The sequence below is a fragment of the Netta rufina genome (assembly GCF_964035555.1).
Source record: "Netta rufina genome assembly, chromosome: 9".
NCBI lineage: Eukaryota > Metazoa > Chordata > Aves > Anseriformes > Anatidae > Netta > Netta rufina.
This window is the reverse complement of record NC_140132.1, coordinates 17139368-17423523: the sequence shown is the minus strand read 5'-3', so window position 1 is coordinate 17423523 and position 284156 is coordinate 17139368. Positions and strand designations below refer to the sequence as shown.

Below are 284156 nucleotides of genomic sequence, written 5' to 3'. Positions count from 1 at the left end.
CCTAGCTCAGAACTCAGCAATCGTACACTCCTCATAGGATAATTCATTCTGCTGCACATGATTTTGCTGTATGTTACGTGAATACAAAGCATCATTATAGGTTTGGCAACTGTATAGACTACGTATGGTTGCCAAACACCTTCCATCATGAGCGAGAGACCTATAACACCTTCCTCCAGAAGTCTCATAGCTGTTAGCAGTCACTCTTAAACATTTCCTGAATATCCTTTGTGAGAGTGACTCCGTCACGTTAAAATCCATTTCTTCTTAATGTATTTCAGCAGTTTTTAGCAAGAAGTGAAGCAGTCAGCAGATCCTTAGATTGCTCTTTTCAAAAATTAACTACAATCAATATTAAGAACATGTGGGTTAGTTATAGTTTGGGTATATTTGGTTATGATAATTTTACCTCCTAAAGATACTTGTACCACAGTATATTCCTTGATTTACTCAGGTATTTCATAATTATTTTTAAACGAATCATCCATGTCTATGACAAATAATAATGTGCCAGAGAATGCTCTCAGGTATTATACTGGCAAGCGGTCGCTCATGGAAGCAGCAGAGACGCTTTGGTATAATGACTCTACGCAGTCTGGGGATGGGGAAAAAAGGCCTGGAGTATCGAGTGCAAGAGGAGGCCTCTCACCTGGTGGAGTTCTTTGTGAGCCTGAAAGGTATCTCTGCTAAAAAATTAGATGCTTTTCAGTTTCTGGATCCATATCTTCAGTATGCAAGCTTACCTACCTCTTTCTAGGGTTGGGGTGGGCACAGTCATACATGTATATCCGAACTCACCAAAGCCTGAAGAACAGATAGAGCCTAGTATTACAAGTGGAAATTTCTTTCTTAAAAACCTGTTTCTAAACCTACTCTTAAACTTTCACAAGCTTCTTCAGTCTTTTCTCCTAAGTAGCTTTTTTTTTTTTTTTTTTTTTTTTTGAACATGTTTGTTGCTGTCTTCTCTCTGTTCATCTGCTGTGACATTTCTTGCCTTGCACATTGTCTAACTTTTCTTCTTCCATGCAACAGAGGACATCAGGTTTAATATTATATCTTCTAATTAATCTTGGTTGTGTAATACTATTTCATGGGAAGGGGTATGAGACTATTTTAGAGCAATGAGAAAACAGTTTAACACTATCTTTTGCTTTAAGACTGTTTTATTTTCATGAATACATATTGATGTCACATCTGTCCCCATTCATGCCCCAGACAGATGAAGATATTATTTTATGTAATTTCTAATAATATCTCATCTTATCTGTGTAAGGAACAACTGAAGAAAACATTGAGAGTGAACGCTAGTTACTGTGTTTGCAGGAAGACCTGTGGATCCTTCTTTCCCTCTCTTCCATTCTATTTCAAATGTAATTTGTGCTCTGGTTTTTGGATATCACTTCTCTGATGAGGACAAAACCTTCCATGAACTGATCAGTGCCACAGAGAACATATTCAGATTTGCAGGCAGCTTCATTTATCAGGTGTGTAAATCACATGCTATTTTTTTTTTTCTGAAGTAAGTAGAAAATGAAAGTGTGGATACAAAAATGCGTCCTCAGTAAAAGCAGAGCAACTGGTTCAAAGTTTATAAAGAGGGTAAAAATTTCTAAGAGACAAAGAAAGAGATAATTAGATAAGTGAAAGACATCATTAGTGGAGTTATTCTGGCAGTAGTTCAGTGACTCTCTGACTGTAGTTACTCATTATTTTTGTTGAAGAACTTGGCTAAAAAACAGATAACATTTGCTGATGATCAAAGCAAGGAGACCGTAACAATACAGTGGAGGTTCAGGATATCCTGCTGCAAGAGCTCATAAATATTGTGGACTGGAGTTATAAGTATGGAACAAATTCTAATAGTACAAAATTAAATTATGAATCATATCAGGAATTAATGAGACAATTACCTGCTACAAGCTTAGAACATTCCAGTCCAAAGCTTAAGAGGAAAGGGACTGGAGGAAACTAGAAGAAAACAGGATGAAAAAGGCAAACAGGATCCTAGAGTGTTTCCAGTACTGTTTTCTGTTTAGATCCAGAGAAATGTTAAAGTAGGTTCTGGCATGTAATGATCTGTGGGACCTTTTCCAGTGTCTTGGCATTTTGTGTTGTGAGTTTAGAGTGAAACAAATGTAAAAGAAGGATTAGTGGGATGACCAACAAATGATCACATAACAAAATTTGAGAATTTTGCTTGGTTGGTTTGAAAGAGCAAAGGCAGTGAGGAGACAGAAATGCTGTTTGCTTGGCAGGGTGGGATGGCACATGCTGCAAAGAGAGAGCTGTCCAAAACAGAGGATGGTACTTTGAGCTAACAAGTATGTGTATAAATACACTCTGAGCAGACTGAAGATTTAACATTTTTAATCATTATTGGTTCCTCTAGAAGTTAAAAGGGAAATGAAATTATCCTAGAGTGCTACCCAGTCTATGCTTTCCTTCTGTGAGCTCCACCAGTTGCCTGAGTTAGTGGCATGAGCAGAGCGTTGGCTGACACTCCCAGATTCAGGAGTGTGTCAAAATTAATATTAATGTTTCCCCACATGATGAAAAAAAATAATACTCAAAACAATGACAATCTGTTTACTCCACTATCAGCATTTCCAGACAGGACAATTCAGCCCTTTGGTGCTTCTAAAGCAGCTTTTGTTACTGACAGCTAATTCACGTTGCCTCTTGTATGTCATTCCTGCAGCTGTACGAAATCTTCCCCTGGCTGATGTGCCGTCTCCCTGGTCCTCATAAGAAGGCATTGTCTTGCTATGATGTCCTCAGTTCTTTTGCAAGGAAGGAGATTAGAAGGCACATGGAGAGAGGGATGCCAGCTGAACCGCAAGATTTCATTGACTTTTACCTGGCTGAGATAGAGAAAGTAAGTATTCATTCTGCCTGATGACACTGTTTGATAGCTTACTGGAGAGACCAAGGCCAAATGAGTGACACATTGCTGGGCTCATGTTTAGAAGTACACTCTGGGCTAACTGTAAAAGTTGCAGTTTGTTCTAAATTTTTCAGGATTAAGTCATCAGGCATGAAACTGCCTGTTTGTTTAATGAAAGAATAATCCACCTCATGAAAAAGAGCAACACAGCCTTACCACATACATTTGGGAAACTGTTAATCTCTTAGTACTCATCAAAAACTGTAAATCTGAATGTTCTTTGTGTATGTGCTATTGTTTCCACGTGTGGAAATAATGAGTCTCAGGAGGTATACAGGATAACCTAACTTTAATGTTTATCTTCACCTTTTTATCATCATCTTTAGTCTAAAGATGAGGACAAGCCCAAGTATGATGAAGACAATTTGGTGTATGTTATAAATGACCTTTTCCTTGGTGGCTCAGAGACTTCAAGCACAACCTTGTACTGGGGACTGCTCTACATGGTGGTGTATCCAGACATCCAAGGTGAGAGGGATTCTTGCTGTGAAATACTGTGGGTACTACAAATGTTAATGAGGGCTGGATGCAATGAGTGGCAGACACAAAAGCCACTAGTTGAGCCTGGCTCCCACCCTCTGGAAACACTAAGAACACCATGCTAAAATTACAGCAGTGGAAATAAACAAAGGTCCATCCTCTCACCTGGCCAAAAGAGATGGCTGAAGGCAGTCGTGGTGAAAGAAAAGTTATTTGCACTGACAGGTCAATGCCATGAATGCTTCTGTAGATCCAGACTGAATCTCCTCCATCTAAAATCTACACTAGGAAGAGAAAGGATATGGCCAGGGTTTAAGAAGGACTTGGATAATTCTGGAGTCAGCGTTTCTTCCATCTGCTGTGCTCAAGTCCTGAAAGCTAGGAAGATAATCTGTATTCCCACAATCTGAGCAGGAAGCTGAAAAGACTGTGTCATCATGTGCATATTTGCACTCAGACTTTTAGGGTGATTCTGATGTTGTTTGTTCACTGTTGCCATACTTGGACCAAGTCCTCCTTTGCACTGGGAGTTAATATCCAAGGCATTTGCGTCAATTTTGAAAATGAGATATAGATTTTAAGATAAAGTAAACTAAGCAATCCCTAAATACCTTCAAAATGTGGAGCTGAGTGACTCACCCTACACCCACCAAGCATACTGTGAGATAAATGTCAAAGCTGAAATAAGTACAGTATAGTCCTTGTTTATGAGTCCTTGTTTAGTTCTGGACCACACTGCTTTTTTGTTTGTTTGTTTTGCTATTGACTTTTAACGTCTGAATTTAACATATGAAGCTAAATCATAAAGACTTTATGTACTATGCTGAAATACTACTTTTTCCTATTGCTCTAAGGAAAAGAGACCAGTTGAAATATTTGATGCATTTTTCCCATCTGAAGTGATGAATATTTCTCCACAGAGAAAGTGCAGAAGGAGCTGGATGCGGTTCTGGGTCCTGCCCAGTTAATCTGCTATGAGGATCGGAAAAAGCTGCCCTACACGAATGCTGTGGTTCATGAGATCCAGCGCTTCAGCAACATTGTCTTTGTTGGCATGCCCAGAGTGTGTGTGAGGAATACAGAACTGCTAGGTTTCCCTGTCAAAAAGGTACAGACAAATGACACAACAGCAGAGACCAGCTGTACTTGGCTGGGGATATAGACTGAGAGGAGAAATGTTTATCAAAGCACTTGTTAAGACATTTTTGCCCAGCTTGGCACTGCTAGCACTGCTGGGATGGAGGAAGACTTGTAAGGGGATGGTAATAGCTCCATGAGCTGAGACAAGTGCAATGACCTGCCTGAATCTGTACAGCTGACAGCAAGGGAGTTGCTCCAAAATAAAGCCTGAGACAGGTGTTCACAGCCACTAAATAATTTTGTAAAGTGACATAAGCTATGCTGAGTGCCAGTTCTCACTGTAAAACCCTAGCAAGCATCGGTTGCTTTTATTGCAAGAGAGATGGGAGAGGCCAGTACCATTACTGGCTTCCATGTTTGGCCCCACCTAATTCACTTTGTGGTGAAGGCTTCAGTCTCTGTTCTGGCTGGATCTGACAGTCAGGTACCCTAAGGCACACGAGCTGGTCTGCTGGGAACAACGTGCTCTTTACCAGTAAAGACAAAGCTTTTTCTCTCTCTCAAACCTAAAAGCATTTTTTTCTCTCTCAAACCCAAAAGAAGGTTTCCAAGACTGGGACCTGAATATCAACAAAAGAGGCCTACTACAAATGTCATTAAAACTATCAGTAGAAGTGGGCACCACAATATAGTTGTACAAACATCACTAATGCTAATAACACCCACTGGCGTGGTCACAAGGCTGGGAACTGATAATTTCCAGCTAAGAAAATGACTAACAACTCCTGTTTTCTAGCAAGATACTCCTCTAACCACTTGATATCTGCACATTAGAAAGCAATGGCAACAAACAGAAGTCTTATCCACCGGGCAGAAACTGAGGTGAGAGGTTAGTTGATAGAACTGTACCAGTGGTTTCTTCCTTGCAGGGCACCATTGTTTTGCCAAATATAGCATCTGTTCTGTATGATCCTGAGCACTGGGAGACACCTCGGGAGTTCAACCCTGGCCATTTCCTGGATAAAGATGGAAACTTTAAAAATCGAGAAGCCTTCTTACCATTCTCAGCAGGTAAGCGCACTGGCAGTTTGAACAGTCCTAACAGATTACATGAAGAATACAGAAGTTTGAGACTGTGATATTTCTTCAGATAACACCTTATGTCACCACTGTTTGCTTCTTTTAAATAATAGTACTGGCTTGTATCTGCCGAGACAGACACTTCTGTGCTCTCTGGCACCAACTTGCTCTTAGTACAATGCAGTAGGAATCCCACTTGAATTCCTGAACCTCCTAGGCTTGTTAAATATTGCATTCATCCACTTTTTTTTTTCCTGTAGTATCCTTCATATTTTTTTTTATTTTTTTTTCCACTGAGAAGTGATGTACCTTTTGTATGCTGGAGTTGCTTGCAGTCCCTCTTATAGGAATGAGCTGAAAGAAGAGAAGAAATGCATCCTGATACACAAAGTTCTTGGGTACAGAACTGAAAAGCCAGTTGCAAAAGAAGGGAATTAAGATAACATAGCACAGTTTGTGACCATATTCAGCAGTAAAGTTCTTACTCTGTTTTAGTATCTCTGCTGATGTAGCAGGGTAGTCACTTAGATGCCCATCCAGGAGCGGTTTCTTAGTGCAAATGGAATAGCTGGCTTTTGCTTTCCCTTAACTTGTCTGCTAATCTGGAAATGTGAATATATTATTAACTTGTTTTCTTTATTTTTTGTTTCTGTGCTGTGTGTGCCATTGGTTCCAGTGAGGAACACTTGGAGATTAACAGTAGGCTTCTTGATTGCCTGTAAAGTGACCAAGCCTTTGCTCAGTTGCAAAGGCCATTGCCGAGTAATTTTGATCTGCCGACTTAACTCACTAAGAAAGCATGTGCAAACAGCTGGCAGATTCTTCATGTCTGACCCTGAAGCTCAAGATCTCCTATAAAAGGAAAATAATTTTCCGCCTGGTCAAGAAAGAAAGATGGTAGTACATCAGGGACTTGCACTGGGCTTTTTGTTTGGTGTCTCCTAACCTATGACATTGGAGGGATGGGATCTTTCTGAGAAAGAATTCAGGAAGTTTTATTTCTGTGGTTTTCAGGATCCTGGCCCTGAACAAGAGTCCCCTCTGCTTATGGCAAGAATGAACAAAGTGATGACAAAACTAAAAAAAAAAATCCTAGATACTCACTGTCCTTTCCCTCTTCCTTCTGCAGGGCACCGAGTGTGTTTGGGGGAGCACCTAGCAAGGACTGAGCTCTTCATTTTTTTTGCCAACCTGCTCCGGGCATTCACCTTCCGCCTTCCTGAGGGAGTGACAAAGATCAACACAGAGCCCATTTTTGGGGCCACGCTGCAGCCCCACCCATACAAGGTTTGTGCCATTCCACGCTAGGATGCAGCACATCACAGACCAGTGTGAAGCAGCCACCTTTACCTCAGTGAACTTCCTCTCAAATGTAAAAACCTTCCTCTACCAGCCAGTATATTGGTATTAGTCTATCCCAGGACTATCCAGAAAGCGGACATAAGCCAAGATCCAGGCAACTTTTGGGTTGGTCCCAGAAAATCTTGCAAGGATCTTAACCTGTTTTTTCCTCTTGGAGAGCATCTGAGCAAGATGCTGTGGTTCCCAGTTGTGAAGACAGCCTGCTGTGCCTCCCTGTCATGGCCAAGAAGGAACATTGTGGTGATCACTATGGAGCAAACCTCAGTAAAACTCAACAGAGGACCTCAGCAAGAGCTAAGTAGGCTTCATTTCTGTGAGTGCTTTGATGACCTGAAGTCATTTGACTTTAAAGTTCTACTTTTGCTTTACTGTTCTGAACTTAGGCACTCTAATTTGTTGAGAGGTACGAATAAAAGAAAAAGGGAAACACACTAGCATATGGGTGCATTGATGTCTGAGTTTGAGGTAAGCATCTCTCCCATGTGGAAGATGATGAGTCAATTTGAACTTGAATAAACTTAAATTTCGTATTTACTAACAATATGAACATGTTGCTTGGCAGTGTGATCATTGCTATGATGTATTGACAGTTTTATTATTATTTTTAAAATCCATTTTCTATGATGTAGAATCATGCTGACATTAGTCACTAAGAGGTTGGGACTTTAAGATCTAATCAGGCCTTCTGCTTGTCAGATGAACACAGTAACTGGTAGCAGTAGGAGCTCGTTACCAATTCTGCCTGGAAGAAACATGGATGTGGGGTGAGATACTCACTTTGCCAGTGGATTTCACTGCTACCTGTTTGCAGCACAGGCATGTAAAGACTTTGAAAAGCAGCATATAGGGACTTTTTGAATGCTGAGATGTACCTCATCTTCTCTGGGACCTTTTCTTCATTATAAGTCATACCATACTTCATTATAACTCAGACTATACTTCCTGCCCTCCATTCAATCTCTTTTCAACCTGTCCTTCCCCATTTTCTGTTCCTACTCCCATCCACTCCATATTCATATAAACTCTGTTTCAGGATTCACCTTCCCTTTTGGTTTCCCACCACTTACGTCCTTTCAACATATCAAATTTCTGTCTCCTCTGACTCGGAGTATTAGCAGAGGAATCAACAAGTGTTGAGCTGAAAACAATGATCAGTGAGTATTCAAGAGGGAGCTTGGAAGATTTCATTTATTTCTCCTTTGAGGTTCTAGACCATAAAAAGAAGAGCACAGTAACTACAGAGGATGCACTGGGGGTAGATCAGTGTAAGAAAAGCTAAATGAAGACTTGATGCAGGAATCCTAAAATATCTGTTACTTAATGTAGCTGTTTACTGGCACGGATTCAACTCAAGACAGAGACGGTTTAAGCATACAGTTGGAGATGATAGCCAAGTTCATCTATAGCTATGATAAATCAAAGTGCTGTAGTATTCCTGGGTCCAAAACACTTTTGGAAAAGATTCAAATGTTGGAGTTCAGTAAAGCTGTAAGCACTGATGCAAACTTAGGACTGAATTTGTATGAGTACCAAAAGTGTTTTTATACTGGGATATAATCTGTTTGTAATTAAATCATTGTGGTGCATCTGAACTTCCTAATTTAAAATGGAGGAGCATGTCACTAAAAAGAAGTGATAACTACTGAAAGTCACGCTGACTTTCAGAAAGTGTAGCCCTGACAGCGTCTGTTGTATCACAACCCAGCATCTGCAGGCTTGATGGGCTGGAAGGGAAAGCAGAACAGTGGGGGGGAGGGTTCACAATAGCAATAACTGCCATGAGTAATCTCTCCTGTTGACTACACAGACTATATCAAATACTGTTCCAGGGCCTACACACTTCTGCTCAGCCTCCTTTCCAGCTTTATCTGCACTTCTCCCCCACCCCACCCTCCCACACCTCCTCCTCCGCATGAACCCTGCTGGCGATGGCATCTCTTGCTGCCTTTGCCCACTCCTCTTGTCATCTTGCCACTCGCTGAAGAGGCTTAGTGAGAAGATGTGTTACAAGCTGATTGTGCTCGAAGTCTGGAACATTATGTCCATTGAGACTGCAGCTGTACTCGGTGCAAGCTGATAGATCAGCTTCTCTGTGACTAGGCATGCCTTAGGAGTGGCACAACATGGAAAGATTTGGTAATTTACTGCTTGTTTCAGCCCCTCAGGGGCTGTGTCCACCAAACCCTTATAAGACACTACAAAGAAGCACGTTTCACTTTTGGAGAATCTCCTAAAAGCTTGGCTGAGGGGCAGGAGCCCCCCAGCTCTACGTTCTGGAGGCAGGAAGCTGGCAGTCTTGCCAGGCTTGAGAAGAATGATGTGGAAGGCAAACAGAAACTCAGGAAATCCGATCAAATTAACTTTGCTCTTTCTGGGCTCTCACTGGAAGCTGATAAATTGTCCCATGCCTGCTGGAAGTGCCTCTGGGATGGAGAACAGCCTTGCTTCCCTCCCAGGGATCATTCTTCCAGCACTTGTACAGGGTTACAGACACCCAGCTCCCAGACTGGCTGACCTCTGGCAGCTGGAAGATTTGCAGGCTATGGGGAGACAGCTGAAGTAATCCTGGGCCAGATGCTGGTGGGGGAAGACAGCAGAGAGTGGTGGGATCATGGAAATAGTTGCTATGCTTAGTGCCTTGCTGCCCTCATTATCAAAAAGAGTCCAAGGACAATCTTAAGGAAACCTGGCTGGCTTCCCTCATCCCCTGCCCACATCCCTTTTCATTCTCCTTCTGCCCCTTCAAGTGCTGCTGTCCTGCTCACCTTGTCACCACTGAGCTGCCTGCTGGTTACAGCCCCTAGGCACATCTGCATTACGCCATCAGAGCTGCTGGATGAAAAGGTGCACGCCTTGGTGCTAATGACTGGCATGATGTAACATTTTGTTTAAGTGAAGGGACTAACTCTCCACTCCATCTATTTTATCTTTTTTTTATAAACAGTGTCAACCACAGCCTCAGGTCTCTGAGTTGTGGTAGACTTGTCATCCTTAATAAAAAGGTTTACAAAGGTTTGAAAACAGTTTGCAGGTGTTTATTCAAGGGAAAGATCCCCAGCTGGATGTATTACTTCTTAAAGCATTGCCATTCCTTCAGGGAAAACTCAGTTCATGCCGGAGAATCGCAGAGGTGGCTGCTCTGCTTACTGTTTGCAGGATGGCACGAGTCTGTGGATGCAGAAAGCTTACAGCATTTAAAATTGCTGGACATGAGAGGAAAGAGCTGCCTAGCGTTATATGGTGCCCAGCTCTTCTAAGGTTACAGTTAAGGAAAATATTGCCAGGTTGTCTGATACCAAGATCCTCAACTCTTTTTTTTTTTATTATTGTTATTATTTTTTTTAATTTTTCTCTCATGTTTTTCTGTTTCATGGTAAGGCTCTCCTAGACAGCAATATTAGCATAACAACCACGTGGCAAGTTGTGTGCCAGACTTCAGGGAAACTATTTACCCTGTCAGAAGGAGAAAGCAGGAAGCAGAGAAAAAGAAAGCATTGTGCAAAAGTCTGGTAGATTTTTGCATCATGTTTGCTCTTCCGTTCAAACATGTTGTTTAGGAAACTGGTGTGTGTCAAAGGCTTGAGCTTATTTGTCTCTGCTGATGTTCCGGTGTGTGAAACAGTGAATCAACTACTTGTAGTGGGGAAACCAACTTGATGGTATTACATATTTTAAATAGTCTGTTGCACCAGCATAGCACATCTGGAAAAACTATTTCTATAGTTTTGAGGAGACCTGGAAAATCCTGAACAGATGAGAGCCAACAGAAAAGAAAAAAACCATCTCTCCAATGGAAGGACTGGCAGGTATCAACTGCAACAAAACCAGAGATTTTTCAAAAGAGCCAGAAGGGATGGTACTACACATACCTTGCTGGTAAGCTGTGCAACTCCTTGCCACTGGATGTTGTATTAAACATTTCCTTGCTGGATAAATTTTCAGCAAGAAAATTCCTTTTGGGTTATTTAATACCAATACAGTGTTTCTCATTTTTCCTGTTCTTATAACCTTTCCTAAGGCCTCTGCTACCATGTGCTGTCAAAAAAGGAACATTAGATTAGTTGAACTTTCATCTCGAAGAGCATGGCTGTTATGCCATTTACTCAGAATTAAAATGGTTCGATATATCATGCTTCAGTTTGAGTGTTTATTGTCATAATCTTATATTTTCCATTTGAAGAATTTCCTCTTACTTCCAGACTAGACCCTGACCAGGTGCCTGCTGAGACATAACTGAGACTGGAAAGAGATGTTCATCCAAGCAACCTGTAATCCTGAAGCAGGAGCCAAAATGCACTTAGTGTTATTCATTTTCCTTTGATTAAAAGTCTCGCTGCTGGCTCTTTCCAGAGTTTAATTTATTCATTTTCTAGATGTCTTCAGGTGATAAAAATGCATTGTGAACAGTAAATCAGATTTTATTCAGTACTAGAATGAAATTTCTGGTCAAAACAAGAGATAATATGCTAATTGAATGGGGGTTGCACACATTTCCTTTACTGCATTGTAAAGCAGCCACATATCATCGGACCTGAAATCTGCATTTGAGCCTGCACTGTCAGAGCAGCTTGAACTGGGAATTGTGAGTAACCTGGGATGAGGAAATCCCTCCCCATAAAATTCTGATGCTGTAAATGTCATTATCATACCACCTCTCCTTTTCGTCCTCGTTACGCCTGATATTTTTTTACCATTGTGAAATATCACATTAATAACATTTGCAGCTGACTTGAATTGAAAGGAACAACAAGCTTCGGTGTCATGAAGGAACTAATTTATGGGGAGATGGAGATGGATGAAGCATTAAAATAGTTGAGTTTCAATGTGGGAAAAGTACAGTTAACATACCTGCAAAAATCACCCTGAGCTGAAATATTCAGTGGAAGAGAGAGGGAGGGGTGTCTATGGCTGCATATGTAGAAAAACCACTGCAGAATAAAACAAAGGCATCTGTTTGTGAGTACGACTGTGTAAGGAATATTGAGTTTACTTCTGTGTGCCTGTTACAGAGTATGCTATAGGTCAGGCAGATCAGACAAGCCATATGATACAGTGATGGAGAATAAGGGAAGAGCAGCTTTGCCATCTTGAAGCATTATGGCCAATGCAGCTTCATGTGCAGATCAAATGGTTGGAGATATGGGTACTATAATTTGAATCAGCAAGTCATTTTGTTAGATTAGATTTGTAAATAAAAATCGTACCCAAGAAAAGAAATGTCATCTCTTTAACCTTTTTCCAGCATGCACAGGTAAGTTTCATTCATCCTTCTGCCCTAGCCCTGTGAGATGTCTCTCTAGATTTAAATCACACTGTTAGGAATTGTTCTCATTTGTTGAGGCAAATTACACGACGATGCCTTTTTGCCTTTTAATGGTAGCTCAGCACAGGAGGTCAATGTACTTCATACTGTGGAATGCATCTAATCAGCTATACCAAGGTGCCTTCTCTGAGATCAAATCTTACAAAGGCAACAGTTTTTGCATGCTTTTTTTTTCCCCAGTTTGAGTTCAATCCAGTTCACAGTCATGATTTACAAAGGAATAGCAAGGGATGATTTTATGATTCTGTAGTTGTTCTAGGAGCACAGAGCCAGTACACAACTAGCCAGCTGCAAAAGCTTGTTCAGGGCAACAAACACTAGCCAGGATTTGAAGTACAGATTCATTCAGGAGTGCCAGTACCCGAAAACATCATTCATGCTCTTCAGTGCATGCTAAACAATGTCCCTACATGACTGTGGACTAATTACAAGACAGCATGCCAGGATTCAATTGTTTTCCATACCTACCAGCGGAAAAAGATGAGTGAACTTTCTAAGAGGTAAGGTTCATGTAACTCAGGTATCAGTGTAATTATAAACAAACTGTCAATTTTTAATCTTTGTTTTATCCTTTCAATAGGGATTAATAGGGATCAATAGCCTTAACTTTCTGATCCCATCTATTAACCCACTTCCACTGCCCAGCAGTGGTATAGCAGAGCTCAAATTTAACTGGATGGTATTAATGTTGTTTAATTGTTAGGGCTGCTGTGTTTGCCCAGAGAAGGGAGATGTGGGTAGCTGTTTTTCAAAAAGGACAACCACAACCTGAGCAGGAGTTTGTGTTACATAGCACCGATCATTTTGAATGTGAGCAGTGGCTAAAACTGACAACTGCATCACTCTTTGGCTCTGAGGGGTCTCTGCAATGCATTATTTTCTTGGTGTGCATCAAGGACTGCCTAAGCAGAATCTGGACAGTGCTGAAGTGATGTCTGCAGATTTGCAGTCAAGCCTAGGAATGGACGAAGAGCAAAACACTCACCACTCAAAACAGGTTGTGTGTAGGTTTCAGATTGTGACACAGCCCTCTCCTGGAGGAGTTACACAACTTGTACATTATCTGCTAGCTAATTTGAAATATATAAAAATGATCAAACGATGCCATGTAAATAAGGTGTGTTATACACTGAGCAATGCTGTGTCTGTAGTTTACTCCTGCAAAAACTGATGTTGCTACCAGAATCCATGGGAAAAAACGTGGATTTAGGGGAGCCTTCTGAGCCTTAGAGGGAATGAAAATGCAGTGTCTGTGACTCAGACAAAGCCAGTGAATAAAGCAGTATTTTCACCCTCAGGGAAACAATTAAGTCAATTCGAAAACCTTTAGTTTATTGTTGCAAACATGGGCAGACTAAAGGAGAGATTTCCAGGTTCACACAAAGTTACAGAGGTAATGTGATATGGTATTTAGTGGTACTGAACTTCCAAAGGCATCTGTATGTATGGATGTATTAAGAGATACTAGCCTAAATCACACCAGCCTACCTACTTTTTTATTTTTATTTTTATTTTTATTTTTATTTTTATTTTTATTTTTATTTTTATTTTTATTTTTATTTTTATTTTTATTTTTATTTTTATTTTTATTTTTATTTTTTTTTTTTTCCCCCTCATATTCAATGGTAACCAATACAGTCACTTGTGTATTTCAGTTAAGGACTCACTCTTCCCCAGCCCATTATCCCTTAAGACTTATTGCTCTCCAATGTGACATCACAAACAAGAAATTACAAGTAAAAAAAATCTCTCCAGAGTCAGGCAAAAACAGACAGATGACTTAAAGTTGTCAAGGACTGACCTGGGTCCTCACATTGCTAGAGGAAGGGAGAGCAACTTGCAATTGCCATTCAAAAATGCATGTGTTTTGTCTTCAAGGACAAAATCCAGCATCTTGAGTAAGAATTAATCAGATGTGTTACACAGGCAGTATTTTCTCAGGCCAAGTTTGGGGGTTGCCACATTAAATATAAGCACCGTGAGATGCCAGTAGGCCAAGCCTGGGGATCCATGAGGCTGTACTAAATTACAAGGAGTTGTTAGAGGTTTTATCATCAAGTTCCAGGAAGACTTGAGAAGATGATTCAGTTCCTGTACTGTTCAGTGTGAACAGATGAGTGTTTGTGAACCTGGGAACAACCTGTACTGTCATATACCAGCACTCAGAATTCCTGCAGAGGTTTGTTGTGTGTAATCTCTTCTGATACACTGCTGTGTAGCAGAACATGCAGAGTCAATCACTTTACTATACAAGAAATAAGAATAAGAAAGTAAGCTTTCTTGACAATAGTGACTGCAATAATATGGCAAGATTATAAGGAAGGGGATTAAAGGACACAATTTCTTCTCTGCTTTATTAAGCTTCAATTCTACTTCTTCATGATTAGTGTCTTGGGCAGGACATGGTATTACAGAGGATTACCTATCTTCTTACCATCAGTACTACCACTTCTATTGTACTCCTTCACTGGATTTGGGTTGCTTTTTTTCTGTTATTAACCTCAGAAGAGACATTGGTACAACCTTGCATAGCATAGCCTGAAAAATACTGATTACTCAGTCTTCTTGCTGGGCTCACAGCAGTTATTTCTCTATGAGTACCATGTAGTGAACAGGATTCAGAAGAACAGTGAATGATGTTTTTAATTTGGATAACATCTCCCAGCCTTCTGTAAGTATCTTTGGTTGTATGTAGCTGTTTCCAGGAGAACCAGTTAAAAAACTGCTTGAAGATCGTGTCCTGCAGATGGAGAAAGGCTGAGATAGAGGAGTCCTGCAAGAAGAAGAAAAATAAAAATATGAACACCACAAGCAGAATACGATCAATACAAAGCAATTAAACAATGCAAAGAAACCAGGTATGAGCCACAGCACAGAACATGGAAAGCAAAAAAGGCTGCAAGCCAGCTACAGCAGCAATCAGATCCCAGCTGACAGTATGACACTGTGGTGAAAGTACCCAGAGAGCTTGTCAGATGGCAAGAAACTATTTCTCGAGGTTTTGCCTTCTCTAATTTTTTTTTTTTTTTTTTTGGTAGTCTTTTGGGTTAGATAGATCTTTCAGATGTTTTCTATCAGTGCTCTAACCATATGTTTTAGATACTCCTACTTAGAGTCCTAAAACTGAACCACCCTCGCAGTACCAAAATACATCTCTTGGTACAATTAAATAGCAGATCTTGCTGCCAAAATTTGTCTTGGATATTTTAATATGTTGAGAGAACTATTAGGAATTTAAGTAGAAAGAATAAAGGCAAATCTGCTCTGTTTCCTACTGATCCGTGATGTTTTGCCCTGGCTCCCAAACCATCTCCCAGATCTTCACAATAAGGTATTTGCTTGCCAAGAGATTTCACACTTTGCACATTCTTTGGTAAAGCTGGAAATCAAGACCTACGGAGAGACTAAGGAAGCAGAAGAAACACAGGGTTTTACTGACTTGTACCTGACTTAGACACACTGAATGTGGTGCATGGATGCTGCACACGGGAGGACACTGGTGGGGGAGTGGGACTCTACAAACTTGTTCTAAAATTTTCATTGAAATAAGGAAATCACATGGAGAGTTCAGAATGCATCAAATCTCTGAAAGAAACATCTGCCATTGAAAAAACTTCCAGCAATGCACTTCTTAAATCTGCCTAAAAGACAGGGGACTTTGTTCAAACATGAAGAAACAGAGACTTGAGAACTTTTACTCTTTCTTACTGCTCTTCACATTTTTTTGGTTTGGGAAATCACAGATTCTGCAAAGTGTGGTTTGCTGAAGTCATCTGGAATTATGTTAATGGCTGCATGTGCTGGAAGGTCTGCTGTGCTCTAATCTCACCCCTCTCCTGCCTGAAGATTAAAGGCAATCCCAGCTCTGTGATTTGATGAAGACAACCTGCTCTGGGTTCTCCGCAACCTCTTTTTGTTGGGAACAGAAACTACAGCGAGCACTTTGCACTGGGCACTGCTCCATGTTTAGACTTAGCCAAGACAAGAGGGGAGACTAATGAAGTCCCACGTAAAACCATTTGGACTGTGCTTTCCCAAAGAACACACAGAGGTCAGCACAAAGATATCATTAGGATGGAAGTGCAAAGGTAAAAACTTGTGAGACTGCATCCAAATGGCATTTCACACTCTTGGTGAGCTGACAAACACATCTTTGATTTATTAAGAATCACAGATACATCCAGGCCCATTAGCTTCACCTTGCTGCCTTGGCATGAGTATTCACTCTTTCTTTTTTCCATTCCCTGAGAGTCAAAATGAAAGCAAAGAGCATGTAACAAGCATGTCAGACACAGCAGAGAGCACAATGTCCCCGTAACAGTGCTGCTGAGCACAGCCAGCTGCCCTGGCCTCTCCTAGGGTGGTCCTGAAGAGACAACAGTGCTGCCAGATAGGCATTTAATAAGAGAAGCAAAACTCCCATCTTTAACATCTGGCAGCAACATGGGATCAAAACTATTTTTTCCTGTGAAGACCACCACTGTTCTTTCCCAGCGTAGCTTCTTCTGTCTCCCTGAGCAGTAGAAGACATCTTGAAAGTCCCATGTTAGTTAAAAATGGCAGAAATTTCCTGTTTCTAAAATCCTCCAAGGTCATTTCATCAGCAATCAGTCTCAGTATGTTAACTATTTTCAATTCTAAATTCTTTTTATATATTTTAATTTATAATTATACTGACAATAAGTCAATTTGGTCTGTGAAAGCTTGTACTATTTTCTCACTCATTTGACACCTGTATTGATGTGTCCTGAGTTTTACAATATGAATTAGCAAAAATTTTGTATTCATATACCAGCTGGCAATAAAAAAAAATAAAAAATCTCACTTCATTCAGAAACAGTCACAGGTAAAGTGACATTAATGCTGTTTCTGACAGCTGTCTCCAGCTCATTTTCTGGTGAGAAGTGGTCTGTTTTATTGAATATGATTGAAGAAAGATGCATCACTTGTACAAGAAGAGTGATTTTTCCATTATGTGGCTAGGATGCACCATGTGGGGACCAATGTAGGGAGAGCCCCCAGGAGGAATCTTCTTGTTGATCATGAGGAGGTGTTACTTGTCAGTGGTTAAGTAAAGTAGTTAAGTGAGAACAAGGCTTTATAACAAGCTATCTCCATAATTAGCTGGGTTACCAATTATTTGAGCTTTGGCAGGCATGTTGAAAACAAGGAGAAAATAATAATGATAGTACTTAGAATGGGGTAAGACTATAAGGGAAGTCATTTTCCTTCCCCTCTAATTGCTGTGAAGATCTACAGAGGGGAATTCAAATTGCTGATGCTGAAGGCTGACAAAAGACAGACAAAACTGAACCTCTCAGGGAAGGGTTTGACTGGGGGAGGAAAACAGTGCTGGCAATTGCTAGGCTCTTTTGCATGGTTTCTTGAAGTGTTATACAGTGATTCATGGTTTTTCACAATGTTTATGAAGAAGGACACATTTTTTAGATTTGTTTTCAGCCTTCCATAAATTCCTCCCATTATTATGTCTCCCCATTACTGGGCCATCCATACATTCACTGCCTATGAAATCTTATTAGGTGATTAGTTGAGAATGTTTATTGCACTAGAAAAAAACAATCATCAGAGAGCTTAATATAATTTGTGTAAAGGGTAATTCTCTGTCTCCTGTCACTGGAGTGGTTAACTGGGAATGTATTTGGGACAGCAACAGCCCTACGAGTTCATGCAGGAGGGACTGTGAGGCAGAAGGAATTCAGATGAAGATTCGTGCTGCAGCTAAAACCACCAGTCAGAATCTGCCAAAAGGGGTGGTCCTGTCCCCTTTGTCCTTGGCCATGTTCTTGCTGCTTCTGCTGCATCAGTGAGACAGCAGCCAGGAGGTGAGTGTGTTCAGACTGCTGAGCTAGCAGAAAACTAGTACTGCACCTAAAAATGAGAGGTTTTCCATGAGATCAGCCAAATTACTCACTTTATGACTCTGCGGTCACTAGATGCAGCCCTGGTGAAAAGGAAATGTGGGACTATTTGTTTTCAAGGCATCTTGCTTCTAGGTAGGTTACAGACAGGTTATAACATGAAACTACATGAAACAGCTTGCCCAGAATCATGCAGGAGATCTGCAGCACAGCAGGGAACTGAACCAGGTCTCTGAAGTCTAAGCTCATGTCCAGACCAGGCTACTAGTCCTGTCCTTGCTGTGACAGCTGAAAAGTGGCTCACCTCGGTTCACCCCTTCCATTTTTCCTGCTCAGTCTGTTTATGGTTCAAGGGACACTCTCCACTGAAGCCCAGGTACATTTGTTTGGGACTAGGCATGGTGAATCTGCCTGTGCTGTCAAAGTGCTCCAATAGGGCTGATGCCTGTAGGGGAGTGGACATGGGGGCAGAGGGCCCTGGCACCAGCTGGGTGAGGAGGGAGATGAGAGCAATGTTGAATTTTTGTGGGTGTTCTTGTCTTTCTTTTTGTCCAGATTTCTCTGATGTTCCTGAACATCCAGAGGGCCCAAAGAAATCTTTCTTCAGGACCTACACCTCTCCCCTTCATTGGCAATCTGTGAATGCTGAGTTTCCAAACTCACCATGAAACACTCTTGAAGGTGCTGATTTATTTATTATTATTTTTTATTTTTTTATTTTTAATAAAGTTTTGTAAATAGTTCAGGTGCAGACTTCTAATGTATCCTTGGCTAGAAGGTAAAAGCATCTTTCTGCTCTTTCCCAGGTTCAATCTGACCTCTGAGCTTTCTAAGTGGAGCTACAAGCCATGCATCTCCCTGTGGGAATTTAGAGAGGATTAGCAATAAATGGAAAGGGACTTCAGCAACAGTTGCAAATGCTGAAAAACACTGAACAGTCACGCCATCAAAAATAGCACCTAGGGAGGACTGTTATTTTAGTACAAGCTATGGGGTGGGAGGAAAGGAAACATGAAGAATAATCAAAACTTACTAAAACGAGGCAGCAAAGCTTATTTGCTTGGCAACTGAATCCTGTAGCCCTTATTTTGGTAATGTTGCTATTGGCTGGTTATTTCTTGGCACAGCGAGGCCCTGGAAGACTTCCTTAGAGGCCTGGCCTGGCCTGGCCATCGCAGGAGCAGCAAAGTGGGAGAGGCTGCAGCATGCTGGAGATGTTACTGCCCCAGGCCAGCTCTTGCTGTTGGGGGTGGAAATGAATTAATCTTCCTTTTTGGGGAAAAGACAAAGAAAAGCTTTATTACCTGTGATTTTAAGATTTTGAAGGTCAGGCTGACAATAGTTTTTCTCGCACAGAGTTCAGCTTGTTTTGGAAGGGCGTTGTGAGTGTCAGTTGTTATCAGAGCTGATAGGCACTGCAACACAACCAAGCGGGTAGATTAGAATCTCAGTATGTTTGAGTTTGACTGTGTAAGCAAACAGCTGCACAGAACTGCAAGTAGGTTACATTCTATGTACTATTTGATATGGCAGTATATCAACACATTGCTTTCTGGCCTTCTTTTTTTTTTCTTTCTTTTCTTGGACAGTGCACAGACTTGGAAGGAATACATTAGTAATGTTACCTTAATGTGGTCTACACACTGCAGCTGCCAAACGAGACCCACAGAACTCTTTCCTTTCTCCATGTGCTGCTGGAGGAAAAACCAGGAAGGATTCATGCTCAGGATTCATGCCATGTCTCCATCCTTGGGTCTCCTCTCTGCAGCAGTCTTGGAACAAGGAGAATCATTAAACCTGGGAGCTGTGCAAGATGATGCATCGTTGAGGCTCCCTGCTTTCCTGTGTGCACAAAAGAAAACACAGATTCTGCAATTCCTTTGGGTACTAGATAGAATCCAATTCAGGAATTCAAGCACTTGTTTTTTTCTTTCCTCTCCACCTTACTTGAGCTATTAATTAAAAGTCTGGACTTCCCACTGCTGTGAAAACCATTCTTCAAATTACTCTCCCCTGCAGAAAACAGCCTTTGCTCACAACAAGTGGCAGCAGCTAGGCACCTCATTATATTTGCATGTGTTTTCACTATGGTCAGCATATTTCAGAATCCCTGGCAACATCTTTGTTTCCCACAAAGGAGGAGGCCTGCGCCCACCTCCAGAGAGATGCAGTCCTGCCTACAGATGTTCCTGAGCAACATATTTGAGATCAGCAACACACCATTACCAGTGGATTCCTAAGGGCACTTTGCAGAAGCCAGGACACGTGGAAACTGTGTAGTAAAACTCGTAACAGCTTTATGAATAGCCTGTCTTCACCAGTTCCCTGACCCCCCAAGGGCAGAGATATGCCTTTTCATCTTTCGTCTGTCCATCATATGAAGTACTACAAGTGTTCATAAAAAAAGGTCACACTTTTATATATATAGTTACATATGTGTGCATGTATATGTAGTTACATATGGCTTGGTATTGCATATACATGTACATGTATATGTAAAATGAAAATCATGTGCAGGCATGATCTTTATTCATCACCCTGCTTCATACTTCAAAATCCTTGAAACAGATGTTCAGAAATCCTTACCTCCCATCCCATACAGTAGCAAGCTCTAGCTGACGTTGTTGTTATTTGAACTCCTAATGCTTTGAGTGAGATAACACCACCTCTTCCCTCCCTCTGTGCAATTAAGTCTTTCTCAACTACCCAGGGTTGAAGAGTTCAAAACTGGTCTCTGATTTATGGGTGCCAGAGCCTTGATGTGAGGAACTAGTGAGACCCCAAGCTCCAGCAGCCACCAGTAGGATCGGATGGCTGGCCACTCATGGTTCGCAGGCCACTCACGATTCCCAACACATCTCAAATGAGATGCCCCGCATCAGTGGCAGTGTTTGAAAAGTTTGGCTCAATTGCTTCACTGTGTGAGACCTGACATGCACACTGCTCTGTGCAACGGTGAGCAAACATTACCATCTAATGGCTGCTGGTGTTAATTACAGCTATAATTTCTGTTTTAACAATGAAGGCTGTTCCTTGTCTAAGCACGGGTACTCTGAAAACACTGTATGACTGGAAAACAAATGAACATGGAAAGGTAATAAAAGCAATGTTTATGATTTTGCTGTATCCATCAATCATCTCTGGTGGGGCAATGTAAATGGAAAAAAAATCCCATTGAACTGTTTCTGGGTAACATGACACAGTTGCTTTGTTAGCTATATAAACTGCAGATACATGAAAAATAACAGTCATAAATAGTAATGTATATATTAATAATAGTGAAAGCCCTCTAACATTAATAGTGAAAGCCCTCTAACATTTTAACAGTGAAACACGATCCCAATCTCTTTTATTTCCTTAGAGCAGGATGAAGTGGCTCCTGTCCCTTTCTCATGCAATGGCAAGGACTGCAAAACAGCCCTACATAATAGAAATGGTCTTTGAGCTCTGGTCTAAGAGTACCACTACGATGCAGAAGGCAGGCACAGCCTCTCTGTAAATGTCTTGTATCTTTATGTCATTGTGTGTTTTGTTGTCCTAGGGGGCTGGGCTCTACAGAAACGTATACACACCATGGCTAGGAAAGGCTCCAGTGACTGTATTAAATGGATTCAAATCGGTGAAGAATGCCTTGACTGGGCATGTACTTGTTTTAGGGATGTCACAGGAGGTCCCTGTGGGACTTTCTGTTGCGTATACTGAAATATTTTTAGCAGATCGAGCTGTTCAGAGAACAGAGTTTGGTACAATGCCTGCATCTACTTTTAATGGCTCTTTTCAAGATGAGTTGCTCTTGGCAGCAAGGGGAATGCTGTAGAACCACTGCTCCATGTCCTTCTCAAACGCTGGGCCCCAAATATACACTCAATACACAAAATTAATGAGTTTCCCATTCATGTACTAGCCTAGCCTACACGATTCTTAGTTGCTGAGCATGATACCAAGGTATCTCAAGAAGTCTTTAGAGTAAAAGGTGTAATAAAGAAATCTGCAATGATCACCCAGAAAAAACAGGACAAGCTAACGTGGTCATGGCTTTGAGAACTACAGCCAAGTGTTGACCTAAGGTGTAGGAGGAAACAGGTCATTTTGGGCAAGGCTTCACTTAGAAAACATGAGAAAAACTGTATTCAAGGGTATTTAAATGCCACAATTCTGAAGGTTAGTAGGGGAGAGCAGTCAGTCTGAAATGTGACAGTATATTAATGGTCATCCTTCACACATCTGGCCTCCAAAATCAACTTTAAAGAAATTAAGTGGTCATTTATTTCCTATACTCAGTGCAATAATAAACCTGGATCATAGCCACGGTTAGACATGGTTCAGCTGTGCACACTCAGGCTTTAAATGTCGTACACAGCCAAGATGTCATGGTGTTCCTTGTACTTGTGTTTCCATGTGCAGCTCTAAGAAACTTTGCCATCACTGTTGAAGCACTTAAACCCTGTGTTAATCAGACCAGTGGAGGCACTAACACACTTGCAGGATCTAAAAACACTTATTAAGGACGAGATCAGGAACCACCAGAAGAGCTGGGTGCCTGGAGAGCCACGAGACCTCACTGATGCATACTTAGCTCAGAAAATTAAGGGTAATAAGTATTTGTCCCCTGTACAGCTGCAACATATTTAAAATGCCTGTAGCTCAGATATTTCCAGCTGCCCTCCTACCTCCTCCTCCTTTTTCTTCTGAGAGACTGTTGACCTATTTATTTCTTTTAATTCAACCTCAAAAGCAAAATACTTTGTCTAAGTACTTGAGGACGTTCCTTGGCAGTCACCACGGAGGCAGTAATGTTGTTCCACCCTAGACTGAAACAAGCCTTATTGTACACTGTCTTCCTCAGTCAGTAAGATTATTTTTTCATAGAGCTACAAGGCTGTTGTCTTATCAACTTAGTATGGATTTTGTGATGCAACAAGCCCTTTTGCTGGAAATTTGCTATGTTATTTATTAAGACACTCTTAAATCCCATCATCCATTTACATCTACAGGCAAAGGATGACCCACGCTTTGTATTCAGAGATCACCATGACCCAGGTGATCACGGATCTCTTTCGGGAGGCTCAGACATCACCACTGATACTTTATGGTGGCCATCTGCGTGATGGTGTGTTTGAAGTACAAGGTGAGAAATGATGGGTTGTTAGACATTGGAACAGGCTGCCCAGGGAAGTGGTGGAGTCACCATCCCTGGAAGTCTTTAAAAGACGTTTAGATGTAGAGCTTAGGGATATGGTTTAGTGGGGACTGTTAGTGTTAGGTCAGAGGTTGGACTCGATGATCTTGAGGTCTCTTCCAACCTAGAAATTCTGTGATTCTGTGATTCTGTGATACTATAAATGTCACTGTCCCTGCTTGTGCCACAGTACTAGGCAAAATGCCATTGAGTCAGGGGTCCTAATCCTGCAGTGTAACGTGTTTGGGGCATTTTGAGTTAAACTAAAGCCATATAATATAATAAAGCCATGTAAACTTCCCCTTCTTTCCCTTGCCCCACGGGGCTGGCCCTAGCGCCACACCCAACATGGCGCCCGCCACCCTCCGCCACACTCAAGATGGCGGCCGGGTGCGTCGCTTTTCCGCTTCCGACGCTCTCCGCGCTCACGGCGCCGGGCCGAGGAGCGGCGGGGAAAGAGGGGGGGGGGCGGAGGTGAAGGCAGCGAAGCGGCGGCTGGGGGCTCGCGGCCGGAAGTCGGCGGAAGGCTTTGGGCGGCGGACCCGGCGGGGCGGAAGTGGCGGAGCGGACGGAGGTGGCGGCAGCGAGCGACGATGAACAACAAATTCGACGCGTGAGTCGGCGGCGCGGCCTGCCCCGGGCCTGACGGGACCCGGCCCTGCTCACGGTCCCGCTCCGACACCCGGGGCCGCCCCGGGCTTGGCTACGAGTCACCGGGCCCTCAAAGCTCCCGGGCTGGCTCGGGGGTTCCCGCCTGGCCTCGGGGAGCGGGCCCGGGCCCGGCCGCTGCAGCCCCCGGTTGTGGCGAGGCGGCCCTCGGTGGGGAAGGGGCCGCGGCCGTGAGGTGCTGGGGGGCAGGGAGCTGGCTGCAGGCCCTGGTGTTGTGCCTGAGGTGGCTGCCACGGGTGCTGGGCATGGGGAACGCCGCGTGTGGTGCTGGCCGCGTGGGCTGCCAGCCCGAGGTTTGTGACCTCGTGCCGTGTGGGGAGCTGGGGAGCGCAGAGCGGCTGGGTTTGGCGTGAAAGGTTTAGGCTGCGAGGTGTGACGCCTGCTTCCTGCGTGCCTTCTCCCTGTCAGATTGAAAGATGATGATAGCGGAGACCATGACCAGAACGAGGAGAATAACACACAGAAAGACGGTGAGAAGGAAAAGAACGACCGAGAGAAACCCCAGAGTACTACCAAGAGGAAGGTAAGGTGCTGGCACCTGCTTTCCCTCAGTAGGGTGTGAGGTGGGAGGGCTGGAGAGCCCTCAGTCCTGGGATAAGGGAGATGTCTTAAAGAGCTGTGGTCACTTCACGTGCTGTTACTGCGCTAGTGACAGCAGAGGGGCTGTGCTAGCATTTGAATAATTTGATTTAGTTTTCAAAGATATGTAATCTGAGGAGCGAAAGCTCCATTCACAGTTGTAGCAAGGCACAGCCAAGCTTTTGAGTAGAAATGAGTATAAAGCTTTGTTTTCTCCAAAAAAAAAACTTTTTTTTTGGAAGAGGACGTGGGAAGGACAGATTGACAGAGGTTTGCAGTTGGTTTACCAGGCTGTGTTTGTGCCACTGATAAAATGATTCAAGATGGAATCTCTGAGTGTCACATAGCTTTGTTAAGAAAGTGGATATATATATGTGTTGGTTTTTTTTTTTTTTTTTTTTTTTTTTTTTAAGTCTTGTACTTAATACTGTCGTGTCTGTAGTAATACAATCATTATAAACTTACTGTAGTCGAGAAGAGAATAGAGACTTAAGCCCTAGTTACTCCTGCAGCAGTATCTAGGGATGCATGATGGGGGCTTTGAGGCTTTTTTTCCCTGTCAGTTTTGACTCTTAGCTAATGAGTTCTTGTTAACCTCTTTTATGTGTATTAGAAGGCTTTTTAAATTGGAAGTGGATGTTTTGGAAATTGAAAAGACCTCTCTGCTGACTGCTAGCGATGGGTTCTGCCGAAGCTGCCATAACAAGTTCTGAGACAGACTAATCCTCCCGGAGTGGCGGGGTGTTGGTTGCTTAAGGGAGTTGTTGTCACCAAAGAGTTGTAATTGCTTTTGAATCATGGTTTAGCATAAATGAGTTTTACTCTTCCCAGAGATGAATGACTTCTTAATTCAGGAAAGCTAAACTCTCGTATTGCCATTTTTAGTTGGTCTTTTTTTTTTTTTAAGACAATCACAGTTAATTAGAAACAGCACCACTAAATTTTCCTTTTAGCTCTCATGAGAGATGCTTTTTTGTGACACTTCCCTGAGCGTGTTATTATTTCCTTAGCCATTCCTGCACTGCAAATTTCTAATATTCTTTGGAATAGTCAGCTGCTGTTAGCCTAATGTTCCATGTCAGACAACTAACAGAGATGGTATTTATTTTTTTTCTGTGAAAATAAGGATCAGATGTTTGTTTTTATAATCCGTGGGGGCAGGAACGTGTGGACTTTTGATGCTGTGAATATAATTATTTCCGTTCCTGCTTCTGAGGAGTTTATAAGGGATAAGCAAAGTTTTCTGTTCTGCAGGCAGTTGTCCCAGGGCCAGCTGAGCACCCCTTGCAGTATAATTACACGTTCTGGTACTCCAGACGAACACCTGGGAGGCCTACCAGCTCGCAGAGTTACGAACAGAACATCAAACAGATTGGCACCTTTGCCTCAGTGAGTATATCCCTGTTGTGCTTGTGTCTCGTGAGCGTGATGTGGCCGTCGTCGCTGGCTTGCTGAGTGTGTGCACGTGGACGCTGTGCTTCTGCTGTCAGGAACAGAGCTGAGTGTGATGTGCCGTGACTTACAGGTGAGTTCTTGAACCATACAGCATGGGACATGTCCTAAGCAGTTCTTTGCCCTGTGCTAGACAGCTGGGATATTAATGATAGAAATAAAAAGAAGTCACACGTAGCTTCAGTCTGCTAGCTGCAGCAAATCTTGACAGGTAAGCAAGAGAAAAGAAAGCAACAGCTCTTCTGGATGCCATGTAGCCGTGAAGCAGACAGTACAGTCCCTCCCGATGCTGTGCCAAGTGTTTCCATCACAAAGAATAATGAACAGGCATCAGGTGGCTGTATATGCAAGCAGCTGTTGGCCTGGTGTCTGTTGCCTTTCTGGAAGTGATGAGTGAGGTGCATTTGGTGCTGCAGTGAAGTAGTTAACAAAAGCAAGCTCCTCTCCCTTTTACCTTTTGCTGTTTACGGTTGTTTATTCCTAGAATGAAGGAAGTGCTGGAAGGGCGGGTAGTGTTGGGTTGTTTCATGGTGCTGGCAGTGTAAAACCATCATTAAGATGCCAAGGTACACAAGTAAAATAGGTCCTCGGTGTTACAGACACCACAAACAAAATCATTCTCACGGCTGGGAAGTGTACTGCCTGGTGGTTGCTTTGTTTGTTTGTTTTTAATCTAGTCGTTTCCCCAGATATTTCAAAGGCCCATGCAAAAATGAGTTCTTCCTACCAGTAAAACTATCTGCTGTGATGTGGGAATTTGTAAAAGAAAAGAATACAAAAATACCCTTTCATCTCTTCTGGAGGCTGCAAAAATATGCCTGTCTAGGCAGCTTGGTCGTGTTACTGCAGCCACACAGGGTAAAGGTGGGAGGAATTGCTCTGAGCATGTTGGGTCATGGGGAGCTACTGTTCCCCTGTGTGGTCAAGTACTTTTGGCTACTGCGTGGTGATCTGGCAATAACTTTGCAGTTTCTTGAATCAGTGTAGACTTAATAGCTCCTTAGAGGAAGAACTTCGCGTGTTCTGTTGTCTACTCTTTTTTGCAAGGAGTTGCTGGGAATGCTAGAGTTCAGCTAGGATGGAAGGGTGTTGGCCAGAAGATCTGCTGATGTGTTTGTTTCCAAATTCTGTTAGAGAGAACAAGCTGCAGGAAGAATTGTCTGAGCCAAAATCTAGGTTTGGGTTTATTCTTTGCTTTTCAGTAGAAAGCTCTGAAAACTTTTAAGTGCTAACCACTAGAGGGCATATGCACTTAGTGTTAAGATTTTGATTTCCACACTGCCTTTGGATGTGTCTAACAAAAATAAATTGTATCCGGCCCCACCTCAGTTTTGTTTCATAATTATATTGGCTATAAAAGCAAATTCCTGCTTGGGTGGCTGAGATTGGAGGTTGGAGCAGAATTCCAAGGGCTGACCAAGTCATCAAGGTCTCTGTTGAAGTACTTGGGATGATGCCTAACCTCTCCAGCTTCACTGCTGACCTGCTTAATAGCTCTTGTCTTACTGAGTAGAGTTCTCTTCAAACGTGGAAATTAGTGTAACATCTTCTAGTGCCTTGTTTTGTTTTAAAGGTCCGGCCTCTCTAAAATCCTTTCAGAGGATCTCAAAGGATAAATATTTTATTTTTAAGAATTAAAAATGCACACCAGACTGAAGTAGACACGGGGGCTGTCATGATGGAAACTGGTATTTTTCAAGTGGTCAAAGTGTACCATAGGAGGCTGTAAAGGGAACTAAAAATTTAAATAAAAGCTCCAAGTGGTGCCTTAAGATTTTAAAACAGCACCAGAATGCCTCTGTTGTCTTAAAATCTGGACAAGGCAAAATTAAATACAAAATATGTCTCGTTTGGAGGCTCCTGCAGTCTCCAGTAGCCCAGCGAGCAGTGGTTGAAGCAGGGATGATGTGGTCTTGTATAGGGAGGCTTGGCTTTGTTTGCTCTCGACACACATCCACTAATTAAAGTTTGGGCATTAGGATTTACACGAGATGTCTGGCAACTGTTTAGAGCAGATGCGATCTTAGCCTAGATTTCCTCGGACAAACACCAAGTATTTTTTGCAGGTACTTGTTGAATATTTCAAGTGGTCATCTGCTGATAGAAGCAATCAAAAACAGGCCACCAAGCTCTGATCCTACTGCTGCCTTATGGGTATCCTAACCACCACCCTTGTGCCAAGAAGGTAGAAGAGAAGAGGGAAGGTGGCTCTGGCTAGCTGGTATAGAAGGGGAAGCCTCTTCCTGTAGGAATCTTGGCTCTGATCTGTTTGGGCAGCCTCATTGCGTGGTTTGTGTCATTGCAGGTGGAGCAGTTCTGGCGGTTTTACAGTCACATGGTACGTCCTGGGGACCTGACAGGCCACAGTGACTTCCATCTTTTCAAAGAGGGGATCAAACCCATGTGGGAGGTGAGTTGGAACTCTCATTTCTGCCTCAGTATTATACCAGAGTGCTTCTACGGTGGACTCTTGTCACTAAAGGGCACTCCAGGCTTCTCTTGGGTGCAGCCCTTTCTTCTGGGTTTCCTGTAAAGTTCTCAGAACCCTGTCCTTGTAACCTGGTAGTCCTGTGATCCTCTGGCAGAGGAGGGCTGGACAGCGTTGCCTGGAACCCAGTGAGGAGGGCACCAACAAACCTCTGTGCCTCCTACGTGTTGACATTTTTCCCTTTATTACATCTTTGTCCAGTGACAGCACTGTGGGGTGTGGGGCTTTTCTCTAAATGGGCTCAACCTCTGTAAGTCGAGTCCAACAAAGATGGAAACCAAACCTCCTTTTTCAGACAAGGAAGAAGGAACACACATAGTTAAAAGCCTACAGCCGTGCAGAGCTGGAGGTGGGAAGAAGACTTAGCCCTTCATTTGCTTTTTTTCTTTCCTAAGTACTCGGTTCGCTTGTGTTCATTCCTATCCAAATCTGTTTAAAAAAAATATATATATATTTTTGCCCAGCAAAATACAAAAATGTATTTTTTGTCCAATTCCTAGCTGGCTTCCAGGACTGACCAATACCATTCGCAGCATGAGAATTTTATGTGTTGCTTTGCAGTACCTAATTATGCTGCTTGGTCCTGAGAAATTTATATGTGACCCTGGTTGGCAATTATTTTAAGCAAGGTGTTTTATAGCCAGTTACTGCAAATACAATTTATATAAAACGCTTAACCCTCTTTGGGCTTCCAGCGAGCTAGCTGCTCTCATAATGTGTCAACCAGAGAGACCACAAGTTAACAGAATTCCTATAAAGCATTTCCCTGTAGCCATTTTAAGTAGGAGGTGGAGAGGTTCTTTGTGGTTTTTTTTTTTTTTTTTTTTTTTTTTTTTTACTTCTGGCCACGATGCCTTCTTGTATTTGTAGAAGAGGATCCTTGCTGCTGCCCTTCTCTTTGCTGCTTGCTCTGCAGGGCTTTGTTTATGTTCCTTTCTCTTTCAAATTAATCCTTACATGCTGCAATTTTCGTAAGCACATATATGTGCCTGTAGCTCTGATCTCTTTCAGGATCCATCTGTGCCTTTTCTGGGTAAAGTCAGGAGCAGTAAGCGTAATGTTCCCTTGTGATTTTCTGGGCTGCAGATCATTATTATTCTGGTAAAGGGAAATCAAATGCTTGACTGAACCGAAGCTTGTTTAACCTGAAAGAAAACTAATGATAACCATAAAACACACAATACAGCATCTGCCTCCCAATCACTGTTCTCTTTCTAGCCTTGAACCTGCTTAGACCACATTTGAAGTATTTTGAGCAATACCACTTTATTTTCTGATCCCCATTAGGCAGTGTGGAACATTTGAGGAGCTAACCTCAACTCTCTGTTTATAAAGGCTGAGGTGTAGACAGCTTAATTCTTAGAGTGGAATGTTTACAACGTGGCAAACAAGGATGCTCAGTCAAAAAGCATTTTGCGTTTCATAGGAGTATGCCACATTCCTAGGATTTGTGCCGAATGGGATTTTTCACCTTGCATGTGGCTGCTGTCACGCTTTGAGGTTTGTCTGGAGCTGACACCTCCCCCTTTCAGCACGGGCTTCAGCACATACATGAAAACTGGGGATCTGCTGAATGCTGATGTTGTGCTGCCGTTTCCAGGTTTGCTCAGGATTGCTTCATTGGCACTTGCTGTCTCTGAGAGCACACAAACGTTTAGTTTTTTGAAGCCCTAACAAAGCTCTAAGGCTAAAATAAAGCGAGCTTTGTTACATGAAGATGGGTGGGGCTGCATTGCCTAGCATCTACAAGGTGTGACCCAGAGGGAATTGCAAGTGATTTGGCCAGGGATGTCCGGTGTTTACAGTTTCCCATGAGTTCTCTGTTTCTGTCCTAGACCTCCCTTCTCCTTCCCTTCCTAACTGCCACCTCTTAGACTTGTTCCTACTTCTCTCTTTGGCTTTGGATGGAATTTGTTCCCCTCTCACCTTGTAAGCGTTGCCAGCTAGTGTCATACAAGGGAATGCCACAGTGAGCATTCTGCACAGAGGATGAGCTGCTCTTGGATGTAGGCGTGTGTTCCCTGAAGCAGGGGAGTCTGTAGCAGTTTTCAGTACAACATATGGAGTTGCAATATTGAGGTGACAGACTGCGTGCTCAGCATAAGTATTTCCTTTCTTCTCTGCCCTGATTTTTGGGTATTTCTGTGGGTCAACACGGACTGGATCGTGAATTCAGCTGTATGTGTGATAATGTCAGTGGCTCCTGGTATGGGGGTATACTCTGCTGGTATGGGGGAGAAGTGAAATGCCTTTGCTTGAAAGTACCTCCAAATACCAACCCCTGGTGCCCCACCCAATCAATACGTGCTCCTGTCAGTGGCTCTGCTGTCTTGTGGGAAGGAGAAGAATTGCTGGAGGGAAACAAATCGATTTCTTGCCCGTCTTCCTAGGACGATGCCAACAAAAATGGTGGTAAATGGATTATCCGTCTGCGAAAGGGCTTAGCATCGCGATGCTGGGAGAATCTCATTCTGGCGATGTTGGGAGAACAGTTCATGGTGGGGGAAGAAATCTGTGGGGCAGTCGTCTCTGTCCGATTCCAGGTAAGCTGCTCTGAGAACCGGCCTGTACTTCCATTGGGCAGGGCTACAAAAAGCCCCCATCTGCTTACCCCTTCTGTACTGCTCCGTAGGAGGATATTATCTCGATATGGAACAAGACAGCCAGCGACCAGGCCACGACAGCCCGGATACGCGACACGTTACGAAGAGTGCTCAACCTACCTCCCAACACCATCATGGAATATAAAACACACACCGACAGCATCAAGTACGTGCGGTGGCAGGGGGAGGGCCCGCTGCTGGTTGCATGCGTGCTTGAGCAATTTAATGCAGGGCGCAAGACTCGAGGGGAGCGCTCACGTGCGTTGTGGTTCTTGCAGACAGCAAGACAAACAGCAGCAATTGTTGCCAGCGCGCTTTGAAAGCCAAATATCTGTATCGTTATTGTGTTGTTCTCAGGGACATTTGGTTCTAATAGTAAGACCTTATTCTTTTTGAGCGTGTAGTTCTGGGTTTTGTTAGCAATCCACCCAGCCTGTCACTTCGGAGATGGGCAGCCCAGTGTGGGGCTGCGGCTTGATGCATTCAGAGACGTGTGCAGTGGGGGGGACGAGATCATTTGAATAAATAGAGATTCAGGGGAATAAAGTGCGGAAGCTAAAGGGATTTATAGTGCCATTAGACTTATAAATGTTCTTGGGAAAGTGCTGTGTGAATTTACAGTGCTGTACAAATGATTTCTAATCATAATAAACGTCGTATATTAAGTCTTCCAGGCCCTGGTGACAGAGGCTCTTTAACAAGACTGGAAGATCACAGTACACAGAGAGGACAGCTGTATTTTTAAATAAACCTATTACAGCTTACCATACCAGGCCATTCAGGGTGACTTTTATTCCCACAACGTGACAAAGACTTGCACATATAGGTATTAGTTATAGGTGAATAATGTAATTTTTTCTTAAGTATATTATGAACCAATACACCAATTAGGTCATATGGGTTAAATTAACACTTGGAAAGGTGCAACCAGAAAAAGAAGTGAAACAAATTAATAAGACATTGATAGAGAAGCAAGCTTTCTAATCCAACCCTTAATCAAGGTCCAAGTACCTTTCATAACCCATTTTCGTTGTTAGCTTGTCCTTTCCATAGAAACACCTTCCTAGATAGCAAGCCGAGGAAGGTTTGGTGGGCTTAGTCCTGATTTTAGCAGAAAGCTAGCTTCTGGTTGCATCCAGTTTTGGGTGTGGGTCACTAGCAATAACACGCAGGTCTGCTTAAACTGCCTTTTAGGCATCTAGTGCTCCACATGGCCCTCCTGCCTGTGTGTGTGGGAAAGAGAAGGGAAGGGGAAATTATTATTATTGACAGAGTATTTTCCAGGCAGCTTTTTGGTTTCTGAAAGTTCCCACTTCTGTTGAAACCTCCTACTCATGATTTTGCTGGTAACATTTCTCATGTGCTTATTGCCAGGAGAGGGCACTATCAGCTGTCTGTCTGTGTTAGGAGATAGCAAAGTGCTCATGTGGACACATTCCAGGATATTTTGCTTCTGTTCAGCAGCAGCAGGCTGCAGCCTGTGGTAATGTGGCTTTGTGGTGTAAGAGGGGAGATGTTTATGTTCTCCCTGACTCTGTAAGGAAAGTTGTGTTCCAGCTGAGATGTTTGTTTGTGTAGCAAGTTTAGGATTGAAGTGATGTGGCTTTTCCTTAACAAGCTCTCCCCCCCAGCACATCCTATGAAGCCACAGAATGCTGCTGTCGCCATGTTTGTAATTGTTTTTGCTCTGGCAGGTGCCAGTCCTTGAGCGGTGCATCCAGCCTGGTGGTCTGATTTCCCTACAATAGTGTAACAGACCCTGTTTGCTGCCCTCTCTTGCTGCATAGCATCGAAGTTTCATTTTACTCTTCTGATGTGTGCTGCAAGAGAAGCTTGTCCAAGAACAACAGGTGTCGGAGGAGCCAGGCTTAGTAGTTCGGATGACGGTCGGGAACAGTTGTTAAATAGCAGGCTGACTTGTCTCCCACTTACTCTCCTGTGGGCAGGAGTGATAGGGAGAAGTTTGGTTTGCTGGTGTCCTAGCGAGGTAGGTCTGAGCAGTTAACCTTCCATCGTGTCTGGTATCACGAGAGCTCTTCTTTCCACGGCCTCGCTTGAGCTGCAGCAGTGTGATTTCAGTGCCGTCCCACATCTAATGGCACTGGTGTAATTCAGAGCAGAGCTGCTTGTCAGGGGGGTTTGTGTGGTGCTGCACGGACCGACTTATTGTGCTTTTCTCGCCTGGTACCAGCTCTGGCACGGAGGGAGGAGCTGCAGGCAGCCAGCTGCAGTGGCAGCGGGGCGGTGATGGTGCCTGCTTTGTTGCCAGAGGAGAGCAGGACAGCCCCAGCTCTCAGCCTGCCTCTGCTTGGCTGTGCCTCGCATCATTAAGGTTTTCTCACTAATGAAGAATCTCTTGTGTAACTAGTTCTATCCTCCATAAAGTCTGGCTCCTTTTCCTCACCCATCCATCAAGCCCTGTTGAAATACTGTCCGTCATGAATAAACTCCACTTATGCTGTGCATGTACCATGTGATTTATGACTCAGGAGGGCTTTCTAGCCAGCACTCTATATTCACACTCTGGCTGTGTTTTATGAAAGGCTCTAATGGAAGAGCTGTGCTGTAGGCTTTGTCAGGGCTGCCTTTCTAGGGGGGCTCGTGGCATTTTTCATTTGTATGGGCTGCATCTCTCCACTAGAGCTCTGCTCATGTGCAGGGTTTGATTGGCATTGATTGTGCTTCAGGGAAGGGAGCACGCTTAGCAAGAAAAGAACAGGCGTTTCTCAAAACCTTGACTTCTAGGTAGTGAATTGACCTGGATTAGCTTTTGACACACTGTAAATGAATGCTTCTGTAGAAATTGGTAGCATGCCCCTCGCTGTGGAACCTGAGCACTGTGTTTCAGGTTTTATATATTCCTTTTGTGATGTTGCATTTCATATTAACTCATTTTTAGACACCATTTTTCATGAGTTGTCAGTGAGGCTGCAGCCCCCTTTGTTTCAGAAGGCGGTGGTGCTGCCAAGCTGCTTTGGAAAAGTATCTGTTGCTTCACAGCTATTCCAAGGACCTATTCTGCATTCCGTCCCTTCAGCTCTCAGCGGTGGGGCTTGTGCATTTAGCTAGATAAGCAGATCTTTCATTGCAGTTTTCCCATGTTCGTCCTTTCTCTTGCTTGCAATATTGACAAGCTGCCTAAATCCCAGCAAGTGGAAGGGTCAGCCTAGTCTGTATTAATTTCCAATCTTGTTGGAAGAGCTAGAGAAATCTGTTGGACTCTGCTTAATTCCAGGGGATTTATAGTACCTTAGGCGTTACAGTGCTGAGCACCTGAAAAGAACCTGTGACACTTTTTGGGCTACCTTGTTTCAGCAGCTGGAGAGAAAGCACTTCTTTGTTCTCTCAGAGGTGGATGAAGAGGTGCACTCACCTGAAGTGAGCCACTTCATAGGTCCTGTTCATCAGTGTTGTTAACCTTGGCGGTGACAGCGTCCAGCAGGTTACAGACAGCAGTACTCTCTATGGTTTGAAATTAAGGAAAAAAAGGAAGAAAAAAGTCTGTTTTGCTGTCACAGGAGGTGTAATGTTGTTGATTTTTTTTTTTTTTTTTTTGAAAGCAGTGTTGCTGACCACAACCTACTCAAGTCTCGGTGAAGCCACTGAAATTATCCAGGCAGGTCTGTAGTGGGTGAACTGCAGTCAGGAGTGTGGTGGTGGGGAAATGATCACCGTAAGGTTTGATTTCAGTTTTTTTTCAGGTGTGTAGTGTAAAGGGCTTGGCTGTCCTGCATACACCCTTGCTCTGCCTGGGGTTATCAGCCTTTTTTTTCCCATTCTCCTAACTGTGGGGTTGGTGGTCTCCTGTGCTGAGAGCTCCCACCTGCAGAACCATCCAGGAGGCCCAGGCAAGTTCAGCAGCGCTGCTTCGTGTGACAGGAGAGGCCAGACCTTCACAGTGTGGCCATGCTGCTGGCTTCCCCTGAGCCGCCTGGGTCGGAAGCATTTTGGTCGCTGGGTGACTTTATGGATCGTCCTGTCAGCTCTAAAGCAAGGCTGCTTTTTCTGAAAACAAAGCTTCAGTTATTTGTAAGTGCCTGCTGCAGTGAGAGCTGAGCAGCGTATAAAACTCTCCCTTCCTTTCAAAGTCACCACTGATAACTAATGGGACGGCTCGAGTAAATGAGAAGAATAGTTGATCTTAATAGGGCTGGCACCGGGTTCGTTTCACTGCGGGCAGTTGGAGGAAACGGCCTTGGACTATATTTTGGCTAGGAAACAAGCAGATATCCTAAGGAGGGAGAAAGGGTATGCGCTGCAAGAAGAGTGCAGGGGCAACGTTCTCGTGCCAAAAATAAAAAGGGGAGGCAGGGAATGAGGTCTTGAATCCAAGGGAAATATGACAGGAGAAATCCTCATGGAAGGGGGAAGTGTTTGGCAACGTCAGTGCCCCTGAGCCAGTAGGCTGGAGGTGGCGGGCTGGGGAGAAGTCTCCTTTGTTGTGTCGGAGTTCAGCCAGTGCTTTAATTATTGTGTTAACTCTGTTATGTTTTTGTAGCGCTGGTTTTCATTTGCTTGCTGATTTCCAAGGACGTTAGGAGTTGATACTCTTCGGTGCTGCCATCCTGTTTGTACCAGCTTTGCCTTTGGCTGTTCAGATGGTGTGTGCAGGGTTAACCTCGTTTAAAGTTACACGGCTTCCACGTGGGGCCCTAACACTGCTGCCTGTCAGCGGCAGGGCAGGTTGCCCTGGGTCTTGCCAGCTCTAGAGAGCTGCGTTGCTTCACCCTCATTCCATCCAGTCTGACAAGAGGAATAAAAGCTAGAGGAGTGTGGTGAGGTTCCAGACCTGAGGCCCTGCAATACTGGCTTCATTTGTTTATAGCTCCTTTCTCCAATTCCAGTAACACTTCCAGGTGCTGGAAGTCTAAGAGCACTTCCTTAGACTTGAGCTTTGACATGATGGGTTCGCTGCCTTGTTCTTGATCACTTTTGTATATTTTATTCAGAAAGGTCTCTCTCTTTGTAAGAGGTTCCCATATCCTGGTGGCCTGTCTCTTACCAAAGAAGCCACTATAATCTATTCCATGTTTCTTTTCAAGGAGGTCAGTTCAGATGTGTACATTTCAAAGCTGTGATGGCTTCCTTCTTAGCCTGTGCTACAGATTGCCAGGTATAGGAAAGGATTATTTCAGGCTACCAGAATACCAGATTTTTTTTTTAAAGCTGTTGGTCTGTAGGCTTGTCACAAGGTTCCTGGTGGCTTTGGGCAAAGCCTTTAACCACTCTGAAGAGCATGAGGAGAGGGACGGTCTCTGGTGAGTGTTGTGAAGGTAGCATGTGCTATGAGCTCCCCACCTCTGTTTTTAGCTACGGAAGCAGATGGAAGGGAGGCAGGGCTGCACAGAAAAATATCAAGGGGAACTGCTAGGACTTTGAGGGTGCTGTGGGGAGAGCTGCCGGCACTACTTGCACAATTGTGATTTGGAAAGTCCCTTGAAGCTGCTGTGGTTGCTCTTCCTCTTTTTGCTCTGCTGGTGGCTCCTTTTTTGCATTATTTTTTTTCCTCCAACTTGCTGAGGATAAAGGGAGCCCTGCTTGCATCCCCACTCTGGGTAGTGGGGGAGAGAGTGGGAAGTTTCATCAGTTGTGGGTCAGGAATGAGCGTGGAGGACCAGCTCTGGCTGGCTTTATTTAGCCTGCTAATGTTTCCATTTCCCATCTGTTCAATGGGAATAACCCAAGTGTTGGGGATCAATTCACTGAGTATCTGATCGCTGCACACAGACAGTATAGCACCGAGGTACTAAAAATGTCTATACATAAAAATAACCTCTTAGACTCTCTGGCACCGTGCCTTTGGCACATCACAGGCCATAAAGATTCTGCCAGATGAAATTAACTGGCAGCCTCGTTCGGTACGAAATGGAGAGCAGTTTGCTCCGCTAGCATAGCTTAGGTACATTAGGGCAGACACATCTTAGTGGATTTTTTCAGTCAAGTCAGCAGATAGTTGGAATAATTAGTGCTATAATATGTATGAGGGTCTAAACTTAAAAATTCTTGGCTAGGAGATCTTTTTCTCTGTCTGCGAGAAGGACTTGGCAGCTGAAGGACTATGTGCGTGATGTTATGTGATGTTGGAACAGGGGACTCCTTGGTTTGAAAGGGCCAGTACATCATCAATTATGTTGACAAATAACCTTGTGTCCCTTTTGTAGAGAAAAGTTATCAATTTGGGTAGAACTGCAAGAGAAGAAAGAGAAGATGTGATCGGGGGTGATGGAAATGTGGTAGAAATGGGAGCATGGGAGGCTGAAGGGAAGCCATGAAGCTAGAGAGGAAGCTGGAGATGTAGCTAGCTTTCCAACAGCATTCAGCAGCGAGGAGGAATTCAAGTCAAAAGTTTGTCTTTCCCCTAACTTTCTTCTGGAGGGAGGCAGTTGTACCCCCAGTGTCTGGTACCGTGGCTTCAAGGGTTGGTGTCTGAGGATCAGCTCAGAGATTCCAAGTAGCTTTGGGACTTCTGTGGATGACTGTTATTTGTCCCTCCTCCTCAAGATCAGAAAGGTTTTGTGCTCCCATGGGTGCTCAGAAGATGGTTTTTGTCCCCTCAAAAGAAGGATTTGCTGTCGTGTCTTATGGGAAGGTAGTGTCACAGATCCAAGATGGGCATCACAGTGGCCCATTCTTGCTGTTATTCTCTGTTAATTTGGGCTGCGACTTTGCTGGGAAAGAGCATGTGACAACTGAGGTGCTTTTGCAGTTGCTGACTGGGAGCTTGACTGTGTGAGGTTCAGGTGTAGGAGCCTGTGGGTCTGTTTTGGGCACGGATGCTGACTAATAGAGAATTTCCGTTTCTGTGCTCCCCTGTAATGTCGATGACTTGGTGAGGTAATGCAGAGAACAAGATAGGAGGTAGCTGCAGCAAAGTACCAGCGACAAGGTCTGCGGAACAGCTTGGGTTTATGGCTGACCTGGGTTCCCTTTAAGGTCCCTCCTGCTCCATGGGACTTTGGGGTTGGTAAATGGCTTGGCATGTGCTGTAGGCATCAACACTTGTTTTGCTGGGCCTGGAGAACGATGAGGTTCTTTGGCATCTCTCATCCCAGCAGCTAATAGTCATGCTCACGTTAACCTCAGCATCTTTTCCCTGAGAGGGCTTTCAGTATTCTGCCTTCGTAAAACAGACAGCAATTTTTCAGTCTGCTAGCTTTGTCCGTCAGTAGCATCCTCCACCAGGGAATGCAGCGTTAGGCCTGTCCCTCTGACTTGTCTGAAAACATTTTCGTTTCAAAGAGCTCTGGTGTTTTTATTGGGCTGTCGTTAACAATGCAGGTTTACAGTAGGAAGTGAGACTTTCTAGTAACGATGGGATTCTGCCGCCTGATGGAAGAATGGCCTGATAACTAAGCCACGTGGCAGTAAAAACACCCTGTTGGAGGGATTGCTACATACTCAGATACGTGGTGAAGCATGAGGCCAGTAACCGGCTGGGTTTAACCAGCCAAGAAGCGTGACAATCCTCCAGAAACACGTAACATGGGCTGTTTTATCACTGATAGGAAATGGATCTTCTGTGTGCGACTGGGAAGGTCGTACCTGTCCCTGGGTATTAATGTGGCTGTATCGCCAGCAGCCGGTGGGAACGCTTCATGGCTGTGCAGAACGTAAAAGCTGCCTCGCGCTGTCAGATGTTTGGCTGGGTTTTAAGGATGCTTCTATCCACTAGGGCTATCAGAGAATATTGCCTTGCTCTCTGAAGACAAGTGCCTTTCAAACGCCATTGAATGTTTCTGCTCTCGTTAAAAGTTAAGAAGCCTTTGATCTGAAGTGCTGGTTTTTTTTTTTGTTGTTTTTTGTTTCATTTTTTTTTTTCCCTCTGGCTTGCCAGGGCCTGGGAGGAGTTTCATGGCCTGGTGAACAGCAGTGGCCGCTGATCGAACGCTCCCCCTCCCTCTGTCACACGCAGGGTAGGGCCTCATCTTTCTTCCTATGTGACTTCACGGCATACCTCTCAGCTTCCAACCCTCTTCCCGTGGGCTGGCATGTTTTCCTCTTGCCTCGTGGGCCTGATGGTGGCCTCATCCCACTACTGGCTCTTTCCTAAAGGTCAAAACATATTTTTCCCCCCCCCCCCCCTCAACCAAAGGCACCGACATTCACAGTGGTCTGCATTCACTCAGCATTTTCTGATACAATGCTGCGTGCTGTTTTGTTAATGTGTCCTTCCTCTGTGCGAGCCGGTTGTATCCCAGACCTAGTCCCAGGAGGCTGAGAGGTACGTCTTCAGCTTGGGTCTGCTGCCTAGGGCTGACTGTTAGTGGTAAATGAATGCTGAGCACATCCCTCGGATGGACACCGCGAGAGGCGCCCGGAGCTTGGCATACACGCCTCTGCTCCTGACAGTGGGCTGGGGCAGAATAAATTAGTCTGTCAATAAAAACTTGTTCAGGAAGGACACGCAGGAGCTACTGTATTTAGAAATAATAACGCTGTGGCTAATGAGATGAAACCACCTGCTACTTCTGGTAATGGCAACCGACCACGTGCAGGGAAAACAGGCAAGGTGAGCTCGGTGCCGTTGTGAGCCTTGCAGCTCAGATTGGTTTCCCCTCTAACCCTGCTTCCCCAACAGCAGGCCATTTCCTAAAAAGAGATCTAGCACGAGGCCTGGTGAGGAGGGTTGTGTTTGGCTGTAGCCAAGTGGGATTGCTGCACTGCCGAGTGCCAGAGTAGAGGAATCTGCTGGAAGGAACATTCCCCAGCCCAGTTCCCACCCTGTGGTGGAGTGTAGCTGCTCCAGTGCAGCCGAGCATCGAGGGGTCACTGGGAATCCCTCTGCTCCCAAACCCTCCTTCCGCAGCTTTGGGCAAGCAGTGCTCTCATGGCCTGCTCTGAAGTCACGGCTGAAATAACCTTTCCTCACTGATTTGGCTTTTTGTGAGGATCGATGTTTACAAAACATCACGCAGGCACACAGGAGTGTTTTTATTGTTGAGGGGACATTCAAGTGACCCTCCAGAAGAGAAAACAAGCTCACTTCACGAAACACCAGGCTCAGAAGGCAGAACATGTGCCAAGTGGGTAGGAAAACAGTGACAGAGTTAGTTTAGCTCTCGACTGTAGTGAGCTACCCACCAGGGAGAGCAGCGGTGAGCAGAGGGCCGGGGCGCCACGATAGGGGTGAAAAGGGGAGATGTAGGAACCCGCCCAAGAAAGAACTAAACTCTGCCATCCTCCTGAGGTAGATGACACGGGTGAAAGTACTGAATGGGACGGAAAGTCTAATTGCTGTTGCAAATTAACTGGAATCCAGTTAATGAATCCTGAATCATGTTCCCAGATGGCAGCACAGCCTGCTTTGCTTGCAAGTACAAAGGTGAACCCCAGTCTCCTACAGATGGCCTCCAGCATGGTTTTGTGCTGTCATTTAATAGCAGAGTAACTTGTTTAACTCTCCTAAAGAGTGTTTTTGACTTCCTTCTGCTCCTCCAGCTCTCCAGCTTGCCTCCTGGAGCTGTTCCAGCATGCACTGTACTGTGATGTTACAGCTACCACGTGGCTTTTAGCAGCACACAAAGCTAGCTCAAGGGTTGAAACGGGGTTTTACAGCCCTGCAAAGCACCTTGCTTCTGAAGCCGTGAGCTGCCTTCACTCTTCAACACGGCTCTGCCAATTTGTTGTGATGTATGCTGGGTTATCCCTAGGTGCTTGGTTTGGGCATCTTACTGTCCTGCCCTCTTAGGGGAAGGGGCACCAAACCCATCCTCTCCAAGTAATTGTCATCTCGTTTAATTGCCTTTGAATAAGAAAAAAAGAGTAAAAAACCAACAACAACTCCCCAACCTTTTTATTAATGAGTAAATATGGTTTGCCTGTTGCTGCTGCTCACAGGCCAGCAGTAAGCATTAACACAGGTTTCTGTAACCTGCCCCATCTTCAATTGCTGCCTCGTGCTGCAAGATGACACAAACGAAGGTTGTGGACCAGCAATCCTTTCTTTGGCAGTAGTCCCATGGCTGTACTCACGTGAGTAAAAGCTGCTGAAGAAGCTCTGCTATTTAAACTTTGGAGAATGTCCTCTTTGGATTAAATATTCTTTCAAGGCAGGAAAGACCAGAGGCCTAAACTTGTTGATAGTGGGGAAAAAAGGAACTAGATATGAGGCACTGAGGCAGGAGAAGGCTTCACTGCCAGTATATTTGTGCTTCAAGCAGAATCCCTGAGGACAAACATTTAGGAAGGAAGGGATCTTGCAAATTTAACTCCCAAAATCTGTCAGGGAAGTTTGCAGTGCCTGTCGTGCTTTGTTCACGGGAGATACCACTTTTTTGATTCCTGCTGAATGGGAGCAAACCAAGAGCTTGTGTTGAGGTGTTCTGGAGCAGCAGGTTGGCTTAGCAGGAAGTCTGTAGTTAGCAAGTTCTGCTTAGGAGGTTTAACGAGCATTGTTTTGGGTGACAACACATTGCTGGGATGGCAGCACTGATAGCCACGGTGGGTGGAACCTTGGGGTGCTGTGATCTGAACAATGCGTATCTTTAACCTCTTTTTTTCCCTTTGTTTTCCAGGGATAATTCAAGCTTTCGAAACACAAAAATCACATTGTGAGAACAAGAGTTGGCACTAAGCTCCTCTCTCCGTGTTGAAAGCACTGAGAGGTCTCCACCAGTGCCCTCCGACCTCTGAAGGGACTCATGGGCCACTCTCGCACTCCTCCTTGGAGGAAGGATCCATCTGAAGCCCTCCAGCAGCGGTGATAATAGAGGCTGATTTTGTCATACACAAACTTTTTTAGCAGTGGGGCGGGAGGCCAACCTTTCAATTAGCAGCGTGCCCTCGGGGCCGCATCTTGCAGCACTTTCCTCTCTTTCTGTACACGGCATGCAGGATCTCTGGGATTCTGCCTTGACGTCGGAGCCTTTTGCTGAGGGATACCAGTATTAAAAAAATCTCTCTGCAGCTGGGAGGAGCTTCCCAGTTGAGAGTCAGCCCTATGGTTTTCAAATGCCCACTTTCAGCTCTGCCAATAAATTATTGGGTCTCTTTGTTTCTTTCAGTCTTTTTATTTTTATTTTTTTTGGTCTGAAAGTGGTGGGGTGGTATTTCCCTAGTCTGTGGTAAGACCATAGGCCTGCTTCTGTGGGTTCCATAGGGCAACTTCCTCTCAGCTACCTACCTGCGTGACCTTCATGATCTGGAGCTACAGATATAACTTTAAAAAATTAGGTCGCTTTGTCTTTACATCTTCTTCATACTCCCTGGTCAGCAGTGCCTTGCACCCAGCCTTCCTTGCTGGGAGAGAGGGCTGCAAGCTGCCCTTAAACTAGGACAAAGAGGTGTTTGGTGTCACTTAGTTGCTTTATTCCAACTGTCTCAGTGGAGAACCATCAGGAAAAGCTGAGTTCAGGGCTGTGCGTGCTTCTGTGGGTGGCTGAGGTCTGCAACTCTCCAGCCCTCTGGGAAACTGGACCCCAGTGGCTGTAGCAAAAGAGGGCGATGGCTTGGATGATGGCTGCTGAGTGGGAGCTGTGACCAGAAGAGGGACTGAGGGTGACCCCTTGTCTTCTGTCCTCTGGGGTGAGGCTGGACTGATCGGTTGTTGCTTGGAAAGACAGCAAGGCTGCAGTTCAGATGCCACAGAAACAACAGGAGCTAATTATTTCCTCTGATGCTGCTTGAGTACAACACTAATTGTGCTCATTAACAGCTTTAGCCTTTCCCCTCTTCCTTGGGGAATAGCACAATTGCCTTTCATTTTGAATAGAGCCTTTGCATCGGGCCTGAGAGGGAGGCTCTGGCCAGAGCTGGGGCACACCTCCTGCCTTGGGCACTCAGTCCCAGTGCAGAGGGGCTGCTGGGACCAGTTTGGTAGTGACCACAGAACCAGTAGCCTGTGAGGGAGAGATAGCAGCCTTGGGGGCCAGGAGACCTCCAGCCTTATGGCTCCAATCACAAATTCCTGGTGTTGTTATTGAAGTCTAGACTGAAGGCAGGCAGGACTGGCAGAGAAGGCAGCCTCAAGTATTCTTCCGAGGGGTTTGTTTTCCACGTTGAAGGTTTCAGTCCAAGGCAGTAGCGCAGTGACTGATGACTGCCTGCTCCCCATGGCCACACAGCTTGTGCCTGCTGGCACCTGGCTGGGCAGGAGGGCAGGGCAGTTTCCCTGGCTGTAGCATCACTCTTAGTGTTTCTCGGGACCCCACGGTCCCGTTCCTGTTCCTGCCACTTGTTTGCCACCAGCTTTCAACCAAATGCTCTTTCCCAGGCGCAGTTTGTTTTCCCTGCTGTGATCAGGTACTACTACGGCTGCTACTTAAAATTCCTTTTAAATACAACTCTCCCCTGCTGCTCTCTGGTATTTGTTAGGGGGATTTAGTTGTAATTACATTTTGGCAATCTAAGCAAAAATAGCCTAGCAAGGCAAGGCTGAAATACTAGCTGCAGGCTCCTTTTATCCACAGCGCATTTAGCTTCTTGCAGATGACATCACTTAGGGTTTTAGTCCTGTTGTTGTGCCCAGCTGCGCGTCGCGTCCACCTCTGCTATTTCATGTACTCGCCCACTTCTTGCTTCTCATGCCCTGCGCCTAAGCTGGTGCTGATGAGCGCAGGCTTGCTATTAAATCTGAAAATGCTGCAGTCCTGCTGTGCTCGCCCTTAAATACTCATTGCGAGAGAGATGCAGAAGAGCCCTTCCCCTGAGGCTGTGCCTCCCGCTGCCGCTGTGGTTGAGATTTGGAGGAACTCGGCACCAGTTCCTCTTGCTCAGGGAGCGAGCTGGCTGGGACCTGGAGTTTGCCCTCTTAAATGCTACGAGGATTCGTGAGGGCAGAAGAAAAGTGGTGTTCTTTGATCGGTGTGAAGCACTGGATTTGGTGCTTCCACTGGCTTGGGGAGGGATGGAGCCAGATTGGTTTCTGAGCTGTGCTTTTGGGTTGTGATCTACCGTGTCCTGCTAGTAAGAGTGGTGAAAAGATAGCCACGGGGTTGTCTGGGAGGGGAAGCAGCCTCTGTTGCACCCTAGGAGGAGGTTTCAGATCCTCTTCAGATAGCAAGCCTGAGCAGGAGCCCCAAATCTGCGGTGAGCCTTGACCTTCCCTGTTCTCTTCATCCCAAAAAGGCTTTGTCCACCCTTAAACTTACTCAGATCCGCGTGTAGCTTCTTTTGAGGAAACCAGCAGCATGTTGAACCCCTTCAAGCCACAGAACCCATCCCCAGGGCTTTGCTTTCCCCAGGGGTTGCTGGGCTGTGGCAGGTTTGTGAACCCTGCCTGTCTGCTGGTCAAGCAGGAGCTGACGGCTGGGCTGGGGTTGTCTGGTTCAGGGATTGATGGTGAGGAAGCTCGCAGGGCTGGGGACTCCAAACCAGGGCCCCCTGTCCCTTCAGCCACTGTGGGACTGGGAACAGGACACGACTGTGTGTGGCTGTGGGGGGACAGGAGTGTGGTGCTGCCACCCACCAGCGCGATGGCCGTGTCCTGGAGGCGTTTCGTGCCCCAGGACCTGGTCACCTCACCCAGATCACGGCCAGGGGGCTGTGCCCGAGCCCAGGTGGGTGGGAGCCATCCCTGCTGCTCTGAGGGGCCAGCTTAGAGCTCTGGATCCGCCTGGTCTCTGTGCCACGGGCATCACGCACCTCTGGGGACGGGGCAGGGAAAGCCACCTTGCAGAGGGCACGGGGCAGGCTGGCACAGCCGGACGGATGGCTCCTGGCCGTGACCAGGCTGCGAGCACCCAAGAGAGGCACGTCTCAGCTGCTGGGGGTTTGCTTCTCCCCCTCCCATCCGTGCCCTCACCTCTGGCAGTGCCAGCAGCCGGTCGCTGGCAGCATCCAGCTCATCTCCAGCAGCAGCAGAGGCAGCTGGGGCCAGGCTGGTGGAGGCACAGCACATCCCGGAGCTGCCTGCGGGCAGCACGAGCTGCAGCACGGAGGAGCAGACGCAGGCAGCTGGCCCCCACCACGAGGTAAGCAGCAAGGGGGGCACAGAGCTGGGACCCCCACCCTGTTGTGTCTGTACCCAGCTGGGTGCCAGCCCTCGGGGGGGTCATCCCACAGGGGTAACCCCAGCAGTAAGGCACAAAGAAGCCACGGGATCCCACAAGACTGCCACGAGGTTTACTTCCACGTTCGGCACAACCACAGCCGCCCCGTGCTCCCCATCACCCCCACAGCAGGGGGGTGACAGAGCCCTGCCACCCCGGTCCCCAGGAAGCCGGGCACGGAGATTTTGGGGACATCCAACCCCCTGGTATCACCTGGCGGGTGTCACTGGGGCAGGTATGGTTTGGGGTCCCCGGGGAAGGGCAGGGCGGGCGCCTGGTTGAAGTGAGCCATGAGGAAGATGCCGACGGTGCCGCAGACGAAGAGGGAGGCCATGATGAAGAAGCAGACGCGGTCGATCACCCGCCCCACCAGGATCCACTCCTCGTTCTCCTGTGGGCACACATCAAGGGGGCGCTGAGGGCTTGTCCTTGCCACCCCCAGCCCCTGCTGTGCCACCCCAGCCCCGACTCACGCTGCTGAAGTCGTTCTGCTCCCGCGTGGCGTTGGCGATGTGGTTGCAGGCGTCGACACAAGCCCGGATCTCGGGGCCTGCCTCCTCCAGGCTCTGGCAGAAGTCCTGAGCGTAGCCGCTATCCAGCCCGCGGCCTGCGGGCGCACGGCCCGAGGCACCGGTGAGCACCCCAGGCAGCCCGGCGCATCACCCAGGGGAAACGCCAGCCCGCCTGGGGCACTCACCGATCTTCTCCAGCACGGTTTTCATCAGCCCATCCCTCTCCTTCTGCTTCTCGAAGAGCAGCTCGGTCCGGGCTTTCCACAGCATGTACTCGTCGGCTTTCACCATCAGCCCCAGGGAGCTGCGTCGCCGGGAGGCTTGCGGTGGCCCCGGCGCCTCCTCCGGCATGTGCATGCCCAGGTAACGGGGCACGAGGTGCAGCCACACCTGGGCACAGCGTCACCCATGGGGTCCTGGTCCCCCCGACACCACCCAGGGCACCCCGGGGGTGCAGTTGGGTCCCAGCGCATCATCCCTGGAGCACCCTTGTGCCACCGGGCACCCGCTGCTCCCCAGGGCTCAGTAGCAGCTTAGAGGGGTCAGCGGCACAGCGTGGTGCCTTGGGGACATCTGGGGGTCCCTGCATCGGGTTAGGGCATACCTACAGAGTAGGGCAGACCCCAGACGCCCCCCCTAATCCCCACAGGGGAAGGGGGCTGGAGGCAGGTACCTGGCGCACCCTCTGGGACATGGAGTGAGTGTTGGGCGTTCTCAGCGAGACGTTGAGGACGATGACGGCGTTCACCACGATCACCACCGTCACCACCATGAGGAAGGTCAGGTACCTGCGAGGGGGGCACGGGGTCTCAGATACCACCCTACGAGCTACGGTAGTGGGAATTCGGGGTGGAAACTGGGGACCAGCAGTGGGACATGGGCACGCGGTAACCCCGTGTCACCCTGCACGTGGAGGGTTGGAACGTCCTGCCTGGGAGCCTTGGCTCCCTCTCCCCTTCCTGCCGTGGCAGCTTGCCCAGGATATGAGCAGATAGGGCAGATATCCGTGCCTGGGTCCTGTCCACGGGCACTGGCACCCGGACACCCCCGCTGGCCCAGTGTGACCCCATCTCCTCGTGTCACTTACTTCCCGATGAGCGGCACCGCCTGGGAGGTTTCGGGCACCTTCTGGGCGATGAGGAAGAGGAAGACGGTCTGGGCCAGGAGCACGTTGATGGAGACGGTGCATTTCTGCCCGCCCGCTGCCAAGGAGGGGCAAAGGGGAGGCTTGGCAGGGGGCAGCGGTGTGGGCATGGCACCGCTTCGGCAAAATTGCCCCAGCAATGAACCCACCAAGTCCTGCGTGGCAGCTTAACCCGGGGGTACCCAAAAATTCACCCCAAACCCCAAATATCTCTGAAATAGAGCAGCTGGGGATGAACATCCCGGCACCCACCACGGGCACAGCACCAGCGTACCTTTGGCAGGCAGAAAGTAGACGAGCACAGCCATGGAGGAGATGAGGACGCAGGGCACGATGATGTTGATGATGTAGAAGAGGGGCTTGCGCTGGATGATGAGGTAGAAGACCACCTGCTGGTACTGGGTGTCGTCCGGGGTGAAGTGCCCCGAATTGATGATTTTCCGCGCGGGGCGGTGCTTGATGGCCCACTCGCCGTTCTCTGCCACGCAGGGATGCCACCAGGTGAGTCCTCGTGTCCTTTTGGGGACACTGCCAGCCCCCAGCACGGGTGGGAGGATGAGGAGGGCTGGGCACGGTGCGGGGAGAGGTGCTAGGGCCACGATGAGGGGGCAGAGGAGGGCGATGAGCACCGAGGGGTGCTCCAAAATACCCCTGAGAGCTACAGGAGGGGGAACCGCTGGGGCACGGGGGGTCCCTTGGGGACAGGGGCTCCCAGGATGAGTTACGTGTGGGGCCGGGAGTCCCCCCCAGCGCCCTGCCAGCGGGGAGCCGTGGGGGAAGCCGAGCGTGACGCTTTATTAAGGCGCGTTGTTTTCCCCCGCCGTCTGCGGGAGCGATAGATTTTTCCCAATCAAGATCGCAGCTCGGGCCGGTAATGAAAAAATAAATCTCTCCGCCCGAAAAGCATTTTGTTCCTTCACTATGCAATTAAAATGTGATGGAAAACGTCATCGTTTGGCCGTGACAGCTACGTTCCCAACATCAATCAAGCTGCCGGGAGCAGCGCTCTCCGGGAGGGACTGCCAGGCGGTGAGAGCGGCGAGCCGGGGGGGCTGGAAAAACAAATCTCTCCCCGGCTCCTGCTTCCACTAATAACTTAAGTACCCATGTAATGGCAAGGGCTGCTAATAGCCTTTCCCCCCGCTCCCCACCGCCCTGATTTTGGCAGCCAGCGGCGTTGCAGCAGGTTTCTGGGTGCCCCCAGGGTGGGCTGCTCGTGTTTTTGGGGGGCGTGGGGCTACCTGTGAAGGCTTCGGGGTCGATGGAGATCCACTCCACGGTCTGGCCTTCCTCCACTGTCAGCAGCAGGTTGATTTCGTTGGCGCTGTAGGTCTGGGACCTGGGGAGGGACAGGCGGCGTGCAGCAGGCCACCTCCTGCTTTTTTTTTGGCCACTTGGCTTGGCTCAGGAGCCCTTCACCTCCTGGTGGTCACGGGGTGCCAGGGGACAGCTTGGTGGCACTTTGCAAGTGGGACTCATTGCAAGACAATGAGGTTTTGGGGACAAGGGGGGACCCTGTCCCCCTGGAGCCCCCCCACCCCACCGTAAGGTGCTCACTGGAAGACCATGGTGCAGTTCTGCCAGTCGAAGGGGAAGTAGGTGACGTGGATGGAGCAGGAGCTGCGGTAGATGGCGGGGGGCAGCCAGTAGATGCTGCCGTCGGGGGACACCAGCACGTTGGTGTAGAGCGTGATCTCGAACGTCCCGTCAATGCTGGGGGGGGAAAAAGGGTGGGCTCAGCCCCAGGCTGTCACCCCGCGCGTGGGGATGTGACCCTGCTGCACCCCGGAGTGGGCTCACTTGTTCTCCAGGACGATGTCGGGCAGCCAGACCATGGTGGAGGGCACCCGCAGCAGCTGGATGTTGTCGTAGTCCTCGGGGTCCCACCGCAGGCGGTAATCGGACCATTGCTGGGCAAGGGGAGCAAAGAGAAGGGGGGGGTCACGGCGCTCCCTGGGGCTGCCTGTCCCGTGTTGTCCCCAAAACGGGCACAGCAGGGGGCATCCACAAAAGGGGGGGGTGGGTTACGGTGCCAGCCCGCCACGAGGTGAAAAGGTAACCGGAGTGGGGGCCTGTCTGAGGTCTCACCATCTCGATCCAGACGTTGGTGGTGAGGGTCTCCTCCCGCTCATTCTGGCAAGCAAGGAAGGGGGGAGGTGGCTTTAGCCATCTGTCCCCTGCATGGGGACAGATCCCATCCCACCAGGGCCACCTGGGCCCCTGCAGCATCACCCCAGCACCCCAGGTCCCTGCTCCCACCCGCTGCTGGGGGCTGGGGGGGGGTCTCACCAGGGAGATGAGGTTGGTGAGGGTGAGCTTGAGGGTGACATCGATGACTTGGTCCCCGCGCAGGGCCGGGCGCAGGTGCCGGTTGTAGTTGGTCATCAGGTCCTGGAGCAGCTTCTCCTCCTGGTTCCTGCAGCTCACGCCTGGGGGGGGGGCACGCAGCACCATGGGGGCACCCCAGGGTGGGGATGAGGGGGCCGGTGATGCCCCAAGGGGCTGCTGGCATGGCTTGGGGGGGGGTCGTGCATGGGGAGGGGGCGCACGCACCGCTGAAGGTGCCCGGTGGTGCGCAAACAGGGCATGGGGACACCCAGGGGGACGGTGCACGGAGCCGTGCACCCATGGGTGACAAGCCCCCAAGGACAAAGACAGTGGAAGGGGGGACCCCCAGCGCTCCCCCCACACCGCGGCGTGGGCACCCCTTACCTGCCAGGGCGCAGAGGGCGAGGAGGAGGCCGCGCATGGCGGAGCCGTGGGGCGCAGGGGCTGGGGCTCCGCTCGGCCGCCTGCACGCCGAGCTTCTGGGCCTGGCGCCCGGCGGGATGGGACAGCTGTCCCCGACCCCGTCAGCTGCTCCTGTGGGGCAGGGAGGGGTGGGAGGCAGCCCGTGTCCCATCCTGTCCCCCCCCTCCACCACCAGCGGAGTGGTGGCGGTGTGCTGGGCAGCTCCCGTGGCGTTTCGTGCTGTTGGTGGGGTGTGGAAGTGGGGTTGGGGGCAAAATGATTGATTCCGTTCCTCCATATCCCCTGAAAAGGATGTATGGCCCCATAGTGGAAAGCCATGTGGCCGTGGGTTATGGAAAGGGGGTGTCCCCCTGCAAACACCTCCAGCGGTGCCCTGTGTCCCCCCCAGCAGTGACCGGTGGCCCCCAGGGCAGGCAGGTCCCGCCTCAAGGGTCTGAATCCTGCCCGGCCCCATGTCGAGGGGGAGCTGCACATTCCTGGCTCGGTGGAGAGGATGTGGCAGCTGTCCCGAGCCACCACCGGCACGGGGGACGTCAGCTGTGCCCCCTGAAACCGGAGCCCTGGCCTGCCGCTGCTGAGCCGGGGAAGGAGACACCCCCTGGGCCCCAGCCACGCACTGCGGGATGGGGGAGACCTTTGGGGGTCTGGCTGGGGGTCTTGGCCCCCCTGTAGCACCAGAACACGCAGCAGCACCCATCCCCTGGGTGGGCATCACCCCCCTGGCACACACCAGGGCTCGGCGCTTCGGGTGGGACACCGAGAGCAGGCACCAGCTCTGCGCCCCGCGGCGAGAAGCACCCAGCTTTATTTCCCCAAGCCACAGCGGGGTGAGCAGAGAGGACCCCCCCTTCCCCCCGGCCACCCTAAATGTAGCGCTTGTTCTCCTCCCGGTAGTCGTAGGGGTCTCCGGAGAAGGGCAGCGGCGGCGGGTGGTTGTAGATGCCCATGAGGAAGATCCAGAGCGTGCCCACCACCAGCATCGGGGTGATGAGGAACAGGCAGAGGCGGTCCAGGGTCCGGGCCACGCGGTTCCAGTTGTCCTTCTCCTGGGGAGGGAGCCAGGAGCAGGGCAGCGGGGGCACGGTGGGCATGGGGAGCCCCCCTCCACCCCGCCGTGCCCACGGCCCCCACCTCGTTGTAGCTGTTTTTCTCCCGCATGTGCTTGACGATGAAGTTGGCACCATCAACAGCAGGTTTCAGCTGCTCGTAGAGCTGCTCCTCGTTCGTCCCCACTGGTGCCAAGCCTGGGGGGCACGAGACCCCTCAGAGGGCACAGCCACCCTCCCCGTGTCCCCCCCTATCCCCACGGAGAGGGGCTGAGGCTCACGGGCAGGGGTGACGCGGCTGGCCAGCCCGTGCCTCTCCGATTGCTTCTCGAACATGAGCTCGCTGCGGGACTTGACGCTGTAGTACTCCTCCGCCTTGGCGATGTAGCCGGCCGAGCTGCAGCGCCGGATGCACGGGGCACCCACCGCGCTCCCCGCCGGCTGCGACATGCGCAGCAAGCGGGGCAGGCTCTCCAGGAACACCTTGGGCACAGGACGTCGCCGTGTCCCCGCTTTCTGTCCCCAAAAGCCGGGCGCACCTGGCCCAGATGGGGCACCCCAGGAGGTTCCCCCCCTCACCTCTCTGACCCAGTCGGACATGATGTGGGTGCTGGGGGTGCGGAAATGGAAGTTGAGGACCACGACGCAGATCACCACCACGGCCGTCACCAGCAGCATGATGAAAAGCAGGTACCTGGGGTGGCGTTGGCACAGGGGGTGGGGACGTGCAAAGCCACCCTGGGGACCCCGAAATGCCCTCGCTGTGCCCGGCGGTGCCCAGGACTCACTTGCCGATGAGGGGGATGGCGTGGGAGGTCTCGGGGAGGCGCTGGGAGACGAGCAGGAGGAAGACGGACTGGGCCAGGAGCACCGAGATCACCAGGGTCATCTTCTCACCACCTGGAGAGCAGGTGAGCTTGGGGCGACCCTGCCGCAGGTCCCCCTCCCAGTGCCCCACCCTAAAGGGCCCCATGTGGGGTTTTCTGTTGTAGGAGTAGCACAAGGACCAACTTGGGTGATCCTACACCCTGCTCAGGGATGACAGGGTCCTACACTGGGGTGTCCTGGTGCCAGGATGTCCCCATGTTGGGCATCAGGGTGTCCCCATGACCCAGGGCAGGTGCCATGGGGCCACTCACTGTCAGCGGGCAGGTAGAAGACGAGGATGGCCATGAAGGCGATGAGGACGCAGGGGGTGACGATGTTGATGACGTAGAAGAGCGGCTTGCGCTTGATGATGAGGTAGAAGGTGATGTCCTGGTGCTCGCTGCTCTCCGGGGGGTAGCTGGGGTGGATGTTCTTGCGGGCCGGGCGGTGGATGATTTCCCACTCGCCGTTCTCTGTTGGGACATTTGGGCCATCCTCACCACCCCCAGCAGTCCCCAGGTACCGGGGTGTCCTGAGCCCTGTCTGGGGTGTCCCCAACTGCCACGGGACACAGCGGAGAGCACCAACGCTACCTGTGAAGCCTTCGGGGTCGATGATGATCCACTCCACGCGGTAATACTTGTCCGTCTCCGGGTCGCTCTCCTCCTTCAGGTGCATGCTGATCTCCTGCGCGTTGTACGCCAGCGAGCTGGGGGGGGACACAGGCGGTGAGGGGCTGCACCCACCAGCTCCATCCTCCATCAGGGGGGTCCTGGATCCCTCCCCGTGCTGCACCCCTACAGCAATGGGCACCGCGGGGTTGGGGACCCGGCTCCTTGGCCACCCTCCTGCCCCCGGCACCTGAACTTGAGGGTGCAGTTCTGCCAGTCGAAGGGGAAGAAGTCGACGTTGATGGGGCAGGCGCTGCGGAAGATGGCAGGCGGCAGCCAGTAGACGTAGCCGGTGTTGTAGACCAGCACGTTGCAGTAGTAGGCGACCTCGAAGAGCCCGTCGTTGCTGTGAGGGGGAAAAAAAACGAGGTGGTGGCAGGGCGAGGGAGAGCCCTGGGCGTCTGGGGATGGCTCTGGGTGAGGCTGCTCGCCCGGGAAGGTTGGGGAGGGGAAACTGAGGCAGGGCTCACTTGTTCTCCAGGACTATCTCAGGCAGCCACAGCATTTCTGGCCGCAGGCGGAGCACCTCGATGTCCCCAAACTCGGATTTGTTCCACTGTAGGCGGTAATCCGTCCAGCCCTGGTGGAGGACAACCCCTGGGTCACCCCCTTACCACACCAGGCCACCCCACAGCTGATGCTGTGACACCCAGGGTGACAGCACGGGGACAGGGACCATAGCACTGGTCCCTGTCCTCTTTCCCCTCCTGTCCCTACTCACTTGTTCGAGCCACACATTGGTGGTGAGCGTCTCGTCCACCTCTTTCTGCAATGACAGCGGGGGGGCACGGAGATGCCACAGCTCTCCCCAGGACCCCCCCCCCCCAACCCAAACCAGCCTTTTTGGGGTGCAGCCAGCCTGCTGCTGCCCGCTGGGGCTCACCAGCGAGATGAGGTTGGAGAGGGTGAGGGCCAGGTAGACGTCCACCACCTGGTCGGTGGAGACGACGGGGCGCAGATCCTTGTTGTAGCCCCTCTCCTCGAAGAGGTGGTGGATGAGCCGCTCCTCCTGGTTAACGCAGAGCCCGCCTGGGGGGCGCGGGGTCAGGCAGAGCCACAGGGGGCTGGGGGTTGCTTCCCACCCCCAGCAGGGATACCCAGCAAGGGCAGGGAAGGGCGAGGATGGAGGGGACAGGAGCTGGCCAGGATGCTGCACGCTGGTGCCATGTGGGGCACAGGGTGTGCAGGGATGGCACACACGGGGGGACACATGGACACGTATGGACACAGGGACGTACAGACACCTGGACACAGACCCAGCACGTGCACGCATGGACACACGGACGCGGACCAGGATGTGTAGGGAGATGTTGAAGGATGCAGAGCTGCTGTGAACACGCAGGGGCACACGGACACACGCACGGAGGCGGCAGCAGCGTGCACACACACACAGACACCTGCACACATGCAGGGACACAGACACAGGGACAGTGCACACAGACAGACGCACGGTGAGGACACAGCGCTGGGTACGGCAGCACAAGGGATGCTCGGTGACAGATCCCTGCCATTCAGTTCCCAAAACACAGCCTTGGGGGAACCCCCAGCACCCCCACCTCCCAGTCCCCGGGGCCCCGCTCACCCCACACCACCAGTGCCCCGAACAGGGCCAGCCACAGCAGCAGGTCCCCCATGCGGTGCCCGCGGTGCCTTCGTGCCGTGCCAGCTCCTCGCCACCTCCCCGCTTGGCCTGGCCCTGCGGATGTCCGGCCACCGGGATGGACGGTGCCAGGTGCCGAGGGGGAAGGGTGCCGGCACCGGATACCCCCCCCCCGTGGCCCCCTTGTTTCCGGCACCCCCGTGCTGGGAGAAGGGAGACGGGCAGGCACAGCTGGCCTCGCCACCCCACGGTGCCACCTCGGTGCCACCTCGTCACCCCGGAGCAGGGAGGAGCAGACCCTTCCTCACCGCCCGGCAGCTCCAGGGATGCTGCTCGAGGGCAGTTTTGTGCTGCCCCACGAGCTGGAGGTGTTGGCACCCACCGGGGGCACGTCCCCTGGGAGGGGGTTTCATGTGGGGTGGGCACCGGTGCTGGACTCTAAGGAAAAGGGTGCTGAGGCGGGCAGGGGCTGTCTGACCCTACTGGGGTCCCCCCCCGGATAATGGGGGCAGGACCTGAGGATGGGGGCATCGCTTGGGGGTGTGAGGAGATGGGGAGGGTGAAAAAAGAGAGGAAAAAACAAATTCTACTGGAAAATAGAGCCCTTCTTTATTGAAAAATAAACCTTTCTCTGTACAAATAAATAACAGTCCGGGTGCCTGCGGGGAATACGGGGTGCGGGGGGCTTGCTAAGGTGGGGGTACCAGGGAGAGGAGGGCTGAGGACCCCAGCTGGGATGCTCCAGGTGCCCCCCCATCGCCCCGGGAGGTTGGTGGGGGGAGGGAAACTGAGGCACAATGGGGGACAAAGGAGCGGGACACCCTGAGCTCCCCTAGGTTTTCAAAGCCTCGAGGGCCAAAGCGACGAGGCCGGGCATGCTGCGGGCCAGCGAGTCGCTCTCCAGCCCCACGAGGCCGGCGAAAGCCGTGGGGCGGCCGCCCACCGTGGCCCTCACCTGCGCCCGGTACAGCCCCTTGGCGTTTTTGGAGCCCAGGTCCACCAGGATCTGCCAGGGGAGGAAAACACCGTCAGCCCCGGGGCGAGGGGACACGCTGCTGGCGAGCTGGGGACGGCGAGGTGCCGGGGGGGGGGTGGCTGTCCCACGCACCTCCTGGAAGGTCATGGCCAGGTCCGGCTCCGGCACCCGCAGCACCCATGCGTACAGCTCCTGCACCGCGCCCACCCGCTGCGCCGAGGCGTTGAGGCCAGGGCAGGCTGCAGGACCCCGGGGAGGGGGACAGGAGAGAGATGGAAATGGGGTCAGGGGGTGGGTGGGGGCACTGCGCTGTCACCAGCCCCAGGGTGCAAAGCTGAGGCTGGGTTTGCCATCTCCGGCATCCCTGTGGCATCCCGCAGCACCTGGGGCTGGGGGGTGCTTACCTCTGCCCTCACCTGCCTCCTCCTCCTCCTCTTCCTCCTCCTCCTCCTCCTCCTCCAGCCCAGGCTGTGTGGGCACCAGCTCACGTTTCTCCCTCGGCACCAACCCTGCGTGGAAACCCCGTTGGGGACGCCGTCGGTGGCCACTGCTTGGGCACAAAGCCGGGTGGAAATGACAACCCCGATGCCCCCCCAGGGCTCACGGTTTGGTGTGGGGGTCCCCGACGGCTCTCCGGGTGCCTGCTGCTGCTGCGTGGCTTCCAGGGGGGTGTCGAGGTCCAGCTCTGCCCGGAGCTGGGCGAGGAAAGCTCTGCCCTGTCCCACCAGCTCCTCCACCTCCTCCTCACCCTGCTGCGGGGAAGGGAAGGGGAACAGGGCAGGCAGTGGGGTTTGGTCCCTGCTGGCACTGTCACCGGAGCAGCAGGGGTTCCCCCCATCCCATCCCATCCCATCCCATCCCATCCCATCCCATCCCATCCCATCCCATCCCATCCCATCCCATCCCATCCCATCCCATCCCATCCCATCCCATCCCATCCCATCCCTCTCCAAATACCTGCAAGAAGAGCCACGTCTCCCCGGGGAGCCGCTGCCCGTCTGGGGTGGGTTCCAGGGGGCTGCCCCCATCCATGGCCCTCAGCGCCTGCACCCAGTCCTGCAGCTGGGGCCCCACGGCCCCAAAGAGCCCCGCAAATGGGGGCAACTGCCCGGCTCCCCGCCTGCAAGCACAGCGGGGACAACTCAGCCAGGCACCCGTCCCTTGGGCGCTGCCACCCCCTGTACACCCCTCTTGGGACCTGATTATAGGAAGAGCAGGATCCCACTGCCTTGAGCTGTCCCCAGAAAGCCCAATCAGTGCCCATGGGTATCTCGCCCACCTCCCCAAAACCTACAGCCCCCATAACCCACCATGCCCTTGCGTCCCCCTTTACCTGGTGGGGGGTCTCCGGGGTCCCTCTCCCTTGGGGTTAGGCTGCTCCCCTCCCACAGCCACGTCTGTGGGGACAAGAAGGGGACAGGAGGGACAAGGCGTAGGGGTGCCCGAGCCACCAGCACGAGGGTGGCGTGTCCCCACAGGGCCACGGGGTGGCACAGCCGGGGCGGGTGGGTACCTGGGGCGTCCCTGCGGACACGGGCAGGGAAGAGGTGCCCGTAGATCTTGCCCAGGAGCTGGGGCAGAGCCCGGGTGAGGAAGGAGAAGTCCACCTGGTTCCGGATGAAATCCCCGGCCCGACGCAGGAGCCCCACCAGTGTCTGGGCGTAGGAGTGCAGCTCTGGGGGGAGTGCAGCGAGAGAACCACGTCCCTGGCACCGTGCCGGCACGGCATGTCCCCAACCCGTCCCCATCCAGACACAGCCCCCGTGCCCTGGCGTTGTCTCACCGCATCGCCTCGCCCGGGCACGGCAGGTGTCCTCAGCAAGGCGTGCGCAGGCGGCCTGGCCCCGGGGTGCCCGGCAGGACCCCGCGTAGAAGGAGCAGAGGCGGGTGCGCTCGGGGGGCTGCCCCTCGGGGGGCAGCTGCGACAGGGCCAGCAGCTCGAAGCAGCTCGGTTCCCGGCTGCCAGGGGCGGCTGCGAGGACAGCGGGGTTGCCATAAGCTGCTGAGCCCCCCCATCACCTTGTGGGACCCCCGTGGGCCCCCTTCCCACGGCCATCCCGTGCCCCTCGGCCACTCACGGTCCATCTGGAGGCTGAGCCAGTCTGCAAAGGCAGCAACACGGGTGTAGACGCCGGGTTTGCCCCTCTCACCGCACCCGTCACCCCACGAGGTGATGCCGTAGAGGACAAAGCGGCGCGAGGAGGGGTCCTGGCACACCAACGGGCCCCCTGAGTCACCCTGTAGGGGATGCTCATACATCAGTGGGGAGCACCGAGCGCACTGGGAGCCTGGCGGTGCCGTGCCAGCGCCGTGTGCTCCCCCTGTGCCCAACCAGAGGGGTTGCGGAGCCGGGGGGGGGAATTACCTGGCAGGAGTCGATGCCCCCAGACAGGTACCCGGCACAGAACATGGTGCTGGTGAGCAGCTCCCTGCCCAGGGCGCCCCGGCACGTCTCCTGGCTGAGCAGGGGCACCTGTGCCTCCATCACCACCTCGGCTGACGGCCCCTCTGCCGGGCAAGGCACCCGTTATGGGGTCCCCTCTACACAGCCCCTTCTTTTGGGGTGCCCACGCGCTCCCCTCTTTTGCGCCCTTGGCTTGGAACCAGGCGCTGGGGAGGGGGTGGCACCCGAGTTCAGCGCCCAACCTCTCTGCCAAGGGGGACACCCCGCTGACCCCGTGGGTGCTGGGGGGCACCTACCTTCAAAGAGGGACCCCCAGCCCGCGATGTAGCAGGGGGTGCTGGGGGTGGGCTCTGTGGGGCCGCTGGGCAGGCACACGGGGCTGACGGTGGCCGATGGGGCCAGCGGCACCGCCAGCTCCAGCAGCGCCAGGTCCCCGTGGAACGTCTTGGGGTTGAACTGGAAGGAAAAAGGGGGGGAGCGTGGGGGGGATCCTGGGGCATGCAGGACTGGTTTGGGGGTGCCCACCTCCACCTCCACCTCCACCGACCTTGGGGTGAGGCACGATGCGCCTGACGGGCACTGCCTGCTCGCCAGGGTCCTGCTTGCCCAGCTCGTGGTCACCCACCACCACCGTCCACGCCAGCTCGTTCTGGGTCCTGTCCAGGGACGGGGACAAAAATTTTGGTGGGGGGACATCAGTGCCACCCTGTGCCCCCTTCTGCAAGGACACCACGTCCCCGTGCCCCCGTGTACCCGGCGAAGCAGTGGGCAGCAGTGAGTACCCAGGCGCGCCCCACCAGCACCCCTCCACACATCAGCTCCCCGTGCAGCCGCACCGACACCAGCCAGGGCCAGGCCCCCGGGGGGGCCACGCTGCCCCCCATGATCCGTCCTCGGGGGGCCGTGGCGTTGACGGGGGGACCCGCGCGGCGCCCGCAGCTCCCTGGCGGATAAAATTAGGGTGAGTGGTGGGGGTCCCTCCGACGTCCCCCTTTTCCTCCACGGTCACCGAAGTGGCCGAGGAGGGGGGGGTGGCAGGCGGCCCCCGGGGGGGTCACGCCGCACGGGGCGCGCTGTCAAGCCTCATCGTGCTCACGGAGGCGAGGGGGCGGAGGGCGGGGGGCACCCCGCGGGCCGGCAGCTGCCGACGCTAACCTCTGCCCCCCGGCACAGCGGGCAGCCGGGGATGGGGCTGGGGGATTCGTGGGGGGGGGGTCACCCCGGCTCACCTGGCATCGCCGCCTCTGCCGGGGCATCGCTCGGGGTGGCGGCTGCCAGCCCTGCGGGGACAGGTTGTCGCGGTGTGTGGGGGTGTCCCCCCCCCCCCGCCACGATGTCAGCACCGTGTCCCCAGTTTGTCCCCGTTCCTCCCAGTGCCCCCCCCCGAAGCTGTGCGTCCCAAACAAACACCGCTGTCCTGCCCCAGGTGGCCCCGTCACCCCCAGTGGCTGTGTCCCCGATCTCCCTGTCCCCCCCCCAGTGCCCCGTTCCCCCATTCCCCATTGTCTCACCCCAGATTCTGCACCCCTCAATACACCTGTGTCCTCTGTTCCACCCCATATCTCCCCATCCCACCTCGATCCCTCTGTGACCCCCCCCAATGCTCCATCCCCCTCCAGATCCCCCCAATATCCCAGTGCCCCCAACCTCCCACCCCACTCCAGCTCCTCCACCACCCCTCTCTGCCCCATCCCAAGTTCCCCATCTCTCCCAATGCCTCCACCCCCCAAATCTCCACATCTCACACCAGATCCTCCTTCCCCCCCCATTTTCCTGCCCCTCCAACCTTCCCATCCCACCAGAGACCCCCGTCACCGCGCTCCATCCTCCAACCCCTCCCCTCCCCAAATCCCCCACCCTCATCCCACCCCAGCAGCACCCCCCACCCCATATCCCCTCCAGGCACTCCTGGATGACTCCTGTTTGTTTTTGTAGGGTCTCCTCTCTCCGGGAAGGGGGTCCCCACTCACGGCACTCCTGGAGGCGGCGGCGGCAGCGCTGGGCGCTGAGCAGGGCGCAGTGGGGCTGAGCCCCCCGGGGGGGGCACAGGAGCTGGTAGGGGGCGCAGGCCTGGCTCAGCGCCCAGTTGCGCTGGGGCACCTCGGGGTGCTCCTGGGCATCCAGCAGGGCCTGGCAGCTGGGGGGCACCCCGGGGGGCACAGCGGGGGCTGCGGGGACAACGGGGTCGTGAGTGTCCCCACGTCACCCCCGCACCCTGCCCGCCTCCACCCGGCTCACCCCGAGACGGGTGGGAAGGGGGAACGGTGGGGTGCTGCGTTGGGTTGTTTTTGTAGGGTCTCCTGGGTGCCGGGGTATGTTTTGGGAAGGATTTTGCTCTTATCAAGAGGTATTTGGGGTAGGGCTTCAGGTTGGGTAAAAAAATCAAGAGGGTGGGGAACCGTTTGGGTAGGGTGGTGTTTTTGTAGGGTCTCTGGGTGATATGGATGGGTTTGGGGAGTCTGGGCGCTGCTGTGGGGAAGACTATGGGGGCGAACACTTATGGGGAGGGATACGGTTTGGGTAGGGTGTTGGGATGGGTAGGGTCTTTGGGGTCTCGGGGTGTTTGGGGTCTCAGGGTGTTTGGGATCTCTAGGGGATGCATAGGGCAACGTTTGGGTAGGATCTCTAGGGAATGGGGTGTTATTTGGGTAGGACCACGGGGGCCGGGACTCACGTGGGCAGCGGCGGGTGCGGTTGGCGCAGGGGGGGAAGAGGCAGGGGGCGCAGAGCCCGCAGCCCCCCCGCTGCCGCTGCTGCTCCGCCCGGGCCCTCTCCAGCGCCAGCAGCGCGCTCCTCAGCGCCGCCTCCAGCACCAGCGTCCCCCGGCTCGACAGCGCTGCCGGGGCGCATCGGGGTGCTCAGCCCCACCCCATAGGACCCCCCCACATCGCCCCCAACCCCTCCGGGACCCCCCTGCCCTGTGTTTTCCATGCTGGTGTCAGGCTGGGCACAGCAGGGGCGCACAGCGGGGCGTGAGCGCGGGCAGGTGTGCCCCCCTCCCGTGTCCCCACGTGGCTGTCCCCAGGGCTGGCACAGGATAAGGGACCCATCATGGTGCCCCCCGGCCCTAAAAAGCGGATCCCATCTCCTCCAGCATCCCCCGTTAAGCATCCCAAAGCCCCCTCCCCGTGCGCTCACCTTGTAGGACGCCGGCCGGCATGGGGTACAGCCCCTGTCCTTGGGGGGCCCCCCCGGCCGGCTGCAGGAGCAGCAGCAGCAGCACGGGGGGGGCCAGGCAGATGTGGGATCCACCACCCCACAACCTCTTCCCTCCTCGTTCCATCCCGGCTAGGAATGGGGAAATTTGGGGGATTTAAAAAAAAAAAAAAGGGGGGGGGAGCCCCAAAAGCGCCCGAGGAGCCGGAGGAGGCGCGCGGATTTATAGACGGTGCCCCCCGGGGGGGGGGGTGGGAGGAGAGAGAGGGGCCAGGGGAGCACAAAGAAGGCGAGTTCATTAATGTCGCGCCAAGATCCCATCCCGGGGGGGGGGGTCCGGGGTTTGGGGACGCAGCTCGGGGCCTCAATGCCGCCTTTGTTCGACGGGGGCCTTCGGGGCGGGCAGCATCAGACGGGCGCTGCGCTCCCGGCGCTGCCCGCGGCCCTTGATCATTTTCACGCCAAGCTCGGCCCCGCCAACGGTGCCCCCCGCTTCCCCGAACCACCCGCAACCCCAAATCCGGCCCCAAACCCTGGGAAGGGGGCAGCTGGGAGCTTGGGGAGTTTGGAGGGGGTCGGGGTGCCGGGGGTGGGAGGTGGGGTGGGAACGCGGCGGCGGCGGGCGCTTCAAAGGGGAGCGGGGGCTGCGGGAGATGGGGGCATTTAGGGGAACAGAGGGATTAGGGGGGGGTTTTGTCCCCCGGGAGTGGGGTGCTGGGATGTGGGATTGCCCCCCCCCCATGTCTGTGAGTTGGTTCGGTGCGTGCCCCATGTTTTTGGGGTGTTCCCGTGCCCCGTTTGCTGGCGGTGTCCTTTGTAGGGACAGGGACGGTCATGGGGTTGTCACCTCGTTGGGGCGCACGGGGTGCCCGTGACCCCAAACCCGCCCCTGTTAGGGGAAAGGGGTGCCCAGCTTCCTGGGGCCGTTTGGGGGTCCCTGCGCCCACTTGGGGTGATCACAGCGTTCCCATGCCCCCACCCCTGTCCCTATTAGGACAGTTTGTCCCTGTTGGGGGCAGTTTGGGGGTGCCCATGTCCCCGTGTCCACTTGGGGTGACCAGGGGTGCCCCATTAGGGCCAGGGGTGCCTCCGTGCCCGCAGCCCCGGCCGTGCCGTGCCCCCCTCCCGCTCCCCCCAACCCCCCCCGGCCCTAATTGTGCCAGCGGGGCGCCCACAATGCCGCCTCAGTGGCACATCAAAGGCGCGGCGCTGGCACCGCGACAACCCCACGTGAAAGTGTCCCCCCCCCAGCTCCCACCTCGGGCCCCATTCCCTGTCCCCCCTTTACCAGCGGGGACCGTCCCCCGTCCCCCATCCCTTAGGGCCCTACCCGAACCCGTCCCCGTCCCCTTTTGGCCCAGGTGGCGCAGGGTCGCTCTATGGGGTCAAGGTTTGGTGGCCCCCCCCCGGTCCCACGGCACCGCCGCCGTGCGCCCCCGCTCAGCCCCGTGCCCGTTGCCAACCCCATTAACCTAATTGGCACCTAATTGGTGGCGGTGGGACCCCGGGGGTTAAGGGGGGGGGACGACGGGGGACACACGGGGACGGGGATATGGGATGGTGCCCCCCGAGCTGCCCCCAGCCCCGATTATTGTCCGGTAATTGGCGTGGGCAGCAGAGCCCGGCCGCCACCCTGGCGGCGTGCCCTGGGTGGGGGGACACGGGGGGGACACGGGGGGGACACGGGGGGGGGCACCCTTGGGGGACGCATGATGGGGACACTGGGGGGACACTGGGGACTCTGGGGACACTGGGGACACATGGGGGGGATGTATGGGGGGGATATGGGTGGGGACACATGATGGGGACATTGGGGTCACATGGGGAGGGCACATGGGGGTGACACTGGTGGGGACTCTGGGGGGACACTGTGGACACTGGGGACACTGGGGGGGACACTGGGGACACTTGGGTGACACTGGGGACACTTGGGCAACACTGGGGACACTGAGGGGACACTGGGAACACTGGGAAAGGTGGGGACACTGGGGACACTGGGAGGACACCGGGGACACTGGGGGGGACACTGGGGACACTTGGGGGACACTGGGGACACTGGGGACTTTGGGGGGGACACTGGGGACACTGGGGACACTGGGGACAATGGGAGGACACTGGGGACTCTGGGGGGACTGGGGACACTGGGGATACTGGGGGGACACTGGGAACACTGGGGGGACACTGGGGACACTGGGGACACTGGGAAGACACTGGGGGAACACTGGGGGGGCTGGGGACACTGGGGGGACACTGGGGGAACACTGGGAGGACACTGGGAGGACACTGGGGACAATGGGAGGACACTGGGGACTCTGGGGGGACACTGGGGACACTGGGGACACCGGGGGCAACACTGGGGGGCCACTGGGGCCACTGGGGATGGGACACTGGGGACACTGGGGACACTGGGGACACCCTCTGGCCATGGGGGTCCTGGGGATGCCCTGGGGGTGGGGGGCATTTGGGGTTGGGGGCGTGGCCACGCGGGGGGCGTGGCCACACGGGGGGCGTGGCCACGCGGAGGGTGCGTCCACACGGGGGCGGAGCCTATGGTGCGGGGAGCGTCTGAAAGGGGCGTGGCTTGTGCGACGGGCGTGTCCATAAAAGGGGCGTGGCAACGAGGGGGCGGGGCCAGCAGGGGGCGTGGCGCGGGGCCGGGGCGCGGGCGCGCTGCGGGGCCGGTGCGGGCCGGGCCGAGCCGAGCCGAGCCGGGCTGGGCTGAACCGGGCCGGGCCGGGCCATGGCGAGCTCGGAGCGCAGCGCGCTGCTCACCTACCGCCTGTGCGGCGGCTCGGCCGAGGAGGAGCGGGGCCGGGAGCGCGGCCGGGCCGCCGCTGCCGCCGCCTCCTCCTCTTCCTCGTCCTTCTCTTCCTCCGCCGCCGCCCCCCGCAAGCTGCCCACCTTCCTGGGCGTCGTGGTGCCCACGCTGCTCTCCATGTTCAGCGTCGTCCTCTTCCTGCGCCTCGGTGAGTGCCGGCATCCTGACCACCCCCCCCCCCCTCCTCTGCGACCACCCTGAGACCCCAGCGCCCTCCCCCCCTCCCTGGGCTGGGGTCCCCGTGTTGCCCCCGAGCCCCTCTCCCGGGCTGGGGTCTCGCTGCCCCCCCCCCCAGGGCCCTGTCCCGAGCATCCCGTGCTGGAGTCCCAGTGCCCTCCCAGTTTGGGGTCCCAGAGGCCTCCCAGTGCTCTCCATACCCCCCTCATCCCCAGGATGGAGCCCCAGCACCCCCCCCCATTGCCTCCCCCATTCTGGGGTCCCGGTGCTGTGCAGCCCCTCGTGCCCCCTCCAGGCTGTGACCCCACTATTTATAGGGCAGGAACCCCCTCCACACCCCCAGCGCCCCCAAAGCAGGACGCCAGCACCTTCCCCAAACAGGATCCCAGAGCCCTTGGTGTCCCCCCACCCTCCAGCCCCAGCACCCCACTGCTTTGGGCATCCCCCAATGTTGCACCCCAACGCTCTCCCCAGCCCCTGTGCTGTCCCCAGGGTGGGATTCTCACGTCCCCATCCAGGGACCAGGCCTCCCCCCCATCTCCACGCTGTTCAGAGGGCACCGATTACTTCCCAGTCCGCTTCCAGTTTGAGTTCTGAGCCTGTTACTGGGAGACCTGGGAGGGAGAGGGGTCAGGCTGGGCACAGCCCAGGGCAGCCCTTTGGGGAACCCTGGCTTTGGGATGCCCTTGGCCTGGCCTGGGGCCGGCAGAGGCCCGGACAGGAACAGGGAAGGCTTTTCCTCTTTCACTTTCCGCCCACGGGAAACCCTGGGCGGGAGTTGGCTGCGTGCCGGGGGGCCCGGGGGGGGCCCTGAGCTCCATCCCCTGCCCTGGGGACATCCTGGGGTGTAGGGTGGGGGCTCAGCCCCCATTGCTCACCCATCCCTTCCCACCCTTCAGCTGGGGGCTTTGTACAAGCCCTGACCCCCTCCTTCCCCACACACCCAGCCTCTGCCCCGTGGTGACCCCCCCCCGTGCCCAGACCCCCATGGGGTTGGCGTTACTTTCTGGGGGGCCGAGGGGAAGTTTGGGGCCACACAGGGTGGAGCTGCTGGGAAGAGGAACCGACCTGCTATGGGCTGTCCCAGGGCAGCCCCCCCTCTTCCTCAAGCTCCCCCCTGGGCCTCCAAAACCCTGGAGCCCCTCCCGGCTGCCCCCAAATCCTGGCACCCCTTTGCTTCCTCCCCTCCTCTTCTGCCACTGGGGCACCCTGAGGATTGCAGGGCGGGGGGGCCCCAAAACCCAGCCTGCCCCCCCCGAGTCCTCCTTGCTGTTTGCCTCCCTCAGTTCCTCCCCGCCCCGGGGCATCTCTGCGGCCGATCTTGTGGCCGAGATAGGGCATCTCGCCGCCGCTGTGGGCAGCCCCTTCCTGACCACAGCCTCGCCAACCCCGCTGGCAGTCTGGCCGTGCACTGGGGAGGGATTTGGAGGGGATTTGGGGGGGCTCCAGGGGGCAGGGGAGGTGCTGGGGACGGTGCCGATGGCGGGGATGTCCCAGGGCTGCTTTTGCTTCCTGGTTTGCAGCGGGTGAACGGGGTGGGAACGCAAACAGAGCACATGGAGCACCCGTGGGGCTTGGCGCCTGCGGGGTCCCTGTGTGCTGTGCGCCCCCCTTCCCCCTTGGGGTCCCTTAATGGGGGTCCTGCTTTTTCCCCCACCCCCCCTCCCATCACCTCCCGTTGCCCAAAGTGGTGCCAGGCACCCCCTGGCAGCAAGGCTGGAGGGTCCTGGTGTCCCCCTGTCCCCTCCCTCCCTGTTTTTTTTTGGCCTGAGCTGCTTGGGCCCGATCCTGGCACGGCAGGAGGATGCCCCGAGGCGGGGGGGCACCGTTTATGCCCCCCCCAGGCAGGGCAGGGGGTGGCACGGTGTGAGCCCCATGGTGAGGTCTGTACCTGGCTAACATCACGCCGGCCTTGGCAGGGTTCGTGGTGGGCCACGCCGGCTTGTACCAAGCTCTGGCCATGTTCGCCGTGGCGTACTTCATCATCGGCATGACGGTGCTGTCCGTGTGTGCCATCGCCACCAACGGGGCGCTGGACGCCGGGGGAGCCTACTGTATCCTTCACCGTGTGGGCAAATTCGGGTGGCACCGGGCTGCGTGGGCGGCGGGGCGCCCGGCGATGCTGCTGGGGAGTTGGTTTGGGGTTTTGGCACTTTTCCTTGACCTGCGTAAGATATGATCAGCCGTGCCCTGGGCCCGGAGTTCGGGGGCAGCATCGGGATCATGTTTTTCCTGGCCAACGTGTGCGGCAGTGCCCTCTACGTGCTGGGGCTGGTGGAGGCGGTGGTGGACAGCTTCGGGATCCCACCCGGTGAGTACCCTGTGGGGATGGGACGTCGACTGTCCCCTCCCTGAGCACCCCAAGTGTCCGTGGTGTGGCTGGCACAGCTCTGCCACCCCCTGCCTTGTGATCTGGTGCCTGCTCTGAGCCCTGTTGAATCCCACGTGTCTCTGCCCAGGGCAAAAATCGGGTACGGGCGTCCACGTCCTGCCCCAGAGCTACTGGTACGAGCTGCTCTACGGCACCATCCTGCTGGCCCTCTGCCTCGTCGTGTGCCTCGTGGGGGCCTCCATCTACGCCAAGGCCACCTTCCTCATCTTCCTCATCGTCGCGGCCGTGCTGGGCACCATCCTCGTCAGCTTCTTCGCCACGCGGCCCCTCGGGGTGCCCATCCGCATGCCGCACCACAACAGCTCCGAGACCGAGAATGGCAACTTCACGGGCTTCTCGCTCGCCACCCTGCGGGAAAACCTGGGAGGTGAGGGCTTTCTCCAGCCCTATTTGTGGTCCCCAGCTTGGCAGCCACCTCCCAGCCCTACCTGCTGGGCTGGAGAGGGGTGGCACGGGCACCTCGGTGCCAACAGGGGCTTGCTGGAGGGTGTAGGGAGCTCGCAGGCACAAAGCAAGTGGCGTGGGGTGGTTTGTCCCGTGGTGGCACTCGTCTGGGGACAGGGGTGTTGAGGAGAGGGCGCGTGGCAGCGCAGTGCCACCCTGGGCAGCCCGTCACAGCCCGCACCCCCGTGCCTTGCAGGCGGGTACGGGGTGGACTACACCACGGGGCAGATGATGAGCTTCAGCTCCGTCTTCGCGGTGATGTTCAACGGCTGCACCGGCATCATGGCAGGCTCCAACATGTCAGGTAGGGACCGGGCTGCCGGACTGGGAGGCACTGGGACGAGGCGGGAGGGGAGCAGAGGGGGCTGTGCCTGCGGGGAGGTGACACCGGCCCCTTCTGCCCGCAGGGGACCTGAAGCGCCCGAGCTACTCCATCCCGCGGGGCACCATCTCCGCCGTGCTCTTCACCTACCTCGTCTACAACCTGCTGGCCTTCCTCATGTGTGCCACCTGCAGCAGGTGCGTCCCCGTGCTGGGATTACTGGTGCCAGGGCGCGCTGCCGTGAGCCACGCTGAGCGTCCCCGTGTGTGTGTGTCCCTCTCCAGGACCCTCCTGCAGAAGGATTACGGCTTCCTGCGTGACATCAGCATCTTCCCACCCCTGGTCACGGTGGGCATCTACGCTGCCACCCTCTCCGCGGCCATGAGCAACCTCATCGGGGCGTCCCGCATCCTCTACGCCTTGGCCCGGGATGATCTCTTTGGTGAGTGCCTGGAGCCAGAGCTGGAGACCAGCCCTGGCACTAGGGAATCCCCTTCTTGGCTTGGGGTGATGTTTTATGGGTTGGTGCGCGTCAGGTTTGGGGCCATGAGGTTGTTCTGCTCCCCCCAGTGATGCCCAGTCCACCCTGGCTGGGTTGGCAGTGCCCGAGCGCATTGGAGGCACTGGTACCCCGTGGCACAGCAGCCTGTCCCTGCCGGGGTGATGTAGGGGTGCCTGTTTCCCTCCCCATCAGCCCGTAGAGCACACCCTGATGTCCCCAGTTTGGGGACAGCCCCGCACAGCACTCTGCTGGTGGCCTTTGGGCTGCCTCGTGCCAGCCCAACCTCCCCGCTCTGCCCACAGGCCGGGCGCTGGCGCTTGCCAAGAAGACGTCTGCGAGCGGGAACCCCATCATGGCAGTGATCCTCTCCTGGCTGGTGGTGCAGGTGAGTTTGGGGATGCTCCTGTCCCTCCTGGGCTTGTCTGGGGACAGGGATTTGTGCCCCACATTGGGTGCCCTTTCATGGGACGCCCCTGGCTCCGGTTCACGCTGCGTCCCCCGTGCTCTCCGCAGCTGGTGCTCTTCTCCGGGAAGCTCAACACCATCGCGGGGGTGGTCACCACTTTCTTCCTGCTGGTTTACGCCACCGTCAACCTGGCCTGCCTGGCGCTGGAGTGGGCATCGGCCCCCAACTTCAGGTACCTGCTGGCCCGGGGGAGAGGGAGGCTGCTTTGGGATGCCGGGCGGCCACCGCTCATCCCTCTGTCTGCAGGGAATTAGGGGGGGAAAAACACCCCCATCCCTCAGGAGGGAGAAGGGGACAGCCCCCGTGCCCTGGCACCGTGTTACTGAGTGGGTAGAGAGAGATCCAGGCCACTGGATTTATCCAGGGCCCCCTCCCCTGAGGCTTTCCAGAGGTAATTTATAGCCTGCGCCCGCCCGGCATCCCCCGGGCAGCTCGCCAAGCGGTGATGGAGCCCACTTTCCATTAGCGCTAATTAAACTAACGGGGAAAGGGGAGGGAAGGAGGGGGGATCCTGCCTTGGGGGGAGGAGAAGATCTTCTTCCAGGAAGGACGAGTTCATGGCAGGGCTGCCCAGAGCTGGGGGGCACAGCGGGGTGGTTTGGGGGGGGGCTGATGTGCCTTGCACCCTTTGCTGTAGGGTTGGGTACAGCCGCCCATCGTGCCCGTGTCCTGCCTTCCCTGTGCTGAGGGATTTTGGGGCACGGATGAGTGCTATGGGGCACGGACTGGTGCCTGGTGGAGGCTGCTGGGGCCAGGTGGCAGAGGGCCCCTCACCCAGCCCGCACTCTGATGCCCCCCCCTTCCCCGTGTCGAGGTCTCCATCAAGCGCAGCGGAAAAGGATTTTAATTACCTTTCAGCGAAAACAACAATTAGAGAAAATAACAGCCTCTCGCCTCCCCGCCTCCGCCTCCGTGAGCCAGGATGAGCGGGTGCCACGGCTGCTGGTGCTGTTGGGGGGCCCCTGTCGCTCCTGAGCCCCTCGGGTCACCCCTTTCTGCAGCGTGGGGCTGCCCAAGTGCCATCTCCCCTCCGTGTGCGAAGCATTTCCCCTGCCACAGAGAGGTTCCCTGTCCCCTCCCTGTGCCCCTGTGCCACCATCCCTGTCCCATGGAGAGATGGGGGGGCACTGGGTGCCCTTGCTGAGCGAGGTGGGAGCCCCATGGTGGCATTTCCAGGCTGCCTGTCCCTCAGGCCATGGAAGGGGCTGATGGAGATGGAAATTGCTGTTTTTGTGGTGCCAGGGAGCGTTTCCCTGCTGTCACCCTCAGTGTAATGAGCAGACGATCCCTTCGGCAGCCTGGCACGTGCCTGTTGCCTCTCATTGGGATTTTCCTGGGCCAGATGAGCACAGCTGAGTACCAGGGGCTGTGTGCCTGCTGGTGCCACGCTGACGAGGACAGAGGTGATGCCAGCTGCTGGCGCCTGTATCCTGTCCGCATGGCTGGCATGAAGCGGGTGGCACAAAACCCCAGGCCAGGCTTCGTTTGGGCTGAGCTCCCTGCTGCAAGGAGCCCAGGAGCTGTGCCCCCTGCTCTGCTAACGAGGCATCAGGCTCTTTCCCAGATGCTTTCTGCACAGCTGGTGCCCAATCCATGCCCCTTTCTCCCCGTTCCAGGCCCACCTTCCGCTACTTCAGCTGGCACACGTGCCTGCTGGGCATCGCCGGCTGCTGCGTCATGATGTTCCTCATCAGCCCCGTCTCAGCCTCGGCGAGCCTGGGCTTCCTCCTCCTCCTCCTCCTCGCCCTCCACTACCTCTCGCCCAGCAGCACGTGGGGCTACATCAGCCAGGCCCTCATCTTCCACCAGGTGAGCCCTGTTCTCCTCACCTGGCCCCGAATCCCATTGTGGGGCGGGGAGCTGACGGCCTTGGGGCTGGCGTCCCCTCGAGGGGCGGCGTGTTGAAGGAAGGTGGGCTCCTCACCTGCCGTCCCCCCACCCAGGTGAGGAAGTACCTGCTGATGCTGGACGTGCGGAAGGACCACGTCAAGTTCTGGCGCCCGCAGATGCTGCTGATGGTGCAGAACCCACGCAGCAGCCCCCGCCTCATCGACTTCGTCAACGACCTCAAGAAGAGCGGCCTCTACGTCCTGGGCCACGTGGAGCTGCAGGACTTGGGTGAGGGTCTGCCCTGTCCCAGCGCTGGGGGCCTCTGCCCCTTTCTGAGGTGCCACGGACCTGGGACATCGTTCCCAGAGCCCCTGGCTGGTGTGACACTCTCCCAGCTGGGCACGTTGGGCACAAGGAGGGAAATACCAGCATTTTGGGCACCCCGGTGGCACTGTGGAATTTTGCATGGTGCAGGGGATGTAGCTGGCTTCCGTCCATCCCATATCTTGTGTGCACACGTGTGTCCTGCAGGCTTTCACAATGCTTGTGCTCACTCACATCCACACACACACACACGTAGCACGTGCCACCCAGGCTCCTCAGGACCCACGTGCACCACGATCCCATGCACACCTACGCACACCCAGCAAGCGTGGCCGTTTCCGACACCCTTGGCACAACCTTGCACGCGGGTGTGCCTGTGTCCAGCCTCATCTCGTGCCCGCTGCTGGACACCCACACGCTTCAGGTGTGTCCGCCCCCGGTGCGTGTTGGTTTGCACACACGTGTGCTCCCTTGCACGCGCACTCGCCCCGCTGTGGCCATCCCCACCCCCAGCGGATGCCTGGCTCTGCTCCCCCCCCACCTCCCCTCGCCGTTGCCGTGGTGACTAATGGCCTGAAATTGGGGAGGGGGGATGGGGCTGCCTGCTATTTTTTTTTTATATATTTATGGATAATTTCATATCTCCGGCTGGAAGCACCTGCTTTCACCTTCCCCATGCTTGTGGGTGCATGGGAGCTGGTTTGGGGGGACAAGGAGAAGGTGCTGGGGTGCTGAGCGGACACCGGGGAGCCCCCCAGTTATGGGGTGACCCCTGCCTGATGCTGGTCTCCTCTCCCCACCCAGATGCTCTGCCCTCGGACCCGCTGCAGCCCCAGCAGGACTCGTGGCTGGGCTTGGTGGACAAGCTGAATGTCAAGGCCTTCGTCAGCCTCACCCTCGCGCCCTCGGTGCGGCACGGTGTCCGGCAGCTCCTCTTCACCTCTGGCCTTGGTGAGTGGGGTCCGGGCACAGAAGGGGGTCCAACTTGAGGGCCTTTGGCCCCTTTGTCAGCTCCAAAGCCAGAATGGGGCTTGGAGGCACCCGGGTGGGCAGTGCTGAGGGGTTTGGAGGTGCCAAAGCCAAGTTGTGTCTTGGAGGCACCTGGTTGAGCGGTGCCAGAGCCAAGCTGGGTCTTGGAGGCACTTTTGTGGGTAGTGCCAAAGCCAAGTTGGGTCTTGGAGGCACCAGGATGGGTGATTCCCAAGGGAGTTGGAACCGCCTGCATCAAAGCCAGTTGGGTTTGGTGGCACCCATGGTGCTGGTGGTACTGGCAGGGCCCTCTCCTTCCCGTCACGACCACCCATGGTGGTTTTTCGGCAGGCGGCATGCGCCCCAACACCCTGGTGCTGGGCTTCTACGATGACGCAGCGCCTCAGGACGGCCTGGCCCGGCACCCCGCCTTCACCAGCGCCCGCGAGGAGCTGCCTTTGGGCTTCCCCCCGCTGCGGGCACCCGCTGCCCCCAAGCTGCTGTCGCCGCGGGAGTACGTGGGCATCGTGGCCGACGCCTTGAAGATGCTGCGCAACGTCCTGCTGGCCCGGCAGCTGGAGAGCCTGGACAAGGCCTGGGAGCTGAGGCGCGCCGCCAGCCCCCCGCCCACCATCCACGTCTGGCCCGTCAACTTGCTGCGGCCCGACAGCGCCCGCTACGCCGACACCTGCAGCCTCTTCCTGCTGCAGATGGCCTGCGTGCTCAACATGGCCCGGGCCTGGCGCCGGGCCCGCCTGCTCCTTTTCCTCTGCGTGGAGGCCGGCGCCATGCCCGGCGCCCAGGAGGACAAGCTCCGCCAGCTCCTCAAGGACCTGCGCATCCAGGCCCAGATCCAGCTGGTGCCCTGGGACGCCGTCGTCCGCCTGCACTGGCAGGCTCAGCGGGGGACCCCGGGGACGCCGGCTGAGGATGAGGATGAGGAGGAAGGGGCGGCTGTGAACTTCCCGGCCAACGCCACCCGGGTGTCGGATGAGTACGTCCGTGCCGCCAACAAGCTGGTGCTGGAGCAGGGCCCGGCGCCCGCCGTCCGTTTCCTCTACCTGCCGCGGCCGCCGGCCGACACCAGCCTGTACCCGCTCTACCTGCGGCAGCTGGAGCTGCTCACCCGCGGCCTGGGCCCCACCGTGCTGGTGCACGGGGTGAGCGCCGTCACCAGCACCCAGCTTTAGGGTGGCCCCCCCCCTCTCCCCGTGTCCCCTCACCCTCCTGTGGCCAGTGCCTTACAGCCCCACGGCCGGAGTTGGGGACCTGTGTCCCCTCTTGCTGTCCCCAAACTGCTGGGCGGTGATTCCGGCCCCGTGGGGCTGGGACGAGAGAGGGTGGAGGGTTTTGGGGTGCTTTTGGGGAGGCGCAGGGTTAAAGCTGCCCTGGCAGGATCCGGGCGCTCGGTGCGTTCACTGTGCCTTTCGTATGGGGAGGTGGCGGGGTCCTGGGGCTGTCCCAGTTTGTTACTGGGAGCCCCTCACCCCCAGCCATCCCCCCCCCCCTCCAGTGCTCTCCTCTTGCACCGCCACCCCCCAGCCTCTCCTCCGCAGGCTCCTCCGGGCACCCGGCCAGCAGTGGGGATTGATTAAAGGCAGCCTCGACCTTGGTGCCCCAGCTCCCCGCCATCCTCTGTGCCTTTCATTAGGGAAAATTAAATGGGAAGGGGCTGGGGGAGGGGAGCCTTAGGTGCCTGGGCTCCCTGCCTCGAGCTGGAGAAAGGGGGGGGCAATCCCTTATGGCTATAGGGCAGCCCTTTATGGCTATATGGCACCCCCAGCTCCTGCATGGGGGGGGTCCAAGCCCCCCATCCTGCCAGGGAAATGGGGAGGTGATACCAGGAGGGGTTGGTCCCATGGGGCATCACCTTCCCATCGTGGCCCTGTGCCCCCATTCAGCCACTGGGGGGACTGATATTGCCCTGACACCCTCCTCGTCCCCTTCCCCAGCTCCTTATGATGCCCCCCCCCCTCCCCTTGCCCCGCTGTATTGATTAGGGGAGGGCAGGAAATTGCCTGGGTGACTGGCAATAAATCTGTTAGGTGCCTGGCAGGCGGGCAGTGCGCCCGGGAGCTGCCTGATGGATCACTTCCTATTAGCCCTGATGCAGGGGGGGGCTGCTTGGGGCCGGGCTGGGGCTGGGGGGGGGGGACACACAGCATGGCACGGCTCCCTGTGCCCCCCCCTTGTCACCACGGTGCTAGCAGGCAGCTCTGCTTGGCCAGAGGCATGGAAAAGCCTTGGGGAGCTGGGTGCTGCTGGGGGGGCTCCGTTGTTCCCCACCTCTTGCAGGGGTTTGTGCCCAAGTTTGAACCCAAATCTCCCCCCCCCAGAAGAGGATTTGGGGCTGGAGCTGCTGCCGGCGGCAGGAAATTGGGCACCCCAGGGTGGGCACGGCGCAGCCCCCGGCCCCGGCTGCCCGCTGGGTTTATTTACAAACAGGCGGGAGCTGGCACAGGGCAGCCGGGCACCACCGGGACCCGGCGGCCTATAATGTTAATTATCACCACGTAATTAAAAGCCCATAAAAAAGCCTCACACTTCATTAAATTAAAGCTTCCCTGCACCGTGCCGCTGGGCTCTGGCGGAGTTAACCTTGGCCGTGCCAGGCCCCGGCACCGCCACAGCTGGGGCAGCGGAGAGGTGGGGACCCCCAGCCGGGGGTGTACGACCCCGTGCGGTGTTTTTTGGGGGTGAAGCCTTACTCGTACACCCCAATATCACTTTTTATCACACCTGGGCTTGTGCACACGCACTGAGGGAGCATGGCACCGTGTGTGCACACTCTGCACCTGCAGGCACACCGCCACACGCAGCGGGACGTGGGTAGGGGGGGCTGGCACGGGCACACACGTGCACACGGAGATGTGCACGCACGCACGCAGCCGCTGCGTGGCCAGCCTCGCACACCAGCTCCGGCACACAGCGCCCACTCAGCGCACACCTACACAAACAGCATTTCTTTCCCTCTTCACGCACGCACACCCTCTGCGCCCGCTCCTGCTGCCCGTGCCCATTCTCCTGGTGCCAAAAACCCGCCCAGGGGTGCCCCCTGCACCCAGTCCTGGTGCCCCTCACACTCCCTGCCAGTGGCAGCCCCCAGCAGGGTGGCACCCGCAGCCCTCTGCTTCCCTCTGGGTGCTCCCCAGGCAGGTGCCAGCTTTGTGCCACGGTCACCTTGGCACAACCAAGTCCCCCATGCGTGTGTCAACACTGAGACCACGGTGACTGGCACCAGGTGCCAAGTGGGCTATGGGGGTGCTGGTGAGGGCTGTGCATGCACTAGGAGTGTGTGTGCATGCACAAGTGTGGTGCTGTGCTGGCGAGGGGTATATGTGTGCAGGGGGATGTGTTCACGTGCACTGCGGGGTGTGTGCACGGTGCATTGACGTGCACACCTGAGGTGTGAGAGCACACACCTGGGCGCACACACACACACACACATGAGGTGTGCAGGCTTGCACACACGTGTGCCCGGCACTGCCACTGATTGGGGCTGCAGGGGGGCAAGGGGCTGGTGGGTGCCCGCGCCCCAGCCCGCGGGGGTGGGCAGACAACAGGGCCTCGGCTATTTCTTGGAAATTTCGCAGCATTCATTTCAGAGCAAATAAAAGCTGTCATTGCTGGAGAAATGATACTGATCGGGGTCTGAAAAGACAGCAAATTACCCGCCTGAAAATGCACCGCTGGAAAAAAATGCATATTAAACACACAAAAAGGCACTTTGCCATCAGCCGCGCTTCCCCCGCCGCTCCAGAATAACCACACTTTACATAATTCTCCCTCTCCACCTCCGAATTAATTTCGCAGACAGAGGCAGAGGCAACCCTGTAACAATAGCGGAGGGGGAGATGAGGAGCCGGCGGGGAGCAGGGCCGGGGGCTGCCTGGGGATGTGTCCAGCCTGGGGGGTGCAGCAGGGCTGGATAATGGGGTGCGAGGGCTGGGTCTGAGGGGGGCCGAGGGGTTTTGTGGGGACCAAGGGGGTTGGGGGACTGAGGAGGTTTGGGAGGATTGGGCAGTGGATGCGGGGTGGACGTGCCCAGCTCTGGGGTTGGGGGCATCGTTCCCGTCCTCCTCCTTTGGCAGCTGGGATTGGGATCACTTGGGGTGGGGTTTGTGGGGGCAGATCTCACCCCAATGGGCACGTCTTGGGCCAAATGCTTCCAGCAGGGACAAGCCCTCACCCTGCCATCACTAGGGTGAGCTTAGCACCACAGGTGGGGCACAAACACCCAGCGTGGTGGGGACCCCCAGCACCCACACCCTGCCCCGCTCCCCCACCAAAGGGACACTGATGCCCCACCAAGGCTGACACCCCAAACTCGCACCCTTTAACCCCCCCCAGGACCTTTCCACACCGGGCAGGAGGACACCCATGGCTCACGCCTGGCACCGCCATCGGGGAGCGGGTGGCATTTTGGGGGTCCAACGACGGGGGCTTCGGCCAGCGGGCGCTCAGCACCGAGGGGCTGGCAGAGGGGAGGGCGGGTGGCGGAGGTTGGCACCGCGCTGCTTTGCATTTTCAATGACAGACCCATGCCGGGTGCTCGGGAGAGTGGAAAAATCTTATTTGTCACCTGCTGGCGGTGCGCGGAGGCTCCCGCGCCGCGGCTAATCTCGGGGAAAATGAGGATGCCGGCGGGGTGGCCCGTGGGGCTGGCGAGGAGGGGGCTGCTGGGGGTCAGGGCTGGGGGCTGCAGGGTGGGCAGGACCTGGGGGGGGTCCCACCAGCCTGGCCCTGGCCAAAACTGGGTGCGTTGTCACCAGGGCACAGGGCACTGCTGCTGCTTTTGGGGCTGGGTAGCGCTTGTGGGCATCCTGGAACAAACTCCCCGTGCCCCCACCAGCCCAGCCTGCCGATGCTCAGCCCCTTTTTTCTTTTAGCCCAGCTTCAAGAGCAGCTTCTCACGGTGCCAGCTCCACAGGTTGGCATTGCAGCTCCTCGGGGCACTTGGGACATTTGCACTGGAAAACTGTGCTTGGTGCAGGTGCTGCCTGCACCCACAGGTCCCCGTCCCAGGTTTCCTGCACCCTCCCTCCTGCAGCTGCCAGCTCCCCTGGGACGCCGCAGCAACTCTGCGGCCGGCTCAGATTTATCCATTATTTTATATCCACACGCCTTTAATTTTTACAGCCCTGTTGGAGCAATACCCAGGCTGTTAATAACGCTGCCCCCCCCCCCCCCTTTCCCGCACGCATCCATCATGCTCCCACCAAGGTGGGTCTGGGCAGGGGGGCTGGGAAAGCACAGGCATGGAGATGCCATCGTGGTGGCACCTGGTGCTGTGCCCCCACCCTTCAGCCTCCCCCAGCAAGCTGGGCACCCCGTTACCCACCCACGAAGCGTCCTGGGGCTGGGTGCTCCTGCACCCTGCTGGTGCTGCTCGGCGTGCCCAAGCTGGAGGCACCTGATGGGGTTCCTGGAGCCCGGTGTGTGCCCGGGGAAAGGTTTGCTGCAATGTCGTGAGGCTGTGGATGTGTGTCGGGGTGTGCGTGTGTGTCAGGGGGTGTGTGAGTGTGGCAGGGCACGCCTGGCTGTAACGGGAGCTGTACGGCACCACTTGTTGGACGCTGTGTGTGTGGCACAGCGTGCGTGTGCCTGTACTGGTGCGTGTGTCAGCATGCACAAGCGTGTGCACTGGTGCTAGCACATGTTATTGTGTGCCCAGGGCCAGCCCGTGGTGCTCGCAGGACAGGACAGACCCAGTGGGTCCCACACCAGCTGAGCCACCCGTCCCCATGCCACGCAGCGTCCCCATGCCACGTGGTGCGTGTAGCACATTACCCACACCCCAAAACTCCCACCCCAGTGCCCAGGAAGACCCAGGCCCCCACCCAGCACCCAGGGCCACGTGGGATGGGGGTGCCAGGGTGCCCAGGAGCACGGCCAGCGGGATGGCTGAGCGGGGACGGGGTCCCTGGCTGCTGCACGGGGCCGCTGTGGGCAGTGGGATTTGATGGGTTATAAATCTCCTTGCTGGGCCCCCCCGTGGCAGAGCGGCTCACGATATATATGTTGGGGATTTATCTGCAATGCAGTTTAATATTCCCAGACCTTTATGTGTGTGTGTGTGTACGAGTGTGCGTGGCCCCCTCCCCATGCCGCCCCATGCCACCCCCATGCCCACCCTCTCACCTGGAGCCTCCTGGGCTCCCCCTGTCTCCCACCTCCATCTCTCCCCGCCTTGCACCCACCCTGGCAGGCCAGGATGAGCACCCTGGGGTGCACGGACATGGCTGGGGGGTGTCCGAGCGGCTGGGATGCGGCCAGCACAGCCCCCCCAGCCGTGCCCACCCTTGCCCTTCCTGGGTGCCAACCTGCCAGGGGGTGGCAGCAGGGTCCCCGGCCGGTGGGTGCCAAGCTTGGTGGCACTGCCAGCCTTGTGCCAGCACCCCCCCCGGGGCAGGGGGTCCTGGGGACCCCCCCCCTTTCCTCCCTCCTTACCCTTCCTCCCCGCCGGCGGGGATGAGGTAAGGCTGGCGGGTGGCACAGGGCTGCTCCATTTGCATAATAATCTCGTTAATGGAGCCTGGCCTGCGGGAGAGCCGGGCTGGAGACGCCACCCCCTCCCCGCCCCGCTGCCTCCCTCCGGCCCCGCCGCTCCTCCAGCCGCGGCGCGGGGCTCGGAGCGGAGCGCGGGGCGCGCAGCCGGACGGCCACCGCCGGGCCAGCCCTCCAGCAGCCCCGGGCAGCCTCCTGACATCCCCCCGGCAAGCCGGTGAGCACCCCCGAGCACCCCCCGAGCATCCCCCGAGCATCCCCGGGCAGCGTCCCCCCGAGCATCCCGGGCGGCATCCCCCAAGCGGCATCCCCCCGGCGGCGTTTTCCCCGAGCGCAGCCCGGAGCAGCCCCCCCGGTGGGGCGGGGAGCAGGAGCTGGGCACCCCCGAGAGCCCCCGGACATCCCGGGGAACATCCCTCGGCGAGCAGCCCCGGGGAGCAGCACGGGGAAGACTCCCCCCTCCCCACCACCACCACCCCCCGAGGCTGGCAGCGAGCATCCCGCGAGCACCCCCCGAGTGATCCAGGCGTTATTCCCGGGGAGCACTTCCCGAGCATCCCTCGAGCGACCCTCGAGGAGCACCGCGGGCAGCATCCCGCCGAGCATCCCCCGAGCATCCTGGGCAGCGCGCCCCGGGCACGCCCGAGCATCCCCCGAGCATCCCCGGAGCATCCTCCCAGCACCCTGGGGACCACCCCGGGGACCGTCCCCCGAGCAGCTCTTGCAGCTCCCCCCAGCACCCCGAGCCCCCCCCCCCTTGCCGTGCCCGCCACCCACCCCGCAAACTTTCCGCTGGTGGCGGCAGCGCGGCTGCTCTCCGGCACGGGCACCGCCAGGCTGCGGCACCGGGGCACAACTTCACCCAAGTTTTGCGGAGGGAGCGGGGTCTGCAGGGTGCTGGGGGGCCGGGGGACCCTGCCGCAGGGATATCGCCCCCCCCTCTCCTCCCCGAGCGGCTCTTTGTCCTCAGCGTGTCCTCCCCACACCTGCAAATCCATGTGCAGATCTGCGCTGAGCGAGGAGTGGGGGCTCCTTTTGAAGCCCCCCCCCCCACCCCAATGCCTCCACCCTCTTTTCATGGGCAGAGCTTCCCCCTCCCCAGAGCAGCGACCGCTGGGCACCGGCCAGGGGTGAGGGATTGGGGAGAGGGATTGGGGTGAGGGGGGTGCTGTGAGGTGTCCATAGGGGCCAGACCCCCCCAGACTGGAGCGAACTTTGCGTGCACACCGCGCTGCAACACACTTGGAGGCAACGCAATGCAACACGACCCACCCCAACCCAGTGCAACGCGGCACGGCGCAGGGCGAGACAGCACAACCCGGCGTGCAACAGCCCAAACCAACCCCATACAATGCTTTCTCCCCCCCAAAAAAATCCCCAGGGACCCGCTTACCCACGCTGCTCACCCCACGCGGAGGGGCTGGCAGCCCTGTGCCCCCCTCAGCCCATCAGGTGTGGTGTGGTGCTCCCCAGACCACCCCGGGCACCCGCTTGGAGCGGGTGCTGTCCCCACGTCAGGGGGATAAAGCATTGCCAGGGGCTGGGTGGGATCATGCAGGTGGGACCCTGCCCCATCAGCAAGTGGGGGACCAAGGGGACAGCCACGGGGTTGGGCTGCCCCCGAGCTCCCGGCACCAGCGCCACCAGTGCCACCAGCGGGGACGGCGACGTGGGCGATGATGACGGCACGAAGCGATCCCCTCGCTCCTCCCCAAACACCCCTCAACCACCTCCTCTGCCTTTTCCAGGAGCAGCCTGACAGCACCTCCACCACCTCCAGCATGAAACGGGGAGCACCGGCACCCGTCCCCTGCCTTCCCTGAGCCCCCCGTGCCTGCGGGCAGCCCCGGCCATGGAGAAGACCTACTCGCTGACGGCCCACTACGACGAGTTCCAGGAGGTGAAGTACGTGAGCCGGTACCAGAGCGGCACGCTGCCCAACGGCTTCGCCCTCCAGCTGGGCGCCGGGGCCAAGAAACGGGGCGGGGGGCTGCCACGCTGGAGCCGCCGGGAGATCTGCCTGCTCTCGGGGCTGGTGTTCGCCGCCGGGCTCTGCGTCATCCTGACGTGCATGTTGGTCCTCAAATACCTGGCGGCCGAAGGGGACAGCTACTGCCTGGAGGGCTGCCAGGAGAAGAAGGCCTTCCTGCGGGCGTCCCGCTTCCTCAGCGCCAACATGGACGCCACCATCGACCCCTGCCAGGATTTCTACTCCTTCGCCTGCGGCGGGTGGCTCCGGCGGCACGGCATCCCCGAGGACAAGGTGGTGTACGGCACCATCGGGGCCATCGCCGAGCAGAACGAGGCCAAGCTGCGGGCGCTCCTGAGCCGCCCCGTGCGCCGCCGAGCCCCGGCCTCGGCCGAGAGGAAGGTGAAGGAGTTTTTCCGCTCCTGCCTGGACCGGGCTGAGATCGACCGGCTGGGTCCGCGGCCCATGCTGGAGGTGATCGGGGAGTGCGGCGGCTGGGACGCCTCGCCGGGCCGCGGGGACCTCAACGAGCTGCTCTACAAGACGCAGGGGGTCTACAGCGCCGCCGTGCTCTTCTCGCTCACCGTCAGCCTGGACGACAGGAACACCTCCCGCTACGTCATCCGGGTGAGGGCACCCTGACACCCCCCCGTGGGACGTCCCCCAGCCGGCACCCTTGGGCCAGGGTGGAACCTTTAGGGTGGGGAGGATGCGGGAAGGGATGAGGTGGTGATGGGGTCCCCCCCTCCTGTGCCATCTGAGCCCATCACCCTGGCGTCCTGGCTGCTGTCTGCGCAGGACGGGGCGGTGCTGGCTCTGCGCTGGGTGTCCGTGGCTTTGTTGGCCATCCCCACCCCTGTCACCCACGTCCCTCGCCCTGTGGTGCCACCAGGGCATTTTGGGGGCTGCGTCTGGGTGGCCAAACCTCAAGCACCCCGGGTGGGCACAGCGGGGGCACAGCAGTGGCAATGGTGGGGACACCATGGGGGGCACCAAGCGGGCATGGTAATGGCACAGCAGTGGGCACGGCGATGGCACGGTGGTGGGCACAGAGGGGACACGGGGTAGGCACAACAGGGACATGGTGAGGATGGCGGTGGCACGGTGGGGACAAGGCATTGGGCACACCGGGGGCACGGAGCCTCCTGGGTCCCCGTGAGCTGGTGGGGCTGGCACCAAGGGGTATGGGTGTGAGTGTGTGAGCGTGAGCGTGCGAGCCGGGGGACAGGGCAGGAGGCCGGCTGTGCGTGTGTACACTAGAGGGAGCGTGTGTCACGGAGAAAGGCTTCGGCTCCGACGGGTGTGATGGGGAAGGCGCGGGTGTGCCAAGGGTGGGGTGCCACGGCGAGGTGTGGGGTGGAGGGGGGGGAGCGAGGTGGCTCCAACGCCTCGCGTGTGCGTGTGGATGGGTGTGACAGGAGTGTGACAAGTGTGCACGGTGGGTGGGACGGGTTTTTTGTGTGTGTGCTGCGAGAGAGGGCTGAAGGGTGGTTGGTGGGGGGATACAGCACGTTTGGTGAAAATTCGAGTGTGTGCGTGCACCACCGAGGGGTGTGCGAGAGAAGGGCTGTGGGTGTGATGTGGGGGGGGGGGTGTGTGCATGAATGGGGTGCTGTTGGGGTGTGACACGGGGCAGAAATGTGCAGATGGGTGCACGTGCGTGTGGGTTAATGGGGGTGTCTTTGTGGCACCGCTCATCCCCGTGGAGCATCCTGCACACAGGACTGGGACCGGCTATGGGGCGGGTGTGGGGCCACCATTTGGGGGAGATTGGGGGTGTGTGCAGCCAGGACAGGGCTGGGGGCGCCTCTCTCCCCACCCTCTGCTCACCCCTTGCCCCCGTCTCCCCCCAGATTGACCAGGATGGGCTGACACTGCCCGAGCGGACCCTCTACCTGGGGCAGGATGAGGAGAGCGAGAAGGTGAGGAGCTGGGGGGCTGGGGGGGCAGGGGGTGGTGCTGGTGGCACTCACGGAGCTGTCCCTTGGCACAGATCCTGGCTGCATACCGGGTCTTCATGGAGCGGCTGCTCACCCTCCTGGGGGCCGAGCACGTGGAGCAGAAGGCGCAGGAGATCCTCCAGCTGGAGCAGCACCTCGCCAACGTGAGGGGGGGGGTGCCTGTCCCAGGCTTTGGGGTGCCCCTGACCAGCCCCGAGGGACCCCATCCCCTTGGGAACCTTCAATCCCAGCCCCTGGGGACCTTCCCGATCCCAACACCTTGAGTCAGGGCCCCAGGGACCCGCACCTCATCACCCTGGGGACACCCACGGGATAACCACTTGGGGACCCCCATTCCCCATCCTTGGGAACCTGCTCCAGGCCCTTGAGGACACCGTGCCCAAATCTTGGGGAACCCCAATCCCAGGCCTGGGGGACCTCCACGCATGGTCCTTGCTACCTCAGCTCCTTAGGGTCCTCATGCCCAGCCCCACAGAGGGTGTGGACCAGCAGCTCCTCTTGCCCCGGTGCTGTGCCCATCCTTGTGCCACCCCTGGGGGGGGTAGTGGGGAGGTGACAGCAGGGAGGTGACAGCAGGGAGGTGACAGCCGTGCCCACCCCGTGCAGATCACAGTGTCCGAGTACGACGATGTGCGGAGGGATGTCAGCTCCATGTACCACAAAGTGACCCTGGGCGAGCTGCAGCGCATCACCCCCACGGTGCGTCCCCCCTGCCCACCCCCTGCCACCCCCATCTCCCACCTGCCCTGCGCCCCGTGTTTGTCCCTGTCCCATGTCCCCAGGGCTGTCCTGTATCCCCTATAAGAAGCACAACCCCGTAGTGCCATGCCCCAGTGTCCCAAGAAACATCCCCCACTGACCCCATGGATAAATGTGCTCCGGATGGCGACGGCTCCATCCTGTACTGCCCTGGCTGCTGGGGGCAGCACCAGGAGCAGGCGTGACCCCATGGGAAGGGGAGGGGGGAGGCTGAAAGCCTGGTGGCATGGGGGTGACGTGCCCACCCTGCCAGCTCAAGTGGAAGCGCTTGCTGGACCGCATTTTCCACGACAACTTCTCGGAGGACGAGGAGGTGGTGCTGCTGGCCACCGACTACATGCACAAGGTGTCCGACCTCATCCGCGTGACGCCCAGCAGGTGAGGGGGGCTGGCACCTCCGTGCCCAGCATCAGAAAGGGGTGGTGATGGGGTAGATACAGGGGGGGAGCTGTGGAAGGACCCCCAAAATGCCCCACAAGGCCAGGCAGGACATGGCGAGCCCTGGGGAAGCTCCTGTTGGAGGGCACCACCAAGCTCCTGGGTCCCCAAGAGACCCATCACCGTGCCTGCTGCGGGGACGTGCACGGTGCCACCACCCCCTCCATCCCTGGGCCCCACAGTACGCGGCCACCCCAAGCCTGGCACGAGCAGGGAGGTGCCCAGGAGGGGCCTGATCCTGCCCCACGTCACCAGGATCCTCCACAACTACATGCTGTGGCGCATCGTGGTGGTGCTGAGCGAGCACCTCTCCACCCCGTTCCGCGACGCCATCCACGAGCTCTCCAAGGAGATGGAGGGCAACGAGAAGCAGCTGGAGCCTGGCAAGGTCTGCCTGAGCCAGGCCAACAAGCACTTCGGCATGGCCCTGGGCGCCCTCTTCGTCGAGGAGTACTTCTCCTCCGCCAGCAAGGCCAAGGTAGGCGCCCTCCCGGCCCCTTTCCCGGGTGCCCCCCTGCACCCCTGAGGGCTGGAGGGTGGCCAGGACGCCCCGGTAGCATCAGCGGTGCCCCGCTGTAGGTGCAGCAGCTGGTGGAGGACATCAAATACATCCTGGACCAGCGCCTGGATGAGCTGGACTGGATGGACGAGGAGACGCGGAGAGCGGCCAGGGCCAAGGTGGCAGCCCCCAGAGTGCGCCCCGGGCCTTGTCCCCGTGTGGGGGAACGGGGCACGGGGACCCTGACCCCGCTGCCTGCTCTGCCCCCAGCTCCAGTACATGATGGTGATGATCGGGTACCCCGACTTCCTGCTGAAACCGGAGGCCATTGACAAGGAGTATGAGGCAAGGGGGGGCCCGGGGCCGTGTGGTGAGTGGGGGGATGAGCCCTACACCTCATTAGGGCTCCAGGTAGATCATGGTGGGGAGACACCACCCCAAAAAGGAGCCAGGACACAAGCCCACCGCTTGCATGGGCACAGCCACGTGGGCAGAGCCACGCTGTCCCATCCCCACATTGCTCCCTCACCCTACCCCTGATGGTCTGGGGTCCCCAAAGAGGTAACAGGGACATGGTGACCCCTGCAGATCCCCCACCCCAGTGTGAGGGGCCACATCCAGCCCCTGGCCACAACCCCACATCCTCCGTCCCCACGGCTCATGGGGGTGGGAGGACGCCCCAGCACTGCTCCCCAGCCTCAGGGGGATGGATTTTGGGGGCTGGTGTCCCCCTCGACATGGCCGTGTCCCCCCCCCAGTTTGAGGTGGACGAGAAGACCTACTTCAAGAACATCCTCAACAGCATCGCCTTCAGCATCAGGCTCTCGGTGAAGAAGATCCGCCAGGAGGTGGACAAGTCCGCGTGGGTATTGCTTCACCTGGGGGGGGACACGGGGACATTGGGGTGCCCCCGGCTGTGCGAGGGGGTGGCATTTCCCCGTCCTTACGTGTCCCCAGCACTTCCATCTCTCCTTGCAGGTGGCTGCTGCCCCCCCAGGCGCTCAATGCCTACTACCTGCCCAACAAGAACCAGATGGGTGAGGCATTGCCTGGGGGGGGAATGGGTTTAGGGGGCATGATGTGGGGTCCCCTGGTGCCAGGGGGTGCTGAGGGGGTGGGATTGGGGCCGGGTTGTCCCCTCCCTGCAATGCTGTCCTGTGTCCCCAGTGTTCCCCGCCGGCATCCTGCAGCCGACCCTCTACGACCCTGAGTTCCCGCAGTGAGTGTGGGGCTGGGGGGGAGGAAACATGGATGGGTTTGGGGAATGGGACAGGTCTTGGGGTGACCGCCACCCCTGCCGGCACCGTGTTCACCCCCAATTTTGTCCCCCCGACAGGTCGCTGAACTACGGTGGGATCGGCACCATCATCGGGCACGAGCTGACCCACGGCTACGACGACTGGGGTGAGTGACCCCCAACCTGCTGGGGGTACTGGGGGGGGGTACTGGGGACACTGGGGGCACCACGGGTGGCGCTGCCTGCAGGGGGGCAGTACGACCGGCACGGGAACCTGGTGCACTGGTGGACGGAGACGTCCTACAGCAAGTTCCTGAAGAAGGCACAGTGCATCGTCAACCTCTACGACAACTTCACCGTCTACAACCAGCGGGTGAGATCCCCCCCCTAGAAGTGACAGAGCCCCCAAAAACTCCTCACACCTCAGCTGGGAACACCCCCGGGGCCCTGGGTGGGGGACACCGAGGCACAGCAGCCTTGGTGCCCCCGCGGGGACATCGCTGCTTACCCCGTGCTGCTCCTCTTTGGGCAGGTGAACGGCAAACACACGCTGGGGGAGAACATCGCTGACATGGGGGGGCTCAAGCTCGCCTACTATGTGAGTGTCCCCCACCCCGGGGTGTCACAGCCCCTGCAGGGCCACGGGGGTGCTGCGGATGCCACCGATACCGAGGGTGGCCGTGCCTGCTGGGGGGCACGGGGCTTTTTTGGAGCCCCCCCCACAGCCATGCTGAGGGCACCCCGTGTCCTGCAGGCCTACCAGAAGTGGGTGCGGGAGCACGGCCCCGAGCACCCCCTGCACCACCTGAAGTACACCCACGACCAGCTCTTCTTCATCGCCTTCGCCCAGGTGAGACGGTGCCCACGGCCACCAGCGGGTCCCCGCCTGGGTCCTGGGCTCTGTGGGTGCCCCCGGTGCAGGGCTCAGCCCCACAGGACCACCCCACACCGTCCCTGTGCTCTTGGGAACCCTACAGTGACAGCCACGTGCCCCCCATTTCCTATAGAGACCCCCCAATAACAAATGGATGCAAGCTTTGGGGCACCCCACAATCAGGCAGCCCACAGCCTCAGGAGACCCTACAAAAACAAGCGTGCCTGTTCAATAACACACATGCCCCTACACTCGCCCAGCCCATCCATACCTCATATGTAGGCTCAGGGAGACCCCACAACAACAACCATCACCAGGGCACCCCTGCCCTCACCCCCAGCAGCCAGAAGGGCCACCCCGGCGGGTGCCCACGGCCCTGGGGGTCCCAGCGGGTGCCAGGACCCAGGGTGTCCCCCTGGTCTCACCCACGGGACCTTCCTCCCCCCAGAACTGGTGCATCAAGCGGCGATCCCAGTCCATCTACCTGCAGGTGCTGACGGACAAGCACGCCCCGGAGCACTACAGGTACCGGCCCCAAAACGGGGGCACGGTGGGCACCAGCCCTCCTGGTGGCTGCCGGCTGGGGCGGGCAGGGCTGGGGGTGCTGGGGTGAGGGGCAGGGTCCTCGGTGGGCATCCCCATTGTGGGGGTGCCCAGCTCTGAGCTATGTCCCCCTCCCCCATTTGGCCCTGGCAGGGTCCTGGGCAGCGTCTCGCAGTTTGAGGAGTTCGGCCGCGTTTTCCACTGCCCCAAGAACTCGCCCATGAACCCGGCGCACAAGTGCTCGGTGTGGTGAGGCCGCTGTCCCCGCGGGCTGGCACCCTCCTGGTCCCCGTCCCTGCCCGGATGCCACCCTCTGCCTGCCCCCCTCTCCAGGCACATTTTGGGGCACCCCCAAAATATTCACCCGCTGCAGGGAGTGCCAAGGCAGAGGAGCCTCCTGGGGGTGGGGGTATGAGCTCCCCACCCACGGGACCCTCTCGTCCACCTCCCCAAACCCTTCCCCACACCCAGCTGCTCAGGGCAGGGAGGGTGACCCAGGGGTGCTGCGGGGCTGTCCCGTGCCAAAAGTCCCCCACTCGGTGCTTGTCCCTGTGCCAGCCCCATCCCATCCCCATCAGCCCCACCACCAGGGTGGGCTGGGGGCCGGGGCGATGCCAGCCTGCCCGGGGGCACGGGGACACGGACACGCGCTGTATTTTTCGCTGCTGTTTCTGGTCAATAAAGCACTGGATATGCCAGGGGTGCACGGGGCCGTGGATGGGGACGGGTGGCAGTGGGCACCGACCATGGTGGGGAGATGCAGGGGGCAGGAGCATCCTCCCCAAACTCACAGCACCCTCATGGTGCAGACACCTGCATGATTTTCCGCCGCATCTCCTACCACCTCCTGCCTTTATTAAACATCAAACACGGGGATTTGGCACCCTGCGCCCACCACATCCCAACGGGGGATGCTCCAAAGAGCCGCAGGGCACGGGGATGGGAGATGGTGGGTCCGGCAGAGCCCACGGGCACCACAGGGCCATGGGGTCAGTAGAAGAGGGGCAGGAACAGGGCAGGAAGGAGCATGGCCAGGGGGGTGGCGTGGGCTGTGGGCGCAGCGTTGCGCTGGCGGCAGTCGGTGTAGGGCTCGAGGCAGGCGGCGTAGGCCATGACGTGGGCGATGTAGGTCTGCTCCTGCACCCCGCGGAAGAGGTGGGCCATGGGGCCCTTGGCCATGATGGCCACGTCCTCGCCCCCGTGGGACTCCGAGGAGAGGGGCACAGCGGACTCCTGCTTGTAGTCGTAACTCTCTGGGGAGGGTGGAGAAAGGGGGTGAGCGGGGTGGTGGGTCCCATCCCCACCCCACCACCCCACCACGGCCCCGAGCGCTCACCGATGATGGTGTCATTCAGTTCAGTCCTGTTGCCGCCCAAGTAGCCCGGCCCGTTCCCATAGAGGATGGACGTGTAGCTCTTCAAGTCGGTGGCTTTTAGGGGGGCCAGGCCTGGGGAGAGGAAAACGGGGAGCGGGTTTTCAGCCCTGAAACTCCCCACATCACCACCCCGGAGCAGACAGCACCCGGCGCGGGGCTGTCCCTGCTCTCGGTGCCCTACCGAAGATGGAGGTGCCACGCAGGAGGTAGCCACCGAAGGAGAAGACGTGCGAGTGGTCGGCGGTGACCACGGTGAGGGTGTCTGCCTCGTCCGTCAGGTTGCTCGCCTTGTTGATGGCGTGGTCAAACTCCACCGCTTCCATCAGCGCCCTCTTGGCCATGCCTTCGTGGTGCCCGTGGTCGATCCTGCCGCCTGCAGACGGGTGCCCGTGGGGGATCAGGAACCACCACAACCCCGCAGCACCCCGCAAGGTGGGCCCTGCCACCCACCTGGGGAATCCCAGCCCCGACTGACCTTCCACGAAGAGGTAGAAGCCCTTGGGGTTCCTGCTCAGGATGGTGATCGCCGCCTCCGTCATCTCGCTGAGCGATGGGTCAAGGGTTTTGTTGCGCAACGGCTCGTACTTCATGTCCATGGGCTCGAAGAGACCTGGCAACAGGGACACGGTTGGAACAGCCTCGGCACCTTACAGTGTCCCAGTGGCTGCCATGTCCTGGCGCAGGGGATATGTGTTACCCATCAAATAATTCACGTTGGGGTCCGCAACAGCCTCCATCAGCTCCGTCCTGTTCCAGACATAGCGGGCGCCCTGCGGGTGAGTCCCGGAGGGATCAGTGATGCCTGGCCCCATGCCTGGAGGGGGCGGTGGGCAGAGGACTGTCCCCCTCCACGTCACCCACCTGCCGTTCTTTCAGCCACGTGTCGATGAGGTTCTCCATGTCATTGCGCATCCCTTTTTCACTTTCTTCAGTGGGATACTCAGGGTCTGGCGTCCCCGCAGGGGTCATGTATTTCCGACCGCCCCCCAGGATCACCTGGAGGGGACGAGACAGGCACAATGTTCACAGCAATGTCCGGGGCGGGGGGGGGGATCTTCCCCTACTTCTCCCTCGTGGCTGGGCACTCACATTGATGTCCACGTTGTGCACCAGCTGCCAGGCGATGTCCTTGCAGCCCTGATTGATGGCCGCCTGGGGCATGCTGGCATCCGCGTACCAGTTGCGGTCCACCACGTGCGCGTAGGTCCCCGAGGGCGACGCGTGCTGCACCCGCGTGGTCGTCACGATGCCCACCGATTTCCCTGTCCCACCAGACCCCACCATGGAGCCCCACACCATCGGGATGCTCGCCGCGGGCAGCCCCCGGCGCGACGTCCCTTCTCCCCACCGCCCCGTGCCCCCACGGTACCAGCATTGCGGGCTCGCTCCAGCACCGAGATCACCTCGTTGCCGTTCGTGGTGTTGCACTGGTTGTAGCGGGCAGCGGCGCTCACCCCTATCGTCTTGTAATTGGTCTTCACCCCGCACAGGTAGGCGGTGGCCGTGGCTGCGCTGTCGGGGACCTGCCGGTCCACGCTGTACGTCTGCAAAGGACACGCAGAGCTCGCTGGCACCCCTTGTACTCGCTCGTGTGCCCAAGGTGTGCTCCTGCACCCATGGGCATCACCGTGGCCCCACACTCCGCACCCACGGGACTTACCTTGGAGAGAGCCGTGTAGGGGAAAGAATCCAGGAAAAGGGGGGTCTCAGGACCCAGCTTCCCCTGCAACTGCCCGTTTAGGATCCGGGCGGCTGTGATGCTGGGGATCCCGAAACCTGGGTGAGCGGGGAGGGATGTGGTCAGCCTCCAGACCAGGCTCCCCCCCCTGCTCCCCACTTTGTGGTGTGCCGGCTGTGGTGGCAGCCTGCCCGATGGTGGTGCCAGCAGGACTCACCATCCCCGAGGAAGATGATGAGGTTTTTGGCTTCGTTTGTCCTGGGCTGGATCTTGAAGCTGGCCTCGATGGCCGCGGCTGCCTGCTTGTTCCAGAAGGATGGGTCCTCCTCCTCGGCTGGGAGGGGGCAGCACCCGTCAGCCCCAGGGCACCCAGTCCTGGGCGTCCCCGTGCTGGGGTCTCTGCTGGGTTCCCACCCATAGAAAGACCCCCACGGAGGAGAGGGTGCACGAATCCCATGGGTCAGGGTGCTGGTAAAGGTGGGGGGAGCCCACGCAGGCTGCACCCACCCAGGAAGGCGGCGGGGTGGCAAGAAAAAGGGATGCAATGGGAGGAACCAGCTGCCAAGTGGGATGGGGACAAATACACAGGGGTAAAGGGGCTACAGGCACCTCACACAGCCCCTCCTCAGCCCAAAACCAGCAGGACCCTAACCCCATGGGGGGAAACCAGCTCAAGGTCCCCCAAAAAGCAGAGAGAACCCCTGCTAAGCCTCCCAGCTCTCTTCCACAAGCCCTGCACTTTGGCCAGCACCAAGGCAGACAGGATGGCACCACACATCCCGGGACACCCGCTGCAGCCAGCCAGCTGCCTGTCCCCATCCCTGTCCCTGTCCCCATCCCTGTCCCCATCCTTGTCCCTGTCCCTACCTGGGATGACAGCAGCACCGAGCTCTGCCCAGAGCCCCAGGCAGAGGGCAAGGGGGGCCAGGAGCCTCATGGTGGGATCTGGGCACCTGCAACCCTCACAGTCGGAGCCTGCCTTTCTTGTAGACTTTGGGGAGGGGACTTTGGACTAGGGTCAATCTTGGTGGGGTTCAGCCTTTCTCATATAGCCTGGCGCCCTGCCAGCTGGTTGGCACAAAGGCCGTGGGGATGGGCCACCGGCACCTCATTGTCACCCCACCTTATTGCTGGGGCGGGGGGACACCGAGTGCAACCAGAGGGACTCGCGGTGCTCCTGGCAGCTCCACTCTTGGCCAGCACTTCCCAGAGCAATAAATTCACGGATGAGGACTGAAATTCCCCACGCAACCTTTGCTGGGACAGGACCTTGTGCCGGGCTGTGCCTTAGCATCTCGAAGCTGTGCAGACTCCCTCCTTCATCCCTAGGGGGACGTGGCAGCCCCTCGCCCTTGCTTCATCTCCTCCTTCACCCTCAGTGCCAGTCCCAGGGGGAATAAGGGGCCACAACCTGGGGAAACTGAGGCACGGGGCAGCTCCTTAGGAGGCAGCCACAGCTGCAAACCCTCACAAGGCAGATGAAGACAAACAGCCCGTGATTTATTGCATCCCTCGAGCCCAGCCACAGCAGGGACCGGGCAGCCCGGGTTGAAGCAGGGCTCGGTGGGGGTCTCTCAGCCCCCCGCCATGTGGGCAGCCACGCAGAGGGCCAGGAGGGTGAACAGGGTTTGGGGGGAGCCCTGGGTGCCACGGGAGGCCCTGCGGGGTGCCCTGCACCGGGGTTCGGTGGCGTAGGGCTCGAGGCAGGCGGCGTAGGCCATGGCGTGGGCGATGTAGTGCTGCTCCTGCACCCCGTGGAAGAGGTGGGCCATGGGGCCCTGGGCCAGCACCACCACGTCCTCCCCGCTGTGGGTCTCCAAGTCAAGGGGCACGGCCGCCTGCTGCCTGTAGTCTTTGTCCTCTGTTGGGGGGGAGCAGGAGAAATGGGGCTGGGGGCAGCTGCAGTGACACCCCAGTGACACCCGAGCCACGTGGTGGCACTGGTGCCCATAGGACATTGCCCCCCACCCCATTATCCCCCAGCAGGCCCCTACCCACAGTGGGGAGGCTGGCGGCTGGGCGGCCCCCGTCACGGATGCTGTATCCTGGCCCATTGCCGTAGAGGATGCTGGTGTAGGCTCGCTTGTCCTTGGCCTTCTTGGGGGCCAGCCCTGGCACAGGGAGCAGGAAAGGGCACTGTCACCCTCAGGCTCAGCCCCCGGTGGGAGCAGGGATGCCCAGCGCTTGTCCCCGGGTCCCACCGAAGATGGAGGAGCCGCGCAGGGTGTTGCCCCCGAAGCTGAAGACGTGGGAGTGATCGGCCGTCACCACGGTCAGGGTGTCGGAGGGCACCGTCAGCTCCCCGGCCCGCACCACCGCCCGGTCCAGCATGGCGGCCTCCATCAGCGCCTGCTTGGCCCGGCCGCTGTGGTGGCCGTGGTCGATCCTGCCGCCTGCACGGGGAACGGGGCCGTCACCGCCTCACCACCACCCCCGTCCCGGTCCCCTGGAGCACCCGCCTACTGCTGGGCCCCCCTCCTGCCCCCCACCCAGGGTGCCCGGACTCATCTTCCACGAAGAGGAAGAAGCCGTTGGGGTTCCTGCGCAGGATGCGGATGGCTTTGTCCGTCATCTCCACGATGGAGGGGTCCGTGGAGGCGTTGCGGTTCAGCTCGAACTTCATGTCCTTGGGCTCGAAGAGGCCTGGAGGGGGGGGAGCAGGACCAGGGGCTGCTTTGTGCCCACGCCAGGGTGACGTTGTCAGCGGTGAAGGCAGAGATGCTCTTACCCATGAGGTGGCTCACGGAGTCCTCATCGACCGCATCCAGGCCCTTCTTGTCCCAGACGTAGCGGGCGCCCTGGCAGCGAGAGGAGAGCCGATGGCAGTGGCACGAGCTCCGTGCCCAATGATGCCACCATGTCTCCTCCACAATACCTGCTTGGTGCTGAGCCACTCGGCCACCAAGTCGCGCCCGTCCCTCCTGGTGCCGTTCTGAGCCGGGTCCTCCGGGTATTCGGGATCTGGGGTCCCTCTGGGTGTCATATACGCCCGCCCACCGCCCAGGATCACCTGTGGGGAGCAGGGAGCTGCCAACGGCACTGGGGGCAGAGCATCGAGGGGCACAGCCCCCTCCTGCTATCGCTCACGTTGATGTCCGTGTTGTGCACCAGCTGGTGGGCGATGTCCTTGCAGCCGTCCCGCAACGCCTCCTTGGGCATGTCGGCGTCGGCGTACCAGCTCCGGCTGACCGAGTGCGCGTAGGCTGCCCCGGGGGACGCGTGCTGCACCCGCGTGGTCGTCACGATGCCTACGGACTTGCCTGCAGCACGGGACAGGGTTGAACGGGAGGGAACCCTGTCCGTGTCGTGCCGGGCTCTGTGATGGGATTGTCCCATCCCCCCGTACCCGCCAGCCTGGCCCGGTGCAGGACGGAGTCCACCTCGTTGCCAAAAGTGGTGCGGCATTTGCCGTAGGCGGCCGCCCCGCTCAGCCCCAGCGTCTTAGCGTTGGTCTTCACCCCGCAGAGGTAGGCAGTGCCCGTGCCAGCGCTGTCGGGCACCTGCCGGTCGATGGTGTAGGTCTGTAGGAAAGCAGGGGTGAGCGGGGACTGGGGAAGCACGGCTGCCCCCCGGCGCTGCCCCTCTCACCTTGGCCAAGGCCACGTGGGGAAAGGTCTCCATGGCCAAGACACTCTCCTCGCCCGAGCCGCCAGCCAGCTGCCCCTTGTAGATCCGAGCTGCCGACACCGTGGGCAGCCCCATGCCTGTGGGTGTGGGTGACAAAGGGCTGGGGCTGGGGACAGTCCCCTCCTCCCCAGAAAATGCCCAGGGTTGGCCACAGCCACCCGTTTGGGGAGGAGGTGACCTGCCAGCCCTGTCCTCTCGCCAGCAGCTTAAGGACAGCTTTGTCCTCCGGGTGCTGCTGAGCCTGGCCCCGTGGGGGTCACACCACCCAGTGTCCTGGTGTCACCGCCCCCAAGGCTCCAGGAGAGGCCGTGGTGGCCCTGGGACAGCCGAGGGGAAGATGACAGATGGGAAAGTGCTGCACTCACGGGAGGGCACACGTCCTGCAAGCCCCCAGCCCCAGGCACTCACCGTCACCCACGAAGAGGATGATGTTTTTGGCTCGCTGGGCAGCCGGCTGCAAAGCCAGAGCTGCCTCCAGCCTCCTCCTGGCTCCTTCGTTCCAGTAGCCCGGGGTCTTCTCGGCGTCTGGAGGCAAGAGCAGAGCTGGGGACGTGCAGGGCCCTGGAGACCCCCCCGTGTTCCCAACCCCATCTCTCACAGCCCCCTTCAAGCTCTCACCTGAGGCCGCGGCAGCGAGCGGGGCGAGGAGGAGGAGGAGGAGGCAGGTCCCAGGGGACAGCGGCCGTCCCATGCTGCCCACCCCGGGTCCCTCCCCGAAGGCCACCTGTGTCCAGGGTAGGGGGGACAGCCCTTTATGGCCCTGCCCTGTCCCGCCGGAGGGCTGAGCCCCCTGCTGCGGGTGAGCCGATGGGCTGATAACATTCAGGGACAGCTCCCAGCCCTGCCCTCCCCATGTCCCCAGCCTTCCCTGGGGGCACCCGTTGCCCCCCTGGCGAGGCAGGACCTCCAACCTGCCCCCGGGGAGCTGGGTGGCCCTGGGGCAGGAGGGGTCCCCTGCCGATTTCTTTATTATCCAATTTTTGGTTCCCTGGGCGAGTACCTGGGGATCTCCAGCAAGGAGCAGGGAGGAGGGGACCCTGGGACAGACAGGGCAAAGGGCTGTTTTTGCAGACACGCTGGGCTGGGCTGGATTGGTCTCGTTTCCCAGAGAGACAACCTAAGGAGGGGACGCCGGGCTGAAGGGGAGGGGAGGACACCTTGCTGTCGGTGTCAGCGTCCTCAGGTTCCCTCTCCCTGGGGAAAAACCATCCCGTGGTGCCAGAGGCACAGCTCGGTGGGGCAGGAGAGCAGAAAACCCGCAAAGGAACGGACTGCTGTGACCCCAACCCTTGTCGGCATTTTGGGAGAGGAGACACAGGGATGCCAGGGTCGTGGCACACAGATGAACTCTTTATTCCAGCCCCTGGTATCACAAGGCACCGTGACAGCTCTCCAGGCACGTGCTGTACCCAGCCCTGATCCACCCCAGGGTCCAATCACCCATCCTGCCGCGGGTAACCTGTGCTCAGCCAGATCCCTGCTGCGGCAAGAGGCGCTTGTGCCCGTGCCAGGGCCTCATCTGTCACCACTGATGATGCGGAGCAAAGTGCGGTGCCTGTGCTCCTTCCCTGCCTGGCACCACGCAGCCGCTCCCTCTCCCAGAAATCGATGCCTCCATCGGTCGCTGCCTGGCCCACGGGGTGATGACACGGAGGCTGAGGGCGCAGCGAGCACCACGGGGACGGTGTGGCAGACGGATGAAGCGCCCCACAGAGCCGTCCTCAGCAGATGCAGCTGTGGCTCCCTGGGCTGCCTCGAGTGCCTGGGATGTCCCCGACGGGGGAGGAAGGCAGCTGAAGGGCTGTGTGTGTGTTAGGAAGGATGCAGCTGCTTTCACCCATGAACCTAAACTGTCCTGCAGCCCGGTGCCAACCCGCGGTCGTGGGGAGCATCAGCTCCAGGAGGCTGGCGTGGAACTGCGTGGGTTGGGGACACAGGGACCAAGAGACATTGGAGCTGGGCTGTGAGGGCTGGGCGCTTCTCTCCCACTCGGCAGGGAGAAGCTGGGACACGGGGCGTGTTCCTCGGAGTCCTGGGACGATCCAGCTGTGCCAGCAGCAGGCGCAGCGCGGCCTTGGGCAGGCGCAGAGCCCGGGACAGCCCCGGCTCGAGCCGAAGGGTCCCGTGTGGGATTAGGCTGGAGGCCAGGGTGCAGGAGGCTGGAGCAGACGCCCAGTGACTGCCGGTGAGGGCTCAGACTGAGGGATTAGCCGCTGCAGCACGGGCCGGGAGCACGCAGCGTAACCCCGATCCCCGCCTCCAGCTGAGCAAACAGCAGGGCTTGGATTTCGCAAGGCTCTGAGATGTGACAGGGGGACAGGAATCCCCAGGAGATAAGTTACGGCAGCATTCCTGGCTGGAAATCGAGGTAAAATGAAACCTGCACACAGTCCCAGCACGGCTGCTGACCTGGCTTTATTTCCTGATACACAGCCCAGCCAGGAACCCTCCTGTGCAGCCCCTCGGCTCCCTCCCCATCAGCCCGCCCGGGGACGAGCACCCAGTCTAAAGCAGCTCTTCCACTCTTGGGGACACCGGTCCCTCACCTCAGGCACCCGCAGTGGTAAAGGCTGGGCACCCACTGCCTTTAAAAAAAAAGAAAAAAAAAGCTAAAAATATTTTTTGAGTAGAAATACTCTGTCTGGGGAAAGCCCTGGACCCTGCTCCCAGCCCGCCAGGCTGGGTTAAAATCCAAACCAGAAATAAAACGACAATGGTTTTAAAAATCTAATCCCCAGATTCCTTGTGGGTCCCCTCTGTCCCCCGCGGGTGCCGGTGCGGTGTTGGGGATGAAGGCTGCAGCAGGAGCAGCGAGGCCGGGCACGTTCATTTCTCCGAGCTGGGTCTCTTGAGCAAGGCGCTGTACTTGAGGGGGACGCCCTCTGACTTCAGCACGACCTCCACCAGCGTGAAAATGGTGATCACCTTCAGAAAGGGGAAAGAGAGAGAGAGAGAAGGGTTTCTCAGCGGGTTGGCATCAGACCAGGGTTTGGTTTGAGTCGCACTGGCTTTTGTGCCAGCACGGGGTCACACGCAGCAGACCGAGAGCACCACAGCAGTGCTGCAGAGCCAGTTGGGAACCCAAAGCAACCCAAATGAGCCTCCCAAAAACACATCTTCACTTAGCCCAGCCTGGTCAGGCCCCGACTTGTCCTCTGCGTGCTCGGGGCAGCAGCACGGGTGGCTGCGCCCTTGCTTTTGGGTCCCCATCTCCCTAACACCCACCCACGTCTCGCTGCAGAGCGCACGGCATCGCCAAATGCAGGGGCCTGGCCAGGTGCCAAAGGCGAGCTGCGGTGTTCCCAAAGGACACCAAACATTTTCTCATCATCCCATAACGAGGGAATGACCCGCCCGTGCCTGTGCAGCGAGAGAAGACCCGGGAAGGGAGCATATTGGTTGAGAGGGATGCGAGGGAATGAAGACTGGAGAAAATCGATTCCTCCTGCTCAGGAATGCGCCGCTGCCTGCCGCCGCCTCCCCGCCCGCCCCCCCCAAATCAATCTCTTCATGCAATTGTGCAGATTAGAAACGTAAATCATCGATCAGCTCTGCTCCCAGCGCGGGGATAACGGGCTGGCTGGGACGGCGGGCTGGGGATTTGTGTGACCACCGTGAGGCCGTGCCCTGGAGTGTGTGGGTTCAGCCCCTGCTCGCTGCCTGCCACGTCCCCAGGGTCCAGCGGGGCCATCGCTCCCGGCTTTTAGGGTGGAGGAGCAGGCACGGGGCCACCCGAGGTAACCTTGTCCTCCCCGCTCATCCAGCACCTGCTGCTCCCGATTCATCATTCCAAGCAGGAGAACCTCACCACCAAAATCCCAGTCTTAGCTCTGCCTCGTACTCAAGCCCTGGTGATCTCCTGAAGTCCGGGGACAGAAGGAGGTGATGCGTGGGGTGCGGGCTCACGTCTCCCCTCGGCAGTGGGGCAGCCAGCCCAGACCCCTGCCCAGCTTCCTGCAGCAGCCTTCCCGTGCCTGGGGTGAGCCAAACTGGGAAGCAGGTGTCCAGGGCTGGGGCCAGGCTGGAGCAGGGATGAGCTCGGTGCCACGGTGCCAGGGTGATGGCTCCTGCCCTTCAATGCAGCTCCTGGGCAGTCTGGCTCATCACAGGGCTGCAGGTTTATTGACTTGGGGATCTGCTGGCTCAGAGGAGAGCTCAGAGCATGCTCCCCAGGGAGGCTCTGGTGTTTTCCTAGGAGGCGTGGAGGATTCCTGGAGGAGTTTCCCCTATTGCTAAGTGTTTGTTTACCAAAACGGGCCTGGCTCATGCAGGGGCATCTTTTTTTCTTGTGGGTTCCTGCTAGGGTGTAAGTGATACCCGCTCCTGTAGGACAGGAGGAGCTGAGGCCACTTCAGACACATCCAGGGGCTTCTCTGAGCCAAGCTGAGAAATGAAAGCGCAGCCCAAGAGGAGGCCAGTCCTGAAGAAAGGCTGCGAGAGCCGGGGAGCTCTGCTGACTCCAACCCTCCCGAGCTGGCAACATCTCCCCTGGGAGGGAAAGGATCTTCCAGGACATGCATCGTGTCAGCTGGAGGACCCCTGGTCCTGGCCCTGCATGGGGAGTCCTCTCCAGCCAGCCTGGAGCCCTCAGTGCAGGACAGGGTTGAATTCAGTCCTCCCATCCCCGCCCAGGCAAAGATCAAGGCAATCAACACAGCTGTGGCTTTATAGCTATGCCAGACAAAAGTTGGCAGAGAGGCACCACTTAATCAAGCCAGACAAATGCGATTGCTCCCTTTGATTGAGTCACCAAGTTAATAGATGACAGGGACACAAGAGAGAGATTTCTAGATGTTGTTAAGCCATTTGACACTGCATCTCATGAAGTCTGACTTAAAAAAAAAATGCTCCTAATTGGGTCTCAGCCCTATCACACGGGCAGAAACCCGATGGCAAGGCTGTGCCAGCAAGGGGGCAGGGTCTAGACAGGAGCTGATTTTACTTAACATCTTAATTGATCATCTGGAAGAAGGAAGTAAACAGCACGGTAATTAAATTCATGGAGGAAACTGGACTGGGAGGCAACACACAGCATAGATGGGGCGGAGTCTGAAGGCATTGGTGGGGTCAGACGCAGGGGCAGTGGTGGGGTGGAAGCCCTGCTGGGAGAGGAGAAGGAGGCTGAGGTTGGGCTCACTGGGATGGGGGCACGAGGGACAGCAGGACCTGACTCCCTACAGGGCAGTCGTGTCTCCTTGTGAAGCTCATGGGGTCCGTGAGTTGCACACAGCTTCCACACCTGCCCCATGGTCTTATGAGGCTGTCCTGTGCTGTGGGATCTTACCTGGGACACAGATTCTTGCTCCGGCTTCTCTGGCTCCCACATGAGCGTCAGCTCCGGCTTCCTCCCCACCTTCTGGAAGTGGAAGCCCAGCAGGGGCAGTGCCTGCAGGGAGGGAGCACGTTGAGAGCTGCCTGTGGCCCCCAGAACCCTCAGCCCCGCTTCCCCCTCGACTGCAGCTGCGATGGGAAGGGTGCTGCTTTTGCCCAGCACGCTGCATAAAGTCCTCTGCAGCTCTGTACCAGCCGGGATGCAGCAGCCCCTGAGTCTGAGCTCAGCACGTAAATCAGGAGCTGCTGCGATACACAAACAGCCCATAGATCACGCTATATGTCCTGTTTAAAGATGTCATTGCCAGCCGTATAACCAGGTTATTAAGAGAAGCTGCTGTCACTAACCGCAGGTGCTGGCCTACAGCAGCGCTGTCACAGCCCCAGATATACCGCGTGATTAAAGAAAAGGAAAATCAGCCTCTCTTCCCTTCCCTCCCTTCAGCCCCACGTTGCTCTCTGTCCTCACAAATCTGCCTTTATCCCCTTTTAACAAGCCTAGATCACCCGCAGCACGCTGCAGCCGTTCTCCGGCGAGGCGGCGAGGCACTTACGTTGCAGTAGATGCGCTTCTGGACTCCAAACTTCAGCACCAGGACGTCGAAGGCCTCGTTCAGCACGCCCATCACCATGGCCTCGGACTCCAGAGGACCGCACTCCTGCCGAGAGACCGTGCTGGTCACTACACCACGTCCCCACCTGGGTGTCTCCACGGGGAGCCCCACCTCACTGTGCGGTGTCTGGGGGAGCTGAGTGATGCTCACTCAGCGTGTGCCCTCTGTTTGCCTTCCCCCTGCCCAGCTGGGGAGCCAGGCAGCCGTGCAGCCCTCTGCCCTGGCGGTTTAGGCTGAGCCTTCGTGGGGATAATTCAACAAACACCCCAGGGGAAGACGTTCCCGGCTCCTACCCTGACGAAGATGGCAAAGAAGAGGTCAGCGCTGAGCTCCTGCACCCTCTTGGAGGCCATCTTGCGGTCGTTGCAGTGGTCTGCTTGCCTCTGGAGGGCATCTTTCTCCAGCTTGATGGGGGCGCTGGCACCTGAGAAGGAAACAAGCGACAACATCAGGCCCACATTCCTCCTCCAGAGATTCCCCAGAGCAGCCTGGACCCAAATACCCATTTTTTACATCCCCGCTCGCCGAGGACACCCCTGTGCCAGGGAGCTGCCCGGTAGGACACAAACCCCAAGCGCCCTGCATCCATGGGCAGGCGAGGCAGGGACCCAGGAGCCCTGGCTGTGCAGGGGCAGCCCCCTCCTCCCCTGGCAGCACCCAGAGCACCGTGGCACCCACCGAGCGAGGCGGAGAGCAGACGGTGCACGAGGACATCGGCGTAGCGGCGGATGGGCGAGGTGAAGTGGGTGTAGAAGGGCACGTTCAGGGCGTAGTGGCGGAAGAGGGTCTCGTCCTTCAGGACGCCGGTGCAGAAGTACAGGGCCATCTGGAAGGGGCGAGAAGAGAGGGAAGGGGGGGGGGGAGTGAGGGTGGTGGAGGGACCCTGAGTGAGGCTGGAGGGGTCTCAGGCTGTGAGACAGAGCCTGAGCTGCTGATGGTCCCTCACCTGCTGCTCCGTTTGGGCTGCACAAACAAGGTGGGTGGTGCAGGAGCTGAGTAGCAAAAGGGATGAAGCCCCAGCAACCAGTGGCTGCTGGTGGACCCATGTTCCCTGCACTCCTCTTGCAGCACCTGGCACCCTGCGGGGGTTCACCCTGGCTCGCCCCAAGGATTGCACCGAGTTTCAAGCCACACGTGGGTTTAAGCAGCCTCCTGCTTTGACTCAGGCCGTGGGGCTGTTTCACAAACCCCGTGTGTGCCGAGGAGCAGACTGGAAGGGGAGAGCACAGCTCATCCTGTGCCTGCAGCAGATGCTCTCCCCCGAGCAGCTCCGTGCCAGCCTCTTTGGTTCTGGGTCTGGCTCTGCACACCCATCTCCTCTGCTCAGAGAGCCCCAGGGGATGCGGTGAGCAGCTCTGCTGCCCGAGGAGGAGGAGGAGGAGGAAGAGGAGGAGGAGGAGACAGCCCCGCTGCGATCCCTGCTGCTTCATCCCACGATGACAGCTGGGAAGCCGAGCGGCTAGACTGCCCAGCTAAACCAAACCCGGCTGCACCGCCCCTGTTATCACACACGTTGCAGCTTTTATTTTCACATCTGTGAAACCCCAGCCCTCGGGGCTGGGAAAACAACGGGGCCGAGCCCAGGCGGGGAGGGGAGGCTGCACGGGGTCAGGGGGGTTGCGGAGGGGTCACGGCACAGTGGCGACGGAACGAACCCGTTTCAAAATCAGAGCAAGTGATTTTAAAAAAAACAGGAGTAGCCAGCTCTGATTACAGAGCCGTCCTGGGATCCAGGGTTTGGGCAGCTGCATCCTCCGTTCTCCAGCCCAGTGGCGCAGCCAGCTCCTGCTGAGCAGCTCCGCGCTGATCCGGGCAAGCAAATAAAGCAGGTTAAAAAAAGCAGCATCGGTCCCGGCCTTATTATGAGACCCGAGAGCTGGGATAGGAGCTGAGATGGCTGCCAATTTCCACAACCCCGAATTAAATTGTTTCTGATGGACTCCACGAAGGATGGTCTCCACTCAATTAGCTCGGCTCCCTCCAAACGAGGCTGTGCGTGGTCGGGCAGGGACACACGCTAGGCTCTGGAGGCTGCTGCGGGGGAAGACAAGTGCCCTTGTGCTGCCTGACAGACAGCTCGGCGATCCGGGGGGGTTACAGCCACTGCTGCCAGGCTCCAGGGGAAAAGGGAGGAAGCTCCCCACAACACCAGGCAGGCAGGGAGGGGTGCCCAGAAGGCAGAATGCACCTGGCTGATAGCACAGGTTGAAATTTTTGCTATGAGAAACCACTGAGAAGTGCCCACCCCTGCCCTGCACCCAGCAGAGCAAGGCACCCTCTGCCTCATTTCGAGCTGGAAAAGATGCTGCTTGCTTCTTCCCGAGAGACGTGCTGGCCAAACCCTGCTGCTGCTGGGGCCAGGACTGTTTCTGGCACCCTGCTGACAGCTCACGACCCTCACCGAGGCTACGAACAGCTTGGGGATCGCAGCAAAAGCACTCCTTTGAGCTGCAGCAAGGTTACGCACCGCAGGGAGCCCAGTCTGACACTTGTCTGATACCTGTCGTCAGCCCCACGACAGAGCTATCCGGTGACAGCAGCCCGACACAAAGCAGATGTGTTCCCATTAACGGATTTGACTCGCAAGCGGTCTCCAAGCCGGGGGTCTGATTGCTGCGGTCCCGGGAGAACCGTGAAATAAATCAGCCCCAGCCAACCAGGGGAGGCTTTGCTCTTATGGACAGATTGAATCCCCGAGTGACTGAGCCCCTGAAAAATTATATGTCGCTGCTCTTTCATCTGTTACGAGCCTCCTGGCGTGGCAATCCAGGCGCTCCCACAGACACACACGTTACCGGTTGCTCCCCATCTCTTCCTCCTCCACGAGGCCGATGCCTTGACCACCAGCACGCAGCAAAGACGGAAGATTTAGGGTGGCGTGAGCACGGGTTCAACCTGTGGGCTGCCTGTTACGGCTGATGTGACTGCAGCCTTGTCCCTGAAACGCCAGCTTCATCACTGGGGGCTGAGACGTGCGCAGGGCCATGGGTCACCCCTCGGCGCCCTGGGCCCCTCCATGCCATCTGTCACGGCGATGGCTCAGCTCTCGACACCGGCACGGGCTCGGCATCTCCACGCTCTGCAGCTGCCAGCACGCAGATCTCTGCTCAACCCCATTAGAGGCCACGGAGACGGGCAGGATGGGGCAGGTTTTCCTTCCCATCTGCTCCAGTATCAGGGGTAGGCAGCAAAAAGTCCTCCTCCCAAGGAAAGCTTCCACTTGGTGGCTGCCTGCCCCTTCCGAGGGGCACCGACACGGCTTTGCACTGCCCATCCTCTGCACGTAGCAGGAGGAACAATAGTGGGGATCTGAATTGCTTGGGGTTTTGGGGAACTGGGACCACTTGCCCACCAGCCCAGCTCACGGTGAGTGTGGTCAGGGAACAGGGAGTGTAGAGGACAACGCCATGTCTGTCACCCAACAGCTCCACAATCCTTTACAGAGCAGAGATCCTACACACACACCGCTGCACGCACGTCCTGGATCAGATTGGGAATGGCCCTGAAGATGGGAGAGGAGCGTCTGATAACCTGGCTGATGGCTTTGGGCAAGCCTGAGACTCCATTTACAAACCAAACAACGCCTCAGCTAACGGCCAGGTGAACGTGCTCATCCCAGGATCAGGACAGATTTGCACTCCTTCTGGCTCACGCACAGCTTTCAGCAAGAAGAGCATCCCAGTGCACGTCAGTGCCACCTTGCTGGGGATGTGGGCAGGCAGGAACAGCACTCACCTCCCAGAGGCTGTCCTGCAGGGCCAGCAGGCTCAGCTGCAAACTGAATTTTGGCTATTATGCAAGTGTGCCAGACAGCAGGCCTGCCAGGAGAGAGGGGACTGCGCAGCACACCTGAACGCAAGGGCACCTTCATCATCTGAGGAGGTTGTGAGCCTAGTTCCTGCCAAAATCCTGTGTCTTGTGGAAAATCTCCTCTAAAAGCTCCCTCTCTTTATTTCTTCTTCTTGCCCAAACTGTTATCTACTCCCCAGAAGACTTCATTTACTGAGCCTTCGTGTCTTCACGTACTGCTTTAACTTGTTGAGACGTAGCCCTGTGAATGCAATAGCCACCGGGAGGTATTTCAGAGACCTGCCACCTCTCTGACCACAGAGAGAAGAACTGAGCAAGTCAGTGGGTCCCAAAAAGCTCATCTCCTCCTCCATGTCAGCGCAGAGCCAAGTTCCTCCTGCCTTGCTCATCCCTCCCAGCCAGCAGCTGGGCTTGCTCCAGGTTTGCACCAGTCAGCAGGACCACGGAGGGACCCCAGGGAATGCACGTCACCTGTTAGCACTTTCCACAAGAAAAGGAAGACGTGACAGAAGGGACCAGGACAAACCAAAGCAGGACACGGGATTTGGGACAACAGAGCCAGTTCCAGAGGACTCCACCTACGAAGCAGCACTCCTGAGCTGAACACACCCACGAGGAGGTGATTTACTGAATGCCTTTGGTCCCCAATTCCGCTTGCAAGCGTTAAGTCACTAAAGTACAGCAGGACTTCAGGCAACTGCTAATGAGTAAATGGAGCAAATGAGCTAATTAGAAGAGTGACAGTGAAATGAGCGATGTTGGGAAGATGATTCATTCCTGTGGTTATCAGCAGGCCACAGCAGAGAGACCGTTCCAGCAGCATGCCCCTTTTCCCTGTGGGGTAGGACTTCCCTCAGAAGGGGGTGCACTATGCCCAGCTGCAAACACAGAAGGGCAGATGCTTCATAAAAACTTTTATTTGGATGGTGATAAGTACCCAAGTAAGTGTCCTGAGCTGCAGATGCATCAAACACGACAATCAGTGGGAGCAGCACAACAAACCTCCCCTGCACAGGCCTTTACAGAAGGTTTCTTGGCCTGGAGGGAGACCAAAGGGTTTCCAGAGCTTTCTTGCTTCTAAGAGAACCTGTCTGGGTACCAAACGGTGATCTGTGACCAATCCCACAGCACTGCTTTGTCCTGGCTCCTGATTCCTTCTGTGGACAAGAAGCCAGTTTGGATACCATGACGTGAGGAGCTGCCACAAACACGAGCCAGCTCCTCATGGTGCCCACTGAGTCCTTGTGAGTCTGCTTGTGTCCTGCATGTGACTTCCAAGTGTGCAATGCTGCAACCCCACAGGGGCACTGCGGGGCACAAGGAAAAGCTCAGCCTGACCCTGCCATCCAGTAAAGCTCTGCTGCCCGGGGAATATCCACAATGCCAGCTCCACGGGGCTGAAAGCACTGAGCTCGGCATCCATTTGCTCTCCCGCTATGAAATGATGAGCTACAGAAATGCAGAAAGGGCCAGGGTGAAGACGGAGCCACGGCAGAGAGCTACAGCAGATGTGTCTGACAGCACGGTGTGGGTCTTACCTGCATGGGCCTGGAGAACATGTTGGTCAGCACTTCTTTCCTGGCTTCGGAGTACTTGTCAGCCCCAAATGTTTCATTTAAGCTTTTCTGGAGGAGAAGAAGAGACAGTTTTCAGTGCAGGCAATAGGAGGAATCAGATGGATCGTACTGGGGAGAACAGCAGCTCATCAGAGCCACATTCCTCTTTTCCCTGCAAGTCCCCTCGTAAAACAAAGAGCCCAAGGAAAGCTGGGGTTTGCTCTGGTCCCATCCAGCAGCACAGCCCCCCCAGGACTGCACACAGGGCTTCTGAGCACTGAGCCCCCTCTCGGGGCTGCAGGCAAGGAGCACAGGGACCACTGGCTGCCGTGCAGCATGCGAGAGCGCTCGTAACCCCTCTCCTGACCTGTGTCTGGCTCCCATCCAGACACCGAGAGCTTCATCACAGGCACTAATGGGACCCTGGGGAGATGTGGGGTGGGAGGTCACCACCTGGGGCTACCAGCAAGGAAGGGGCTGGGAGAGTTGAGAGCGTGGAAGAGGAGCTGAGCGCGCAGCCCCGTGTCTGCTGACATAGCTTGGGCACAGCCAGCGAGCGGGGAAAGCAGTCCCAGCCGATGGAGGGGTGTGAGGGAGGCCAGCGGGGATGTGATTAACAGAGGATTATCCACAGTCCAGTTGCAACGAGGAAAGAAAAGCCTGGAAGCTGCGCTGTTCAGCTGGAGTTCAGCCTCGGGACAGAGGATCGCTCCGATCCTTCCCATGCTGGCTGCTCCTGACCTTTCCCAGCACTGCTCTCTGGTCCTTCCCATTCCCCGTTCCCTCCCCTCCCTGAGATCTTCAGCAGTCCAGACAGAAACACCTCCCTTCAGAGCCACCTCCCTTGTGGTACAGAGCAAGTAACTCACCCAGGATCTCCCAAGAAGGCAAAGAAAGGAAATCTGGGTGCTCCTGCACCGAGACATCCTTCCTATTGCCCTGCTTTGCACAGAGAGGTGGAACTTGGGCACTTACAAAGTCTTCTCACCCTGCTCCAAGCTCTGAGCACAGCACTGCCTGAGCAGGACAAGCTGGGCCACCCCTGCTCAGCACTGGTGGGGTCATGAGGGAGTGAAGGAGGCATTTTGTTTCGGCATGGAATAGCTACTGCCTCGGCTTGGACTCATCCAGCAGAGCTTGGTGGAGCCTGGGGTGACTGCACAGGTGCTTTTTGTCCTGAAAACCCTGCCTGGCCCTAGCCCTCCTTCCTCCCCTTCACTCAGCAGCGCTGCAGGAGCTGGAGGGATGGTGGCCTCAGTGCTCCTCGCACCACTGCCTCGAGGAGGAGCAGGGAGAGACAGGGCAGGGGATAAACCACACGCCGCAACCACACCGCCACACAACCACCCCCCTTCTCCCCTGCAGTCCCCGCCAGCCCAGCGCACTCACGTGCAGGGTCCCCGCAGTGCTGAAGTCGATGTCGAGGCCGACTTGGTTGCAGAACTCCATCAGGTCTTTCAGCAGCTTGGTCTGGGGCGGGGGGTGACGGCGAAGCAGGGCCTGCTCGGGGAAGGAGCGGTAGATCTGATGGGCCACGGCCATGTTCGCCAGCAGCATGAACTCCTCCACCAGCCTGCAGCAGGAGAAACACAAGCCCGGGTCCCGGTTAGAGAGGGGGTTCCCCTGGGAAGCGAAGCCATTTATTAGCTCCTGGCCAGTCCAGAGCGACGGGGACTAACAGGACACGGGGGGATGAGGGAGCAGCTTGCAGTGGCTGTTAGAAAGGAAGATTAGATGCGAGACTGCAGCAAATCCCCCCCCAAATTCTCACTTTCTAGCGGAGGTTTCCCCAGGGACTCGGAGCAGCCTGTCTTAGTGGTACAGGCAGGCAGAAGCCGGCGATAAATTGACAGCTTAAATTAGGATAAAATAATCTCCCTTTAGGTCATTTTATCCCCTGAAACGCTCGACAAGCAAAACAAACGCCGTGCAAGAGATAGCACGGAAAACAAACAGGCGCCGCTCTCTTCTCGGTCCAGAGAAAACAGCGTCTCGTTGTTTCCATCCCGAGACCGACGTGTGTGGTCGGGGCCCGCCACGCAGCCCTGCCTCCGGCATCCCGGCGGTGCCAGGACCCTGGGTGCTTCTTTTAGGACCTCCTGGGGGTTGCCCAGGCTGGGTGAGCTCCCCCCTTCTGCCTCCGGACTCAGCGAGTGGAAATCCCCAGGGCTGCACGCTGCAAAGAGAAGCAGCCCCGGCGCCGGGGATGGTTTTGGGGAGCATTACGGGCTTTGCTGCCCGCTGTAGGGCCGTGCCACGGGAGACTTGTTTTAACTGGGCTCAGAGAAGCAACGAGATGTGCTTCACCGGGCTTCCTGCTATTTGCTGCACGTATTCCCAAGGCTCCTAACCGGTCCTCATTGCCAAAAAAGATAACAGATTTCCAGAAGTAACCTCAGGCTCCACGCAATGCCCAAGCGAGCTATTACTGCCGACGCTGGCTCAGCCCTGCTGCCGCCACACAGCAGTTTTGTAGGGCTGCCTTAGGGCATCTGGGATGGAGCCGGTGTCCTGCAGCCCCCTGCTCCTGCCCGGGGCATCACCCGGGTGGGATGTGCAGGGCGCTGTGCTCCCAGGGTACGTGTTCCAGCTGCGATGCGCTCCCAGCCCGGGAGAACGTGCCAAAGACTCAAAAGAGAAAGGAAATAATTAAAGACAAGCCCAGCGGAGGAATTAGCACACGCTGCTTGTAATCAGCAGTGGAAATGCTCGTCTTTAATGGGAAGGAGCTCCCTTAACAAGAGCTTTGCGAGCTCTCCCAGCGCTGGGAAGCTTATTGCTGCCGAGAGGCCAACGTTTCAACGCCTTTCGGGAGGGCAGCAGGGACAGGCTGTGGCACGGGCAGCGTGGGGAGGCACAACCTAAATGGGAAGGGACCGATCCCATCCCCTAAAGCACCAGCTGAACGGCAGATGCTACCAGAAGCTCACGGGATGGGGCAGCACGGTCAGCGTGCAGGAGTGCTGGGGCCGTGCGTGCTTGGGATGGGCGACTTCCAAGAGGGCCGAACAAAGCTCTTGCTGCTCCTGTGCAGCTAAACCAGCAGATGGCAACATCGGTCCCTCTATGGTCACCGGCGCCTGGGGGCTGTGGGACAGCATGGCCCAAGGGTGCTGGGCACCACCCCGCTGGGCACCACCAGGGGTGGGTGGCCAGGAGGCTGCAGCATCCCCATCTCGCAGGTGGGGGTGAATCTGGTGGCTCTCACCCAGCCACCACGCTCGCAGACAGCAGTAGGGACCGTGCTGAGCTTGCAGAGCCCAAGGGGATGTGCAGGGCTGTGCCAGCCCACGCTCAGACCTAGGGAGGCCTTTCTGCCTCGACCCAGCTCATAGCAGCAAATAGCACGGGCTGCGAACAGACGCACGCGTGGGCAAAAGCTGCCCACGGGGTCCCTGCGCCTTCCTCAAAACGTGGCCTCGAAGGAACGAGTTGCAAAACCATTTCTGAAGGCAAAGCAATAAACACCTGTGAACAGCATCTCCTCTTTGCACAATGTGCTTATCTCATGTCCTGGAGATAAGCTCCACCAGCAAGTGCTCAGGTAGCTCCCCTGGTTCTTCCTCCTCTTGCTCCTAAGTGTGAAGCCTTTACCTCCTACCCCCAGCGACACTTAGGGCTGGAAGCAATTTTCACCTGATTAATAAGTTTTGTTTTACCATTTTAGGGCTTTGGGCTTTAAAATCTTCCGGGCATATCCTCGTTCTGACATTGCATCTTCCGAATTGAAGCCAATACCTGAGAGCCCTCCTGTCAGAGATGCTTTTACACCCAAAGGAAAACTGAAAGAGATTTTTGCTCTGCAAAATCCCTCCCTCTCTGTTCTGCACCTCCATACCTGGAGAATCAGCCCCCAGACAGCATCAAAGACAGCCTGCATCGAGACAAGGTACCCGGCGCATGGTTGGATTGACAGCACGGGCAGAAAAACCTTATTGGGAAGCATCCACGAGCTTTGCACCCACGGCAGGGTGCAGGAAATGACCGCAGAGATTCAGGGTTAAAAAGCTCCTCGTCTTGTTCACTTCCCAAGGCAGGGACAGGTTTTGGGGGACACAGTTGGGGTTTGCCCTTGCGAGGAGCAGAGAACACAGGTGAGGTGTAACACAGAGGACCCTTCCCAGCTCTAGATCATACAGGGACCAGCACCGGGTGCCACCTGCACCAGCAGCCACGCTGCCACCCTGTAACTTGTCGGGAGCTCAATGACAAGAGGGTTTTCTTTTTTTTTTTCTTCTTCTTTCTCTTCTTTTTTTTCTTAGAACAGCCGAGCTCGGAGCTTGGCTCGGCGCGGCTGGCAGACAGGAGCGCAAAGAAAAATATTTCACGGCTAAAAAAAATGGAGACAGAAAGGCTAGTCCCTCTGAATGCGCACCGAATGAATCCCATGTGAAATGCAGCCTAACGCCATCGCTACAGTTTCCTCTGGATTAGCTGAGCTATCCTTGGCTCCCGCCTCCATAAAATCCCATAAACAATCTGATCTGAACTTTTGACCTTTCCGTGCTCATGCGAGGTTTCCTCCGCCGTCCCGCGGAGCGGGCCGGGGGCTGGCAGAGGTGGCTGTCCCTCGCGGAGGTGCCTGCAGATCCCAGCCGTCCCGCTCGCCCCGGCTGCAGGAGGGAGCGTTTCCCAACCTGTTCCATGCATCATTTAGCTCGTGCACATGTGAGAGGGAGGGGAGGGAGGGGCGGGACGGCTCGAGAGCTCTGCAACGTACGTAAGCATCTTCTGCCGGCTCTTTCAATACCCAGATTTTGCTCGTGAATTATGGGCTCGGTGCAGGAGCTGGTGGGTGAAACTCTATCCCCTGCCTTATACAAGAGGTCAGCCGGAGTGTATGGGTTTCAAAAGAACTCGCCTCCGAGTCTCAAACGTGAGCAAAGCGTGCCAGCTCCTACAATCCACTGAGGCTGCAGGTTTCGGAGATGGTCTGAAAACACAGGACATGGTGCTTTTCAAAGCACATTATGATGGCAGTGGCTCGTGCAAGGCAAATAAGCACCTATGAAACCACCCAGCTGAGAAGGACCGATGACACCTTGACAGCAGCCCCAGAGCCAAGCTGCTGGGCTGTACCTCTTCTCGCACAGCTCCTGCCAGAGCCAAGCATCTGTGGGACATGGGGTGAGGAGCTGTACATTCAGGCACTGGAGCTGCTTTAGTACCAGGGCTATTATCTGCTCTGCAAAAGGTTAGCGAGACCCTTTCCAATCCCTTGACGTCAACCCTGAAAAACTACTCGCATCCTCAGCGAGTTGTTTTGTTGACGGCAAATAAAACATTGGCTTCTCATGCCAAATTTCTGCAGAGCAAAACAGGGCAAGTAACTGTTTGGCTGCTTGCTTCCATGGCAATGTGGCCAGGCTATCCAGCAGCCATCGAAGTGCCCACTCTCCCTGATTAACTTGACAAATGACATTAGCTAAGCAGTGTTCGCCACATCTAAGAGACAAGAAGTACTTTGTTTGCAATCCAGTAAGTGCAGGAACAAGGCAGGCAGCTTGATTAAAGCGAAGCGACATTAAAACATCTGCCCCTTCCACCAGCCAGCCTAACGGACCCGCAGGCTTCAGAGCAAATGACAGAGAGGTACGGCTGCACAAATGAGCCCAGCTCTTCCCCTGTGCCTTCTCTTTCACCTCCCTGTCCTCCCACAAGATGTAACCGCTGGCTGCATCCCAGGCGATGGAAGTGTTCTCGTAGCTGAGGCACAGACACAGAGATAACCCAAATCACCACCTACCTCTCCCACCGTAGGGTTTTTCTTGCTTTTGGCAGGCTTTTTGGAGAAGTTGGTCCCCTCTCCACATGTAGCTCACTGGGGCAAACTGCTCCCAAAGGGACAGAGCTGAACCGTGCTGAGCTGGAGTCCAGCCACTCAGGTGTACTGCCACCAGGTAAACCCCAGCATCCCCCCAGCATCACGGACTCGGGTCAAATGTGATTGGATCATTTCTGCAGGTTACCAAATTTCTTTTTCCTATCCCACTACAAAACCCCATCTGCTCATTTCCATCCTGTCTGCTCCTCAAAGCGTTTGCTCACCCCTGCACAGGGAACAAAACTTTTGCTGTCCAAACTCCTTCCCAAGCTCTGGGCGACTGTGCAGATGAGATTTCTGTCCCTGCTCTGTGCTTTGGCCAGACATCAGGGCCTCTTGTTTCCCAGCCTACATCTAAGTGTCTGCTTGCCAGCTCCATGCCGGATCCAAACAGGGAGAGAGCAGAAGAGCTGTGAAGGCATCACGCTTGGTTTGTGTTTGAATCGAACAGTGCCATGGGAAGCTGGTGCACAGAAAAGGAAGGCCTGGCCTGTTCACGCGTATCTGAGCAGGCTCTGGAGACACTGATGGATGTACATCCCTTACCGAGGGCAGTACAGAGAGGGAGCCCTCCCTCTCTGCTGGCTTGCAGGGGATTATCGCAGCAGCGCAATCTCATAACAAACAGATCTACAGCCACCTCCTGGGAATGTGACTCTAAATCCTGCTGTGCTCACCAAGGGAAAGTCACCTTCCGCAAAAGGCTGCGAGCAGCGCTGCGCACCGCAACGCACCCAACAGCAGCAGCAGCTGCCGAAGGAAAGTGGTAAACAAACAGCATCACAGTTCTCCAACACGTCTTCTCCAGAGCGTTCAGTCCAAAGATGCTGAGTACAGCATGACTTTTTCTTCTTTTCTTTAAATCACGTACATTTATGTTTGATTACAGCTCTTCCACAAAGCAAAGAGACTCGAAAGGTTCCTATAAAAGCCCTTCTGAGAGGAACATCAGCTAAGCCTGCATCTCCTGAGAGTGCAGCCTGACAGAATCACGCTCTTTGGCTAGTAGCCAGACTGCAGCTTGCGATGGCCCTTTTCCATGCAAAATCCAGCAAGTATAGTGTACCGTCCTTCTGGTGACACTCAGCCTACCCAACAAACAGAAGCATCTTCAGCCGTGCACTGCTGCTTCCAGAGTTATGAAAATTAAATCCCATTTTCCAAGAATTGGATCGCAGCATTATACATGAGCCTTGCAATGTTGGTGTGGAGATCACTTTGCCAAGGACAATGGCCAAAAGACCAAAAGCCCTACATTTTTGAAAGAAAAAGGAGTAAAAGGCAAGAACACCAGTGGTTCCTGGCCTGATTAAAGTCATTTGTGCTCCTTTCACAGCTAGCGGTAGCCTTGAACAAAGCAGAGCTGAATAATGGAATTACTCCACTTTCTGAGATTGCTCAATTAGCTCTTGGTTAAAACTGTTAACATTGAAACTTGATGAGAATAGCAGCTCTGAGGCAGTTTCAGATTCATTTCTTACTAAGCTAGAATGGCTTTTCCCTCTAATGAACTCCCTTTCCGGGGTATAATGAATGTCCTTTTTATTAGCTATGGTGCCTTCCCCATAATGGATGCCTAGAACACAAATGTACAGGAGGGCTTTCTGAATACAAATGCCATTTACTGGCCACTCTCGCACCTTTAGACTGGTAATAGCACGATACCACTCCCTTCACTTTATCCAAATTAAGTGTGCTACAGTGGAAAACTTTAAGCTCCCAATCCTGACGCTGGGCCACTGAAGGCATTTGGCATGATTAGGAATTAATTGCTTAAAGCCTGATGTACCGGGTTTGCACACGGGGATTTAGACCGCAAGGCAAAACCTCAACCATTTGCCTTATTTCCTTTGAAATTATTGACAGGGCTTTACACAGAAGAGCTGACTTCATCTGGCAGCACAGCGTCAGGCCAGACGTCGGAGCGCTGAAGCGGCCGCGGGGCCTACAGCGCCTCTTGGTACTAGGCCACGCCGATGGCAACCGCTCTCCTCCTGGCCTCGTGCTCCTCAACCTCGCTTGAGATCTGTGTGAAGGGGATACGGGCAAAGCCTACCCCTGTCCCAAAGCCTCCCGGTCCCATCTTGGCCTAAGTGGTGAAGGGAACGGCGTCTAACCGAAACGAGACTCGCAGAGGATGCGGTCTCTGCAGGCTGTGCCTCTTCATTAAATGTTAATATGACTGCAGTCTGCTCCTTTTCATGCAAATTGGAGACAACCTTCAGACTCTTGGCATGAAGCTGAAGTGCCCCTCTGTGCCAAAGCAGCATCTTCTGCTGCCACGGGCCAGGGAGGAAAGCGTAGAACAGCACCCACACGCTCAGCCACACAGCACATGGAGGCCCGGCTTCAGCAGCTCCCTCGGCCCCAGCTGCAGCCTTCTCCAAATTTTTCTCAGGACTACCAGATTTTTGAGGTCACTGTGCCTAAGCATGTCCCTGTGGGGAAGACAATGTAAAGGGCTTGCAGTCCCTGTGTTTAGCTCCAAGAAACATGCAGCTCAGGTTCCCAGCCCAGCTTCCCAAGGATCCCCATCGGATCCAGAGAGCCACTGGCTCATGGAGATCTCATCTCCTAGAGGAACCCCAGAAGGATGGTTAGGGCTTTGCTCGCCCTCCGCAGAGGGGGATAACTGGTGACCACTAATGCACACAACTAAATGCTGTGTTCAGCATTTAATGTTCTCTAATGGGTCTCTCTCTAATGGGTCTCATAGGGGCAATCACCACCTGGGCTGGATAACCGCATTTTCAGGAATACTTTAGGATGCTGCCCAGCCACCCAGAGCCTGAGCAGGGACCCGAGACAGTTTTCTCCAACCCAAAGGAATTGGAGGTGGGCAAAAAAAAAACAACTAAGCAAAGTCAGGTCTGGGACAGCAACCAGGAGAAGGAAAAAACCCCACAGAAGCAGGACGGAGGGCTGGCAGTCCACATTCCTGAGACGTTCAGCTTGATAGGTGACTGGCTCTGAAAGCAGACCTTATGACAAGAATACTTTCATAGACACATAATATTAATGTCATCCAGAGTCCGGCTAAGAGGAGAATGGAAAGAATTCCTGAAGAAATGCAGACAGCCCCTCTCCTGACGTGAAAGTCTCCGGCCCCACACATCAGCCCAGCAGCGCCTGTTATCAGGCTGCATTTCCCACTGAAACGAGGAAGCAGGAATGAAAGGCACTTTTCCTCGCAGTTAAAAGTTTACGCAAGTGATTTATGGGTCAGAAAAATTAGCAAGTCCATTGCTGAGTGCTCCATACAGCGGCATGTGTTACATGGCTGCTGACCAGAAATGCCAAGACCCATTAGGTGGAAGCAAAGGGCAGCGCGATGGAAAGTTAAAGATGCTTTTTGCCCATTTAATTAATTAGTCGGGTCTTTTTTTCCATCCCCTGCAGCCTTCATTAATGTAACACTGAAGTGAAGGAATATTAACAATTCAGACAACACATTAATATTAACACAACACCTGCAAAATGCAAATGTAAGTCCATTAGGTAAACAGATGATCTTAAGCCACTGAGGCAGAAATAACATTCTGACATTTCCTAGCATGCCTATCCTGCAGAGATACCGTCCATCACTTATGCTCCATTATAAAGCCATGGCCCTTGTATGTAGGGGGCTCCTCATCTGTTACTGGCCCCTGAAAGGATGAGAAAAACTTACATTTCCATTAAGACATTTACCAGTTTCATAAGGAAACTGTCTTACTAATGCCATGTCATGAACTAGAAAGATCAAAAGCAATTTTTAAAAGGATTTTATCTCTGTGCTACCAAGGGTTGGAGATAAAACCAGAAGCTGATAGCTTGTAAATATTAACCTACACTTGGGACTGCTCCAGAACCTGAGCTTTCTATTACAGTGCTTTAATCCGAGACAAATTTTCGTTAAGGGAGAAACAAACAGTTAATCACCTGGTGAACTGATAGTGCCCCAGGGAGTCACAGACTGCTAGAACTGGCCTCCCTGTACCATGTCCCCCCATGTCTCACCTAATGCTCACCCAGCCATTGAAGCTAAGGAGACTTAGACCCCACACGTATTTCTCCTTTGAGTCTTTGGCTATGCTTTTTTCCCAACCTTACCTGACACTAAAGAGTTGATTACTTCCAAAGCATGAAGCAAACTTATGGACAAGTGGGAAATAAAGTTGGGATGAACATCCCAGATTGGAAGCATACCCAGAGATGGCCCATGACTGGGGGGAGTATCCATCTACCAACCTGGATGTGACCCAGGAGTCTGCAAAAGCTCATGAAGAACTGAACAACAAAAGCAAGTCAAAAAAAAAAATGTAGAAGACCAAAATCATGCACAGTAACCTAAATAATCTGGCAGCCAAAGGCAGTGGTGACACAACGACCCAATGTGTCTCCCCTGATGATTGTGAAGTGAAAACCAGGCAGTGACTTGCTAAATATCCTCTCTTTTGTTCTGCATCTCTGGTCCAACCTCCTGTTCAATGCAGGCTAACTTCAAAGTTGGATCAGATCGGCTTTTTCCACTTGAGTTCTAGCAATCTCCAAGGATAACTACCTCACAGCCCTTCTGGGTCCTTGATCCAGCTCTTAACCACGCTTCTAAGTGCTGTTTGGGCTTATAGGTAAAGAACTCCAGGAGGAGCCATCACCCAGACTGGCCAGCCTTTAGCAAGGGCCTTGCTGGAGAGGATTTCTCAGGAGAGACTGGCTGCAGATCAAGGGAATTAAAGCAACCACCAGGACCACCAGTTCTGAGAAGATCCATGTCAGGAAAACATGTTCAACCTCACGAGGTCCCCAGTGGGCACCCAGATACATCTGCTGAGGGCTGTGGGGCGCGCTGCTGGGGCTGCTTTCCAGGCAGGGCCGTGGCCATGCAGCGGGGCTCGCAGTGCTGTCCATCACTGCTCCTTCCCGACCTCAGATTTGCAGTTGTAGCACTGAGTGTGGGCAGGTTAAGGGGAATAGTTGTATCAATATGGACTGAGGGATCCAGCTGGCTCCGGGCGTATTATTCTTGGTCTGAAACGATCGCAAAGCACAACACACGAACGCTCTGGTTACCAAGACTTTCAAAGACATGGAAACCCTAAGGGGAGGGGAGCAAGGTACACGGGACACGGACACCAGATCGGGGTTAAAACAACCGACAATAGTTGGCAAGGGGATGAAAGGCAAAGGGGCAACACAGGATTTGGGGGTGCTGCTTTCTAAACAGGGACTACTGAAATACTCTGGATAACTTCTGTTTTCATGCAGCCTCTTGGCAGATTAAAACATCCCAGAAGGTTTTACATCCAGCTCCTACAATCTTAAACTAAATATTAGGTGAGAAAAACATGCTTCTAAAGAAAAGTCAGGCATAGCCCTGAGTGAAAAACAATGAGCAGGAGAACTAACATATCAGGTTTATTGAACATACAACCAACAACAGTTTTCTTTCCCAAAAAGAAAGCCAAGGGAATGAAATGCAAAGAGATGAGCAGGATGGAAAAGCTGCAGGAAATTCAGGCAATCTCCCCCGACCCCACATCTCCCCCAGGCACGGCTCTCACCCTGCCTGGCCTCAGTGCTGCAAATTCCTGACAGTGCCTCATCCCCTCTGCAGCAGGACAGGCTCAAGGTAGGATAGGTCTTTTCCATCTGTAACTTCTCTCCCTCAACTTTTATGTGCATTGATTCAAAAGCTACTTGATTTACTGGCATGGGGTTGTGAAGAGGCTGGCTTGGTCTCAGAACAGCCTGAGGTTAAAGGCAGCAATGCAATATCGCCACCCTGTCCATTACATGAAAATGTTCAGGCCTGGATTTACAGTCACGTTCCAGCGAGCCCACACATCAGGGCAGGCTGAAATTAGCCTCATTTATGCAATGGGGTTGAGAAGAAAGGGCTAAACATCCTCCTGAAGTTCGGCAAACAGAGAAAGCCAAGCAGCATGGGAGCAGGCGTTCAACAGCACGCTTGATGCCAGGGAAGTGTGAGAGGAGGGTGCATGGTTGTAGTGACAGGGGTCTGCTCTTCTCCAGCTAGAGCTACGTACAGACACAGATAGATGAAGTAGCCTCAATGAGACCACAACAGCTTCAAGAAGGTTGGACTGGGACCTGCTGCTGTACGCGAGGAAGAATCATCTCCTCAAAGGCCAGAGATGGGTATGACAAGTCTGCAGAGCTGGATGGGTAAGGAAGGACTTTATTTCACACTCTCTTGAGACCATATAAAAGAGAGAACAAGCTCTGTTCACACCGAGATCTGCAAAACCTCACACGCTGCTGGGTGAAGACAGCAAATGTCTCAGCCCCTGGCTGGCACAACAGGAGAGCTAACCTGGTTACTCCTGCTGCTTACCCCACTGCCTCATGTGGGTCACTCGGCTGCATCTAAGGGCAAAGCAACCAAAGCTAAGTCCCTGACAACACTCTGAAACTGCTCCTTTGGGCCAGGGTTTTATCAGATCAAAGGAAGTTTGGTTAAAATGAAGGACACAGGTGTGATGAAGAGGAGCCCTTGCAATGCCACCTTCCAGGCTGCAGAGTTGGGAGCTTGGGAGCTACAACCAGGGTTCAGCGGCACAGATCAACCTTCCAAAAAAATCCATCATCACCAAAAAGCAGACACACAGATCTGTCAGCACATTTGTGCTGCTGAAACCAACGGATCTCAGCACTGGATCATGATAAGATTTGCAATAGTCATCTTGCAGAGCCTTGCCAGTGCCTTTTAATCCTCGGAAAAGGAGCACTTCAGGCATCAAATCTTGCCTTTGCATATGAGTGTTGCAAAGCCAAATCAACAAGCTCTTTTGGAGCACGGGGCATATCCTAAGATGCCCCAGAGCTTTCTTGTCCTACAGACATTGCATAGTAATCTCCACATGACAAAACAGAAATAAAACCATATATCCCCATGTCTTGGCGAGCCTCCAGTCCAGGCCTGACAGATACCTGGCCCTGGGTGCTGCATCTCTCAAGACAGCTTAACCCTTGAACGAACAGGGTATATCCGTATGTCTGGAAGAAGGAAGCACAATGTTAAATCTGCCTTTTGTTTCTATGCCACCATCCTGCATTGGATGGCACTGCCCTCCCCTTTTCCAGAGCCTGGATGTGCCAGTCCACACAGGGAATCACCATGGAGAGTCACCTGCGAAGACCCCGCTGCTGGAATTGTGAGGATGGCTCACAACTGATTGATAAATCAATTCAGGAGGAGGCCGGTGAAGCTCCATCAGACGCTCTTCCCTGGCCAGTTTCAGCAGGGGACAAAACCACCAACAAACGCTGCCTGCGGCACCAACGTGACTGTGCCAAGAGGTGTCAAGAGAAAGGGGTCTCGGGGCAGTTAACGCACACAACCCAAGTACCCAGGAAAGGGCAGGGATTACCTGAACCTGGTAACCCACCTCAGGGGGTACAACAGTATCTTCTACTGCCCAGCAGCTTCCGAGTGCGCCCTTCTGCAGCAGGAGTGGCACCAACCCTGTTTTGGCTCGCTCCACAACACACCGAGACAGAGCTTGTGCTGAAAGAAGTGATGCGTGGAGGGGCTGAACGTCAAGGCATGGGAAACGCAGCTGCTGGTACGTGCAGCTCAGGCACACCGCATGGCCTGTGAAAGCCACTCTCCCATTGTTATTTAACATCCTGCACGTTGCAGCCAGAGGCGCAGTCTCCCATCCGCGCCCCAAACTGGCCTGGGAATGGCTGGGAAGAAGAAAGGGAGCTTGAAATGAACTGTGGAAAGATTTAAGTGCTCTCACTGCTGCTTTCCAATGCGATTTTCCACTTGGGGCAGGGGAAGGGAAGGAGGAGAGCCTGACGGCAGTTTAGAGCCAGTCACAATTGTGACAGGTTCTTCTTTTCCATTTCCAACCAGCTCCCAGACAGCAGGAGGACTTTAACCTCCATTAATTATCACAGCCCTATTCCAGCCCAGGGTTTCAGAGAAGCAGTGGCGAACTCTTAGGACCTGTTACGGGCAGGTTTTGCCTCAGATTGTGCTGTTCAGCTCAACGCAGTAAAACTCCATCGTTCCTAAAGACCTAGTGCCACTCTTCCTACAGCACCCCGGTCTGCAGCTAAGAGCCCCCTTGCACAGGCAGTATCAACGCTGACAAAGAGGATTACACAAACGACTTCTTGCAATCCAGGCTCTGAGATCTGGTTAACGACCACCAAACAGACACATCTGTTGTACCTCCAAGCTGTGCACACACGAAAACAGGAGCTTAACAGGTGAATACACGGCTTCTGTTTCCTCTGTCTGGCTATCAGGGAGCGCTACCGTAAGGCTACCACCACAGGAAGTTTATTGCCGTTATGAGGACTGATCGCTGATCAGATCTGCATCTTAGAAGCGTGCATGTGTTGGCTGGGGAGATAAGAGCAGCTTGCGTACACTCAGCCCTCATGTAGCTGGGCCAACGTTGTGAAATATTGCTATAAAGTGTCTCCCACTGTTTGGCTTCGGGACAAACTGTCAAAGATCACTGTAAGAAATCTACTGTAGACAAGAGGTGCCTGCACGGGGACTAAGTGTGCCCTAGATCAGCATTTCAGCCCGCACCGTGCCACCCTGTGCTCCCGGACTTGGCACCCATTGACCCCGTTCGCTCCTGCTCCGCTGCCAGCAGGGCTGAGCCAACCTCAGCTGATCTTGGAGCACAGAGGAGATGCAGGATCCTGCTTCAGGTGCTTTGTGGCTCCCAGCCAAACCCAACCCAGTCACAGGCAGGGCAGTCGTTCCCCCAGTGCGCTGCCTGGAAGAGCTGACAGCTCCGACCACAGCAAACATATTGTATACAGCAGGTAAGGAACAGGGCGGCGTGCCTGTGTGTGTGCACAGACAAGAAGTGAAGGAGAAAGCAGGGCTGGCTGCGAATTCAAATCTGCAGCGATTTGGACAGATTGTGCCGGGATGCTGCGATTCACGCACCAGCAGCCCGTGGCAGCTCTGCATTCTGCTCCGAGCCACACAGGAACCAGCCTGGGGAGCAATTACCGGGCTACAAAACGCTCTTGAGCTGCGACAAAAGGACAGAGATGAGTTTCCCATCAGAACCCCTGGAAGTCTTCATCTAAGCAGGGGGCTTCCTCCTGCTTAGACAGGCGAAGCCTGGGCAGAACATCTGGTGAGAGGCACGAGATGCCGGAGGGGAAACGTCCAGCGACATCAATCAGCAGCGAGCAGCCACCGCCGGGGCACAGCGGGATTGCCCCACGAGCATCCCCCTGCTCCCCGAATCAGCACTTGTGACTGGCAGAAAGCATGCTCCATTACCAACCAGCTGTTCCTCTAACTCAGCCCTCCTCACTCCTCTGGTACAGATTTATCCCGAAATTGTCTGGAACTTTGAGCAACCAATTGTGTTTTTAAATCCAGCTGCCATGCACGGGCTTCCTTGTTCACGTGTGTAGAGGCTCAGGACCTGTCCTCAGCTGCCAAAAACCACCCTGTCCCCACCAAAGCTGCTGGCAGCCACATCCCCAAGCAGGACACCCGGCTGCCAGGGACACAGCACTGCCACCACAGCTCTCTTTGCGAGCCCAGCCCCTGCCACTGGCACCCAAGGGCCAGGAGGAAATCCCCAGAGCCCAATCTGCTCTGAAAACCAGGTCTGCAGCACTAACAACCCCCCCACACGCCTCAATTCTCCCTCCACATCCTCCCACACACGTGAGCTTTTATTCTAGAAGCCCCGTACGCTACCCTAGGACTGAAAGGTAAGAAGTAACAGCAAGCACACACCTCGATTCTCATTTCCCACGTGCTGACAGTCTCCCTTTAATCCTACTTCCCCCGTTTAAGGTGTTAATGGGAACCTTGATGCATTTCAGAGGGAACACACACAGAGAGAAGATAGATGCCTGAGTGTAAAACCCTGCTCCTAGATTCCACATCAAGTGCTGGATTTGTTTATATCCATACGATACAATCTCCATAAAAGCAATCAACCACCACCGAAAGGAGATGTTTCAATATCTGCACTGCCCTCGCCCAGAGCAGGCATTAGGTTTGCTTTTACGACGCAGGATAATATAATGGATTCTTTCCACATGTTCCCAAATGTTGTTATTAAGGATTGCTTCTCTAATAAAATACGCTGCAACGTGCAGCAGTACACGATGTGGCATTTACACAAGTCTTTTCTCTGTATAGGACTTGCTGGCTTTTAAACAAATCCGTCTCTTCCATACAATACAGAAGCACAAGATGAGTAATTATATTCTCTGCTTAATAATGTTTTTGCACTGGCCAATTTAACAGCTAATCTCCACAAACCTCTGAGATAGTCCCCCAGCAGCTACATTTGCATGTTGTAATCAAGTCTTGCTATTAAATCATACTTTGCAACAATAGCTGAGCTGTCAAGAACAAGCAGCGGCTCTCGTGCTGGCACGGTGCAGATGAAAGCCCTGGGTAAACACACACGAAGCAGCATCACTGCCAGCTAGGAGAGCATCCCCGTGCGTGGTTGGGAGCCCTGGGATGGCTGCACCCACCACGGATCTTGGGACAAGCATCTTTCCTCGCTGTCTGCTCTCCAGAGGGGCTGTGCTCAGCCTTACCCTGCAGGCTGCCTGCTGGGGGGTCCTTCAAACAGCGAGCTCTCCGGGTACAAGAGCTGCTCCTTGGTGAGCGGAACAGCTCGAGGAGCCGTGCTGGGACTCAGACCACTGAACTCTTCAGGGCTAACAGCCCTGCTTCAAAACACCCTGCCCAGTTTTCCAGCTGAATCCAAGTGGCCCAGGAGGCAACTCCGACGAATCCGCTGCAGCAGGCATCTCTGCGCTGGTCCAGCCTGCTACAAATGCTTTAAAGTCCTGCTCTGAACCAGCCCCTGCGTCTCTGCTCTCCCCTGCAACGTGCTGCAAGCACACAGTGAATAGCAGAGACCTCACTGAACGCTGCTTTTTGCAGCAGCTGTACCACAAGGCACAATTTCCAGCAGAGTGATGCAGATCAGCTGCAGCCTGGCCATATCAATGATGTCTCTCTGTCCAAATGATTCTTCCTACGCATTAGCACAACATTTATTTCCATCCTGCCCCGCGCTCCCCATTTATCCAGAAATCTGACAAGGTCTCCTTCCTTTTAACGTGGAGACAGAGGGAGAGGAGAAATTTCTTGCTGGAGTCGCCTCGCTCTGCGCAAGTAGACAGATCAATCTCAATTCAATCCGTCTCGCTAATTGCTGGGGGCTGGAGCTGACCCCGGGCTGGCCGAGGGGGGAGTGACGGGCAGCCCTCTGCACAGCCTCGCAGCTCTACCCTGCCAGCAGTTCACAGCAGATCTCTTCGGGTAGCACGGACCCTGCCAGCTCATCCTTAACCTGCAAACGTGTGCCCAGCCCTACACTGCAACAGAGCTGCCTCTCCGCTTCTCTGGGTGCACGTGGTTCTTCCAAAGGACACTTCCATGCCCTGGACACCCTCGTGTTTACCTGTATCAGGAGCACTTTGATGACTGCAGCTCTTCAAACACCTCATCAGTGCGGGTGCCAAGGGCAATTCATGTGCTGTTTGCTGCCCTGGGGGCTGCTGCACATCCCCATGCCCTGACAGCTGGCTCCTTACCTGCTTGTAGATCACTCTTCAGTATAAAGCACCTCTGGATGCCCCCAGGGCAGACCCTGGGGAAGGATCAGTCCTTACACACCTGCCTCAGCCAGCCATTCCTGCCTGCTGCTGGGATGATGTCGGGCTGTGCAGACAGCAGGGCTCCGCCAGTGGGGCCTTTCTTAGCTGCCAGGACAAGTGCATGTGCAGCTGCTTGCTAACCCGATTACACTGAGGTGATTGGGGTCTGCATCCTCTCCTTTCCTAAATGAGGCTGTTTAACCGGGACGTCAGCAAAATGAGGTTGTGCCGGAGATCCAGCACGTACAAGAGCACTGCCAGGGCTGGATTTCACCAGGAGGATAGGGGATGTGATGAGCAGTCAGGATGTCGATCTCAGCTCAGCTCAGTCAAGAGATAGAAGCAAATGTCTACAAGCAGACGTTGCTCCAAAGAGCAGTGAGCTGACCAGCAAGAGATGCTCAGTAGCAGTTAACCACTGCTGTGTTCAGAGGAGCAGGAGGGCAGAGAGCGAGGAGAGAAGGAGGGGAAGCAGGGGACGTGGAGTTGTTCTGCTCATGAGATCAGAGCCAGGAGAAAGCCTCTGCACTGGGAGCAGCTCCTGGAGCTCAGCTGTGTGCGGTGAGCTGTGAGCAGCCCAGTGGGGTCACCAAACAACGGGACATTTCCAGAGAAGGCAGAGGCAGAAAAACTTGCAGGACACCTTGGCCAATAATGATACTGCTCAGTTAAGAGCATTTCTGCTCATCAGCCCCATTTTACATGAGGCAGGTGAAGGACACAAAATTTAAGATGCTCAAAGCTGATCCGAGGAATTGAGAACCATCTCCCATTAAAATTAATGGAAACATTAATGCAAAGTACACGCCGATCCTCAAGCAGGTTCCTTCCAAGCAAGATCTTTCCATTAACTTGAAAGGAAGTTGTGCCCAAATCCTCTTACATCGCTGTGAACATTTCAGACAGTACTGGCAAAGCCAAACCCATTAGGCTCCAGCTTGCCTAATGCATGGCTAATTGGAAGAGGTGAAAGTGCTGAGCTGTAATGGGAACCCCATTCAGGGTGACCTCGACACAGCACACAAAACATCCTTAAGATATGAAGCTCTTTTTTTTTTTTGGATGCAGAAGCATGAAGGTGTGGAGGGAACAGAGCTCATCGATGGATTGATTGGAAAAAAAAAAAAAAAAGAAAAAAAAGTTGAAAAAGCAGCATGATCCAGAGCAAAGGATGGCAGTAAAGTAAAACCACTCACCCCTGCTGTTCAGGAGGAGGTAAGGAGAGAGGCCTCCTCGCTCACCTTTTGATTTGCAAGGACGTCATTCCAGGCAATAAGGTTATGTTGGATGCCAGCTTGGCAGACTACATGGGGAGGGACCAGGACCCAAAGCAAACTCTGTTCTTCCAGACACAGCAGCTGGCAAAACCCAGCTCTGCAAAGGAGCGAGCGGTATCAGTGCAAAGCTGGTCCCTTCCCCTGACTGCAGTGGTGTGCCAGGATTTTAAGACGGGGAAGAATACGACAGAAGCTGACCTGCAGAGCCTGGAGGGCTTCAGGTCACTGCTGCTCTGGGAAATCCGCTGGCCTGTAGTGTCTAAAACATCTTCCAGAAGCGCATGCTTGTCCTTGAGAGAGGGAGAATTCCCTGGTGTTCTCCTGCGACGCTTTGCCAGGGGTTAATCCCTCTTGCCTTTATTGTGTGCTTTACTTCTAGACTGAATGCTCCAGCTTACAGCCAGTAGCTCTTTGAGAGAGAGCAATCCCAGCTGGCCGACAATCCACCCAGTTGCTCCAGCTCACACTGCGGATCCCCCGAGGGACGGCAGAGCTTAGTGCTGAACAGACCGGAGAGGTCCTGCCCGCGGCAAACCAAAAGCCCTTGCTTTCTTGAGGCAGAAAGCAGAGATTAAATAGCAGGCTGGCGAACGGGACGGGAAGGTCTCTCCGAACAGAGCATCAGCACTGCCAGCACAACGTGTGCTCTGTGTGCTCAGCATCCTATTCACTGTCCTTGTTCTTACTTCACTGCCCGACACTACACGCAGCTTCGCATCGTTTGGACCTAAAGCACATCCTAAGCAACAGGAGAAGGCACAGCACGTGCCCCTGCCTGCTGCTCCCAGCTTGTAATGTCACAGAGGGGAGTGCACAGCAAAATCCAGACCCAGGGAAGCCGCTCTGTACCATGACTGTGCATTCAAGGACACAGACTAAGCCAAAAAAGGGGCTCCTTTTCTGAATCTGTAATTGAAGATATGCCTAGAAACCCCGCTGGGAGAGGGATGGTTACAGTGTTTGGTGGTTCTTCAGCCAGATCACAGCTCAGGACAGGACCTTCCTGGACACAAAGTCAATCCAGCAACTCGGGTTCAAGGTAAAAGTCAGAGGGGCTTCTTGTGGAAGGAGGATGTTTGCTCTTCCCCACACCCTGCCCTCTGCCACATACCTAAGGGCTAATCAGGGACTTGTCCGATACAGCGCTACTGAAAAAAAATCCACATTTTTTATAGGTTAGCAATCCTAGCTTAGATATAGCTCACTGCCTTGGGCACTAAACAGACATATATAGGCCAGGGAAATGGTGCCAAGATGGTACCGAGGGCTTCCAAACATATTGTTAAGCAAATGGCTATGTAAACAGATCTCCAGGGATGACACACGGAGACAGCATCTCTGACTCAGTCCCAATTGCAGCCGATTTTCTCACCTACTTGACTGCCACCGAATACCCAGACACCTACCACTGACAGGGAGGTTTTGCAGCTCCTCACCAAGTGAGCACAATGACACAGGTGAAAAAAAAAAAGACTCCTGGTTAAACCAGGGAGAGAGCAGGGAGCTTACACACCCTGCCTGGGGTTTAGGAGCCCTGCCTGGAGAACAGGAGAACACACCAACCGTCCTGGTACCCCATGGGGATTTAGAGAGACATCTGCTGGTACATGTGGGCTTTGTGGCATCAGGGAAAGCCTCACATGTTCATTTGGAAGGGGTCACAACATCTGCAAATCCCACCTGCCCACACGGGGGAAAGGCAGGTTTCCTTGGCCACCTTTGCCGTCTGCAGCCCCCACACCACAGCAGCACGCCGGGGAGCTGGCAGTTACTATTTCCACAGCACTGAAGGGCTGGCAACCCGTTATTAAAGTAGCTGGGTGGCAGGAGGAGGAGGAGACAGGTCTGCATTGAGAAAAGCAGCTAAGTAATACCTTGGGCAGAGCCCTTTTTAAGAACCCTTCTTCCACCTCGAAATGTCCATAGGGTCCCTTCTGCAGGGAAAGAACAACTCCCTTCAGCTCAGCGCCTCGGGTGACAAACGCAATTTCGCAGCGTGCCCCAGCAGTCTGCGGCTGTGGCATAGAGGAAGCCAGGCACGTATATTTAAGGCAGGAAGGATTACGTATCTTTAGGAGTTTTAAAGGTCAACGTGCAGACTGGCTCTCCTGGACGATTTAGCCCACGCTGGACCTACGCCAAAACACATGGTTGATCTCCACATTGGGTGACACGCTCATTTCCCAGCCTTGCCTGGCCAGCTCCAGTGTTTACTCTTTGGCAGGTGAAGCACCCACATCACCTGCTGAGTCGGACAAAGTTTGGCACCGAAAAGTCAAACAAATAACAAGCCACGATATCAAAAGAAAAACTCCATCCTGCTTAGTCATCAGCTCGGTACAGTCTATCTTCTCCGCAGTGCTAACTCATGTCCTGGTTTGCATTTTGCTTCCATTCCCATTCTTATCCACGCCGAGACACCTTCCACTACATCTTGGTAGTGCTTTAAGCCTGGAGCAGGCTGGCTTAGTCTTAAACACAGGGGCTAGTTACAACCCAAGTGGTATTCTTCCTTCTCAGCAAAGAAATTACAGGCTTACTGAACTCCAGCTGCCTCCGATGCTTTCTCATGGCCTCCAAACACAGCTAAACCCTGCCACAGCTTGCCAGGAAAGAGTCACAGGGCAGCGCAGCTACCTGCAACACAATAAATCTTGGGAAATGGTTGCAAAATCCTAGTGATGTGCGGAGTTGAGGCCAGGGCCAAGCAGAGAAGTGCATGGCAGCAGGACATGCCTTGCCCAGCTAAGCCAGCTTGTCCAGCAGGGCACCCTAAGGTGAAATTTCCACCACAGAGAATTTGTCATTAGCTGGCAGAGCAACATCGAGTAATTGAGTTAATCTTATTTTGATCTGAAATCTAAACAAGGCATTTCATAAGCTTCAGGTGAGTAATTGGTACTGGACGGCATCCATCCAAGCCCGAGATGTCAAGGGATTACACGTACGTGGATTTCCCCCACAAAAACCCTGCCTGCGACAAGACAAACAAGACAAGATGCCGCCTTCAGAGACTTCCCTGAGCCACGCAGGTCAGAGCAGGGCAGTGTACATATCACTAACGAGAAAATCAGGTGCCAACAGGAGAGACAGCTGCTTCCTTTACAAGTGCTGCTTTGCAGGGATGCATGCCATGAAAAAAAAAACGTGCAACAAGGCAGTGGGGTACCCAATGACTGTGTGAACTATGCAGCAGTTGTTTGCGTGGAAAACCCACTCTGCAAGCCTCAATTTCTCAGAAAACAAACAAACAAACAAAAACACAAAACATCTTGGGAAAAACCTGCCAGCTCACTGCAAACCCAACAGGTCCATGCTAAAGTCCAACATGAGGTGTGCACCTGGGAGCTACATCTGAAAACAAATCAGTTGTGCTGTGTCAGCTGCTTTACCTATTTTGTTCCTAGCACTCCTACTGAATAGCTCTCCAAACAAAAAAAAAATAATAAACCCAAATAAATTCTGCTTTTCTGTATTAAAACAAACAAACAAACACCAAAACCTCCACCCAAGCTCTGTTTACACCAAGCCTGCCGCAGCCCTGGCTGGTAGCACTAAATGGAGTGAGCTAATGTGCTAGTGACAAATAACCCGTTCAAACAATTCAAGCATAATTATAGGCTGGCTCTCCTGATGTAACGTTGGGTACATCACTGCAGATATTATATTCACCTTATGAAAAGATTGCAGAGAGGAGCTCGGTTGGTAACCCAAACAACATTATATATCACTAACCTGTCAGCAGCAGGAGTGCATGCACCCTGGCATTTGAAGTCCTGGTGTTTTAAGTGATAATCCAATGTACCAGGCATCATTGATCTCTATATAAAAGGGGGCACCACTTTTCCTTTCAACTGGAGCTATTTTTCACTTCTCATCCTGAAGAGCTGTGTGGTGCTGCCCGCAAGTGGCTACACCGCACAGCAGCTCTATCCGTAACGCTCCGGGTCCCTGGAGAGGAAAAATGATCAATACTCCCAGGCTGCCTTTGTAAGAGGTCTCTAAGTGGTTCCACGCAAGATGCTGCTCCTCTGGGTTTAGAAATTACTCCGAAGAGAACATGAAAGCCCCCGCTGCGAATTCATAATCCTGACACACACACGCACAAAACCAGCTGCAGCAAGGAATTAAAATGAAATTCGTTGTTGAAGCGCAGGCTGGTACATCGGCAACGACGGCACTCCTGCCATGGGAAGAGACCTGAGGAAGAAAACAATACCTGGAGGCTCAGGGAGCATGAAAACCATGCTAGAGGAGAACCAGCGGGGGACGAGGAAGCATTACAATGTTGTGCAAATATGGCCCACGTAACGGGATGAATCTTGACAGGGATTTGCAGCTCCTTGCTGTGTCTGGGATGGCAGGGGCCATGAGCACTGCATCATCTGAGGAAGGTGGCAGCAATCAGAGAGTCTTGGGGGGCAGACAAAGGCACTTGAAGAGTCAGGCTTGCTGTGGGTAGGTGAGCAGAGGTGAGATGGGATCCAGAGAAGCATCTGGATAGTGATGGTGAATGCAGAAGAGATGACATTTTCTATTTATTAGATACAGGCAGAAGACTTCTAGGGGGTTCTCAAGTTGGTTTGGGCTTTTCCTGTACTTGGGATGGAAGAAATCTTCCACCATTACCTGATCTCATCCTTCTCGATCTCATCCTTCCCACTGCCTGGCAACCTATAAGGGCAGGATCGGCCACGCTCAGGTGCCAGGCACTGCTTCAGCACAGCTGGCATCGCAATCCTAAAGCAGGGATCAGTGAGTTTGTGTGTCGTAAGACAGGATTCCTGAGCCAAAGTGGATGCAAATGGCCTTGATGACCTTTTACTGCCTGGGTGGGTTCTGCTGCTGGATCCAGCAGGAGGGAGCGGCAGCAGAGCCAGCCCCAGCCCAAACACCAAATCCGTGCTGCAGTCACGCTGCGGGAAGGCTGGCCGGGCTGGCCTTCCCTGCCTGTGACTGTTCTGGGGCAACGTGACAGCTGACAGCATGCTCCTGTTCAGCGTGTCACCGTGCACATGTCACCAGGCTGTCCCCCGTGTCGCAGCCTGCCCAAAGCAGCCAGGTACGGCAGCCCTGTCCTCTGTAGATTATCCTGATTGATCCCCGTTAAGGAGAATTCAAGTAATGTGGCTTAAAACCCGAACGGAGACAGCTTTCATCTGCGTGAGGTCAAGTAATTTCCTCCGGGGCCAGGCGGGCTGAAAGGGCTGGCAGCCAAGGAGAGGGAAGTGGCTGGGTCTGAGCAGGAAGCACAGGGAGAAAAGATGTCCCCTGGTCTCCCTGTGCCTGCAGGGTGGGCAGCGATGACCTCTCTCCTCAAACAGGACCAAGCACTGCACCTTCACCTCCGCTGGGACTATTTATTGCCATCACGTCCCAATATATCCCAGCAGGGGACAGGGGAGCAGAGCAGGTGAAGGCTCCACTGACACCAGTCTCCCCAGTGCCGTAGCGCTACAGGTAGGCGGGGGATGAAAAGCTGCCGGGAGCAGGCACAAATTCCTCGATAGGGTTTCATTTCAAAGAGAACAAACTCCAATTGATTGCCCTTGTAAGAGCCTGAATGGCACTTGCACTGCTAGCCTAAGCGATAGAAATTTTAATTGCTCTTGTAATTACGCTTTCAGCAACCTCCGGCCCTTTGTTCGGGGAGCAGAGGCCAGCATTCGCTGTTCTCCGGTGGCCCCGTCTGGCTGCAGCTTGGAACAGCATTTGCCACCTGGAGGGGAAGGGACACTCCTCTGGTGACCGTGGTGGCACAGAGCCTCGCCATGCAGGGATGCACAGCATGTCACCAAGCGAGTCTTCTCTGGGCTGGACACAGCTCCAAGACGTGGAGCAGGCACAAATGTGGTGCTTTAACTTCCAGGGGCATCTTTTAAAGATTGTGGAAGAGCTCTTATCCCCTCGGGTCCTGATCAGTGCTGTTCAGTCCTCACTAGGCTGGTGAGAACGCAAACCCTACAATTTACCCTGGGAAATTGCTAAGGAAAAAGTATCATGACAACTGCCACGCTGCTCTGCGGATACCAAATTAGCCCTGTAAAAGTCCCGGTGCTGGAGAAGCACGGTCTCTGCTGGGCTGGGAGACAGGAAAGCAGCACCGAGTCGATGCTTTGTTACGCTGTCAGGTTCCTAAATGCAGTGCTCTGCTGGCCATAAAGGTGCAGCACACGTGAACTCCTCCAAAATCACCGAGGGTAAAACTGGAGCCGAGCACACGTTTGGCTCAAGGGCGTTTTACCTGCAAGAATACGTCAGCTGTAGCACAGACCTTCACGCTTCAGTCTGTCGGACGAGCAGCCTCCGAGCCCCAGGGCTGCAAGCACAGGGCACAGGGGACAAGCCTGGGCTCAGATTCAGCAAGGTTCCCCCTGGCAATGGATATCCTGCTCCCCAGGCCCCCGGTTTGTTGAGCCAGCTATAAAACACAACGTACAGGACCTTGCAGGGAGGTGTAACGATGATTTGGATTTGTCAGACACGCACAAGGTCTGGGCTTGCTGGCAATTGCACTCATCCTGCCTGCACCGTGCTTTGCAAACGCACGATCCCGGCTGGCATCGCTCTGGTGCCTTGGCTCCCCCGGTTGCCAGAAATGCAGGTCACAGCCATACATCTCTACATCGACAGCTGCCAACACGCTGCAGCTACTTTGTCTCATGCTGGACCACTCACGGCTAAAATCAACGTCTCCAACTGAATTGCTATTGGCCTTAGCGCTTAAACAAAACAGCTCCACTCCCAGCCCAGGGGTTTCCTCAAACAATGGCACAAAACGCACGCACAAGCCTGGGGAGAGGAGGGTCTGTGGCAGAAAACACGGCTGCTGATTTTTGAGATATACCCCGCACAATTAGAAACGTGGGATTTATAAACATCCTTAACAAAACCCAACAGGTCTGGGGGGTTTCTTTTCCTCGCTGCCCATTGTGTGCCATTGCCTTTTAAACACTCGAAATCGAATGCTCTTCTCGTGTTGGTTTTATGCTTTTGCACTTAACTGCACATCTCCCTGCTGGCTTCGTGGTGCTGGAGATAGCAGCTCTTTTCCTTCATGCCTGCAGGGCCAAAACGGTCAGGATGGGGACCGGGTACCGTGGGTTAATTGCCAGCTCACAGGTGGTAAGGAAGGGCTCTGTGCTCTTCTCCCAGAAAAAGATCCCCTTTCTTTTTTAAACACACATTTCTCAGCTTAGGAAGAGCTAGGTGCCGCATGCAGATTTATTTCTTCCTTGTCGGGGCTGTTCTTCTCAGCGTTTCAGAGCAGATCTAATTACAGGGCATTGCACTCATTGACAAATTCATATACCAACCTGGTTTGGGCTAGCCTGCAATAACTGGCAAGCCGCACAACTGCATAGGTGGAGGTAACCGGGTATGGACTTATGCTGGTATTCATGCAGAGAAACCCAGCACGAACACAGAAATGTCCTGAACTGTGCTGCTGCCATCGATTTGATAATGAGAATGTGATTTGAAATAAAAACGTCGTGGGTGCCAATTCGCTATGGCGGCTAGCAAAAATAGGCAGAATACCTCGAAAAGGAGGACTCAGCTCCAAACACATCCAATGCTTGAATATCGTCATGAAGTATCTTATAGAAGTAGAGGGGATGGCTGCACTTGGGCTGTAGTGCCCACAAACAAAAGGCAAACCCACAGATGAGCTTGAGCAGAGAGGACAGGCTGCTGCATCTCTCTGGGCAGAGGCGAGGGCTGCCCAGGTGTGGATGCTGACCCCCAGCCCGCTCCCCCAGTGACACCCCTGCACAAAACAGGGATGAATTTCAGTTGCAAACACCCCCGGGGCAGAGGCTGGCTGAGTGCCAGAGCCCTCCATACCCAAATGTTGGCCTTTTAAGCAAATAAAAGGAGTGACCAGCTTTTTCAGACGCTGCAGGACGGAGGGGCTGCAGAGCCTTGTGCGTTTTATAGGTGCTGGTTTTACAGGAGCTGTTCCCAGCTTCAGGTCAAGCCCGAAGCCTGCTTTAATCTACTTTTAAGTGGTACAAGCAGCTGTGCTCCCTGTGCCAGAACACGGGGCAGATTCCTTTCGGTGCACCTTCCCCTATCTGCTGCGTGCAATCTGCCGTGGGACTTACTTGTTGCTGTCCCGGTACTGATAGATATAACAGCCTTGAGGCATCCCGCTCTCCTGGTCCAAGGTAAACGAGAGCTTCAGCTGCAGAGAGAGAGGGTGAGGGGAGCGAGGAGAGAGAGAGAGAGAAAAAAAAAAAAAAAAAAGCAAGGTTTTAGGCTGTGTTCTCAGTCATCACAGCAACTGCGAGCAAGGCTTGTGGGAGAGAGCTCACTCGCCGAGACTGACACGCAAACACCGCGGCCTGGAACATAGCGCGGGGTTCCAAACCTCAGGGCGAAGTCACATGCGTTGCAGAAACCTCTCGCTTTTTCCACCCTTTGTTACTCTAAAGTGTTTGTGGTTCTTCTGAAATGCATGGGTCATAGCGGCTCGCCCCTCCAAACCCACCCACACACACCGCCCCTCACCAAAGCGGCTGCGGTTGCCCTCAGACACCAGAGAAGCGAGCGCTCGCCATCGGCAGCTGCAGTTCCCACGAGCCTTTCTCTGAAAACCTTCCCGGCTCCATCCCGCTCCCCCAGCGCATTAGAACAGAGGAGAAACCACAGAGGGAAAGGTGACAGATTTTTCCTCCTGCGCGGAGTTATTAAAGAGCTGTTAGAAGGGTTTGCAGCTTGGCCCCGCGTCCGGCAGGAGGCTGTGATGGGACCTGGAAGCGACTCCAAGGAGGCGTTCGGCAAGGGCTTTCGGATTTCAAGCTCGGCCTCGGCTCCTTTTATTTAAGGGGGAAAAATGAATCCTCTCTCCACAGGGCAGCTCTGCAGGGAGGCTTTTTCTTCAGGTTTTTACACGCTGGACTGCCCGGAAAACAGCTCAGGGCTGATCTGCACGAGGGGGCACAGCGGAGCAGAGCCTCTTTCCCCAGGGGAATGCTGCTGGGCCCCAGGGGAGAGGAGGGGAGGCTGCTCCTGCAGCCCCAAGGTGCAGCCCCTGCCCTCTACAGAAGGGTTACAGACCCTCAGGAGGAGCGAGCAGGTAGGGGAAGAGGGGCAGCATCCTTTGGAGGGGGTTGCTGCAGTTTTTACGCACCGAGTGCTGGAGCTTTTTGGGGGGACAGACTATTAATGGCAGGGCTGTAACCCCTGCTGGATCGTGCTGGATCATTTCAGCACTTGTGCAGGTCTGGGAAGACCACAGCAAAGGCCAAAAGTCAAAAGAGGTTTGTTAGCATGAGCCCGGCCTTCCTAAACAGGGGAAGGAGGAGGGAGCGGCATTGAGCCGCTCCTTTTGATCGCAGACTCTCTCCTCTGGGGTCCAAGGAAATTGCTAACTCAAATTAACAGCCTATTCAGGAATGAACACAGAATTAAAGCATCTTTCTCCCGTAGGCTGTTAAGAAACCCCATGTGCTGAATCATTAGATGGTGCACCAATTTTCCCTTCCCTACAGGGTAGCAAAGTCATACGCTGCGCTCTCGTTGACCCAAATAAAACTGCATACCATGAAATCACGGAAAACTTCACCATCTTGGTCACTGCCTTAATATCCAAGTACAAAGGCTGAGGCCAAACCCAGCTGATCTCCCGGGACTTCCATGCCCTTAACCCTGTAAACCATCCCAAAAAACACGCCCCTGCAGCAGCACGTAAGACGTGTCTGCACTTTGCGTGTGTCCAGGACAGAAGTATCACAATCTATGGCTTTCTGTAGGCTCTGCCCTTCTGCAGCTTGGCGTACTGCTCAGTCCCACCTCTGAGAGGGGTGTTTGAGGCAGGACTAGCAGGGCCAGCTGGGGACGTTTCGTCTTACTTGACATCTCTGCAGCCAGGCAGCAGCTCCAGCCTCTCCAGATGCTCTGACGGTGCACAACAGATGCCCCACAGGAGCAGGAGGTCAGTAAGAAACAAGCAACTTCCCCCAGAGAGGCGAGCGATCACCTTGCTTTGACAGAGGCAGAGGTCACTTGGCTACAACCTGAGTCCCCCTGGGTCAGGGAACCGAAGGAAGGACTGGGAACTCCCCAAGGCCATTTTCCTGGGCCAGGTTTTCCAAAGCTTTCCTGCCAGAACATCAGAAGGAAGGTCTGAGCCAAAAGGGACAGCAGTTATCACAGCCACGGCTCCACACGCCCCGGTACTCTGAGGGAAGGGCATCATTGCAGAGAAGAAAAACAAAAGAAAGCACAAAATTGGGGCACTTTGGCTACTTTTATCAATAAATCTGACTGGGACAGACCGAGGACTGCCTGAGACTTTCCTTTACAGCTCTCTCAGCTTAGTGGCCTTTGGGCTTGCGCTAGCCACACGCCGTTGGTTACAGCCCACCTGGGCCCCGTGCCCCCTGCAGCACTCGGGGCCGGAGGCAGCTCTGTGCGAGGAGGCAAGTGCAGGGGACGGGAAGGAAGGAAAAGGGCTGGGAAGGAAAACAGCCTTGTTTGGACAGCCTGAATGGGAAAGCTCCGGGGGAACCAGGTATGGGAGGGTGACCTTCTCGCTATCTGGAGGGGACAGGGTCCCGTGGATCCTGCCTAGCCAGAAAGAAAAGATCACAGTTCCCTAAGATAATGCGTTTTCAGCTTTCTGTTATTTTAACCCTTCTCTCTCTGGCTGTGGCATTCGAGACAAACACAACACACCCTGCTCGGCAGGCTCCATCTTCTCTGCTTACCCACCAGTGCCAGGAAGGGCTGAGGGCTGCGTAACGGGGACCAAATGTGCCCGCCCGGGGCACTGCTGCCAGGCAGGTGGATGCTGCTGTCACCTGCAGCGACAAGACCAGCAAAGAAATAAAAAAGAGCAGTTGAGGCAGGTAGAAAAGGACAAGCTGAGCACTGCCAGGAGGCAAGCTGGGATGCAGAGACTGCTTCCTAAGCTTAAAGCTGTCCACACCCACCCAGCACGGTGCTGTTGGGTCCCCTCTGCTGTTGGAGCCCTCTGTGGACCATCCTTGGCCACGTGGCCACGTCTGTGCTGTCGTGTTCAGCTACCAGGGTGCTCATGGTCCCAGCATCTCGGTGCTTTGGAAGATCTACTCCATGGGTTTTTCTTGCTACCACAGATCCCCGAGAGCAAAACTCAATTATCTTTTCCTGCCAGCCCCCTCCCAGCTCTCTGCACGCCCAGCGCTGCTGCTCCTTTCTGGCCCCATCTCCTCCAGCAGCCGCCCTTTCCTCCTGCCTTTGTTCCCCAAGCACATCACAAAACCTCTGCTTGCTTCTGAACCAAGGAAGGTTGCAGGGCAAGGCTGGGGATTGGAGAGATGTCAGGAGCTGATCGACCACTTTATCCTTCCTCCGATCTGACTTCCACTGCAGCAATGTCACGAGACATCCCGAGCCCCCCAGACAGGCAGAGACCTACAAACCAAACAAGCTTTTGCAATACTCCCTCTGGCACAGCTCTAACTCTTAACCAACTTGACAGCATTGCTCCAGCACTGCAGGCTGCTTTGAAGCTCCTTTTCTTGTGTGTGTCAGAATGCAAAGACTTGCCGTGAAGCCAGCGAATAAATACCAGGACAAAGGAAAGGCCACTGTTGTTCAAAACATAGGATTTGGTGCCTGCAGGGACAATGAGGGAACTCAGTTTTCCTGCAGAAACAAGTGCAGAGTGACCCCGTCACGAGGAAGGCTGGTCAGCATTAAACGCAGGAGATCATTTCATTTTCCAGGACGCTGCTGGGCTTCGCTGGGAGAGGAGGGGGAGAGGAAATCTCCCAGCGCTGTGTGCGACTGGGCTTGCACTGCCCCCTTCAGTAGCGTCGCCCCGAAGCTCTCGCACGCTAATAAAGATCCCTTTCCACTCCGATAGCTCTGCACATAAAGAGACGCCCGGCGTGGTGTGTGCGAGGACTCGATGGGAAGGGGAGTTGGAACGGAGCCACGCTGCGAACAGAGCCGCTGCCTCCCAGGCGAGCCCCATCAATAATTGAGATGTCAGAGGCGTAGGGAGGTGCGCGAATAAGAGCTGTCAGAAGGAGTAATTGGGATCTGCGAGGATACGGTGATGGATAGGCTCGCTCGCTACCAGGCGCAATTGCAATACACCCAAATTGAAGAGGAGCAGGGCGCCGAAATTCACAGGGGCAGGCAGTTTGATGGGCTGGATGTAGTTCCCTCAGTGAAGGAGAGCATTGCACCCATGGAACCAAACAGGAGCGGGCACACAGCCTGGCCACTGGTGGACGGAGCAAGAGAAAGTATTTACAGCAATGTGGCCGATCCCTGCAACGTTTGGTGCAGGCTCAAGGTGAGGGTGGTGCCACCTCCTTGAGGAAAGTCACCTCCTGCCCCTGGTGGTGCTGGGCACAGAGGGCAATGGCTCCAGTTGCAACATCCTCCCACTTGCTACATCCCAAAATCCAGCAGGGGATGCAGCTGGCTGGCAGTAGGACAGCCCTCGCTCCTCCAACCACCAGGCACCAATGTGCTTCATCTGCTCTCAGGCACCTGAGGGTTTCCACACGCTCCCTCCCACACAGCCAGAAGACATCAGGGAAAGCAGAAAGGCTCCAGGCAGCTGCCCCACGCTGCACGGACAGCTCTGGGCTTCCTGGTCCCTGCAGGGACCCGGTGCCCCACTGAGCAGCCAGGTCTTGGTGGGGTTGTAAGGGAAGCTGGCTGTATTTTGGGGATTCTCCATTACCACAGAGGCCAGAAAGGGGGAACGGTGCTCTCTACGCTGCCTTGGACCTCCAGGCTTGCCTGGGCTTTGGTGCAGCCAGCAGCCATCCTCGTTTTAAAGAAAGTTTCAGACCTGCAGCAATTAGGGGCCCAGTCATGCGATAAAGCCTGGTAGCTCCAACAAGGAGAGAGCGCAAGGAGCAGCCTTCTGGCTGCTGAAACGCTGCCAGTACCTATATTGACTCGGCTGGGCAAATTCTGCATGCCCCTTGAGTAAATGGTTTGGCTTGGATCCCCCCCTTGGCTCTGAGCACCAAACCTCCGTCATTAGACTGAAAGTTTTCTCTGCACATGCAGGGTTTCAGAGGTATTATCAGTTCAGCCGAATAACCAGGTCAACGGTTTCAAACGTCCCGGGTTTGGGTCAACACGAGGGCATCGTGCTGCTGCCAGCCTTGGTTCTACTGTTCGAGGTAAATCCTCCAACGGAGTGGTATTCAAGCAGAAAGAGAGCACCCAGGGCAAGGAGGTGAAGCAGAACACGAGCCTGCACAACAAAACCCAAGGGACTGGATCTAAAGATTATATCGAAAACATTTTCCTGAGAGGCAGGGGGTCTCACCTGCCCTTGGCACTCACACAGTTGTAACCCCGTCTGCACGGAGGTCCGAAAAGACTGGTATGGGCTCCCTCTCGGAATAAAGGCTCCCCTCTCCAGCAAGCTCTAGAAAGCTTTTTAAGAATAAACTTAGTCATCGAGCAGGTTTTTATGCCCCTCCCAAACTTTGGTTTTGACCCGAAGAAAAAAAAAAATAACCCTGAAGTCCTGACACTCACTTTTCAAACCACAAAAAACGAGCCGTGCTCCAGTAACGTAATCACAGAGCTTTCTGGCACCTCGTCCCTTAAAAATACATCCATCTGCCTGCACACAGGCCATCAAACTCAATCTTGTTCACAATGGATTTCCCAATTCCTGCGTGCTGGAAGGGCTGCAGCAGTGCTGGCTGTGCTGACTGGATGAGCCCTTACAGAAGCACAGCCTGCAAACCTCACAGCTGTGTTTTCACTTAAAGAAGCTGCTCTTGAGCACTTCTCCCTCTGGGTCGCTTTTCGATTTGCACTGCAGATCAAAATTGCTGCAGAAAGACCCTGGGTAGAGGTTGCACTTCTCCTTGGTTGCCCCTTTCTCTAGAAGCAAAGGAGGAAGGACAGGATGGGGTAGCAAAGGAGACCTCAGAAGTCCTCCAGTGGATAAAGGCAAGGCAGGGAAGCTTGCTGCCAGCTCAACTAATGACCTGTCACGTTGGGTTGGTATGGTTCTTCCCTTCTGGCTTTGCAGGCAGCGAAAATTTGGCCAGTCTCAGCACCTGAGCACAAACATAAAGGCAAAACCAGCTGCCCCATGAGCCTGCTCCTTGGGGAAAGTGTGCTCTAGAGGGGACATCACTGGCAGCTGCTCTTCCTCCCTCTTCCTACCCCAGTCATCCACTGGAGACATCCCAACCCTCGCCCTGCAATGCACAGTGGGCACAGGAAGGGATCAGCAATGATCATGCTGCACCTAGCATGCTCTACAACAAGCCACCACACCTCCCAGAGCTCCTGTGCGTGAAACGACAGAGCTGAGATTACAAACTCCTTGTCAGCTTAAGCTAATTTCTCCCCTTTCACGGGGCAGAAGAACACCCGGGTGTTCATGGACAGCACAGCACAGGGTGACTTACAGCAATTCCTCTCCGTCCCTGCTTTGCTTTCCAGTCTCGAGGTCTCTCGTACAGGCAGGTTCTCTCTTGCTGCAGTACAACACATCACCTCGGGTTTTTCTCACTCTGCACCACCAAGCTCCACATCTCTCTCACGTCCCTTCTGTCACAAGGCATTAGCCAGCGAGCTGCATCTATTAACAGGCTCCAAGATCCATGCATGGGGCTAAAGGAAAATGTCAACCTGAAACTCAGTCAAACCTAGGAAAAGGAGCTGAAACTCATATGGGGCTTTACTTCTGGCCTGAATCCCTGCTGCTGCCTGCAGTCCACCCAGGCAAACACAAGCACATAAAACACATCTACAGCCAGCAAATCCCTAGCAGATAGTAAGATGGGAGATAGCATTTCTCTTGCTTCTCCCCTTAAACTAACCGACCTACTTGACCAGCCTGGGACCCAAAGGCACAACGAGTTATTACTAAATTATTCCTCAGGCTGCAGCAGATCTTGCTCTCCAAATATCTCCCCTGGGACCCAGCGAGGACTCCAGGGTCTCCCCCTCCCAGGAGCAGACACCAACACACATTCCCTAGCACACACAGGTGCTGCTTTGTTGTCTCATAGCCCCCCAAACCTCTGCTGCAGGTAGCACAGAAATACCAGCAAGCAGCTTTTACTGGATCCTCTGCAAAGACACACGGATGCTGTCAGCCGAAGGCAAGCTGGCATTGTACCCTTGGCTTTTATTTCGCAGCTGCAACTCGAAGCTGAAGAGCCCTTCTGGGAAGATGGGGCAGGAGACAACTTTCAGCACTTGGCACTAATATAAACTTCTAATGAGTTTATTTTTAAACGCTCACACTTTGCCGGCACTGGAGGTTTAGAACACAGCACGCAATAGGCGGAGAAATAAAACCAGATTTATATAGAAAGGAGAACTGAACACTTCCATTCACGTTCTTTGTAATTTATAAACTGGATGAGCTCATTCTTTAGATGCATGATTAGGAAACCACACGACTAAAATAAAGATTATACAATTGCAAAAGGGTTTACATTGGTGGATTAAAAATATCTTCTTCAGAAACTAACGAGTTCTGACACAGCACCGCATGCTCTAGACCACTAGGGAACTGTCAATGAAGTTAAAGTATTTTCTACACATACATCAATTTTAAAATAAAAGCAAAACATGCCTAGGAAATGCCACATAAAAAACTGTGACACCAACAAGATGCGTGCCAAATTTCACTGCTTGGCCGCTTCATGTTACTCAGAGCCTGTCTCCCAGACTCTATAAAGCGCTCCCGGCTCTTGCTGAGCTCCCAGCACTTTTTCCAGCCCTGCTGGTGCTCTGAAACAACAACAGACAATTGGATTCATCGTGTGAAGGAACTTCTCGCTTAATAACATAACAGGTCCTTCACAAGCTGGGCTTTACCTGCCTCGATAGGGTTTTGTGGCTGCAGAAAAGCGTTGTGCTTTGAAGATTGACGATGCCTCCCTGGCTTTTCCACCAGGGAAGAGTTGGGTCCTGCCCGTCCAAACGGCCTCTTCTTCACTGTGAGCTACAGAAGTTCACTTGGGAAAGCAGGAATTTGGCAGAGGAGGAGGATGAAGACTCTAATAGGAGGCTTGAGTGCAATCAGGAACTTGAAACAACCCTACGGGCTGCTAGGAAGGCAGCACTGACCCTTCTCTGAGCAAACAGCTTGCTGTTAAGTAACAGTGCCCCGAAGATGAAGAAGCCGATGGCCGGAGGGCAGCGCTCTGACACCACGCACCTCATCAGAGAGGGGAAATCCCCCAGGAGAGACCAGAGGCCAACAGCAAGAGCAAAAAGCCAGAGGTCAGCTGAGCTGCTGGGACCTACAAGGGGTATGAACGGGAACAGGTCAGACCTCGTGAGAAGCGAGACGGGAAACGCAACGCTGACACCGCAGCGCCGAGCCCACGAGCACCCGTGGCTGGAGCCCAGCACCACAGCACCTGGTCAGCCTGCACCCAGCGCTGCTCCTCCAGCACAAAGTAGGTGCTAGGATGGAAAGAATCCATCGGCATCCTAATCCCTGGTTCATAGGAAAGCTCGCTGTACGGCCGAGGCTGGCAGAACAGCAAATACGTTCACTGCTCTGAAAATCCCGAAGCAAACGGGTCAGCCAAGGGGGTTAAAGTAACCATGAAAGAAGGGGAATACTTCTCACTGTTAACAAGGAGAGAAACTTCAAGCATACAACTGATGTAAAATTTTCCTTAAGATGAGGAGTGTCAGCAGAGCGGACACGTGTTTCTGTATGGGGTATCTGCGGCCTGAGGGCCACTCGTGCCCAGGACCGAAGCCATCCCGCTGCCACAACCACAGCTTTTTCGCATGGAGGGCAGTACTAAAACCCACATATACGTCATTCTGATCTGATGAAGAGCAAAGCCTGAGCAGAAAGGCATCACTAAGGCATTCCCATCCCCAAAGGATATAGGAGAGCCTGAAAAACTCAAGAAAAGCAGTCGACGCGCTCTCTGTTTGCTTTAGATGAGAAGTGACACAACCGAGTGGAAACCTCCCTCAACTCGCTGCTCGGTATGCTGCTACTCGTGGGTACTGCACGTAGCAGGTCATTATCCCCAAATGCTCTGTTTTGTACACCTGACAGTCATCCCTGAACGCAGGGCTCAATTACCTTTGCAATTGGCACTGCTACTCTGCGAGAGCCCGAAGTCCGGAGGGAACAGCTCCCGGAGAGGCAACAGCTTCAGACACTGATTGATTCCCAGCCCTGCTCAGGAGCTAACACCATGAATAAAACACAGCAAGGCTCGCAGGCAGTTCGTTTCATGGAAAAAAAAAAAAAAAACAAAAAAACACAAGAACACCAGCAAAGGTAAAAGTTCAAGATGAAAGAAAGACAACATGGATTCGATGGAGAGCAACAGGACAAAGCACCCTGCGCAAAGTGCCTGATGCGTGCTGGTTTCCAAGAGCTGCTGCAACCTCCTGCCAGAGAAAACACAAAGCAGTGGCTAGGTGAGGCAGGGAGGAGGATGGGACACTGCCCTGGATGCTGATAGCCCAAGCCATGTGGAAACACAAGGTAAGAGCTGGGGGTGCAGAAGTGTTGGGGAATGTGGCAGGAGGATAAATGATTTCGTTTCTCTTATTGCACCTGAATATAGAAGAACTTTCCCCCTCCCCCCCCCAAGGTTTTTCCCCTTGGGGAATGCTGATACACATTTTCCAAATCAGCCCTGACACCACTTTGTGTCTTCCCGTAATGTGCCCAGTCTTTGTCATTGCTGTTGGGAGGATACGAGGAGCCGAGGGCAGATCAAACCCAGCAAATCCTATTTTCTTAAGTTTGTTAATGCTAACTGCTTCCCCTGCTAAGCCCCTAATGGAGCTGTGAGAACCCAGGAGCGCAGATTAATTCGGCGTCCAGGTACTATCTCGTGCCTGGAGGGATTTCCGTAGAGCCGCATTGGAAGACAGACGAAAGCTTGTAATACCCTCCATAGAAGAGATAAACCCATTAAAATATGAACAGCCCCTGTGCCGACACGATAAGAGCTCTGCCAGGTAACAAAGAGAGATCACAACAGTGTTTCCAAGTTGAGTTATTTTGGCAAGTCGTTAAAGTGGAGCGGGGACGGGGAAGATGCAGAATGTGCCGATCGCACCATGCTGATTTCTGCCGAGGAGCCCCGCTGTCCTTCCCCATCCTTTGGGGTGCTGCTGTGAACATCTGGCGGACCCAAAGCCCGGCCCTAGCCCTGCTGACTCGAGCCCTGCTCCTTCCCTGGGAGCGATCTGTGCTCCCTCACTGCTTGCTGCAGCCTGCCAGGACTTGCTTGTTCCACGCACTCCTAGAGCACGAGCCATCATTCACAAAATAGCAGGCAGCTGCTCTGCATCCTCGGCCAAAACTTCTCGCCCCAACCCTGCTCGCAGCGTGGGATGGGAAGAGAGCCCCTGCCGTACCCGCTCAGCCCCCTACATCCCACGGAGCATCTCCTCCGCACGCCACGAAACGCCTCCTGGCATCCCGCAGCGCCAGCTCTCTCCTCTTCCCGGTTCCTTCACCAAACTTCAGGACGTGCCACGTGCTTGTAGGAGATCCCGAGCTCTCCGAGGACATCCCTGCCCGTTCCCACGGATGGCGAGAGCAGGCTGCTGCCGCCGCTCGCGCAACCACCGCTGGCTCCGGGGCTCCGGTGGAATTCCTCTGGCAGGCAGTGACCTGCTCCCGCTTGCTCTTTCCTAGGGACCTCACAGCTCCTCTGTCGCAGCCTGGGAAAAGACGGAAGCGGGAAGGGACGAGGGCCAGGAGATTTGTCCCAGCGAGGCGTCGGGAGCGGGGTGGGCACCCTGCCCTCCCGCTAACCCGCGGCCGCTTCCCTCCGGGCGGCTCCGGCTCTGGTCTGGACGCGGCTGCGCTTCAGCGGGGAAGCGATTTCGGCGTGTGCACGCCTCGGAAAGGGCTCTGGCAAGGTTCGCTCTGAAAAGGTGCGGTATAAAATGTAAAGCGTTGCTGCGCAGCCAAGTTGATGTCAGAGCCCGCGACGGCGCTGTCGATCACCGGGTTGGAGCGCGGGGGGCAAGATCAGTGATCTTCTTCCAGCCCGCCTGCACAGCAGGCTGTTCACAACCCTCTATTCCGCACTGTTATTTAACATATGGAAGGGCCTCGACATGGTTTATGTTCAGTAGTTGTGGTTTCCAAGCAGTATTGCATTTCTTCAAAATGAAGATCCATAACATTTTAAAACTATTTTTAAAGCCGGTCGCAAATCTGCAATCTTCTACGTCATCCCTCCTTCCTCCTATCAAACCCAGAGCGTAGCACACATTCGCAGGGTATCGGCAAGCTCACACATGGGAGCTCAGCTGCAAGAAACCCTGCATGCTAACACAGAGACACACACACGAAAGCTCAAGACTGCGATTCAGTTCAGTCGGGACAAGCCATGTTTAAGGTTTCAAAGCCATCCAGGATGTATTGCACTGCTTGGAGTTGTGGGTACCAGCACACGGGGAGGGAGAATCGAAGAACTGAGCCACCCCGGGAGGTATTTATTCAACGATCTGCCTCAGCAAGTGTAAGAAAACTAAAAGGTTTCCTGCCTCTGGGAGTTGAGCACAGCAGCAACCTGATCGGGTATCATTCTAAAATCTCATCACTGCCTTCCCTTGCCAGGACTGACCCCATCCACTCCTACAGCGAGTCACAAGACAGCTGAATCTCTAATTCCAATTTTTAACCTATACCTCTACCCTGCAGAGCCAGCTGGGGCACAGAAAAATCTTTAGAAATCATCCTTAAAGCCCCGCTCCCCAGAAATGCCTGACTTCTGTGGACCGTGTCAGCTCTTGCAGAGAGCTCTCTGCCTTTTTGCAGCACTTCTGCATAAATCAGAGTTTCCAGCTTCCCAGCTTGACGGACTCGTGGCTTTGTTGGGTTAATTTTGTCCGGTCAGTCCTGGCATTGGAGTTGTCCGTACCAAAGCAGTAAGCTTGAAAGGCAGAAACCAACACCATATTTTACAGAGACAGCCTCTGTAAAATTAGTTATTTATTCCAACAATATTAAAAGGAGACACGCAGCTTTCTCGGTCGTTTTTCCATTCGTAGTATTTTGTTTTGTTTTTTTAAACCCAGGAGCCTAATCCTTAATTTCTCTGTGGAAAGGATGGAAGAAAAAGATCACAGGGATGAAGGATCAGCCTCCTAGAGCATCCACTGCACCGCTTGCTCTTTGGAGAGCTTGCCGGGCTTGTTGCTGGGATTTCTGTTTTAAATACATTCTGGAAGTAAATAAATAAAAATATCTCCAGGGGTCTGCCTTAGCTTCTGAAGGAGCCCCAGACAATGCACGGGAGGCCAGAAAGGAGCCAGTAAATTCTAAGAGTGTAGAACAGGAGAAGGGATTAAGCCTGGTGATTAAATTAGGCGACGCATGAATACATTCCAATGCACAACATCACTCAAGCGCTGGACAAAACATATGGCAACAATGGAAAGCGCTGCCCACGAGGTCACCTTTAATGTGATTAGCCATGGACGCCCGGAACGAGCTCTCCCCAAGTACCAGCGTGCTGACCCCCACTGCGCGGGGCCGCCAAGCACCCCCGAAAGCCTTTGAGGCCCCGAATCCCGCACCGACGGCTGCTGCGTGTTAAGGGACGTGCCCAAGGCCATTGAAAGGGGGACAAAACCAGGGCACCAGCGGGAGCTGTCCCCGGGGTGTCCCGAGTGACAGCCGGGTCACCCCGCGGGCTCCCTCGTCCCGCTTGGACTTTTCACCTCGGCTGGCACCGCATCCGCCGGCACGGCTCGCCCCTTTGAAGGGGGAGAAAGCGCCTCATCCATCACTGACACGAAGGGAGTTAATTCACTCCTTTACAACTGGAAAGGCTGCTGCTGCGAGCAGGAGGGAGCGCAGGAAGAGTAATGAAACCCAAAAGGGAGCCAAATGATGCTTTCCTCTGCGAGAAGCCAGCGCTGGCAGCGCTTGCTGCTGGCACGGCCCGCGGTGGGTGAAAGGAGACTCTTTTGTGGTATGCCATTAGCTACTTCCAAGGCTTCAGTTCATGTTTACCACAGCCACTGTGTTACTTCACTTGGTATTTTTTTCCAGTCCTGTTGATTGTACTGCAGAATTGACTGAGTTCCTTTGGAAGTCTTGCTCACGGAAAGCAGAAACAAATTGCTTTGCGGACTCTTTTTTTTTTTTCTTCCCTAAATCTAGCCTCACACTGCTTTCCCTAGACTCAACCTAGGGCTGAAATCCCCCGTTAAAGCTGAAAATAAAGGTCCCTGCTCAGCTCTGCTCACTCCAGTTATCGCCCAGCTGCTGCCACACTGCATGGGGACATTGGTGTCACCTGCATGGGGAGCGCAGAGCGATGCTGCCGTGACTGCACTAGAGGGCATCTGGCACCCTGGCATTTCTCCACGTGGTGCAACGCTGCAGCTAGGTCCCGTAAAATCCCGTTACAGCAAGATAGCAGGTTGTCTTGTGGACTGTAATGAGAAGAAATGCTCAATGAGATTCAAGATAACCTTGCGCGAGTCCCTTTGCCTGAGCGCCGCGCTGTAATCAGGTGAACCCTTCAGACTGCTGAACTCTTCCCCAGTGGACCTTGGCGGACTTGTCGGAGGTCATGAGGTTCCTGCAGGCCTTTGGTATTTCAGATTCCAGGCAATGACTAATCAGGGACACATGAGAAATGGGCCCAAGGGCAAATTTCTTCCACGTATTTTGTATATGCATGGCTAGGTGGGTGAAAGGCATGGAGACAACCCCACGAGAGACTCGCTCCAATTACGCAGGTCCCGAAGTGCAGTGACAAAGCAATGACAAACACGGCACAGGACCATTGCCAGCTGAGCTCCTGCTATTGCCAGGAAAAAGAAAGGATCCTCTCCTAAAGCCCTTTCTAGATTTACATTTCCAGGATGCCATAGCTGCAGCTCAACCCTTGGCAAAGCACGTTCCAGGCAGCAGCGCACAGTCACGGCTGACATTCAGCATGCTGTGAAATCCCTCCCTGGCAGAAGGAAGAGTCGCCAAGGATCCTTCTAATAGATCTAATAGAGGAGGACCACGCAGCCTTTGACAAGATCTATCAACGTATTTCCAATGAGACAAGGTACACTGGGTTGTCTGCTAGTTCTAACAACATTTGGGGTAGCATTTCCATAAAGGAGGGTAAGAGCTTTGCTTTTGGACAAAGAAAAATAATATCCTCCTCAAATGCAGCTCTTCAAGACAAAAATTAACCATGGCTGGGTGATGTAGCTGTGGTCGCACCCTTTTTTGGCTGCTTCAGCTCTTCCTAGCAAGTCTTCCCCCTTTGAATTTCATTTTGTACTCATCACTGTAATCCCTATCACAAATGCTATTTTGTATGAAATACTGACCCTCGGAGCTCAGTCCGAAGAAAAATACAAACAGTAAGAGCAAGGATAAACCAGGCCCAAGTGCACACTGAGCCAAAGCTGTGCAAAGCAAAACAACAAACAAACAAACGCTAACTCAAAGAATTTGGTTAAGAGCTGCCTTTTCTTCAACCATTTTCCTGGTGGGTTGAGGCCCAGATGATGTTATTTTGCCCAACTGCCTGGGGGTTGAGGCAGGTTCCCTCTCTGCTCTAGTGCTCTGCTGCAGCCGGTAGCCATGAGTTCAAAAGAAAGAAGGTCATCAAGTTCCGCTGTTTCTCCCTACAAAACGGGCAGATGAGGGCACGTTTAACACCTCCATCTGCTGAATGTCTTCATGCCAAGAAGCCTGCACATCATTTTGTTGGTCCCAGCCTCTCTTAGTGTTTATTGTCTGCTCAAGACTTTACCCAGCTTCTTGGGTAAAAGCAGCCACAGCAAGCCCTGCCCTGAACCAAGATGACTGATAAAAGAGGATGGGAAAGCTCCCAGAGAGATGCTTAAAAGTCCTTGGGCACTGAGCAATGGCATTACTCCTGCATGGAGAACCTCAGAGCTTAAATGGGAAAAGGACCGAACAAACCCAAGCAAGAACTCCCATCAGGGCGATGTTCATCCCACAGGGTTTTATATTGTTTTGCATTCTTTTAAGAAAAAACTCACCTGTCTGCTGCCTCAGTAAGCTGCAACAGCACCATGTTCGTGATCTTTAAACTGATTTCAAGGAACCTGTACAAACACTTGAGAATTTGAAAAGAGAGAACTATGATGCACGAAGAACCTCAGGTTGGTCCCCCAAGTAAAGGTTATTTGACAGCAGCACCCCTTGGGACCATGTTATGGATTCATCCACACACCTACCTCTCACTCCTACCTAAACATGAGAAACCACTAAATCTCCAGCTCATTCAATCACCTATACATTACGCACTGGCTTATTTAAAAAAAAAAACAGAAAAAACAATGACAAAAAAAAAAAGAGCAAGGAGATGTGAGCACAGTATTAAAGACTATCAACCATCACTTTCAGTAATGTTTGAAAATAATAAAAAACAGAGAGTTGAAGTGAAAATTCAAAACCTCAAAGTAATTTCAACCATACATACATGAGAAGGGAAAAGTTTATACATGATGCAACAGAAAAAATGACTCACTTTCCTAAATGCCAAAGCCTGGTTTAGTTCATTCTGTCTTCTATACCTGTTAAACACATCACTGAGAGAAATCATTTAATAAATTGCATTTTTTTAAATCCCTTTTTAGCCATTTAAGCATTTTATTTCCTAGTATTGTGGGTGAGCCTCTACTCCACCATGCTAATTAAAAGCAAAGCGCTCGCTGGATCAATGGAATTCTCTCCGGAAAGAAAGGAGAGGCTTGAGATTAAAACAGAGACCTTGAAATTGAGGTGAAACTGCAGCCTTAAAGCTAATGCAAAACCTCCTGTTGATTCATGGGAGTGAGAATGTCTCAGTCAGAGGGCTGATCTCGGCACTGCCACCAGACACCCAATAAGCTGCAGCTCCGCAGTCCCCCAAGGGAAGCAGGATCAGAGGGCTCAAGCCCCACGGCGCAGCTACTTTATTTCACTTGTCAAGGAAGGCCCAAATTACATTTTGTTTCATTCCGGCTAGATTGGTTTTTAAAACAAACAGACAAAAGTGACTGCTTGGTTAGTTTGTATTGCTGTGACAAGAACAAGTTTAAGTCCAGTTAAAGGCATTACCACAAAAACCCTTCGCTGTGATTTTGCACGGGTGGTTTCTTCCAGATGTCTGAAGTCTCTCAAGCCACTCGGGCTCAGCACACTCTCGAGACTCCTTTCTCACCGCCTCTTGCTTCATTTTCAAGTGACCAGCAGTTTAACAGGAACCCGTCTCAGATGGGAAACGGACTGCAACCGACCCAGCTGGTAATTAATCGGCAACACATCTCCCACCAGCCCAAATCCAAATAGGAGAAGGCATTGCCTTCAGAGAGTATAGTTTAATACCTCCATCAAGTTTTCAGGCATGGACAATGCAACAACTTGTGAATACTGATCACTGGGGAGGAATCAGAAGCTGTGTCTCGAGGTGGGAGAAGGCAGCGATGGCGAGCACCGTGCCTCATTTACAGCCAAACGCAGCACCGCACAGAGGAGCACAGGCAGGCGGGAGGTTTTTATGAAATCCCAACTATTGACAAATCCTGAAAACAAAGTGCAACACGGACCAGCAACCTTATCTGAGATGTCATGCCTCATGGTCCCATTTTATGCAATTACGTATTCAGGGGAAATCTCCACTGAATTATGCTCACATGCTAGAAGAACTTCCTTATTACTGTATGAAGATGGGGAGAAGTGCAAGATAAATGATCTAGACTACTGAAGACAGATTCACAGTCATTTGCTTTCAAAGCGAAAGCAACGGGTTGCTCAACAAAATGCAGTCCCAGTGAATCACTGCAAACTTTAGCAGGGCTTATCGTTTCAGGAGGCACAGGCTTGGACTTGGAATGTTAAAAGATAAACCCAAAGATAAACCCCAAAATGGGCTTGAGCAGGCACTGGCTTCTTCAAAATAGTCAAAATGGGCTCCATCCTCAGCTCGGCTGCTGGGATCTTGGCTACAGCTCTGGCAGTCTCATTTCAGAGGGCTCTGGAAGGCACAGGTGCTCTCTGAGCTTCTTTGTACTTCAGCATCTGTATGTAACAGATGAGGAAAGATAGAGTGTCCCAGTATTTAGAAGGAGTGGCCATGCCCAGAGACACTTTATAAAATGAGCTGTGGTCATGGAAAGCAAGAATCCCCCCCACCCCACCCCTGCTCTCACTTTGGAATTGAAATGAGAAGTCACAGAACTGCAATGTCTGAATCTTTCATCTCGTTCCAAATGTTGTCCTTTGTCATTATACAATCAGCCTTTCTTCCATTTACTGTTAGGTGAAACAGAGCTGGCTCTGACAAAGAGCTGCTGCATCTTCACCTATGGCAGACTGATCACATTTGAAGTTGCATCACTCAACACACGCTGAGTCCATCTGAAAGAATGATGGATTAGCCACGCAGTCAGCAATAATTAATACCTGGGAAAAAAAAAACCCTTGTCAAGTCTCCGTTCAAATATATGATAAATGGAAACTGAAACAACAGAAGACTTTCTGATGACGTCCGTTCATCACTAGTAAGAAAAACACCAACTGGAAGGCAGGACACTCTGGGGCAAAGATTGCTTCCTCAATAGAAAAGGCAAAATCAGAACTTTGTTCCAACACTCACCCCACGTGCACCTTTACACAAACACATGTTTTCCTGGGTTTTGTGTCATCTGTCTTGCTGTTGGAGATACTGGAGAACCCAGTTTGTTTTTATTTCATTGAGAACCAGTTTCTCCGCCCTTTTTCCTTCCCTTTTGAATATAATCAGTAGAAGAAACTTCCTCTTCCTACCACTTTCAAAAGTACCTATGAGATCTGCTCAGGTGGATGAAGCACTGAATTCTCTGTTCACCTTAGCTAACAGCTTCATTTTTAAGACACATTCCTTCACACTAAGACAGCACCTGCCACAGATGCCCCTTTATCTCCTAGAGACATGGGGCACTACCTGGGGTCCCTATGAGCAAGTGACCCCATGCTGCCTATCACACAAGCATGGGCAAGACCCTCCTATTCTGGCTAGTCCAGGAAACCAAGAGGTGTCTACTTCTCGTGTGAATACTTCCAGCCTTACCAGCAAGCAGCACGTGATGACTGCCAGCTCATCCCCTTTTCATAGCTTAGCAGCAACTGGATTCACCTGATGGAAGAAGCCAAGCAAATTGCAAAGTGTGATGAAGAAGTGCCCACTGAACTGTCCTGTTTAAACACAACAGACCTCCATGGGACAGCAGCACGCCAGCTGACACACGTAGGCAAGCTCTGCACCACCAAAGCACAAGAACTAAAAGGGGTGGGGAGAGTGAGACCACTTGAGAGACCACTGCTCAATTCTGGGTTGCAGAGAAGTGCTGGCCACCGTTAACACCTTCACACTGATGTGGCTTTTTGCCCTGCTCTGGGCTGAGAAGTACCTGCTGGGGAGCTAGGATGAAAGACTGACCTTAACAGTGCCAGCAACAGGAACAAACAAAAACCCAACGTTTTTTATTTAATAGAAATAAACTGTCAGGAATAAACATGAGTGGATGAGAATGATCAGCTCTGGCCTGAGGCACTGGATTTAGCCTGGGAATCAGGAAAAGGCCCTGCTGCCAGCTCTGCCACTGACTCACTGCGTCAGCTCAGGCACTGCTTCACCTCCGTGCCTTTCCCATCGCCTGGGAGGATGGAGCCAGCCCCCCCTCTGATACCTGCTCTGCTGCTGCTGGCAGAATCTATGAAGCTATTGCTGTGACAGATAGCGTATCAAAATTAAAACATAAGACTCCTTTTTTTTTTTGAGGAGCTTCCGAGCTTTCAGGTATATCATGGATTTGGTAAAACTAATGGGTTAAGCTGTGTTTGTTTATGAGAAAACCACTTGTACATGAACAGAGAACTTGAATATCTGAGCTAGTGGCTGAGAAACTCTAGCAAGAATAGAGAAGGTCACAACTCAAACTTGCATTACGGATGGTAAATCAAGGCCAGAGCACTACTGTGTGGGGAGCTCCTTCCCAAATGTACTTGCCCAGGCATCTGGCTGTGGTGGCTCCCAGCACAATGCTCTACAGCCGAGCCCTGCGCTCCAGCGCTCAGCTCCCCGCTCCTGCCGGAGCCAGCTCAGCCACTTCACCACCTGCTCCTGCTGCGACACAGCTGCTCAGCTCTAAAAGAACGATCAGGGAACGGCAGGATATGTGCAAGGACATCAATCCTGCTCACACCCCTGGGAGGACTTCATTAAAATCCCAGGGCAAAAGACCCACCACAATTAGATTCTGAGGGCTTTCTACTCAAAATCCTGATTGAATTGAAATATCTTAAAACCTACCGGCACCCCAACCATCTCCATGCGAGCAGGAAGATGCTCAGCCAGCACAGACCCAGCTCCCTAACACGATCCCGCAATGCCTCCCTCCTGCGTGTCTCCTCAGTGTGTGCGCAAATTGCCTGACCCGAGCCACTCGCTGCTCCTGACGACAACGATGACATTTCATGTTGGCCTGCAAAGCACCACGATCCCCTCTGGTATTGGAGGAAAGACGTTTTGAAAAACATTTCTACCTCGCTAATGCACCTTTGCAAATGCATTTTGATTACTCCTGCAGAGAAGAGCAGGATCGCCCAGAAGATAGCTGTGGCCTTAGATGCTCGTTTTGGTTTATTAACTGGGGCTATGCAAAAGACTTAAAATCCCCAAAGGAAATTAACCTCCAAATATATCTAACATCTCCCCAGCTGCCTAATGTATCACACAGTCTAAGCAACTGTCCGTAATGATCGTGTAGCACCTGCTGTCCCCATTCTGTGCATCAGCGATGTCTCTTTAGCCAGACATCAAAGAAAAGCAGCAGACAATGGTGGAATTGTGATAGGAAGTGAGCAGTGAAAGCTCCTTGTCAGTCCGTATTTCCATTTATCTTGCAGTGCTGTATGAACAGCTCATCCTGCCTCATGCACTGTTGTTGTAGCAGCTTCTTTACCAAGAAAGATGCAAGGACAACCAGGAGGCAGTTGCTGAGCAAAGACACTTCCTCTGCAAAAAGGTGTGTGCGCTGGGAGCGTGCAGGAAGGTACAGGCAGCAGCTGTGGCTGGAGAAACTCAGCATCACATCAGGGAGTGCTCTAGCCAGGACGGCCTTCCTGCCCTATTTTAATACGTGATTCAGATCACACTGTCAGGAAAACACAGGTGCCTTTAGTTAACTGAGGTCCACACAACATTAGAGACCTTTGCTGTCCCATTGCCCAGCATTCTCACTGGAACTAAACATCAGTTCTGACCCAAAGTGCCTCCCGTTGATATACGGATATACCGAATTTACAGCACTATGGCTGCTTCACCGGGGTAGAAACATTTCCTACTTCCTTATAGCAAAAAGAAAAGAAGATCTGTATGCTTATCAAACAGATACGAGACTGGAAATATGACATAAACAATTTCCCATAATTATTTCCAGCAGTCATTCTTATTGGAAAATTTTAATGGTGGTAGTAATTAATCTCTGACTCTTGAGATTTCCAATCAAACAGCATTAGCAGGAGCTACTGTCTAAAATTGTGCTCCTGTCCTATCCCATTAGCCGCAACCAAACACAAAATTTCCCAGCATACAATGTCACATCCTGCACGTACAATGTACCTCTTCCTCTTTATTTTCTACGTGTGGATGGCTTGAGCCAACTTCTCAGAACTGTTGGCATCAAGTACGTGACGTCTATTCTGAGAGCTCGTGTGACATATGACAGAGCATTTTGCAGCTGGCCTGCTGCTAGCACACGTTCTTGTATTTGGGGTGTTTACACTTGTTTTTCTGCTTCCTGCAGCAGCAATGCTCTATTACTTCAGGAGTCCCACCAATTTTAATTAAACACAGCTATTCTCAAAGATCACTTATTACCTTATGCGCAGCGACCACTGGATAGGACCACAGGCAAGGTCTCCAGCACACGCAGAGGTACACCGGTACAATTTCTACTAACCTTTAAGTTATTCAAAACGATAAGAAACCCACAGGGAAAAGCATGACGAGATGGCACAGCACGCAGACTGAGAGCAAGCAGAAGTGAGACCACTTCACTAGCAATCCAGTCCTTAAATTTGCATAACAGTATCATCGTTGCCATCTTTACCCTTTTTTTTTTTTTTTTTTTTCTTTTTTTTTGCATTCACCCACAAAGCTGAACACCTGTTGTGCAGCAAACAAGGATACTATGATTCTGTTCTAGCAAACAACTTGATGCCACTAGCAAATGTGAATGCACTTTGGGTTGTTCTCCCAATAATTTTGGCCCAAGCCAGTGTTTTGGGCACGCAGGTGTAAGTGCACTGGCAAAGGCAGAACCACGGGCACAACCAAAAGCACCACGCAGCTCACCCAGTTGTCATAGAGATAGATCAGCATCCTGGGGTATTCTTATTTTAAATACACATTGAAATCCTTGTTAACCTGTCTCTTTGTAGGCATCTGTCCTGGTGATTCATTTATAAACTGCTGAGGCCAAAAAAGAGAACCATTTATCAGCACGTCTCCTCTACGCAAGCTCCTCGAGCTGAGGAGTTTTTCTGCAAACTTGATGGTTCTTTAAAAGCAGGTTTCTATCTGATCTCTGGCTAGTGTTTGTAAAAGCTGTGGTCTGGGGAAGTGAGCCAGCTTCAAAGCAACATGGCCAGGAAAAAAAAGTTGTGGGGAGTGCTCACTTTGGTTTTCAAACCAGGTCAGATCCCCACTCCAGTTATAACGTGGGTACACCAAGGGCTGCAAGGAGAGCAGCAGGGTGGCATTGCATGGTCTGGAGCCGGAGGGAGACAGGGTGCAGACAATAGTGTAAATATCTGACTGGTTTTTCCTCAAAGCCACAGCAGAAGGCACCTCTTGCCTTTACTTCTCAAAGCCGCAGGTCCAAATGAGAAGGCAAAGAAGTACATTAATCTCTGTCTGTGTGGACAAAGTTTCATAAGCTCCTTAGCAGCTGAAGGTGCAAAGACTTAAAACCTTTAAAACTTAGTGCTCAGCAGCCTTCTGGAGCTAGCAAGCTGGAAGGCAGCACAGGAAAACATATTCTAGGGAAAGAGCCCCAGAAGGGGGCTATGGGATCAGCAAGATCCCATGGAGGAACAGGCAGAGAAGCAAAAGGTTGCAAAGAAGGTCCTCAGACTCGAGGAGCAGGATTCCCCTCCTACAAACCTCTGCAGGGGCATGGAAGGAAATGGGGGAAAAAGAGTGGCAGGTATGTAGGTCACCACCAAACTGGGGCAGGAATTCAAAAATTTCACAGCCCTAAAGGCACACATATATAGTGATACTGAATCCACAAATCCTTAGCTTTCACGAGCATGCACTACCTCTGTAATTTGTCTCAGGGTTTTCTGTGTGACCCAGATATCCTATTCCCAAATTTTCCGAACAAGTATTCTTCAACAGTTGAGCTAGAGATTCCTGCTTCTAAAATTACCGCTAGAAAGAAAACCGTGGGCAAGCAAATGCTGCTCTCACACTAGGTCATAAAAATCCAGCAGCAATACTCGGGCAGGAAACCTTCCCCTCACCACAACACATCCAGGCTGACACTGCTGCGTCTTACCAGAGCCCTGTCGGGTGCAAGGGGTTCCCTGGCCAACCAGGATTTCTGCTGTTATACAGGTATGCCCATGAATGGCCTCAAAAGAGAGATGTTTTTCTTTTTTGGGAATCGATCCTAAATTATAAGGATGCTATAGGGGAGATAAATATCATCCCAAAGGGGAAACTGAGACAGGCAGGGAGAGCACCAGCCCAAGGCCACCATGGCCAGCGGCAAAGCAGGAAGGGAAATTCGTCCCCTAATGATTTTCTTAATACTAACAGGAAGCACGAGAGCACGTCACAGTGAAAAATGGCAGGGTGGAAGTCAGAAAAACCCTCATCACCGTTCAATCAGGAGTGACCCCGAGGCAGAACTCAAACATAACGCAATATATAGGAAAAGGGCTCATATCCCTTGGAAAAAAAAGCACGGGAATCATCCATGCCCAGCTACCCCCTCCCTTAATACTGTGGGATGACCATTTCCTTCACTCACATATTTATTTGGAGTCTGATAATTCATTGCCCCTAGTTTCCTGCTGGAGTTTGTCTTCCATTGTTCAGGATGTGCATTACTCAACAGGAAATCAGCGAGAGGTCCAGTGATTAGAAAGGTGTGTTTCCCATTCGGGCCCACCCTTGCTTGCCTGCCTGGGGCTGGAAGTCAGACCCGGCGCAGAACTGCATCCATGGGAACTCAAGGAAGTGGGGGAACAAAGGCAGAGGGACTAATCTCGTTCTATTAAAAGCTGCAGACTGCTTTGTCCTGCCACATACGCTGAACATGTCCACACACACGCACCCCCCTCAAATACTGTTTGCATTCAGGCCTTATTGTAACGGCTTTCTCCGTGCCTTGGGGAGGGTGTAGTTTATCAAAATGCAGCTCTCAAGGCAGTACTTGAAAAGAATAAGCACGGTGAAAGTGTCCCTTGTACTAAAACACACTTCCTTCTCAAAGACCATTACTTTCACTCTGACACTTTTGCCAGAGGAGACAGATTCCACGAGGCATGAAATGCCACTTGAGAAATGCAATCCAGTTTATCATTTGGCTATGCAGCAGGCTGGCTAGGAAGCAGCCCCTTGTGGTGCCCTTAGAGGTGGCTTTTAACCCAGATCTCACCAACCATGCTCCAGTATCACATCCTTAACGGCTCCATCATAACAGCACAGAGCACAACAAACCACCGCTGATCTTTTACAGGGTATTACTGGAACAGGAGGCTTCCCTGGCCAAATCCTGCCATCTAAAATGTCACAAGTGTTTTAAAAATATTCTCCCTGAGGATATTTTGATAACAGGTACTGAACTCAGACACATCTGGTGTCCATTCAGCGCAACACTGCAAATGTGACTTGTGTACCGCAACCAGAGGTTGGCCTTTCTGGAGCACAGCTTCCAGTCACCATGGGTTGTTGTTCCAGTGCAGACATCACCAAGGCTTCCCCATTAGTTCATCAATATGAAGTGCAAAGGCTGGTGGTTTTGTTTGTTTTAATGTTTCTCTAGCATTCACTGTGCTTGGAAACAAAAGCCCAGCTTATTAACCACTGTGTGATAAACATTAATGAGGGAAGCCTCTGTTCCACAAGAAGGTTAAGCAAATTCTGTAGGAGTTCAAACTGGGAGTCTGGTTTCCAAAAATTACTTGAATCTGATTTAAGAAGGGACCGTTTCCTATGAGAGGGAAAGATCAAATGAGAAAAGGGGACCTTGAGCAAAAGCCCTTGGCTCCAGGCTTATTTATGTATGCCTAGCCAGTCCTTTAAGTCCTTCAACAGATTCAGGCAAGATAGCCTCAGCCACCACAATTCCTACACCAGAACATTTATCCTAAAGTATAATCATATAACCCCAACCTCCCCTACTGCAGTTCAAGATACAGATGTCTCATTCTGCCTGTCTTACACATGGGGCACATCAAATTGCCTTCTCTTCAAAACAGCTTCACCAGGCTAAGCCACGTGCTCTGCCAGGGAAGGTCGCGGCTTACAGACACTGGTTGCTCCCTCTGTACAATCAGACCACGTTTCCCTGCAACTGGAGACAATACTGCAGCACAGAATAAAATGGCAGGATTGCAACATACCTCTTACATACAATAGTCCTGTTTATACATCTCGGTACGCTAGCTCCTTTCTCAGCAGTATGATTATGTTGTGTTGACTCATTCTTGTTTTGCAATAAGTAACAATACAGCTTCCTCCATCAAACAGTCTCCTGGTCAGGAAGGCCACTGGGTTCTATAAACTACCAGAACCTGCTATCCACAAAACCTGTCAGAAGGCACCTTGCAGCAGCTGAATCTCAAATGCAAAAGTATTTTTGCTGCAGCAATCTAAAATATCTGGGTCTACTTATTAAGTAGAAATGACACAGACAACAATTGATACCAGATTATTTAAATTGCCCCAGACAGAAAACCTCCTCACTCGCATTTCTTCCTAAAACACACCCACTTATAAATATTAGCTTAGATTACATTTTAGTCATTTTCCCTGCCCAGAGAACTCCTATGAAAGTGGTGGAAAACATGAGTATTGCAGGCACAAGAATAAATGTGGAGGACAAGCCCTTTGCAGTGTAATGTGCGTTAAGGATATCTGGAATGCTTGATGATGAATGACACCGTCATGACTTATTTCACTGTGTAAGTTACTTACCCAGTTTACTACAGTTTCGTGATTTTGAAAAATGCTGGAAGATGGACCACTCCTTAAAAAACAGGATTATTTTTCTTTAGATTCTACTTTACTTAGTGCTTTTGGTACATAATTTGATGCCATTTTTAAGATGACATTGGCACGCACACCTGCCTTTCTATTCCAGCCTGACTCTCCCCTTGAGTTTTTGGATTGATCAGGAAGTCCTAAGGGAGTACAGCAGGGAATTGCTTCGGTGCACTGAAAGCCCCTAAGGGGCTGGATTTACTCACCTGGTCGAGGCGCAGAGCACCATCAATGAAGCGCTGTTTGCGGAGGTGCTGGGCAATCCGGTGCAGGTTCAGCACAGCTTGCTGGACCTCGGCTACTGAGTGCTGAGGGGAGACAGGGGGTAGCTCTTCAGGTGAGAACACCTTCCCAGGGTTTTCAATCATACTCTGTGCATGGTCGTAGCTTAGCTTCACGCAGGAGCAGATGACTGTCCGCCCAAACCATTCGTCCAGGATCTGCAAAACACGAAAGCAGAGGGAGATCTGAGGACTTACTTTACTCCCAAAAGCTTGGGAGGTTGTAAAAATATTGTAAAGAATGACAACAGACCTCAACACTGACTGTCATCTTTGAGGAAATATCTTCTCATACTGAGGCCATCAGAAGACCTTTTGCCCACATAGATTCTCTAGTGTCTAATAAGGTGCATAGGCACAATAAAATCTTTCCTTCGTATAGGAAACTGCTTCATTCTCCCTCCTCTGCCTGACTTCACTCTTTTATAAAGCTCATAAGAACTACAGCCCATCTGGAAGCTGAAGTCAGTCAACTGACTCAGAGCTTAATAGGTGCAAGAGTGGCAACAGACAGAGATATGTATACACAGAGAAGGCTCTTGTACCTAACACACAGCAGGTTGCAATCCACCTCTTCAACTGAAGTCTAAATAGCAGGGCACAAGGGGCTGGCTCTGCAATACTGCCTTGCGGTGATGTCCTGTTTGGAGCATAACAGGGAGAAAGCTGTAGAGACCCCAGTGTCTGATGAGCACTTGTGAAAGTGCCTGAGAAAGATTTGGATGGGCCTGGAGGAGATATGGCCTGTCACTGACCCCTTTTTCTCTAATCAAGCCTGTAGTGTGAGGCCTTAACTCAAGCCAGAAAGCATTCTGAGCTACAAAATTACTTTGGAATCTACAGGAAAATCATGGGTAAATCTCCAATGAAATTATTAATTAAATCAGAAGCCATTCGCATTTTAAACTCTGTAACAGAATATTGATGTAGAAGTAGCAATTCAAAATTATTCCTTAAAGCAGAAAGGATTTAGCATATTTTCAGGTGAGATATGTAAGAGTCCAACAGCTCATCTAGCCAGCGAGCAAATGCAAGGGGCAGAAGGCTCTTCAGAAAAGTGAAGAGCACTGGCATGAGGGCTCTGGAGAGGGATGCAGCCTGTGATAACCCCTTCAAAGCACAAGTGCTCAGAGAATGGAGAATAATAATTCTACCTTAGTTACAAGTGCCATCTTCATCAGGGACGAGGTAAAGCCTGCAAGTGACAGTGTCTGTGGAGAACAGCCACCTCTAAGACAAGGATATTGCTTCAGAAAGGCAAATCCTCTTCTTAAAAGGAAAGGATTGAACCCCAAGATACCTTTGCTGTCTCCCTCCCCTGTGCCCCACAACATCAGTACGGTATAACTCAGCAGCTCAGACCTCCAAAAGTTACAGCTTCTGTGTTATTTAAGCTCATTTTCAATTAGAAAGTGTCCTAACAGATGGGATGCAGCACGGGATGGCTCGGAATGCAAAGTGCTCAGACTCTCGGCTCTTGGTTATTGTGTGCCCCTCTACCTACACACAAGGAGAAAAAGGAAGAAAAAGGCAAAAAGGTGGGAAAAGAGATGATGTAAGATTGCTGGCAGCACCTTCCCTGTGCTCTGCTGCACCTTGTTAAATGTGGTTCGGCTTCTTGTCGTGGTATGGGATCCACATCCACCGGGTCAGCAAATCTGATGATGTCTGCTGGACCCAAAAAAAGCTCCTGGTACTAAGCAAGACCTCTGATGTGGAAGAGGCTGTGCTGCTCTCTAAAAGACTGACTTCCAAAACTATTAGATGGTTGAAAATGGGTAATTCAGACTTTAGCAAGGTGTGGATGGTGCTCAGGTGCCAAAAAGGTGCTGTTCTTCGTTAAGCAAGGCTGAGCAGCCTTCACATGAGCTGAGCACTTCCACAGGCCCTCCAACTGTAATAGGCAGTTCCTCCAGCTCCAGCTGTTAATTCCTGCATCAAAGGTCACTAACAATCCTGGCTCTCACTACTTTATGCTCCCAAACTAAATATTTTATGTTTGGAAAGCGCTCTCATTTCGCTTTACAATGCAGGTGAGTCAATTCCATCCCACACACGCATGGTTGAAAGGACTGGGCACAGAGCAGAGGGTAATTCTGAGGACGAGCACTGAGGACTTTCTCCAGTCCCTGGGCTAGCACCGACAGCCAGGTCTGAGGCTACACGGTGCTTTCTGCCACTGGTTTCCAAGAGCTCGTTCTGTCCTTTGCAGGAGGCAACAGACCGGATTTCCACTTTGCTGTCTGAATTTGAAGCTTTCAACAAAATCTTATTTTTCTGCTTGCTCAGAAGAGGCCAAATATTTCAGAGCTCCACTCACTTCCTTGTAAGATGAGAGATGCAGCAAGTTGGGCCCCAGGAATAGAACTAGAATGTCAAATCTCAGGCAGGCTACACTCAGGGCAAAGCGTCAGGACAAGCAGCCCAATACTAGCAGACATTAAAATTCCTTCACTTCTCTGTTTCCTCAACTCCTTTTTCTGTTCTTGGTCCCTCGAAGGCAACCAAACAGCGTGATGCAATCTCTGTTCCTGCAATGGCTCTCACAGGTATAAATTAGACAGGGACAACCCTATGGGAGGACTTTTATTAATGAACCCAATAACCCACTTCTCACCAAGGTTGCCTGGACGCATTACACATGCCTCTTGCAGGCAAGGAATGGAGTTTTGGATGCATCCTGCCCTGTGCCGTCCAGTAATTCCTGCGTGCAGCGAGCAGAGCTGCCAGGCTGAGCCCTGCTCTAGCAGGCTCACTTCACTCTACCCAACATCCAAGTGCCTCCTGGAAAAACCCTCAATTTCTGCCTTCAGCGGCCTTCCGAGCAGCCTCAGGGTAACCACAGCCTCGCGTCCCTGGTTTGGAAACCCAACCAGAAGAACGGGCAGGCTCTGCTCCTGCAGGGAAAGCCACACGGGATGGGCAGAGCAGTGCAAAGGAGCAGCGTTTCAGGGGGGTGAGTGTAGCACATCCTGGCTGATGACAGCAGTTCTGAGCCTGGAAAAGATGTTTGTCTGTCTAGGTTGTTTCAGGCTGAGGCAATTTCTCTTCCTCTCTGGTAGAAGGGACCAGCAGGGCTGTGCTTCAAGCACACCACCAAGCAATAACAAAAAGAAGAGTTGCATCGTTTGTTTTCAAATATCTTTCTGTTGACTGCATCTGAACACGAACGTGCTGCGTTGTTCCTATAAACGCCCAGCTCTGCTTCTGGAGAACAGCACAGATACAACAACACGGTTAACGCCTCTGCCCTGGGAAAGTCATCGTGGAGACATCATGTCACCATATCCCACCGGGGTCTGTGCAGCACTGCTCAGGCAACATTTTGTTATGCTCACAGAAAACGAGGAGATTAAAAACTCCAGAATGCAAAAGCAACAAAAACAAGAAAGTGCCTGTCTCTGAGGAGGGCTGAGCCTGGCATTATTTTTCTGAAAGAAACAAGAAATAAAAACCCCCAACAACTCGTCAACAATCGCAGTCTAGTGAGGAATCTCTGTGGCTTTTCCTTGAGCAAGACATTAGCTGCAGACAGGTCTGCTTTGGAGCAGTAACAGCGGGAGCTCACGGTGGTGCTTGCTTCTAGCAGTGCTGTTGGGCTCTGGTCCTCCACGTCAGGGCTCTCGCCGATCTCCACCACCGGCGGGGGTTCAGGGAGGTCAGGTGGGGGCCTTTGACTCACCTCCTTTCACCCATTTCACCCAGGACTGCCATCCCAAAAGGCCGCCCAGGAGAAACCTGTTTGCTGCGATGCCCGCAGGCAGCCTGCTTCCCGTGGGGATGTCCCTGAGATATCCCTGCTCCTGCAGGGATCAGCGCCCCGAGCAGGCACCAGGCTGGTGCTGCGGTTCCTCTGCCTCCTCGCTGGCCAGGCAGGGTCAGTCTGAATGCTGTTCGAAAAGCAAATAATGGGTATATTGCAGGGAACGAGAGATAAGATTTAATTAAAAGCTTATTTTAATTAAGACTTGGTTATTAACTGTTCAAAGATTGTTCAGAGTCAATAAAAGGTCCACCAAGTAGCTACAACCAGAAGGCACGAGTAAGCACGCTGCTGCTCCAGGAAATGGGATGTTTTTCACATTGAAGAAATAAAACTCACCTCAGAGCCAGAGCAGGGACTAGCTGGAAAAATACAGATATAGGACTGTGACTACATGGTGTTAAAGCACAAACCGAGCCTCAGTATCCTTTAGGGCAGCATGGACAATAATAAGGAAATAAAGTACATTTTTGTGAGAAATTACCAGATTGGCACAAGAAATACTTAACGGAGAAAGTTGTGCATCAACACAACACTGGTAAAAAAATAAATCTGAGTACAAAAAGTGTCCTTGGCACAGGCTATTTGCCAGAGTCCTCTGGGACAGGCAGGCTTTAGCTCTCTTAGATTACAGGGGGAACCCCAATGATCACCAAAGAGGAGATTGCTGGAATTGCTACTAAGAGTGTAGGAGAGGAACAGGGAGAGAAATCAAGACCTGGGGAGAGCAGCAGGCAGCTGAAGACGGCTTGCTGCACTGATAGACATCACAACTGGTCCCTGGGAACAACACAATGTTTGTGTAGGCATGGAGGCTAAAGGATGCAGAGGATGGAGCTGTGCCTTTGCTGAAGGGCTATCACACTTTGCATGGATCGATGTTATTTGCAGCACTGAAGAAGAATGAAGCAGTCTGTTTATCAGGGAGACCACAGAGGAATCCTCATCCACTGCACTGCACAACTGCCCATGAGCACAATGCAGGGTTGGAGTCAGGGAGAAACATCTCGTCCCACACTACTAGCTGTGAATTGCTGCTGGAATTAAGACATTAAATGCATGGGTGTCCCCTGGCAAGGGACTGGAAATCCTCAATTTCTAACATTCCTACAAATATCCTTCCTTTCCCCACCATGTTAGATTACTCCAGCCATCGGTAAGACAAGACACAGCCCTACACACTCTCTTACTGTTCACCAACATGTTCTTTGCAGTCCAGCCAGCTGTTGTGGAATGGCATTTTTACCATTTGTTTGCAATGGCAGGGTCTGAGCACTGAGGCAGGGCTGATTAGCAGAATGACTGCCTGCCTGCTGGGAGTTACCTTGCCTTCTGGAGTCACCTTCCACATCACAGAGAACGTCAGCCTGTCTTGCATGGGATTGAGACTGCATAACTCCTCACAGAGCAGCTTGGGAAGCATCGGGATCACCTGGAAGAGAAGAGAGCCTCAGTGAGCTGTAGGCTTTTAGCAGAGACATGCCTCTGGCCAAGCTTCCCTTGCCAGCTGGTAAAAGAGAGGTTCAACAATACATGGAAGGAGAAAATGCATTAAACTTTCAGGAGAGGTGTTTCTGCCACAGGGAATGCAATATCCTAACTCTGGGACCCATCACCCATGCCAGAGCTCCATCCTGTTTGCTCTGCTTTCTACTTCTTTTGCATTGCTTTTTTGGCACTGGGAGGAATGAGGAAGGCTCAGCAAATAAAGGAAACTCAGTGCTGAAGAGACACGGTCCTGGCAGCATGGATCTGGGAACTGTCCTTGCTTTGCCACCAACGACTGTAACCAGGCAAATAATGCAAGTGTGGGGCTGCTCCCTGCAAAGCATAAATGAAACTTCTCCTACGCATCACAGGGGCGGTGCACAGCTTTAATAAAGATTAAGGCACGCTTTGCAGCACAGACAGGAATGTGTAGATGGTGAGACAAACAAAAGCACCTGTTTTATGACTGTTGAACAGGGTGTTTGCAAACAGAGGGAGAACAATGATTATTTTACTAAGCTTAGCTCTGTTTGAACAAAATGTCAGCCAGGAGAAATCTCGTTGGCAGGGATTTTTTAGCCTGTGCCCTAATTCCTTACAATTAATCAATTTTTCAGCCGTTGATCACCGAATTACCAAACCACGTATTACTCACCTGACTAGAGCACGAGAACAAAAGCTTGGAGCACATTCACACTACAGCAAGGCTGAGCAGCTCCAAGTGTTTCTACCATCCCTGAGTTATTTCCCAGGTGAAGCCAGCAGTAAAGCTAATATTTAGAAGCTGTTTAACGAAGCAAGCCTAATCATTTAGAGTTTCAGATGCTTATTTCTCTACTCATTATTAACCTCTGTGAACAAGCAGTAACTGCCCTCAAAGAAATAACTTCTTCTTCTTGTTTATTCCGAGTGGTAATTTGGGCTGGCACTTTCCAGAAAAGCGCAGAAGAGAAATGCTCTGCTTAGTTGAGCTTGCCATCAAAATATTTCGGGTATTTAATTTAGTTTCCATTTTGATTGCTCTCCTGTGCCACCCAGCAAACAGAAGAGCAGCAGCAACCCCAGCTCTTCCAAACTCCCTCGCACCAATTTGGTGATTTTAGAGATAACATTTTCCATCAGGGCACCAGGGGAACGACTGTTCTTCCAAACAGCAAGGAAAAAAAAAACTCTCAGGTGTCCATGTTCTCCTCAAGTGCGCACACTTCTTATTTACCTTTTGCTTTGAAGGGAAGGCTCTTAAAATATTTAATCACATTTGCGGTTTGGCACCAGATGATGGCTATAAATCCATTCTAATTGCACTGCATATTAATGCCAAAAGGTTAACTGTACGGCCCCTGCCTGTCAAGGAGTCACTTTCAACATGAATCAGCAGCACTGCTTCAGCTGGAAGGGCACGAGGGCACAGATTACGATAAGCTGTTTCCCGCAACACAAAGGCCGTCGCCTCTGTTATTCCAGTTGTGAGAAGCCCACGAACAATGCTCATACATTCATAACTCACAGATACAGTACGTGAGGTCTGCCTCGCTGCCTGGAAGGGCCCGCGCCACGAGGTTATAGACTTAGCATGAAGGGTGCCAACCCCTGCCAGAAAGGAGAGAAAATGGGTTTATAGACTATCGGAAATCCCTGCCTGCCTCTGATCGCCCATGACCACCGTGAGACCCCCAAGGTTCAGGTCAGTATCAACAAAGTGCTGGCACTTTAATAAAAAAGCTCCCAAACTCTTTTCCATCCGAATTAAAAGCTGCGGTTACCAGCCTCTCTCTCCCCTCGCCGTCACCCTGTGATTGATTTTTTGGTTGTAACCGATAATGTTCTGTACTTACGGAGTATTTCTGCGCCTTAGCACATCCTCTCCCTTCACATCTCCTAGAGCAATAACAATCTGCTAGCACAACGCCTACATGAAAGATGAAAGCCCATCCACAAAGAATAGCCCGAACGAAACAACAGGATGCTTGTTTTAAGTGTACTTGAGCAGGATTAATATCCGATTCAAGAGGCTATAATTCTATGGAAGGGCTTTCAATGATGTGAAACACAAGCAAAGCTTTAACTCAGCTCGTAATTACAGCACTAAACACTCACCAAGCAATTAGCTGTAACAAACCTACTGTTAAATAGGGAAGCATCAACCCCCGGTACCCTTGTTCCACAGGAGAGAAACTTTAGGCAAAGCAACTTAACCCAAGCCACACAAGAAATCTCACAGGAGAGCAAGAATTCAGTCTGGCTTTTTCTGGGCTCAGCGAATACACACATATCGTAAGACAACGTGACCTTGCAGTGAAGGTATTTCCATTTTGCCCACCTTACTGAATTAAAGGAGGAAACCTGTTTTCAGCATCATGACAGTCCTGGCTAACTGCCTCCCTCTGCTTTAACATCGCAACCCCCTTCATGCTCTACGTGGAGAATAAAGCAGCTGTTACAAAGCACAGAAGTTTCTAAGTCCTAAATTTCCTCTTCTGGCCTGATCCTTCAGACGATTCGGTCGCAGTCTGAAAGGATTCCTAGCAGTTGCAAGCCAAGCATTTCACATACAAAGATGTCACAACTGTGTCAAATTGGGAGAGTGAGATGTTCGGGGAGCTATCCCAGGGGCTGCCCACGAGGAACTTGTGCAATAGGATTATTTTCATCTCTTTTTCAAGGAGACGCAGGATGAGAGGAGATTTCCCTAAGTACGTTTTTAATGCCCAGCAAAGCTTTACAAAATATCAGGGTTGCATAGCATCACCTCAAATAATCCAGAGGTTGCCCAGCATCCTTTAAATACTTTGCCCTTTCCATGACTGTCTGCCAAGAGCCGGCAGAGCCTGCCAGCTGCCCTGCGGAGTGCCACAGCGTGCAGAAAGCCAGCTCGCTGAGCCACTGCTGAAGGATACTATCTCCTGTGGGAAGAGCTTTTCTTCTTCTTCAGGTGCCTGTAGTAGGGAACACATCCTTCAGCTTGGTTTTGGTGTAGCCAGAAATAAGGTCACCGGTGCTCGTACAGCGATTGTAAGGCTGGGAACAGGGGGTGCATTCAGCAGGGCAATGGAAAAAACTTTTCACAATGGAGAAAAAAAAGACCTACAAGCCCTAAGAAATCCTTTCTATCACAGAAAGCAGGGCTGAAGAAAGGCTTGGGTGGTGAGAGCTTGTCTGGTTTCCAAGCCTTTCTCTCGGCCAGACTAATAAAAGGCATCATCTCTCCCCACCAGCCCAGTAGGGCCCAAGAGATACTGGAAAGGGCACTTTGAGCAAAAGGCTGACATCCACAGCGCTTGCAGCTGTGGGTCTGCATTTCAAATCAGCTTACAGGCAGCAGATTTCTCTCTCTGTACTTCCAAGTGCCACATGCGAAATCTTCTTAGGGCCAGTGCTGCTGAAGCCGGCTGCAGACGCAGTGCTCCCGCTGCCACACAGCACCAGAGACCTGGGCAGCGAGGGAATGCCCAAGGAAGAGAAGGTTCCTCTGGGGCTGGGGGGCTCCTACATCCTCGTCCCGGGGTTATAGGACAAGCAGGCTTCTTACCACGGCTTGCAATGCTGTTTTAACCTGGCTCTTGGATGGTGGATTCCCTTCAGACACGGCAATGTCCTACCTCCTGCTTGTGGGAGCCCTTTGGGTTTTTTTCCTTTTGCCTCTTGGGTTAGCAAAGCGCTTCCAGCATCGAAGTGTGAGTTTCCAGCCTCAGCCTCATTCCTTGGGAGCTGGGCAGTGGGAGGGAGCACAGGCACCTTGGGATGATAAAACTCCCGTTCCCTTTAAAATCAGAAACATCTGCCGCAGCCACGACGGACTCACTGGCCAGGAGCAGAGCGGGGTGGCTCTGATCAATGGGCTTGCTGCAGGAGCTTTTCAAGGAGCAGATGGGGAGGAAAAAAATCAGACAACAGATAAAGGAAAAAGGGAACAAACTCTGGCTAAGCCTACCCCTTAGTTTCACCGAGTTGCATGGATGGTTTCGCTCCCATCAGATAATCCCACTCTGAGGCTGGGCTCAGATGGATTTCGACCACCACTGACTCCCGGGATGACCCCGTCTCCCTCCACCAATTCGATGGGGAAGGATTGTTTTAGCCAAGGGTTTCCATCGGCTGCTCTCCCCAGAGCCGGGAGGAGGGCGCCAAGGTCTAACAATGGGGTGGGCTCAGCAAGGCTATTGCTTACCCGCTACAAGACACTCAGAGGAAATAGGCAATTTGTTTGCGAGCCAAGATTTCTGCCCGAGAGTTGTATCAACACTTCCATGAATTCACATTTCGAGCAACTCTTTGTTACTCAGCCGGAGATTATCAAAATATCAACACCCTGACAACCTGCTGGTGTCAAGAGTGAATGTCTCGAAGTCCTTGGACTCGACGTGAAGATAGGCTTACAGATCAAATCTTTGATCTCAAGTATAAAATAGGACCAATAAAATATCATACGGATTTATGGCTGACCTCTCCCTTGAGCCGCTTCACACCTAAAATAACACTCCAGGATGTGCCAAAAAAGAGGAAACTGTTTAGGTTTTCTCGCTTCTTAAAACCTGATACACTCGTATTTCAAAAACTTTTGACTTTTATTAAATAGACTGCTAGCAATTACACAATAACTCCCCTTCTGGATACATGGTTCAGGAAAATTAAATATGTGGCTTTATTTAACTTCTTTGGGAGGATTAGCGTGGTGCTAACCTCTAGCAGAATCACAGCTGTCTTAGGAAACAATTCCATCAAAGGAAAGCATATTTTCGACAAGAGTCACGCTACCATCTTGTTTCAGACAGCCTGGCTGCTTTCCTTTGCCCATCCCCTCTCTCCTTTTCATCTCTTGTAATTAAAATACTGACCAACACCGTGTTTTCACCATCTAACCTACTTTGTACTCTGAAAACGTATTCTCTCCAGGGCAGAAGTGTGGGTAAAACACTAATCCTGACTGCTAGGCCATGGCAGTTGAAGAGCAATGGGAGATTATGGCTGTGAAAAGGCAATAAATAACTTAGTTGGCATTACGCATGACTGACTGGTGCTGGGGGGAAAAAGGCACTTTGAAAGAACATTCAATTACCTTTTGAATTCAGCTAAATTTTCATGAAAAAAAAATCTACATACAAAAAAAATTTCCTTCTCCCTTCGGTAAAAAAACTACATGCCTTCAAGCCACGGTATTTTGACTTGAAAATACTGCCACGGCATCTCCCAGGATTACAGCTTCGCTGCCCCGCAGTGACGTTCCCCCAGGGCCAGCCCACGTCTCCCCCAGGGATAGCGGTGGCTGCCGAGTCACCCGTCGGAGGTGGAGGCAGAGCATCGCAGCACCAAGGGCTTATCGCTGCAGAGACCACAGGGTTGGGAAGACTCCTGTGCCAGGACTGCTGTTTCCATGAGATATGAGCTTCCAGCTCCTGGAGAACACTCACTGGTAAGCGGTGTTTTCCAGCCAGGCCACTCCTCGGTCCCCTCTGCATCGCTCTCACGGCCACTCCACGCAACCCGTGCCCTCAAAGACGTAAAACCCACGGACCTGCTGAGACACCCTGAGGTTGTGCCTCACCACGTCTACCCAAAAATAGTCCTGAAACAGCTACTAAAGGTTAACAGCTTGATATCAAACCATTAATTTGATTTCAATGGAGTAAAGGCAAAATAATTTATGATCTGAAAAGAATGGATAAAGCACAGGAAGCTAACAGAACAAGCGTTATTACGAGACCCTCCCCAAAGAGCAACCCTGGGAACACCCAGGAAGGGAGGAGAAGAATCACCCACAACCCTGAGTACCAAGGATATGTTTATTACACCACAGATGCCCTGCCATCTGGGAAAGGGCTGAAGAGTCAAGGACTTCTACAACCTGACGGAAAGGAAGTGTAGGGAGAGAAAGAAAAACCTGCCCTTAAGAGACTGTCTCAATACTCCTCTTCATGCAGCTGATGTTTCAAGCCAGCACAGGAAGCCAAAAGCCAAGCTTCCTGGCTTCCTTTCACACACAGTGCCTGCAATATAGGAAGTGATTCTGCACATTCAACTTAAAATCAGACCAAAAAAAAAGTCATGCACAGATGAAACTTGGGTGTTTCCTTTCCAATAATGTTAAACTTCAACTTGGTCATTTCTAAAGTTCAAAAATCGTGTTTAACGTTTGGTTCTGTTACCCTAAAATCTCTACAGTTTTAAATATCTCTTCAGTGTATGAAGAGAAAGCATCACTTTGCAGTATTTGGGATACCCAGATAAAAGAAACAGTCTGTGAAATACTGTGGTCTCTCAAGATGCAAGATGGCACAGGGTGTTTTACACCACACTCTGCTACGCATCCACATCTGGGAGGGCTTGGCTAGTCCTACTGCAACGAAGACAAAAATGACAGTCTACACCACCACCGTATCAGCAAATTTCAAGCCTGCAACAGCAAAGCAGAGAAGCCAAGTAGGATCTGTCGAGCTCATCTGAGTCTCAGGACAGTGCAAACACAGCCATATGGCTTTGGGACCTGAACTAGCTGCAGGTGAGCAGAGATGCTCCTGAGCTAACAAGCATTCCCAGGTTTCTGCCCACAGACACACAGGCATGAGCTGCTGCTTCACCCAGTGCTGTCTTCGTAAGTCCAGCTTTGTTAACTCTTGTGTTTGTCTGCATCAGTTTGCTCATTTCTGTAGGTTTGCTGCAATAATGACCCCATTTTGATCAATGGCATCTGAAAATTAACCTTGAAAATGAATTTATGGTAAAAGGAAGACAGTGCTCAGAAGAAAAAAGGACAAGTTGTTCTTACCTTCTGCACTAAGTAGACGCTGGTTGCCCTTTCGCTTGCCACTTTATCCAGCGCTGTTTCTTCCAGTACGAAGTAGCTTACATCCGCAATGTGAACACCCACCTCAAAGTTCCCTGAAATTGCACAAAGAAGTCAGTAGGCTGCAGGTAGAAATGAAGGAATTTAGGGGCAGGAGGAAATAATTCCATCCAGAAGTCACTTTTCAAAGAAAAAAAAAGAAAAAAAATACAGTTTTATGATCTGCACATTTTCTGCTGGGCCACTTCTGGCAGAGCAATTTTCTGTGATGTATGAGTCCTGTGAGCTACCACAGAGCCAGGGCTAGGGAGACAGCAAGGAAATGGATAAGAAACTGACAACAAGTGATTTTCACAAATCTTTTCTCATTCTGACAGGTCTGAATGCTTTTGTGTATAGATCCCTCTGACGTATTCTGTGTACTCGTATATTTAACTCCGTCCCCTTCGCCCCTTCTCCCAGTGCTCCCACAACCCTTTTACCTTATGCCTAGAACTCACAAAAATGATATTTCTCTCCATCTCTTCCCTTCTGAGACGAAAATTGTGGACTCTCAAGACGCCACCAAATTCACAACCACTGTGGCTACAACTTACCTCATCCTCACATGTAGGTGTGAATCTCAGTGGTGGGTACGTGAAATCCCTTAAAAGCCACGTGGCTACATCTTCCCAGCTAGGAGCTTGTAATAGTGAGCCCGATTTTCATCCCTTTGCTGTCAGACAACAGCAAGCAAGAAATATGGGCCCCCCACTTGCAAACGGACACAATTCCAGTACAGGACACAATTTCTAGGCCTGCTTTGGGGCTCTCCGAGCTGCGCTTGCTTCCACCTCACTCTGAGTCAAGCCCAAACTCCTGCTGGTGTCCTAAAAAGTCTTAAATGACTTAGCATCAGGCTATGCAGAAATGCAGCTTTCCATAGGAATACTCCGAAATCTGTCTTATCCTTGGATTAGGCTTTTTATCCTCAAATTAGAGTCTAGCCTAAAAGCACCTTAATTCCAAAGTTAGGCTGGAGAGGAGTGTTCCTGAGGATTATCGTGAGGTTTTGGCAGTAATTTGAATTTGGAAGGAGCGATCATCCTCAGCTTTGGAAGTAATTAGTACCTTGGTCCAAGAAATTCTGGTTTGCTAATCCTCAAAGAAGCCTGGTGACCTTTGTTTTCCCTGGAAGGGCTAGCCTAGATTTGAGGTGCTTATTTGTAGAGTAGTTCTAAGTGCAGCGGGTTCCTAATTATAACAGTTGGTTCTTTAGAGGAATTCACTCACCTCATGGTATCTATAAATATTTTCCCTTTCCTTTATTTTTTCAGAAAGACAACATAATAAGATACCACACCGGTTATAATCCTGTTTGTTTATACACCTCGCGTGGAGTATTATCAAAGCCCTGAGCGTCACATTTTTGAAGGACAAAATATTAACAGCTGCTGTCACTACACAGCCTATCTGCCTGGGTGCCCAGCTGATGGACGGGTAACGGTGCTCGATTTCAGCAGAGCAGGAATGGAAATTTCTACAGGTGAAGAGGAAGCAGGAGAAGGTTCAAGTTCGTAGCAGGAGAGCCACCCAGCAAACTGTGCCACCGCCGCCTGGGAGTGCAGGTAACGCCGTGTGTGACAGGCTGAATGTGTAACAGCTCATCCAGCCGGTTGTACCAAGCCGTGTTTGCCCAGGACTTTGAGTCTGGAAAGTATTATCTTGCTTTTTGTATACCTGATAGAGCACAGATGTACAGGCAGCAAAAAATTCACATGGAAGACAGGAGCACTGGGGTTTAGGTTTGTCCACATAACCTACAGTCAACTGGAAAGTCCTGCGGAGAGCAAATACCGTGGCAGCAGGGGGAGAGGGCAACAATCCCATCGCACACCCAGGGCTGAACTCCACCACTCGGAAAACTGGGAGAAAAGACTGCAGATTCAATGCTTCAGCTCGGAAAGCTGCCTACAGCTGTGTTGTGATATTATCAGATGCCTTGAAAGCTGCTCTACATGGATTAGGCATCCAAGCCTGAAACTACTTAGACAGTAAGTCTTAGACCAACAGTTCAACCAACAGGTTTAATATTACACGCACTCGAAGCCAACGCACTCAGAAGGTAAAAAAATATTGAACACTTTGAAGTCAATATTGTAATGTATTGACCCCGCAGGCAAATATTGACTAAAGGAAAAGGAGAGGGGGTCATTACATCATGCCTTTAATCGCACTTTAATTCAATATGTGCACTGTTACATACATGAACTTTCTGTCCTCGGTAGAAAATCGACAAACCAAGAAAGATCTCATTGCATGAGATAATAAAACGTGGAGTTCGCCAATGAAAACACATTGAGAGGAATTAAATTTCACTCAGGTTTCCCACCAGAGGTTCTAAAAGCTGGGGTCAGCATGAGCCCCCTGCTTTTGAACTTTTAATAGAAGTTCTATCTAAATATTTTGTTACATCCATTGACATAATGCAAACTGGCAGCTCTTGGGTTTGTCTTGCTTGAGCATGAATCACCCTATCTCCCTCACCCCCAAAAAATTCAGACCAAGAGAACTTGAAGATACAGGCAGCGATCAACCCAGCTGATTTCTCTCAAATCTCTACTTCTGAATGTGCTGTGCAAAATGCCAGCCTAAGCCTGCACTGAAATACCTGCCTGCTGCTCTCCCCTGGTTTATTTGCCAATTGAAATGAAAAGTGTTTCTCTAGCCACGAAGTTCTTTCCCTGGCATTCTCTTCCAGATCCACAAACAGTTTTTCTAGTCTCATTAATTTTTTATGACAGTCACAAAAGGAACATTTCACGTTGTGAGTCTTGTGCTATTTCCCAAGGAAAAAAGAAGTATGTGGCCTGAATGAAAGGAAAAAAGAGTTAAAGCACCATTCCTTTACCCAAAAAGCTTTGTCAGAGAGCACAGAGAAGAGGAATGGTGGACAACACACGGACCACACACCACACTCTGCTACACACTGCCTACTCCACGTTCATTTTGATGACAAAATCGACGTCTCCAGCAGAGACTTCAAGCCTTGGCATGTAGCTCCCTGTTTTGATAGACTTCGTTCCCTGAAATTCTTGCAGAGAAGAGTACTTTACAAGCCACAGACTTGCTTCAACCCAAATTTACAATTCTCCTACAATGAACTTACAAGCCCTAAAGCCACACTACTACTTTAAAGGTTATTTTTTAAAAGGTGTCTACATAAAAATATACAGGGGATTAAGCATAGCACTTCATACAGCTGATATTTAAGCAAGAGCTGAAGGAAACGTGTATTGCAATGAAAAACGCTGAAGGCACTTGGATGGCTCCTTTCATTCAGGGTGGAAAAGTGGGTGCAAAATTGTCATCCCAAACTCCATCACTATGAAGTGCTATGTGGGAGATGTTTAGGAACAGGGAATACAGGTAGAATCAAGCAACACCTGCTTTATTAGCCAGCTGTACCCTACTCTCTGCAAACAGAGATGGATGGGAGAGAGGACACAGAGAGGACAATTTCCCTCTTCCTTCACCATGACACAGGTTGCTGGAACAGCAGAGTAAAATGGATCTGTGTTTCTCCAAGCTTCTAGAAGCCTGTTTTTTCCTCTAGAAGCTTACCAAATGATCGAGCTGCTCATGGCAGGCCTCCCCGGCACAAAGGCACATGGTCTGAACTTTTGGGTAGACCTGTGCGGTGTCAAGAGTTGGACTTGATGATCCTTAAGGGTCCCTTCCAACTCAGGAAATTCTATGATTCTATGATTCTATGAAAGCTGCCCTAGGCACACAGCAGTTTTAGAGAAAGTTCAGCTCCTTGATCCGAGAATCTGGTTTATTTGAACCCACTCCAAAAGCTTGTGTACGTAACAGTGATACGATGCTAAAATCAAAGGAGAATGGTTCAAGTGTGGCACCTTTGAGAACAAAGAACAAGCTGTTCCCTTTTTTTTTCCACTGATGATCTCATCCTTTAGGACAAAACAGTTCAAAGAACTTTTTTCCTTCTTTACTGAAAAAAAAATTATAAACGAAAAGGATTAGCAAGGAAGAGCTGGAGGAAAAGGAAAAAGACCTTTCAGTCTGTAAATGCTCCGTAAAAACTGCCAGCCCAGCAAGTTGTATCAAGTATTTGCCCCAGGAATTAGACAGTTGAGCTGAATTTATTTGAACAGCATGCAAGTTAACACAATGGCAGCAAATCCTTCTCCATCTTCAGCAACCCTCGTCAATCCTAGCACATATGCAGCAAGAAAGACCAAGCAAGCTCAGATCATACCTCGGTATATGCAGATTTTAGGAGCATGGAACTTAAAAATGCAACTCCTCAAGGATAAAACAGCAAAAGGTAATTCTCTACCATGCAGACACACTCCCCTTCATTTCCATCTCACCTTCACACATCATCATTCTCAGGAGAGAGGACAAGCACTAATAGAGTGTTAAGTCAACTTAAAATTTAAGACCAAATTTTTGTATTAGCCGGTATTTCTCAAGCTGTCTGTTACCCCTCAGTAAGGGATCCATAGGAAAGTTCAAAGCCAATTGCAAAGTGTTTGCTCCAGCCAGAAAACAGCCAACCACCCAGCTGCTGCCAGCAACTGAAGGTAGCTGGCTGTTCCCTGGCTACACCAACTCTGGCAGCAAATAATTACAGCTCTTCCCCGTTCCCCTGCCCTGGGGGGGGCTGCTGCTGCTCACTTACCTGCGAAGCAGTATTTAGTGCCTTGCAGAAGTACGAAAAACTTGTACAAAGAGAGACAGACGAGGCCTTCCACCTACATGAGCATTTTGCTGCTGTTTGAAGTGTTGAACAGGATCTCATCAGAGCTGAGGTTCTCCTCTGTGGCTGTTGGGCACAGGGGCAAGGGCAGTCTCTGCAGGAGAGGCTCAGCCAGACAGCAGGGGCTGCAGGCGGTAAGAGGGGTGCACCCAAAACAAACACGACTTGCATGGAGGCAGAAAATGGCACTGACACCTGAGGAAGCTGCTGGAAGTAGCTAGTGATCATCACAGATGTTGAATACGAGCCTTTAAATGAAGGACCCGACCCAAACACCTCTATTTCCCTTCCCATGTGTATGTACTATACCCGTACGCTGACAGCCCAGGAATGCAGAAGCGCCCCTCCGGGCACGAAGGCAGAGACAAAGAGAAGACAGTGACTGCCCGAGTGGGAGAAAAGAGCAGGAGGGAAAGGAAAAAAAAAAAAAAGAGCAAGACGTAGAAGAGATTAATACAAAAATTAAAGTGGGACTGTGGAAAGAGCAAGCTATTTGTCTTCTCCGCAGTCTGAAGACATAGGTGGGTGGCTTTAATTCTCGGCTGAGGTTACTTTTCCACCGCAGGAAGCCAAGCTATTGTTCAGAAAATCAGACAGTGTGCTTTATTTTTATTTTACTTATTTTAAAATAACAAGGAAAGTGCTTAAATTTTACTTGTGTGCCCTAGGGCCATTTTGCTTTTTGAAAGCACAGTGCAACTGAGCATAAATCCATTAACTTGTTTATCAGGAAACCCAAGTTTTAAAATTATCACATGATGTTGCTTTATCCAACCGAAATGCAACTAATTACACCTTTTTTAAAAGCAATTAATTGCTTTTTCTTTCTCAAAAGGTCTCTTCCTTGACACAACCCCATGAAAAGACTCTGGCAAAAGGGATCAGAATTCCGCATCTCAGGAGAGCGGGACAAGTCCCCAGGGCACAGAGCAGCAACTTTCCCAACCGAGCATAAACATGACTTTAGTAAATGTTGCAATGACTTGAAAATAGGAAAAATCGTCTGCCCAAACAAACAATAAGCACCTCTAAAGGGTAACGATCCACAAAATACTACGTACTCCCAGGCTCTGCTGCCAGCTTGGCCTCCAGAACCTGTCCAAGCCCCTCTGCTGCTGGTTTGCATGTGAAACGTCCCACGGAAACATCCCCCTACGCCTTTCAAGCCATTTGACCTCTTCTTTAAAGCCTGCTTAGTCACTTTTTTTCGAGGTTTGTAGCACCTGGAGACGCAGCCAAGGTCAGGCCCCCAGCTCCGTGGGCTGCACATTCCCATGCAAAGGGAGAGGGAGCAGCAGCTCACGCGGCGCGGCAGCGCGCCCGCTCCACGTGTCTGAACCAGACTGGAAACAGCAGAAGGGCTGGGTCTTGGCTTCTGCTTTGCTTCTTGAAAACAGTTAAAATTGCTTCCTTTCTATCTCGACCACTTTAGCCTTTACGGATCACATTTACCTTGTTTTCTTCGGGAGTTGGGGATGAGGAAAGCTGAGATTTTGTTCATTTGATCACACAAATTCAGGAGCTGCGAGACGGGCCAACTCCTCAAGATCAGTAGAACTGAAATTGCCCCCAGTTCTTCCAAGCTGAGACACAGGACGAGATCACAGGTTAAAGGGAAACAATCTTTAGTTACTCCTCCCATACCAAAAGTTTTGGCACTTCCAGGATTTCTGAAAGTATCTGAGAAGCCACTGATACAAACGGTGATGTTGCAAGGGGCGATGCTCTCAGTGATCCTGAACCGGGGAACGTTCAGAGCATTTCTTAAAAATAGATGGGGGAAAGGGGAGAATGACACCATACACGCACAAAAAAAATAAGTTAAAAGGTTAGGGTGGGACTTCAATGAGTCTAAACTCCAGAATGATTCCTATCTGCTCTGTAGTGACTTTTAAAGCACGGTTTTACTCAGCTCTTGTAACTACTCCAACCTTTGGTACTTTTGTCTCTGGCACCGTCTGCCTGTTATGGAGATGACTGTGATTTCACAAACCAGCTTGGGATTGGCTCCAGGTACGGCACAACACAGAACTCGTGCTCATTCGGTGCCTGTAGCAATGAAGGACAAGTGAAGATGAAAAGCAGAAAAAATGTTCTAGGAAAGGAGCCGTTCCTGAGCTGAACACTTTTTTTTCCATGAGCCCATCGGCAATTCCTTAAATAGTTTCAGAATTATGAGGAGACTATCTATTACTGAATTAAATGCTGGGAGCAGGTCTTCCATGTGAACTGCATACAGTTTTTGTCTGTAGCAGCTAATAAATTCAGCAATGCCCTAAACCCACTTGGTAATAGAATTTAAAAGCTACCTTTTATACTGCAAAACAAAACCAGTACAAGCCCGTAGCAGGGCACTTCACTCGTAGTGTGTTACAGAGCTCTGAGTTTTATACACAAACCAGCACAGCCCAAACCAGTTCAGTGCTGTTTTAAATGCTTTCACTATGGTTAGTGTTAAATCCTCTGCGAGGCACATGCTTCCCCACACTGCCCAGCCCTGAGGAGTACTTCAGAGAAGGCTCTTGGCCAGCAAAGTATTCCCAGCCTCTTAGGAGAGTGGGAGGTCAAGCCTCCCATGGGAACATGGGGTAGATCTTCATGCTGGTTGTGTCCTCCAAACCACCACCTTCCACGAGGTGGAAACAAGCTGGTGATGGATCAGAAGTCGGGTCTCCAGACCTCACTGAATATACCATGGTATCAAGGCAGAGAAACCCAAGACCCAAGTGTCCTCTCCTGCCAGCAAACCCAAGTCAGTTCCTCACCTTGTGACAGGAGATGCTGCCAGCCAGAACGCACCCGCTGCCTACACCATTCCTGAGAACTGCCTTCAAACCTGATGCAATAAGTTAAGAGAACAGAAGAGCTCTTCTGTGCAAATGTTACCACCGCACCATTAAGCTGGATACTTTCACAAAGAAGGGATTCTCCTGGGGAAAAAGCACTAAATAGTCAGAAGGACAGAATTTACGTAGCATGCACCAGATAAAATATTTAATTGCAGACTGAAGGACACAGGGAATGATATCTAACAGAATAAGCATGCAGCAGAAAGATTTGTTCACATTGCTGAACAAGAAACCAGGAGTAAAATACAGATGAAAGAGAAGCACAAGTATCTTAACAGTAAAAGTCAGGCCAGACCACGGGACAGTTGGGGACACAAAGCATAATGATGGGAAACGAAGAGATTGTGCCATTTGGAGTAGAGGCCCTTGGAAATCTTTTCCAACCCTAATGATTCTGTGATTTCTGTGATGCATCAACTCTGGCCAGCATTAGAAAACTCAGACATGTGTCCTTATGTGCTGATGCCTATGCCCGACCTTTTCTTGCCCGTGCAGGATTTCTCCCCACTCCTATGTCGGTATCTGTTCACAGTGCAGAGGGTCACAGGTAAGCTGGTTTCCTCCATGCCTGCACGAATGCCTAGTGGTCTTTGTGAGGTGCTAAAACAGCAAGAGAGGTTTGAAACATTATATTGACTTCTTTGCAAGATTTGAGTGCAATGAGTAAAATGAAGGGGCGTAAGGACCTCAAATACATTCAATTTCCCCACGGAATGCCAGGGCTTGCTACATGGCCATCCCTGGGAGAACCTCCAGAGGACTGCTCGTGACTTAGGCCCACCACAAATCTTTGCTACTCGGAGTCTAATGCAGGCACTTGGCAGATGGATCTTTTCCCTCTCACCAAGACAAGCCGTCAAGCAGATCACCAAGGCAAATGTGTTTCTGTGAACTCAAATTCCTAGCTCAGAGAGCACTTGTTGCTGGTAGATAGGAGTTACCAAGGGAGACTGCGCTCAGCTCTTTCAAACACCTCCTTAACAGCTAGATTTCCAGCCAACAAGATGAAGGCAAAAGGACAATTTCTGGCATTTGCGCTGTGTTTTGTTTATATCTCTATTCCAAATCCCATTCAAGAGGTTAACTCCATCAGGAAACCAGCAGTCGCTGAATTTTAAGAGATGGGAAGTGGCACCCAGCAGCTTTCAAGATGAATTACAATCATTTGGGGTGTAGGATGGCGTCCTGTTCCTGAAATGAAGGTTTAGAGTGGGGAGGGACCTGCCTCTCTCTACTGTTAGGTCAATCTCTTTTGTGATATCTCTACTGAACCAGTGTAATCCAAGGCTGAGGGAATATTCCCAGGCATTCAAATAGACCTTGGGATTCAGAGCTAGGCCAAACACGTACAAGGTACTTCCCCACTGAGCAGCCTTGACATTTCAACTTCTTTAAGAACAGAAGGCAGCTGCTGAGATTTCACTCTTAGCCATCCAACTTTCGGTTTATTTTTGGAAGGATTTCCAAAATACTTCCATCTGCACCTTATTTTACACTTTGTGTAACTAGCATAATAGTCAACAATCAAGAAAAACTGTAGTGAATTGCCCTGTAAGAAGACATTCTTTCTGGTCAGCTGGATCCTTAAACAAACCCCTGCACTGCAACAAACTAAAAGTTAAGACAATAGTCCCGTGGTTGGGAGGGATCCTTCCATTTTAAGAAGTTGGTAACAGAATATGTGCAGCAATAACATCTTTGTCGCCTGCATGCAACAGAATATGACTGAAGTTAGTTAGGAATAGGTTCTCACACAGTTATTTGCACCCTTTTTATCTTCCTCACACATCTTTGGATTCTTATCTGCTTGATTTACTGGGCAATCCTGCTTTCTCTAGTTCTAGCTGGTCACCACCTGTCATTTGCAGTTCTTCTCTAACACCCTCCTGGTCCCTGAGGTCCTTTTGGTGAAAAGAAATCCTAGACAGATTGCTTTCAGATCTGTTTGTACAGGAATTTCTGGATCCCTTCCCCTTTATCCACATCCATAAATGAATTCTGTATATTTTTTCTTCGATACACAGTTGGGCACTGTTTTTTAAGTTAATATCTACGCATGAGAGTGATATCTGCCAATCCAGGAAAACTCACACCTCTAAATCCTTGGGGAATTGTCCCAGGTCCTGAATTTATGAGCTGAAACAATCCAAAAAGTGATTTCACCCAGAGCACCTCTCCTCACTGCAGGAAAACATATCCATTTTTAATTCCAAACTTTCTTATTTCGCTTCCCTATGCTTTATCTGTTTAATGCACTTGTCTGGGGATTAGGCTCCCTCTGTTCCCCTTTCAACCACCGTCAGTTTGGAGCAAGCTCCGCTTCTTCTAGGCCAAGCTAAGGGGAGCACTAGGCTGTTCCCTTGTCTCACTGATTTCCAAAGAGATGTTCAGAAGTGGAAGGGTGACGCAATCCAGCCCTCTGATTCCATTCAACTCTGGCCTTGGAAATTGGAAGTGATGTGTGTTTCCGCAGAAACAACGCCACGTTACGTTGAAAGAGGCAAAGCACACTGTACGTGCTGCAATTTCCCCGGCATCACACGGGAGCACGTTGTGGGACACAGCATTGATCTGGATTTGGCAGAGACCTGAGAGTATTTTGCGTATTTCAAAGAATCTGCAACCACAGATCCTTGATGGGAAGAAAAAAAAAAGGGGGAACGTACCTGTTTCTAATCACTGCAATATGTCTTGTCCACTTTTCTAGTGACACACCATAGATCCTTAACAAAAACTCACCAGACTAATCAGCAGGTAACAGGAGAGCTGAGCTAATATCAAAGGAAAAACTGCCCAAATGTTACGCACAATCCCGTTCCTTGTATGTCTTCTTTATTTTTCCCACATTTGACTCCTGCAATAAATTTACGTAAATTGCAGTTTATGGTCATTTTATATTTAACTCATACATTGACGTTTCTGTCATTTTCTCTCTAAACCATGCCTGGTACCCACTCATCTTATACTCTTACCTTACAAAGAAGGAAGCACGGTAATTTCATAATGTAACTTTTGATTCAACACTAGTCCATTCTTCAGTGTTTATCTTAAGCAAATCAGCCCAGCAAGACTCTAATTACAAATTTTTACTATAGTCTGTGCTGCAGAAACCAAAGGGAAGGTCTCATATCAAGTGTTGCTACAGCAAATTTTACCCTGCAGTCTGTAAGTGACCAGGGAGATAAAGCTAAATAGAAGATAGAGGGATTATTTGTCTTTAAAAATAAATAATAATAATAAAGTGTACACAACATTGCAGAACAAAAACAAATAGCAGTCCCAGTGTCTGCAGACCTGCAGCAAACAAGGGATGACTTTACCAACATGTATGGAAGACTCCTGGAACAGAGATGCAAGGCCTCTCGCTCTACACATCTTTCTGAAATCCTCACCCCACAATGGACTCACACATGTCAGCTAAGGAGAAAGATCACACTGCATTTTTCCCAGATTTGGGTCACTAAGAAAATCTCTCCTCTTTTCAAGACACTTAACTGAGCATTCCCCTTAGGTATATTTGATATAAATTCACCAACACGATGAACAAATTTATAAGGAAGGGAAAAAGCAGGGGAGCAGCACACTGCAGATATCTTATTTGATTAGATCCTCAGGTAAAAACCAGGAAGATTTGATGAATGTATCTATATATGACCTCACTTCCACATACAGAAAACCAATGTCACTAAGGAAAAAAAAAAACAGGGCAACCAACCTGCAGGATGTGTTTCTGTTCTGCATTACAACAATTCCTCCTAGAGTAAAACTTAAAGTACCTAAACTTGAATTACTCTTTGAAATTGAGAGATATGGGAATGAAAGAATGGCAAGAACCATGTTAGTCATTAATAAACACACAAAGAGATGTACAGAGACCCTGACAGTGTAGTCTGAAGTAGTTCTTTGAAATCAGCATCCAAAGATCTGCACAGAGGTGAGACAACCCCTCCAAAATGGACCCCAATAATTCCTGGTAACTCCTTTCCTGTCACAGCCTGAAATTTCAGCAGATGGAATTATCTGCCTTTAAAGTGGTTAAATTTCACCTCTCTTCCTACTAGCGAGTAGCTTTCAAACGCAGCACAACTGCTTCAGCTGTGTGCATTACCAGAAACGTATCACACGACACTTGCAGATTATTCCCAGAAGAAGTCTGGCAAGTGCACGAAATTCGCCTGGTTCCGCCGGGACGTGCAGCTCACGTGGCGAGCTCTTACACGCGGAGATCAGAGCAAATCTTTAAACGTCTGCACCCCGGAGGAAAGTGCTCAGGCTTGAAAGTTGTGAGCTTGCTGCCTGTGAACACTGCGCCGCTGGACGCTCCTGGCTGCAGCCGTTCGCCGGGATACGTGCGGAAAGAAAGGATCACAAAAAGAGCATTGACTGAAATGAACTCGCTTAAAACCTTAAGCTACCCTGAAACAACTCGACACACGCCGTAGAAGCGAGCTGCAGTCCAGACCCATCTTTTACTCCGAGATGATGCTGAGTCATCGAAACGGAGTACAGTTCGTTCATATTTCTAAAGCTGTTACATAAATAACCCTGTTTTCATGCTTTATTGGAGCTGATCTCTTAAAATATACACTGACAAATGCAAACAGCAAGCTTACCTCCCTACTGCTATCATTAAACAATAAAGAGGAGCACGACAGTTAATCAAAAGCAGACTCCAATAGAAAATCCTCTCAAAACCAGGCTGGCCCACTTAAGACATATATCCCTGTACAGTTTCCAACTGCTGCAAGGTCTTGCTGTGAGCTCCATTAAAAATAAAGCTCTTCCCACAATCATCCCTTGCTTCCTTTTCTAGTGACACCCTGCTACTGGATAGTTCCTTACAACAGACTTATGGATTACTTCTAGAAAAAAAAATCACCTTTTTTTTACCGAGTACGTAGCATAGGCGAGTCCTCCGTCCAGTGACTGGAGCAGATAAAGGTTATGCTGAGAAGTTTTAAAATTCAGCAAAGGTGCAAACACAGTCAGTCCCCCATCTCTCTGCTTGCCTTCGTGGCAAAGAAATTGCCACAATCCTGAATAAATTAGCAATGAATGTTTGAGGACGAAGACAATTTCATTCTTCAAAATCTTCTGAAATGCACTGATCGAGGTGTCTAATGGGCAAAGTGTGAGCAATGGGTGTTGTTTTTTTTTTTCTTGTACTTTAAATAGGTGCTAATAAACTGAAAGAAATGGACATTTTCTGAATTGGGTACTGCGTTCTCTGTTGATTTTTGGAGAACTCCTGACATCATGAGGATGCCAGATATGTGGTTTGCTCATGCCGGCTTTTTTTTTTTTCTTTTTTTAAAGTGTTTAACATATGGGCAAAAAAGATGGAAAAAATAATAATTTCTTGTAACTGGGTTTACGTTTGGAATAAAAGATGTGTTAACTCTTAACACAACTTTGTCCTCATGAGACATGAAGTCTTGCCAGCCCTGGATAAGCTCTTTAACCTCTAAAACAACTCTTTGTCATAATAATTGCAGCTAGTATAGCAACTTTTAAAGCCAGAAATCCCTCAGGGTACCTCCAAAATATGTCAAGGAGATCCAGTAAGTGCAAGATTAATATTCCCATAAGAGCTCTCCTTAACGCAGAAGGGTTGCAAACAGAAACAGCTTTGCAAGCAAGGAAACCCAAGGGACCCCTAGCACTGGTTTTCAACCCTTCTAGATCACAAGCTCCTGAAAATTTTCAGTGAAAGCACAGATGTCAAAAAAATAAAAAATAAATCATGTAGGCTGATGGCTTTATACCTTTGCTTTTGCCATCCACACTTCACGGGCCTGTAACACTAGTCCTTGTTTTCCTGTAGCAGTTGATGGACCCCAGGCAGATGATGACCAAGGCTATAGCTGCACAGTGGGAAATACCTCAGAAAGGGGCACAGGATATAGGCAATACGGCAAATGGATGGGAAACATACTCCTTACAGGAGGCTCACAAAACATTATTTAGATCAGGGTTTTCAGATTATCAAGTCTTTGAAAAATATCACCTTTGGAATTCAGCGTTTCAGCAGTGAGCCAAAATTGTCAGAAAAAAAAAAAGGTTCGGGAAATGCTGAAGGAAATTTGGGCTTCAAACAGCAGCACATGGGGAGGAGAATGGACGAGAGTCCCCCAGGATGGTTCTTCGTTGCTTTTATTACTCATCTACACATAAAAAAAATCATGCAAGGAGATGTTTGCACAACATCAGTCATTGGACATGATTCCAGACTGGATATCTTTGCTTTAGATAAATCTCCTGTTTTAAATGAGCGTTTAAGCATTGGCTGCAGAAGGTTTCCTGCAGTCTCTCTCCTGCTTTTTGTGCCCCTCACTCCCACTCGGCTCCTCAGCACCTTCCTGGAGCGCTCAGAACTCACCAAAGACCACGAAGATTTGGTTTTCTTGTCCGTATTTCCTTCTGAGCCACAGGGTCTCCTTAGAATAAATGAGACATTTCTAATATAAAGAAAGGCCGTTTCCATGGTGGTTCCTTCCACACCGATGTAAAATCTGGTCCTTGGGACACTCAGCAGCCACGAAATGTGTCATGCTGAGTGTCAAAGGGGGTGATGTTCCTTGGCCTAAGCCCTGCTGGAGCAAGGGTGCTGCTCCCACAGCGGGGCTGAGGCTGGCAGGAGAGGCAGGGGGCTCAGTGCCCAGGGTGGGCACAGATAAGATCACTCTCACAGGAGGCTCCAGCTCAGCGTCTGCTCATTGAGAGGAGTCCAGGGCAGAACGAGCCTGCTGGAAAATGTATGGCTCCAGCCAAAAGGCAGAGATCCTACACAAAGGGCTGCTGCGAGCAGGCTCTTAATCACTCTTTGTGATTCATGGAAAATGATATGTGGGGGCGAACAAAGGCCTGAGGGCTGGGACAGCCCCCAGTGGGTGCATTCACTTGCCTGCTTTTACAGCGCCTCTTGGATTTGCTCATCCCAGGCTCATCTGGAGGAATGAGGAACACGCACAACGCTCTCAAGAAGGACGCAAACTTCCAAAAGTCGTAAGTCCATGCTGGATTTCCCACTCCATAAGTTTTGGATACAAGCCACAGAAACCTTAACTTTTACTCTCAGGAAGTCAGCCATGCCCTGTCAGTCCCTGAGTCTTTCAAAGTTTCTTCATGTCTCTTCTAAATCACACTAGCAAAATTTATTTTGGGGAACTGAGAGAAGAGAAAGGTTCCTGTACCTTCCACTTTTGTTTTATTTGAAAAGCTGAGCTTTGCAAACCCTCCCTGTGCAGAGTGAGCCTGTAGCCCAGTCCATTTTACCTTTCTTTCCCAACCGCCTCATTTTCCTGAGAAGATGAAGTAGTACCTGACTGCAGAAGCATCCTCCGTCCACTCAGGATAAGTACATCAGAGATCACCTTTGAAATAACAGGGTATGCTGGGAGGGGGAACGGTGCCTGCTCCTGGTCACGTACAAGTACACTCATTCCCTGGAAGCATGGCTTTGACTTGACCCTCTCACGTATTCCTTAGCCTTCACTGAAGATCAGGAAAGGGCATGGAAAATATTCATCTGGGGAATCCAAGAAGCCAGCACAGGCCTTAACACAGCCCCTAGGAGAGGGAGGAGTCAGAAAAAAAAAAAAAAAAAAACACAGGCCAAGAAGACTTGGGTGGTTTTTTGGGTTTTCCCTCCTCAGTTTAGTTGCATGAGAAGGACTTGTTCCAACAGGGCACGTGGGGCAGCACTGCTGCGATCCCACCTCTGCCTCACAAGGGGGCATTTTGCCATCAGGCTACAGAGCTTCAGAGACAGCCTGGTGATGTTCTAGAAGGCTCTTGGCTGGACATTACAGGTAGAGAGGATCCTCTATGCACTGACATTTTTCCTTCCTCCCAGGTTGCAGAGGCCTAATACAGCATTTTCTGCAGTATGAGAGAGAAAACATGCTCATGACTCTGCCTGGCAGATACACCAAGTCCTAGGCATGAGCAATACTGTCTCTGGGAATGAAAAAATCCTGCTCATATATTTTCCTTGAACATATTCTCCAAATGGCTTATGGATAAGAGAAAAATGCACCACAAATGAGTTCGGTGAATGGCAGCATCTGAAATCCATGCACATGTAGATCAGCAGAGGTTCAGATGCCAGAGTTTCAACACCTTAGTTCTGAGTGACTGTGGGATCACAGCACTCATAAATCTACAAGGACCAATAATTCACATGATGAAGCTCAAAGAGGGAAAACAGAGTTAAGTTCAGGATCTCTCAAGAAGACTGTTTAAATTTTCTGTGAGACAGAACAGCAATTTTTCCTTAACCTTGTCTCAAAATTGATATATCAATATAACCAGAAATAATGTTATTGGCCTCAAATTTTCTTGCATCTGGCTTTATTCTGTGTGTGTTTGTTTTAATCATTTCTATAGCCCTGTAATACTATTCTGTACCTGCGTCTAAGTGACTCAATTCATTGGCCACGTTACACAGAATGAAATCAACCAAAAACAGGGAATCATGTCTTTGATATTATCACATTGTGATGACTAATAAGAACAAGTAAAACTAAACATGAAGAAAAATCGCTTTATCTTCTTTATTAGTTGTGGATATGTTAATCAAATCATGTACTATTTCTAAACCAAGCCTGTTACTGGATTTCATCAAACTAAATGAGCAGAACTTGGATAGCACAGTAAGCTTACAAGAGTGAAGTTCCTTTAGTCAGAATCATCAAGACTTGGCTTCTGGAGCTTTACTTTCTGTTCTGCTGGCCTATGGCATAGTAAAAGTACAAATAAGGCAGAACAGAAAGCTTAAAAGGCAATGAGAAGAGGAACACAGCTTATAAGGCACACTCTGCTCATCTGACTACTCCCAGCGTCCCATAAGCAAAGACCAAGAAGCATTCACCCAGTGACCTTCAAAAACTAGGTTCCTTTACCCAGGGACTACGTGCTCGAGGTCCAAGTTTTACTAGACTTCAGTATACGAGAGTGGTATATTAGCTATTCAACTGTAAGTCCTTTAACAACAGGGGACAGCTGAGATCTGCTCAAATCAAATTACAATTCCGGTTATGCAAAACACTGTGGTTCTGCATTTCCTGACACCAGCATTATTTCAGGCTGCAGCTTGAAGGTATCTGCTCTGCGATTTCTGAAAACAGGCAATTAAAGCAGGTATAAAACTTATCACTTACTCATATTTGGTAAAGAATACTACATGACAAATTATATATATATGGACATGTCAACTGCTGAACATAAACACTGAGCAGTATTTTGTAAAATATATCTCATACCGTCAGGGAGTTGTTTACAGGACAAAGCATCATCAAGATCTTTGGCAGTTGATGGGTCGATGGTGAAAATGCATTCTTTCCTATCCAAGAAAAAAAAAAAAAAAAGGAAAATTTATCTTCCAGTCATGAAGAAGGCATCAAAACACATAGACCAGAGACATCCAGACAACAATAACAATGTTTTCAGAAGACTCAGGCTGTTGAAACATCTTCCAAACTAATCTGAAAGCCTAAATCAAATGTAAAAAAAAAAAAAGTTCTGGAGAAGTGAAATTCCTTGATGTCAGTTTTTTTTGTTGCTGTTTTCTTTATTTTTTTGGGTAGAACTGATTGTTTTTAACAGCTTTCATCTCATTGCTCATTTTCCTCCACAAAAACTAAACAAGTGATCCCATCAAGTTCACTCTAAAGAAACAAGCAGGGAAAAGTCTCGATGCCTTGCAGATAGAGGAAAAAGATACGGTCCCTAATTGTAGAGCTAAATTAACCACGAATAACCCACAGCCCCATGCATAAGAGCATGTACTGGAGCATCTGTCACTCCATGAGCACAGCTAGCGTGGAGCAGAGGCAGTGAAACACTCACAAACCAGGCTGTGTGATAACTAAAGCAGGGGTGAGTCTTCAATTCTCAGTGCAGATGCTGAAGGGTTGCGGTAATTTTTAACATCAATGCAGATCATGCACCAAAGGGAAAATCAGGTTCAATACAAAACACTAAGCAAGTTAAAGAATAAAAGAGCTCCCAATTAGCTAATTAGATTGAGCAAATCAATGTGGTGCTTAGGAAAAGCTGAACACCCCTCCACACGTGCTGCAATAGGGGGTACCCGGAATAACCAGCCTTGCCCTGGACACCTTACAGAATTTGTGTCCCCCAGCAGTGGGTGGCAGGGACACTGGGAACGTATCGAGATAGACCAGAGTTATGGTCTATGGCCACAGAGACAAGACAAAATATAGCATCTGACCTCAGGCATCATCATTTTCAAAGCACAGAGACCTAAAATATGGAGTACTCAGGAAAAAAAATACAAAACCCCTTCTGAAACTCCTGCTTAGGGCCTCCCTTTACTCTGGGCCTACAGGAGGGTGCTCCCAAGCACAGTGGGGAATGTGAGGCTAGACCCAAAAGAGTGGTGAATACAGCAAAGGAACGGGTTTGCTGGTTTATTTTGCTTTTATCTTAACATTTGGAACAAATTCGGCCCCTCCCAAGGTCAAAGATCCCCAAGCACAATGGTACAGGCCCAGGCTGCCAAGGAAGAGATCAGCCAGCTGCTTTTCTTCTCGCCGCAGAACGACTCGGATCACGGTGGCACCTCCCTTCTGGAGATGTCTAAACGAGAGCACATTTGTTTTTCTTACCACACAGCCACTGATATCCTCCTGGGGTAGCAGAGGTGGGAGGGGAAAAATCACAGCGAACCTTTAAATGAGCAAGCGTCGCACGGAATCAGCAAGCCTCCGTCTTTTTGCACGGGTGCTTGCACAGCGAGAGCGGTGGCTCTGTCTTTGCAGGCCTATCGCTTCAGTGCTTAAATGCTCTGGGTGGTATCTGTTGGTGTCAGACAGCTGGCAGCGTGTATTTATATAATTCCACCAGGCACACTAAATAGAGATTTTCAAAGACATAAAAATCACTAAAGCACTTCACTCCCTTCCGAGACTTTGAAAATCTTTTAGAATATGCTCGCTTTCAGATTGGACAGCAAAGCCGCCTTAATCCCTCGACGCACGTTAGTTTCTGAGCCTTCACATGCATCCAAACAAATTACAGATCGTGACACTGAAAGATATCAAATCTTTTCAACTACACGGCAGCTTTGATCTGTTGGTGTCTAGCCATCCGGCAGCAGGAACCAACTAATTTGTAAAGGCTTGCAAGCATCCTCGCTTCCAGAAGTACGGAGCCCTTAAAGTCCCAAATCCACCTAGGGCTGGAATTGCAGGATCTCTCCTCCCCAGGGTACTGCACCTCAGGGAGCTGTGTGCACAGGTACAGAGCCACCGCAAGCAGCTTGTAGGCGGGCACGTGTCCCCGCACCGTGGCTGCCCCCCGGCCACCTCGAGTAAATCTCCCTTCAAGCTCCTTAATTTAAAAGAGCAAACAGCGCCGAGCAGAGCCTAATGGCTTGATTTCCGCTGACGAGTGACCAAGAAAAAGGTTAAAAGAGCTTCTTCAAAGAGAAGGCGGGTTCCCGTGGCACGGGAAGAGATAGCTGAGCCCAGATGTTCGGGGCCCGCAACCGCAAGCCTCTGCCACCCATTGCGAATCGTAGCTGCAGGCAGTTTAAAGATTAGCAGATTGGTTTCAACAACGTGCATATTTGCAGCCTGCCCTGGAAAGAAGCGAACAGAAAAAGGCGGGTGCCAAATCCCAAACACATTTAGACAATGGTAGCAACGAGCAGGGCTGCTTTGCCGAGATGTGTTTGGCCGGGGAAGGCTGCTGCAGAGGTCGGTGGCCCCGGTTCAGAGCACACGGAGCGGGGCTGGGGGTGGCCCCAGACCCCTGGGCAATGCCTGGTGTGGGGCTCGTTGCCGCTCGGGGTGTGCTGGCCAGGCTCCCGCAGCCCCTTCGCGTGCAGGCACAGCTCTCAGCTGGGATATTTAAGCTCACAGATGCAGAGTTGAAGAGGGGTCCAGGCAAACAGTGAATTAGCATTTCTCAGCAGCACCTCTACGTGCAGCACAGCTGGGATGTGTTTTACCACCAGGCTCAGATCCGCTTCTCCTTTCAAACCGCTCGAGGGACTTGAACTTGTAGCTTGTCACGGGCAGCTTATTCTGGGCACAGACTGCAAGGTGAGGTAAGAAAGTCACTGAGCAAGTAACACAGGGAACAATACTCCTTGGCACAAGGGCCCTGCAGAAACGTTGCAGGCCAGGTAGTCGGTGGGACAAGAGACGCTGATTTGCAAGCAGAGCTGAAAATCCGTGGCAGCGAGATAATTCTGGCACAAAGGAGTACACCTGACTAAAATTTTCTAAGTGAATTCTGCTTACCAGTAATTGCATTATTAAGTGTGATGAATTATATTTCTGGTTTTCAGCTTTTATTACTGGAGAGGTTTCAGATGGCTACAGGAACCGGGGCTGGCATGTGGGAAAGAAAACAATCCGACGAGCAATGGGACTGCAGCGCCGGGCACGAGTGCAGCACCCCCACGTGTGCTCCTCCAGGCAAGCTCTCAGGAAGGCCCAGGGCTCAGCTGTCGCCTCTTGCTTTTCCTCCAGCCCTGCCACTGTCACCTTTTATCTCTGGACGTCCTCAGAGCCTCCTCCAGTCCCAGGGCACACCAGCAGCAGGCAGAGACAAGGGACAGGAGGAAAGGCAGGGGGTGGGCAGCGCAGCCGCCCCCTGCCCCACAAATTGTCCCCTTCCCTTGGCACCTGCTCCAGCCCAGGTCCCCTGGGTGCACCCCAGAGGCAGGCTGACAAAACCCAGCTGGGTGAAGAAATAACATTGCTCCCGGCTATGCTGCAAGTGTGCTCAGAGAGGAGGAAGGAGCCATTCAAATTCCTCCACTGGCCATGCTGGCCGGCTGCACAATACCCCAAAGGCTACACAAAGATCCAGGGGAGATCAGACCACATTTCTGAGCGTAACCAATAACAAACCCAACCTGCCGTGGGTTGTATGGCTGAACCTCGAGGCAACAGCACTTCTCATGCACCTGCTAACAAAGACGTTGCTTAAGCGCAAGCAAATATCCCGGCTGCACGCAGGCATATTTGCATTGACCACAGGTAAATACAAATTGGCAGCTGTCGCCGGCTTCTGGAGGGCTGCCAAGGTGACCTTGTGGATTAAGCAGCCCGATCATTCCTCTCCCCCCCCATTGCTTTAAAAGCCCCGTAGGAGCCATCTCTCATTGTCATTGCACCTAATAAAAATCTGTTTTATTCATTTAAAATTGTCAAAACATACTTTGTAAAAGTAATGAGATGTTCCAAGTCCGTTCGTTCCAACAAACACACGAGTTGGTTAGTGAAAGGAAACTGGTTTAGGAGATAGAGACGCACACAGAGTTAAGAGATTTTCCGGTCTTCGTGCTGAAAAGGGCTGGAGATAAATGTGTGTCCTGTAAGAAACCCCCAGCCTCCGCACGCTAATCAAAAGGAAACATTTCAGTGTGCAAACTTCCACTTCTTACGGGAGCTTCTTTGTCCGAAACCCATGGTTAACGCGGGTCTGCAGAGGTGCACTTGCTCTGGCATGGAGTTTCTGCTGATGGAAGAAGAAAATCTTCTTCTCCCTCCTCCTGGTGGCCAGAGGATTTGTGCACTGGATCCGGGCTGCGCCTACAAAGAGTTTTGGGGGAATGGCTCGCACGGAGCGCAGTGGACCCGCACATGCCTCTCCTGCTGCCTGCACCCTGCTGAAGCCCCTTCAGCACCGCTGCAGGCACAGCTCGCACGCTGGCCCCGGCTACCATTTTGCAAATCGACCCTCTGGCAAAAAAATGTGCAGAGCAAAGTGCTCCGTTTATTAGACGGTGACGACAGCGTGCACATCTACAAGCTGGAATATCAATCCTAATTTAAGGAAAGCTAATTAAGTGCCGTTTCTCTTTGTACACCTTAAGGAAGCCTAATTAAAGTGGACGAGCGTATCTGCAGAGCAGTTGGTCTTCTTACCTTTAACAGAACCTAAAATAAATGGCTATTGCAGCAGGAGAGGTAAGACAAACAGTCTGTTAGTGAGCTAGAATTACCATCACGGTAATTAAAATGCTCGCAGGTCACAGGACTGCAACGGCAGTTTGTTTTTCTCTGTGTAAATAAGTCCATCCATGCAAAGGTATTCACAAGAGTCAGCAGAGAAAACAGCGTACAGTCGGTGCTGCAAGGTTAGCTACAATACATCAGTACAGCTTTTTGCCAGCTGAAATCATTCAAAAAGTCAATGAATCAGTTGGAGCTCACCATAAAATACAGCACAAGGAGCTCACAAGTCCCAGTGGTCAGTGCTCCATCGTCGCTCGAGTGGAAGCCTGCTTGCCCCACGACGAAGCACTGCATTTGTAAGCTGCAGCAGAGGCGAGGTTCCCGGCGTGGCCGGTGGCTGGGTGAAGGTTGGGGGTTACCTGCGTGATTTTTGGTGAAAGCAGCTCGATGCTGCTAATGCAGGAGAGCGATGGTTTGTGCACAAAGCAGCGCCACGCAGCCGTGCAAACCCTGCTAGCACAACTGGACGGCCTCCCCAGGCAGCGGCGTGCCAGCGGAGATGCTGAGCCCAGATCTGCACCACGCTAACAGACGCCAACAAACCGTGAAACAGTTCAGGGAACTGCGTGTACCCGCCGGGACATCGGAAAGCCCTCGATGAAGCAAGATGTTGCCCTCACCAGACAAATTGTCCTTTCTCAGGAGGCAGAGCCCTAAAGAAGGGAGCAGACACCGGCTGTTCGGGATCCAGGGAGGGCTGGTGCCTCTGACAGCAAGCCCGAGCACCTAAGGAAGGGGCTGAGCAGGGAACCACCAATTTTCTCCCAACAGGACAAAGAGGCTGAGGTGGAATTAAGGTGCCTGAACACCTTACTTACCTCCCTGCCCTGACTGTCTCCCTGAGGCAGCCTCGTGCAGCGATCACAGGTCATTCACCAAAAGTAAAGCATCCGAAACGACTACAAAAGACAAGGAGTCCACCAGAAGCCACAGCATCCGCTAGCAGGGAGAAGGTGGCTGCAACCCGCTGGCTGTGAATCCCTGACAGGCAGTGTGTGGCTGCAGATTCAACCAGCTGGGTGACCACCAAATGCTGACCTCCCGTCCTGCCCTGGCTCCTGCTGCCAGCCCGCAGTCCCACCACTTGCTCCTGAAGCACCTCCTGAAATCTTTCGCAGAAGCATCACCCGATTTCCAGCACCCACGCTGCTGCAGCTGGAGAGGAGACGGCAATGACCAGCGTTTTGTTTATTGGAGTAGAGGCATTACGAGCATCACGAGCCTCCTTTCAACTTGACTATGTCAGTGCTGAGACATTTACAGTAAGAGTGACTGCACGTCTAGACACTTGCAACGCATTTACATTCTTCTAGGGCCTCTTCAGATTGTCCTGTTCTCTTCACTTTGTGAGTGCAGACAATAGCTGGGTGGGACCGAGAGCTCCGCAGCCTGGTTTACCCTTATTAACTTCAGCTCGAAGCTGGCTTTTTAGAATTAAGCAACGAAGGCACTTTTAGAGTCCTTAGGCTCTTCAGGTCATTTCTAAGAAGCTGCTGAGCTCTATCATGGAAAAGCTAAACAGACATCATTTCTCAGAGCTGGAAAGAGTTGTTTTAATTTGGAAATAGGCATCCTAGAGCTGTCAACTCACTCCAGCGAGAGCTACAAACGTTTTTTCACACAACAGCCCAATTGTTATGGCAACTGCAAAAATCAAATCTCATTCCTCAATCCCAAGTAAACCCAACTTGACCACGCTGTCTGCGCAGGTTCGCTATGAAGTGCCAATAAGCATGGGACCCGTTCCACCGATGTTCATCACTCAGATGGGTATGAAACAATTTGCAGAGAGAAATCACAGAGAACAATCAGTGCCTGAACATCGGGATTTCGACATCCCACTCCCAAAGTCATCTATTACGTGTGGTGTCTACCACATTTGTCACACTTGATGTGGATATTTCAGTTAAAGCCCTGGAGTGGCTGCTTCCAAGATGAATGCTTAAAAGGAATATATTAAAAAATACGCACGCAGTAGAATTGCCCTGACAAATCTCTGAAGGCACTCTGAGTGCCCTGCAACACACTGACAAAGACACATGACGCACCACAAAACTCTCTTTGCAGGGAGCATAAATTTCAAAACAAAGTGAAATTATAAAATAATTGGAAGCAAAAACTGCCCCCTCCAAACACTAATTATACAAATCCCACAGAACTCCAGCACACCATAAAATGCATCGAAAGCCCAACTTTATACATCAAACCTGTGCTGTTCTTTTTAATTTCTCTGTGTTTATGTTTTAGCTAACATCTTGTTCTGGTTCAGCAAACAGACCTTGGTCCAAGAGAGCGGCTAACAATGGCTCCTGATGTATTGTACTTCTACAACAATAAACATTTACATTTTCACCAAGGGCTGCTCGCTGGATTGCCGAACCGGAATCAATTATTCCTCCTGTGTATTTACGGCCTCAAAGTAAGGAGGAAGAAGGTAAAAAAAGAGCACTGCAGTCTTGGAACATAACAAAATGGTTTGAAAAGCCAACATATATATAACAGAGATCAGAGTGTCTGAGAGACCTAGCAACAGCAATACTTCCTACAAGTCATGCTGTAATTGTGCCACAAATATAATGAGGTCTCTGCACCACCACTATCCCACGCAAGAAGGTGGAGTGTAATTGAAAATGCACTTGCATTATATAAACTACCTTAATCATAGATGCACCGAGCTAGAAATGGAAGAGACGTTAGGTCATCCAACCCCCATAGGTCAGAGCTGGGCTACACTTGACAATACATTTGCGAGGACTTTCTCCAGTATAGTATTAAGCATCTTTCGTGATGGAGTTTCCAGTACTTTCTTTAGCACTGCAAGCTACATTCTATTTTAGGTTGGACAGGAAAGGTTTCCTCTTTGTCTTACCTTAGTTGTCCTCATAACACCCCTTTGTGTCCTCCCACCACCTTGAGTGATTCTCGCTTCTTTTTCGTCCACGTATTTTAACCGTTAACTACGTCTTTCACAAACTTCTAGTTTTGGTGTTGGCAAACAGACACTGTGTGATTAATCCTTCCTTTCAAGCCAGTCCCTCAGCTCCCAAAATACCTTAGTTAGTCTTCTCTGGACTGCCCCACTTCTGAACCGTGCTGTGATGTCTCCAGGACAATTCTGCTTCACACAGAAAATACCTTCAGGTGTGCCACCTGCATTATGCTTGTTTCTGTCTTTTTAGAGAGTGAGGATCTGAGAATAACCTGGGAATGAGGATCCATCAACCAAAACCTTCAGGGCAGACAGGTCAGAGAGCATACATTGCTCACTCAACAGCTTACAGCACAGACCTTGAAAAAAAAAGGATTTATTTTTCAAGAAAACAAATGTTTTCTCAGCTTTGATGACAAAAGTGTCCTTCTCTCCTGAAGCACAAGGAACCAGGGGAGCTGGAGCTAGATGATTTTTAAGGTCCCTTCAAACCTGAGCCACTCCATGAACCATGAAACTGGGACAATGACTATGGTACGCTGTCTTACAGGCACCATTTCCTATATAGATGACAAAACCCCACTCACAAAGGCCAGACAAGACGTGGAAAGAAAGAGCTCTGCAAAGACATGAATGGAGGGCTGAGATGAGACCCCACTGCGAACACCACGTTCTGTAAAGGTGTAAATAGGTCTCCTAGTATCCGGGATCAGAATGAAGCCATGAAGAAAACCTTGTTCCTTGTAATGACCAGCCTGTTCTAGTGATCAGTGAGCGGCCCTGAAATACCACGATGGGATATACTGCCTCAACCTACTTCAGTTCTTCATCTACAGCACCAGAGACACAACCTGGCTGACACCAGGTCTTGGATCTCTCATCTCGTGTCTATGAACATGGTATCCGACCTGCAGTGAGAGAACAGCATCTGTGGGATCAGGGAAAGTGGCAGTATCCAGTACCTCTGGACTGGGCAGGCCACCTCACACAGACAAATCACAGAATTTCTAATCACAGAATTAGAAAATGTGACAGGATGGGGCACTCTTCTGCTCCCTGCATGCACTTAAAGCCCACCTTGTGACCCACTAAAATCCAACAAGAAATGGACACGTTCCCAAACTGATTTAAGCTTTTTATCCTCATCTCCCTGTTATTCCCTCTATAAAATAAGCAGCCAGACGGGAACAAGACTGTATATATAGCAGCCTAGTTGCAAAAGTTATTACTGTTTTCCACAGCGAAACACTCTTAACTAAGCAAGCTTGGTTTTGATGGCCTGCAATATCAGCACACAAGAACCCTGTCCAACTGCACACCACTGATTCCACTTCAAGCTGCGCTTCCAATGACCACACGCGCCTTCCTGTAAGGAAAAACACCCGTGGTGTTGCCAGTGTGTCTGCACACCAGCCACTGGTAACAGCAGCATCTGACAGCAAACACCATGCATCATTTTGCACAAAACAGTGTCACCACAATTGCTGTAGCTATAGTGTAGTAGAAAATGTTATGAAAACAGAGCGGAGGACCTGAGGAAGCCAGCTGAGTGTCAGGAGCAGGGAGCTGAATCACATCACTCTGACAGGAGCGCTGTTTTGTTCGGATTTACTTACTCAGCTAATGGGTGAGTACTGTGCTAACGCTAGCTCTCCTCACTGATCCAAGGGCTCTGTTCCCCCGGCTGCCCGGACAGCAGAAGTACCAGAGCAGGTACGGACATCGGCACACTTCTGGACTCGGTCCTGCTAGAGAGGGACTAGATCTGACATCCTTAGACACCGCTGAGTAATCCTTTGTGTGCCTTCTTTCTCCCTATGGAGAACATTGAATTAGTCACAGAACAGCTCGGTGCCCAGCGAGAGGGCAGAGATCATAATCTGGCCCTGTTTGTGGCTCTGCTCCACGCCAAGATAACAGTCAGGTCTGCAGCAATGTTGCTTATACATTTGCTAAACAAGCCATTTCTCAGTTTCCATCAGAAACCAGAGCATTTTTACATATCCTATTATAGCTGAGTAAGTCTTGCTCTACTTAACACTAGCTTTTTGTAGTGGAAAATCTCCAGGAAACAAGCTGTTTAATGATGTTTTATCTGACTTGCACTCATTTCAAACTAAAGTATTCCACCTGCCTTGCAAAGACATCTGTTTCAGAGGCTGATTGCTTTCCTCCAACTCCTTGCTCAGCTCAAGGCTGCCATTTTTTATTTTTATTTATTTAACCAGCACCTCTCATTTTATCAGCCAATAACCTGCTTGGGTAACTACAGCAAAGAACACACTGTCAAACCCTTTCCTATAAGCAGGGCTAATCCCTGTTACTAGCTGCACCACACCTCGAGGAAGAATTGGCAGGAAGAACCACGGTGCAGGTACTGCCCTGCTGCCAGAGCTTCCCCCTGACAAACAGTGCCAACCACCGAGCTTCCCCCCGCAGCAGGACGCAGAGACACAGCCCAGCACTTTTCCCCCCTTATCAACCAAAGGACGGATGCTACATTTCTGAATGGGCAGCCCAAATTACCATTTAGCCTTTAATAGCTTTGATAGCTGTAGGTCAGTTGCAATTTAGGTCACAGCGTATTGAAATATCAAGATGCAAACTTTAGCTGAAAGCTTCATTGCACTCTTTGTCTGCAAAAGCAAAGTTCATTAACTCTGCACTAGCAAGGAAGCAAGTGAGCATTAATTGTCCCCTTCCAATGCTGTGGATCCTTGCTGAGCCCCAGTGTGATGCCCTCCAGGCCTGTCAGCAGCCAGAAGGCTGCTAAATAAAAACAGCTCATGCTCCATACAGGAGGAATAGAGTTTTGCTGCCTTTCAGAGATCTCAGCAGAGAAATGTGTTGATGGGAATGTCACAAAGCTCAAAGGGAAAAACAAAGTCCTGCACCTGGGGAGGGATAACACCACACACCAGTATAGGCTGGGGGCTGACTGGCTGGCAATTTCGGGGCTCACCAGTACCAGGAAGACATCAAAATACTGGAGCAAGTCTGCTGAAGGGCCTCAGTGATGATCACGGGATTGGAGTGTGCGACTTCAGAGGACAGGCTGAGAGCTGGGACTGCTCAGCTTCGAGAAGAGAAAGCTCAGGTGGAGACATCTTACCCATGTCAAGAAATACTTGATGAGAAGGAGCACAGATGACTAAGTAAACAGAGCCCAATTCTTCTCAGTATATCTAGCGACAGGATGAGAGGCAATGGGCACAAAACACAGAATTGAAAAAAGAAAAAAAAAAAAAAAAAACAAGAAAAAAAACCACCTTTTTACCATAAACATGCTCAAACCTCAGAATAAGTTGTTCAGAGAGGTTGTAGAATCTCCATCTCTGGAAATACTCAGAAACAAGCTTGACACAGCCTTGAGCAACCAGGGTTGCAGTAGATGATCTCCAGAGGTTCCTTCTGACCCCCATCACCAGTGATTCTCATGAGTTCTTAAAGTTCAGAGCTTTTCATCTGAAGTCAATCAGTTTCTGCTCTTCAGACCACATCCATCTTGTAGATATTTCAGAGTTTCTTGCCACAGCACCCTTTCTCTGCTCAGTATTTTTAGCTCATTGTTTTGTATTTTGCCAGCTGAGAAACTGCAGTTTGTAATTTTACCTTCAGCTTCATATTTCTTCTTAAAAGTGAATACAATGTCCTGTTTATAATAATAAAATCACTAGTTGGCAGGATGACATCAAATGGAAAAAGAGAAAGCAACTGGAAAATTTAGAGCAAGCAATTTTGAGTGCCAAGTTTCACATTTGTAATAGTCCAGCGGAGGTCAACAGGCTCACTTATTATTAGGCAAATGGTAAAGAAATAGATATCCTCAAGTTCTTCCATGTTAGACTATATAAACCATCTCCACTTGAACAGGCTCTAGTGCTTTCCAAAAGAGTGATGTTATACATTTTCCACAGTAACACCAACAATGGGAGACATGCAAAAAGGCAGAACTGCTTTGCAAAGAACGGCCTTTTTTCTCTCTCCAATATTTAGGTTTTTGTTTCCCACTATGATCGGACTTTCCTGGCTTTAGTTTCTTGTCCCAGTTAAGCAGTAAAGGAAACAAAAAGATATGAATGAAATTAGAAACATTTGGAACAAGTCTTAGAAATAGCTTTTGGGTTTCTTGGATTCCTGGCTACACCTCTTCAAGTGGCTTCCTCCTCCAGTCCCCCATCTGCTGCACCCACCTCTGAAATTTGCATTTCCTCCTTTGCACTGCCCCTCTTCTGTTCACAGGCTGTGCTTTGTCCCGTACCACTGAAACACTAAGTGCAAAGCAAAGCAAACAAGGAAATGAATATTACATGTTGAAACACTGGAAACGATGGGAAAATGGTCGAAACTTTGCACCCATCAAAATTTGTCCCTGTAACACTAATCCTCCAGCATTTCTCTAAAAGCAGAAACCAAACATTTCTCACACTTCTAATGAGAAGAATACCAGCTCCGGTCAACCTGAATAATAAGACAGTCCAGTCCCATCTGTATTATCACATTTAATGTCTCTGGAAGGCAAGTTTCCTCAACCAGGCCATTCTGATACTTCAATGAAACTTCACGCTCTCTGTACAATACAACTGTGGTATGTAATAGAGATATCTAATATTTGCCTGGTGCTCTTCATCAGAAATTTTCAGTGTTCCTTACAAACAATTAAGCTGGGAGTGCCCATGAAATACCTGCCTCATTTCACAAATAGATAAAACCATCCAGGTAAACAGCAGATGTCCATGACAAAAGTGAGCATAACTGGCAGAGCAGAGAGTTAAACCAGCGGAAAGGTTTCAAAGCCATCCACGAGGTTTGGATCTTTTCTGCCTTAAGTAATATTAAAATATTATGTAAACCTTTCTTTGTGAGCCATTACTGGAGAAACGATGAAAAAAAGATCTCCTGGAAGCAATTCTGCAGAGGCTATGTAGGTGAGATCACAGTTGCTATCCAAACAGACTATGCATGGCAAGAACACGCTTCCTGTAAAACTGAAAGACTTGCAGAAGATCAAGGAACGTATTTACAAGATGGCATGGCCAAAGTATCCTTCCCTCCTCTTGCCCAGCCTCAGCAGATCAGTGAAACACATTGCCTTGCTTTCATCTAAAACCACTCTCACGAATGCCTCTGGTACAGAACCTCTGCCTCAGTGCTCTGCACGCTGGCTCGCACGCAGACCTGACCACACCAAGGACACGGCTCAGCAGAACACAGAAATTGCCTTTCGAGGAGGAAAGAGTCATTTCACGTGGTGAAAAGAAACTACAAAAATTTATCTCAGGAAGAGGGAATACCAACAACCTGAAACTTTGCTCAGGTCTCAGCTCCATATCCCAAAGGCTTAATTAATAACGTTAGAAAATTTACATTACTGTTTTACAGAACCAGAGAGGATTTACTACGGACAGGAATATTTTAAGCCAAAGTCGAATTTATGTTTACCGTAGTCAGGTGAACAACGTGTAAACTGGATTAGGACGAGCTATTTAGAAGTGTTAACATGACCATTTCAGGAGGCCTTTACTTCACTATAATTTATCTAATAATATCCTCTCAGAATATTTACAGTGCTGTACAGTAGCCTGGGAGATCAACATGCACGAAGTAAAGCTGGGCGCTCAGAGGCAGGTGGTGTTGAGCAGTGTGTGAGCACCCCTGGAAAGCAAGGCACAGCTCCCACGTACATCCAGCTCAGGTGCCTGGCCTCTGGATGCTGTCTTGGGCCAGCGTGTAGCAGCCATTTGTACCACGCCACAGACCACAAGGCACTTACTGACAACAATATGAAAGCTAACATTTAATACCAAGGTAAAGCTGAGCACTTAGATGTGTCAGGAAGTCTCTCAACATCTCATGGGAGAGACCAGAAGAGAAGGCAGCCAGGTCTCCAGCTGCAGGGCTCCACTCAGTTCATGCTACATCTACTCATAAAACTCAGCTTTTCTGGGTAGACAAACCTCTCTCTATCATGAAACAAGTAAGATCCATCTGTATTTTACTTTTCATAGCTAGAAGCCTCATGTTATCTTCCTATGTGTTTACACCACAAACTAGTTAGTCAGCAGTGGGGCAGTTGACATGAAAAGGATTAGTACGCTAAGCTCAAATAATTGTCTTAAAAATCTTGACTGTTAAATGTTTATATTTGAGAGGATCAAAAGGCAATCTTCTTTGTAGTGTGCACTGCGGTCGGGAAGGGGCAGAAAGGGATTTAAATGGCTTAACTGCAAAACTGTTATCACCTTGATAAGTCCCAGTGCAATAATTCAGCAATAAAAGGAACAAATGCACTTGGAATTTGTTTCCAAAAATGATTGTCTGACTGGAGACAAGTCAAGCTCTTTATTTGCTTGAAAGAACTTGGTCAGAAGAAACAGCGAAAGCTACTGAAATGTAGTCAAGAATATAAAAATAAGCACTTTCCAGTGGCTTCTGAACTGCAGCTTTCAGTATCTTTTTTTTTTTTTTTTTTTTTTTAAGCTAGTTGGAGTCTCCAGTCTGGATCTGGTATCTGAGTGTGGCCACTAGTCCATCAGGAACACAATCCTCCCTTGAATTATTCCACTGTTTGGCAAGTGAACTCCAGTGAAGCTGAAGCAGTGGGAAGGTCACAGGCCGCAGTGCAGGATTAGGTCCGAAGTAACATCTGGAGTCCAGGTACAGACACAAACGGCTGCAGCTGATCAGCTTACCCACTCCAATTGCTAGCTCCCATGCCAATAACAGATAAAGTAAGGAGAAGAGCTTTAACCACTGCACACAGTGTCTTGAGGGGTCATGCTCATGGGGTTGTTTCGCCCTGAGGACATGCAAGAAAGCAACATTATCCTGAGCTGCTGAATCTGTTAGCCATGACACAATGAGACCTGCCAACCGAGACAGGATGCTCAATTATCCGTGTGGGAGTGGAACACACCGTATCATCCTAATAACACATTTATTGTTTTGCTTTCTTGCAGCTTCCTTCCTTTACTGCAAATCGAGGTTTGAAACAAACTACTCTACTTTTCTCTTTAAATCTTTTCTAGCAAAGAGGTCTCTGAGCACAACAAATTATTATTATTATTATTTGAGCAGACCAGCAATGTCACTGCGTCCACCACCGTGGAGTTCCCAAAAGCCTACGGGAGCATCACAAAGTTGCAGGGATGGGTAATGTGAGGTGGGTGCACAGCATGAAGATGCCAGGACTAAGTCTGCCAGCTGCTAACCTGATCAAGAGCCATCAAGCTCCCCGTGACACCAGCTCTTCAAAACAGAGAACAATGCGGAGACTAGACAGGAAAACGCAGGACAGTCTCTACCTGTGCTTAAGTTTCAAAGTAACAATGCCCAAAGTCATTCGATCTGCCAGGCATTCAGAAAATATCTGCTATAAAACGACCACTAAAATACGTAATACATTCCAGACAAAAACATAAAGCTTTCAGATTAGGTGCCAAACACCAAATTTTCAGTTTTCAATAGTTCTTTTTGAGAAAAAGTCTCTTTCCCTCAAAAAATACTTCTTCAAACAACTGATTTTGGGGGTTTGTAGGTAGTTTCAAAAGCATTTTTTCCAAGTTAGCACAGGTAACACGTAACACAGTACATGTAATAAAGTCTGTGCCTCTCCAAAGTGTGATGAAATCAAAACAAATCAAAACAAAAGAATGCTGCAACAACCCAAGGAAGATTGACAGACCAGGCTTTTTGCTGTTACCTTAAATCTCTTCTTTTGGCCAGCTCTCTTGGTGAGATAGACCAGGGAAGGCTTTGGGGAAGGCATTCCAGGGCTTCGGGGGAAAAGTCCGAGAAATCCACACCGTACTCTGTCAGGATTCCTTCTGTTTCCGGCTCAATCTCCCCTGCTTGACCAAGACTTTTGGCCAGCTGCCTGCAAAAAGAAGGAAAGGGTTGCTTTTTTAAGTGTGTAATCACAACTCTTGCATTGTTACCATCTCTGCAGAGAGGTTGCCGAGCCCTAAAACATGCTCCTTCACCCATTCGCTTCTCCCTTTGTTTTGGCAGAGGACTTGGCAGGAATTCAGACCATACCATGACTTACGTCTGCTGGAGATGCAAAACATGAGCCAGACAGTACCCTGGACTGTTTTGTGTATTTCATTTTATGGAGATGTTTTACATTACCAGGTTCTCGCAGAGGTAAAAGTGTCAAATTTTAGAAAACAACCACATTCAACAGGGACAAGAAAAGTGCAGCTCTGGTTTTACAAAGGCTTCTTCCCTTGAGATCCTCCTTCCCTCACCACTTTAAATGTGGCTGAGCCCCACCACCTGCGATGGAGAACAGGTTCCCACCCAACCCCAGACAGCTCTGCAGAGGAGAGCTGCTGGGGAGCTCTGCTTGCTGCTCTCCATCCCAAAAGAAACATTGCCCTGCCTAGGCAAAGAGATGCCCTGTGAAGACAGAGGCGTGAAGAACCCATGCAAACAGACGTGTCCCCAGTTTGTCATTCCATCCATTTCCAGTCTCTTTTCAGGACCTAAATGCTCTTTGTAGTTCGTTCCTTGGCTCCTAGCTAAGCAGAAGCCTCTGAATCACTATCAAACTGTAGAAGAGACAACGATTTAGAAGCAAGTCGTAGACAAGGGAAACTGTCCCACGTGCTGACAGCCTTTGCTGCAGTATTCTGCATGCGGATGCTGCTGCTGCTCTGTGATGCTCACAGAAAGTTCCCATCTGGCCCAGTGCAGACCCCACCACTCATTTCCCTGCGAGCTCTGGTGTCTGACAAGCGTTTGGTTCTGGACGCATCGTGCAAACCTGGACTACCAAAGAGCGGGGCATTTGCTCCTTCCCTTCCTGGTTACAAGCATTGCAGGAGAACCTATCCCATGGTGGCTCTTCTCCCCTTTCTCATCCCCAGATTGCTCTACAGTACACAGAGGTAATGCTTTTTATTTTTTTAAACACTTTTTTTCTTAAATATACTTCCATTAGGGTGAATGGCACACTACAGGCAATAGAGATAATGCTCCTGGTCCAAGAAAATTACAACTGAAATTAAGGCAAATCCATCAAAATATGACAAAAGAGAGGGGTAATAACACAGTGCAAACACAGCCACTCTAATAAGTGTTTTTCCACTGCATAAAATACACAATCATGATATTGATCCTTCTGCTTTAATTCTAATGAGTGAGAACAGGCACTAATTGCTTTCCAAAATTGGGGCCAAAACAGTGTGCTTGTCATTTGGACGAGCAAGATGCTCTCAGGGCTTCAAATGTGCCATAAAGCCACAGAACAAACCCCATCCGTGCAGCGCAAGCAAGCCCATCTTCTTTATGGGAGCAAAGCTATCTCTCTTCACGCCGGGAAGGACTGCGTAATAAACCTGTCACGTTGGGTAATATGCTGAAAAGGATTGTGCGCTTTGTGGTGTGGTAAATTGTAGAGTTCACATTGCCCAGCTTTAAAATAAAAATGAAAACAAGGATAAAAGATATTTCCCTCCATTGTTTCAATTTTATGTACAAACTGTATGGCAGAAATACGTGCGCATTTGGCATCCAGGCTTAATTCTCCGTTTCTCCAGCTCAGTCCCAGTCTGATCCTTATTTTAATGTAAATAAACGAGGCATCAGTTTTATCTCCCTCTCTCTCAGCAGTAACAATAAACCAGAGAAATTACCACTTCATTTCCAACTTTTAATGCAGAGCTGGGAGACTTTGGAAGGATGAGTCTGCTGCCCCCCAGGAGCACCCTCACCAGCACCACGAGCACGGGGCCTGCGCTTCAACCTCGTGCCTTGCACCAAACTCCATAATGCAAAAGAAGAAATTTGACTCAGAAAACTTCCCTGACCAGATGGATCAGATTTTTTATTATTATTATTAATTTTTGGAAAGAAAAAAAAAAAAAAAAAAAAGGACACAGTGCCCTGTCAAAAAGAAATGGCATATGCTTGAACTCTGGGTGCCCCTTCTCTCGGAAGGGCAGCACACTCAGAGGGTGGCTGGAGGTCCATACAACAAGTCATGGAAAGCGCCTTTTAACGCCAGAGTGCTTTCCAGCTCAGTTTTGAAACCCATGTTCTCTTGATCCGTTTACTGAAATTAGATTATGAACCATAAGGGGTTTACCCAGAGGTTTGATATAGGACTAATATTGTTTAATAGTAATTAACATTTGATTTACAGTGTTCCAGGGAACATTTCCCAAGTGCCTTGAAACAAGAAGTGTACAGCGGACTTTAATTGGGGCCATGTTACAGTCACACAGACATGATGACTTGCATCAGAGCAAAAAGCTGACAGGATAGCATGTGATCAAAGGTAACGCATATAGGATCATCGACGGCCCCGGAGTAACAGCCAGGCTCGCTCATGGGGCTCTGCGGCCACCAAGGGTAGCAAGAATAGTTCAAGAGGCTTATAAACAACAAGAGGCACAGGGCCCAGGGGCGGTCAGACACTCACTCCCCAGGAGTCACGGTGTCTGCGACACCCCAGGCCTGAGTGTGTTTTTTCTTCTCCAAAATGTTAGAATGTAAAAAAAATGATGATGGTTACAGACGTAAACATTTCTTTTTCTTTGACGTTGATGGGAGGGTATTAGAGCACCCTGGAGGGCCGCTTTAATACCCTCGTGCTGACGTCAGGCACAGGTAGTACGCAGGCAGGGAAAGCACCGACAGGAACGTGCTGCAGTTGGGGCTTTGGGAGGCACGAAGTGAAGGGTACCAGCTGTATCTGCAAGCTCAATGAGCTGCTCTGAGCTGCCAGCTCACCACAGCTTGATCTCCCTTGGGAGGACGCCTGGGGCAGAGCCACCCTCCCACTGCCATCTGCCCCTGAGTGGTGACACCGATGGAGTCTATGCAGCCAGCCCTTGCCACAAACGTTCATTTGAGCCCCCTCTGTTCCCCAGATTCTGCTGAAACTTGCCAACGTGGTCAAAGGTTACATGATAAGAACTCTCCAAAAAGACCACATGTAATTATATAAGGTTTGATTCTTTCTGAGAGCCAGGCAGGCTCCCAAACGGGAGAGAATAACTTCAGTAACAATTTAAAAACCTCACTGAGTCTGTCCCTAGAGCACACTTGTCCACAGTCATCGTACACAGAGGGCTTCTTTCAGCAGTGGGAGAATCACAGAATCATGGAATGAGTTGGAAGGGACCTTAAAGACCACCCAGTTCTAACCCCCTGCCATGGCAGGGACACCTCCCACCAGGCTGCCCAAAGCCCCATCCAGCCTGGTCCTGAGCACCTCCAGGGATGGGGCATCCACAGCTTCTCTGGCAGCCTGTCCCAGTGCCTCACCACCCTCTGAGTAAAGAACTTCTTCCTTTTATCTCATCTAAAGCTGCCTTTTTTTTTTTTTTTTTTCAGTTTAAAACCATCACCTCCTATCCTACACACCCCTAGCTTTCCTGTAGGCCTCCTTTAGGAACTCGAAGGCCACAGTGAGGTCTCCCTAGAGTCTTCCCTTCTCCAGGCTGAACAACCCCAGCTCTCTCAACATGTCATCAAAGGAGAGGTGCTCCAGCCCTCTGAACATCCTACATGTCAATAAGTCACCACTCCTAAGGGTAGTTTTGTGTGGGAGAGAGGACAGCAAGGAAGGCCACCAAGGAAGGCCCTCCAGGTCCCGGAGCTCACAGGCTGAGCTGCACAGGGCTGAGAAAGCCCTAAGCTCCCAGGGGAAGGTGGCTGCAGGGTCATGGAGCAACAGAGCTGTGTCCCCAAGCTGTCAGCACCTCCAGCTCCACTTCAGCCTCCAGGCCACCCGCCACCAAGAGCGCAGGAGCGGCATCGTGCTCCCCACACTGGCAGGGCCATCGTCCCACGCTGCAGATCAGGGTGGTGATCAGCTGCCCCAAGGGAACAGCTTTCCTCACAGACAGCCACTTCTGAAAGGTGTTTTTCCAACAGAGCTATACTGCTCAGGGGTCACACCTTCGCTCCTGCCTCACTGTGAGCTGCCCAAGGTATCTGGTCATTGCCCCTCACAGCAAAATCCTTCTGGATTGCAAAAAGAATGGAATAAAATGCCCAGAAATGGAGGGAATTGAAGCTGCCTGGATGGTTTTGGGAAGAGCAATGAGTGAAACAGCATCCTGCAATGTTTCATTTTATTGCAAATCCCCTGACAAATCATGTCACCTTGACAGACCAATATCCAAGGCCCTGAGCAAGAGCAGCCAGGAAACCCATGCATCACTTTGATGAAAAGCTACACAAAGGGAGTCTGTGATCCAATTTTTTATTTATTTTTAAATAGTTTAATCCATCATCATACTGTGGTGGCGAGAAGTAAAGACTCTACCTTAGCCATCTCCAAAAGTGTGGAGATGTCTGGACTAACACTCCAAACAGCCTTGGACTCCATCACTGACAAAAGGTTCCCACAAAAACAATTGTATGTGGCAGTACCTGTAATATTTATCTGAAAAAGGAGACTATTTTGGAGCTGTTCTGCTTTATCTGCTACCTGAGGCAGGTAGAGTTAAATGGCATTTCACTGCCACAGTAAAATCACATGGCATGCAGAAAGGAGCACGGCAGCACATGCTCATGGCATCGCCAGCGGGACATGGAGCCACTGCGTCCTCCCTGCTCCTTCCCACAGCGTGGTCAGGGTGACAGGGTGGCCTTCAGAGGGGACCATGTCTCACTGGTGACCACCAGGTGGCAATCACGACACAGAAACACACCCCCTCCCCAAGGGGACCTCCAAGGGGCTGCCAGGTTTCCCCCTGTGCAGGTGACCCCCCTGGGGTGGCCGGTGTCATGGAAGCCCTTGGCTAGGCCAACCCACTACTCCAGCCACACACGGCTAAATTGAAGACTAGGACATAGACAGTATGTGTATGGAAACACAGCTCAAGTTCCCAAGGGAAAAGGAAAGCGAGGAAGGTGCACAACCAGCCTGTGGGAACTCAGCTGCAGGATGGAAAGTACCTGAAAACACCCAAAACATCCAGGAGAAATTACTGCCAACTTCAGCGGGAGTTTTCCTTGTTGCACTGCCAGTAGACTTCCATGGCACAGCATGAAGATCCACAGGCTCCTTTAGTCCAGACACCTTCAAAACCATGGTGGTACCACCAAAGGCATAACATGAAGTCTGTGGGATAGAACTAAGGGGCACACTGTCACAGCAGGGACTGTCCCCAGAGCTACAAGGAGCTACAAGTGCCTCATCCTCCCGATTCCCCTAGTGCAGGCAGTGGGGATAGGAGCATTTGAACCCAAACAGCATGACAGTGCTACAAGGGGCAACAAGAACAGGAAGGAAAACTCACTTGACTGCCTGCTCAGGAACCATTATGTTAATGGCCCATTCTATCAAACGAGCCACAACAACTTTGCAAAATTGGCTGTGCCTGTATCAGAGAAGAAGAAACAGACCCAGGAGGATGTGGTGACAGCTCTCCGGTCAACAAAACTGAGGCTGGGGCTTCAGCTTCCTTACCTAGCCACCAGGCCATGAAAGTTCAGAAAACCAAGCATGCAATGAGCTGCTGGTCACCTGCTCACTTCTCCTTCAGGTGGGCCGTGAGTTGCAAGACAGCCAGCTTATAAATTAGCTCAAAAAACAAACATGAACTTTTGGGACCTTCAAGAGGTTTCCTTGTGTTGCAGTGTCTACACAAGCACATGTTTACAGCTTAAAGAAAAAAACAAAACGGGTCACCAAGGTTTTATGCTCCCATCTCGACAAGGCACTTACTGGAGTGCAACTGAGTCCCAAAGGAAACGACTATGTATGAAGACAATCATGGAAGTTTTCTTTCCTGACAACACCCTTTACATCTTGGAAACTACCAAAACATCCAGATGAGAATATACGATGCTGTCAGAAGCTCAAAATAAAGAAACGCATGTTAGCCAAAGAAGAAAGACATTAGCCCATCCTCCTAATTTCCCCTGTTTCTGCTAGAAAAGGGGGTTGTTCATGACAAGATGTCAAGCAGTACAATCACCCTCCAGCCTTTTCTCTGTTGGAGTCAGACGACAAAAACCCTCTGCCAGTATGAAACTTAGTCACAGTGAAGTTCACAGCACAGCCAGCCCCGAGTTAAGTGGGGCTGAAAGGGAGGCCACTTCAGTTCATGCACAGCAGTTTAGCTAGGAAATACGGAGTGACCTAACCGCTCATGTGGCTCTCAAGAAGCACATGTGAAACTTGCTATTACTGGGCACACAAAGCAGCCACAAACGATAACGAACTCAAAAAACAAAACAAAAACAACCCTCAGGGAAACAGGGACTTCAGTTTAGTTTACTTTACTTTTCGTCTTAGGGCTGATAGGTCCCTGCCAACACAGTTAATTAAAAAAAAAAAAAAAGAAGCTTTATGTAAGTTTTAAGTTTTACCAGCAGTTTGAGTTGAGGACTCTAAACACTACTGTGCTGACACTGTACATCATCTGTGCTACCCCATCACAACAGTTTTGCAAGAGGAAGAGAAAGTGGCTTTATGCCCAACTCCCACTACTGTATATATTCCAGATTACATCCAGATCTCAATCACCTTTAAAATTTGGCCACAGCATTGCCACAGGTCAGAGCTAACTACTCTGGATCACCAACTAAATCAGTTTTTTTCCAAGATAACTAAAAAGATTTATTAATGTCCACCATTACTTATTGAGGCCCTCTCAATAGGAAACTGTGTGGCTGCTCCAGGTGGGTGCTTGGCACACAGCAGCTGTTCCCAAGAAAGAGTAAAAAAGTTGAGAACTACACAGTCTTCATGAAGGAAAGACAAAATGAACTTGCAATCTGGATCCAGCTCAGCACAGGCTATTTGAGTAACCTGGCTTAAAACCTCCTCCTTCACAGCAGTGCCTGTGTTTTGAACTCTTGACAGCAATGGCTTTACAGTGCCTCCTGAAAAGCACAGAGTTCTTCAGGAGCAGATAAGATTCTTGGTTTCTAACATCGTTCCTTGAAGCAATGCAAATTAAAATACCACAAAATTTGGGACTTTTCTATTTAACAGCAAAGGCTTGAAAACCAGATGAGCCTTGCTGCTACTGACCTTCTTGCTCTGGCAGTGAAATGCTTATACACTTTGTACTCTTCTTATATAAAGCATGAAAAACTGAAAGGATGCCAGCACCCTACAAAGCTTGTGCCGGTCAAGCTAAGTACCTGAGTGTGCTCCCTTTAGTCTGCAAGCTGTCTGAGCAAAGACCATACAACTCATTACTGCTGTGACCTGCCAACACACTGAAGCAAGCACTGAAAGAAGTTAACGTTACGTATCCATGAGACATAACTAGCAACAAGCTATCCTTAGCTTCATCTGAGCTTGTCCACTAACTACAAGAGACACACAAGTATCTTGTTAACAGATTCATGTCTCTATTGTATGCAAAGTAAGTGAGACCAAGAACTCTTGACTAAAAATCTCATTTATGTCTACTTCCAACGGCAGTGACATACCCTGTTGCGAAGTTGCTGTCTTCTTTCCAGTCCACTATCCGGCAGATGAAGAGCATATTTGAATAGTCCTCAGGTCTGGCCACAAAGTCTGAAGGGCAATCAGCTAAAGACACGTAGGCCCTTGGCACTCTGTGGTCTACAGGTGAGAACATGGCACACTTCCTGAAGAGTTCGCTATTCTTGTCTGCCAGAAGCTTGATGAAGCCTGTAGCTGCTCGGGAATGCTTCTTTTCTAAAATATAGACCACCTGGAAGAGACAAAGCTTTCTATAGTTAGTATGTTCAGAGAAACTTACTTTCTGCAGCACAATAGGAATACACAGAGCCTCAGCAGCATAGCTGGAAAAAAAATCACATGGCCTATATCCTATATTTCACCGTCTGTGTGTATGTGCGTGCATGCATTTTTTTAATTGAGCCCCTATTTACAATGTATTTTCCTTGCTATCTTGCTCATGGCTATAGAAGAGCTAAGTGCCTTCCAAGTGCTAGCTCTCCACAGCAATTTTCTTGATTACAGAACAAAACCAGACACGAAGCAGATGCTTCCAAATGCAGGGAATTAGCCACAACATACAAGCAACTCCTGTAAAATCTTTCATTTGTATCCTCGGCCTGTGATTTCAACATTCAGTGCAGAACAGGCCAGTCCAAAAACGGTGCCTCTGGCGGATCCAATGCTAACCACAGGAAAGGATGTGCTGTGGGGAATTTGGCAGTTCTCTCCTCTGTGCTTTCTGAAGTTAGGGGTTATTTTACCTTTATACAAGACAGCTTTGAAAAGAATAATAAATTACAATATCATTAAATAATTGTTCCAGAGAGGTGTTCATCCAGGCTATATTTTTGTAGACCATAATAAATCACTGGATAACAGAAATATTATAGCTGATTTCCTAAACTTATACAGATGAGTCCTTCCAGAAGGTTTCAGGAGCTGCACCTCTGTGCAATTCTGAGCACTGGAATTGCCACGCTGGATGAGACCAGCGGGCAGCCCAGCCCAGAACAGGGACCAGAATGAGAGGCTGCAAAGGAAAGCACAAGACGTGGAAAAGACCTGACCCAACCTGACCCAGTAGTCTTTTTCTGGTCTCTTAACATTCAAAGATTGGCTCAAATCTTGAACCAACAGCACTAACAGCCTTTCCAAAGTCTATAAGAATTAGTTCTGACAACTCTGGATATTCTGACACTCATATTAGTATCCAATTTTTTTTTTTTCCTGAATCTTGCTAAGTAATTTTGCCTAACAAACAAAGGGAATTTAAACTAGCATAATCAGTAAAAATAACAAGACATTTGAGTTTTATCAGATTGGACAATTACTCTCTTTGAAACAGAGAATGTGATTCAAAGATCAACAAATGGAAGCTACAGGGAGGCCAATGCTGGTCTCCTTCAGGCTTTGGGAGCACACACATACGCTTGCCACTCCCCACGGAGTTACCTTAGCTGTCCTTTGAAGAAACTTATCCGGGAGGAGCCTGGGATCATTCACCTTGGGTGCATCATCTTGTTTTGTTTTCTGCACAGCACCGATCCCAACAGCCTTCACTGCATCAAATTAGAAACACAACAGTTACTGTAGAACATTTCCTTCATACATTTACATTGGACTTTTTCTTTAAATTACAGTACAAGGTGCATGCATTAGACTCATCTGAAAGGAGAAAGATCTTAAGTGCTTGAATAACTAAGGATTAAGCAATTATATCTCCAGACTAGAAAAAAAATAGATATATGTTCACTTATCATGCAGATCTGCTGAAAAACAAGATTCAAAACAAACCCAAACTTCACAAACACAATATATCAGCCATAATAAAGAAAATGGCGGAAAAAGTCATTCTATTTCTTAAATACTAAGAACTGTATTAATTTCCTGGCATTTCTTAGTTGGAGTCATTAACGTTATATAAATAGTCCTTTAAGTACATACATTCATTTAATATTTAATTTCCTTAACAAATGTTATGCAAGGTTATAAAGTGCATGTTTATCTTAGAAGCTGAAGCCACATCTACGAAGCTGCCCCTCTGCAGCTGTGGAACAGGATTATTATAAAGTCTTACGAAAGTAATTGCTGTGTATGATAAACAGCCACACTCCTTCCCCTTGAAACTCCCTCAGCAGATACCAGGAGTATTTAAATCAACTGCCAACTAAATTGTAGCTCACAATTTTCACAATGAGAGTATCTGGCTGCCGGCACACCGAATGCTTTTTGTATTTACAAACAGCCAAAGCGATCTTTGCCACGGAGAAGGCTGGAACCAGCCCTGTGTGAGCCAAATGACTTCTGAAAGTCCATGGTTGTTACTGGTCTGGCAGTGGTTTTAGGACGTGCTCTTCTCTGGAGGGCTCCTGGAGGATGGCTGCCATTTTCCACTTGTGCTCGAGGCAGATGCGGTGCACGCACGTGCTAAAATCAGGCCCCGAGCGTTCAGAAGAAGCTTGCTTTCTTAAAAAGCGTCACCAGCTGCGAGTTTCAAGGGACGTAGCTGTCACTGCTTCCCTCAGAAGCCACGAGATAAAGCAAGCTTTCGCTGAAGACCGCGTACCACACGCACGCCAGAAGGCCTCGAGGAGAGCAGCGGTGACACCCAGGCCCCCAGATGACGCCCATCTGTCCCGCAGGGACCCTGGCGGGGAGCTGCCGGTGACATGACGGATGAAGGCCTCATGGCTCCGGGAGGGGAAGGAGCAGCTGCCGGCAGCACCGGGGGCCCGTGTGGAGCCCCGAGGGGGACGGCTGCGGAGCCCCCTCACGAGGGCACGCTCGCAGATGGTCCCGCCGTCACGGACGGCCTGGATTGCCTTGGGGCAATGCTGCACCAGCAGTCGGTTGACAGCGACAGCTACCGCACTAATGACAAACTCCGGTTCTCATATGCTGCTAATTACCCCCAGCCTTGCCTTCTGATGTGGAGCTCCTCAGACTCGGGCTCTCCTCTGAGATCATCTTTTTATGAAGTATCTGAGTGACTCTGTTTATATTTATTTCATTTTTACTGTCTTTCTGGCAAGGATGAGAAGAGAGCAGGCAGGTATTTCAGCGGTTTTAAAATAAAAATCTACTTTCCCCAAAAGCAAGGAGCAGTAACAGCAGCAAACCCCTTTCTCTCGCACTCTTCCTGCTGGAATGAACTCAGGTTTGCCAAAACGGGGGTTACTAAGGGATAAATCCCCCACAGAGTTTCACGGTGACAAACAAGTTGGAAATAAAATTGTTTGGATAATTATAAACAGTTTAAAAAGCGGAGGTATCCAAGTTACACACCTCATTGCTTACCTCCTCTAAGATCACTGTCAGCTAAAGGTTGTACCAGGAAACTGGTTAGTAAAAAATAAAGAGCAAGGAGCCGTTCTGTTTTCTTAAAAATTTTCAAGCCATCAGTTAATGGTCAAGGGTTTATGGTGTGCCAGCCATAAAGAGAGCTCGGACAAAGAACGAGACGATCTGAGACAAAGAAACATTGGCAGGCACAGAGGGCAATGAGAGCTTGGTAGCCTTCCAAAGGCCGGGCACACAGACACACCTGACACAAGCCCAGGGCTTTACTGGAATGAACTGCCCCACTGCACGGCACACACTGGTTGGGAGAGGAACCAGATCTAAACGTGTCTGGAAAAAGCAAGACTTGCACTCACTGCTTTCCCAGCTCAGCAGAATGACAGCACCGACTCGAGGCACAACAGACAAGAATGAGAAAAGCACCATGCTCGAGGAATACGGCCTTATTAACACTGACTTCTTTCCACTTTTCCTTCCAATTCCCATCTCTCCAGAAAGTTGCTTGCATTTTTTTTCACAGAAGCAGTCAAAAAAGGAGCCAGCAGCTGCGTCCTTGGGAGGTATCACATACACACATACAAAAGCGCAGAACCACCAGGAGGGGCTGTCGCTGGGAGCACCACAAATGGGTCACCGGCGTGTCTTTTGCTCAGGACAAAGAGCAGGCAGCATTTCACCCTGCTGGGCTGAAGCTGAGCCCCATGTGAACTCAGGACAGGTACCAGAAGGCATCTGAAGTCTCGCTGCGACACATGGTAGAGCTTGCCTTTTTCCTTCACAGCCAAAATCAACCACGGGCCTTTTTTGGCTGACTGGAGAATACCTTCTTCCTCAGGGGTCTCTCCAATTTCAGCATCTCTCCCAAAAAATCCTGGAGTTTCTACTAACTCCATCAGACAGAGGCTGGGATCTACAACTATACCATCAACAGAAAGAAAAGAAAGTAAATCCCAGCCATCTACTTATTCCTACCCATCTTTCTTCATCAACTTTAGTATCTAAAAGGTCATCACATACATTTACTGACGGGCAATGCTCCTGAAACTAGGGACAGGAAAGCAGACACCCAAGGAACTCTACTTTTGGGGCCAAGAGAGGTGGACTTTTCTTATAGCTTGCAGCTGCTCTTTTTGAGGTCAAAATTCTGTTGGTACCAGGGCTGCATCTAATGAAGGTCTCCATCAGCAGTGAGGGCTCCCTGTGACAAACCCCTCTGCTCAGAAAGAACTACCCATATCCACAAAAGCCTCCTGGCTCAGTTGTGAAGTTACTGAACAGAGACCTCAGTCTCAACTGAAGTATCATGACAGAGAAGCTGCCACAAGTCTGCCACCTGAGTCTCCTAGAAGCGGTCTGAAAGTGCCTCTCCTTCGCTGCACATCTGCCTGATCCTCGGTGAAGCTGGAATTTGATGTGTAGGGGGGTGCAGAGTCGAGGTGGCAGGGCCCCTGCAGATGCCGGTGGTCTAGAAGATCTGAGCTGGAAGACACAAACATCTCCCACAATGGGCAGAGCCACGCAGGCAGTCCTGAAGGAGAGCTGACTTGAGAGAGGAGCAGGGTTTTGAGCAGGGGAGGTGGGAAGAAACTCCTTGCATTACGCCAAACTAAAAATGAATTATTCTGACCCCTTTACCGTAGTGGTTATCCAATGACCATTCAATATTTCCACCCTGGGCAAAGACATGTTTTCTGAGAAAGATTTACTATGTTAGCTTGGGCAATACTTCATAAGCTTATCTTACAGTGAAAACACTTCAGCAACTAGGATCCAGTGAAACTGCATTATAATCTCAGTGTTTTCCTTTCAGCGATTATCTGACAAACCAAAACGGTAATAGTCTTACTTTCAAAAAAAAAAAAAAAATAGGCACTAGATACAAAAAGTAACTCAAATTAGTTATGTTATTACCAACAAAGTAGATCCAGAACATTGTGGAATTTGCCTCCCTCTGTAAGAGATCAGTTGAGGCAGCTTCAACACAGTTACATTTTCTGACAGGCTTTCCTAGTCAAACTTTTTTTTTTCTAAAGCCCCCCAAATTTCCTTTTACAATTAAATTACCGTGACATTAAAAGGTGACCAAAAGTCAAACTAGAATTCTGATTACTTGTGACAGATGCAAAATTATTTTCACTGGGTTTGCATTGGTCACTGTGGAAATCTGCAATTCTGTCCAAAAAGAATATAATTAAAGATGCAATATCCACTTGAAAATGAAAATATATCACAGTTTCAGATCTCAAAAACAACTCACTGGAAAAAAATCTTCTCTCCCTGGATGGAAAGAAACAATTTAAAAAAAAAAAAGTTCAAAGCTTGCTACTTCAGCTAGAAAAAAATCTACTTGAGAAGTTAGTTGGCTTACTCTACATGGGCATTTCTGAAAAAAAAAAAAAAATCAGGCAATGTTAGTGGTATGAAGCTTTAAAAAAAAAGAAAATGCTACTTTTCAGTTTAGTGCTCAAGTACCAGAACAACTGTAAACCTTTGAAGAGCAAAGCCTATTCCTAGCCAAGCAACAACACCTAGGTTGTCTTCAATAAGCAGTTTTCAGCGGATTATGTTTTAGTACCAAGCATGCAGAAAACAATGTAAGACAATTCAATTGATTAAAAATATCGTCTCAAAGGTTGTGTCTCACACTCAACAGGGTGTGTTCTTGGAACTTCTCTATACCAACACAGGAGACGTATGGAAACGAAAACTCCCTTAAACCAAAAAGCAACACATTCAAACACCCGCGCGTGTTTGCCCTATACGTGCACAGAGCTATTGTGGCATGATCTTCATTTGAGCAATAACAAGAATAAAACATGTTGCTCCTGAAGATGGTATGTGGACTCTTCGCATTGTGTCACTGATTATTTATTGGCTCAGAACAGGTTCTTCCTCCAGAATGCAAAATTACTGGTACTAACTAATGGTTCACATGCATACTCCATCACCAGATAAACCAAAATGTAATTTTCTGAGAGACAAGCAAAAGAATCCAGTTTCTTAAAAACACCTGTCCCTGGTCAGATGACTTCAGCTCCTAAAAAGTTATTTCAGTACCTACAGAGGTAGGAGCTCTGAGCTCCTCCTGATCCCGGCAGATTTCTCCTGCGTGAAGCCTGCAGCCCACAGGTACGAGACCTCTCTGAAGTCTTGCCCAGCAGACTGCAAAGCCTCTTCACCCTCCCAACCACTCACTGCCACGAAACCTCAGGGGATCCCCCTTCTCTGAGGCTGCTTCCCTTCTACACGATTTGAATTTCAATTTAAAAGCAACAACGGGTTCAGAAGTTGAGAGAGAGGGCCAGCCAGCGTTATCACACAAGCCACGTGTACTTTAGGTGACAAGGTGCCCTCTTCAGCTGTACCTCCTCTGTTTGAGGTTAGAGGTGTGCTCGGCGTTAGCAGCTCAGCAGGAACAGCACCAGCACAACACCGTTTGACCTGAAACCCTCTTACTACTCGGGCAGCGAAAGGGCCATTTCACTTGGCAGCCGACACTATCCAGAACTAGAACTTGCTTTAAATAGGCTGGGAAAATACCACACACGAAGCGGTATCCTGTGAGCATTACACACACAGAGCTTTCCACCTGTGCTGGAGGGAGCACAGTTGACTGTGACACGCCTGGTAAGCCAACAGCTTTGGAATTCAACAAGTGCAGCCTGTCCAAAATCAGCCTAGCAGCTCCCGTGTGCAATGCAAGAAGGCTCCGTAGGTATAAAAGCAGAGCAGCTCCAAACCACGCGGCACGGCCGAGCAGTCTCATCACAGAACTGCGTGACAAAGGAACAAGAGTAACTTCTCGGAGATGTTTTGAGTAAGACGACTTACCCTGCCACAGCTGTTCATGTCTAAACACCTGAACTCACACATCTGCACGCCCAATGGCTCACTGAAGGCAAGGACCGGGAGACTCGGATGATTAGCAGGGAGATTTTTGAAGACGCACAGATGGGAGGAGACCCTCAGAGAGGGAAAGGAAAGGTACAATAACAGATGTGTACAACAAAAACACAAGCATCTGCAATAACACAGAGCAAAGGCAATGCAAAGAGGTGAGTGTAGCTGGCTTCCTTACACATGCAATGCAGCCAAGCACGTAATTCTTTACTTGTATTTAGCCACCTCCACAAGGGAGGATGGAGGAGGTGGCAGAATGACGAGACAGAATTATCACTGTTCCTCAGAACCCTCCAAGCCTGACCAACAAAGACAGCATCATTTTGGGAAGCTGCCATCTACCCCAACAGATCAAATCGTATCTGTCTCTGCAGCCATGAAACACTCCTACAACCACAGCACTGCTGTTCAGACCTCTGACCCCCTTCCATCCTTGAGAAGCTGCCAGTCAACAAGGGGGCTGAAAGTTTTATTGCAACAGAAATAAATATCCAAAAAATCAGGTAGAGTTGCAGTCTACACAAATGCAGTTTTATTATATTATTAAAAGTAAAATTAAAAAGTTACAAAAACATTTCCATTAACCGTTTTGCCTACTTAATGTTCTTCCTTCCTGCATGTGCATTTGTTCCTAAAGTGTGTGTGTCCAATTTTACTATTGCATGGAAAATATGTTAGCTGAATGAATCCTAATCTGATTCATCCTGGAAATCTTGCTGCTAACAATGACCATACTCTAATATGTTTATCTTCACACCCACCATTCATTCTCAGTATCATGCCCTCTCACTTTACTTGACCTAAACTTGTAACTCAAAGGAGAAACACAGGTGAATTCAGGAACATATGGTAATATGCTGAACTTAATCTAATTCAGCTTACGCAATTGCATAAGTGTTGTGGTTTTGTGTTTTTTTTTTTTCTTTTCCTTGCTTAAGAAGTCATTTGGGGGTCAAGATAACTTACTAGGAAAGAACAGCATACGAAGCTTTCACAACATTGACTTCCATTGCAGGCTTCAGCTGTGCAACAAAAGAATAACTGAGGCTTAGTCAGCCTGTATCATTTAATCAATGCTACCATAAAGCCCAATTTGTTCAACACCGATTGAACACTTTTCTGAAGTCGTACTGTTTATTCTTCAAGAAATCTATGCTCTCATTTACAAAAAGTTATAGATCCAGAGACCCACAAACGTGAACTTAGGATAAACGAATACAGAGCTGTCTTGAGCAGCTGAAACAGCTCCAGCTTCTCTGCTGGTTTTCCAGGCTTCAGCAGAGTGAAACTGATCTGATTTTTGACAGTTCCACCTCAAGGATTTCTATTAAAAGCCGTGTAACTGAGAAGATTTCCTGGTGAGCTTTCACTCTGCTGTGGCCTAGAAATGTTGAGAGTTATGCAGTGGAGACGATCCGTCTCCAGAAAGCTGCAGGCTAGGAAAGAAGCATGAAGTCTCCTCAAGAGCGCTCAGAGTAAACAGGAGCCTCTGAAGAGGAGGGAGGACATTTATTCCTTCTAGCAGCCAGTGAGGTTGGTAGGCTCCAAGTCTGTCACAGAATTCATGGCAGCAAAACTGAAAGAAGGGGGACCCGAGCAGAGTGGCAGGACAAGCAGACTGTCCAGATTCTCGTCACCATCATCCAGTCCTTACCATCAGGCTTGGCCAAGTAGAGAAACAGCAATATCACCTAAACTCCTACACCAACAGGAGACAGCATTAACTGCACAAAGGCTCCAGGCTGCAAGAGGAAGGCACAATTTTAGGTTACGTCTAACCTTACCAAGCTTACCAGTGACTGATCAGTCACATTTGACTTGAAAAGGGACTGACCAGAGCTCACCTGGCCAGCGCTGAACACGCAGGGAGCCAGGACTGGGCTGTGTAGCAGCTACAACCCAAATTCTGTTGGCCCTACTTATTAACCACCAGCTATTTGATTCCATTTTCCATCGCACAATTGGTCAAGTCAGCTGTCAGTTCACTCTGCCCATAAACGAGCTCTTTCTATTCAAGCTTCGTTACGTCAAGGCAGCGAGCGAGCCTCGGACATTCACACATTCAAACCCTGATCTGCAGAAGTGTAGCTGCGAGGGGAAATCCTGAACAAACACAGCTCACTGATTACTGCCAGGGCAGCCAGTCCCCCAACCTGATTACCGCTGCGAGCCACCCCGTGGGAAGCAGGATATTCTGTGTATCTGGTAAAGTAAGATCTCTCATGAGAAGAGCTGAAAAAAAAAAAAAAAAAGCTAAGCAAACTAGTTTGACAAAGATAGCTTTTGGCACAGTGACACAGTTTTACAAACTTTTATTTGAATATCCTTTCAAAAAGAAAGGCTGAAGCGCTTTTATGAGCACAGCTGCCATTCTCCAGAGGACGAGTAGTTGCTACTGTTCAGTTGCTGATTTCTCTTTATCAGAGTGAACCGATTCCAATATTTAACAAGAGACAGCTCACGTCTGTACGAAACTCATGTGACATAGGTCTGTATAGGGATACACCATCGTAAAGTATTCTGTACAGAACATCTTGCACTTTTCCTGGGCTGGGAGGATACAGAAAAGTTTCTATTTTTTATTACGTATTGACATGCAGCACAAGGAAAATCCTTTTACAGTGGTGAAAAGTCATAGAAATAACCTATCATTTAGCACCGGGCTGGAATAAAAGTTACACTACCTCTGTTCCAGTAGGGAATGAGAATGACGATTAAGGAAAAGAATTACAGATCTGGCAGAGGCTGTGCCCGCTGGTGGCTGACTTCTTTGGATAGCAGCGACACAGAACAAGCTGAGGTCTCAGGATAAAACACAAAGGACTCGCATGTCAAGAGATACCAAGCAGCACGGAGAATTAATGTTTTCTCTGTATACAGCATTGTTCAGACTCGTGCCAGGATATTATGCCTTGCTCTTTGCCTGCATTTCAAGAGGACACGGGAACTCCAGAGAGGGTTTAAAGGATACTAGTGAGTGAGCTGAGAAACCTTCTTCAGATTTGACACTCAGGGTGCTCATTCTTGCTGTCTTTGTAAGGAAAGAACAAAGAGAACTCTTTTTTTCAGCATGTAAAAGTATTATTGCTGTGGAAATACAGTTGAAATTGTAATGTGCTAGAGGAAAGGGATTTCCATCTTTGCTAAAAAAGATCTACATCCAACTACCAGAACTTAACATTAAGAAAATCTAACTTTGGAACAAAGTAATATTGCTTTTTGTGTGGAACAGCTTGCAGGAGAGGAAAAGGGCTCATCACTTCCCCGATCAGAGACCTTTCTGAAGATAATCTTTAACCCAACTTCTCAGCAAGAAAGGTTCAGAAAAGCAGCGTGAACTAGTTTAACCAGGACAGCTTCTGGCACAGCGACACCAGTTATGAACTTTTATTTAAAGATCCTTGAGCGAGGCAATACCGAGACGCTTTTACGAGCATGAGAACATTCAGAAATTAGGCAGGCTGACAGGCTGAATGCGATCATCTCTTCAGTCCTGTGCACTTCCCTGTTGTTCATCCCATCCCTTCTTGAGTCTTCGGGTGGGAAGGGCAGCAAGCACAGCCCTGCAGCACTCCAGGGAGACAGACCCAACACCCGGCTCTCAGCCTGCAGCACACCATGCCTAACCCTTCCTACCAGCTTGGGGTAAGTCCTGTGGAAGTGCAGTTGCAGTAAGCCCCAAGCACGACACCTTCAAGGAATTCAGCCCACTCAGACCTGGGCCACAATCAACGCACGTAAAGCTTCACGCTTCAGAGCTTCTGACAGCAAGAGCCAAGCCAAAATTCTTTACCCCAGCGTGTAATTAGTGATGGTAATTAGAGATGGACAGGGGACAGAGCTCTGAAGAAGAGCAGAGCCACAGTAAGGGATGGGACCCAGGCCAGTGAAGAAGAGATATCAAAACTAGCCCGCACTTCCAGCATGACCCAGAGTGCTCTAATTTGAACGACTCGTCTACTTCTATTCTTCATGGTTCATTCTGATCAGCAGCAGCAGAGTAAGTGAGCCAACAGAGATGTTGTGTAATTCTACCCTGCCGTCAGAAAGGAAGAAAGATGTCTTGCAACTGAGAAGCAGCAATCTGCAGAGCTTCTGTGTGCGCACAGAGAGCTGAGCAATCAACTCGTAATGTGCAGAGCTACCGTGGCTTTGCCATTTCCCACCAGACCTTCCCCCCTCCCTGCCCCAGGCGATTAAAAAGTGTTTTTTATTGTAGTAAGGTAGTTCTGGTTATATTTCACCTCTAGAAATCTGTGGGTTTGTTTGGTTTGGATTTTTTGTTTATTTTTTTATTTATTTACATATAAGTCCCATAGATAAATGGGACTTTTTATGTATGTATATATAGACACATACATAGAAGTACACATGAGAACACAGTGGAATATTTCTTGATTTTATTACACAGTATCTTTGATGGCATCTTTGTTCAGCTTGAAGCCTTCCGACTTCCCTGTGTTAGGGGAAAAGAGGAAAGCCTGCAAGTGTTCGTTTCAAAGTTGCACTGGCCACAAATTATTTCTCCTGCTCCCTTCTTCACATGAGGCCACGCAATGACTGTGTAATAAATCCTACAGTTTAATAAATCCTACAATGCAACATTCTCATAGAAAGTAAATAAAGCACCGGTTTTGGTGTGTCAGCAAGAAATTCCCCCAGTGTAGGGTCTCATCTCCCATCCACCTCTGTTTTGCTGCGGCAGCTGTTTCCAGCAGAAGGGATGTAACCTAAAGGCTCTCAGACATTTAGCTTGAAACAAGCACAGCGGGCAGCAGCAGCCAAGCAGTGCTGCCAGGGGAGGCCCACATCATGCAGGGAAGGCCACTTCCACCTGCTGCCAAGCACTCTGCCTCCTGATGTCCTGTTCCAGTGGATGCCCTAGGAAGTGCAGCGGGTATTACCCCCTGAGGCTGAATTCTGTGAAAAAGTGCACATTTGGTCCTTTCAAAAAGCATTTTGAGCCACACCTGGCTGTCCTGAGGGCAGAATTTGGCAGGATCTCTTCTTTTTTCATGACAGTTATCACTGATGTTAGAGCAACTATTGCTATTTTCCAGGCAAGTCTTAAAAATCTGGATAAGCGATGATATGAGAAATGGTATGAAAGACAGGAAACAAGCCAAAGCAATCATCAGCTGCTCAAAAACACCTTAAGAAAATGCAGCATCATAAAGTTTATATGTGTAAAGAAAGGAGGGCATTAAGCAGCAGAGCAAGAAGAAACTGGAGAAAAATCCATGTGAATTGTATAGCCAAAGAAGCTGAAGCAGCTATTGAAAGAGTTGATAGCAAAATACAAACTCAGCAGAAATCTAACTGGCACAATCACACCAGCCACAAGGCCTGTGCAGGATGAACAAGGAAAGGCCTCGGAAATAAAAGAAAACAGTTGGCTAACACAACTGCAATGGAGAAATAAGTTGGATTTCCACCATGTAGACAGCAAGCTGGTCTAACATTTGCCATACAAGTATTCTCCAAAGACAGAGCTAAATGGCAAAAACCACTCAGATGGCACAGATTTTAAGAGATGATTTGAGAGCCTCCAACACAGGTCACTCCAGAGCATCTTGAGGAACTGATACACCAAGAGAAGTAACTCCCATCAAGCCTTCACACGAAAGCACAGTTATACAGATCTGTATTTATTTTAACTGCTGGTGTCAAACTAGAGTGTATTCCTCTGACTTTTAATTTGCCATTGCTATGAGAAGCAGAAAATAGAGATGCTACAGACACGTGACTCAGGAGCACATTAGGAGATTCAGAATTGCCAAGCCAAAGCAGCAGCTTGACAGCATGCAGCTATAACATGGTGTCCAAGACCGAAAAAAAAAAAAAAAAAAAAAAAAAAAAAAAAAAAAAGATGGGGTTAATTACTAGCTACATAAAACATCTGTGGGCAATACAACTAACTCCCAACATTTCCTTACATTGGAAAGCAACAGAACAAGATGGAAGTTGGTTCATGTACCTTGGCAGTAACTCAAAGACAGTGGAGGTACCAGAAGGAAATAGCATCATGAACTGGTGAGGTGGCGAATCCATTCATGAACTGAAACCAACGTTTTGTCATAAAAGCTACAACACTTCTACACAAGTGCTATTTCCATTTTTATTAACAGATGGGTGTGAAAAATGGAAATCTACCAACAGTATAGGCAGAGGTCTGTACATCCTCAAAAGCAATCCCTCAGGAAAATACGAGGTATTAAACAGAGCAACTTTATAACCACCACCACGATTCGTCAGAGACCAACAACTACTTATATCCTAAGTTGCTGCTGTCTTTTCTGGATGACTGGGACATGCATCAGGAATGCACCAGAATATCTGTCCTGGCAAATCTTTCACCAGCAGCTGAAGGCACACGTTAAACGCTCCAATTGTCAGAATCCTTTCAACGCACGGTTCTTCAGGAGAGGAAATCTTAGGAGATTTAGTACCAGAAAGGACATGTGAAGAGCAGCATAGTATAGTCTGGAACAGGGGAGCCTATTTTATTTTGCCTTAAGCAACACTTGATGGTTTGGATGGAATTCAGATTCGGAATGAAATAGGTTTGCCTTCAAAACAGATCACATAATTGGCTTTAGGTTTTAGAGCAATTTTCTTTTTAAATGGACCAAATCTTTAAGTTGCTCATAACTCAACTGTTTGAAAACAGCAACAAACCTAACTGCCCCCAAGGAAATATATTCCTATCCCCAAACTGAGACGCATAGATTGGCCAGCCAAGCTGCGATGAAGGAAACTGCTACAGCAGCATTTTGAAGAAAACAGCAACCAGCAGTCCCCAGACAGCCCTGAGAATTGCAAATCTAAAAGGTGTGACTCCTGTTTCACAGATTTACTTTGCATCAATCAAAACTACATAAAACCCAGTCCTTAATATCCATTCAGAACTACGAAGGCAGTTTAGCAGAAAGGGATAGAAACGATAAGGCATTAAGCTTTTATGCTTGTATTTTATATCTTGCAGCAAAGCAAGGCAACAAAGTAATACTTCGACGGTTTGCTCAAATAAAGGTTTAAATCAACACTCTGATCTACTCACCCTTTTCGCCAGCATCCAGGGAAAGTTTCTTAATGTCATCAGCCAACATATCCTGCAAGTGGTCTTGTCCATGCTCTGCCTCATTATCATCAAACTGAGCTTCTATAATGACATCCGGACTTTTAGCATCGTCTTTTGCCGTCTCTCGAGGAACGCAAGTCCCCAGCATATCCTCAGGGACATCTGATTCACGCGTGGCTTCTGTTTCTTTGTCACTACCATCTGGCTTTATTACCTGAAGGAGCAAGGGATTAAAAAAAAAGAGGCAAGCTAAATCGCTGGACTGAAGAATGAAAACATTATCTTTCTGTTTTCATCTGCATCCCCCAGGAGCTGACAATGAATTGTGGGTGGCTGGTGGCACACTTCAATTGCCATGTAATTAGCCACAGATATTGCACAATCAAAAGAAGTACCTCGCTAGGATAACGACGGGAACGGCATGGCTTTTGCAGTACCTCAACTGTGACAATAAATGTATCCAAAGCGTATCTAGAGCATAACCAGACCGCTCCTGCCAAGCCTCTAATCAGCTCTCCAGAAGTTGGGAGTAAGCAGAGGGATGGAGGAGGACACCCCACAGCCTAGTGAGCTGCCGAGGCCGTTGTTTGCTGCCATGCACTGAGCCATCCTGGCGAGTCCCGAACTCCAGGAGTCCCAGTGAATGCCAAGATCATCTCAAAGCACATCTCATTCCCAACATCACTGTTGGGAATGGACTGAACAAGTTCAGACCAGAGAACGCTGCACCCTGTGATCCGAGGAGGAACCGGACTGGGGCAGCTTGGTAAGGCACCGATGTCTACATTTATTTTAGGCTTCTGTTTGTTAAAGGCACGCAGTTATTGCTGCTACCTACGTAAACCTCCCAAATGAGTTACTGAGAAGTAGAAACTCCGTACATAAACACCAGTTCAGACAAGCACCTCGGACCATTGCTGCAGACTCGTCCCCGTTTTAGTGCAGCAATGGGGCACGAGGAGGAGGAACCACACACACAATCACGTCAAATGAAATCACACACAAGCCCTGTCCAAATAAAGCAGAGCCCAGACCTGGATGGCATCCCTCTTCGCACATGACAGACGCGGGAACGGCTCCATCTCAGGCTGTATTGATCACAATGGCTCACACCTTGGATAAACACACTTTTACAAGCATCTTCCATGCAACCAAGAGCAAGCTGCAAGCACCCTCGAGGTCCTGGAACCTAGGTCCAGGTTTTGGTTTCTAAAGCAGTGCTTAAGTTTCCTTCAAGCTGCAGTACTTTGGTGTGAGACACTGATCAGCATGGGTTAAGGCGATAAGATCACCAGCTGCTATAACCACAAAGAAGAGGGGTGACCCCATTCCAACGCCCTCCTGGTGACTGAGCTCCTCTCCAGCTGGCGTTCACCGCTCGAGATGCTCCCCTGTGGTTCCCAGCATCACTACCCCAGTACATGACCACTGCAACTCCCACCACCAGAAAGGCAAGCAAAGGGACCTTAAAAAAAAAAAAAAAAAAAAAAATCCTTTCCAGTACTGCATTTCAAATGATTGGTGGAGTCATTAGAAATAAGCATAAGTAGCTGTGACAGGTCCTCACTGAAGACAACCATTCCAAAGGAGGAAAAACACAATTCAAAAGGCTCCATAATTTATTTTTTTTTTTGTAAATAAAAAGCAAATCAGACCTGTACAGGCAAGAATTTCACAACTTGAAGCATACAAAGCTACATCAGTGCTTTCAAGCAGTACCCGCTTCTTTGTAATCTCTTCTCAATACGCAGCAAAATCAATTTTAACACCGGGTTGAATTCAAGCCTTTAAAAAAAGCCCTGAGATGACATTATTCTGAACTCTTGTTACCTTTTGTGACTCTGCTTTCCATCTTTTCCTTTTAATATGTATATAATTTGTTACCATAGCAGATTTTGAGTCAAACATTAAATTGTGAAGAAAAAAAAAGAAGGGAAAAGTTTGGCAGAAGGTGGGAAAATGGCCGATTATTAAAGCTGGCTACATTCAGTACATAAAATACTGACACACGATGGTCTGGGCAAGAACAGTCTATTAGATTAGAGAGCTGACAAGGCTCCACATGCTAGCGACTCTGCCAGTGTGCCTATCCAAAAAAGCAAACTAGTGTCAACAGTAATGCTTGGACCCTCCCATGGTCAGATATGGATGTATTCAGCTCTTAAATTTCAATTGCACCAGATGTGTGCAAGTGTGCAACTGCAGCAGGAGTTCATTTTCTCCAATCCCTTCAGGCTTTGCCTGATTTTTTTTTTTCTTTTCAAGTCGTTCTTTGGAAGTGTGGGATGTGTTTCTGGTGCTAAATCGCAAATCTTTCTATATCTAATGCAGCTAACAACATCAAATATATTTGAATGATAGGAAGCGCTTCTCCAAAGACGCAGCACTGAAAAGTTTATGCTTGAAGAGTTTATGTTGCATTAAGGAAGGCAGCAAATACTCATTTCTTTTTAAATGCCATGCAATAAAATTAGCATGCTTCCCCCAAGCTAGGATACACCCTGCTGCCACTAGCTAGCACGATACGCCAGCTGGGACTACCTAAGCCCCCAGTCACACATTTCCTTACAGATTTGCAAATGGATTTTTAAGTAAAGTTCTCCAGAGTCCACGAAATCACGACCTCCACACACAGCAAAGCCGCAAGATGTCCAGATGCTGTCAAGCATGGGTGATAGGATTTGTCTTTTTTCTCAAGGCCAAGACCGATCAGTTAGGCTGACCTCATCCATACCAGAGCAGGGAATTTCACCCAAAAATGCTTACATCACACCAGGAATCTAGGGAAGCTGTACATCACAGGACTGGAAAGCTGCGTAAGGCTTCACGAAATCAGGAGCTCAATGGATACAATTATTCCCGTTAAGATGATCTCCTTGGTGCTGGCCAACATGAGCTCACCACACAGATTCCAAACGCAGGATGCTGCTGTATCAAACAGCAGGGTATTGGATCATCAGATTAACCTTTTCTTACACACAGCATTTTGGAAAACATAAATTTATGATATTGTACTCTATTTCTTATTGTGCAATTGAAGCTCATACATGAAATGATGCATACAGACAGAATAAATATATCAGAATTTAATCAGAAAAGCAGAGCAAATCAAATACACAATTATGTAATTTTGTTACAGTCATGTGTGGTGCAGAGCACAGCTCTTTGCCAGTGCAGCTCACCAAGGAGGGCATTCCCCATCGCTGCACATGGATGACGTGTGTGACCCTGCTATCATGCAAACGTCCCCGGGTGCATGGTCAAAGCCCACTGAAGAACCTTAGCTTCCTGACCTGGGAAGTCAAATGTCAGCCCCACAGTTATATTATTTTCATATGCTCCTTAATCAAAAAAATACCTTGTAAGAAGCATTTTCTTGAAAGTCGATTGCTTATTTGAATGTCTGATCCTCAAGATAGCGGCTGAATAAATTTTCTTCCAACTTTAAACAAACATCCATAGCTGAACAAGCATCAAGTTTCTGCCCCACAGTGATTGGTTTGTAAAGTCACAGCTGACTGAACACAAGATCTTTGAATGAAAATCCCATCTCAACCATAAACGTAATAAAAAACAGCTAGTGGGCAAGTGCATCCTGGCACGAATCTGCACAATCTGGACAGCGGAGCGATTACCTCGCTGCATTCAGCCCAGCCTTGAAGTAGCCATCAAATGAACGATTGTCCTTACTTGGGAGGAATTTGTTCCAACAGAAAACTGAACCGGGAAGCCGTGCATCTGAAAGCACCACGGGTTACCTTCAGAGCTACAGGAGAAACTGCTTTCTCTGCCAGAAGCAATCTTCTCTCCGCCCTGTTAGTTCCAGGCTTTTCACAGACTTTCCACTTAAGCCTCCCATCCACCCTAGGACAAACCCCAGGCCTGTTTATTCTCACATCAGGTATGGTTTTTCTGATGTTAACTGTTGCCATTGAGGAAGCAGCAACTCATACACGGCTTTCATCTCTCTCAAACTACTGAACTAGACCAGGGCCTTGCAATCTCCTTTGAGCTGTTAACCCCCAGGCTTTTTCCAATAGATGTACCAAACCCTCGAAGTTTATAACCCCAATCCTAATAGATTTGTTTTAATTCCTCACCCAACTGTGATCCTTACAAGCCACACATGGATCCGCACTGACCAGGAGATGTGGGTGACTGCTAGACTAGACACAGCTGGATGTACACACCTTGCATGCCTAAAAGCTTTCCACATAGGGCCATTGGTTTCAACAGAGGCTCATGCAAAAAGTTCCCCTTCACTGATAGGGTCTTGCAGGTAAGGAAGTAGGAAAATCTTTACTACAGGTATTTTGGACACAGAATCGAAGACTGAAATTTCTCTCAATGTGCTTGTATTAAAATGAGGGACTATGATATCAAGTTTTAGACATTTCCACCAGAGCACCCTATTGTTGAGATTTTTCAGGTAAAACTTGCCCACCAAGCTCTGGGACATCACCGTTACTTCAAGCAGAGAACACCTTAAATTGTTCTTTAAACATCTAATTGTGCCCGGTTTTCTAAAATCGCTGTCCTTTTCCACAGCCGAACTGTTTCAAAAACTCAAAGACAGCATTTGCTTTCACTTAAAAAAGCAACAACAAATAGATACATGACTCATTCGTAAAGTGTTTAACTGTGTTTAGATTTGACAGCGAAGGAGGACGCTTATGGCATTTATCATATTAGCTCAAGTAGGTCATTTAGAAGCCCTGGGAGGCAGCTTTCTGCCACTCCAGAATTCACCAAAGTCCCCCAAAGGCCTTGCCGCGAACGTGCAGTAGGAAACCCACAAGTACACAAAACATCCCACTGGGATTTCGGTTTCTGGTGGGATTCCACAGAGGCCTGCAGTAGGCCAAGCCTTCAAAACAATCGGAAACTAAATATTAAGTCACTGGTAATAAAACTCACGGATGACAAAGACTGGCGGAGCAGTCAAGTCCAATTGGTGAACGAGGCTGATCTGAATCCAGGACGCTTGAGAATAGCCAAAAGTAAACTCAAATATCTAAGAATATGCAACACATGCCTGCAAATGGGTCTGCCTTGGAAATCACTGACTGAAGGGAATGTGAAAGGCTTCTAATGAACAAAAATCTCAGCAGGAGGATCCCCTTTGTTATAAAGAGTGCTATTATACACAGTAAAAGTAATCTTGGGTTTGTAACGCTGCACCAGTGGGAGACACTAGGCTTGTGCAGTGCATATTTTCATAAAGACATTGTAGAAAAGTCGGAAGCGATATAGTACAGCTTTCTACACTAAGTCAGTCAAAACCTGGCAAAACGCCTCATGAGTAATCAAACCCCAAACGTGCAACTTATCCAAAAGATTTCCGACGTGACGAGTCATTTGTGGTAACTACCTCCAGTGGGGCAAACGGGTCCAAAGGGGCTCCTCAAGGTGCTGCAGATCCAGCAGCAAGCAGGAGCTGAGGACAGACTCATGGTAGGTAGGAAACACCTTGAGCAGGGAGGATGAAACATGGGGACAGCTACAAGAAAAATAAGGTCTTCAACCCCAACCTCTCTCCTGAGGTCTGCAAATCAAGGCAAGATGCCTTTCTTCCAAAAAATAAAGACTGGTTAAACACAAGTTCTGCTTTAGCTGTAGACAAGTTATGAGCAATGCTGGGTAGGGAGGCAAAGTTGAGGTCAGAGCCCTTGGTCTTCTCTGGTGCTGAGCCTTGGTTAAGCAATAAGTTTGAGAAATAGAAACAGGTTGAAAGGGGTTATTTTGAAAGGGAGACAGCTGAAAACAGGCGCTTTGGACCAAATTGCAATCTCACACTTAAAAAGACCGTTGCCACCACAACACTAATACAAACTCCTCATTTCATACCAATTCTGCGAACACCTGCATCTGTTCGCCTCCCAGCTTTTGCCATATTAAACAGGCTTCACTTAAACCTGGTTCCCTAATGTTCGCTCACAAGGGAGTAGGAATGGAGCCTGGCTAGCATGAGGATGCTGTCACAGCTCATACGTACATGCTAGAGCCAAGATACCATAAATATTAACAAGGAAGACCTTTGCTTTTCTGAAAAGGGCAACCCAACAAAGGCTGGCTCACTCTAGCTCCTTCTTGGCTAAAGAAAGGATGGTACTTCCAATAAGAGAAAAACCACCTGTCCCAGCCACCTCTCCTGCTCTTTGTAATCTCACACACATCAAACAGCTCTGGCAAAGACAACTCGGTAGGAGCAATCATGGCATTACTTTTAAAATAGCGATAATGCTAGTGTTCAGGTTGCTTTTTTGTGTGTTTTTGCTGTGCGTGTTTTTAGTTTTTTTTTTAAAAAAACAATCTTAAATTCTAAGTGACTGGAAACACTTGCTAACAGCCAGCAGGATAGCTATTTTATATTATACAGCACGTTATAGTTTACATTCCAGACACATCACATTGGACGCAATAATCGTACAAACATCCAAACCAAAACCTCTCCTCCTGCCTAGCAGAAGGCTACTCGCTGCCCAGTGGGCTCCGTTGTTACCAGGTGTCCCCCAGAAGCCATCCAGCTTGTGGATTCAAAGGGGCAAACTATCCGAGTACGCAGAGGCTTTTTAGAAGCAGCCGACACCAGCTGCGGAGGGGAGACAGCACGATTAATTACCGAGCGTTTTCAGAGCTCTTCACTGACTTGTTCCCACTGCAGGAGGTGGGATAGAAACAAATGCAATACAGCACATGCATTTTCAAAACAAAATGCAGAGACGGCTCTGCAACACGCTCATCTCCTCCCATCCTCCCCAGCATCCTGCAGCCTCTCCTCTCAGACTAACCCTCAGCAAAGCCAGTGCTTGCTGCAGAGTTAATTGAGGAAATCAGACGGTGTGCAGGGTTAGTCCAGCCCCAAAAGAGAGCCCCGCTGTACAGTTCAAGCAGGGCTTGTCTATCCTGAGCATGGCTCGCACAGCACAGGGGATTTGAGCCTACGCACCGTGGGAGGTGGCAGGCCAGCAGTGCTACAAGGCACCTCCACATCGCCTCCAGCACCCCAGGAAGCTTGTCAGCCCTGCCTGAAACAAGCACTGAATCTGGCCAGGGGAAGCGACTGATAACCTAAGGAGCAGAATTAACTGCAAAGAACGTTATCTCCAAATGGCCACCTTTCCTCACTGCTTATCCTGTTCCCATTAGTAACCCTTATTCCTGAGCTGGTCTCCTGTCTTCTCTCTGTGCTTCAGTCTGTACTTAGACATCACAGGTTAGCATGTCCTCCCCAAGTCCTTCTCCTACCCCCTCGCACAAATAACTAGTGCCAAGTGGAAAAGCATCAACAGGGAAAATTCTCAAGCCTGACCTTTCTGAATCCCCGAGCCAAAACAAGAGCTGCCTCCTCACCAGGCGTCCCCACTCCCCGCCTGGTCTCTGACCTATCATTTGCCTCAGAGCTCCGCACTCACAGTGCCCTGGCCCTTGTCCCACACCTCTGGTCTGCTTCCACACGTGTTCAGCAACATTTCATTATCACCAAGCAGGAGACACTTGCCTCTCCTGAAGCTACTCCTGCCCTTCAGCCCCTTCCTGTGGCATCTCTGGTCTCCCCTGGCCCACCTCACCCAGCTCTGGCTCGTGTCCCTGCCAGTAGGATGCAGGGTCCAACGATCGGAACACGTTTCCCAAGTTCACTTCATCTGGTTGTCCTATAACGCAAAATTAGACAGCCCTGTCTGTATGCTCCTGCCTTTTGTATCCTCTAACACTTGCTTAAAAAGGCAGGAAAGTCAGAACAGTCTCTCCCTGCACAGCACAGGCACCCCATGCTGCCACAGCACCGGCGCCTGGGATCACAGCACTCCAAAACTCCAAGAAAAAAAACTCATCTGTGGACTTCAGAGGAAACATCCGAGCTCATATCAGGCCCCTTACCCCCAACCTGCTTTAAAAACAAAGCTGCTGAAGATCCTGGGGACCCCATGATACATCTTGTGCAACCTTCCCCAAGGATTAGTTGGGAATACCTGTGACGGAGACCTCCGGGCATGAGGGGATTCACACGTCACAGCTGCTGTGTGATATTTAGACCTCTCGAGGTGAGAGTGTTAAGAAGAGAGACGATGTGGGGAAGCAAAGCGTCCCTGTGCCTTCTCGCAGGGAACACTACGATCCCCTCGGTAGACAAGCCAACCTGTGAAGGATTCCCAACAGCATTACAAAGAGCTGTGTATTATTATAGCCGGATCAACAAACTTGTTCCACACTTTCCACTCCAGCTACCGCCCCCAGGATTTGATTTGGTTCTAGGCTTAAAGCTAAGCCTCTATTTTCAGAATACCTATGGCTATTGCTCTGACCTTCCCACACACATTCCCCAAAACACAGGAGTCCCTGGAGCAGAAGAGATACAGCAGACACCTCATATCCCAGCCGCGGGCTCCCAACCCACACACCGCTCTCCTGGACAGCTGTGTATTGTCACATTTTAAACAGGGATGAATATTTAGCAATATCCCATCATCTCATCTGTATGGCAAACCTCCCTGGTGAGAAAAGTTTGACCCCAGGGAGGTGCAGAAGATCTGGTTCAGCATCCAACCTTTAGCACACGCAGGACTCAACCTTCTCCTACACGCTCATCCCACAGTCAGGCTCACAAAATCCAACCAGGCACACGCAGTTCCTCCATCTCCTACAAACAAACTCTTTTCATAAAAGAGGCCCTTCACGCTGGCAGCCTCCCTGCTGGACCCCAGCGAAATGTTCCTTGTACCTTGGGTCTTTGTATTGCCTGCTCCTCGCAAGACCTCCCACTTTGGTGCATCTCATGAGCTGTGTGTTGCACTCCAGGCCACAGCGAACTGGAAACGAGAGTGTAATGCACAGGGCCCAGCTATGAGGTTGCCAGAACATATTGGTTTGAAACATCACAGAAAATATTCGGCTCCATATTTTCAACAGTAGCCAGGAAGAAAATGCATGGAACAATTTTGAGAACTGTTTTTCAAAAGTCATTTAAATCAAATTATGCCCCATCCACACTGGCAGCAAAACCCTCTCTGCTAACTGGAACTGGTTTTCTTTTCTTTGTGTGTGTGTTCTTTTCTTTTTGGTTTAACTTCTTTTTTAAAAACTGTCTCCCAGCCATCTTTTTCTGGTAATGTAGACAGGCACTGCAACACTACAGGAATGGGTGCCAGGACAAAACCTATGATGCACAGTCCCTCGAATAAATCACTCAAGAGGGGTGGATTAGAGAAAGAGAGCAACGTAAGGTTACATCTTCAACGATACGATTCTCTGAAATCACTGCATTTTCAGCAAACTGTTGCAGAAAGATATCCAGCTTGCAGCTGATGTAAAGAAGCAGACAGGCTTTTGGATCATTTGCAGCTTCAAAACAACAATACCCTGAATCAATATATTTTAAAAGATGTAATTATTACATAGTGCTCGCATGTAATCAGAAAAGAATCTACTTGTGCCGAGTGTATCGTTTGAGAGCTTCCATGCCAAGCAAATCCACACCACTGGCTCACACAAACCCAAAGTATTATCCACTGCTGCCTTTTTTCTTTTTTTTTTCTTTTTTTTTTTTAAGTATGTATGAAAAACATATTTCCTGGAAACAATGATACCCTTTGAAGGCACATTCAACATTTCAAACCGAACAAGCCTGCACCCGCACGTGCCCGTAAGAGGAAAGTAGGTTGACAATGCAAACTAATCGAAATGTACCACAAGGGCTATCCAAGATATTTGCATATCTATACCTCCCAAGGCTATATAGGTTTGAAACTTCTCTCCAAATTCTGTAAAAATGATTTCTTACGCGTCTACGAAAATCTCTTAGTGGTGATCAGCACTTTAACTTATCAAGGCAGGAAACAAATCAACCGAGAGTTAACACGTCAGAGCTTGTGCCTTAAGCCCCTCACTTTCTTGTTTCACTCCTTTTGATTGGGTTCCGAGTGCCAGTTCCCAGGGGTCTCAGCCCTGCACATGTTTTGACACACTTTCAAAGCCCAGAATGGTACACCTGGGACAAAGCACACACTGTTCAGGAAGCACGCCGGGGCCAAGAAAAGCAATAGAAATTTCCACAGCTAACTCGCATTACTGTTTGCCAATAAGCCTCTTATTATGAAAACCCATAATTGGAAACTGTCATATTACAGAACAATTTATGGAAGTTTTCAGAGTATATATGTCCCAGTGGGAGCCTCCTTTGATGTGTTCCATCGGCCCAGGTCTGCTTATTTATTCATGCAGTGGAAGAAGAGCATCAGGAACCTAAACAAGTCATCACTGAAGCGTCACCGAGACTCCCACTCTAGGAGTGCTTCAAATAGTTCTTCGCTTCTTCGTCTTCTCAGTCATTCATCTTTATGGCTGCATTCAGTCAACAGCTTGGCTGCCCCATCTTTGTTTCATTTCATTTTCTGCAGAAACATTCCTGCATATACATTGTCATCAGCCGCTCCTCTGAGGACAAGGAAGGCAAAACACAGCTGCTTGGGGCTGCCTGCATCCTGCCATGCTTGCCTCAATCCCATCAGACGAGCTTGGCAAAATTAAATCCTACTCCCACAGCCTCTACCCTGTCTCACCAAGGAAACTGGCACCTACATCGATTCCTAAATCAGATTTCAATCACATCAAAACAGGGCTCCAACCAAGAACAGTCTCATCTGGAGCCAGTATGATACTATTAAACTGCACGCATGCAGCCAGTACTTCCTATGAAGATACCCACTCTTTGGTGTGAAGGTAAAAGCATTTCAGAACAGGTGCTGGAGGGGCATCCCAGGAAACTTAGAGACTTTTAGTTAAAAAAAGATTGAAAGTCTACTTTAACTTTGTTTTCTACACAGGAGTCAGCAGGTACCATCTACCAGCGTGGCTTCTCACTGAGCAGCTCCAGCCTCTAGGGAATGGGTTGAGACATTAACCAAGCCCCCAGTCAGTTGTTTCTGCATGCTGCACTGGTGTGCATGACTGGAAATGGCAGCAAGATCACTGTGGATCCAGTACGCTTCCCATCACCCTCAGACAGGCACTGAACAGGCTCAGAGGCAGCTGTGGCAGAACAGGAACAGCCCTGGCTGAAGAGGAGAACCACCTGCAGAGGAAATGAGTTGAAAGAGGTAATTCCTGTGGGCATGGTAAGAAGGGAGGGGGGAAATTCAGATGATTAAATGGGGATAACAAGATAACAGCCTCCTCTAATGTTGAGAGCTTTCTGCGTCCAGAAGACAAGCTGTGAGCCAAACATACTCTTTCACACCTGATACCAGCAAATTGTGACTCTGGACAGCATCTCACTGCGACACAAAGCACCAAGTGCCTGCGGACAAGAGGAGGATGATGACAGCAGCACCGATTCCTGCAAATACACAGGGTTGGTTTTCAGACTGTGACCTAAACCTACGACAAATCCATTTCTTTGGGCTTCCTGACTTAGAGACCATTTCACCCAAGCACACAGATGACTGAACTTTTCAATGCCTAGTTCAAAAGTGCAGACAGGACTGACTGCGCTCACATTAAATCATTACTGCAGCCAGGAAAGCCCTGACCTCTGTATCTATCTTACACTTACAACAGGTTCCTTACTGAAGTGCACAAGGAAAGCAATCCTGCTCTCAATTACCCATGTCTTTTGGGTAAGTCATTCAAACCATTTTGCCCATTTCGCACTGCTTGCCACTGTGCTGGGCAGATCTGCATATTCTGTCCCAAAGACATTAGAGCTGAATTTCACACTGCTCGTAAGGCAGAGTCCAAGTGCGAACAGAAGGTTGAAAATAGCAAAGCAGCTGCACGGATACGTGGGAAAGCCACAAATATAAATACTCGATCAGTTTTCATAAATTAAATATCCTGGGTTGTTCTGCTTCATGGGCAAAGCAAGAACAAGTCAGAGAAAAGCATTTAAGCCAGCTGGGTAGGGCAGGTGTCACAAGATAAAACAAGAAGGGTATTTCTCCACTCAGAAAACGGGGATGAAATTTGGTTTACATGCAAGCATGAGGATTAACGTTTCCAAATACTTCACCTAGGTTCAAAGCATTATGTTATGCTTAGGGCTTATCAGAAACACTAACACACCAGTTGGCTTTCTGTTAACTGAGGGAGGCTTCCAGGGACTAAGGCTTAACCCCACAGAAGGCATCCAGGTGTTCACAGCTACAGAGCAGACTTTCATAGTAGGTACTCACATGACTGAAGGACAGTGTCAGTTTATTTACAGCTGCTAGTAGAGATTAGTAAGCCAGGATGGAAAGAAATGTCCCACAGTTCCAAAAAAAGAAGCACCTCTTGTATTTGGGAGAATGCAGATCCTTACTTCCACACACAGAGCGAACAGGCTCGTGCTCTGAGGCTTAACACTCAGAGCAATTATTGAATTTCTATTTAAAGCTGACCTGAGACATCCTTCTATTGTATCACATTTGGGAGTATCATTAGAATAGCAAAACAGAAGCAAAATTATGAATGACTACAGTTATAACCACAGCACAGCTACCTGTTCATAAGTGTCTGGCATTTACTAAAAAGAATTTTTCACAATTTGTTTCTCCACACCTATCCAAAACTAATTCATACCTTGGTCACAATATTTAAAACTGAAACTTCAACTAGTTTAGAACCAAATCCGATTCTGAAATTTCTTACAATGTGAGAATGCCTATACAAGAGAACTGAAGTTGCAACACCTTCACCAAACATACAGCAACAAAACCAGTTCACCAAGGTGCTCTCCAGATATTCAGTTCTGCTGTGGCTTTTCCTTATTACGTAGCTTCACCTATACACACACAAGAGCAGAAGTACCAAAGAACTAACCTCTCGAAGAAGGGAGACAAAAGCCTGCCACAACAGGAGACGTGAAACAAGGAGTGGCACAACAGCACAGTAACTGGTATGTCTCCAAGGAACAGGTACACCTTTCTTTTCCTTTTGGAAGGAAAGGAACTGCCCATTAAAAGCATGGGTTTCTCACTATTCCTTGGCAAAATGCATCCTTCCCAGGGGTATTTGTTTTCTAGCTGTGCTCAGTTCCCCCAGGCAGAACCAGGGACACAACGTACTGGGTCCTGTACCAAAACACATCCAACATTGCCACATAAAACTTTTAGGGAGTTTTTATTAAAGATAAAACACATGAACAGGAGGGAATAGATGAGAACAATAAGGCTAGGCGCAGACTGCCTTGGAAACGAGCCCACCTTAACAGGAGCTGAAGCAAACTCGCTTCAGTTTGCGCTTGCAACCAGGGGCCCAAGGTACAGCAAAGACACTTCTCAACTCAGATGGGTGATGCTCAGCATTTTTGTTCAGATGGGTGATGCTCAGCATTTTGCTGAGGACCTGTCTTGCTGCAGTGTTTTCTCTCCGTCTAGTGCAAACAATCAGTATCACCAGGTTTCCTCTTGAAATGGAGACAGGGAAACGACTGCTGGCATTTGCGTCATATGGATCTGCTCAAATTACGGAGCGATGAATCTTATTAAAAAGCAAGCACTTCAAGCTAAATGCCCACAGCCAGTTTGCTTGCATTTACCTTTAGCAATATGGTATGCTTCATTAAATTTCGAAACAGTGTTTATTAGAAGAGTAAAATGCATCAGCATCCTCCACCAGGCTCCTCGGCTAATTTTCATGACATCAGCATCCAGGTTTATTTAACCCAGTGAAAATATACATTGATTGAACATGGTCTCAGAGCAACTCCCACAGCACTGAAAAATTTGGTAAATAGGAAAAGCCTATTTTTGCTTCTTTCCTTCAGAACAAGATTTACCATGAACAAGATATATCCCATCCCACCTTCACGACCAGCAATTTATATAGCTTTTCCTTACAGTGAGCATGAAGAAGCCATCACAGAGTTCACTTTTTTAATGCCAGGCACCTTCTGGTGTGATTTTCCTGCGTGGCAGTGGATGCTGTTCTAGCAAACTCTTCCACAGAATGAACCAGAAGTCAAGCCCAATTGTTATAATTCAAATTAAAACTGAATGAAGGGCAAGGGACAAATGCTGGAGGATTTCTCTTCTACTTCTCTACAAATGACCTCTAACATGAGATTTCTGTGCATGTTTCTTTTCTGTAACCTCAACTTACAGAGAAGTCCAGGTTTTCTTTCTCTCCCAAAATTCATTAAAAAGCCTTATTCAAGCTGAGATCTTGTATACAAGTTCTCTGCCAAGAACAAATTTTTACAACTGAGTTTTAAGCTCCTTTTAAAAAAAATCCAGAAATTTATAATGGAAACAGTGACAGTGCCCATGATCACAAGTACAGAAACATTATTGTGGTAGGTAGCTCCTACCCCATCCAAAAGGAAAAGTTGGTCTCTCAATCAAATTCCACTTCTGTTACAATGGCCAGTTATGAGATCAGGAAAAAAAAAACAGGTGCAAACAAAAAAAGCCTGCAGATTTAAACATTGCTGATGGCAGCACAAAGCCATTACACCTTGGTCATTAAAGTTTGCTTGTGCATGTGGTTTTTTTTATTATTATTACTTTTAAGAGCATCCTGAATTACTTTATAACTCATTCCTCCTGGGCAAACTCTTCTCCTAGTGATCATCACAGGCTAACTTGGCAAATCTTTGAATTATGCTTCCAAATTCCAATACCTTAGCCATTCCCAGAAATGATTAATACACTGATCTATATTCAGCTGCGTCTGTTTTACCTTTTGGCTCAGTCTGACGAAGCCCACCACCAGGCAGATACAGCTCATACGGTCACACCAGCTCCTTCTTGCTGACAGCCTACACCTCTCTACTGCAACTTGCCATGAAATTCCCCCTCGAGATAAACTTGGCTTTCCACTAAGAAATGCACGGCTGCATCCTGTAGCAAAGCAAATCTCGCAGGCTGTATAAAGGTGGTGATGAGCTGTGTGGCTACAGTCGCTGGAAGAGATTTACCTCAAACAACAGAGCAGTGCCCACCTGTAGCAATGCACTCCTCTTAATATTCTGAACACCCCCCCACCTCTCTTAACGCATACACAGGAAACGCTGCAACAAAATGCAAAGGGAAGTAGAAATACAAGAAAAAAATATGCGCTTGGTTGTGTTAAGAGCTACAAAGCCAAGCTGCTAACAGGCCATGTGGGAAAAGTGCCACAGCCTGAGCTCTGCAATGTCAAGTGTTAACCCCATTTGACACTCCTGCAAAATTAATCGGCGAATGACAAAATTCAGAAGCATGGCTCAAAGACATGTGACTGTGAACCAGCCTTGACACCTGCTTATGTCATTAATGAAATATTTAATATATTAAGAACACTCGGTCTTCAAAAGCACTGACCGCTGTTGAAATGCGTTAGTCATCCAACAAGAGCTCGCACTTCAACGCTGGAAATCACAGAACAAGGACACCAAATCAGACCTTTGCAAGGTAGCCAGCTCAAACAGGACATCTGGGCCGTGCTACCTGCAAACATTCATTATTAAAGATTACAGCCTGCCAGGCCTTTTTACCAGAAAGGAAGGAAATATTTCTCTCTTCTACTACATTGCATGGAATTGCTTTGAGTCAGAGAGGCAACTACATTGGTCTTTCAACATACTAGTTAAACAAGCCGGGTAAATTCAAAGCTGCTTTGTACGGTTCTGCTGAACTCAAAGCATCCTTCACTGGATTGATTTTCTTCTCTGGGTAAAAGTCACTATGGGATAACACTTAACAACTTTCAGAAGAAATTACTTCAAGAATATCCACCACAGGGAAACTGTATTACAGAAAATGTGTTACTGATCTAATATTTAAGCAATTTAAAAAAAAAAAAAAAAAATCAAAGATCTGCACCCAGCAAAAAGTCAGGGCTTTCCATCTTTCCATAGAACTAGGGAGAAACTAAATTTGTGTTCATTACTATTATCTATGTCATTCAAATAGGCTGTTTCCATATAAACTTCTATTGTACAACTTAAGAGGTCTCAAGGAATATTTTCTTGAAACTCTACAAATGGTAGGACTAAATCTCAGCTTCACTGCAGAAAAGTTTGGAAAACAGCCTCTAGAAACAGCACCAGAAGTCTGCAACTCACCGAGTCAGTTTATGTTTATGTTGTAAAAAAGCAAAAAAAAGTTAGCCCTTTTATATATACTCACTCCTAAGATACCAGGATTTTCTTCACAGCTTAAGTTAGGCACAAGAGCCCTTTGTTATGATTAGTTTTATCACACTGAATCCAAACGCTCTGGGTTATTAATCAAATCTTCTGACAGGTCTCCAATAACGAAACATGACTTGTAGCTAACAATGATTCAACATTCATCTTGAGCTGATAACACAGGAAAGGAAGAAGGACAAAGTTCTCAGATCCTACCCAGGCAGCTCACAGCTTTAGGAAACCCCTTCCATTTGCTTTCTCACCAGTAAAACCAGTGTATTTGCTGGCTCTGACAAGGCAATTTTTCCACTTGCCTGCTCCCATACTATCACTATCAGATAGCCATCCCAAAGACTGTTAGTGCCCGAAGTATCTACATTGTCTGGAAAGCAAGGGACATGTGAAAAGCCATACCCTCGTAAGTGAAACATGAAGTCCTCCACTTTTTTTTTTTTTTAATTAAATGCCTCCATAAATATTCCAACATGTTTTGAAAGCTGGACGTGATGATCTTGAAAGTCTCTTCCAACCTAAATAATTATATATAATTCTATGATTCTATGCAGTGGCTATTCACCCTTCGAGCTAATGTGTTATTTTACCAACCACAGCTTTATCTGAGGAAAACACTTCACACAGCAGTTTGTTCTTGGGCTGCTGGGAATCCGAATCCAAGTCCCTCTTCTTCATTTGTCACCCAAAGTCACCATTTCTACCTCCACAGCTGGGCTTTGTTGGGCCCAGGCACTGCGGGGACAGAGTGTGCATATGGAGAAGGTAAATGACAAAGGTGGTTTTGGGGCAGAGAGGGGCACTGCTAAGTGTTGAAGCACGCACACACCCTCCTGTGCTATTCTACCCCCAGACTGCTAAATAAAAAGTATCTTTATGACCCCTGGCCCCCCAAATTGTACAGCACCAGGGGGTGGCAAATGACACCAGGAGGTTGCACACTAGGCACTGGGAGCAGCTGCGATTCTTACTTAAGATGCTTGCTCCGTGCCCTGTGACACCCTCCTGCACACACACACCTTTCGGTGGCATCCACGGCTCCGTGGGCACACTGCTGGGGCAGCACGCCTCGAACCCCCACTCCCTACCCTGCCATTTTTACAAGTTAATGCTTTTGCTGCCTGTTGGCAGATGATTAAATGACTTCTGCAGTCCCCGATCCAAAACAAATTAAAAGGGATACAAGTCCAAAAACATCCGGTGATAAGCGTGTGCTCACAGTGAAACAATTGCCCGGAAGGATTTGTCTTGTTGAACATACAAAAGGTTATCGATAACCTACCGGTTCACACCACTTCTTCCAGCTCCGTGGAAGGACCGTTCCCCACTCCACACCAATGCACCTGTGCAGCTTGCCACGAGCAAATACAGCCAGTCACCTCCCCCAGAGGCATCCTTCCTTTCAGGAGCACAGTCATATCAAGTGAGAAAGGTTCCTGAAGAACAAAGATTATGTGCAACGCAAACTTGACTTCAAACCAAGTATGCGATCAAACCTGCTTCCTTGTAAAAACTTTATAAGGCTCCATCATAATAAAACTTGAGTTACTGAATTCTTAGCTAATAATTTTCTTTCTAATTTGACCACTTTGTAAAGTTGTCTTAAAGCCTCCCAGAAGTTATTTCACTGCATTATGCACAGTCCTGCAAGTACCATTAAAATGCTCTACCCAAACTTTACCATATGGATGGTTTTCATAATGTCTTAAAACAGTTTTGCTTTCCTTGCCCAGAACAATTTGTACACCCACAGTTTTTTAAAGCCTTACTCTAGACAAATTAAAAATAAGGCTAATACTTCAAAAACTGGATGAAAACCAGTTTCAGTTCTTACACATTCAACCATGTATCTCTTATTCTGTCTTCTCATCATGGCTTTAGGAGCTGCTCACATCAAATTCCCCTTCAAATGATACTGGAGAAAGTTATGAATTTGTAAATTGCCAACGATATAAAAGAATGAGCTAGGATCAGCAAGACCTACAAGCACTCAGAATCAACCAGATCTCTAAAGGAAAAACAAAGTTGCCATGATTGTTTGAAATTGGGAATCAAGGTAAATTAATATACAAATCAGTCTCACTACAGACACTGTTCTCACCTGTATAAATATTTTGCATCGAGTCACATGAAACATATGGATATGACAGCTACAGTGAAACAAGGATGCTGCAGCCCTCCGATACAAAAAGTACTCTGTCTTATTTTTCTTTAATGATAAAATACAGAACTTTTACAAGTCTAAGTTACTCAAGCATATTAGCTGGAAACTTCGCAGGCTACAGTTCGTGTAACTACGTATTACTTGGGAATTTAAAGCACTCTTGTTCCTTTTGAACAGTCGAAAATTGCCACACAAGTACTACTGTACTCATGACCTCCACAGGGAGCGGCTCATTCCTGTCCAACAAGCCAACAACTACTGAAGATGAAGTTTCCCCATCAGTGGCCTAACGTGCTCATCTATCACATCAGAAGAGTCACGTGCACTTGTATGATTTACTAGATTCTAGAGGTATTCACTTTTAATGAATAGTTAGCTTTTCCAAAGAAAACCCCAAACTACCAAAAGCTCAAATGTATCCTGAAAACTCTGGGTCTTTCCTATTTTTCCTCTCCCCTCCTCTTGTATCCAAATGGCAGCAAACATACTGAGTTGTTATCCTGGAGTCACCAGTTACCCAGCTCCATTCTAGAAGAAAATACTTTTAGTTAAGTCCTTCCACAGGTACAAAGTGATACGAAACCACTTTGACACGCACATTTTACTTTAATTTGGAAAAAATCACTAAACAGACTTACCAAATTTTGTCCATAAAGCATTGGCTTCAAAACAAACCTCTAAAGCTAGTTTTCTGCCCAGATCAAGTTTTACTGTAGAGTTGCACTCAATTTTCTAAGCTTGTAACACAGAAAGGTTGACTAACCTCAACTTTAACTACAGTGTTTACAAAAGCGTAAATATAACGTAATGTGCAATATATTAAGGCACAATTTAAGCACTTTTTCAGAGAAAGCTTTAAAAAGTCCTCCTTGTCTGTATTCACTGTCATTTATCAAAGACACATGAACTGGGCTTTTCATTTTAAACTCACTCCATTATATTTGCTTCGTCACGGTCATAATATCAGGAAGATTGGAGTAGAAAAATCCCACTGTTCTGGGGTAGATTTTTTTTTCACAACATGCATCAAAGATAATTCATTCTGTTTGGAGATAGGGGCTTTTTTATTCTGAAAAAAAGGTTATGTATACATTGCTAAAGACCTAAAGCTTCCCTGGCTTTGGCCTGGAAAAGAATGGAGTTTTTGATAAGCCTGCATTGTTTTACATTTCAGAGCTGAAGGGATGCAAAACAGGCAGGAAGACATTTAATTCTGATGTCCTTCTTTCTGAAAAAGACTTGAAAATTTTAAAAAGGTGGTAGCAACTAATAAAGCAGAACAAAGCAAATTTAAAATTCCACATTGATGTTTCATTGCTTTTTTGTATCATAATCCTATACCGTACAGCACGTCCAACTATGGATGCAGCTAGAAAAACACCTGACCCTAAAAATGGTTGATGCAATCTAAACAAAGAGCATTTCCTAAGGTTTCTTACCAGCCAGAACTCAGGAACCACGCTCTATACCTCCTTCACACTGCTTCTACAAAGGGAAGAGAATTTCTTTAACAGACACTAGGACGCAGAGCTGCTCAGTAGAGGCCAAGCGTTTATTCTCATCCTGGTCCCTCATCTCCCTCAAGCGACACAGACTCACCATACAATCAGCTGCTTCTGTATGAAGCCAGGGCTAAGAAGGAGAGGTAGACAATATGACCCTTAATCCCTGAGATGGGGCAGGAGGGAACAATCCCTGCCTGCTGAGCAACAGAGGTGTTGAGGCAAGTCCACAAAGACAAAAAGAACAGGATGTGAAATTTTTGAATGAAGAATATTTGACAAATACTTCTGGCTTTCTACAGTGATCGATCCCTGGCCGGGGAAACCACAGTGTTTAATCAGCGAGGGTGATACACAAGCGTTGGGAGCTCCGTTTCCTACTACCACAAAAGCCCAGCATAGAGTTATGTATATTTTGTTGTCTTCTGTTTTGTACAATGCCCTTCCCTCAAGCACTGATCCTCAGAATACATTATACATTGTTAGAGGAGATTAGTTTAACTGCAGATTATTTTTCTTTTTGCTCTCACAAAGCACTTAAAAGAAATCAGTGCTTGGAAACTGGAGCTCTGAAGCACAGTATAATAGTTTATTTATGATCATAGCAGCTGATTTCTCAAAGACAACCCTCAGGCCCCGGGACCATTCCCATGTCAATAAAGTTGGCTGTTTTAGTGATCTGCCACTCAGTCCCAAGCACCCCGTGTCATTAACCTGCTCAAGTGGCTTCGCTGGAGCAGAAGGGCGGTCAGCTAATAACTGCCTACTGGACAACGTCAACCACTTCAATGACAAAAAACAATAGGGGAAAAAAAAAAAAAAAATCAATTTTGATGCATGCTCTTGGTTTTGTTAGCACTAGCAAAAAGTCCGCCCAAGGTCTCAGGCAGCTCATAGGAAATTACTGTACAGATGGAGACACTGCCCTGACAAGGCCAGCCTTCCCCTCCCAGCCTTTCCTTTATTTGACAGTTACGGCTGCCACCACACCTAGTCTTTGGGCTCCGTTATATCTTAGCCACTGATACGAGTTCCCCCATGGGAAAGAAGGACGGTGGGACTAAAATGATGTCAGGTACCATGAAGAACATTTTCCCTTTTTGCTTCACAAACTTTTGAACCTTACAGAAGTGTAGCCATCCGCTTCTACAGTTATTTTTTTTTGTTCCTCTGCTAACAGAATTTTAACAATGCATATCCTGCCAGGAAACATTACCATGCATTAGTGATAAAGCATTACATAAAAAGGTAAACTAAGTTTCCAAGACGTGAATCTAAGCTGATAAACACATTACACCCATAGTTCAACAACTGTGCAAAAACTAAAAAGGATAAACAGCTTTAGAGAAATCTTCAAGAATATGGGGGGAAAAAACAGGAAGGGTAGATAATGTAATGCCACGCTGTCAAAACACTGCCCTGGCTATGTATGAAGCACAACGACTGAACTAAATCAGATTAAACTAATGGCCATGCGTTTAACTTGGGTATGTCTGCATGGTGCAGCACAGGCCCGAAGAGGTGAGCTCAAGTACCAGATGGCTTGCCAACACAGCACTCACCCACGGCATTAGAGCCCCTTCTGGGCTGGATAAACAAACTAGAGGCAGGCACGAGCACTATTCTGCTCGCCCAGGAGGCAGGGGTGGTGATGCTGTGCAGCTCATCAGTGGCTGAGGCACGCTGCCGGGTGACGCAGCAGGGCACACTCACTGCAACGGATCGCTGCTACGCCGCCTGGGCACTGCTCGAATATGGAAAGGCTGAAAGAAATTAGCAAGGAGGACCTACACTGCCTCTCTAAACACAGCCACCAATTAGGCATTTAAGGGACAAAGACATTCAAGGCACAGCCACGAGGCGATGGCTGAGCTGAAAGGCCTTCACCAAGCTCCGCCATTGTTGGGCCACTCCGCCAAGGCCGCGAGCCTGAAGATGAGGGGATGTCACTTGATTAGAAAGACATCAAGCTGTTCCCAAGGCAGTCAGACTATGAAGGCCATGGGTCCCATGGGATTGTCACACAGGGCTGGGCTCTGCCCTGGTTTGTTGTGGATGGGAGCCCTTGGAGAAGATGTCTGTCACTGAAAAACCTCTCGTCTTCGTGCCTGAGGGGAAAAGAGTTGAGCCTGAAGCTAAGCCAGCTGTAGTTACTACAAGAGAGACGTGGTCAGCACAGAAAAAAAAGAGACAGTCAGGCAATCTGATCTCAAAAGAAGTGATAAAGCCTTGGAGGAAACTCACTTTAAAGAAAATAAATAAATAGAGGAAAGCTGAGAGGTGGGCATGCAGCCACTGTACTATAACGCAGAACCCCCCACGCCATCCTACTCCCCTGGTGCCAGTATTTCAGGAATTGGGAAAAGCTGCTGACATGGCCTTCCCACTGCACACAGCTCCTTTCCCCAGCCAGGCACAACCCAGCGAACACAATGCCACGAGGGATTTAGAGACCATAGTGAAAGATGCCAATTTCTACACAGGGTACAAACAAAGCGGTCAACGCTCGTTCCAACAAACGAGCAAAAAGCAAGGAGAACACCACAAGAAGGGATGTCCTGACAGCAAGCTAATTAGTCAAAACATCACAGTTGGGATTTCCAAGCACCAACAAGCACTATGCAGGATATACACCTTTATGTGAGAACACAGAAGAGGATATTTCCAGACAGAACCGAGAATGACGTCTGGGGAATTCTTCAGTCACTTTTGTAACCAAAATACACAAGTGCTAGCTAGATCGTGCCAAGTCTTCATTCTCACACTTCCAAAGCTGCTCAATTAAGCAGTATGTATTTTGGCACTGCTTTGTGTTTTAAAATAATATAGACAAAGCTAAAAAACAAAGAAATGCTTCGGCCCCAGGAGACAATAAAACCAAATATGGCTGAACCATTAGCATACCGGAAACCTTAAAAAAAATTTAAATCAAAACAAGACAGACTGGCTTTTACGAACCATTTATTGCCTTACCTGAGAGAAAACAAAAATAAACCTATAGAAACAATGAGAAAGCCAGGAAACAAAAGTGATGCCTTTTCCAGCATAGTTAGAAGATGAGCAGTCTGTCCTGCCATATTTTCCTACAGTCATTACCAAATCTTTTTTAATGCCTCCATGTAGTTGAGGCTGGAACAAAAACTGCAAAGCTCAGATAGAATCTGGGACCTTCAAAAATGCACACCAGCTGTCTTATCAGTGAGCACATGCTGAGAAATGATGTCAAGTGCACAACTACTGCAGCAGTGAGGAATTTGTTAGGACAGATAATCAGGAAGAATTTTAATTTATCTTTCAGTGTTTTGAGTGGCAGCTCCAACAAGAAATTTGATTAAAAGAATCACTTGCAATTCTTCAAAGGTGTTGCAGAAAGATGCTGCCAGATACAGACTCCAGGGCATTGATTTGTATGTTAATTGGATTAAGGATAATCCCAAGTAGCTGCTGAAATAAGACTCCTTGCGTTAGCAGAAACTCTTAAGAAAACTGCTATTGATGCACGAGCCTTAGTGGCCACCTCCTACTGTTTGGTAGCGCACCAAGAACAGACTCATTCCCTGTTCTTGTGACGTGCCTACAGTTAGGGCATTGCTTTCAAACTCTGAGCAGAAGGGAATCCCCCCAACAGCAAATGACGTCAGGGAGGTAGCAGAGCAGTGGGAGGCCAGGAGTTCTCCTCAGCCTGGCTGCACTTTGTCTCACCTGGAAGAAAACAGGAATGGTGTTTTGGGGAAGGCACAACCGTCCTGGCCCTCTGCAGCTAGCAGCATGCCGATTCTAAACCTATTAGACTAGAAATAACCTCATCCTAGCGAGTTACAAATTTCCTTCTGTCAACAAATTTAAGGCATTCCATTCCTGATGACAAATATCTTCCTTATCTCCAAGAACCACTTGGTTATAAACAAGGTCCCACATCTTGCCCACATAACCTGTTGTAGAAAAATCCCTCTCTCCCATACCAGCGGCTGCTGCAATTCTTCATTTGCATAAATCATCTCTATTTTAGATCCCCTGTCCCTCTGATTTATGGCTTTAAAGAAAAACAAACACGAGTTAAGGAAATCAGAGAAAAGAGTTAATGAGCCAACCTTAACAGCTTTGACCACATGCAAATACTGCAGCCAGTTGCCTTTTTTCTGCCAGCCAATAACAAGAACAAACACGCAGATAGATACATAGCACTCTTCTCTTTAGAGCCTAGGATACTGTCCAAAGCACCTCATCTAAGGGACTTTAAAAAAATCAACATATTTTAAAGTGCCATAGAAGTTCTTCATTTCTCCGGCTACCAAATTAAATTGGGGATGCAATCTCCCTAAAAAAAAAGGAAAAAAAAATCTTGTTTGCTCGAGGCCTTTCTTCATAGAAAAAATTTCTTCATTGTACAAACTTTAGGCCAGATAGGACTTTTATCATCATTATGCTTTATTTAAACTTAAGTCTTTTTATGTGGAACTGAAAGAAACCCAGACTACTGCAAATCTGGACAGTCTTTCAAGAGAACGTTTATAAAAAAGTTAAGTGAGTTTAACGTGCGTGACGTTCCCAAAACCAACACCATCACAACAACAGGTATCCTGACATTCTTATAAGGTGCGGGCTCCAAATACTCATGTGATATCATCAAATACGTCTCCAAACTGGCAAAAAGCAAACAGTTCTAAGAAATACTAATTCCACAGGAACCAAGGACTAAGAAAAATCCAAAATGATAGTAGTTATATAAGAGATTGGATTAAGAATAATCTACAGTGATGTGTGGATATTTACAGAAGACTTGGAAGAATAGAGTTTAAAACAATCATTTGAAGAAAAGTTAGTTGTTAAAGGAAACAATTTGCTGTACTAGATTATATTCATGTGACCAAGAGAAAAAAAAAAATAGAGCAGTAAAAGAGATCAGGTATTAAACGTTGGCTCGACTCCTGTTCTAAAGATCGGATGCTCCCACGAGTCCTTCCCCCCATTCAAGATGCAGCTCCTCCAGGAGCACAGTGAAATTTTGTGGTGTCTAATTCAGCTTGAAATCACCCCTATCACTTGGGGCTTACCTGCCTTTATTCCACTGGGAATATAGCAACTGTCTGCATGCGAGGTGAATAATTATTTAATGCTTGACTGTTCACCTAAAGGTAACATTTTTGTCCTGTTATATTCATCTATGCAGCCAAACCACATCTGTGATGTAATTCTGTGCTGGTAAAACAGGATGTAGTTAATAACAAGAAGCTTGCCTTCTTCCCTACCTAAACATTTTGCCTTCTAATATCACTCTCATCCAGCACAGAAAGAGGAAGGATTAAAAGGACACTAGGGTGTTCAAAACTGTTTGTGTGATTTCATTATTTGGGGTCCTGGTTTTGGCTTTCCCATCACACAGAGGCAGGTATTGACAGGAAAAGTCTTTCTCAGGAAGGTAAGGTTGCTTGCAACATCCCAAAAGCTGGCATTTCTGCCTCCTTGTTTTACAGGTTTGGGGGAGGCAAGGGAATAAAATCAGCACTTGGTCACAGCAATCTCATTCAACCCATATCAATTTAGTAACTCTATCGTTATACTCCATAAAAAGCATGCCAGATCTTGCTATTAAAACTCACTGCATTAAGACTTTGATTCACCTCGAGTGGTATTTGATTAAGAAATTGTGAAAGCAACATCTGGAAGATCAACAAATTTAATGCTGCGTATCTCTCAGTGAGCAACACTTCCTATTTTCTCAGTATTTTTGCTGTCAGTCTACAATATTATTGTTCCATACCCAGCCTAAACAAAGCTAAACAAAGCCTGGAAAGAGCCATGCCAGCTCAGTGAAGGTCTACCAGCCCCAACATTGTGGAACAAAGCGTGGTCATCCAACAAATGGCACAATCATAAACTATGTAATAAAGCTTCTCCAGCATCCTCCAGTTTTCCAGGGAGGTGGGTGCACATTCACAGGTACAGCCATCAGCTTATAGCCCTCTCCGCAAAGTCTACAGCAAAACAAAAAAACAGCTGCCCTTTCTCCCTACAGCATCCATCAACCTTTCAGATTTGTTAAAGCTCTGCTTTTCTGGACATCTTCCTAGCTGGCTTCTTAAGCTTCCCACTCTACTCCTGGATATCATGAATTCCACTTGAACGCTTTTAACGTGCCAGAACACTTACTATTTCAATAATGACTTCTCCAGAACTTTTTTTTTTTATTATTATGAATGTAATGTTTCCAAACAACATACTTTGAGACTCAAACAGTATTGCTGTGATAACCCTGTAAGAACCCTATCTCCTCCTGAGTTACTGTTATCCTTACATTAGCTGGGAGATTTTGAGAAGAAACTGACTCTCAGAAGAATTTGGTTGAAACAAGTCATTATTCACTAGGGCAAATTCAAAGCTAGCATCCCCTCTCAACAACTGATGGTTCATAGGTTTACACCAACAGTTGGAAGTGGTGGCTTGCCAGGATACGTAGCTCTGTTCAAGTTATACACGGTGATATTTGTGACTTGTTTGAATCAAATTGTTCCTTCTCCATTTGTTTGTAATCATGCCAACAACAGTCGCAGCTGGGAAAAGTGAATTGTAGCATATATCTTCTCTACAGAAGGTGTTTAAATATTTATCAGATGTACGGCCTTAAAAGAGGCAGTTCTAAGATCTCCTGCTGCGTTGAATTTCATCTGACACTTCCGTCGAACAGAATATACTCCCCTGAACTACAAAGAATGACTACTGCCATCCCTCAGACACTTCATGACTAAAACACGGGACCTACCACCCAGCAGCACACACCGTATGTAAACCAGCAGTCCTACGGCCCTGGCCGTGGAGACCTTCTGACAGGACCAAATGCACCACCTGAAAATACCACAAAGTAACACAAAGCCAAGGAGGAAATAATTCATGAAACAACAGCAACAAAAGATACCATGTGCAGGCACTGATTTTTGGAGAAATTGGTAGATTAATCTCTTATTATACTATTTTATACACATTTCTATATATGTAGTATGTATTATCATTTGAATATACCACTGCTGCAAGAGGATGTAGAACCAGAGACCTCTCCTGTGTGTCGTAGCAAGCGATAGGAGGAAGCAAGAGGAGGTTGGCCCCCAAGATTCCTTTCAGACAGTCTTGAGCAGAACAAGTCAAATATGCAGCATAAAGTCCTTATGAGTGCTATTTTCAGACTTAGACTCTAAAAGTTCACCCATAGCATGCAATGCGTGAGACGGTTGTCATGAAAAACATTCCACATTATAAACTACTATTCTAAAAGCACCAGAGATTGGGCCAGGAATCCAAGCCCCAAGTGATATCAAGTGACTTATTATGCTATTTCCTTCTACCAAAGAAATTACATCTCGCAAGAAAAACCAAAACAGATATCTGAAATAGAACAAATTCTCTCTGGCAATTAAGCAGAAGGTAAAAGAGCAAAAAGAGGCTGTGAGGAAAGATGGGTTAGGTTTATCCTTTATACTGACACTTTGCTTCCCTCCTTGATGAGCTTGAGAAATATTGCTGTAATCATCATATCAACATTTTTTGCCTTCCAGTAATTATGTCACTGTATAATTGAAGCTCCTGAAATTGATGTAAGCACAAGCCTATAAAACATAATAAAAACCCACAGGTGGAACTTAAAGTAGTGAAAATCAGTCAAGAAATAAAAGCACTGTTTTTCTTCTTTATCAGAGCAATTGACAAGGTCTGAGGTAAGTTCTCCATCACTGGTTATCTTTTATCACGACGTTCTTCCACAAACTGAAGGTGCAGATTCAGGGAAGCCCTACAGCCTGAATTAAGAGGGGGACAGGCTAGCTGACTGCAATGATACTCTGACTTCATTTGCTAAGAGTAGGTTAAGTACCTGGAAAAACAGTCTAAGTCAAATACCTTACTTTGCAACAGCTAAATATTTGAAAGTTACCATAGCACCTCGATATTCCCAAGATGTAACACAAGAGGACAAGAGAGGAACTTCTGAAATACCGCCTCCAAATGTGGTCACTGCAGCACACGCCGCTCTAGCCTGGTACGGAGCCAACGGCTACCTTCTTTTCTGGAGCACAAGATAACCAAAATTCTGAGACAAAACATCTCTCCCCCAACAAGCGGTGCCCCACTGAAATTGTTGGCTCTTGGTCCAAACTCATAGCGAGCACAGAAATATGAACTGACAAACGGATCATCACCGAACACCACGCAGCCCTCCCGGGGGACGTATGAAGAAAAGGAGCTTTCAGACCAGACAAATTAAGCACGGGGGAGGACCACGGTAGCTCATCCAACCACTTGATACACGCGCTGGGAAGGACACGATGTTGAGAAATTCAAGCCTGATAAATTTCCCACCACCGAGCCAGGAAGCGGAGGGCTGGAGGAAGAAAATACCGCTTGCCACTCAAGAAGGTATTGCATAAAGTATAACCACACGTCTAGAATACTTCAGCATTCCCTTGCATTTCTCAGTGGCACCACCCATTACGGGCTCAGAAGAACACAATACATCCCTAGAGACACTTACCTCCTGAGTTTTTCCTCCCACTGGCACTTGACCCACAAAAACTGACTCACTGGGTACAGGGCAGCTCCCAGCTTTCTCAGCTCTTCAAGCAAACACGCAGATTTCCCCAGCCAAAACCTGCCACTTTACCAGCCCACAAGGTTTTCCCCCTTTTTCGAGGTTACACATAAGCTGAACTGAGGTTCTTGGTAAGACAAGCCCTGCCTTTACTGAGAGACAGCATCACACCAACTTTGTACTCAGAAGATCTGAGCTGCACTAAGTAAGGGAAAATCTCCCCCAGAGCATCCAGGGGCCATCCAGGGTGCTTAAAACATGAGAGGCACAGACCTGTCAGGCTTATAGCCTGTAATTTTGTGCAAGACACAGGTTTACCAGCAAAAAAGGCAGCTCAGTTCTCAGTGGAGATGGGAATAGCAAACCATAAAAACGATCAGCACGCACATCTCAATCCTAACAAGTCAATGTGTACAGAGTCTATAAAGGCTCTTCAGAGAGCATCAGTTATACCATACAGCTGATTTACATTTTTCAAGGAAATAATTGAAGCTGTTCAGCTTGCTCCAAAGGCCCAATGGGAAGGAGAAAACCCTCAAGATACCTATGTGGCAGCTTTGCAGCAGCATGAGACTAAACAAATGGAAAAACCTAAAATAGCTTGCGACGGTTTATCATTAATCAGTATGAATTACTTGGCAGAATGCAGTATCTTTCAGTGCAACTTTGTGGCACCTTTCCCAAAGAACTAATACAAACAGGAGTGCATAGCGAGAGATTCAGGGAACAGGGGAAAAGGGATGTCATCGCTGATTAAGTTGCTGATGGCAAGAAACAAAAAAATAACACTGCATAGGGTAGCACCTGTGTGGCTGAAAAACATGACTGGCATGTTCCAGCTACTTCATTTGGCAAGGTTAAATTCACCACAGAAGAATCACAACCATACTACAAAACACTGAAGTCTTCTGAATTGCCTCCTCGCACCATTCTCCAGACACCATTTCTCCAGAAGTTTTATTTCAGCATTTGCCCAGAACGGATAGAATATTCTGAACTCTTCCTCTTATAAAAATCGCTCACCTATTCACAAAAGAGTATTACTGTTCGACATATGAGGGTACGAGGATATAAGAGAGGGGCATTATCTTTCTTCAGAGCCAGTGATATAACTCTACAACTGCAGAAAAAGCTTCCAGTCCAGGCAACCTGTATCAAGACTACAAAGAAACCCTTGTGCTGGCAGATCCTGGCAGAGGATCTAAGTACTCAAACTATTCCACTTTTGCAACTATATGACACGATCTAAAACTAAATATAATTTATATATAGGCATTTGGTGCTCCAAATTTACAGTAATCATCGCAGCCTTTCTGAACTCTGATTTGGACTCTTGAATAGATATCAAAGAACTTTCGCTTTGATCCTCAGTGTTGGTTTTCAGAGGTTGCACAGATAGCAGCAGACCTCTTTTCTATGTTTGCATGTGGATATACCTGTAATGCTTTAGTTCCCACTTAGGATCACCTTTTGCAGAAGGTAGTTTTACAGTTACATGTCAATATATAATACATAATTAACACATTGTGTGCACCTTTAAAAAGAACAGAAAAGTTTCAAAGGGTTTCCAAACATCACTCCAATTGCTCGTAGATTTAAACAGAGGAGATAAGTTCCATGAACAACCAGATTGCAGACCTTGCATTTGCAAGGCTAAAAACCATAACTCAGCTTCAGACAGGCAGAGAAGCTAGCTAGAATGAGCAAAAAGCACCAGCCCAAAATAGTTCAGACTAGTCTCCACCCTGCTGGATCACCCTCATTATTACTTTTGTCCAAACAATATACATTAGTCTTTACATTCAAAGAATTCGAAAACGTGTGTCTGGAAAGCAATTTGACAGTTAGGTCATGCTCACTTGTAAAAACCCAAATTACAAGTGCTGACAGTATCTTACACATCCCAGAGCCTACATCTCTAGAAAAGTATGAACTTTCCTTACATAAAGGTGTTATAAAACCTACCTGCAAACAAAATAAGATCATTTAGATGTTTGAAAGGACTTTCACTGTAATCATTGAAAGAAAAAAAAATACAAAGAGAGCATAGAGAAATTCTGAAACATTAAAATGAAAAAACGATTTTCCCATATTTGAATCGCTCCAGCTATTTTACACACTAAGTCACGCAAAGATAGGTATTGCCACAAAATCTGGAGCTGTATCAAGATGAGCTCTCCATGGACTGAGGACCCACAAAGTAGAGAGAGGTCATCATTACTAAAGCTTTGTGAATAGTACTTGTCAAATACATGAACAATTGCAAATACCTAATCAGAGCTATCCAGCACCACGGCATGAAGACAGCTAAATAGCAGATATCAAAAGTTACTTCTAACATCGTGCTTTGAAACAGCCTTGTCATTAAGCTTCATGCATTGATAAAGGACAATCCATGCAAAAAGCGAGGCTTCACCATTTTAGGTGTTGCTTCTTCCAAGCATTGTAATACAATATTTTATTCTATAGCAGCATAAACCACAATATAGCTAATCTGATTTGTAGGAAGTTCTCTAGTCTTAGGCCCTAATTTTAGTGAAAACAGTAATTAGCTTTTTCCATCAAATCACAAAAATATACTGGACTGACCTTCCATTGCTCCTTGGGCAGCAGTCTCACTACCACGATGTCACCATTCAGGGCTCTGTTGCGAGCAACCACTCCATCAATAAAGATATCACGAGTCCCGTCCTAGTCAAAGAGGAAGAAAAATGCCACAGCAAAACATGAGTTGGTATGAGGTTTAAAATACTATCATCCAAAAAAAAAAAAAAAAAAAGACACCTTGGTGAGACAAACATCCTGCAGTGGTGCACAAAAATGAAATGGATTCACCAGATGCTCTTCAATATGCAATATCTTTCAGCAAATAAGTTCCTTCGTAAGTATGTGCCAGCACAGTAGTTGCACAGTATTTACACAAGACAGAGCCAAGCCCTCAAAATGTATTGTCTGCAAATTCTGTTTAGTTCCTCTACAATTACTCTTGGGAACGGGTAGAGAGTTTTCTGCAGTCGCAGTTCTTCAAGTATTAAGTTCCCAGTTCAAGCACTGCAAAAGCTATTGCACAGAACATGCTTACAAGACAGTCCCTGCAATGTGCCCCGTGCAGAGCTGCCTGCTGCTCTCCTGGGTGAGATGGGAAAGCAAGGGAGGAAGGACAAGCAGTGCAGGACAAGCAAAACAGTCTGTGAAGGTGGCACGGACAGAGGCTGAGGATGTAGTTTATTCTTTAAATGAACTAACACCATATATTCCACATATATTATTTGGTGTAACTAATGTTAGAACAGATTCAAAAAAAATGACGACTACAGATGCCAAGTGCAAGCCAGAAGATCATTTACTGTAACAGGCATGTTAGGACACCTTCTCACAAAACTCTTTGTTAACATCCTTGCACAAGAGCCTCTACTAATTGTAGACACTGATTACCCATGCCAGACATGTTTGGCATTCTGCTCATCTAGATTTGGATTGGAAGATTTTCCTCATGGGGTGAATAAAGATGAAGTTTTCCAAAGATGCTAACGTGGAGGTTTTAATTTTTAAAGGTTTGCTGATTTTTGTCTTTTTTGATTTATTACCTATAGCATTCTTGCTGCTCTCATTCCTATTCCCCCATAATTCAGTATATGAAGAAGTCCGTGCATCTGCTTACAGTACCATGAACGTGTCAAACAATGTGAGCATTTAGTTTCAACGTGGGCAGTCACCACAGTTTTTCTACAGAGAAAACTTTTCATCATTTTGAAGTACAAAAAAGAGGATGCGTTTCTTCAGATTAGAACTTCATTGTCCTTCAATGAAAAAACAGCCTCACAGGAATTAAAATCTCCATCACAACTTCACTGCCTTCTCAGATACACGCTCCTGAATCTCAAATGCTCAAGTAAATCCAATCAGACCTACGAGTATATTCAGTCTCCAAGAAAAACTTCTTTTATAACCTGAAAACATGAAGCCTTAATATCACAAATATCTTACTCTGCTTAGATACCAAAACAATAAAACGGCAGAAACCTGCCATGATGTGAAACTAAGGCCGTCCTCCAAGAGACCAAATTACTCTTAGAAAGAAAAGCAGCAGCAGCTCAACAGCTGTGTGAAAGCTGCCTCCCATGACAAGATGCAGAAAAATTGCAAAGCCTCTTGGACCAACATAATTCAAATTGGAAACCGTTCTTTTCAAAAAAGCCAGATTTTTTACACATGGTCTTATTCGTCATTTCTCCCCACCCCCTTCTTTCTGCCCAAGCTCCTTACCTAAATCCACTACACGTATAAAAAGAAAAGTTCAAAGTCACTTTTTAAGGAAAATGCCTTTTTTTTTTTTTTTTTTGTCTGTACAAGCAGCTGCTCTATACTACAAACACAAGCTGGTATTCATGATGATTGTTCTACACTTTTTTCCTGTTTTCTTTCTCCTGTGTCCAAGAAAACGGAAGGCAGAGCCTTTCCTCTACTCTGTATAAAAGTGCCTGATGTATCACACCACTTAAAGCTTCATCTCCATACTGTGTCAGGAGCCTGATCTTGAATTACAGCCACTCTCAGTTAATATACATATATACGCATACATACACACACCTGTTTTACAGCAGTCAATTTCAGTGCCTACACCAACAGGTGTATTTAGATCATCAGCTTTGTTTCTTGCCTCAGGGCAAAACCATTCCTGTAGCTCCAGGCCCATGATTTGGATTAACTTCCATACCTCCAAGAACCTTGCATATCCCATTTTTTCCTTTACTGTCTTGAGCTCCACACTGCTGGCACTTCTGATCACTAACAAAGTTAAGATTGAACCACACTACATCAGAACCCAATCCCTTGCAAAAATCTCAACCGCCCTCCAGGTGCAGTGGAGCAGGGCACTGGTACTACTCGGTGGCCACCTGTGAGTATCAGTGGCAGGTGCCACTGCCTCCATCAGACAAGAGGAAGACCTGCTACCCTTCCATCTGCTCTAGAAATGTTCCACAAACACAGCCCAGCCAAAGACACTCCACCACTCGTGCTCAGAAGTACCGTTCTTTGGCTTGACAGTGTCATCATTTCAGACATCACACCATGGCACAAGATAGGAGGCAGAGACTTAAATGCTCATGCCCATTCTCCAGGAGTTTTTTTTTTTTAAAAAGAAAGGCTCTGGACCTACGCCTCAACTCTTCACGCAACAATGAGACGGACAGAGCACATTTGCAGCAAGAAATACCCTGGGACTTCTGCTGTTAAAAGGTGAACAGCTGTTGCATTTGAACTCCATGAAGCCGTAGCCAAATGAGAGCTGAAGGGAAAGGGGTACAGTGCCCGAGTCAACAGCAGGAGAGAAAGGGTGATTTTTCACAGCTGTAGCTCTTGCAGCATCTGGCAACGATGGGAAGTCCTGCAGAATGCTAAGGCTGCAAACCCTCCTGCTACCCTCCCTGGCCACTGCTGTTATATGACCGATAAGCTTCCTAAAGCATCCGCTGAAGAGAGGATCGTGCCCACACCAGCCAGTCAACTCTATCTGGGTATGATTCTGCTTGTTAGCAGGACAAGGCAGATTCTAGGATCCAGGTCCACAAAGAGAAATAAAGTAGAAAGAGAAGCGAGATAACCTCAGCTAACCTTCCCCTGCAGAACAGCGGGCAATCTTACTGCACAAGGCACCAGGGGCAATTAAGGGTAAAGCTTCACATGCAATTAAACTCACAGGAGTAGCTGGATTTCACACTGAACCAAGTATTTTGTAATTTCAGAGAATATATTTAACAGCTTACACTTATCACACCTCTGAGGCCACCCATAAAGAAAGTATCACAGTTCCTTGCTCACTTACACACTCGGTCCTGCTTTACTGATGTACTAGAGAGCTGCTCCGTACTTCCTCTAGGTCACGTTAATCTACTTCATGCACCCCTGACCTTTCTCCACCTCTGTAACACCACTCTTCTCTAACACAGGGGGCTCCAAAACATTATCTCCAATGAATAAAGTGAACGGACACTGCCACAAATTTCAAGGCTTTGAGTACAAGCTCCAGCACAATAGTGCTGTCAGTAGCAGGGGCAACAACAGGGTCAGTGTCTCACTGCCTTGGTGCAGGCCCTGCCTTCTCTCCCCCACACCAACAAAACATTTTAATATGAAATTCTCTCTCTCGTTGATAGTAACACTTTGACCAAGTCAGTTCCAGATAAAAAGCTTTTTGACTGTGCCAGCTGTGATGTCACCTTCCTTACTGGAAGTCCTTGAAATTGCGAGAGCCCCTCTTTTCTGTCAAAAATAAAAAAACAAAAATAAAAGAAAGGAGAGAGAAGAGGCACAAACCAGTCCCGTGTGACAGAAGTACATCTTAAGCCAACCAATACACAGTTAGTGCAAAAGCGTGCACATGAAAGAGAATCACGCATATTATTTCTGGAATGACTTTTCAAATTAGCTCATGCAGCAGATCGAAAATGGAGAGCATATTTGTTTAGGGAAGATTAACTTAAATCAGTGGAAAGACTATAATACTTCTGTAGCCATAAAGCGAGGGTTTACAATTACGCTGTGTGGTGGTCCTCAAATCTGAGTTCAGCTGGTGTCTGTGGGACCCGGTGGTATCCCCAGTTTCAGCACAAGTAAGTAGTTCTTTGAGGTACGAAAAAGCAAAATTTGTTTGGGAATATCTGATTTAAAAGAAAATCCAGATCATGTTCATTTATTCCAACACATTCACCTCCGAGTGACCTTTCATACACAGCATAACTCCTGTATTAATGCACCTTTACTTATGAACTTTAAAGCATTATAAAATTACACTTACTGGAGATGGAATGAAGGCTTCATGGTACTTCTTAGGATTTATTCTCAAGGGTCCCTTAAAAAAAAAAAAAAGAGAAGGAGAAAGATTATGCCTGAATCTTATTAATTTTATATAAGATCAGTTAAATTAGAGAGCTGTGGGTAATACATCTACTGAGAAACACGAGAGATACATCTAAATTTCCATTATACATTTCAGGTCTTGACAACTTAGCATCCAAGCAATTTCTAGCCAAAAGGCAGTTTCATGATAGGCTTAAGCTGATCTACTACAGTCTGTCATGGAAGAGATGTTGAATCATTAGCTGTTGCTGCTACTGGATGAACTCAGGATCCAAGCCCTCCTGCTCCCTTCACATATTTTCTGCCAAACATCCACCAACTTCATTTAAAATCAGACAATCGAAACCATTTGTTTTGCCCTGCTTTGGAAAAGGAGAGCGTTGGCTTTGCTTTTTTTTGGAGAATAGGAGGTAAAGGGAAAAGCTGACCTGCTGAGGTTGCATGGCAGCAGGTGCAAGCCTTTTGAGGCTCTGGCTGTTTAGGCAGTTCCTGCAGACAGACACTAGCAATAACTCCATGATAAAGAACATTTTCATAGATGAATCAAAATGATTTTCTAAAATCAAACATTTCAGGTCTAGAGCATTAAATTCTGCTTAAACGCTTTCAAAGTCAGTCTATCTTAAACACATTTGAAACTCTCATCTGTCCATTTTGTCTTTATTACCTTCCAGCTCAAAGTTCAAATCACCTGCAACAAATTCATATCATCCCTCCAAAGTAAACCAAGCAGTTCCTCACAGTCAGGCCCACCCAAGAGAAAGGGAGAGCCAAACAAGGAGTCACAAGCTATGCAAGTGTGATTCCCATCCTAAGAGGGTCCTGGGAGCTGAGATTCAGGTGGCTGCAGTTAAAACTGATGGTATTTAATTCTTATGGAAATAGAGCTTTGTTAACTAGATAGCTGCCTTCACGCAGGTGTTTGCTTTGTGATGAAAAGTTAAAACTTTCTCCATCTGTGTATTTGAAATAACACCAGCCAATTTGTTGTATGAGCAGTTTCCATCCATTTGTGCTTCTGAGTTAAGCAATCATAGGAACCTCTCCCAGGAATTATTTTTTTTTATTCTGGGAAACACTCAGACAACAGGAAAATAAAACTGATTACATGTGAAAGTTTTGCTGCCTTGAAAAGGAATTTGCAGATTTAGGAAGATTTTCATTGTTTTTATTTACTTAAGTTTGGTTAAATTGTTTTTATTTGCTTAAGTTTGCTTAAGTTTTAATGCTAGCACTGTATATTCTATATTCTTGAGGCATTATTTGAGTACTTTGCTGTGATGTTTTAATTTTTGCCTTATGTAACTAATACTAATGAGCACACCAGCCACATGGCAAGCACAACCCAGAACAAGAAACAACCAACCAAACAAAAAAAAAAAACACATTAGGAGCAACCATGGGGATACTTGATGCCTCATGATACTTTACAAAAATCTCCCCATGGTCTTTTCCCCCATTATTTCCCACAATCAGCTATCAAAACCAACACTCTCTTAGTAACAGAAGCTGCTATGGAGAGAAAGGAGAAAATGAACACGGGTGGTTGCTCTGCTTGACAGTGAGTCAAATAATTCCCATCGCCAGCATCTACCCAACAGCACAAAGCAGACGAGGGGATATCTTGTGTTACTCTGGAGAACCCAGCTGAATAGTTTGGGACAGCTGTCAATCAGCCAGGTGCAAATGCCCACTATGCCCGTGAAAAATCACATTTTGTGCCCGTGGCCCAGAAGGCAGCAAAGGAGCTACATGAACACGGACGCCCAGCTCAGGCAAACACACACAAAAACGTGTTACCGTGCTTACAGCCTAGTGGGTTTCTCTGTATTTTATATGCACCACTGCCTAATTATGATCAGCATTAGAATTCTTACGTCATGTAGCATTAAAATACTTCAGCTCTTTCCTTTAAGCAAGGAACTCCCAAAATTTATCTTAGAAAGCAGATGGGCCCTATTATCTGTGCCTATGAAAATCCTATTTACAATGTTGTACATTTCACGCTGTGATATCATATCTGGAACCAGTCACTCTCCCCATCTGTAACGAACAACTGTTCTCATATGTGTATTCGGGGGTGAGGATCTGGCTGCAGAGTCTCATGATGTCACACTAGTGTTATATTATTTTACAATAGCTCACGAATAATAGCTGCTATATTTATCAGTGTTTTTATGTCAGTAGGGCCTTTGTTTTGAAAAGGAAGAAAAAGGTTTGGAGGAAGGTTTCTAAAACACTTTCTGATGATTCCAGTCAGCTTCACAAAGAGTTGCCAAAAAAAGTTTCTAACCTCAACTTTCTCCAGCAAGATACAAAAAGGTCATGATTTCTCAAGTTCCTCTGCTAGAACCAGGACAGGCAATACTCAGACTAAGCTTCAAGCATCTCAAATCAAGCAGATTGCAAGAGGTATTGTAACACACATGCTTCAAATGTTTTTTGTGTGTCAAAAAAAAAAAAAAAAAAAAAAAGTCAGGGTTCAAGTACCTGCCTGCTACCAAGGCCAACGTGGGTAAAATAAACCACAAAATTCAGGGAAACCCCAGCATCCGTATGCACGAAGGAACAGCTCTCCAAGAAAAAAAACATCCTCTTGATGGCAACACAGCCCAAGAGCCTCTGCATGGTGCGTACTCACTCCGCCTGACCCCAGCAGCCCGGCAGGGAGGGTCTGGGAGACACTGGAGGCGTGGAGCAGACATGAGGTTCTGGCTGGCGCATCGCAAGATGATCACGGTCCTTTGGGTCAACGTTCCTTAATGCACAACCTGACTTCATCTGTTGTGCACGGCCAACACCATCCGCTTACGTAACTACGCAGAAGTTATTCAATCTTGTTTGCCTTCAGAGCAGCCTCTGTGATTGCAATTAGCCTGATACGCTTGGTGTTTGCTCACTGCAGACAGCTTTACGGGCAGGGAAGTGGGAAGCCTAGGCGCTGCTAAGCACCTGTGCTCAGATCCCCTTATCTTGTGGAAGGACACTTCTGCACATGTCCCTTGATTAAATGAATCCAGGAATCCCGCAGGGCACGATTCTCCGTGCAACTTACTGAAAACTGAATTATGTCAGATACGGTACCAGAAGTCATTAAGACTATTACTATTGACAGACATCGGTGCCCATAAAGATACACTTTTGTTCTTCCTTATTTAGGGCTGCTTAATCTTCATGGCACTTGTGTTTCATCTAAGAGATCTCCCATATCTGCCAGCAGTTTGGACTTTCAGGCACATTTAGCTGCACTGCTCCATTGCCAGGGCACAGCAGCATCCTCAGAGCTCACAGTAAGGCCTCTCCTCTCTAAGACATCTCAGATGTTCTCACACCAGCCAGACCCAGTGTTTCCAGGATGTTCCAGGGGACTCCCCTGCTCAGAGTGGTGCTTCTGACTGGCTAGCACTCAAGCTTGCTCAGGACCATCATATTCAGGCCAGTAGGTTTCGTTTCTTCTGCAGGTTCTCGTGGAGCATTTTTGCAGGCTACCATGCCAGATGAATGCCCTGCATTTGGGGATTAATGCAACGGGCATTTATTGACTGTCTCTTGCCACTGTACAGAGCAGCGCTGAATATTTGTCCATTCACTAAAAGTACTTTCAAGATTTCACATATCCTCTTCAGAGTGGCAGTGATGAATGGTCTTGATGAGATGATGAGGATGAATGAGTAAAAAATGAGAGATACTGAGCTGGGATGCCCATGATGTGACACTCAGCCCTAAATGATTACGTACAAATCGTAGAGCTTCAGCTGTTTCCCTGAGACATGGAACTGGGTGAAAGGAAAACAGCTACAGCCTAAGAAAGTACATATGACTCTTAGAGTCACACAGCACATGACCTGGAGTAGACACCACTCAATTCCAAGAATTGGGGATTCTTTTGCCAGATAACATGCAGTCACAGGTCTCATGGGACTTAGTACCCCACTGGGATTCTCAGGTGCTAGCCATAGTCTGATGTGCTTCATCTGCAGCTGCAGTCGACCTTCCCAGCAGTCTACACACTCTTATTTGCACTTAATGCTGTCAGGCTGCATTACCAAACAGGTACCAAAAGCACTCCTGATGGTGAAGCAAAACCTTTAGTCATTGCTGTATGCCACTGCAGCCATCTCAAATCAAATGAGAGGAAGTCCCAGCTCAAGGCTGCCATTTCTTCCCTCACCATTTGCTTCCCAGTGTGGATGCCCACAAGATTTTTTTAAAAGGCACTGACCTGGGGCCTGGGCAGCCCAGAGGGGCACACTGATAATTAGCAGGGATATGCTGTGTAGTCATTTTTCTGAAAGCTAAGAGTTGATCAGATTGGTCTTCAGGAGGGAATTAGGCTATCTTAAATGTGGAATCCTCAAAACACAACAGAAATCACACCATTATGTTATTATGCAAGAATTACTACACAATTATAATAAGAAATCAAACAAAAAGGTAGGTAATGCCATTTGCAGCTCTGAAAATATCAACCTCGCCAGCATTACAACACAAATTAAATGTCAGTGCACCAGTGGGTGTTTGGGTAAATGATGCCTCAGCATGAGTGTCTGTCATGCCCTCACTGACTTCCACCTGCCTTTTCCCCAGCCAATCTGACCTCACTGGGGTGCAGGGTGTGTCTTGAGCATTACATCATGATGAAGACCATTACAGCTGCTGTTGTAGGAGACTCCTCTTCTCCTGCACCTCAGTGAACCTCAGTCCTGCCTGCTTTTATGCAAAACTCTTGTGGGTAAGCTGGATCACAGAAATGGCAGGTCCAACCCCACATTTTGCTGCCTACTTATGGCTTCAATTGTGCTGCTCCAAATGGAAGCAACAACTCCAATCTTTGACGGGCACAGAATCTGAAAAATGGGAACTTGCTAGCTGTTCAAGGCAAATAACCGAAAGGACACAGGCAACTGATTTTCTAATACAGTGATGTGCTCTTCTGCTTCATCTACTATCTGTGCCTCACTTCAGTAACCATGCTGTCATCAGAGGTTGGGGCAGCCCTATGACCTTAATGGAGCACACAGGAAATTATGCCCATTTGATATTAATTTAGGCGGCTGTATCATAGTTTATAACCCTTTACCGTAATGCTGTGGTAAGTACAGCCCCACGAGACCTCAGGGACCACAGCATTACCTGCATATCTCCCTTTTTTTTTGTGGGAGGGAGACTTCTGGGAAGATTTGGTAGAAACAGATTGACAAAAGAAGAGTACATCTGGAAGAAAAGGCATCTGCACCTCACTGCCAAGGACTAATTAATGACTTTGTGAGGAATTTCAGCAAGAAGTATCTTGCTAAGGCTATTCATTTTCACTTACACTGACAAAGATAGAGGCTGCGAGCATCTGCTATGTTTTTGATTGTCATTGGTAAAAGTAACAGTCTCCACAACAACCACTACTGTGGCTAGCAGCTCACCCCTACAATTCGTTGGGACTGTGGATCCGGAATTTTACAGAACATCTGCAATCAAATCAAAAACTGTACTGCAGCTGGTTGTAAAAAGGTTCACCCCATTTCTAGAACCTCCAGAGAAAGCAGGTACAAGCAGTGTATCAATTCCCTGTCATGCAATTAGCCGGCATTCACTTCCAACAATTGCCTGTGATTTCCACAGACTTATCACATGAGCATGGTCATTCTATGTTCTAGGCACCTGAATTAGCTCTCCCCTTTTCAGTCCCGCTGAAACATCCTCCTTTGACATGTAGGCTTCAAATATACTCTTCTTCCTCCCTCGGGTGGGTTTATTTCGATTCTTTCTATCGCTTGATGTCGGGGCAGCAGCATAGGATCCTCCTGCAAACAGAAATTCGTAAGAGTTATCTTGTCCTTCAAACTTATCTACATATCTTAACAGCAGCTGTACAAGGGCTCTGTACTCGAGCTTGAACTTTTTTGCAAAGGGTTTGCCTAGAAATACTGGCACCCGACTTCAGAGCACCGAAAATCCTGGAATGATCATATTTTACAAATAATTAAGCCTTTTACAGCTCATTTTAGAGTTAAGAGCATTCATCCCAGCCCATCTTTTAATAGCGCTTAGCACATGCTTCAAGGCAGCTTATTCCTGAAGCATGTACGCACTCTTTAATACCTCTGGGAGTTCCCAGTTGTCTAGGATTTATTCTGCTGTCTGAATTGCTCATTGTTTCTGTCTGCGATTCAGAGAGTTGTCTCTTCCTATCGAAGTTCTGTGGAGCTCTTGCAGATTCAGAGTTGTTTCTGGTCCTTGCAAACCCTCTCTTTTCTGCACCTGAAATCAAACAAAAGTTTGAAATAACAGAGGACAGAGGGAAGAAGCCCACTGCCAACTCACGGTCCTCGTGAACCTCGTGGTCTGCAGTGCTTCAGTACAAGTCACAATTGTGAGTCATGCTTTTTATCCAAAAGAAACGATGTCTTCATTAGCTCATTTGTAATCTGTTGGCTCTTCGTGCCTCTTAATCCACCACCAACTTTAGCACAAACGAACCTCTGGAAATTACGATATTCAAGTTTTATACAACCCTTCCAAAATCCTGGGAAATTCATTAGAGCATATAAAATGTGAAATTGTTAAACTGTTTCCAAAGCCCCTGCCTCCACCCCATTAAGCCCCCAAATAGTGAGAAAATACAACTTCCCTGCAACTTGCATTTAAAATTACGTAGTTCAGGGAAAAAGGAGAAAAAAAAAAAAATCACAACAACCCACCCTGTACTAATTAACTTTCGAGCTACCAGAGGCAGCAATGCACACGATGACACCGCAAAGAAATGCCAGGGCTCCGAATGCCCAGCCTGCTCAGAACAGGCCGCGATCGTATGAAAATATTCTGCAAAGACTCACCCCTTCCTTCCCTGCCATCACCTCAGACCCTTCCCTACAGCCAGGAGAGCAAGCAGCAGCTTCCAAAGCGTATGCCAACGCTGTTCCACGGATCAGCACATTGGAATGCAACCCAGCGCCGTGCAGCTGCCCTCTTGGCCCTCCACCTGGATACTGAACATGTCATCACAGCTTTGCCTTCCAGCCCCTCCTGGCTACGCTCCCTGGGTCCAAGCTTGTACCTGCAAGTCAGAAAACGTGCAATGCCAACTTATTTGCTAAGGGGCTAGCCAAGTTACAAGGCAATTTATTTTAATTTCTTTTTTTTTTTTTTTTTTTAAAACGCACAATACCCTTCAAAAACTAAACCAGAAATCGCTTTATGGAATCAAGCTGAAGCAGCGGGAAGAAAGGGTAAACAAAACACTACTTCAGCAGAGAGCTTTAAATATACAGCACAATAAGAGAAATCTGCTACTTCACCGGGTCACAGACAAAGCAACTTCCACATACAACAACGGGGAAATCAGCAGGAGGAGGGAGGGATCCTCCTAACTCAAGAGAGACCAAGACAAGAAGCGGGACAGCGTGAGGTGCTGGCTCAGGCCAGCCCACCAAAATGATCAAATGCCACAGCAGGAGCTTCGAACGGGATGCTGAAATAAAGAGGGAACCTACGTGTTGAGTAAGGATAAGGATAAGGGCAGCGTAGCCTGGTCTCTGTACATGATCAGCCGCTGCACACTCCCTGCATGTGCTCTCACAGAGGACACGAGGGAGGCCGCAGCTGTGACAGGACAGGAACACAACTGCAGATTTAGGCTTCAACGGGTGCCCGAGAGGCGATGCTACCTGTGCAGACCCCGTTACACGGAACTAAAACCATTTGATTTGCAAACGCCTGATTTACAGCTGCCCTAAGGGCCAAGGGATTAGGTTCAATAACAGAAACTTAAAATAAAAGCAGAGGCTGGAGGGATCTGAGGAGAAGAGCATTTGAATTGGCAACACGGCTGGCTCTGGAGAAGCTTTTCAGAGACATTTTGATGAAGGAACCTCACTTAAATACCACAAAAACAACAGGAAGCAGGATCTTAGGCAAACTATGAAAAAAGCAAGGCCCTAGACCCACCGAGGTCACGCAGCCTGCCCCACTGGAGGTCCTTTAAAATAGGTGAGGCAGATGTGTGTCAGAGCCCATCTGAAGGAGCATTTTTTTCCTTGAGGTAGTGCAGGAGGCTACTCGAGCTCTCAAGGTCCTCTCCAGCCCTTGTTTCTATGAGAGCGAGTCACCAAAAATACTATTACAGATTAGAGAACTTGGGGTAAAGAGAAGGCTACATCTTAGCAGGTAATTATGGAGGAGCTGGAGAAAAAAAAAAAAAAGAAAAAAAAAAAACAAGAAAATTAAAATGCAGGAATATCTAGTAAGTTTGCAAGTGAGCTGAGAGCCAGAGGTGGCCGAGCAGAGCTGTCCCAGCACTTGCCAGGATTGTCACTTCCCAAAATCCTGGGCCACTACTGCCACAAGCGGTGCACCACAGCAAGACACGGAGCAGCTCCTCTCCGTGCCAAGGGGAGACACCAGACCAGAGGAGACACCAGAGGCACTCTCACACTTCCAACGCTCAGCCTTTGGTTTGCTCTTCAGCAGTCTTCTTCTTCATTCACTCAGGCTTGGACACGAATCCAGAGAAAAAATGTGCTCCAACGACCAAGTTGTGCTTCAACGGAGCTGGCTTGCAAGCCGGCTCACACGCAGCCACTTTGGATAAATATCTGACCGCGTTGGCCTCGACATTTAGAGCTAAACAAAACCAGCCCTGTTACAAAGCCACAGACAACTGTCACAATTAGCACTCAACTGGAACGCCTCTGATTCCCCACCAGTGTCACTGCTCGTGTTTCTCCTTTTAAAGGGGAAAGGAAACCACAGGTTGCCATCTGTTTCAACCCGACTCAGTATTTCCCTCTTTTATACACCTGTCCCTTCACACTGCAACTTAGAAATATTTCTCACCATGAGCTTTCCTCCTGCCCAGCGTTAATATTCAGGTGGACAACCAGACATCATCCTACAATGCAAAACGTAACTGGACAAAACTCGATAGATAGCATGGGGTATACTGAGAATATCCTTCCCGAAATTACTGCAGGGATGGAATTGGTGCAACTCTATTCCAGCAGCAGGTGTGGCAGGATGCCTGCTTTTTCTGCCTTGTTACAGTCGTGTGATTTGTAAGATAAAGTTTAGGATAAGGAGATGTCACACGAAGCAGTAGTGCATTCTAGACATTAAATATTCAATGGCTTAAAAAATAAGGAAACAAATACCATACAATTTTTTTTTAAACTTCAGTAGAAGTGAGACTGAAGTGGAGAGGCTGGGAGCTGGGGGTGGTTGATAGATCCCAATGGGTGGTGAAGCACCAAACTGTGCACGCGCAGAACCACTCAAAGCTGGAGTGCAGAGCATGAGTGCACGCAATGCTAACCCAAAACACGAATGCCCCCACAGCACAGCAAATACAAGGTGGTTGGGTACGAGCTTCTGGCTGCGCGGATGGCACGGAGCTGCTCTGGGGCTGCAGTCCCCAGGACTTCTAGAGGCGTGATGCTGCCAGCAGGAATTACCAGGAGTTACAATTTGAGGGAAGGGGACAGACTGTTCCTTACCTCAAGTCCTCTTGGGGGGAGATTTTGGCTGTGACAGCCTAGATACCGGGCACGGAGGCTCCCTACAAAGGGTGGCAGAGGAGCACCTAAGGAGGAGGCAGCAGTTCTACATGCACAGCAAGGAAACACCAAAATCTAGCCCAGAGGGAGCACTCTGGGAAACAAACAGCTCCCACCTTCATGGCAGGAGAGGCACAAGAAGTGGGTGGCTTGAAGACTGGCCCACAACCAGTGACTCCCTTTTACTCTGATGCAGGCACTACAAGAGGAGCAGAAGGGATGGAGCTGGAGGCTGGCTCCAGCTGGGACCCAGAACCCAAGCCCCACTCATCACATCTCCACTTCAGTGCAGTGACATTGTGCAACAGAGCTTTTTGATCTTTCAGCCTATCTATTCATCTCATCTTGGGCAAAAAACTGCACACGGCAGCTTCCCAGAATGATCTGATCAGCCTTACAGGAAAAGAGGCGGTTAGATGGTTCAGTTTAGCTTATTTTGACATAATTCTGGCAAAATCGCTCTATAGCTTAGGTTTAGGAAATTACTGCATTTAATTTCACATCTATATTAGTCAGTTGATCAACTAGATGGTCAGCTAAATCAACTGATATGTTCAACTAAACGTGAACTTAGCAAGGCCAGGGAGTCTTTAATTATTATACTAAAATTTGCATATTACTTCCTATAAGAAACAATCAAGATCCTAAATGAGACTTGCCAAAACTAAAACGCTTCCAACTGCCCTCTAACACGTGGCAAGCTGTTTGACTACTGCCAACAGAGATGGAAAGTGTTTCTTACTGAATTTTCATTAGCACATGCATGACTCCTCGGATGCAGCTCAGCCAGGATCCAGCATCAACTGGTTTTACCTGAAAACCCAAGGTAAATCCCAACATAGTCACCTCTGTATGGCAATCCCGCTCCTGTCAAAGGGCATCTACTTTCACTCGCCATTTCTACCTCCTGTTGCACGTCCAGCTGTCCCCAACCCAGCTCTCCTGGCAAGGACAGGAGCACCTGAGAGCACCAAAACATTGACATTAGCTGGAAACTGGCCCATGGGTTCAGGGGTCCCACCCCACCAACAGCCACCTCGATGTGTCCCTTTTTAAGGAAAAAGACGTGGTGTTGAAGGGAACTATATCCCCCATTATTATGAACTTTTCCAGCACTAAATACTTCTGCCTACTACTTACGTTATCACCCAGGACTGGGCATCACCGCTCCTGCTGGCTCTGCCATCGCTAAGGGGATTTTCCATTGCTCCCCGGTGTTAGATCATCATCTGCATGTGCAAAGGAATCTTTCAAATACCATCGCTTATCCAGTCAGTATGAGCATGAAAAGAAGCAGAAGCGTAGCCCAGAACTGATAACATGCAATAGAACAATCTGTTATCAGTTAATGAGATGCTCTCAACACATGGTTACTAAATATTTGTCCGTGTTCCTCCAATGGTTCGCTTCAGAGCTGACACATTGGGATGACTTAAGCCAATTTCCTTCAAACCTTCCAAGAGGTTCCCTGACATTTAATTCTTCAAGAGAGCCCAGCTATGCAGTTACTAAGCCACTGGAAGGATACACCCATGAGCCAGAAGGCACGGCACGGAGGCTACCCGTGGTGACCCGGCATTGCCCACCCCAAAACTCAGGGATTAACCCACTAAAGGCAAGGAGAACTGCTCCAACGCCAGCCCCTGCCTAGCCCTGTGCTCCTGTCTCAGCCCAGTTAAGCTAAACAAAGCGTGTTCCTTCCCATCCCCAGTAGGGACCCCAAGAAAAGAGTCCAGCCATGCCACAACCCCAAGCACCAGCTCACAAACTGCCAAGTGCAAGCTGGCCCCTGGGCTCCTGGCAGAGCTTGCAAACCAAGTTTTAGAAGCCAAATTCTGTCTTTTAGCAAACGAATGCTTTCTGCTACCCGCCAGGAAGTCCTGCCTGCAACTTTACTTCACTATGGAAGCTGATATGTAACCAGGCACATTAACAATCCCAGAATGAAAGTTCACCCTACAGAAACCCTGCCTGGTTTTGAAGACATCTAGCGACCCAAAAATCCCAGATCCCAGTGCTGATGCAGCTGTACCAGGCAACTACTCATTTCTTTCTCCAAAATCAAACAAATTCTACCAGCAAAAGCCTATTTTGTCGGTACAAAGTGCCTTAACATCGGGGAGGTTTTGCTAGGATCCCCACATCTTCCCCTTTCCCAGGTGTAAACAGGCAACGTAAAAGCTATTTGATATATTCTGCTGCTCAACGGGGCCTCCGAAAGAGCTCCCTAACAACATTCAAAAGCTGAAACACATTTGTTAAATTGTTTTTAGCTTCTAATGCACCAGCAACATCCAGTACGTGCCATTTCATAGAAGTGACTAACTCATACCCCAGGCACTTCAATGACCACTACAACATCCAGGAGCAGATGACCTCACACGGGCAAAAACAACAAACACCAGCAGAGAGATCTCAAACGCGAGCTACGACAATAAAAACACTGGTCGCAGACAGGTCACAAGCAACCAGCTATTTATGTTTTCAAAAATATTTTGTGGATTTAAGAGATTAAATGTCCCGCAAATGGTAACAGCCAAGTACTTTTTTGTTCTGTTTCGTTTTAGAAGGAAAAACACAAAGACAGCTGTCGGTGTAGCTGTTCAGAGAAAGACTTCTGTACCAGGAAGAAAAAGGATACTCCTTGGACGGCATCTTGAGCAAAATGCCAAGCGAGTGGCCCAGCAACACAAACAGGACCCAAACCCACCCACCACGCTCCCCGTGAGCTCAGCTCCACTCCAGCCCGTGCTCGGGATCGGAGGGAGCTCAGCTCCCCGAGAGCCTCAAACCACAGCCAACTCGATGCATTTACAGCAACAGGTTAAATAAAGCCGATGGCTCAAGGTTCAAGATGAAAGACAAAGCAATAGGGAGAAAGGAGGATGTCATGGGAAAGAATTCATTCGAGATTTAGGAGTGGAAAGGCTTGGAGATACGGTATCAGTTTGGTGAGGTTCCGTTGCAGCAAAGACCTTCTGGAGATAAGCCTGCTAGGCAGTATGTCAAATGTTCAACCTGTGGGCTAAGAGAAAGGCTGAGAGCACGTTCTCCTTACCACAAAAAAATAAAGATCTCTGATGAAGCAAACCCAAATAATCCCGAACTGATGGTTCTGCAACGCTCCCGTGCTGCACCGCAATCCAAAAAAATCCAGGACTGCGCCACAGAGCTGAAGGGAGATCCTACAACACGACCACGGGTCCTCCTAAAGTGGTGAGGATGTAGGAGACTTGATGTTATCTTAATTTAAAAGTAGGTAAATTTCCAGGAAAGGGGGTATCGTGGCAGAAGAGGACGGTGACACGGCAGCACTATAGGGATTTGGGCAGATGGCGGATTGCATAATTAAGTTTAAAGTTAATTAAACAGTCATTCAAAGAAGAGAAACAATGCAGCCCTACATTTACATGCGTGGGCTCGGCCAAAATGCAAATCATATGCAAATGCCCTGAACCGAGGGGATGATGTATTGAAATTCGGCTGCCAGGCCTCGCTCCCATGCCCACCAGTTTGCACTAATTGACCCATTACGACGGGCCACTGGGGCCCAGCCACGGCAGAAACCCAAGCTTCCCAGAGTCTAGACAAATCAAAACAAAGCGAGAAGACAGCCCGTGCTCACACCTCTGAAACATGATTTCAGAAGCCATTCAAAGCAAACCAGTTTCTGCAGCAGCAGCCCAACTGGTCACTAGTAAGAGCAGCCCCGGCCATGCTGGCCAGCAGCTCACCCACCAGCACGACCGCGCTAATGTGCCGGGATGTGGTCCAACCATCGGCCATCTGCACACCCGGGAACAAAGCTGGAGCATGCTCTCGTCCTGCCTCCCTGGAAAGGGTGATTCTCCCAATATTTTCGGCAGGAAGTCTGCCAAAATCTGCACATAAGGGTGGAAGGAAAAAGCACAAAGGGAATCCTGGCCCCGTGGGGTCAAAGTGTCCTGCACCCCAGCCGGTGACCAACAGGCTGGAGAACCACAGGCTGTTTGGTTTGAACTCACAGGGCCACAAGCTGCTGCTGGAGGTGACCACACCACTGCAGGTGGCTGTAAAAATTCACACCCTGGAACACGCCACCGAGGATGAAACATCCCCACTGAGAGACGGAGGTAGCAAAAAACGAAGTGGCACATGCATGGATACAAAGGAGAGAGGAGCAGAGACAGCAGCACATTTCCAGACTCGTGCCCAGCTCACTCTGCATGGTGGGAAGCTCCCGTTGCCACCGCTGCTTTGCTTTAAGCTGCACGGGCTTAGTCGCAGCTATTGTGTTGTACGCCCTTCGGTTTCAATATGGACCTAGGGAAAATGAAAAATGGTGTTGCTGACTTTGGCTTTCTGAAAGGGCCCGTGCTCTGAGGGGAAAAAAAAAAAAAAAAAAAAAAAATGAAGTGAAGAAAAATGCACAATGGATTCTTTCTGCTGCAGAAAACAATGCTGTGGAAACTGCTCCCGCCTGCCAAGATCATGTGCCCGCGACGCCGTGCTTCCTCTCGCAAAACACTTCCAAGCATCCTCATGCCTGCAAGACTCTGCCTTCGGTAACTCAGGCAGTAATTGCAGCTTTATCCAATTCCTCAGCGAGGTTTGTGTTGTAGGAATACTACGAGCGCGAGAGCCAAAGAAACCATTCCAGGCTCTGAACTGGGGGTTGGTGACGAAACTCATTTAGTAGCAATAGACTAAAAGTTTATCAAAATAGTTACTGTGCTCCAGCTGCGTGCGGCAGCTCAGCGGCGTTGTCAGGGAGGGGATACAGCTCTTCTGGTTTTCAGGACTCTCTGTGAACCTGCTCCACCCTGCCTGTGACCTCCTCACCACCTTACCCCGCCTGATGACTGCGCTCCTCCAGGCTTCCACTCCTGCCTCGGGATGTGGGTCAGGGCTGCTTCCACGGCCCCCAATCCTTCCCTTCGCCCAAATAGTCTTCCACAAGACATTTGGCTCTTTGTTTCGTCCAGCTACAACGCGAACAGGCTCCTTCAACGCTTCAAGAAAAAAAAAAAACGCTTCGAAAACATAATATCGCGGAAGTTCTCCCTTTGATTTCCCCGGGCTTCAAGCGAGCTCCTCGAAGATCAGAAGAAGTCAAGAGGCTTTGAAAGGCACCTGTCGGGAGGTGCTAATGCACTAGGAGATGTTAACAGCCGAAAATGAAAGGACTGCTTTCAGCTCCATGCATATCCCGAGGTTACCGTATGTGCTGCAGAATAAAACAACCTGCTGAGGAACCATTCCCCGTGCTGCCCGCTTGATGTATTAAGTACGGAGTTCATGGCCCTTAGTATTGTGGAAGAAAAAAAAAAACATTTAAAAAACATACAAACGGAACAAAATGCATTATTGCTGCCAGCTTTTATCTATAGAAAGCCGGACGTAGTCTCCAAGGCATGAGCTGCCCCATACATCTGGGGGTTGCAGCGTTGACATCTTCCTTCAGCACCCTGCAAGTCTTCATTTTTGTCGCCGAAGACATCATTTTACGCGGTGGATCCCAGCATCTTTTCCATCCTGCCCCAGCCAAGCTACAGCTCTCCACAGCCTGGATTTCCCCACAAGAGGGAGTTAGGGACATGCAGCCCACAGCACCTCGTGGAGCAGGGGCTGGAGGTGGGAGGGCGAGGGCTGGCCACCAACACGCCGGCCACGGGAGCCACAAGCAGCATTTGGAGAGCTGGGCAGTAGCAGGGCCTGCAGAGGAATCACAATCAGCTGCTGATGGCTGCTGCAAAGCGCATGTCCTGCCTCAGGACCCGAGGTAAAGATGGTTTGGAGATGGTCTGAAGAGGCCAGAGCTGATTGGGGTGTGTGGCTGGCTGACCCCGTGGATAGCAGAGGACAGAGGGCTTTCCGAAATTAAGTCGTGTTTGAACTGCAGCACGCTTTGGGGTGTGGGTGGGGAGCGTTTCTTATCAAGGCTTTTAAACGTGCCAGCAAGAGCCCGCATCGCATAAGCCTTGGTAAAACCGTTCCAGTGGTCATTTACCCTCCCTGCTAAATTGTGCTTTATTTCCAGCCTGGATTTGTTTAGCCTCAGATGCATTATATCATAATCCGCTCAACTGAGTAGCCTATTATTGAACATCTGTTCCCCATGTAGGCAATTTGCTGAGAGCTCCCTTCCCCCAAGCATCTCTTTGATAAGTAAAGCAGGGTTCCTCACATCAGTCACTCGTGATCCCGGCGTTTTAATCTTCCTCGTGGCCCTCCTCGGAGTATTCATCAATTCATCACCATCCTCCCCAAACAGAGGGCATCACCACAGGACGCAGAGCTCCCGAAGCTGCTGCTGCTGCCGTGCCAAAGACACACGCAGCCCCTACTCCATCTTGCAATTCCTATGCTCGTACATTACCCTCTTGGCCACATTTCACAGGAGGGGGATGTTCAGCTGATGAATCCATCAAAAAGCTCCAAACTTTTTTTTTTTTTCCAAGCTGTTGCTTCCCACACTGGGCTCCTCACACCGCTCGCATGGCTCTGCGCAGGCCCGGGACATGGATTTTCTTCTGCCTGCTGCCAGTGACCGCCCCCATTACTCAACGCTCCCAAGAAACTCTTGGCCATGCTGGCGTGGTTTCTTCCTGATCACGGACAGAAGTATGAAACAGCACAGGGCAGAACGCAACCCTGTAGGAACCGGCCACACCTGTTGGTAAACGCGGCTATAAATTGAGAACTGGTAATTAGTGCAGCCGAGCAGCTCCCAAGCCATTACACCCAGGCTGTGATTCTACCAAGCTCCAGCCCAGAAGGAACTGACACCGAGGGAACTCAACACAACCTTGGCTACAGAAAACGATGACAAAGTTGAATAACGGTTTGAAAACTAATTAAAATTTAAAATCAATTCCTGGAGTCACCCACTGTGGGTTTTTTTCCTGGGAGTGACATCACGCGGACAGACCCAGTAGTCTGAGCTACACGATGGACGCCTAATTTCAGAGATTGGAGCTAGAGAAGGAAAAAACAGTCTAAAAAAGCAAGTCAACAGTAAGAAGCATCTCTGCTGATGAACACCGGCACGTGAAGGATGCTGCTGCAGGGAGATAAAGGCTTTGCTGCTGGATGTGAGGGCTCCTGCCCCAGAATTTGGTCCCGCTGCAGCTCGGCGCGCTCAGGGCTCTGGTGACGGGCACAGACAGCGATTATCAGATGGGAACCCAAACCCACAGACTCTACACGGCAGGATCTCATCTCCCCAGGAGAGGATGCATCAGATATTAACTCACATACTAGAGCTGATGTTAGCCAAAAATGCTCGTTGCACAAGCTTCAGGAATGCAGCATTTTTCCTATCAAAAGCAGCCCAAATTTATGTTCGCGATGACGTTGCTGAACCATTAGAGAAAGGAGCATCCTATCTCTCCAGTGCTTCTCAGATGGGGCAATACAGTAAATCCAGCTTTCCCTTCCCTCCCATATCCTATTACGATGATTAACATCACCTAAACACTACATTAGACTTGGCAAGATTAGCTGCATTTAAGAGATTTCCACAGCAACCAGCATTCTCCATTTATTGAGCTGATTCTGCAGCCTTTGCTCCATCGCTGGCTCACATTTACGGGTGCCAGATAGGGAGATAGCAGCATTCTTGAGCTCTGAATTCCTCCACGCAAGAACTGGAAGGCTCGCCGCTAAAAAGCGACGCTCTGAAATTTGCCTTGCAAGGTTTCCCAACTATCGTTTTTCCTTCAAAGCTCCAGCAGAGAAACAAAGGCAAATACAAAATGTGCTGCATTGGATGATGGCAAGACAAAAGCCCTGGGATTTTGGCATCTTATTAAGCCCGGTATTTCTTGATCAGCTGTGCCCATCGAGCCTGCAGGAAAGCCATTCCAAGACATTTCCTTCACCTGTGCTGAACCTTGCAAATGTCAGGGTTGCAGCCACAAACACAACAACTCCATCCAACAGCAACAATCGTTGGGTTTTTTTTTCAAGCTACGACGCTAAACACCAGCCTGCTTGCCAGAGACACTCCTCTGTGGAAGCTGCCCAAGCTGGTTAAATATCACAGCCCGGGCAAATAAATGCCAAGCATCAGACAAACAGTAAATCAGAAGGGGCCACGGGAATCTTGCACGGTCTCAGACAAAGCATGCCGTGACCCAGGAGCTGGCTGTTCCCTCTCGGGGGGCTGCTGACGCTGGCAGACAGGCAAGGTGCCTACCACATCAAAGCTTTTTGTGAGGGCAGCTGCAGGAGGCTACCTGGCGGTCGGTGGGGGTCTTCTTCCCAAGGAGGACGGCAGCAGGTACAGCTGGAGACGGCGTATCTGAAAAATCTGAACTCATTTCAGAGCGATCAGCCTTCAAAGGAGCACCAGCGTCCTGTGCCACCCCAGCTTTCAGCACCGACAGCCGCCCCCCTCTCAGCCCTTGCAGCTCCTGACGTCCTTTGAAACTGAGCGTGATCGGGGGATGGCGTTCCCAAAGATCCCCCTGCACCCACCTTCGGAGGGCACTTCTCTTACGCAGACACTTGATCTTTGGTGTGTTTTTTGGGGGGATTTTTCCAGCAGACCAGCAGACTATCAGCAGCGTTCCCCCACAAACAGGCTGAGGAGCACATGAACTCAGAAAGCGGCCGCAGCCTTCCTGCCCCTACTAAAACAGGGCTTGTTCTAAAGGACTCACCAATAACGTGATGCATCACAGGTATTTCAGACGAAGTTTCACTTAGCAGCCATACAAATCTCAACCACCGGCATGTGACAGACAGATGCTGCAGAAAGAATCAGCGCTTCTGTCCTCAAGAAAAAGGGGGGTTTTGAGCTCTTTTATGACAGAAACATCAGGCAGTGGTCTGTCTGAAAAGAGATTTTGATGACTAATGCCGGATTGAAGTGGGAAAACCCTTAGAGCCTTTGATCAAAAAAAACAGAAAACAACCCAGAGGACTTCATGAAAGACGTTCTGTTAAGGGAACTTTTTGTTAGGGAAATCTTAACACCCAAAGACCCTAAAGGATTGGAGACTGAGGGAAAAAAAAGCAGGGAAATCGCATGAGATGAAAATCTATAAGCATCATAATATAAAGTGACGCTTTTGACTGATTTTCTGCTTCGTTATGGTTTAAGAAACTTCAGAACAGGAGGCTTCACAGCAATTATGCTCGCAGAGGTTGGAGCTGCGATCTGTGCCTATATGCAGCAAGGCAGACTGCTGGTCTCCTACAGTGAACCCCAGGTGAGCTCCACCACTGTGCCACCTTTCAGACAAGGGTGGTTCAAACCCAGAGCTCCCAACGCAAAGCTCTTTGGGCAATCCAGATGGTGACAACCTCCGCTAAATCTCTGCACAACGCTGAGGAGCTGGGGCAGGGAGAGGTGGAAAAGCTCCAAAAGAAGAGCAAAGTTTAGCTCTTGGTACAGAAGCTTAAAAACTACAAAGCCAGTGGGAGCTCAGCAGGACTTTCTGCTGAAAGCCCCAAAAGCAGGAAAGCAGGCAAGGGGCATGCTGTCACAGCAGAGACATCTCTTAACCAAGGAAAAATAAATTGGCCATGTAGGAGAGGACGGATCCTGAATTTCTCCGAACAGAGACGAAAACGAGGCGCAGGGGTACCCACATGCATTTTGGTGTGTTGCTTCAATCTGCATTTCTTGCTTCATCCCACAAAGTTATTTTGGGATTTTTACAAAGCCTCTGGTATGCTTTGTTTTCAGGCAGCTCTGAGAAATGCAACATCTTACAGCAATTATAGGAGACCCGTACACAAATACACAGACACATGCCAGTAGGAGCTATGCAGCAGATCCTGAGGACACACAACTGCACAAAGCCAGATGATGCTTCTCTAAGCCTGCATCCCAGCTCCACAGCTGGGAAACCACCTCCTGAGCACCAGACGAGGTGGAGGAAAAGAGTGATTTGAAGAAAAAACAGCAGGCCTGGTGCAGAAGGAGCCAGCCTCATGAGTAACAGGATGTCTCAGCCTGCTGTGACGAAGCATCCTCGCTGATAAGTGGCAGGTTCCATTTGCTAATTACAGCTCCCACCAGGACAGGGCTATTTGCAAGTTTTAAGCATGTTGCTCCTCAAGTTCACCCAAAGCCAGAGCTCCCAAGTCAGCCTTTTCCCCCACCATTCATTACTTTTTAAGGGCGATATGTCAGGACAGCTGGACGAGCGGCTGACAGAGGAGCACTCTGTAAAAACAGGCACGATCTGCAACGCCAGGAGGGACTGCCATGGTCAGCCTCCTAATTACCTGCTGCAGAATTATTTCTGTCCTCCAAGACAGGGCTGGGGACCTTACAGTGCGGAATGACAACGGCAATCACGACAGGGAATAAAACCAAGTGCAATTTCAAATGAGCTCCTCCTGCAAAGCAGCCCTCCAGAGGCACTCGTGGGCTTCGCTTCTGGGTGAGCGGAGAAAAGCACCAGGGGGATCGTAAACAAGGCAAGCTCCCTCTGGGAGAGCCAGAGAGCAATTCTGACCAGTTTATACCTCAGGGTTTTCCCCCAAATAAGACAAGGTGTTGGAATTAGCAGGGACATTGCCAGCAGCAAGCTCCAGGGTCCGTGGCACTTGCTGGGGCTGCACAAACCTCTCTGCTTGCCCCCAGGGCCGCAGGAACTGCTGCACCACTGGAAGGACATCAACAGGGACCTGCTCCTCGCTGCCTGAAGCCTTCTACAGAGCACTCAAAGGGGTTTTTCAGCCCTTCTCCTCCTTAAATTTTAGCGCTTTCAGTTTTAGGCCACAGCTAAACCTGAGCTGAAGAGCTGTTAAGAAGAGGACAATGAAACAAAGCAATCTAAAGAGGGATGCTTGGCTTTGAGATTAGCTCAAAGAGCCTTTTGGTAAGCCTACTACAGCCCAGCAGAGTTAATTTGTGAGGAAATGTCACCGCTGAAAAGGTGATACGCCTCGCTGCTGTGACAGAAGCAATTCTTGCCCCCAGAGTTTCACAAGCCTTGATTTAAACTGATCAAACCAGACACCTGCCTCTGCAAAGGAATCTGACTTATATCGGCATCAAGAGAAACAGACGAGCTTTGAAGTGGGAAAATATTAATCTGGCACTGTGATGTGTGAGATCTTCTACTTAAACGCCTGCATTAAACCTTTATTTCACTTCAACGGGAGTACTAAAATATACTCACACTGAGCAGAAAAGACATCTGTCCGAATCAAATTACATCTATTTTTTCCTCTTTCTTTCCTCCCCAGGAAACTGTTTTCATGCCCCTGCAAGTGTTCTGGAGTGTGACCAGTCTCAACTTACACAGGAGGGTGGCTCGGGAGGCACGCAAGGAAAAGAAAAGGAAGGGTGTCACTTAAGCAAATAATTTCCCAATAATCTTCCCCGCAGTGTGAATTTTCCACCTGGGAGGTCAAACACACGATGGCCAACATTTTCTGCTCTCGGTCTCCACACCAAGTTTCTAAATAGCTGCTTTTCAAAGGGGTTGTAAACCTCACTCCCAGAAAAGCAGGAGGGAACTGCAGGTGCTGACTTCGGAAAGCCAGGGTACTTTTATTTTAAATGAAAATCCACGTAGACAATTATCATTTTCTTTGTTACAGCTGTAAGTCTTCTGGACTTTTGATTTACAAAAGCATTTTCTTAAGACTTGGGATTCCTCTACTTGTGGTGGGCAGCCTTTCTGATCCACTGAAATATCTTTTTATGCTTCTCCTCTTTAGACAGGTGTTTCTGTTTTCTTAATACCGGAGGGGTAGGAAGGGTTGATCACATCACTTCTCTCACAGCAGAAAGACAGAAATTAAAAAAGCAGCTTCAAAGAATCACAGAAAATAATGCACAAACCACCGAAGTTTGCTCTGAACAGAATGAATCCATGAAAGACATGTCCCATTGAATACACTTCTTGATTCGGGCCAACTTTCAGAGTTGGTTTAGAAGTTTACTTTGATCCTTCAGGGTGGCAAGGACACTAAAAATACAAAACCTTGTGGCTGGTGAGATTTACAATGCACGTATTCCTGCAGAAATCCTCACCAAGGATTAGTGCATCAACATCTGGTGATGCGTTGGACATAAGCCCTGCATTTACTCCAGGAGGACCTGATGCCCTCTCCAGGGGCCAGGCTTGACTTTGGATGAGGAACCAAGAAAACCAGACGAGCCTTAGGACACTTCTCAAAGCTGCAGCACCTAAAGCAAGGCTGTCTCCAGGGAGCAGCCCGTCTATCTAGCACGGAGTGGCTGCAGCACGCAGCTCTCACAGCAGAGTGACAGCTGGACAGAGGTGCCCAGACCCTTTCCATCAGGGTGATCCTCCAGGCAAGGTGCCATCAGGTCACGGCTTCCCACAGAAGCGACAGCCCGTGCCACCAGCAGGCAAGCTTCACCGCAGAAGCTATTTACTTTTCTCCTGGCAGGTCGTTTTCTGCTGGCTTTGATTCCCTGAACCAGCAGAGGGAAGAGAATGGAAGGAAGGGCAGCCTGGACCCACAGCAGCCCTGATTTAGATCAGCTCGGACAGCTCTGGGACCGCACCTCAGGCCACCAGCCGTACCCGTGCAATTAGCTGGCACAGCGTCAAATTCAATTTCTGAGAAGTGCAGCACCTCACACCAACAAACTAACTAGTCTTAATTAACATCAGCATGGAATCTCTTAGCTGCTCTTCCCTACTGTCCAAAAGTAAGTCTCTACTAGATCGCAGCAGGGTAAAAGGCAGCCGAGTCCCGTACTACAGCCAGCGTAACAAGCACAGAATTGTTACCATGAGACATACCAGAAAAACCCTCCCAAAAATGAGGCTCTTCCATAAATGTCAGCAATCTGCTTGTGTTAAGTGTCTAATTATGATTCGTCTTGAAAGAACTCATGAAAGTTTACCAACTTTAGCACATAATCTAGCACATAATTCTGCTGTCACAGCCTCCAAAAATACAGCAAGCCCTGTAAAAAGCGTATTACTTGCCACTCCTGACTGATGGGGCACAGATTTGCCAGTGATTCAGTTAAACATTTACTTGATTTCAAATCCAAACGTGATAGACCTCGGGCCCCTCGTACCCAGCTGAGAAATTGATCTCTTCTACTTGTTACAGAGAATTTAATGCAGTGACATTTATGAGTTCCTCCAGTAGTAGTTCATAAGATCAGGCTATTTCAAGTATTTCACCGTAAATATCATTCAGAGGAAGTTTTAACCCATTACATCAGGAGATCAAATTTAAACTGCCTGGCTTCGGCTGCTTGTAAATGCTGTGAATTTTTTTTTTTTAATAAAGAATTTTATCTCTGTAAGTTGGCTTTTTGCCCTGACCGTTGCATTTAAGAGGCACTCGCTGTACGATTGCAAGATGTATTCTCTTTGTTACTACCAGTAAAATTTACTAGAGTCAACACCCTGTATCAGGAATTAGATATTATACAGGCATCTTAGCCCCTGAGTATTAGACAGGCTTGGACGCTCTACAGAGGCTAAGCAGCACTCCAGATCCAACGAAGCGACGCAGAGGGAACTGTGACTTCGCCTTGAGCCAGCTCAGATCCAGCAGCCTTATTAATTTGGACCCTGCCCCACAGAAATCGGGCTCTCCTAGTCCTGTGCTGGTCCTGGAAGCAGCACAGCCACATTCACAGAGCCTGTGCCAGGGGACCAGGCCCTGCCAGCGCCAGGCTGGCTCCACACGAAGCCATTTGCACATGCAGCATGGCTGACTTGTAAAGCAGGACGAAGCCACCCCCAGGTAACTAAGGGCTGACTAACTCAGACAGAGCAGAACTGGCTCGCGTTAACTCCCTCATGACTAAACCATCACATTCAATTCCAGGGTAATTGCAGCACACGGACCAAGCAGGTCATTAGATCGAACTCACCGTGGACGTGGCCTGCAGACAAGTGACTGCTTTTCCTGGCATTTGCTGCCAGCACATCCCCGCCAGACTGCTCAGTCCCCGAGTGCCCAGCTGCCGGGTCCGTGTTGGCAGGACACCTGCCTCGTTTCTTGTGTTTCTTCCTCCACGTGTCCTCCTCATCCTTCTCGTCAGAACCAGACGACCTCTGCAGAGCTGCGCCGTGCCTCGGGCCGGTCGACGCTCTCCCACCTGGGGCGTCGCTCGCGTTTAACAAGTCGCCTGCAGCTCCACGCTGGTGCACGTAGCAGTCTTCCTCCGCCTCCAAGTCTCCTTCTAGGTGAACGTTGGCATTTTTTCGATGAGAACACCTGTTGAGGACGGATTTCTCGTTCTCCAATCCCCCAGGCACGGGCTGTTCCAGGTGAGGCGCTCTGCCTGGCGAATAGCTGTGCGCTTTCAACCCGTTCCTGGCCAGGTTCTCCTTCGCCAGTCCTCTCCTCAGGGGTGGGTCCAGGTCCAAGCTGAGGTCGTTGCAGGTGCCGTCTTCCAGCTGCATTTTCTGCGCGACGTGATTCATGTAGGACCGGAATCGGCCGCTGTGGTGCTTCTGCACGAGCCGAGCGTACGCGTTCTTCTGCGGCACGGCGGGCTTGCTTACTCCTTCCTTGGCACCTTGGGCAGAAGCGCTTCGCACGTGCCCCTGAGGATCCATAGCGCAGCAAAGGGCCAGACTTCAGAGTTATAAACAAACACAGGGGAAAAGAAGGGTCATTTTCTCGAAACAGAATGACAAATAATTGCCTACGCTATAAGAGGCAAATGTTTAGTGAGTGAGAACGTGTTGGCCTTCACAGAAATCCCACAGGGTGATAAACTGCTCCGCTGCGGGGATGGGGTTTCACGCTGCAGCCAACACCTGCCCTGTACCAAGCCACTGTTGGTAACCGAGTGTCCACAGCCTGCAAGCCATAGCTGCCCACAAGCCTCACAAAACGGGGACTTTTGTCCCAGTGCTGACACCCCAAATATGACTGATTCCTTTAATCCTCCCGTCCTTGCCTTTCAACAGCCCAGCTAAATTAAGGGAGCAACTGACAGGCTGCCAGATGTGCCAGTGCTGTGGTTATCAGAACTAAAACCTTGTCATGTCCAACTTGAAGCCTTCGAAAATAACTGCAGCCTCACTGAGGTACCTACAGGTTGCGGTAAAAATCAGGTATCGCTTCTTAGCTCACCTGCACAGTGGGGAACTCTAGTGGATTATACAGAACATGTGCTCCGAAAACCAACACTGACCATTTCAGCCTGTCTTTCTTGCCAAAAACTCGTTCCCCCTGTGACTGATATAAACTAAACTCCCTCACACCACTAAGAACCTTGCAAGAGGCCGTAATTCTTAGTGATTCTCAGCGACACACTGGCTCCCGTTCCGTTTCGCCCCCGTTTCTGCAGGGGATGTTATGCCCTCCACCTTTGCAGCATGAGTACGGAGCTTAAGTAGATCAGGCTTTCAATCCCCTTTGAGCTGCTTTAGCTTTTAAGCTTTCGGAGTGAAACAATCTAGTAAATTGTCCTCAGCTCCTATTAATGTAAATTATAAGCGCAGATAGGACATATCAATGATCTCTGCTGTACCTAACACCAAAGAGGAATATAAAATACACGGTTAATGTACACCAGTGCAATTGTTGTCTCCTGCAGGGCTCCATAAAAATGCCTGTTTCCCTTCAAGGCACGTTTGAAGCTGAACAGCTGAATTTCACCCCAGCTGTTACAGTGAGAACTTCGAGGCCGCGCTGTCACCTTTTCTACGCCAAAACTGAAAGGCACCGGGCTCAGAGCTAAACTAAAGGACACTGCCCATGAAACCTTTCTTTCTTCGCTTCTCCGAGCACAGGAGCGTTGGCAGGACAGAACGCAGAGTTCAGCAGAAGAGAAATTTATGTTCCCTTCCTTACTCCCACCATGGTGGAATTTTTCTTCGCCCTCAGCCAGCTCTCAGCTCCCTTGTGCTGCAGCTGCACGGAGGACGAGCCCCCACGCAGCCTCTTGTGGACACACACTGCCTGGGAACGGGGCACCTGGCGGAGATGAAGGGTTGTGGAGCTGCCTCCTCCTCCTCGCTGCCTGCTCTGGCCCTTCCAGCGAAGCAGCGCGTGTTACGCCTCGATTTGCTGAAGTAATTGAGCACGGATGTGAATAGCCTTCACAATACAAAGCAGAAATTAAAAATCCCTGAATCAATAGGAAAAATTCTTTGTGTGGTTTGTGCTTCTCGCTCCTAAGATTTTCCATCGGCGCTGGCCAATAGCTAAACTCTTCTCAGAGACTGACCTGCTGTTACAAAACCCTCTCGCGGGGAGGTCTCCGGCGGGGCCCTCTTTCTAACGTCACCTTCGCCAGCTGCCAGCCGAGCAGAGGCAGATAACATTGACGAGGGCCTGCGAGCCTACTCTCCAAACACGGGCTGGGGCGGACAGCAGTTTGCCACCTTTATCTACCACCAAAGAGCAAACACCTGCCTCTCGCCTCCACAGCGTTAGCCACGTAAATGGAGCACAGACATAAAAAAGGGGGGGGTCACCCCCTGCACATCACATTTGGGCTATTTGCTTCCCAAGGGCAGCCACCCAGGGCAGGGAGGGAGGGCAGAGGGGGGCAAGGAGCACCTATAGGGGCAGTGGGGGGGCTCCAGGCTGGCTGTGGAGCCCCAGGAGCCCCCCCACGCTGACCCCATCCCCACAACTCCCCCAAAAACCTGGTGGGGGGCTCCTGAGGGCCCTGCCTGGACCCCCCCTTAAGGGCCAGGCCCCGCACCCCTGAGGGAGCCACCTGAGGGGGGGGGGGGGGGGGGGGGGAGGGCGGCCGGGACGGCTCCGCCACCGGGCTCGCAGCACCCGACAGCCCCCGGGGAAGCGGCTCCGGGCCCTTCTCCGTGCCCAGCCCCTCGGGGTGAGGAGGGGGGCCCCGTCCCGAGCCCCCCGCCCGCTCCCGGCACTCACCGGCCGCCCCGCGCCGCTCCGCGCCGTTTAAATGTCCCGACGCACCCCCCCCCCTCCCCTCCCTCCCCCCCCCGCCGTCCTCTTCCGGGTCGGAGGCGGCCTACGGGCCGCGGCGCGGCTCACAAGGCCTCGCCCAGCGAAGCGGGCTTGGGAACGGGGCCTCAGGAAGCCTCACAGAGCGTTTGGTCCAAGTGTCCCCCTCGTGTCAGTGTCACCCGCTCAAACGTGTCCCCAAGCACCGCGTCCAGCCGTTCCGAAACGCCCCCGCTGTCGGCAACGCCACCACCAGCTCCCCTGGCAACCCATCTCAGTGCCCAGCCGCTCATTTTTACAATAAACGTCTCCTCGTTTCCAAGCTGACCACCCCCCCAACACAAGTCGAGGCCATTCCCTGTAGCCCTATCACTATTTATCTGTGAGGAGAAGCTGATCCCAGCTCCCCACACCGTCCTTGAGCCCCCCAGCCCCACAGCACCACAGCACCCAAGCAAATGGGCACCTCACCGGGATGGGGCAGAGCTTCGCGCTGGGGGGCACAGCACTTAAAAGGATGACGCCAGGAGCAGCACTTCAAGGATAAGCACTTAAAGGATGAGGCCAGGAGCTCATTCGCTTCCCTCCTCTTCCTGATGCCGCAGGGTTTTGTAGCAGAGGGAGAGCCAGCGTCTCCCTGACTGGGAAGAGGTGATTCGGTCATCCTGTTGTTACCTGAAAATCACACCGGGCTTGCTAGAGAACTGCAGTCCGATGAAAATCTGGAGAGCAATAAACCAGCCCCTCCAAGGAAGACGGGCACCCCCAGTGCCCACTGTTTGAGCTGTCTGCCTGTAGCAGCCCCTTAGAGCACACA

General features: G+C 50.2%; 10 protein-coding genes across 13 annotated transcripts in view; 4 read left to right on the top strand and 6 right to left on the bottom strand.

Annotated features, from left to right (window-relative positions):
• LOC311212381 (cytochrome P450 2J6-like) overlaps nt 1-6892 on the top strand; it is a gene marked incomplete at both ends in the record, with an annotated part of 7549 nt that extends 657 nt beyond the window's left edge. Inside the window, 7 exons of the mRNA XM_084291714.1 lie at nt 528-677; nt 1324-1484; nt 2699-2875; nt 3271-3412; nt 4345-4532; nt 5434-5575; nt 6714-6892. Coding sequence (XP_084147840.1) covers nt 528-677; nt 1324-1484; nt 2699-2875; nt 3271-3412; nt 4345-4532; nt 5434-5575; nt 6714-6892 — 1139 coding nt within the window. The remainder of the gene's footprint in view (nt 1-527; nt 678-1323; nt 1485-2698; nt 2876-3270; nt 3413-4344; nt 4533-5433; nt 5576-6713) is intronic.
• A 16934-nt stretch (nt 6893-23826) lies between these two features.
• On the top strand, nt 23827-42120 carry EIF4E2 (eukaryotic translation initiation factor 4E family member 2). 2 transcript variants are annotated; one of them, XM_084292166.1, is made up of 8 exons: nt 23827-23940; nt 24405-24519; nt 25830-25964; nt 28333-28437; nt 30906-31058; nt 31148-31284; nt 38953-39031; nt 41633-42120. In XM_084292166.1, the coding sequence occupies exons 1-7, from the start codon at nt 23921-23923 to the stop codon at nt 38996-38998; spliced, it is 711 nt and encodes a 236-aa protein (XP_084148292.1). In that variant the 5' UTR covers nt 23827-23920; the 3' UTR covers nt 38999-39031; nt 41633-42120. The 2 variants fall into 2 exon arrangements, with proteins under 2 accessions (XP_084148292.1, XP_084148293.1); XM_084292167.1 differs by lacking the exon at nt 38953-39031.
• Nucleotides 42121-45157: 3037 nt separating this feature from the next.
• Nucleotides 45158-50225, bottom strand: CHRNG (cholinergic receptor nicotinic gamma subunit; the record flags this gene model as incomplete). Its single annotated transcript, XM_084292164.1, has 12 exons — nt 45158-45497; nt 45580-45713; nt 45804-46008; nt 46292-46406; nt 46706-46820; nt 47037-47240; nt 48004-48101; nt 48320-48475; nt 48563-48672; nt 48851-48895; nt 49052-49191; nt 49475-50225. 12 exons carry the CDS (start codon nt 50223-50225, stop codon nt 45330-45332), a joined length of 2241 nt encoding a protein of 746 aa, XP_084148290.1. The 3' UTR covers nt 45158-45329.
• A 57-nt stretch (nt 50226-50282) lies between these two features.
• CHRND (cholinergic receptor nicotinic delta subunit) lies at nt 50283-53822 on the bottom strand. Its single transcript, XM_084292165.1, has 12 exons — nt 53680-53822; nt 52981-53126; nt 52819-52863; nt 52568-52677; nt 52288-52443; nt 52020-52135; nt 51699-51899; nt 51348-51459; nt 51139-51253; nt 50841-51042; nt 50645-50757; nt 50283-50559 (listed from the first exon to the last, which is right to left on the bottom strand). Exons 1-12 carry the CDS (start codon nt 53729-53731, stop codon nt 50377-50379), a joined length of 1551 nt encoding a protein of 516 aa, XP_084148291.1. The 5' UTR covers nt 53732-53822; the 3' UTR covers nt 50283-50376.
• A 707-nt stretch (nt 53823-54529) lies between these two features.
• Nucleotides 54530-60360, bottom strand: PRSS56 (serine protease 56; the record flags this gene model as incomplete). The annotated part of the gene is made up of 16 exons (XM_084292146.1): nt 54530-54703; nt 54806-54912; nt 55182-55368; nt 55631-55793; nt 56007-56070; nt 56187-56348; nt 56457-56645; nt 56752-56911; nt 57039-57181; nt 57374-57533; nt 57625-57733; nt 57831-58020; nt 58307-58357; nt 59048-59245; nt 59752-59913; nt 60216-60360. The coding sequence occupies 16 exons, from the start codon at nt 60358-60360 to the stop codon at nt 54530-54532; spliced, it is 2364 nt and encodes a 787-aa protein (XP_084148272.1).
• A 2535-nt stretch (nt 60361-62895) lies between these two features.
• Nucleotides 62896-74076, top strand: SLC12A9 (solute carrier family 12 member 9). The gene is made up of 13 exons (XM_084291630.1): nt 62896-63199; nt 65148-65282; nt 65402-65539; nt 65688-65987; nt 66261-66368; nt 66472-66583; nt 66671-66828; nt 67191-67273; nt 67402-67526; nt 68971-69163; nt 69298-69472; nt 70313-70459; nt 70829-74076. Exons 1-13 carry the CDS (start codon nt 62974-62976, stop codon nt 71665-71667), a joined length of 2739 nt encoding a protein of 912 aa, XP_084147756.1. The 5' UTR covers nt 62896-62973; the 3' UTR covers nt 71668-74076.
• Nucleotides 74077-78836: 4760 nt separating this feature from the next.
• On the top strand, nt 78837-85517 carry ECEL1 (endothelin converting enzyme like 1; the record flags this gene model as incomplete). Of its 2 annotated transcripts, none has more annotated exons than XM_084291963.1 (17): nt 78837-79580; nt 80807-80875; nt 80947-81057; nt 81521-81613; nt 81927-82051; nt 82367-82589; nt 82691-82789; nt 82881-82955; nt 83369-83466; nt 83589-83647; nt 83778-83829; nt 83947-84014; nt 84096-84220; nt 84380-84445; nt 84602-84697; nt 85170-85246; nt 85418-85517. In XM_084291963.1, 17 exons carry the CDS (start codon nt 78837-78839, stop codon nt 85515-85517), a joined length of 2280 nt encoding a protein of 759 aa, XP_084148089.1. The 2 variants fall into 2 exon arrangements, with proteins under 2 accessions (XP_084148089.1, XP_084148088.1); XM_084291962.1 differs by having other exon boundaries at nt 83369-83472.
• Nucleotides 85518-86254: 737 nt separating this feature from the next.
• LOC311212646 (intestinal-type alkaline phosphatase-like) lies at nt 86255-89254 on the bottom strand (the record flags this gene model as incomplete). Its single annotated transcript, XM_084292145.1, has 11 exons — nt 86255-86517; nt 86601-86711; nt 86821-87012; nt 87115-87249; nt 87337-87409; nt 87501-87635; nt 87729-87901; nt 88009-88183; nt 88300-88415; nt 88535-88651; nt 89185-89254. The coding sequence occupies 11 exons, from the start codon at nt 89252-89254 to the stop codon at nt 86255-86257; spliced, it is 1560 nt and encodes a 519-aa protein (XP_084148271.1).
• Nucleotides 89255-89891: 637 nt separating this feature from the next.
• LOC311212645 (intestinal-type alkaline phosphatase-like) lies at nt 89892-92635 on the bottom strand (the record flags this gene model as incomplete). The annotated part of the gene is made up of 11 exons (XM_084292144.1): nt 89892-90178; nt 90312-90428; nt 90519-90710; nt 90826-90960; nt 91046-91115; nt 91193-91327; nt 91405-91577; nt 91664-91838; nt 91906-92021; nt 92353-92469; nt 92563-92635. 11 exons carry the CDS (start codon nt 92633-92635, stop codon nt 89892-89894), a joined length of 1590 nt encoding a protein of 529 aa, XP_084148270.1.
• A 1704-nt stretch (nt 92636-94339) lies between these two features.
• DIS3L2 (DIS3 like 3'-5' exoribonuclease 2) lies at nt 94340-283349 on the bottom strand. 2 transcript variants are annotated; one of them, XM_084292240.1, is made up of 22 exons: nt 283307-283349; nt 280326-281035; nt 263058-263216; nt 262617-262759; nt 256900-256953; nt 252690-252791; nt 221737-221971; nt 208929-209035; nt 207479-207726; nt 199773-199946; nt 184408-184487; nt 167513-167625; nt 160586-160693; nt 155424-155657; nt 130090-130169; nt 104645-104828; nt 103238-103324; nt 98568-98715; nt 98183-98313; nt 97830-97934; nt 97229-97330; nt 94340-94869 (listed from the first exon to the last, which is right to left on the bottom strand). In XM_084292240.1, exons 2-22 carry the CDS (start codon nt 281014-281016, stop codon nt 94771-94773), a joined length of 3384 nt encoding a protein of 1127 aa, XP_084148366.1. In that variant the 5' UTR covers nt 281017-281035; nt 283307-283349; the 3' UTR covers nt 94340-94770. The 2 variants fall into 2 exon arrangements, with proteins under 2 accessions (XP_084148366.1, XP_084148367.1); XM_084292241.1 differs by lacking the exon at nt 283307-283349 and adding an exon at nt 282639-282655.
• Between the last annotated feature and the right edge of the window lie 807 nt (nt 283350-284156).

Bases quoted from the DNA above. Each gene is read 5' to 3' on its own strand.
- DIS3L2 (XM_084292240.1), bottom strand. From the start codon at position 281,016: ATGGATCCTCAGGGGCACGTGCGAAGCGCTTCTGCCCAAGGTGCCAAG. The intron at 130,170-155,423 runs GTGAGTAAATCC...CTCTCTCTGCAG, and splicing joins GTGCTCTGCGCCTCGACCAG to CTGAAGCTCTCGTTTACCTT. The intron at 103,325-104,644 runs GTGAGTGCGCTG...CTTCTCCTCCAG, and splicing joins GCACTGCGGGGACCCTGCAC to AAAAGCTTAAATGAAACATT.
- EIF4E2 (XM_084292166.1), top strand. From the start codon at position 23,921: ATGAACAACAAATTCGACGC. The intron at 23,941-24,404 runs GTGAGTCGGCGG...TCTCCCTGTCAG, and splicing joins ATGAACAACAAATTCGACGC to ATTGAAAGATGATGATAGCG. The intron at 31,285-38,952 runs GTACGTGCGGTG...CTGGCTTGCCAG, and splicing joins ACACACACCGACAGCATCAA to GGCCTGGGAGGAGTTTCATG.
- CHRND (XM_084292165.1), bottom strand. From the start codon at position 53,731: ATGGGGGACCTGCTGCTGTGGCTGGCCCTGTTCGGGGCACTGGTGGTG. The intron at 52,864-52,980 runs GTGAGCCCCAGC...CTGTCATTGCAG, and splicing joins TCTCCAACCTCATCTCGCTG to AAAGAGGTGGACGAGACGCT. The intron at 51,900-52,019 runs GTAGCGTTGGTG...ATGTCCCAACAG, and splicing joins CGACCCCGAAGGCTTCACAG to AGAACGGCGAGTGGGAAATC.
- SLC12A9 (XM_084291630.1), top strand. From the start codon at position 62,974: ATGGCGAGCTCGGAGCGCAGCGCGCTGCTCACCTACCGCCTGTGCGGC. The intron at 65,988-66,260 runs GTGAGGGCTTTC...CGTGCCTTGCAG, and splicing joins CCTGCGGGAAAACCTGGGAG to GCGGGTACGGGGTGGACTAC. The intron at 69,164-69,297 runs GTGAGCCCTGTT...CCCCCCACCCAG, and splicing joins AGGCCCTCATCTTCCACCAG to GTGAGGAAGTACCTGCTGAT.